General features: G+C 47.2%; 1 protein-coding gene across 6 annotated transcripts; it reads right to left on the bottom strand.

Annotated features, from left to right (window-relative positions):
- Positions 1 to 83,882: 83,882 nt before the first annotated feature.
- Positions 83,883 to 251,089, bottom strand: LOC137544970 (transcription factor COE3-like). Of its 6 annotated transcripts, none has more exons than XM_068266097.1 (16): positions 251,077 to 251,089; positions 197,271 to 197,427; positions 185,563 to 185,626; positions 179,069 to 179,124; positions 177,236 to 177,309; positions 171,042 to 171,110; positions 128,970 to 129,051; positions 122,010 to 122,127; positions 117,189 to 117,322; positions 116,951 to 117,077; positions 112,257 to 112,345; positions 97,591 to 97,656; positions 95,384 to 95,561; positions 95,054 to 95,239; positions 92,349 to 92,549; positions 83,883 to 85,659 (listed from the first exon to the last, which is right to left on the bottom strand). In XM_068266097.1, the coding sequence occupies exons 4-16, from the start codon at positions 179,078 to 179,080 to the stop codon at positions 85,628 to 85,630; spliced, it is 1,368 nt and encodes a 455-aa protein (XP_068122198.1). In that variant the 5' UTR covers positions 179,081 to 179,124; positions 185,563 to 185,626; positions 197,271 to 197,427; positions 251,077 to 251,089; the 3' UTR covers positions 83,883 to 85,627. The 6 variants fall into 6 exon arrangements, with proteins under 6 accessions (XP_068122198.1, XP_068122204.1, XP_068122172.1 ...); XM_068266103.1 differs by having other exon boundaries at positions 117,189 to 117,319; XM_068266071.1 differs by lacking the exons at positions 179,069 to 179,124; positions 251,077 to 251,089 and having other exon boundaries at positions 197,271 to 197,346.
- Positions 251,090 to 288,358: the final 37,269 nt, after the last annotated feature.

Here is a 288,358-nt window from a genome sequence, read left to right as displayed (position 1 = left end):
ATTATATGTCCCCTGTGTGCGTATGGATGTATTGTGGGCTAATAACATTACAGCATCTCTTGTCAGATCAGTTTGCCTGTCAATGTACAGACACTTTACAGTGAGGAGACACAGTGCAGGCCAATGTCCTCATACAGGGGAGAGGAACATGCATTGCTTATAGAGCTGGGGGCGGAGCTACAGCCGGTCACACCACAAACACTCTTCATTACTGTCACCTGAAATGCTCGTTAGCGATCATCTCGGGGGAACATTTGGGAACATTTCTCAATCCATGAGATGCCGTTAATCCAGACTTGCATGAAAATGCTACAGAGACTGAGCGCAGCTCACAACTGGGTGCAATGGAATTGGCAGGGAGTGCTTTAAGCCTCCTCCACACACCGGACTTTAGCATAGCTCCCGACTGTCCATCTTTTGGAGGGACAGTCTCAGGGGCGTGGCTAGCACCAAAGGTCAGTGGCACGTGCCACGGATCTATTCTGCGGTGCCCAGGATGTCCCCCAGGCAGAGTCAGGGCTGTGTAGCCTCTATGGGGGCATTCTGGGAGCAGTGATGCCTCAATGGCGGGCATTCTGGGAGCTGTGATGCATCGATGGGAGGTATGCTGGGTGCTGTGGTGTATGAATGGAGAGAAGGCTTCATCCAACATTTTGCTGGGCAGGCCTACTTAGGCTGCTGTTAAATTCATGTAAATTTGGCTCCACCCAATGACCACACCCACATTCTGGTGCATGGCCCCACCCATTTTTCAGCTGGAGTGCCCAAAAGTGCCCCGGATCTCTTCGGATCCTAGCAACGCCCCTGGGCAGCCCCTCTTTGGGAGCCCTGTCCCTCTGTCCCTCTGTCCCTCTGTCCCTCTTTCCTCCTCATGTGTCCCTCTTTCAGGACTTTGTCCCTCTTTCTATGTAAATAGATATATTTCTTTGCTGAAAAATGTTTGCCTGACTCTACACTTTATTCCCAACCTTTAAACTGATATATTTCTTAATTTCAAATGTTAATATGAAGGAAAATGAACCAGGGTAGAAAGGACCAGTGTGGTTTGAATTATAAAACAACATTTTTTTTTCTCATGAAATCTTTATAGTTTGCGTGACTAGGGGTGTGACGGGGGCATGATCAGGGGTGTGGCAGGGGCGTGGCTTAAGTGTCCCTTTTTCTCATCTCAAAAAGTTGGGAGGTATGCTTTAGTCAACTCAGGCGGCCGATAGCGTCCACCTCAGCCGACAATCAGGTGTGTGTACGGCACCCGCCACTCAACCCATGAGCGATCTACTCCGGCAATGCCAATCCAACTACTGATCCTATTATTCACACCGCTCCCTGCATGCGCCACCTGTTATCCCTCCGTCATCCCCCTGCACCCCCCCCCCCCCCCCCCCCGCCCGCCGGATCGCTCAGAAACAGCCGTATCAGTCTGCAGACAGACTGTACACACGCTGGACTGTCGCTGGAACGCCCACCCAGTGGGAGGTGACGACGGACCCGTCGTTGCCTGCAGTCCGGCGTGTGTACGGACCTTTACTTACCCTGTTTTAAAAGAACAGGCTTTGCACAGCATCAGGGGAAAAATGCCTGGGCAGTTTTCTTTGATGGGGTGGAGCTTAGCTTCTGTGCAGCCAAAAATGAGGCTTGGGTAAGAAAAATAAAGTTCTGATGCTGTGAAACTGTTAAAGAAACACCAAACTTTTTCAGTGCTGCTGAGTAGATTTTTAGTCCGGAGGTTCACTTTAAATTTGTTTACAAACCGGAAGGATTAGCTTCTTATTCAGGGGCGTAATTACAAATCATGGGGCCCCCCAGCAAAACTTTTCATGGGGCCCCCCAGTGCTCACACCCTTTCCCTTGCCTCCCCTGGTGCCCTTCCCGGATGTGGGGCCCATCTCACAAGGGTCATAAAACAAGTGTGGTCATCAGGATCTTCTCACCCATAACAAGAGTAGCCACAAAATACCTGATGTGAAGGATGGGCCTCTTTACCAGAGGGAGTGAAGCAGTAGGTGGGCCCCCTTACAGCTCTGGGCTGCTCCCCTGTAGTTACACCTCTGATCCTATTGATCGCCCCAAGTCATTATAACTGGGCAGTACGGTGGTGTAGTGGTTAGCACTCTCACCTTGCAGCGCTGGATCCCCTGGATTCCCAGCCAGGGCACTATCTACAAGGAGTTTGTATGGTCTCCCTGTGTCTGTGTGGGTTTGCTCCGGGTACTCCGGTTTCCTCCCACATCCCAAAAACATACAGATAAGTTAATTGACTCCCCCTTAATTGGCCCTAGACTACAATACATACACTACACGCTACATACATAGACATATGACTATGGTAGGGACTAGATTGTGAGTTCCTTTGAGGGACAGTTAGTGACAAGACAATATATATTAGGGATGGGACGAATCCACAATTTCTTCGAATCCGAATCCGGATCCGAATCTAAAAAGGTTCTCGAATATCTCGAACCTTTCGAATCCCGAATCTAACGAATCCTGCACATACGAATTGTGCGATCCGTGGTATAGTTGCCCGCAGTATAGGTAGCGAGGTAAAGGTGCCTTCAGTATAGCTAGCTAGGTATGGGTGCCTTCAATATTGGTAGCTTTCAGTATAGGTAGCAAGGTATATGGGCCTTCAGTATAGGTAGAAAGGTATATGGGCCTTCAGTATAGGTAGCAGGGTATATAGGCCTTCAGTATAGGTAGCAGGGTATATGTGCCTTCAGTATAGGTAGCAGGGTATATGGGCCTTCAGTATAGGTAGCAGGGTATATGGGCCTTCAGTATAGGTAGCAGGGTATAGGGGCCTTCAGTATAGATAGCAGGGTATATGTGCCTTCAGTATAGGTAGCAGGGTATATAGGCCTTCAGTATAGGTAGCAAGGTATATGTGCCTTCAGTATAGGTAGCAGGGTATATGGGCCTTCAGTATAGGTAGCAGGGTATATGGGCCTTCAGTATAGGTAGCAGGGTATATGGGCCTTCAGTATAGGTAGCAGGGTATATGGGCCTTCAGTATAGGTAGCAGGGTATATGGGCCTTCAGTATAGGTAGCAGGGTATATGGGCCTTCAGTATAGGTAGCAGGGTATATGGGCCTTCAGTATAGGTAGCAGGGTATATAGGCCTTCAGTATAGGTAGCAGGGTATAGGGGCCTTCAGTATAGGTAGCAGGGTATATGGGCCTTCAGTATAGGTAGCAGGGTATATAGAGGCCTTAAGTATAGGTAGGTATGTAGGTAGGTATAGGGGCCTTTAGGTAGGTAAAGGGACCTTCAGTATAGGTAGCAGGGTATAGGGCCTTCAGTATAGGTAACAGGGTATATAGAGGCCTTAAGTATAGGTAGGTATGTAGGTGGGTATAGGGGCCTTTAGGTAGGTAAAGGGACCTTCAGTATAGGTAGCAGGGTATAGGGCCTTAAGTAAAGGGAGGTATGTAGGTAGGTAGGTATAGGGGCCTTTAGGTAGGTAGGTATAGGGGCCTTTAGGTAGGTAGGTAGGTAGGTACGTATAGGGGGCCTTTAGGTAGGTATAGTGGCCTGTAGGTAGGTAGGTAAGTATAGTGGCCGGTAGGTAGGTATAGTGTCCTGTAGGTAGGTAGGTAGTTAAAAGGACCTTCAGTATATGTAGCAGGGTATAGGGCCTTAAGTATAGGTAGGTATGTAGGTAGGTAGGTATAGGGGCCTTTAGGTAGGTAGGTATAGGGGCCTTTAGGTAGGTAGGCACGTATAGGGGGCCTTTAAGTAGGTAGGTAGGTATAGAGGCCTGTAGGTAGGTATAGGGGCCTTTAGGTAGGTAGGTAGGTAGGTAGGTAGGTAAGTAAGTAAGTATAGGGGCCTTTAGGTAGGTAGGTAGGTATAGGGGCCTTTAGGTAGGTAGGTAGGTAGGTACGTATAGGGGGCCTTTAGGTAGGTATAGTGGCCTGTAGGTAGGTAGGTAGGTATAGTGGCCGGTAGGTAGGTAGGTATAGTGTCCTGTAGGTAGGTAGGTAGTTAAAGGGACCTTCAGTATAGGTAGCAGGGTATAAGGCCTTAAGTATAGGTAGGTATGTAGGTAGGTAGGTATAGGGGCCTTTAGGTAGGTAGGTATAGGGGCCTTTAGGTAGGTAGGTACGTATAGGGGGCCTTCAGGTAGGTAGGTATAGGGGCCTTTAGGTAGGTATAGGGGCCTTTAGGTAGGTAGGTACATATAGGGGGCCTTTAGGTAGGTATAGGGGCCTGTAGGTAGGTAGGTATAGTGGTAGGTAGGTAGTATAGGGGGCCTTTAGGTAGGTATAGGGGCCTGTAGGTAGGTATAGTGCCCGGTAGGTAGGTACGTATAGGGGGCCTTTAGGTAGGTATAGTGGCAGGTAGGTAGGTAAAGTGGTAGGTAGGTAGGTAGGTAGGTGTCGCTCCCCCCCCCCGTGCCTCCTCCGCTCACCCCCATGGCCTCCTCCGTCCCCCGTGCCTCCTCGCTCACCCCTGCATAAGTGTCAAGTCAACTCACATGTCCAGTGGAGCGCAGACAGAGCGGCAGACCTCGTCCTTACTTCTCGGTTCCCTCTAGTGGCCGGACCGGCTTTTACTGATGACGTCATTGTAAAAGCCGTCACTAGAGGGAACCAGGAAGTCAGCGAGAGGTCTGCCGCTCTGTCTGCGCTCCACTGGACGGGTGAGTTGATACAAAGTATGCGGGCGGCCGGGCGGAGGAGGCGCGGGGCGGTCGGAGGAGGCGCGGGTCGGAGGAGGACGAGTGCGAGCGGCGGATGCGCGGCGATGCAGCGTCGGGATTCGGCGGATTCGTAAAGTGGAAAATGGCGTCGGGATTCGAATCCACGAATATCGAATATTTCCCAATATTCGAGGGATTCGTGGATTCGCCGGATTCGTCGTCCCATCTCTAATATATATACTATACAGTGTTGCGTAGGATGTTGGCGCTATATACAGTAAATACTAAAATAATTATAATAATAATACTCCCCAATTAGAGATGTTGCAAGCATAGAATTTTTCCGTTCGCAAAGGACAAACACGAACTTCTGCAAATGTTCGCGAACATTGCAAACTCGGCGAACCGCCATAGATGTCAATGGGCAGGTGAATTTTAAAACCTACAAAGACGGTTTCTGGCCACAAAAGTGATGAAAAAGTTGTATCAAGGGGTCTAACACCTGGACAGGGGCATGCCAGAGGGGGATCCATGCCAAAAGTCCCAGCAAAAATTACGGAGTTGATGCAAAGTCGGGTTTTAATCCCTAAAGGGCAGAAATCATATTATGCACAGCTCTGGGTGTCAGTGGGCTGTGGAGTGTCACACAGAGAAATGCAATAGTGCTATCAGAGTACAGTGACATAATAATGCACTGGAGTGGTTCTGTGCCTGCAACTTAATGAGAACCCGAGGTGTGTTTAAAGAATGTTATCTGCAAACAGAGGCTGGATCTGCCTATACAGCCCAGCCTCTGTTGCTATCCCAAACCCCACTAAGGTCCCCCTGCACTCTGCAATCCCTCATAAATCACAGCCGTGCTGTGAGGCTGTGTTTACATCTGTAGTGTCAGTCTCAGCTGCTCCCCCGCCTCCTGCAGAGCTCCGGTCCCTGCCCCCGTCCCTTCCCTCCAATCAGCAGGGAGGGAAGGGATGCAGGCGGGGACTGGAGTTCTGCAGGAGGCGGGGAGAGCAGCAGACTGACACTATAGAGATAAACACAGCCAGCTCTGACAAGCTGTTTGTCAGCAGCGTGGCTGTGATTTATGAGGGATTGCAGAGTGCAGGGGGACCTTAGGGGGGTTTGGGATAGCAACAGAGGCTGGGCTGTATAGGCAGATCCAGCCTCTGTATGCAGATAATATTCTTCAAACCCACCTCGGGTTCTCTTTAATGAGGCAACAGCAGTAGTGTGCACACAGCTCTGGGTGTCAGTGGGCTGTGGAGTGTCACACAAAAAACACAGGAGAACGATGTGCTAGCTCTGAAAAGGGCTGTTTGGGGTGCTTTCACAGCAAGTGAGGAACAAGAACACAGGCCTAGCTAATGCTTTCCCTACCTATCTGCAGCAAGTCTGACCCTGCTCTCACTAACAGCCAGCAGCCAGCAGAGAACTGATCCAATATGGCCACCGCAACTGCTTTTTGATAGGGGGGTGGGGGGTCCAGGAAGGGGTGCTAGCTGATTGGCTGCCATGTGTCTGCTGACTGTGAGGTAAGGGGTCAAAGTTTAGCTCAATGATGATGTATAGGGGGCGAATCGAACACGCCAAATGTTCACTGTTCGCAGCAAATGCGAACAGAGGAAGTTCGCAGAATACTGTCCGCTGGCGAACTGTTCGGGCCATCTCTACTCCCCAAGTGTTTAGTGATCCGAATGCCAGAGCTCTGCGGAGCTGCTCCCTAGTAACCACTATGTGTCACATACAGGAGTCATGGTGCTGGAAAATATGTGTGTGTCTTTATAGACAAACGTGGGCGGAGTCAAAGACGCCAGACTTACCCACAGCTGTGTCCCACGCTGATCTCCGCTGAGAAGCTGTTGGAGCGCGGGTTGATCGCGGGATGAAGCACCGCCACTTACAGGGGATCCCCTACCCGACTAATACAGCCGGCAGGCGCACATGGAAGCGTGAGTACGCACAAATCAAGGCATCTGCTGAATTGCGGTGAGCGGATGAGAAGTGGGGCATTACCGACCACTCAAGCAATGACCGTTTATTGAAGCTTATTTGCCATGCCTATGTCATGAATGCTGCTGCATGTCATTACATCCTACCAACGTTATGAGTCTACTGATGGATGCTAATCCAATATGATGCGCAATTATAATCTTATATCTGCAGAAACACTGGTGCAACTTCCTGCTAACTAATGCCTGCTTAAACATGCTTACTAACATCCACTGATTGGACTGGCTTTAATGCTAAATAGTGGTACTGGAGTATGAGAGGTGGCCATTTGAAAATTATGCAAGGACTGCATGTTTTTGCTTTTTCTTTAGGCTCCAATGAATTGGGATGTGGTACAATTTAATTAATGAATATATTCAGCGCTGATTTTTTTGCTTGCAAGCATTTTTTTGACAATTAGGCCTGTGTACAGGGCCGGCCCGCTCATGAGGCGGGGTGAAACATTTGCCTCAGGCGGCAAACTTCTAAGGGCGGCACCCGCCCGGGGGGGGGGGGGGGGCGGCTGCCGAGCCGGAGGGGTAGCGGGCAGGTCGGGGGTATTGAGCCTAGCGGTGGGAAGGGGGGTCGGACCCCCCTCCCCTCCCTCGCCTGGGTCCCCTGATCGTAAGAGGCACGGGTGGGGAGGACTCACCTTTTCCGCGTTCCAGCGAGCGCTCCACTGACGTCACTTCCTGCATCGCCGCCCACTGTATTGTAAGTGGACGACGATGCAGGAAGTGACGTCAGTGGAGCGCTCGCTGGAACGCGGATAAGGTGAGTCCTCCCCGCCTGTGCCTCTTACGATCTGGCAGCGGCTTCCTAATTACAGGCTGGAGGGGAGCGCAGATCGGGGGACCCAGGCGAGGGAGGGGGGGTTCGACCCCCCCCGCACCCCCCGGGGGGGGGGGGCGGCGGCGGCAGCAGCTCTCTCCTAAATTTGCCTCAGGCGGCAAAAAGTCTAGGGCCGGCCCTGCCTGTGTAGCTCATTAGCAACCTGTTGTGTACAATACTGCTGGCGTGTGAAGGTGTGTATGGAGGTCTGGAGGACCCCAGAGTGAGAATGGTGGAGATCTGGTTGAGCTTGATTTTAGTACGTTTTAATTAGTGTGGTTTGATGTCAATTTGAAGGTTCAATAAAGCTGTTTTCTACTTTTTGAAATTGAGGTCTCTGAGCATCTTCTTACCTTCTCCTTATAAACAGTTTTTATTACTAGTTGGAGACCCAAGAACAAGTGTACCATGTGGTAGCAGAGGTGTATAACACCGGTGTACATATGTGAATATCACTTGTATTCAAAACAAAGAGGACTGTGTTTCTTCCTTAAATTTGTAGACAAACCCATCTGGTCACCCTATGAAGAAGCAGGCCCTGTGGTGAGCTACAGCTGAGCGGGGCTGAACAGGGTGGCACTACTATGGGTCAAACAATGACAAGTACGGAGTAACCAGGGCAGTTTCTAGGCTAAATTGCACCCAGGACGAGGGTGTAAAAATTGTGCTCCACCAATGGACTCGAAAATCCATACTACACTCCCAATATAGGTAGTCAGCTATGGGTACCCCCAGTATAGGTAGCCAGGTATAGGTGCCCCCAGTATAGGTAGCCAGGCATAGGTGCCCCCAGTATAGCTAGCTATAGGTGCTCCCAGTATAGGTTAGCTAGGTATAGGTGCAGCCAGTATAGTTTATATAGGTATAGGTGCCTTCAGTATGGGTAGCTAGTTATAGGTGCGTTCAGTATATAGGTATCTAGGTATAGGTGCCTTCAGTATATAAGCATCTAGGTATAGATGCAGCCAGTATAGTTTATATAGGTATAGGTTCCTTCAGTATGGGTATCTAGGTATAGGTGCCTTCAGTATATAGGTATCTTGGTATAGGTGCCTTCAGTATAAGTAGCTAGGTATAGGTGCCTTCAGTATAGGTAGCTAGGTATAGGTGCAGCTAGTAAAGGTTAGCTAGGTATTGGTGCCCCCCCCCCATATAGGTGATAGAGGGGGGAGCCACAGCCACACTGGTACTCAGCCGCGGGGAGGGGGGCCCAACTTCTCCCTACCTTTCCCCGGGCCCCCCCTCCGTGCTCCCCCATCTTGGCAGAGTAAGCGCATCGGAAGACTCATATGAGCAACTCACCTCCCTTGCCGCTCCAATCGTCGATCACTTGTCCCTGGTCTTCTCTGTCTGCATAGCCGCTTATACACGCTCTCTACTTCCTGCTAATCAGGAAGTAGAGAGTGTATAAGTGGCTATGCAGACAGAGGAGAACAGCAGCAAGTTATCAGCGATTCGGAAACCAGAACGGGGCTGAGTTGCTCGTACAGTCTTCAGCTGCATTTACTCTGCAAAGAGGGGGGTGCACGGGGAGAGGGAGAGAGAAGTCGGGTCCCCCTCCCCGCGGCTGAGTCCTAGTGAGCCTGTGGCTCCCCTTTCATCACTATGCCCCTCCCCCCACATGGCCCCCTGGGCGGAGCCCCGCCTGGCCTGCTCCTAAAAATGGGGCTGGGGTAACAAATGCTGTCATGCGGATGCATGAAACTGCAACTGAAAGGTGCCCGGTTTCCAGTAGCCAGGTAGCCAGTCCACAACAAGTGTGCAGTTCAGCCTCTCAAGGCTAAGAGAGGTTTAAGAAATAAATCTTCAAGGTCTGACTTTACTCAAATTAATAATATGCTGGAATTAGTAATGTAATCACTGTTCTCTGTACACTGACTAGAATCACAGGTAGGAGACATCAGGGCTGTTTTTCAGGCAGAGACATACCAGGCAGAAGCCTGGAGTGACACCTGCAGAAGGGGCACCACAGAGCTACATGTATACTTAGCACACTGCACTTTAGGGAATTCTACTGGTGAAGTGAAGTGTATCAGGCCTGGTTTTTTGATTGGTAGGGGGAGGGTAAAACAAAAGAAAACTTTGCCCTGCCATTGATGTTGGCTCCAAAGACTCCACACCACGTTTTTTTTTTTTGTTTTTTTGTTTTTTTAAGTACTAGGCACACTTCAACTTTAGTGCAGAGTTTTGGCTCTTGCCTTTCTTGAGGACAATTACATATCAATAGAAAGCAGATTCCTGACCTCACAGATCTGGAATGGAGTCATTTTGAGGTATGAATTTTATCCGCATAGCTCGAAATATCGGGTGTCAATCATGGGATGTTATCTCAATTCTGGCACTTGGCCAGAGATTACCTCCTTCAATAGCTTTAGGAGCAGTGCAGACTAGTCCAGAAATGTCCCATTGTGCAGGCAGCGGAGTCCTGATAGAGCCACAGCTGGCTTCCAAAGCAGATGAGGTCCTTATCATCATCCCCCTTCTTCTCAGTCAGGCTAGCTGCTCCTCCAGTTGCTTCTGGAGGCCTCCTGATTATGAAGCTACCTGATTATGTATGACCTATTTTCTACTGGAAAGCTACCTGATTATGTATGATTATATATGTATGGTATCATTTTACCCGTGACAAGTAAGAGAATAGAATTTGGGGTGTTTTAGGGCTGAGGCCTATGTCATGTGAATTCCTTTTAGGGACAAGCTGAATCAAAAGTAATAAAATTGTTATTTTGTATATTTTGTACCAAGCCGGTAAAAAGAAAACAAAGTGATTGAATTTAACATAAATAGTTACCTTGGAGAGGCTTTTTAAATATGAAGGTATATTACTGTTATTTTTGAGAATAAGGGTTTGTAATTATTTCTAGGGTACGAGAAAACAAAGAAACACAACATAGAAAAATACATTTAATTCTAAATAATATATTATCCCCAAGTATTGTACTAGGAACATAATTTAAACGTTGGGATAACCAGGACACATACATTAGACAGATAAAATGTGTGGGTTTTATCTACAGTAACATTGTTTATTTTAAAACTATAGTGGTCGAAAATGGAGAGGTTTTTTTTTTTTTTCATTTTCTTCTTATTTTTTCCTTTAAAATGCATACAAAAGAAAGTAATTACTAACCCCCCCCCCCCCCCCCCCATAAAAAAAGACCAATATGTGGTGAAAAAACTAAGATAAAGATCATCAGGTATGATGAGTAGTGATGAAGTTATTGGTGGATGAATGGGAGGAGCGCCGAAATGTGAAAATGACTTGGATGCATTCGATGAAAAAACACTGAAGGCTGGCGTGGTGGAAGAGACACGCAGCAGGGTAATTTTAAAACATAACAATAGCAAATGAGGAACACTATAAACAATATTGTTATGCCTGTAATACCCCACAACCGTGGGGGAGCCACCCAGAAATGACCACACTAACTGAACCAAACAAAAATTCCAAGGTGTCTTCAAAAAACAGACAAGCTTTATTCAAAAGTTCAAAAGTTCTTGTCACAACTTTTAAGGGGAGATAAGAGGGATTTTCTATGGTTGTACATGTAGGAACTTTTTTGAATAAAGCTTGTCTGTTTTTTGAAGACACCTTGGAATTTTTGTTGGGTAGTTTTAGGAGTCAGCTTTACTGACAATTAAAAAAAAAATCTCAAAAACATAGCACCCAGTTGTAATATAGAGACACTGAAGCGAAAAAAAAAGTTATTATTTAATGAATTGGTTGTGTAGTGCAGATAATTACTAGAAGATTAGTGGCAAAGAAAATATTCTCACATTTTTATTTTCAGTTATGTAGTGTTTTTTACAACATTGCATCATTCTCTAATATTTGCAGTTTACACACTACTCAGCATTCTAAATGTTTTTACTGAGCAGTCTTGTGAACTGTTGACCTGAAAAGAAAATACATTGACTAACACTTGAGATAACATGCTTCAGAAGACAGAGCTCTCTGTGACTTTGAAAGTCGTGGAGCTCAATGGCTTTTTTGCATAGATAACAACTGGAGTTTCTTAACTCTTCTTGTACTGGAAACAATATTAGATTTATGTCTCTGCTCCTAATGTTTTATTTATTAGCTCTACTACACATACAAATCATTATATCATAATTTTTTTGCTTGAGTGTCTCTTTAAAGTGGACCTGAACTGTATGAACTGTATGTAAAACAGGGTCTAATCCCCTCTCATTGGTGACTAATCACTACTGTAATTTGGTCTCTTCAGCTGTGTCAGTTTAGGAATCTCCTCTGCCATGGCAGAGCAGCTAATTTGTAAACACGGGATGTTAACAATATGTCTGCTTCCATTGAAGCAGGAACTAGACACACTGCAGATTTATTGCAGGAGTTGTATCAGCTGTAACAAAGAAATGTTATTATGCTGTTTATATATTTCAGAGCCGAGTATAAGTTCTGAGTTCAGGACCACTTTAATTAACCCTGAACACTCTGCTCCTGGAATTTGACCAGCTCAGATTTGGTTGCTGCAACTCCCTCATCAGCAACTGAGAATGAAAAAAGTGTGTGGATAAAGTAAGGCACCCTCTACTGGCAGAATTGCAGACTGCATCCTTACATACAGAACACCTGTAGCAAGATGACTTTAAAATCCAGGAGTGGGAGTGTGATAGCAAAAACACACACATTGATCCCTGATGATAAAAATCCACCTTCTACACTCACCATTATTATTATCATTACTGAATGTCCTTTGTTTACTGGAGACACAGAATGTTCTGTAACTCCACATCTCTGGCACACTTATGTAACATACGCTACATGGGAAAGCAATACACCAGCACTGAGAGATCTTTAGTCATTCGGGGATATGATAGTTCTCAGAATACCAGAAATTCTAATGTCATTATTCACTCAGAATATTCATTACTGGCCACAGAAACCTCCCTGGAAAGAGGAGAGTTTGGTTAAAGCATTGTTTGTAAGTGAAAGTACTACAGAAGATAATCCTCTACATCATTGTGTAATAATGACTTCCCTTTCTGTAGAAATAATAATGTGAAAACAAACATTCACCTAATGGCCCATACTCACGAGGGACTTTTGTCGCCTCAACACGCGGCGCGCGCGTGTTGCGGCGACAGGTCGCCCGTGAGTATGGGCCGTCGCACGCCCGCGCGCCCCCGAACTGTCGCCCGTCGCTATGTCGCCATGCGATTGAAACTTTCAATCGCATGGCGACAGTCGCCGCTGCCCCCCCGCCGCAACTGTCGCTAGTCCGCGTGAGTACGCGGACTAGCGACAGCAACCTCCATTGAGGTTCACAGACCTTCCGGCGGGGGGAGGAGGAACGTCAGCGACAGCTTCCGCCTTGCCGCTGGTCCCTCTTCCGCATGTGTACGCGGAGGGACCTGGCGAGAAGCTGTCGCCGGCCTGTCGCCCACACGCTCACGTGTGCTGGCGACAGGCGAGTTTTGCAGCCCGTGAGTACGGGCCTTAAAAGCAATGCTGAAGTTACCGGAGGAGTAACATCCCGGCACCACTTATCAGAGACGGGACAAGGTTCTCCAGCACCCAAGGCTGAGACACCAAAGTGCGCCCCTCCATCCCTCCCACCCCAGCTGTCACACACTGATTGCTATTAGACTAAGAGGCGCCACAGGGCCCACAACCTCCCCAACACCTTAATCTCTAGTTATATGGCTTGCAGTCACTGTCATGTATTCCTTTTTCTTATTTCTTTCTGCTTCAAACACAATTAGGAATGACAGCTGAATGAATTCTGCGCCCCCTCCTACACTGCGCCCTGAGGCTGGAGCCTCTCCAGCCTATGCCTCGGCCCGGCCCTGCCACTTATCATCAACACAGAAAACACAGGAAGGATGTGCACTTGGGAGGAAGTGATGGACCAGGAAGCAGGAACCCTTCCCCTGCTCATTTTTGCATCGAAAATCCCGTTTTCGAATTCGGCAAATTTTTGCAAAAATCTTCAGAAATATTTGCGTTTTCGACCAGCAGCGAAAATTACAGAAACTTCGCTGTATGCGGATGCTTATGCCCTTATGTGGAAATATTTCCACAATAATCCACTAAATATGCGCATGGGTGAGCTAATACTTGCGTACATTCCACCTTCCAATGCGGAACTGGATACGTATAGAAGGGCAATAATATTTTTGTGCATGCGCAATGATCCGTATAGACGCAGTTACCGCACGCGTAGTTGACTTCGCAATACATACGTCAAGTATGCGTAGCGGGCAAAGCGTCGCATAGCGGTACTACGACTACATGGAAATACGTACGCGGTGAACTACGAATTTAACGCAAAAATAATGGACATTAGGCGAAAATAAATGCAAAAATATTCGATAGAAAATTCGCCTGTCGAAAAGAAATTAGTGCTTTTTTCGGCGAAAATAATGTTTGCATTTTCACTCACCACTGATAGTCAGGGAAGGTGAGTGAATTCACAAATTGAAGTAAGTGATCACATAAGTAATGAAGGCATGCTAACGCGTTTCGTGGCCAGGAATGCTTCGTCAGGGAATGCTACATGCTGGTTCATGTCCATCACTCCTCACACTAATGTATTACAGCTTGTTGTCAATGCTGTTCTCATTGGCTTAGCTTATTGAACTCTTATTTAGATGTCTGGTAGATTTTATAAAACGTGTGGCAAAGACCCGGTCATGTGTAACCACTATCAGCTCACATCGTCAGGCTGGGGTACTTTGACAATTATTGATATTGAACAATGAGTCTTACATAGGGCTCAGCCACATGCTAGATTATTGCCCCTCTCCTCCCAATCTCCCAATCTTTTCTTATTACTCCCCTTTACTTCCCCTCCCCCCCCCCATATACCATCTCTCCCTTTACCCCTCTGCTATCTTCTCCCCATCTCACCTTGCCTATATATTCTTATGTATTCCTCTCTGCTCTCCTCCCTATACATACCATCTTCTGTTATCTATTCCCATCTCCTCTCTATATTCTTACTCACCCCTCTCTGCTCTCCTTCCTATACATACTACTATTTCCTCCTTTACCTCTCTGCTATCTCCTCCCCGTCTCCCCTCCCCTGTATATTCTTAAGGCAGCCATACACTGGTCGATTGCCACCAGATCGACCAGCAGATAGATCCCTCTGTGGTCAAATCTGATCACAGAGGGATCTATTAGCTGCCTACACTGCAAACAGATTTTGAATCGATTTCACTATGAAATCGATTCACAATCTGTGGAGCTGCCGCTGCCGCCCCTTGCGTACATTACCTGATCCGGCCGTCGCGAGTCCCCTGGTCTCAGCTCTGGGCTCCAGCTTCACTTTACTTCCTGTCGGGGGAAGTTTAAACAGTATAGAGGGTGCTCTACTGTTTAAACTTCCCCCCGACAGGAAGTAAGTGAAGCCAGCCGGAGCCCAGCGCAGAGAAGGGACCGCGGGGACAGCGGGGACACGCGCCGGCGGAACAGGTAATGTATTGCCGCTAGCGTCGGTCGTCGGACATTCGACGCACTCCCGACCCGCCGGCGTTCGAGCGAAATATTCCACACGGACGGATCAACGGGATCGATCAATTTCCGACAGAAATCAGTCGATTGATCAGCATTTGTGTATCGATTTCACAGCAGATTCGATCACATTAGATGCAATGCAACTCTATAGGCCATCGATCTGCTACCAGCAGCAGATCAACCTAGATCTTCTATCCTGTCAGATAGATCAAATCCATCGCAATCGATCGAAATCGGCCACAAATCCATCGATCCATAGATTTGAAAGAATCGATTTCTGATCGATCGATGGCTGAAGGCGACCAGTGTATGGGCCCCTTTACTCCTCTCTGCTGTCTCCCCTCTTTACCAGCCCTCTATTTATCTCTCTGTTATCTCTATGTATTAAAGTTCATTATTTATGTTAAAGTTGGTGTTGTAAACACCAAAACACCTGAAATAAAATAGACCATCTAAAAGACCGCCAGTGAGCATGTCCTCTTCATTCCTCCCCTTCAACAAACACCACGTTTTAAGCTACAAACTCAGGATAACAGTATTTTCATATCCTGGAGGATATTTATGGTTTCCTCATACTTCCAGGCCTTGGTCAGAAACCTCAATGTTTATCCAATCATCCCACATCCACTCTCTCCATTACACTACACCACCTGTGGTGAAAACCACCACTAACGGCACAAACTGCAGTGTCTCACCGTAACCGCCAGACGAGAGGGGGTGTCGGGACCGTAAGATTCAGCTGAGGGATCCCCAACTGTAACTGCCAGACTACCGAGTGGTGGGACCGGAAAATTCAGCTTAGGGACCCCCAACAGTAATCGCCATACTACCGAGTGGTGGGACCGGGAAATTCAGGTTAGGGACCCCCAACAGTGTCAGTAACCGCCAGACTACCGAGTACCGGGACTGGGAAATTCAGCTGAGGGATCCCGAACTGTAACCACCAGACTACCGAGTGCTGGGACTGGAAAATTCAGCTGAGGACCCCCAACCGTGATCGCCAGACTGCCAAGTGCCGGGACCGGAAAATTCAGCTAAGGGATCCCCAACTGCAACTGCCAGACTACCGAGTCCTGGGATCGGTAAATTCAGCTGAAGGACCCCCAACTGTAACCACCAGACTACCGAGTGTGGGGACCAGGAAATTCAGCTGAGGATTCCCAAACGTAACCACCAGCCTACCGAGTGTGGGGACCGGGAAATTCAGCTGAGGGACCTCCAACCGTAACCGCCAGACTGCCGAGTGCAGGGACCAGGAAATCCAGCTGAAGGACCCCCAACCGTAACCGCCAGATTGCCGAGTGCAGGGACCGGGAAATCCAGCTGAGGATCCCCAGGGACCACGTTATTACTCTTTTCTCCAAAGGAAAACTATCGCTTTGGGGAGGAGTTTGTATAACAGAAGAAATATTTTTCTCAGCTCAGACAGCTGTCTGCTGTGTTTGCCCCACTGACATTTATCACGACACACTTCGGCAGATTCTCGGCAGATGTGGTCTTCAGCAGCCGCCTTCACCGAGCTTACTCTGGTGTGTGAACAAATCTTTCGTGTCTAGTTTCATCTATGGCATTTCTAATTTGTGTACTGTAAGCAGATAGCAGCCAAGTTCCACTTTTAACGTTAGTGAAAAATCTGGCCACACACGATTTGATAAAAAAAATGAGATTTTACCGCAATTCCATAAAATAATCGATTGTACAGAAAAAGCCAAAGTTTTTGTTTTATTTGCACACAAAATCAGATCGATTTTCCTGTTTTTATCAATAAAAGTCAAGTGGGAGTAACCCCCCCCCCCCCCCGCTGATGCCTAACCCTTACCACTCTCCCTGTTGATGCCTGACCCTAACCAGTGCTGCCTTACTGCTGCCCACCATGCCACTGCTGCCAACCCACCATGTCACACTGCCTACCTTGCCACTGCTGTCCACCATGCTTTACTGCCCACCATGTCATGCTGCCCACCGTGTCACACTACCCACCATGCCACACTACCCACCATGCCACAGTGCCCACCATACCACGCTGCCTCCATACCACGCTTCCCCATGCCATGCTGTCTACCATGCCATGCCGCCACCATGCCACACTTTCCACCATACCACGCTGCCGCCCATGCCTTGCTGCCCCATCCCCTCCTGCTCCCCATGCCACTCTGCCCTCATGCCACACTTCTCCCCATGCCCCATGCCACACTGTCCACCATACCACGCTGCTCCCCATGCCTCTCTGCCCTCATGCCACGCTTCTCCTCATGCCCCTCTGCCCCCCATGCCACACTGCTTGCCATGCCACTCTGTCCCCTCATGCCATGCTGCCCACCATGCCACTCTGTCCCCCCATGCCACTCTGTCCCCCCATAGCACGCTACCCACCATGCCACTCTGTCCCCCCATGCCACGCTGGCGCCATGCCACTCTGTCCCCTCATGCTACGCTGCCCACTATGCCACTCTGTTCCCCCATGCCACGCTGCCCCCATGTCACACTGACCCCCATGCCACGCTGCCCCCTATGCCACTCTGTTCCCCATGCCACGCTGCCCCCTATGCCTTTCTGTCCCCCCATGCCATGCTGCCCCCATGTCACACTGACCCCCATGCCATGCTGCCCCCTATGCCACTCTGTCCCCCCATGCCATGCTGCCCCCATGTCACACTGACCCCCATGCCACGCTGCCCCCTATGCCACTCTGTTCCCCATGCCACGCTGCCCCCTATGCCTTTCTGTCCCCCCATGCCATGCTGCCCCCATGTCACACTGACCCCCATGCCATGCTGCCCCCTATGCCACTCTGTTCCCCCATGCCACGCTGCCCACCATGCCACTCTGTTCCCCCATGCCACTCTGTCCCCCATGCCACTCTGTCCCCTCATGCCATGCTGCCCACCATGCCACTCTGTCCCCCCATGCCACTCTGTTCCCCCATGCCACGCTGCCCTCTATGCCACTCTGTCCCCTCATGCCATGCTGCCCACCATGCCACTCTGTACCCCATGCCACTCTGTCCCCTCATGCTACGCTGCCCCCTATGCCACTCTGTCCCCCCATGCCATGCTGCCCCCATGTCACACTGACCCCCATGCCACGCTGCCCCCTATGCCACTCTGTTCCCCCATGCCACGCTGCCCCCTATGCCACTCTGTCCCCCCATGCCATGCTGCCCCCATGTCACACTGACCCCCATGCCACGCTGCCCCCTATGCCACTCTGTTCCCCCATGCCACGCTGCCCCCTATGCCTTTCTGTCCCCCCATGCCACGCTGCCCCCTATGCCACTCTGTCCCCCCATGCCATGCTGCCCCCATGTCACACTGACCCCCATGCCATGCTGCCCCCTATGCCACTCTGTTCCCCATGCCACGCTGCCCCCTATGCCACTCTGTCCCCCCATGCCATGCTGCCCCCATGTCACACTGACCCCCATGCCACGCTGCCCACCATGCCACTCTGTCCCACCATGCCACGCTCCCCCCATGCCACTCTGTCCCCCCATGCCATGCTTCCCACCATGCCACTCTGTTCCCCCATGCCACGCTGCCCACCATGCCACTCTGTCCCCCCATGCCACGCTGCCCCCATGTCACACTGACCCCCATGCCACAATGCAGGCCAACTGTGTGTGTTGGCTGTGTGCACAGTGTAGCTCCATTGAGGCCGGAGGATGTGGCTTGCAGGAATGTAACATGACATCGAAGCATTTAAACATAATACCAGCTGAGAAACGATCGGCCCTGACCCAGCGCAGGCAGTGAGGAGGGGGACATATGGTTTCTATATTCCAATAAATCATATTTGTATGGAATAATTATTCTCCCAGAGTGGATAGAATTTATGGAAGGAAACGCTCTCCTTGTTCCCCCCCTTTTATTATTATTATTGTGCTTTTCCAAGGGAAGGGTCACTGAGTGGTGCATGCTGGGACATATTTCAGGCCCCCGCAATGGGCACATCTGTTTCTTGTTTCTCCTCATTCTGCTAATGTGTGAGAGCGGCAGCGAGCCCCCCGTCCCACCGCACACGGCTCATCCGTGACTCTGCGAAATGCCAGCTATCTGCCTGTGTCACCCAACTCACTACATCTCTCTGTGGAGCTGATCCCATGTCCCCTTCATACAGCCCAAACTGCCCCCTAATCAATAATGTAATTACTACTGATATTATCCCCCGACAGCCCATGCTCTTTATAAGTAGTGTTCACCTGTGGTCTCTCTGTGTTTCCTCTGGGACAGGTCCTCTTAACACATGAAGTTCAGCTGTAGTCTCTCTCTGTTTGCTCTGGGACAGGTCCACTTTACACGTAGGGTTCCCCTGTGGACTCTCTCTATATCCTCCGGGACAGGTCCTCAGAGTTCACCTGCAATCTATCTCTCCCTCCTCTGCAACAGGTCCCCTTTACACATGGAGTTCACCTGTGATCTCTTTCTGTTAACTCTGGGACAGGTCCTCTTTATTAGCAGGGTTCAGCTGTGGTCTCTCTCTGCTTCCCCTGGGACAGGTCCTCTTTATTAGCGGGGGTTCAGCTGTGGTCTCTCTCTTATCTCTGGGACAGGTCCTCTTTATTATCAGGGTTCAGCTGTGGTTTCTCTCTGTTTCCTCTGGGACAGGTCCTCTTTATTAGCGGGGTTCCCCTGTGGTCTCTCTCTGGTTCCTCTGGGACAGGTCCTCTTTATTATCAGGGTTCCCCTGTGGTCTCTCTCTGCTTCCTCCGGGACAGGTCTTCCATCATGGAAGTTGCAGCACCCAATTTTACCTTTTCAAGGTAGCCCGGAATCATTCAAAAATGTTTGCAGTAATGGTGGCACAGTTCCGCTCACCAAGCCCAGAGCTAAGTCTTTGGGCTTGATTCACAAAGCGGTGCTAACAGTTAGCACCCTGGTGAAAAGCCCTTTATCATGCCTAAACTCAGTTTAGGCATGATAAGTTTAGGTGTGATAAGTTTAGGTGTGATAAGTTTAGGCATGCTAAGTTTAAGCGCCAACTGCGTTAGCACCGCAGTGCACAGCTGATCAAAAGTTTTATGCTAGCAAAGACTGGTGCACTTTGTATAAAGTTTAATGGCGCTGCTTTGTGTGCGGGACTTTGCAAGCGATCTAAACTTATCTAAACTTATCATGCCTAAACTTATCACACCTAAACTTATCACACCTAAACTTATCACGCCTAAACTGGCTTTTCACCAGCGTGGTGCAATGGTTATCATGCCTAAAGTCTCTAACTGGGTTAGCACCGCTTTGTGAATCAAGCCCTTTGTCTTCCGTTGATGTACTTTGTACTGGTTGAACTCGATGGACGTATGTCTTTTTTCAACCAAAATAACTATGTAACTATGTAAGGTCCTCTCTTTATTAGCGGGGTTCCCCTGTGGTCTCTGTTTCCCCTGGGACAGGTCCTCTTTATTAGCGGGGTTCCCCTGTGGTCTCTCTCGGCTTCCTCTGGGACAGGTCCTCTTTATTAGCAGGGTTCAGCTGTGGTCTCTCTCTCTCTCTCTTTCCTCTGGGACAGGTCCTCTTTATTAGCGGGGTTCCCCTGTGGTCTCTCTCTGCTTCCTCTGGGACATGTCCTCTTTATTAGCGGGGTTCAGCTGTGGTCTCTCTCTGCTTCCTCTGGGACAGGTCCTCTTTATTAGCAGGGTTCAGTTGTGGTCCATCTCTCTCTTTCCTCTGGGACAGGTCCTCTTTATTAGCGGGGTTCAGCTGTGGTCTCTCTCTCTTTCCTCTGGGACAGGTCCTCTTTATTAGTGGGGTTCAGCTGTGGTCTCTCTTTCCCCTGTGACAGGTGCTCTTTATTAGCGGGGTTCAGCTGTGGTCTCTCTCTGTTTCCTCTGGGACAGGTCCTCTTTATTAGCCGGGTTCAGCTTTGTTCTCTCTCTCTGTTTCCTCTGGGACAGGTCCTCTTTATTAGCGGGGTTCAGCTTTGTTCTCTCTCTCTGTTTCCTCTGGGACAGGTCCTCTTTGTTAGCGGGGTTCAGCTGTGGTCTCTCTCTGGTTCCTCTGGGACAGGTCCTCTTTATTAGCGGGGTTCAGCTGTGGTCTCTCTCTGTTTCCTCTGGGACAGGTCCTCTTTATTAGTGGGGTTCAGCTGTGGTCTCTCTCTGTTTCCTCTGGGACAGGTGCTTTTTATTAGCAGGATTCAGCTGTGGTCTCTCTCTGTTTCCTCTGGGACAGGTCCTCTTTATTAGCGGGGTTCAGCTGTGGTCTCTCTCTGTTTCCTCTGGAACAGGTCCTCTTTATTAGCGGGGTTCAGCTGTGGTCTGTCTCTCTGTTTCCTGGAAGATGATGTCATCGGTCGTTAGTAGGAGAGGTCGTTATACGCTATCTCTGTTTCCTGGAAGATGATGTCATCGGTCGTTAGTAGAAGAGGCCGTTATACGCTATCTCCAGCGCGCTGCCTGTGTGAAATGTTCCGGTAACTGCCTCAGCCCATCCACTTTCCACTCACACTGCGAGTCCAGCAATTACTGGAAATCGATAGCAGGTAGCTGGCGTTATGATGATGGGGGAGACACAACGTTATCAATTAGACATCATCTGCGCCGCGAGTTCTTTATGTCTGTCGCTCCAGCTTGTCTGAGTCTCCTGTTAATGCTCTCCTCGCTCCGGCGACCACTTACTTGTGCGCAAGGAAACTAATTTCAGCTACAACATGGAGGGTGACAGGTCTAGTCTGCAATTCCTGCGGTGTACAGCTATTCAGGATAACCGCCACAGCCACAATAGCAATGTCCTAAAAGATGTCTATCTGAGGGAGCAGGTGTTGCCCCGCCCTATCACATTTTACCTGTACTAAAAGCAATTCTGCTTGTCTTACAAAATCCCCCTCCCCTAAAACTAGTACAGGCTGTGTGGCAGGAACTGGCATTGTATAGCTGTGTTTTAGAACTGTGCATTGCTTTGTGCTGGGGGAGCATATTACTCCCAGACACTGAGCAGCACTGCTACTTGTCTCCACGTTGTATGCCTAAATTACTTAATTGCAGTGGGGCTTCTTATACCACACTAGCTGATGACCCAGCATTTCCCGGGTATGTATTTGGCTGGTGCTGACTATGCCCACTTCTTCTAACCCCAACACACAATTACTCAATGACCAAGTTGTGGAACTTTGGGGTCTTTGACATCAATAAATTGTATATTCCCATATAAATTAAACAAATCAGATTGGCTGTTTGTGACTCCACCCCTCTCCAGTATTTGAACCCCAGTCACCCAATGACCAACTGTAGCAAGTTTGAGGCATCTGCTCTAAACAGTGGAAAAATGGCAGCAATTTAAATATTCCCCTTGAAAATTAACAGATGAATTTTGATTGGCTATTAAAAGCTCCACCCACTTTTCTGAATATTATTCCCAGTCACCCAGTGACCAACTGTGTCAAGTTTGAGAACCCTGCCATTAGCAGTGTAAGAATGGCTGCAGTTTATATTTTCCCATATAAAAGTCAGTTGTTTTTTTGCTCCCCCTCCGACACAGTTGGCCACTGGGTGATTAGAATTAATATTCAGAAATGTGGGTGGAGCCTACAACAGCCAATCAAAATTCACCTATTGATTTTTAAGGGGAACATTTACATTGTTGCCATTCGTACACTGTTAAAGGGAACCATAGATGAAAATGAAAAAGCTTTTATACATACCTGGGGCTTCCTCCATCCCACATACGCTCTGATCGATCCCACGCCTCCATCCTCAGCTGCTTCCATCCACTAGAACCGGGTCCCCGCACTGACGTCATCGGAGCCGGACTACGCAGGAGAAGTGCGCCCTCTACGTAGCTCTCCAGCGGCTGCTGCAGAGATATGCAAACAGCGCACTTCTCTTACGCTTAGACTGGCTCCGACTGACGGCAGAGTGGGGAACCGGGTCTCGTAGATGCCGGCAGCGGAGGACGGCGGCGTGGGATCGATCAGATCGTATGGGGCTGGAGGAAGCCCCTGATATGTATAAAAGCTTTTTCATTTTCATCTATGGTTCCCTTTAACAGTGTACGAATGGCAACAATGTAAATGTTCCCCTTGAAAATCAATAGGTGAATTTTGATTGGCTGTTGTAGGCTCCACCCACATTTCTGAATATTAATTCTAATCACCCAGTGGCCAACTGTGTCAAGTTTGGAAACCCTGCCCAGCTTCCATTGTGCTTGACATCACCCCTGCACATGAGCGGCCACTAGAGGCCAGACCAGCTTCCATTGTGAGTGACATCCAGGGCCGGCCCTAGACTTTTTGCCGCCTGAGGCAAATTTTTAAAAAATTGCCATCGCCGCCCCTCCCTCCCCCCCCCCCCTTGGGGGGGGGGCGCGCTCTGGGGGGCCGCCGAGCTGGAGGGGTAGCTGGCAGGACGGGGGTATTGGGCCAGCGGCGGGGAGGGGGGGTCGGACCCCCCCCCTCCCTCGCCTGGGTCCCCCGTCCTCCGCTCCCCTCCAGCCTAAATAGACGCAGCCGTATGTGTAAGACGCACGGGCGGGGAGGACTCACCTCTTCCCAGCATGCGCTCCACTGACATCACTTCCTGCAGCGTTGCAGGAAGTGATGTCAGTGGAGCGCACGCTGGATCGAGGAAGAGGTGAGTCCTCTCCGCCCGTGCCTCTTACACATACGGCTGCGTCTATTTAGGCTGGAGGGGAGCGGAGGACGGGGGACCCAGGCGAGGGAGGGGGGGGGGTCCGACCCCCCTCCCCGCCGCTGGCCCAATACCCCCGTCCTGCCAGCTACCCCTCCAGCTCGGCGGGCCGGCTCCCCGCACCCACGGACGGGCGGGTGCCGCCCCGGGAAATTTGTCGCCTGAGGCAAAAGTTTCACCCCGCCTCATGAGCGGGTCGGCCCTGGTGACATCACCCCCTGCACATGAGCAGCCACTAGAGGCCAGACCAGCTTCCATTGTGCATGACATCACCCCCTGCACATGAGCAGCCACTAGAGGCCAGACCAGCTTCCATTGTGCATGACATCACCCCCTACACATGAGCAGCCACTAGAGGCCAGACCAGCTTCCATTGGGAGTGACATCACCCCCTGCACATGAGCGGCCACTAGAGGCCAGACCAGCTTCCATTGTGAGTGACATCACCCCCTGCACATGAGCGGCCACTAGAGGGCAGACCAGCTTCCATTGTAAGTGACATCACCCCCTGCACATGAGCGGCCACTAGTGGCCAGACCAGCTTCCATTGTGAGTGACATCACCCCCACACATGAGCGGCCACTAGTGGCCAGACCAGCTTCTAATGTGCGTGACATCACCCCTGTACACCAGACCAGCTTCCATTGTGCATGACATCACCCCCGCACATGAGCGGCCACTAGAGGCCAGGCCAGCTTCCATTGTGCATGACATCACCCCCTGCACATGAGCGACCACTAGAGGCCAGACCTGCTTCCATTGTGAGTGACATCACCCCCCGCACATGAGCGGCCACTAGTGGCCAGACCAGCTTCCATTGTGCATGACATCACCCCCCGCACATGAGCGGCCACTAGAGGCCAGACCAGCTTCCATTGTGAATGACATCACCCCCCGCACATGAGCGGCCACTAGAGGCCAGACCAGCTTCCATTGGGAGTGACATCACCCTCCGCACATGAGCGGCCACTAGTGGCCAGACCAGCTTCCATTGTGCATGACATCACCCCCCGCACATGAGCGGCCACTAGAGGCCAGACCAGCTTCCATTGTGAATGACATCACCCCCCGCACATGAGCGGCCACTAGAGGCCAGACCAGCTTCCATTGGGAGTGACATCACCCTCCGCACATGAGCGGCCACTAGTGGCCAGACCAGCTTCCATTGTGAGTGACATCACCCCCCGCACATGAGCGGCCACTAGTGGCCAGACCAACTTCCATTGGGAGTGACATCACCCCCTGCACATGAACGGCCACTAGAGGCCAGACCAGCTTCTAATGTGCGTGACATCACCCCTGTACACCAGACCAGCTTCCATTGTGCATGACATCACCCCCGCACATGAGCGGCCACTAGAGGCCAGGCCAGCTTCCATTGTGCATGACATCACCCCCCGCACATGAGCAGCCACTAAAGGCCAGACCAGCTTCCATTGTGAGTGACATCACCCCCCGCACATGAGCGGCCACTAGAGGCCAGACCAACTTCCATTGGGAGTGACATCACCCCCTGCACATGAACGGCCACTAGAGGCCAGACCAGCTTCTAATGTGCGTGACATCACTCCTGTACACCAGACCAGCTTCCATTGTGCATGACATCACCCCCTGCACATGAGCGGCCACTAGATGCCAGACCAGCTTCCATTGTGAGTGACATCACCCCCTGCACATGAGCGGCCACTAGTGGCCAGACCAGCTTCCATTGTGCATGACATCACCCCCTGCACATGAGCGGCCACTAGATGCCAGACCAGCTTCCATTGTGAGTGACATCACCCCCTGCACATGAGCGGCCACTAGTGGCCAGACCTTCTTCCATTCAACCAGTCCGTTGAATTTTCCTGCCGTAAATTCTGATCGATTTTCAGAAAGTTGAATGGTGTCAAATAGATTTTTTTAATGTTAAGAACCAAGTTATTTTTTTCAGAGTTTTCTATCTTTTCTTTTTTTCTCCCTAAACACAATGCGCTTGATTCACTAAAAGGTGATACCTTGCGCGCGTAAATTCGCAATTGCGAGCGTAAATTTGTGATTGCGTGCTGAAATTGAATTGAGTGCGAAAACGCTAGCGTGGGCGTCATATGAGTTATCACGGTTAAGTGAATGAAGCCCCATGGGTGATATATAGGTCAGATGTTTCAAAAGTTAGAATTAAAAAAAGTAAAAAAAATATATCGTATTTTACTGAGATGGATAGTTGATGCTAAAATATTCAGTCATTTGAAAAGTTTACAGATTGCAATAAAGTGAATGGCCAGTAATCCCACCAGGGATGCAGTCCAACATGGCATGCCAATCTTTGTATCGTCTCTGCATACTATGATGATAGAGGGAGGCCCATGATAGACAGAAATGATGTCAGTGATCTCCCCAGACGGGCCCCTGGAGATCAGATTGGCAATGGACCATTATCGCGCCCTTGTGACCCCTCAGCGTGAATGTGGGCGGGGCCTGAGTGCCAGTCTGAGAGGGGTGACCTCAGAACATTATTTTACAACCTGTGGTTTACTACAGGAGGATAATTGTTCCACAATCGTTCGGCAATCATAAAATATTCAGCGGCTCCCTTCCCGTAAGACGCGGGAGTTACAGGCATGAGAAAGCGCCAACTCTCGTCTCTCCATCAGATAGCCGGGCCTCTCGTGTTTACGTGCCGTGACTTCATTCTGTCCCATCAAACGCCGGTAACTCCTTCCTGTCTTCCTAAAAGCGGACAGACGTCTGTCCAAACAACTAGCTGCTGATCAACCAAAACATTAAACGCACTCTTTATCAGGTAAAGGGAATTTAGCAATGCAATAAAGGTGGACATACATTTACCAATTTTCTTTTCAGCTATATCCAGCCGAGTTCTAAGCACACAGAGTTTGTGTATTCATTTCAATGAATGATCACCGGCTTCTGGCTTAAGCTATGATCCTTCATTCACAGGCACGTTGATTGGCTCAGGGAACACATGTTCCTGACCAACAAGGACCAATAAATAAGTCCGCATGTGCAGTGGCAGATCTAACAGACGCATTAACCTCCTTAGCAGTAATCACAAGTTCAGCTCAGGGTGGAAAAATAAGCTAGTAGAGGTATCCCCGAGCTGGACTCGTGGTAGCCGCCGCGAGGTCTGTGCAAAGCAATATGTGCATTAGGTGTTTTAACCCACCTCCCGGGGGATCCCGACGTCGGCTGCCATTCTACTTCCTCTCCTCCGAGGTTCTGCTTCCCCTTGGTGTGATCGCCGTCTGACGTCATGACGGCAGCTGGCATGCTCACTAAAGGATTACAGTCCCACCCGGAGGACGGAGGGAAAACTGTAGAGCTGGATCCCAGGGAGGTGAGTGCTGGGGCTGCTGCAGATCTCCCTAGCAGCATGATTTTTTCCAGGTTTTAGGATTTAAAAGCATGCAAAAAAATTGTGCAGCTTTTAGACCCTAAAATCTGGAAAGAAGTATAACACCAAGGGGGTTAATATGTCCTGTTTGCAGTTAAGAGGCTCAAACAGGATGTTTTAAAGGGTACCCGAGGTGGGGACTTACATTTTAAAAAAAAACCCACTGCTACCTGATCCAGGGGGGCTGGGCGGATCAAGTAGCGGCCACCTCCGCTGCTCTCCGCAGCTCCTGTGGCGGCGCTACACTGGGGCTTACCCAGGCTTCAGCCCCAGCTGTCAACCAATCAGCCCCCACTAAAGCCCCCTGTGGGCCGCAGCCGCCACCGCAAGTTCAAGGAAGGAGGAGGACTGGAGGAGGGCTGGCCTGGCTGTCACTCAAATCGGAGTGACTTAACCCCGCCCCACCAGAAGCGCAGCCACGCAGGCACAGAGCGGCCTGCAAGGAACGTTCCTGCCATAAATTTGTGTCACGTGACGACGTCCGTCACGTGACACGCACCGCACGCAGTGTGCAGCGCGCTTGCCTCACCTCGCCTCGCCTGGCCCGCCCATCTTCAGAGAGGTTGCCAGCCAGCGCGCACATACATCCGAGGACTGCCGCAGGAGGAACCTGGAGGACTCAAGGTGGGTGGCACTGGGCAGCCAAGCCAACTTGAGTGATTTATTTATTTTTTTTTTTTTTGCATTTGATGCTGGCAGCCTGGCACTAACCAGGTCTGAGCTGCCCTGGGGCCCCCAGCCCACCACACCACTGGTCAGACCTGAGTAGGGTTGCCACCTGGCCGTTATCTCCCCGGCCCGGCCGGAATTTTAATTACAAAGCCACTGCCGGAAAAATTGTTTTTCCGGCAATGTATCTGTCCGTTTTTTTTTTTTGTGGACTGAACCACAAGAGCAGAGGGGGAGACAACAGGTCAATGTAATCATACTACATAAACTACGCGTAAAGTTTACAGCCTGTTCTCCCTTCTGCAGGATGTACACAGCCCCCTGCCTCCCCCGACTGCAGCGCTGAGCTTAACACACTGATACAGTTCAGTGTTCAGAGGAATGCCCAGCACCCCTCCCCCCAAAATGAGCTCTGCCCCCATGCCCCGGAGAAGGAGAGAGAGAGACTGAGAGATACACGTGGAGAAGCTGAAGCTGCGACAGGCTGCAGAACGCAGTGCTGCTGTACGAGAGGTGCTCTGCTTGTATGAATGCAGCGTGTGTGATGTCTGTGTGATGTGTCCTGATGTCTGTGTGATGTGTCCTGATGTCTGTGTGATGTGTCCTGATGTCTGTGTGTGTGTGTGTGTGTGATGTCTGAGTGATGTCTGCTTGTGATGTCTGTGTGATGTGTCCTGATGTCTGTGTGATGTGTCCTGATGTCTGTGTGTCTGAGTGATGTCTGCTTGTGATGTCTGTGTGATGTGTCCTGATGTCTGCCTGCTGTGATGTCTGTGTGATGTGTCCTGATGTCTGCCTGCTGTGATGTCTGTGTGATGCATGTGCCTGTCTGATGTGTCTGCGTGATGTGACATAAGTCCTCATGCACACCACCAGAGATGAAACATAGTGGAGGGTTTATACATACCTTGGGCTTCCTCCAGCCCCATCTGCAGGGATCGTTCCCACACCGCCGCCCTCAGCCTTTTGCTCCGTTACCGGGTCTCATAACTTCCTCCAGCCCCATCTGCAGGGAACGTTCCCACACTGCCGTCCTCAGCCTTTTGCTCCGATACTGGGTCCCATAACTTCCTCCAGCCCCATCCGTCTGGATCGCTCCCACACCGCCGTCCTCAGCCCTTTGCTCCGATACCGGGTCCCATAACTTCCTCCAGCCCCATCTGCACGGATTACTCCCACGCCGTTGTATTCAGTTTTCTCCAACTTCAGTACCAGGTCCCGTCACTTTTATCCAGCTCCATCTGCACTTATCGCTCCCACGCCAATGTCCTCAGTCTTCTCCAGCTTCAGTACCAGGTTCCGTCACTTCCTCCAGCTCCATCTGCACTTATCGCTCCCACGCCGCTGTCCTCAGTCTTCTCCAGCTTCAGTACCAGGTTCCGTCACTTCCTCCAGCCCCATCTGCACTTATCGCACCCACGCCGCTGTCCTCAGTCTTCTCCTCCTTCAGTAATGGGTCCCAAAACTTCCTCCAGCCCCATCCGCAGGGAACGTTCCCACACTGCCGTCCTCAGCCTTTTGCTCCGATACTGGGTCCCATAACTTCCTCCAGCCCCATCCGTCTGGATCGCTACCATGCCGCCGTCCTCAGTCTTCTCCTGCTCCAGTAATGGGTCCTAAAACTTCCTCCAACCCCATCCACACGGATTACTCCCACGCTGATGTCCTCCGCCTTCTCCAGCTTCAGTACCGGGTCCCGTATGTTCCTCCAGCCCCATCTGCACTTATTGCTCCCATGCCGCTGTCCTCAGTCTTCTCCCTCTTCAGTACCAGGTCACATAATTTCAGCCAGTCGCAGACAGTTTTACGCATGGGCAGTGCCCTCTCTCCAGCTGAGAGTAGTGCTGTGCCTGCATAGTACTATTCTCCGCTGGAGAGAGCGCACTGCGCATGCTCACACTGTCCGTGACTGGCTGAAGTTACGGGACCCGGTACTGGAGCAGAAGACTGAGGACGGCGATGTGGGAGCAATAAGTGCGCATGGGGCTGGAGGAAGCCCCAGGTATGTTTAAAACGTTCACTAACTATGCTTCGTTTCTGGTATACTTTAAAGGGATACTGTAGGGTGGGTCGGGGGAAAATGAGTTGAACTTACCCATGGCTTCTATTGGTCCCCCGCAGACATCCTGTGCCCGCACAGCCACTCACCGATGCTCTGGCCCCGCCTCCAGTTCACTTCTGGAGTTTCAGACTTTAAAGTCAGAAAACCACTGCGCCTGCGTTGCCGTGTCCTCGCTCCCGCTGATGTCACCAGGAGCTTACTGTGCAAGGCACAGACCATACTGGGCCTCTGCAGTACGCTCCTGGTTACATCAGCGGGAGCGAGGACACGGCAACGCAGGCACAGTGGTTTTCTGACTTTAAAGTCTGAAATTCCAGAAGTGAACTGGAGGCGGGGCCGGAGCATCGGTGAGTGGCTGCGCGGGCACAGAATGTATGAGGGGGACCATTAGAAGCCCCGGGTAAGTTCAACTCATTTTCCCCCGACCCCCCTACAGTATTCCTTTAAGGTGTATAGTAAAGTGCAGTGAATGTTTTTTTTACTTTTTTAAAATTGCAGGTTTGTAATGTGTGCTACTGTGGGTGCGGGGGTCAGGGGGAGCATCATTACTTAAAGAGAATCTGAAGCGAGAATAAATCTCGCTGATTCTCTTAATAATAGCAGGGGCATGTTTGCCCCTGCTATAACGCCGCTCTAAGGGGGTCCCTTACGTCTCAAATCCCCCCATGCAGCGCTTCCTGGTGAGACAGGGCTACGAGCCGCAGCCCTGCCTCACAGGCGTCTATCAGCGGCGCCGCCTCTCCCCGCCCCTCTCAGCGAAGGCAGACTGAGAGGGGCGGGGAGAGGCAGCGCTAGACGCCTGTGAGGCAGGGCTGCGGCTCATAGCCTGGCCTCACCAGGAAGCGCACAGGGCAGCAAAATCTACGACCAAGTTGGTCGTGGATTTTGCAGGGGGGGATTTGTAAGGTAAGGGACCCCCTTAGAGCGTCGGGATAGCGGCGGTTTAGCAGGGGCAAACATGCCCCTGGTATTATTAAGAGAACAAGTGAGATTTTGTCTCGCTTCAGTGTCTCTTTAACTAAAGGGTGCTGATCCTCTGGCCCCAACCTGTTTGGGATCCTCCTATCTAGTTCTCCTGTCTGCAGCTTCTGTAAGCATTTGTACTGTGTGGTGGCCACATGCCGCAATGGATTTTGGGAGATGAATGGATTCTGGGAGATATAGTCTGGTTAGATGTGAGTACATTGATGCACTGGCATCTAACCAGCCTATATCTCCTGGGATGCATTGTGGTGTGTATGTAACCCCCGCCAGGAATTACTTGCAGAAGCTGCTGTCAGGGGAATTTGGAAGAGCCGTAATGGGCTGGGGACCATACAATACTGATTACTAATGGCTCTCACACTGACCCCCATGTACCCAGTATAACTTACCTAGGGCTTTTTCTAGCCCCCTGTAGTCATTCTGGTCCCTTGCTGTCATTCCACTTTAGGCGGGCACATCTGCTGGGGGGAGCAAAATGACTTCAGGGGGCTAGAAGAAGACCTAGGTAAGTTTAATTTTACATTTCCTTTTAGCGCCATTGATCCCGCTTTACTGTTGCAAAATTTTGTGGCACGGCATGCTGCCTTCAAGAAACTCAGACCGAGCCTTTCAGGGCAACTGACAGAGTGGCATATGGAGGCTGCCATATTGATTTCCTTTTAAACAATACCAGTTGCCTGCCAGCTGACCTTTTTTAGCATTAGTAGTGTCTGAATTCCACATCTAAAACAAGCATGCAGCTAATCTTGTCAGACTTCAGTCAGAAATATCTGATCTGCTTCATGCTGGTTCAGGGTCTGTGAGGCTAAGAGTAATAGAGGCAGAGGCTCAGCAGGACAGCCAGGAAATGTGCATTGTTTAAAAGTAAAAATATGGCAGCCTCTGTATCCCTTTCTTGTCAGTTGTCTTTTAAAAAGTCCGTGACAAACCACTCCCAATTTTAGGCCACACCCCTCAGGCCACACCCACAAGCCGGTATTTTTTTACCCTAAAGGTGGCAACCCTAGACCTGAGCCACCTAAGGCCTTCAGCCCACCACCTCCAGCCAGGCTTGAGCTGCCCTGGGGCCCCCAACTCACCATCACCAACCAGGTCTGATCTGCCCTGGGGCCCCCAGCCCACCACCACCACCAGCCAGGCCTGCGCTGCCCTGTGCCCCCAGCCCACCACCACCACCAGCCAGGCCTGAGCTGCCCTGGGGCCCCCAGCCCACCACCAGCCAGACCTGAGCTGCCCTGTGTCCCCAGCCCACCACCACCAGCCAGGCCTGAGCTGCCCTGTGGCCCCCAGCCCACCACACCACTAGCCAGACCTGAGCCGCCTAAGGCCTTCAGCCCACCATCACCAGCCAGGCCTGAGTTGCCCTGGGGCCCCCAGCCCACCACCACCATCCAGGCTTGAGCTGCCCTGGGGCCCCAGCCCACCACCAGCCAGGCCTGAACTGCCCTGGGACGCCAATCCCACCACCACCAGCCTGAGGTCTCAGCCAGGCCTGAGCCTGAGGTCTCCAGCCCACCACCAGCCAGGCCTGAGCTGCCCTTGGGGCCCCAGCCTGACTGGGGACATCTATACATCTGGCTACCTGTACTGGGGACACTGGCTGTCTGTCATTATGTGCATTAACTGGTGAAACGCTGTCTTTCATTACATGCATTTACTGGGGGAACGATGTCTGTCATTATGTGCATTTACTGGTGAAAAGCTGTCTCTTATGTGCATTTACTGGTGAAAGGCTGTCTGTCATTACATGCATTTACTGGGGAAACGCTGTCTGTCATTATGTGCATTGACTGGTGAAAGGCTGTCTGTCATTATGTGCATTTACTGGTGAAAAGCTGTCTCTTATGTGCATTTTCTGGTGAGGGGCAGTCTCTCATTACATGCAATTACTGTCATTATGTGCATTAACTGGGGAAACGCTGTCTGTCATTATGTGCATTTACCTCATTTTTTTTATGTAACTAAATTAGCTGGTACAACTATGTTACAGTTAGCCCCACCCACATGATGTCATGACTACGCCCATTTCTTTGCTGCTGCACAAAAGTGCCCCCCGTGAGAAACACCTGCTAACCCTTGTGCCCCCTTTGAGCCCCCCCAAAAATCTGAAGCTGGAGCCGCCGCCGCCTGCATCCCGTTAGTTTCAGTTTCTGTGACCTCTGGGGTCATGACCCTGGAAGGAGAGCTGCTTTGTGTCTTACACAGAGCAGAGTGCAGGGAGGCGAGGGTGTGGCAGGGGGAGTGGCCAGGGAGAGAAAGCTGTCCAATAGCAGCTGGGGAAAGCCTGCAAGAACTCCACCACTGGGCGTTTGAGCAGGGAATACCGCTTCTCCCTTATCCTCGAGATTAGCGACTGTAGTGAAAATAATGTGATGAATAAAATTGCTTATTTTTTTTTTCAATATTCATTTATAGATTATTTAGTCAGTGTTTGCAAAATCTTCCCTCTTCCTGATTTACATTCTGAAATGTATCACTGGTGGTGACATCTCTAGTTCTGCCAGGTGATCTGTACGGAATGTTTGTTACTGAGAATTCTATGCACAGAGGGAGATACTGCTTGCTTGGCAGTTGGAAAAAGCTGTTATTTCCCACAATGCAACGAGATTCACAACAACAGCAAACTGTCAGTGCCATGGTCCTGACATCACACTGTGGGAGGGGTTTCCCCACAATATCAGCCATACAGAGCCCCCTGATGATCTATTTGAGAAAATATTTTTTTGTGGAAGGGGGTTATCAGCTACTAATTGGGATATTCAATTACAATCCTGGGTTAGAGTTCCTCTTTAAGATCATATGGCAGCACATTTGCAATCACAGTTTGCAGTGGAAAAGGGCTCTTATTGTTATATACATACCTTGACTCCTCCCTGGATCATGTGGTTCATCCGTTCCCAATGTCAGAATTGTATAATTATTATATCTCCTTTCCTGGTATTCGGCTGTATCAGATCTGTCCCCTGGTGTCTGTTCTGCCGCCGTCACACACGTGTGATGACCTCTGACCCCTCCCGGAGGCCGGCATGAACCACACTTCATGTACAGAAGGATGCCTGTCACCCCGAATGCTCTGACACCCATCTCTGCTTCCCCCCTTCCCCCCCAAATTCCCCGCACTGACTAGTGAGGTGTTTACAGCCCGTGCTGCTCTTGCCAAGTATGATGTAGGAAGTTCTCAATTCTAATGTTCTCCCCGAGGAGGTTCTATTACATATGGAGGGGAGCAGCCAGGCCAGCTGTGCAAACAAGGGCTGGAGAGCCTCAGCCCCTTCTGTCACCCCTTCTTCCCCACCACCAGCAACCCCACCGCTGCCTGTGCTGCAGTCCAGAGAACGCTCAATAACGTGGTGTCCATCCCTATTTCACCCATCACTGTCCACCTACACAGCATGTGCGGAGCAGCAGAGTGCAGGAGGCCGGAGAGGTGCGGCCAGAGGAACAGTTGCCGCAAGTGCCGGGGGACTGTACCACTAGCAACCCCACCGCCGCCTGCGCTGCAGTCCAGAGAATGCTCAATAAAGTGGTGTCCATAACCTACTTCACCCATCACTGTCCACCTACACAGCATGTGCAGAGTGCAGGAGGCCAGAGGGGTGCGGCCGGGGGAACAGTCACCACAAGTGTCGGGGGACTGTACCACCAGCAACCCCACCGCTGTCCGCGCTGCAGTCCAGAGAACGCTCAATAACATGGTGTCCATCCCTACTTCACCCATCACTGTCCACCTACACAGCATGTGCGGAGCAGCAGAGTGCAGGAGGCCAGAGGGGTGCGGCCGGGGGAACAGTCACCACAAGTGCCGGGGGACTGTACCACCAGCAACCCCACCACTGTCCGCGCTGCAGTCCAGAGAACGCTTAATAACGTGGTGTCCATCCCTACTTCACCCATCACTGTCCACCTGCACAGCATGTGCAGAACAGCAGGAGGAGGCCGGGGAGGTGCGGCCGGGGAACAGTCACCACCACAAGTGCCGGGGGACTGTACTACCAACCCCACTGCTGCCTGCGCTGCAGTCCAGAGAACGCTCAATAACGTGGTGTCCATCCCTATTTTTCCCATCACTGTCCATCTACACAGCCTGTGTGGAGAAGCAGAGTGCAGGAGGCCGGAGAGTGGCGACCAGAGAGGTGTGGCCGAGGGACCACAAGTGCAGGTCACTCAACTCCGTAGCATGGGAGGCCACAGGAGGAGGCCAGGAGACAGCTTGTCCTTTTCTACACTACAAAGCTCACCAACTAGTGCCATACATACCAAGCAGGTCACTTGGGTGATGGCTGGCAGGTAAAATGGGCCTCACATAGGGTGAAATCTTAAAACAAATGTAGAGTCGCCCCGAAAAAAAAGCTCTGGATCCAGTAGAGACTTCCCGGTTCTCTCTCATCCCCCGCTGTCCCCCTGTGAATGTCCGTGCCTTTGGGAGTCCTCAGGAGACTTCATGAGCACACTTCTGAAGACGGCGGATCTGTACTGTGCATGTACAAGCATGAACTTGCAGGGGTGCAGTATGGACCCTCTAGTCTTCCGAAGCTTTCACATGGACTCCTGAAGCCGCATGGCCGGATTTGAGGCAAGGCCAAAAAGACCATGGCCTAGGGCTCCATGAAGCAAGGGGCAGCAGGCTAACACACTAAGGCAATTAAACTGCCAAATATAAACCACAGCAGTCACAAACCCAGTCTGCATCCGCCCTGTTTCCACTGGCCCCTCCTCCCCCACCCCCCACATGACGGAATGGGGGAGCTCAGTACCAGGGAAGTACACAGGATAGCAGGAGCACAAGACAAGGGGAACAAATGGGACAGGGGAGTACACAGGATGGGCGGTTCATAGAACGGGGTGGTTGGGGGGGTGGGGCTGGTTGGTGACAGTGGGCCCTGTGAAGGCATAGTCAACCAGTTGGATGGGTAATTTTCAGTGGGGGGACAGCGGTGGAACGTGGGGATGCGGAGAGGACTGGGAAGATCCTATGGAATCCACAGCCTTCCCCCTCTGTAGGGAAGTATCTAATTTTTTTCAGGTATAGCTTTAAAAGATACCCGAACTGAAATGTGCCATAATGAGATAGACATGTGTATGTACAGTGCCTAGCACACACATAACTGTGCTGTGTTCCTTTTTTTCTTTCTCTGCCTGAAAGAGTTAAATATCAGGTATGCAAGTGGCTGACTCAGTCCAGACTCAGACAGGAAGTGACTACAATGTGACCCTCACTGATAAGGAACAACAACTATAAAACACTTCCCTAGCAGAAAATGGCTTCTGAGAGCAAGAAAGAGATAAAAAAGGGAAATTTCTTATCAGCGAGGGTCACACTGTAGTCACTTCCTGTCTGAGTCAGGACTGAGTCAGCCACTTGCATACCTTATATTTAATGCTTTCAGGCAGAGAAAGAAAAAAAAGGAACACAGCATAGTTATTTGTGTGCTAGGCACTGTACATACACATGTCTATCTCATTATGTCACATGTCACTTCGGGTATCCTTTAAGGTGCTCATCACTGATACAATCCTGATTGTCCAATCTTACAAAATTTCTCCACTGTCCATACATGAGCGCCCCACATGGGTGCCTGGTACAGGTGTGTGTTTGACGTCACATGTCACATATACACCATGTTGCTAGGCAGACACGGAGGGAGCCCCGAGCAAGCGGAGGCAGCGGACAAGTAATGTATGAGTGCACTGGGCACGGGGGAGGGGGGCACATTACACATTAGAAGGGTACAGCGTTAAGGGATTCATCGAGTTTGCCGCACGTCCCAATATCACTCGCGGATAATAAATCGAGCAATTCGGGCCCACATCTAGCAGCATGTCTAACGGATTAATGCGACCAATTTCGTCCTGAAATTGGTCGCATTGTTGGTTGGGCATGCATTTGGCGGCACCGACTTTCATCTGATTACGGTTATAATAATCAGATGGTCAATTGGCCGTCAAGTTGCCTGATGTATAAATACCTTAAAAGTCTGGTGCTCTAAGATCTCAGATCTCAGCGTCCTTTGTTCATCATTTGACTAATTCTATCTCTCCACAGGCCAGCCGGACACTGGCCAATAACGCATTACTATTCATAGTATAGGGTATTTTGAACTTTTCAGACAATCCTTCACCCATTCTCTCTTTTCTGTATTTCTATCCAACAAATCTGTTCAGCTGCTGGATATATTTGTTTAGCCGCAGAAGAGACCCATTAACCCATTGTCTTATCTATATAAGTTGTTTGATTTGGCTTGTTAGGATGCAAATGACCATTTCTTTCCTTTCAGGAACGGCTAATCTGAGGTCTCCCCACGAGATTGAATCATGCATGGGCACACCATACAATCCTAAATGTTTACCTTGCTTAAGGTGCCCATACACTCGTCAGATTGGCAGCAGATAGATAAGAACTCCATCTGATGATCTATCTGATGCGTTTTTAGAAATTTTTTTACTAGGATAGAATTCCAATAGATTTCAGCTTGAAATCTATTGAAATTCGATCTGATGGCATTTTGTTGCCATCAGATTTCCATTAGAGCCAATGCAAAATGATAAGCAATCTCATCAGATCGACCTACATTTTCCACCCTGCCAGTTTGATGGAAATCCATCGAAATCGATCGAAATCGGCCGTCGATCGGTCGATTGGCCAACCGATTTGCAATCGATCTATCGATTTTGATCGATCGGTCGGCCAGAAAATGGGCTGAGTGTATGGGCCCCTTAACAGTGTGTTCACCTCCAGAAGCCCCTAATGGATGAGACCTGAATGGCAACTGTGGCATAGTAAGACAGGATTGGCAGATGTCTGTCACATTGGTAGCAGCAGAGAAAGATAGGATGGTGATTATCACACAAGGGACTGCTAGAATACCAGGGAACGCTATAAGGACAACTGGGGAAATCACCGGGGAAGGGGGGGGGGGCGTGCTGTCAGCCTAGTGACTTCTAGCTATGCCCATGGTGTGTGGGAAAGGACACAGTTTGGTACTTGTACTGCAGTCAGCTGACGTAACCTTCCACAATGACAGTAAGTACAGTATTGGTAGAATCTCTTTATTGATACGACACTTTATTGCCTTTGAGACACTGCTTTGTCATTGATTGTTGGGTCTAATGTTGGTGCTCCTGACTATGTACATTAATCCATTAGAACCTTCAATAGAGTTATCTCGTGTGACATAAGTGCCCTGCTTTTGCCCTCAGTCGGCAGTACTGGTTGTGCTGTAAATTCTTGGAATGCTTTGATGTCTCTCTGCATGCAGAAAATATAGAAACTGAAACCAGAAGCCCTCTGGTATTGTCTCACAGACACTGCCCCCTAGTGACATGTGGCCATAAATACACATTACATCAGTATTAATTAGAAGCAGGGAAATGTAACAAATAAGAAAACAAAAATGTGGTAAAATAATTTGGCATGGAGCACTTGCAAGGCTGTAAATAAATTGGCTGCTAAAGGGCTAAAAGTGAGATTTGTGACAATGGGCCTGATGTAGAAAATTGCGGTAATACTGCTGTGCACAAACAGCACACGGCAATATCACCTTTAGGCCCGGTTCACATTAGCGTTCCCTGTCCGGATCTGCCTGATCGGATCCGGACCGTATACTGTACAAACGGAACGTACGTTCCGCACAGCAATGCAAAGGCTATGCGGACGTTCACACGCGTACGTTCCGTACAGTACGGAGCCGGATCGGATCCGGACTTCGGAGGCTTTTCCAACATGCGCTATTTTTTGGGTCCGGCTCATCCGGCCCACGCACCCGGAACGGATCCTGACTGCACCATGCGGATGTGGAAACCTATGGGGAACGGAAAGCATGCTGGAGCTGTTTGGCAGAATGTCGGAGGTGGAGGTGAGGCCTACAGCGGAGGACCTTATTCTACAGGTGCCCCAGGTGCACCTTCTGCAGACCCCAACAAGTTTAGGTACTTTTTTTTTTCCCCGGATCCACATGGCAGCCGCGTTCACACTGCAAGAAATACGCATGCAAACAGACCGGATCCGCATCGCATGCGGATAGGTGCCGTACGGCTCCCATGCGTATCAGGTCCGGCTCCGGTGCGGATCCGGTCCGTTTGCGTGACAGAACGCAAGGGTGAATGGGGCCTTACTTCTGGCAGCAAGTTCCGCGAGTTACGACATCAGCGCGAACCGCGGCACTTGAGTAGCGTGACTGTTTTTACGTTAATGATCACTAACAATGGGCATTACTGTTAACAGCATGCGTTACCTTAGCAAAAGTACCACAATCTAGTACAGTGGTTCGCGGTAATAGCGTAACTCGCCGTACATGCTGCTGGTAGTACTGGTAATATAGCCACGCGATGTCTGTACACGGTAATATTACAGCGCTTTCATACATCATCAGGCTCCTTCTCTGCTAACAAACACATACACTGCTGAGGGCAAATAATAATAACAGCAATGATCTCCAGCTAGAGTGGCCTCTGCCCCTCAGAAACCAGCAGACCCCCCCCCCCCCCCCCCCCGTCACCCTCACTGACATTGTTACAGGATCTTGTCATTACTTTCCACCCTGATTGCGAAGTCGAGGCAATGCTGCTGTGGAATTCAGAATAGGCCCACACCTCTGTGCAGCTGGAGAGCAAGCCTGATGAAATGATTATGGTGTGGGGAGCAGATAATCACCAGATAATTGCAATAATTGCTGTTGCAATTTCCGAAGAAATAATGAAGAATTTATCTTAGGATGATGATGTGACTCTGTTACCCTCCCCCACGATGCCATGGTCTTCCTGTACTATCACAGAGCGGTGGTTGGGTGTGAGGTCACTGTCCCTGATCTTCTCATAGGCTTCATGTCACTGTCCCCGATCTTCTCATAGGCTTCCTGTATTATAACAGAGCGGTGGTTGGGTGGGAGGTCACTGTCCCTGATCTTCTCATAGGCTTCCTGTATTATCACAGAGCAGTGGTCAGGTGTGAGGTCGCTGTCCCCAATCTTCTCATAGGCTTCCTGTATTATCACAGAGTGGTGGTTGGGTGTGAGGTCACTGTCCCCGATCTTCTCATAGGCTTCCTGTATTATCACATAGCGGTGGTCGGGTGTGAGGTCACTGTCCCCGATCTTCTCATAGGCTTCCTGTATTATCACAGAGTGGTGGTCGGGTGTGAGGTCACTGTCCCCGATCTTCTCATAGGCTTCCTGTATTATCACAGAGCGGTGGTCGGGTGTGAGGTCACTGTCCCCGATCTTCTCATAGGCTTCCTGTATTATCACAGAGCGGTGGTCGGGTGTGAGGTCACTGTCCCCGATCTTCTCATAGGCTTCCTGTATTATCACAGAGCGGTGGTCGGGTGTTAGGCCACTGTCCCCGATCTTCTCATAGGCTTCCTGTATTATCACAGAGCGGTGGTCGGGTGTGAGGTCACTGTCCCCGATCTTCTCATAGGCTTCCTGTATTATCACAGAGTGGTGGTCGGGTGTGAGGTCACTGTCCCCGATCTTCTCATAGGCTTCCTGTATTATCACAGAGCGGTGGTCGGGTGTGAGGTCACTATCCCCAATCTTCTCATAGGCTTCCTGAATTATTACAGAGCGGTGGTCGGGTGTGAGGTCACTGTCGCCGATCTTCTCATAGACTTCCTGTATTATCACAGAGCAGAGGGCGGGTGTGAGGTCACTGTCCCCGATCTTCTCATAGGCTTCCTGTATTATAACAGAGCGGTGGTTGGGTGGGAGGTCACTGTCCCTGATCTTCTCATAGGCTTCCTGTATTATCACAGAGCAGTGGTCAGGTGTGAGGTCGCTGTCCCCAATCTTCTCATAGGCTTCCTGTATTATCACAGAGTGGTGGTTGGGTGTGAGGTAACTGTCCCCGATCTTCTCATAGGCTTCCTGTATTATCACATAGCGGTGGTCGGGTGTGAGGTCACTGTCCCCGATCTTCTCATAGGCTTCCTGTATTATCACAGAGTGGTGGTCGGGTGTGAGGTCACTGTCCCCGATCTTCTCATAGGCTTCCTGTATTATCACAGAGCGGTGGTCGGGTGTGAGGTCACTGTCCTCGATCTTCTCATAGGCTTCCTGTATTATCACAGAGCGGTGGTTGGGTGTGAGGTCACTGTCCCCGATCTTCTCATAGGCTTCCTGTATTATCACAGAGCGGTGGTCGGGTGTTAGGCCACTGTCCCCGATCTTCTCATAGGCTTCCTGTATTATCACAGAGCGGTGGTCGGGTGTGAGGTCACTGTCCCCGATCTTCTCATAGGCTTCCTGTATTATCACAGAGTGGTGGTCGGGTGTGAGGTCACTGTCCCCGATCTTCTCATAGGCTTCCTGTATTATCACAGAGCGGTGGTCGGGTGTGAGGTCACTATCCCCAATCTTCTCATAGGCTTCCTGAATTATTACAGAGCGGTGGTCGGGTGTGAGGTCACTGTCGCCGATCTTCTCATAGACTTCCTGTATTATCACAGAGCAGAGGGCGGGTGTGAGGTCACTGTCCCCGATCTTCACATAGGCTTCCTGTATTATCACAGAGCAGAGGGCGGGTGTGAGGTCACTGTCCCCGATCTTCTCATAGACTTCCTGTATTATCACAGAGCAGTGGTCGGGTGTGAGGTCACTGTCCCCGATCTTCTCATAGGCTTCCTGTATTATCACATAGCGGTGGTTGGGTGTGAGGTCACTGTCCCCAATCTTCTCATACAGGGGCGTAACTAGAAATCACTGGGCCCCCCTGCGAATATTTGGATGGGGCCCCCCCATAGGTGCCAAATAATCGTAATGGGGCAGCGTTTCACTGTAAATTAATTGTAAAGTGGGCAGCATTTTACCAGACAATCGTAATGTGGGCCAGAAAATCGTAATGTGGGCAGAGTTCACCAGAAAATCGTAATGTGGGTCTTTAGAAAATCATAATGTGGGCAGAGTTCACCAGAAAATCGTAATGTGGGCAGAGTTCACCAGAAAATCGTAATGTGGGCACCAGTCACCAGAAAATCGTAACGTGAGCAGCAGTCACCAGAAAATCGTAACGTGAGCAGCAGTCACCAGAAATTTGTAACGTGGACAGCATTCACCAGACAATCGTAATGTGGGCAGCGTTCACCAGAATATCGTAATGTGGGACAGAAAATCGTAATGTGGGCAGAGTTCACCAGAAAATCGTAATGTGGGCAGCGTTCACCAGAAAATTGTAACATGGACAGCATTCACCAGACAATCGTAACGTGGGCAGTGTTCACCAGAAAATCGTAATGTGGGCAGAGTTCACCAGAAAATCGCAATGTGGGCAGCAGTCACCAGAAAATCGCCATGTGGGCAGCAGTCACCAGAAAATCCTAATGTGGGCAGCAGTCACCAGAAAATCCTTATGTGGGCAGCAGTCACCAGAAAATCGTAATGTGGGCAGCAGTCACCAGAAAATCCTAATGTGGGCAGCAGTCAGTCACCAGAATATCATAATGTGGGCAGCACACACCAGAAAATCGTAATGTGGGCAGCAGTCACCAGAAAATCGTAATGTGGGCAGCAGTCACCAGAAAATCGTAATGTGGGCAGCAGTCACCAGAAAATCGTAATGTGGGCAGCAGACACCTGAAAATCGCAATGTGGGCAGCAGGCACCTGAAAATCGTAATGTGGGCAGCAGACACCAGAAAATCGTAATGTGGGCAGCAGTCACCAGAAAATCGCAATGTGGGCAGCAGACACCTGAAAATCATAATGTGGGCAGCAGACACCAGAAAATCACAATGTAGGCAGCAGACACCAGAAAATCACAATGTAGGCAGCAGACACTAGGAAAAAAAATGCACCTGTGAAAAAAAAACAATTCACTTACCTGACAGAAGTCTTCTCCTCTCCCGGCATCTGGCTCGCAGCTCCCTGAGTCCTCCTGCAGCACATCTCCTGCGCTATCAGGCAGAGTGCAGGGCTACGGCAAGATGGCTGCCGAAGCCCTGTACTAGAGACACAAATAGTCTCCAGTGTAGGGCTTCTTCGGCGGCCATCTTGCCGTAGCCCTGCTCTGCCTGCCGGAGACTATGCAGGCTGCTGGGATGCGGGGAATGAAGCACCTTGCTGGGGGGTCCAGAGCAGCGCTCCCCCCACGCACAGTGAGCGGGCCCCAGAGCAGCCCCGGGCCCCCCTGCGGCTGAGGGGGTCGCATCCCCGGTAGGTACGCCGGTGTTCTCATAGGCTTCCTGTATTATCACAGAGTAGTGGTCGGGTGTGAGGTCACTGTCCCCGATCTTCTCATAGGCTTCCTGTATTATCACAGAGCGGTGGTTGGGTGTGAGGTCACGGTCCCTGATCTTCTCATAGGCTTCCTGTATTATCACAGAGCAGAGGGCGGGTGTGAGGTCACTGTCCCCAATCTTCTCATAGGCTTCCTGTATTATCACACAGTGGTGGTCGGGGTGTGAGGTCACTTTCCCCGATCTTCTCATAGGCTTCCTGTATTATCACAGAGCGGTGGTCGGGTGTGAGGTCACTGTCCCCGATCTTCTCATAGGCTTCCTGTATTATCACAGAGCGGTGGTCGGGTGTGAAATCACTGTCCCCGATCTTCTCATAGGCTTCCTGTATTATTTATCACACAACAGTGGCTGGGTGTGAGGTCACTATCCCCAATCTTCTCATAGGCCTGTACTATCACAGAGGGGTGGTCGGGTGTGAGGTCACTGTCCCCGATCTTCTCATAGACTTCCTTATTATCACAGAGTGGTGGTCGGGTGTGAGGTCACTGTCCCCGATCTTCTCATAGGCTTCCTATCTCATCACAGAGCAGTGGTCGGGTGTTAGGCTACTGTCCCCGATCGTCTCATAGGCTTCCTGTATTATCACAGAGCAGAGGGCAGGTGTGAGGTCACTGTCCCCGATCTTCTCATAGGCTTCCTGTATTATCACAGAGCGGTGGTCGGGTGTGAGGTCACTGTCCCTGATCTTCTCATAGGCTTCCTGTATTACCACAGAGCTGTGGTCGGGTGTGAGGTCACTGTCCCTGATCTTCTCATAGGCTTCCTGTATTATCACAGAGCGGTGGTTGGGTGTGAGGTCACTGTCCCTGATCTTCTCATAGGCTTCCTGTATTATCACAGAGTGGTGGTCAGGTGTGAGGTCACTGTCCCCAATCTTCTCATAGGCTTCCTGTATTATCACAGAGCGGTGGTCAGGTGTGAGGTCACTGTCCCCAATCTTCTCATAGACTTCCTTATTATCACAGAGGGTGGTTGGGTGTGAGGTCGCTGCCCCTGATCTTCTCATAGGCTTCCTGCATTATCACAGAACAATAGTTTGGTGTGAGGTCGCTTTCCCAGATCTTCTGGTAGGCTTTCTATATTATCACAGAGCAGTGGTCGGGTGTGAGGTCACTGTCCCTGATCTTCTGGTAGGCTTCCTGTATTATTACAGAGCGGTGGTAAGCTTTGAGGTCACTGCACCCGATCATCTCATAGACTTCCTGTATTATCACATAGCAGTGGTCGGGTGTGAGGTCACTGTCCCCAATCATCTCATAGGCTTCCTGTATTATCACAGAGCAGTGGTCGGGTGTGAGGTCACTGTCCCCGGTCTTCTCATAGGCTTCCTGTATTATCACAGAGCAGAGGGCGGGTGTGAGGTCACTGTCCCCGATCTTCTCATAGACTTCCTTATTATCACAGAGCGGTGGTCGGGTGTGAGATCACTGTCCCCGATCTTCTCATAGGCTTCCTGTATTATTTATCACACAACAGTAGCTGGGTGTGAGGTCACTGTCCCCAATCTTCTCATAGGTCTGTACTATCACAGAGGGGTGGTCGGGTGTGAGGTCACTGTCCCCGATCTTCTCATAAGCTTCCTATCTCATCACAGAGCAGTGGTCGGGTGTTAGGCCACTGTCCCCGATCTTCTCATAGGCTTCCTGTATTATCACAGAGCGGTGGTCAGGTGTGAGGTCACTGTCCCTGATCTTCTCATAGGCTTCCTGTATTATCACAGAGCTGTGGTCGGGTGTGAGGTCACTGTCCCTGATCTTCTCATAGGCTTCCTGTATTATCACAGAACGGTGGTTGGGTGTGAGGTCACTGTCCCTGATCTTCTCATAGGCTTCCTGTATTATCACAGAGCAGAGGGCGGGTGTGAGGTCACTGTCCCCAATCTTCTCATAGGCTTCCTGTATTATCACAGAGCGGTGGTCAGGTGTGAGGTCACTGTCCCCAATCTTCTCATAGACTTCCTTATTATCACAGAGCGGTGGTTGGGTGTGAGGTCGCTGCCCCTGATCTTCTCATAGGCTTCCTGTATTATCACAGAACAATAGTTTGGTGTGAGGTCGCTTTCCCAGATCTTCTGGTAGGCTTCCTGTATTTTTACAGAGCGGTGGTAAGCTTTGAGTTCACTGCACCCGATCATCTCATAGGCTTCCTGTATTATCACAGAGCAAAAGGTGGGTGTGAGTTCACTGTCCCCAATCATCTCATAGGCTTCCTGTATTATCACAGAGCGGTGGTCAGCTTTGAGGTCACTGTCCCTGATCATCTCATAGGCTTCCTGTATTATCACAGAACAATAGTTGAGCGTGAGCTCACTGTCCCCAATCTTCTCATAGGCTTCCTGTATTATGACAGAGTGGTGGTCAGGTGTGATATCACTGTCCCCGATCTTCTCATAGGCTTCCTGTATTATCACAGAGCAGTGGTTGTGAGGTACCGTGACCAGATTTTTCTGGGTCCAACCTGGGGGGAGGGGGTGTGTGCCGCAAAATGGGCGTGGTGTGATCGGGGGTGGGGGGTGGGCGTGGCCATGACATTGTATGGGCGGAGCTTAACTGTAACCCCAAAGTAGCAAATATAGCCAACTATGACCATTAAATAATAAATGCAGCAACAGTTACCCCAGACACCAGAAAATAAACGCAATGTGGGCAACATTTCAGCAGAAAATAAACGCAATTTGGGCAACTTTTCAGCAGAAAAAAAAACGCAACGTGGGCAACATTTCAGCAGAAAACAAACGCAATTTGGGTAACATTTCAGCAGAAAAAAAAACGCAATGTGGGTAACATTTTACCAGAAAACAAACGCAATTTGGGCAACATTTCAGCAGAAAACAAAAGCAAATGTGGGCAACATTTCACCAGAAAACAAATGCAATGTGGCCAACATTTTAGCAGAAAATAACGCAGTAGGCAACATTTCAGCAGAAAACAAAGCAATGTGGGCAACATGTCAGCAGAAAATAAACGCAATTTGGGCAACATGTCAGCAGAAAATAAACGCAATGTGGGCAACATGTCAGCAGAAAATAAACGCAATTTGGGCAACATGTCAGCAGAAAATAAACGCAATTTGGGCAACATGTCAGCAGAAAATAAATGCAATGTGGGCAACATTTCAGCAGAAAACAAATGCAATTTGTGCAACATTTCACCAGAAAATAAACGCAATGCGGGCAATATTTTAGCAAAAAATAAAGCAGTGGGCAACATTTCAGCAGAAAAAAAACGCAATTTGGGCAACATTTCAGCAAACAACAAACGCAATGTGGGCAACATTTCAGCAGAAAATAACGCAGTGGGCAACATTTTACCTGCAAAAAAAGGAATTACTCACCTGACAGAAGTCTCCTCTCCCACCGGCCTCTGGTGTGCAGCTCCCCGGACCATCTTCCTCCTGCAGTCTCCCGCGCTGAATTGAATAGCAGGGCTACGGGAAGATGGCGCCCGAAGCCCTGTACTGGAGACACAAATAGTCTCCAGTACATGGCTTCAGACGCCATCTTCCGGTAGCCCTGCTCTGTCTTCCGGAAGACTATGCAGGCTGGAGCGGGGCTCCGGGCTATGAACTGGCGCGGCGTCTATTAGACGCCGAGGCCAGTTCATTCAATTGTACGGTGGACAGAGTCCCGAGGCCGGGACGTCCCGTGGCTAAAAGCAGGACGTTTCCCGGGACCTCATGCAGCCTGGTACAGGGGACCCCGAATCCGGGACTTGTCCCGGGTAAAGCGGGATGTATGGTCACCGTATGTGAGGTCACTGTCCCCGATCTTCTCATAAGCTTCCTGTAATATCACAGAGCGGTGGTCGGGTGTGAGGTCACTGTCCCAGATCTTCTCATAGGCTTCCTGTATTATCACAGAGCGGTGGTCGGGTGTGAGGTCACTGTCCCAGATCGTCTCATAGGCTTCCTGTATTATCACAGAGCGGTGGTCGGGTGTGAGGTCACTGTCCCAGATCTTCTCATAGGCTTTCTGTATTATCACAGAGCAGAGGGCGGGTGTGAGGTCACTGTCCCCGATCTTCTCATAGGCTTCCTGTATTATCACAGAGCAGTGGTCGGGTGTGAGGTCACTGTCCCAGATCTTCTCATAGGCTTCCTGTATTATCACAGAGCAGAGGGCGGGTGTGAGGTCACTGTCCCCGATCTTCTCATAGGCTTCCTGTATTATCACAGAGCAGTGGTCGGGTGTGAGGTCACTGTCCCAGATCTTCTCATAGGCTTCCTGTATTATCACAGAGCAGAGGGCAGGTGTGAGGTCACTGTCCTCGATCTTCTCATAGGCTTCCTGTATTATCACAGAGCAGTGGTCAGGTGTGAGGTCACTGTCCCCGATCTTCTCATAGGCTTCCTGTATTATCACAGAGCAGAGGGCAGGTGTGAGGTCACTGTCCCCGATCTTCTCATAGGCTTCCTGTATTATCACAGAGCGGTGGTCAGGTGTGAGGTCACTGTCCCCGATCTTCTCATAGGCTTCCTGTATTATCACAGAGCAGAGGGCAGGTGTGAGGTCACTGTCCCCGATCTTCTCATAGGCTTCCTGTATTATCACAGAGCAGTGGTCGGGTGTGAGGTCACTGTCCCCGATCTTCTCATAGGCTTCCTGTATTATCACAGAGCAGAGGGCAGGTGTGAAGTCACTGTCCTCGATCTTCTCATAGGCTTCCTGTATTATCACAGAGCGGTGGTCGGGTGTGAGGTCACTGTCCTCGATCTTCTCATAGGCTTCCTGTATTATCACAGAGCAGAGGGCAGGTGTGAAGTCACTGTCCTCGATCTTCTCATAGGCTTCCTGTATTATCACAGAGCAGTGGTCGGGTGTGAGGTCACTGTCCCCGATCTTCTCATAGGCTTCCTGTATTATCACAGAGCAGTGGTCGGGTGTGAGGTCACTGTCCCCGATCTTCTCATAGGCTTCCTGTATTATCACAGAGCAGAGGGCAGGTGTGAAGTCACTGTCCTCGATCTTCTCATAGGCTTCCTGTATTATCACAGAGCGGTGGTCGGGTGTGAGGTCACTGTCCTCGATCTTCTCATAGGCTTCCTGTATTATCACAGAGCAGAGGGCAGGTGTGAAGTCACTGTCCTCGATCTTCTCATAGGCTTCCTGTATTATCACAGAGCGGTGGTCGGGTGTGAGGTCAGTCACTGTCCCCGATCTTCTCATAGGCTTCCTGTTATCACAGAGTGGTGGTCGGGTGTGAGGTCACTGTCCCAGATCTTCTCATAGGCTTCCTGTATTATCACAGAGTGGTGGTCGGGTGTGAGGTCACTGTCCCAGATCTTCTCATAGGCTTCCTGTATTATCACAGAGCGGTGGTCGGGTGTGAGGTCACTGTCCCCGATCTTCTCATAGGCTTCCTGTATTATCACAGAGCGGTGGTCGGGTGTGAGGTCACTGTCCCCGATCTTCTCATAGGCTTCCTGTATTATCACAGAGCGGTGGTCGGGTGTGAGGTCACTGTCCTCGATCTTCTCATAGGCTTCCTGTATTATCACAGAGCGGTGGTCGGGTGTGAGGTCACTGTCCCCGATCTTCTCATAGGCTTCCTGTATTATCACAGAGCGGTGGTTGGGTGTGAGGTCACTGTCCCCAATCTTCTCATAGGCTTCCTGTATTATCACAGAGCAGTGGTCGGGTGTGAGGTCACTGTCCCCGATCTTCTCATAGGCTTCCTGTATTATCACAGAGCAGTGGTCGGGTGTTAGGCCACTGTCCCCGATCTTCTCATAGGCTTCCTGTTATCACAGAGAGGTTGTATCTGCAGACAGAGGCGCCAAAGAATAACATTTACTAAAAATGTTAAAATGAGAGGAGGCAGAGGTGGACTTACCTCCTCCAAGCAGACACAAAAAGAGACTGTTGTACATATTCAAAACAACAAGGATTCAGGGGCGTAGCAATAGGGGTTGCAGAGGTAGCGACCGCATCGGGGCCCTTGGGCCATAGGGGCCCCGAAGGGCCCTCCCTCAACTACAGTATTAGCTCTCTATTGGTCCTGTGCTCATAATAATTACTTCTATAGATACTTTGAATAGTGGTAATCCTTAACAAACTGTTTCCCATCCTTTTCTTGCACCTCTGAAACTGTAGTTGCCCTTGGCAGGTTTTGGTGCGCCGTATCAATTGTTACATATAGAGTGCTTGGGGGGGCCCCATTGTAAAACTTGCATCGGGGCCCACTGCTCCTTAGCTACGCCACTGCAAGGATTTATTTGTATACTCCAAAAAGTGCAAATGCAATGCATTTTGCAAGCATTTCCTGCTTCATCAGGCAAAAAAAAATGGAGCATGTACTCATATAGGTCTGGTGCAAAGCTCAGCGCCTCTGAGCTTTGCACCAGAACAGGGGACACATGGCAACAGAAGGGGACACATGGGGGACACTGGAGTACACGCGAGGTACAAGGGGGACACAATAATTGGGGGAGAACATCTACAAGACAAGATGCTACAGGAAAATGGATGCACCAGGTTTAGTATATATATTTTTTCCTCTGGTTTTTGCCCTCTGAACCTAAGTGTGTCTTATAGTCCGGAGGGTGTTATACTCCGGAGTGTCTTATAGTCTGGAGTGTCTTATAGTCCGGAGTGTCTTATAGTCCGGAGTGTCTTATAGTCCGGACTTCGGAGTGTCTTATAGTCCAGAAAATATGGTAATTATTTTAAAACGTATTCCGTTTCGTAATAATATTATAAAGCTCTGTTGAATCTTAAAACTGTTCACCAACTTTTTACCATGTGGAATTTTAATCTGACCATCCAAAAACCGGAGAGGATTATGGTGAAACATTGCAGGAAAAATGTCACTCCTTTATCGCTGTTATGGAACAGAGAGGGACAGTCGAGCAGCTGCCGGTCCTCAGATTAGGGGACGTTATTGGCCCTGGCGTGTGGTTTGAGGGGTATAATGGCCCGACCGCTGCCCCCATGACATCAGCCGCAAGTTTCTTTTGAAGCGGACGGCTGAGCTGTGTTTACTTGTCTGTGACTTTTCTCATGCGCACAGAAAGCTCTTTGAATCTCGTCCTTCTCAGTTCCGCCTTATCGCGGGCCGAAGTGCGATACGGTGGAAGTGCGGTCAGACGTGGAGATAGGGCAGCGGGGCCTGGAGTTTGCACGCTGTCAGCTCTCGTACTACAAAGTGGCCGAGGAAACAGCCATGGCTGTAACGTAGGAAGAAGCAGTGGCTGCAGGAAGCTGGAGCAGATCAGAGGCCTTGGATACGAGCAGGCGGTGGAGATAGCGGCGGCTGTGTGAATGATGCAGATATCTCGCTATCTGCTGCTCGAAGTCGGTGACGTGACTCGGGACGCCATATACAAACATATCGAAGGACCAGGAAGCTGCTATCATCTATCGCCACATCCAGCAGCTGAAGGACTCTACAGCCTTATACAGTGCAGAAGCCACATTACAGGGGCCCTTCACACGTTGCACTAATAAGAGAAATGGAAGCATTTAACCCTCTAGCGGGACAATTTATTTAGAGGGAATTAGAGGGTTTTCCAGGCCAATTTTATTTTAGCACATTTTTTTTTAATTTCTTGTTGTTAAAGGGAACCAGAGAAGAACGATTCACACAAAATAAACATATCAATCGATAGCTTGTAAAGAATAAATGCTCTACCTGATAATTTCACTGCTCTGGTGTGTCTTTTTGAGTGTTTTTTATCCATTATTGCTCCAGGAAAAATCCAATATGGCCGCCGGCTCATATCCGTTCTGCTTCCGGGTTAGGAGTTGTTCTGGATGTGCTGTCTAGGCTATATGAGACTAGGCTGCTATTTAGGCTATATGAGAAAGGCTGCTGCAGCCTTTCATCTGTGTGCTTTCATTTTGGTATGATGTGCAGCTGCCTGTAGAAAGTGTCTCTCATAGGAATGAAACTGCAGTCATCATCAGTATCTATGCTGAGAGCACACAGGGATCATATTGCAGCCACAGAGCTTCTCTCTCAGCAGGAGCAGCCCCTCCCATGTCATCACAGCTCTCAGTATGCAAAGCAGGAAATCTGAGCCAGGAGGTGGCAGGCTTGGGCTTGAAAAGACTGCACAGAAGAGTGACTCAGCTATAAGGATTCCAGGTCAAGACTGAGCCAGTCAGGGATTCTTATCACAGCTGCTAATAGACTAATTAAGCAGATAAGAATGAAACTAAAAGCAGGGTAGGTGTTTACTGTCATGTTCCCACTGATAAATGTAATAAAATACATGAGGGTGCTTTGTCTCTGGTTCTCTTTAAATTTCCTTGTTTCTAATTAATACAGCAAAACATCAAAATTAACTTCCGCACACTTATACAAATCCTCATGCGATTTCACTTACAAAAATCATGCAGCAATCAATGCTGTCCCTACAGCTAAGTTAAAAGCTGGGATCTTCGTTACAAGTAACGGGATCTTCATTCTTGTAACGAAGATTCCAGCTTTTAACTTAGCTGTAGGGACAGCATTGATTGCTGCATGATTTTGTAAATGGATTCGCATGAGGATTTGCATGAGTGTGCGGACGTTCAATTTGCTGTTTTGCTGTTTTGCTTGCCACACCCCTTCCAGCACCTCCCCATTAAATCTACAAGTGTTTAAATGTCCTAGCTCAAGGTGAGGAGCCTGGATTTTGTGTTTTTTGAATTGTATTTGATGCTTTGTGTCTAGGATTTTATCTAGTGCTCTCCCTCTTCCCCTATTAGTGATCTTAACCAGGGATGGTCGTAGTCAGCCAACTTCGCTACGCTGGAACTACGCGTAGTTTTACGCAACTACACTTCGCCAAACTATGGCTGCGAAATCAAATATTTGCTTCGTATGCATTTCGTAGAGTACACGTTAAAATACGCAAGAAGTGTAGCGCAAAGCGTAGTGTATGCGGATGCTTATGCCCGCATGCAGAAAATTTTACGCATGAATTCCTCTTTTAAATGCTTGCACTGTGAACTCTTCTATGCGTACATTCCCCTTTCCAATGCGTATATTTGTAAGTATACAACCGCATGCAGAAAATTTGCCGTGAGTAACGCATTCGTAGTTCACCACGCAATACACATGTTAACTACGCATAGTGGGCCTAAGCTACGTGTAGTGGTACTTTGCTACGCATAAATTCGTAAGCGTAGTTTTGAAACTTCACCTACGAACTACGATGCGTGGATGCGAACTACGATGCGTAAATTCGCACTGGCATAGTCTCTGCTCATCCCTGATCTTAGCACACAGCTTGCTGGTGTGTTCGCATGGTACATATGTAGGTACTAGCTGCTCCCTTGCAGGATTAGTTAGATGCACTATCTGTCCCAGGGAGGACGGTAAGGATATGTGCTCCTATTCCCTAGATAGGTTTTGAGGCGCTGAATGCGTGCATGTTTGTGCTATGCATGTTACAGGGCCAGAGTTAGGACACATACGACACTGAGCTACCTCTACACCAAGCATGGGCAAACTTGGCCCTCCAGCTTTTAAGGAACTACAAGTCCCACAATGCATTGTAGGAGTCTGACAGCCACAGTCATGACTCATAAAGGCAAATGCATTGTGGGACTTGTAGTTCTTTAACAGCTGGAGGACCGAGTTTGCCCATGCCTGCTCTACACGGTGTATGTGACTACACAAGATAATTTATTCTTGTAACGAAGATCCCAGTTTTTAACTTAGCTGTAGGGACAACATTGATTGCTGCATGATTTTTGTAAATGGATTCGCATGAGGATTTGCATGAGAGTGCAGAAGTTCATGTTGATGTTTTGCTGTTTTGCTTGTCACACCCCTTCCTGCTCCTCCCCATTGAATCTACAAGTGTTTAAATGTCCTAGCTCAAGGTGAGGAGCCTGGATTTTGTGTTTTTTGATCTGATTAGTACTGCTGTAATGTGTATTTATGTCCACTTGTCACTAGGGGGCAGTGTGAGACAATAACAGAGCACTTCTGCTTTCAGTGTGTATATTTTCTGCTAGTAGAGAGAGATCAAAGCATTCCAAGAATTTACAGCACGAGTACTCCTGACTGAGGTCATAAGCAGAGCACTCATCTCAAATGCGATAATTCCTTTGAAGCTGCTAATTGGTTAAAGAGGCCCTGTAGTGACATACAGCAGAATGCAGTAAAGAGGCCCTGTAGTGACATATAACAGAATGCAGTAAAGAGGCCCTGTAGGGACATAGCAGAATGCAGTAAAGAGGCCCTGTAGTGACATATAGTAGAATGCAGTAAAGAGGCCCTGTAGTGACATATAGTAGAATGCAGTAAAGAGGCCCTGTAGTGACATATAGCAGAATGCAGTAAAGAGGCCCTGTAGTGACATATAACAGAATGCAGTAAAGAGGCCCTGTAGGGACATAGCAGAATGCAGTAAAGAGGCCCTGTAGTGACATATAGTAGAATGCAGTAAAGAGGCCCTGTAGTGACATATAGTAGAATGCAGTAATGAGGCCCTGTAGTGACATATAGCAGAATGCAGTAAAGAGGCCCTGTAGGGACATAGCAGAATGCAGTAAAGATGCCCTGTAGTGACATATAGTAGAATGCAGTAAAGAGGCCCTGTAGTGACATATAGCAGAATGCAGTAAAGAGGCCCTGTAGTGACATATAGCAGAATGCAGTAAATTATTTAGGATTTTTATGGTAATTTTCCAGGTTTCAGCATCAGAAACACTTCTTACATCATGTGTATATGTATGTTGGAATGTAACCCCACCTTTTCAGCTATAGTTAGCCTAGGGTTTTTAGCTATTTGGATTTTCCTTCTAGTGCATTGTGGGATACAGGGTATTATTTCTACTGGCTTTGTAACAACCAGTGCACAAACATTCCGCAGAGTTGCACCTGATAGGACTAAAGATGTCACCACCTGTGATACATTTCAGAATGTAAATCGGAGTGAGGAAAGATTTTACAATGAACAAACATTGACCAAATCATTTATTAAGCAATATTGTAAAAGAATAAACCCTTTTATTTATTACATTAGTTTATGCACAGTTCCACTTTAAAGTGTTAAGGTAGCCATACACTGGTCGATTTGCCATCAGATTTGACCAACAGATAGATCCCTCTCTGATCTGATCAGAGAGGGATCGTATGGCCACCTTTACTGCAAACAGATTGTGAACTGATTTCAGCCTGAAACTGATCACAATCTGTGGTGGTGGTGGTGCTGCTGCCGCCTATAGCCCCCCCCCCCCCCCCCGCCGCATACATTACCTGCTCCGCCGGCGCAACTCCCGGGTCTCTCTCTGCTCTTCTTCTCCGCTCTAGTCTCCGGCTCCAGCATGCTTCACTTCTTCCTGCCCGGCAGGAAGTTTAAACAGTAGAGCGCCCTCTACTGTTTAAACTTCCTGACGGGCAGGAGGAACTGAAGCATGCCGGAGACCAGCGCGGACACGGAGCAGCGGTGACCGGGGCAGTTGCGCCGGCGGAGCAGGTAATGTATGCGGCTCTATTGCGTCGGTCGTCGGGCACTCGAACGCCGCTAGCGATGCGCTCTTTATCCGCGGGCGATCGACGGTAATTTTCCGCACGGCGCGATCGACGGGATCGGACGAAATGAATCGAAATTCGGCGTGTAGCGCGAACGATTGGCAGCAGATTCGATCCCAGTGATCGAATCTGCTGTCGAAACGGCGGTAAATCGGGCCAGTGTATGGCTAGCTTTAGTGTAGTCACATATTAACCCTTAGTGCTCTGAAACCCCTACACCAACCTGCAGGAATAGGCAAAACAGGTGGCCATACACTGATAGATTTACAGCAGATTCGACCATCAGATAGATTTCTGTCAAATGGCTGTCAAGCCGAATCTGACAGGAATGTATCTGATGTGTGCCACTCACTAGGAACAGGTTTCCAATAGATTTGAGAATGAAATCAACGTGAAAATTTGTGCGAAAACGGCCGTGCTATCAGTTAGCACTCTTTTGTGAATCAAGCCCTTAGTGTGTTTTGAAACTCGCAGTAAAATAAATAAGCATAACAGAAAGACATCTTGCTACAATTCTTGGAGGAGATCACATGCGTTCTTTTACCTGATTTTTTTTTTTTTTTATGCAGGCGTACACGTTACACAAATGCACTTCTCATGGCTCGGAGAACGCCAGGGCAGCTCATTCGGTATATGCGGAAATGACATTGGCGCATTTCTGATCAGTAATCGGCATTTCCGATTGGAAATTTGAAAACGGAAATCTGATTTCTGTAGAAATACCGCATTACGGCAACTCGTTAATTTCAGCCCAATCACAGAAGTTGGAAGCATTGGACCAATCAGAGAAGGCAGAGTCAGCTCAGAAGTATTTGGCCAATCAGAGAATGCAAAAAATGACCCAAAAAAAGAGGCTACTCAGAAATTGGAAATCTGCAGAATCGGTAATTGGTATTGCTGGAAATCGGGGAGCAGCATTTCTGATCATCCCTAGAGAATGAGCACACAAGACATCTGGATGGACAAGAGGCTGCCCTAAATCTACCGTTCAAAAGCAAAGCTTGTCCAATAGGCAGGCCCGGATTTACATCACAGGAGCCTATAGGCACAGATGTCCTGTAACCCTAGACTCCGCCCTCCATGCATGCAGGCCCGGATTTACATCGCAGGAGCCTATAGGCACAGATGTCCTGTAACCCTAGACTCCGCCCTCCATGCATGCAGGCCCGGATTTACATCACAGGAGCCTATAGGTACAGATGTCCTGGCACCCTAGACTCCGCCCTCCATGCATGCAGGCCCGGATTTACATCACAGGAGCCTATAGGCACAGATGTCCTGGCACCCTAGACTCCGCCCTCCATGCATGCAGGCCCGGATTTACATCACAGGAGCCTATAGGCACAGATGTCCTGGCACCCTAGACTCCGCCCTCCATGCATGCAGGCCCGGATTTACATCACAGGAGCCTATAGGCACAGATGTCCTGGCACCCTAGACTCCGCCCTCCATGCATGCAGGCTCGGATTTACATCACAGGAGCCTATAGGCACAGATGTCCTGGCACCCTAGACTCCACCCTCCATGCATGCAGGCCCGGATTTACATCACAGGAGCCTATAGGCACAGATGTCCTGGCACCCCAGACTCCGCCCTCCAGGAACCCACAAACCCCCCACAGAACCGCACCACAAGTGTGCTGGCTGTCCCATCTGTCACTTCTCTCTTACTTCCCTTGCCCCTCATAGGTCGCTACAGGTGCCCCTTAGCAATAGGTAGCCAGAAGTAGCATCAATATTAAGTAGCTAGAGGTGCCCCCAAGTATTAGGCAGCTAGAGGAACCTCAGGATTAAGCTTCGTACTCACCGCCCGATGGCTCCCGCGACGTCCCCCTGACAACGGTCATCAGTGACGCCTCTTCCTGTCGGTGGGTTAAAGCGTGAGGTCACGTGACGTACACAGCGGCTCGAGCGAGATTTCCACGATTGTGGTAATTTGTGTGGTGCCATCAGGGATCTCAAAGATCCGATTCGCCATGTCGGTCCGTCGTCATCGGCGCGCCGCTAGGCGACGTTCGCGATTGTTCACCTGTACCCACCTTGAGACGCCGTTTGAAAAACGCAAGTCGGCAGGAAAATCGTTGAGAAAGTCGATAGATCTGGGTGAGTAACCTCTCATTTGCACTTAGCTCAAGACTCTGCATAGAGAAGGAGAGAGGGAGGAGCTCAGGGAGGGGAGTGAGTCGCTTTTCCATCATCAGGCGCCTGTAGGCATGTGCCTACAGTGCCTTATGGTAAATCAGGCCCTGCCAATAGGTTTATTGCAGCTGCTCTGCCGGCAGTGAGATAAGTTTTACAAATCAGCCCCTTTCTTTGGATTAGTTAGACTCGCAGGGGTGTCAAAATCAATCAGGTAAGGGGCCAAAATCTCTTTCTTTCTGATCTATCTGATGTGTTTAGGAACATTTTTTTACTAGGAACAGATTTCCAATAGATTTCAGTTTGAAATCTATTAAAAATCGATATGATGGCATTTTTTTTTTTTTGCCACCAGCTTTCCATTAGGTCCAAAATGCAAAATGAGAAGCAATCTCAACAGATTGACCTAGATTTTCCAGCCTGTCAGATCGATCGAAACCAATCAATCGGCCGCAAATCGATCGATTGGTCAATCGATTTGCAATCGACCAATCGATCGATGAATTTTGATCGATCGGCCAAAAATCGGCTGAGTGTCAGTGTATGGGCCAAATTGTTTAGTAAAGGATACCCAAAGGGACATGTGACATGATGAGATAGACATGTGTATGTACAGTGCCTAGCACACATATAACTATGCTGTGTTCCTTTTTTTCTTTCTCTGTCTGAAAGAGTTAAATATCAGGTATGTAAGTGGCCGACTCAGACAGGAAGTGACTACAGTGTGACCCTCACTGATAAGAAATTCTAACTATAAACCACTTTCCTAGCAGAAAATGGTTTCTGAGAGCAAGAAAGAGATAAAAATGGGAATTTCTTATCAGTGAGGGTCACACTGTAGTCACTTCCTGTCTGAGTCAGGACTGAGTTAGCCACTTACATACCTGAGTTGTTTAATTTGCATTGGAATGAAACAAATATGATTGGCTGTTTGTTGCTCCACCCCCTTTCTCAAATTGAACCCCAGTCACCCAATGAGTAACTGTCCCAGGTTTGAGGCTTGTGTCATTAACAGTGCAAGAACGGCAGCAATGTAAATATTCCCCTTGAAAATCAATAGGTGAATTTTGATTGGCTTTTATAGTCTCCACCCACTTTTCTGAATATTAACCCCAGTCACCCAGCGACCAACTGTGCAAAGGTTGAGAACCCTACCATTAACAGTGTAAGAATGGCTGCAGTTTACATTTTCTAGTGAAATGTGTATTTGTCTCCGCCCCCTTTTTGGTTATGGGAATAAAAAGTATCCTATACTTTATTCCAGGTAATGCACTATGTGTGTGCCAAATTTCATTCAAATCCGTTCAGCCATTTTGCGTGATCGAGTAACAAACATCCAAACATCCAAACTGTCCCATTTATTATATTAGTAGGATTAGTAGGATACAGTATGTATTTAATGGAAAGCACACTCTGCTGTGGAGTTATTCTATGCTGGTTCTTATCATCACGGATCTCTCGCTTATCTCGTCAGGAGAAGAGCGGGTGCTGATGATGATTCTGGACAGTTTTATAAGGTTTTTATACCGCTACCTGTGACAGCACTTCCGTACCCCAGACCCTCAGAATGTAATTAGCTGCCCCTTGAGGCTCCAGGGCTTATGAGGCCTTTGTATTGGAATGTGATAATGGACGTATGCTTGCTGGTCTGCTAAAATACTGTATATAGTATAGTGTGTCCTCAGGAGAGGAGGCTTGTCTTGTTGTCAGTGGCGTAGCGATAGGGGGTTAAGAGGTTGCCACCGCACTGGGGCCCTTGGATCAAATGGGCACTAAGGGGCCCTACTTCAATAGCAGTATTGGCTCTTAAAGGGAAGGTTTAGGGAGGGGATTCAAAAAATAAAAATAAATTTCCAATTACCTGGGGCTTCCTCCACCCCGTGGCAGGCAGGAGGTGCCCTCGCCGCCGCTCCGCAGGCTCCCGGTGGTCTCCGGTGCCCGACCCGACCTGGCCAGGCCGGCTGCCAGGTCGGGCTCCTCTGCGCTCCATTTCCTGGGACTTCTGCGTCCCACGACGGCGCGATGACGTCATCGGACGTCCGCCGGGCTGTACTGCGCATGCGCAGAACTACTGCGCATGCGCAGTACAGCCCGGCGGACGTCCGATGACGTCATCGCGCCGTCGTGGGACGCAGAAGTCCCAGGAAATGGAGCGCAGAGGAGCCCGACCTGGCAGCCGGCCTCGCCAGGTCGGGTCGGGCACCGGAGACCACCGGGAGCCTGCGGAGCGGCGGCGAGGGCACCTCCTGCCTGCCACGGGGTGGAGGAAGCCCCAGGTAAGTGGAAATTTATTTTTATTTTTTGAATCCCCTCCCTGAACCTTCCCTTTAATGGGTCATGTGCTGGTGATGATCCCTTCTGTAGATGCTTGGAATAGTAGTAATCATTAACAAGCTGTTCCCCATCCCCGTCTTGTACCTCTGACACTGTGGCTGTCCTTCGCAGTTGTCAGGGGTTGGTGCACTGTGTCAGTTGTTATGTATAAAATGCTTGGGGGGTCCCATGTAATTCCTGCACTGGGGCCCAAAGCTTCTTAGCTACCCCACTGCTTGTTATATGTTGTGAAGGTTGTATTCAAAATATCCACCCTCAGGATCCTCCCATAAACCATAGAGTCTTTCACTCTGGCAAACTGATAGACTCCAAACTCTGATGTAACCTTCCTTACCACAGTCACTACTCTCACCATTTAAGTGTTTTTGCAAATGCGATAATCATCTTACCCTACAGCAGTTCTACAACAAAACAGTGGACCTAGGTGCATGGCGTGCAAAAACAAGCTCTAAGGTCGGACTGACCTTAGTAACTTCTATAAAGATGGGTTAGCTCACATACTGCTAGTGGCTAGAAGAACCACGCAATATGAAATTAATACATTTATATTTACTGCAGCAGCTGTGTGGATAGGAGCAGGAGCAGGATCTCCTTTGAAACTTCTGGAAAAGGTATTTATGACAGAAGAGGTGTGAAAAATCACATTTGGAGACTGTCAGGCTGGTAAGAGTGTACTTTTTAAAGTTCTGTCAACTGACTTCTGGCCAATACCAGATATAAGGCTTGTTAATCAGCAGGGGACTTGGAAGCGCAGGAAGGCCTTTTTAATAAGAGGTGAGAGCTAAAAGCTAATTAATTATTGTGTTCTGCTTGGAAGGTTGAACCCTCTGCCAGGCTGTGACACTCTATTTGTAATATGATGCATTCGATATGAAATATATTGAATACGTGACAGGGGGCACTATACCTAGGAACACTATAATGGGGGAACTATACCTGCGAACACTAAAAGGGAACACTATACCTGGGGATACTAAAATGGGTGCACCATACCTGGGAGCACTAAAATGGTGACACTATAGTTGGTACCACCAAAATGGGGGGACTACACCTAGGATTTGTGACATTGCCTCACTCTTGTAATGGACAAGCTCTTTCTCTAATGGGAAGTGGTGGGATTTGTGGCAATGCACCACTCTCATGATGGATGAGTTGAGCTCTTTCTCTTATGGGAAGTGGTGGGATTTGTGGCAATGCACCACTCTCATGATGGATGAGTTGAGCTCTGTCTCTTATGAGAAGTGGTGGGGTTTGTGGCAGTGCCCCACACCTGGTGATGAACGAGCTCTTTCTCTTATGAGAACTGGTGGGATATGTGTCAGTGCCCCACTCTTGTTATGAACCCTTTCCCTTATGGAAGGAATGGGATTTGTGGCAGTGCCCCACCCCTGGTCATGAACGAGCTCTGGCTATTATGGAAGCAATGGAATTGGTGGCAGTTCCCACTCTTGTAATGAATGGGTTCTTTCTCTTACTAGCAGGATAACTTTGGGCTGTTCGATGTCTCTCATGCTGGCTGTAGGAGTTCAGAGCCGCCCACATCCTGCTTCTCACCTACTCCGCGTGTTAACAATACAGCAAGACAAGGAGATAATATCCCATTTCCTGCGAAGGAACGGCTCATCTGCATCGCATTTGGCAGCCTCGGAAGCCAGGTGCGCGCTTTGCGTTCTCGTTGGCACCCACCATTCCCCCCACCACCTCCAAACACGAAATACTGCCCTTCCTCTTCGCCTAGACCTTCTTCCTCCCGCGCACACATCTTTCCACTTTTCCCAGTTTCCGAACGCGATGGCGGCCTTTTCCCGGAGAGGATCTCATTCTCTCACACCAGAAGCCAAAAGAAAAAAAAATACATAAATATAAAAAAAACTTCTCTGGCTCGGCTGAGTGACAAAGAAGCTGTTTTCAATTACTGAGCTGGAAGGTCTCCACTACGGCTCCATCTGCCAAGACTAAATCCCAGCAGCTCTCAGCATCCCGGATCGGATCAATGTTTCATGTGGGAGTGGGAAGCTGAGGAGATGGATGGGCTGCAGCAAAGATGGCAGCTTAATCCGTAGTGAAGTATCTTACACAGGACACAATGAGGGACAGAGGAAGTCCTCTCTGCTCCTAGCAATGGGGTGGACATGTGGGGCCGAGAAATACCTCCCAGCTTGCTAACACGTGAAGAGAGACACCTTTTCATGCAAAGGTACATAGGTAACAATTCCTAAAGTTGTGGCAACCAAGAAATCAGTTTTTCATTTCTCCAGAGATCCCTTCAAAAAAAATTTAGAACACGTCACACTTATAAACAACATAAACACAGCACACTATGATAATAACAACATTAACACACCATAATAATAATAATAGAACAAATAATCTATTCATTTAGAAACTGCTTCAAAAACATAAGACTGGGGCACCAATGGCATAGCAGTAGGGTGAAGAGGTTGTGACTCCATGCCCCTAGATCTGAAGGCCAACCTACACCAAGCAGAGAAATCTGAGGCCCTTGGTCCTGGACTTGAGACGCAACCTAGGCCAAGCAGATGAATTCAGTGTCCCATGGCCTCTGACACCTAGGGCAACCTAGGCCAAGCAGATGAATCTAGAGCGTCTTGGCCCTGGAAGACAGCTTTGTATGCATTCATCAGGGCTGTGTAGCAGTGGTCGAGGATGTTCAAGCCCCTAGTGGGGTAGGCTACGTGCTGGTGATAATGTGGCATCTCTTGGCGGAGGTTGGCCATGTTGAAGTCTCCCATAACAATAAACAGTGAGTATGGGAGGGATGATTCGCACTGCAAGATGATGTCACTGAGGTCAAGCAAGGCAAATTTGACATCAGCATCAGGAAAGATGTACAGGCCGAAAAGGACATAGGTGGAAAACTCCTGTGGTGAGTATGATTGTCTGCAGTTAACAAGTAATAATTTGAGATTCAGGGAGCACTTCCTGTTGAGTAATGACGATGTGGGGCACCATGAGGAGCTGATGAGGAAACAGATGCCAACATCTCTATTTTTCCCAGAGAGGGCAGAGTCACGTCTGTCACAGAGTCCCTAGTGGCCGAAACGCAAAATGCCTTCCAATCGGTTTCAGCACACAGACCATGCAAGCTGTGGTCACAATCAGTGCACAGAAAACGCTGGAATTTTGGCAGCAGACCGACTAGAAGGGAGCCTGTGAGTTACGGTAATTACAAATTACACACTATTTCAGGGTATAACTGCCACCACCTCTGTTACCATGGGACAGAGGAGCCCACTGACTGGCTAAGTCTAGACTTGCAAATAAAAACGGTTAAACACACTCTATTCTGTCTAGCTAGCGACAATAGTAGCGTCTCTTCAGAGACCCGGGTTCAGTTTCTGTGTGTGGCTGAATAATAGGGTAGCGGAATAAACAAACTGACATTAGCGTCGGTTTATTAAAATGCAATATAAATAATTAATATATACAGAAAATCATTAAAATCAACAATTATAGAAACATTAATTGCCAGTATGAAAATAAAAAGGGAGAAAATACTTAGTTCGTGGAAATATGTCCTTTCTGGGAAAATCCTAGCACATGGAAAATGTCCTTTGTTTCAGTCCAGGAAAATGGCCGCCAGCCACATGGTCCTTTGGCTGGCTTGATCAGGTGATGGTACACAGGGGAGGACTGAGGTCCGCCTGCTGGCAATGTGCTTTTGATGAAGCTGGTTCGGGGGTGTGGCAATGCCTGCCCCCTCTGAATTACCAACCAACCACAGTTCAAGTCCTTGGAGAGAGATTCAGGTTTAAACTCCTACAACTCTGTAACTCAAAACCGATAAATGCCACAGTGGCGCTGATAACAGATTAATATTACTCAGATGATGACAATTCCTATGACATCAGACTTGATTAGGGTAGGGGGTCCAGTTCCTGAGAAGTTTAACAACTTGGTTGTAGAGGCCCCTTGCCCCTCTAGCCTGGTATCAAAAGATTCAGCCCGACTCTACAGATCCAATGATACAGCTCTTATAACTATCCTATTTACGGGAATCCGTAAATATGCAAAAAATAATAACTCCATGCTTTCCAAATCTGCCTAAATGGCTCCGGGAAGTCTGAGCCCTGACTGGGAAAGCTTCCTCTAGCTGAACAAACTTTTGGTGTTTTACACCTCTGACTAATTAACATCTAAGCATGAGATCTGTGAAGGCCCAGATCCTAGTCATATGCTAATTACAAATCACAGGTCTTTTCAGTGAGCATACTTGCTCTTATGAAAAGAAACTCGCTGAGAGGAAGAGAGACTCCAGGTTGCTACAGGTAGCCCCTACACAACTAATCCAGATTCTATCGATCTTAATCACAATCGATGCAGAGAATCGATTGCGATCGCATTTTCTTCACGGGCGGTTCAAGGATGCGTCTGCGGTTACGCAACCGTCCGTGACAACGTCTGCTTAGATGAGGCTGAAGTCTGGGAGATGAAGGGCATTCCCAGGGATGTCTTTGTGTAACTATGTTTCTGTGTGGCAGAGGACCGGAGTGTTCCTGCCACCAGGGGCGTTGCTAGGATCCTAAGATATCCGGGGCACTTTTGGGCACTCTAGCCGGAAAATGGGTGTGGCCACGCCCACGAATGTGGGTGTGGTCATGGGTGGAGCCAAACATACAAAATGTTTGATGAAGCCCCCCTCAATTAATACAAAACAAAAATGCAGCATATCACATAAGTAGTCAGTGTCACTGCTTGGTTACTCTGTTGTACTGGTCCAAGCCCTATCTCATACAGCCTTATCAATCCTTGCCATGTACTGATGAGGACCAACAGTCTGAAACAGGCTGTCTACATGTGAGGCTGATATGGCTGTGTAAAATTTAAAGCTATATGCTTGCTATACACCAGCAGCTCTGGATGCTTGTCTGGCTTACCAAGGGTGAAAAGGGATAATTTGCATATTTAGTAGCAGTGCATTGTGGGTAACCACAAATGTTCACTTATTGCTGAATTATTGCAATTTTCCTTCTGTTTTAAGAATGCAAATTACACCAAGCTTAAACATAACTAGGCAGAGTTACTTGACTTCTATGCTGGCAGTACTGGCTTTCAGCTGGGTGTGCTGGCCTGCTGCCAGTCCCCCCCATAGCACTCCCTGACCTTCTAATGGACCCCCTCCCATGCCTCCATGGTCCTCCCATTGAGGCACCACAACTCCCAGCATGCCTCCATAGAAAAACCACAGCTAACTGCATACCCCCATAAAGGCATCACAGCCCCCAGTATGCCCACATAGAGGCACCACAGCACCCAGCATTCCACCAATTGATGCACCACAGCACCCAGCATGTCCGCCATTGAGGCATCACAGCTGACTCAGCCTGGGGGACATTCAGGGCACCTCTGAATAGATTCGGGGCACTTACCACTGATCTTTGGGGCTAGCCACACCCCTTCCTGCCACACTCCCTTCTGCCACAGAGGAGACACAGTTCATCCAGTTTGTTGAGGAGGGAGCCGACATTTGCCATGAGGACTAAGGGGATGGCTGTCTGCAGACCTTTTTTCTTTAGCCTCACGAGGGCTGATGCTTGCCAGCCTGCTCCTGTGCAACACGGGTGTTGTTAGTCTGTGTTTGGGAGAACAGTGGGGGACCTGTAAACTCTAGGGATGTGGACTGTGGGGGAGATGTAAGTCAGTGACATCATAAGCAGTCATGCTCCAGGTCCACAGCAGTGAATGAGTTTTAATCTATGTAAAGACATAAAGGGATTATCTGTTCTAGCCTGGGAGTAGTGATGGTCCTGCCTAGGAGAACTCATGGAGAAGCATGTGACCTGTTTGATCAGCCAATAGATTTGCAAAGCTCTGATTTGCTGCGATCACATCCAGCTTTAGCACATGATCCTGACTAGCAAATCAGAGGCTTCATATTTATCACCTGACCAAACTGATCACATGCTTCTCCATGACTTCTCCTAGACATGAGCATCACTAATCAGAGACTTACATATCTATCACCTGACCAGACTGATCACATGCTTCTCCATGCCTTCTCCTAGACATGACCATCACTAATCAGAGACTTACATATCTATCACCTGACCAGACTGATCACATGCTTCTCCATGCCTTCTCCTAGACATGGCCATCACTACTGCCAAGCAATCTGCTGCTACTAATCAATGCAATGCTGGCACTAGTGTTCTGCTGTTGACCTCGCACTTATTTTTCCGACACCTTCTACAAATGTGTCCAATTAATTGCTGGATTTTACAAGCTGACTGGCACCCAACTTATTTCTGTTCATAATAACATCACTGTATGACCGAAATGTCTGCTTATTCCTAAGTCAAGAATACACATTCTTCTGCGTCACATGTCTGGTCCTAGCCTCAACCACCTTCCTGGGAGGGAAACCTGAATTCACTGGTGAGGCACAAGGTATATCTAATAAAATACTCTCAGGCACATGGCCAAACATGGAAGAACTACTTTAAATGGAAGACGATTACACATGGGAGGAGTCAGGTATCCTAGGAAGGTAAGAGATGTATAAATATGGATCTGAGGTTGGTGCTAAGTGAAGTGTTGACATTTATGCAGAGGTTAGGGATAGAGAAGGGTCAAAACACAAATGTAGGGTTAGGGAGATGATGGGTGATGGTCAACACAAGTCAGGGAGGGGCAGTAAATTGACATTAAGGTTATTCTGTTAACCTTGATCTTTTACCCAGACGCCCAGCAGAGATGGTAAATGAGATTCTAACAACTCTGTCTTACATGAAAAGCTGCATACAATATGCATTCAATCTGCATGCAAACTGGGATTATTATCACCAGGAATGAGGCACTGAGATCCTCAGTGTATCGGGACCTGTACTAAATTTTAGCCATGTGTTCCTCCACAATCTGTTTGTTAGGGCACCCCAACTTTTTGCGTTAGCCAAACATATCTTTCCACGCATCCTGTTTCCAGGACTAGTGAATAATGCGTACATCTCTAGGGGTCTTAAAAGAAATCCACCTTGTCCTTTTTATTGACACCTTAAGCTGCTGAATACTCACTTGATGACCCAGGAAGATGGATCCCAGTGATGTCCCTTGATGAAGAGTTCTCCCAGATCCATCTTCCTGGGTACACGCAACATCACATGACGAGCGCGAATGGGAAATCAAGTGGTAAGTGGTAAGCGGTAATCAAAGCGGTACTTTGCGTTACTTTGCTACAAATCCTTAAGCACGCTACTTTTTCTCGTGGATTGATCATAATGGTACATGCTAGGCTGGCTTCAGCTTGTAGTGTTGTTGGTGGTATAGCGGTAAGTCAATTACCTACCACACACTGAGACCTGGGTTCAATTCCCAGTCATGGTATGTAAGCTGGCTTTTGAAAAACTACGAGGAGGAGGAGAGAGAGAGATTTTTTTGTTTTTCAAATTCCGCGGGAATAAAAAACTTTCCGCGGAATTCCGTTTCAGAGGTTTAGTAATTCCGTTCCGACCGTCGGAACCGGAATTGACCTAAGTCCGTCTGGAATCGCGGAATTAAGAATTCCGTGGAATCCAGCGAGCATCCCTAGTCGTGGGTGATCTTAAAGATCCGATTCACAGTGGTCGGCGTAATTGTGCACCTGTACTCACGTGATGAGATCATGGAAACAATTGCTTGTCGCTCAAAAAAATCGCTGGTCATTGGAAAAATTGTGTAGTAGGTGAGGGCCTTTAAATAAAAAACAGAAAATGTGCTGTTGTGGTGATTAACTACAAAATGGCTTGTAGCACGCAGTGTTTAATTGCCTTTCTGACCTCTGGGCAACTGCTTATTTTAACAAAGGAGTCATCAATTCAAACTAGCATGATCCCCTCCTCCATAGGTCACTCACTGACTCTCAAAACTTCTTACCTAGGTCCGATCCTAAATGACCATATAAGCAGATGGAGGTTTCAGCTCAGTGATGGTCAGCTTGATGGACATAGAGGGCATCAAGTGTAGGGTGACCAGATGGGTACGGCTAAAAAGGAGGGCACAGATGGTAAAACAGAGAAAAGACCGCAAAGCTAACAAACTTGGGGCTTGATTCACTAACCAGCGCTAAGTGTTAGTGCCGGAGTGAAAAGACACTTAGGGCCTGATTCACAAAGCGGTGATAACTCAGTTATCACGCCTAAAAGACTTTAGGCATGATAACCTTTGCACAGCTGAGTTAGCACCGCTTTGTGCTGATTATCGCGCGCAAAGTCCCGCGCGCAAAGTCCCATAGGGCTTAATGGGCGCTGCGCGCGAAGCCCGCATGATTGTGCGCGCAAAACTTTGCGCGCGGAAAATTCACGCGAGTTTCTTCTTATCATGCCTAAACTTAGTTTAGGCGTGATAAAGGGCTTTTCACTGGCGTGCAAATACTTTGCACCGCTTTGTGAATCAGGCCCACAGTGCCCGAAAAGTAGCTTTGCGCGCACTAATAGGCGCGCAAAGCTACATTGTGCCAAAAACGTCGCACTGTGCACAAACCGCAGTGTGCCAAAAACGAACATCGCATGCGGTGTGACGAAAACGGCGCATATGGTGCCCCTTTAACGTCGCACTGGTGCGCCGTAAAGGTCGCACCATGGTTAAAGGGGCACCATGTGCCCCGTTTTCATCACACTGCATAGGACGTTATCGGCGCACCACACTGTGCGCGAAGTGCATTATGCAGTGGGCACAAACAGCCTAATGCACTGGTTTGCGCCCACAAAGTGTTAGGGCTCACTAACCGGCTTAGCGCCGGTCAGTGAATCAAGGCCTTGGTCACTGAGTAATTGAGTGTTGGGGTTAGAAGAAGTGGGTGCAGCCAACACCAGCCAAATACATACCCGGGCAACGCCGGGTCATTAGAGGGCGGAGAAAAATTCAAGTTTCATCGAGAAAATGTAAACTGCAGCCATTCTTACACTGTTAATGGCCGGGTTCTCAAACTTTGCACAGTTGGTCGCTGGGTGACTGGGATTAATATTCAGGAAAGTGGGTGGAGCCTACAAAAGCCAATCAAAAGTCAGCTATTGCTTTTCAAGGGAAATATTTAATTGCTGCCATTCTTGCACTGTTAATGGCAAAAGCCTCAAACCTGGTACAGTTGGTCATTGTGTGACTGGGGTTCAAATTCAGAAAAGAGGGTGGAGCCACAGCCAATCAGATTTGTTTCATTTCAATGCAAATTATTGATGCCAAAGACCACAAAGATCACAAACTTGGTCATTGAGTAATTGAGTAATTGTGTGTTATGGTTAGAAAAAGTGGGCGGAGCCAACACCAGCTAAATACATACCCAGGCAACGGCGGCCCATCAGCTAGTATATCATATGTAATTGGTCAAAAATGGTCAACTGTGTTCACGGTTCTGTGCAAGTAGGGCATTTTAGCAAATTTTGAGAATGCCTGGAGGACACCATGTTAAAAAAGAGGACATGTCCTTCTTTTGGAGGACCTCTGGTTACCTTATCCAAGTCCAGGTCCTGATATTGCCAAATGCACATTAGCCACTTATCCTGTCCACCAGTAGTGACAGGAAGTTTCCCCAAGGTGGATACCAGTAGTGAAATCAGGACACTGACCCTCTATCGTGCTATTTAAAATTTCTACAAAATCTACAAAATCAGAACCATAGTACTATTTTAACCCTACAACCATGGTGAGGAACTTATTGTATCTGTGTTAGGTGATGGAACCCCTTAAATTGAGAAGTTAATCTCGCACTTGTCTGGAGCTGTAAATTAGGACAGATGTGAACTCTTGTTTCCCAGAATTTGTGGTAACTTTCCATGTAAGTAAAAAAAATAAAGTCTAGTAAAAGTAAGATTTTTGGTAACTTTGTAAAATACATTTTTGGTAACTTTCCTGAAAGCCTGCCATGGCCTGAATGGTTACTCTGGGGGTTGTTAACAGTCCAGTAGGCCAGATTCCCGAACCCACATGGTCCATTCACAGCATCAGGCAAGTCTTTTCTCTCCTTCTACATCACCACTATGGTGCCTCTGGGAAGAGTATTGATGTTGTGTTCCTCTGGCCAGGGTTGACATTTTGTTCTTTGGAGTTGGACTATGGGTGGTCTACATACCACACCACTGGTAGCTTCTCGTTGACCCCGAAGCATGACTCACTGGAACTCCTGTTTTGGGACATCTCGGGACATCTCTCCTAAAGTCATCTGTATCTGTATGGCAGTGTTCACTTTCCTACATCATCCTGTCCTGGATGACACAATCCTAACTGACCTTTTTCCACCAATCGCAATAGGAAATAGTATTGCAAAAAACTCTGTTACTCTGTGTCTGTACTGATAGTAATATAGCTGCAGTGTGTGCTGATCTCTCCTACCTCCAGTATGTACTGTATCAGCTGTTACTCTGTGCCTGTACTGATAGTAAACTAGCTGCAGTGTGTGCTGATCTCTGCTACCTCCAGTATGTACAGCATAAGATGTTACTCTGTGCCTGTACTGATAGTAAACTAGCTGCAGTGTGTGCTGATCTCTGCTACCTCCAGTATGTACAGTATAAGTTGTTACTCTGTGCCTGTACTGATAGTAAACTTGCTGCAGTGTGCTGATCTCTGCTACCCCCAGTATGTACAGTATAGGCTGTTACTCTGTGCCTGTACTGATAGTAAACTAGCTGCAGTGTGTGCTGATCTCTGCTGCCTCCAGTATGTACAGTATAAGCGGTTACTCTGTGCCTGTACTGATAGTAAACTATCTGCAGTGTGTGCTGATCTCTGCTGCCTGCAGTATGTACAGTATAAGCTGTTACTATGTGCCTGTACTGATAATAAACTAGCTGCAATGTGTGCTGATCTCTGCTACCTCCAGTATGTACTGTATAAGCTGTTACTCTGTGCCTGTGCTGAAAGTAAACTAGCTGCAGTGTGTGCTGATCTCTGCTGCCTCCAGTATGTACAGTATAAGCTGTTACTCTGTACCTGTACTGATAGTAAGCTAGCTGCAGTGTGTGCTGATCTCTGCTACCTCCAGTATGTACAGTATAAGTGGTTACTCTGTGCCTGTACTGATAGTAAACTATCTGCAGTGTGTGCGGTTCTCTGCTGCCTCCAGTATGTACAGTATAAGCTGTTACTATGTGCCTGTACTGATAATAAACTAGCTGCAGTGTGTGCTGATCTTCTACCTCCAGTTTGTACAGTATAAGCTGTTACTCTGTGCCTGTGCTGAAAGTAAACTAGCTGCAGTGTGTGCTGATCTCTGCTGCCCCCAGTATGTACAGTATAACCTGTTACTCTGTGCCTGTACTGATAGTAAGCTAGCTGCAGTGTGTGCTGATCTCTGCTACCTCCAGTATGTACAGTATAAGCGGTTACTCTGCGCCTGTACTGATAGTAAACTAGCTGCAGTGTGTACTGATCTCTGGTACCTCCAGTATGTACAGTATAAGCTGTTACTCTGTGCCTGTACTGATAGTAAACTAGCTGCAGTGTGTGCTGATGTCTGCTACCACCCGTATGTACAGTATAAGCTGTTACTCTGTGCCTGTACTGGCAGTAAACTAGCTGCAGAGTGTGCTGATCTCTCCTACCTCCAGTATGTACAGTATTAGCTCTGTGCCTGTACTGATAGTAAACTAGCTGCATTGTGTGCTGATCTCTGCAACCTCCAGTTCGTACAGTGTAAGCTGTTACTCTGTGCCTGTACTGATAGTAAACTAGCTGTAGTGTGCTGATCTCTGGTGCCTCTAGTATGTACAGTATAAGCAGTTACTCTGTGTCTGTACTGATAGTAAACTAGCTGCAGTGTGTGCTGATCTCTGCTACCTCCAGTATGTACAGTATAAGCGGTTACTCTGTGCCTGTACTGATATTAAACTATCTACAGTGTGTGCTGACCTCTGCTGCCTCCAGTATGTACAGTGTAAGCTGTTACTCTGTGCCTGTACTGATAGTAAACTAGCTGCAGTGTGTGCTAATCTCTGCTACCTCCAGTATGTACAGTATAAGCTCTTACTCTGTGCCTGTGCTTATATAAACTAGCTGTAGTGTGTGCTGTTCTCTGGTGCCTCTAGTATGTACAGTATAAGCAGTTACCCTGTGCCTGTACTGATAGTAATCTAGCTGCAGTGTGTGCTGATCTCTGCTGCCTCCTGTATGTACAGTATAAGCGGTTACTCTGTGCCTGTACTGATAGTAACCTAGCTGCAGTGTGTGCTGATCTCTGTCACCTCCAGTATGTACAGTATAAGCTGTTACTCTGTGCCTGTACTGATAGTAAACTGGCTGCAGCGTGTGCTGATCTCTGCTACCTCCAGTATGTACTGCATAAGCTGCTACTCTGTGCCTGTATTGATAGTAAACTAGCTGCAGTGTGTGCTGATCTCTTCTACCCCCAGTATGTACAGTATAAGCTGCTACTCTGTGCCTGTATTGATAGTAAACTATCTGCAGCGTGTGCTGATCTCTGCTACCTCTAGTATGTACAGTATAAGTTGTTACTCTGTGTCTGTACTGATAGCAAACTATCTGCAGTGTGTGGTGATCTCTGCTACCCCCAGTATGTACTGTATAAGCTGTCACTCTGTGCCTGTACTGATAGTAATCTAGCTGCAGTGTGTGCTGATCTCTGCTACCCAGAGTACAGTGTAGGACGACACTGCTGTGCTGTGGCACTTCCTGTAGCAGGGAATGCTGGGAGCGCCGGGGATGTGACATGCTCTCACAGACATAACGATGTGATGATGAGAAGCTTCTGCAGGAGAAGGAAGGATCTGGACGTTCCCACGGCTCCCCTCCCTCATTATCGGTTTCTTCTGCCGCGGCTCCTGCAGTTGTCATTGTGCGATTTCCCGTGTGCCGCCGTGTGGGAAAGAATGTTAGCTGGATATATAGTGTAGCCTTGGCTCTCACACCGGCCAGAGACAAACACTCACCCAGGCCGTGACTCATCCGCTAATAGCTGTGCGAGGTCTTATTGTGCAGGATGTATAACTGCAAGTATCTCCCCAGAGGCCGGGGGAATCCCCATCACACATGTGACTCCATTCACTGCTCTGCTGATCCATATATAACACCTGGAGTGACCGGAGGCTGGAGGAATCCCCATCACACATGTGACCCCATTCACTGCTCTGCTGATCCATATATACCGCTTGGAGTGACCGGAGGCCGGGGGAATCCCCATCACACATGTGACCCCATTCACTGCTCTGCTGATCCATATATACCGCTTGGAGTGACTGGAGGCCGGGGGAATCCCCATCACACATGTGGCCCCATTCACTGTTCTGCTAATCTAAATATAATGCCCGGAGTGACCGGAGGCCGGGGGAATCCCCATCACACATGTGATCCCAATCACCACTCTGCTGATCAAAATATAAACCTGGAGTGACCAGAGGCCAGGGGAATCCCCATCACACATGTGGCCTCATTCACCACTCTAATGACCGGTCACTCCGAGAGTTATATTTGGGTGTGTGACCGGTGTGTGACTGGTCCTCTTTCCATTCTCTGATTAGAGATGTGGCGAACGGTTCCCGAACAGTTCGCCGACGAACATCTCTGAATCCCTGGGGGGTTTACTACTTCGGGGTCGCTCTGACCCGGAGTAGTACGCCTGCGCTGCCCAGCAGAGCGCGTCCTAGATCGCGCTCCTGTTGCCAGGCATTTTCTGCGCATGTGCGTGACGTCATGAACGACGTCACGCTCATGCGCAGTGAGTGCCCGGCAACAGGAGCACTATCTCTGCCGGGCAGCGCAGGTGTACTACTCCGGGTCAGAGCGACCCGGAAGTAGTAAACCCCCCAGAGATGTTCGCCACATCTCTATCTCTGATATGGATTGGCCTCATTATATGAGACTGGTTCTCTTTCCATTCTCTGATATGGCCTCATTATGTGAGACTGGTTCTCTTTACATTCTCTGATATGGCCTCATTATGCGAGACTGGTTCTCTTTACATTCTCTGATATGGCCTCATTATGTGAGACTGGTTCTCTTTACATTCTCTGATATGGCCTCATTATGTGTGACTGGTTCTCTTTCCATTCTCTGATATGGCCTCATTATGTGTGACTGGTTCTCTTTCCATTCTCTGATATGGCCTCATTATGTGTGACTGGTTCTCTTTCCATTCTCTGATATGGCCTCATTATGTGAGACTGGTTCTCTTTCCATTCTCTGATATGGCCTCATTATGTGAGACTGGTTCTCTTTACATTCTCTGATATGGCCTCATTATGCGAGACTGGTTCTCTTTACATTCTCTGATATGGCCTCATTATGTGAGACTGGTTCTCTTTACATTCTCTGATATGGCCTCATTATGTGAGACTGGTTCTCTTTACATTCTCTGATATGGCCTCATTATGTGAGACTGGTTCTCTTTCCATTCTCTGATATGGCCTCATTATGTGAGACTGGTTCTCTTTACATTCTCTGATATGGCCTCATTATGCGAGACTGGTTCTCTTTACATTCTCTGATATGGCCTCATTATGTGAGACTGGTTCTCTTTACATTCTCTGATATGGCCTCATTATGTGAGACTGGTTCTCTTTCCATTCTCTGATATGGCCTCATTATGTGAGACTGGTTCTCTTTCCATTCTCTGATATGGCCTCATTATGTGAGACTGGTTCTCTTTCCATTCTCTGATATGGCCTCATTATGTGTGACTGGTTCTCTTTCCATTCTCTGATATGGCCTCATTATGTGAGACTGGTTTTCTTCCCATTCTCTGATATGGCCTCATTATGTGTGACTGGTTCTCTTTCCATTCTCTGATATGGCCTCATTATGTGAGACTGGTTCTCTTTCCATTCTCTGATATGGCCTCATTATGTGAGACTGGTTCTCTTTCCATTCTCTGATATGGCCTCATTATGTGTGACTGGTTCTCTTTCCATTCTCTGATATGGCCTCATTATGTGAGACTGGTTCTCTTTCCATTCTCTGATATGGCCTCATTATGTGAGACTGGTTCTCTTTCCATTCTCTGATATGGCCTCATTATGTGAGACTGGTTCTCTTTCCATTCTCTGATATGGCCTCATTATGTGAGACTGGTTCTCTTTCCATTCTCTGATGTGGCCTCATTATGTGTGACTGGTTCTCTTTCCATTCTCTGATGTGGCCTCATTATGTGTGACTGGTTCTCTTCACATTCTCTGATATGGCCTCATTATGTGAGACTGGTTTTCTTCCCATTCTCTGATATGGCCTCATTATGTGTGACTGGTTCTCTTTCCATTCTCTGATATGGCCTCATTATGTGTGACCGGTTCTCTTTACATTCTCTTATACAATCAATGTGTCATGCGGATTGATATAAAGTACGGGATGCTCTGTAAGCAGATGGCCTCTGCACGCATTGACACGGGGGTTGTGGCACGGCGGTATTGACTCCTCCGGGAGACAAGCTATTGACAGTGTGATCAGCGGACGTAATGAGGTGTAATGACCCCCGTCCTGCGCAGGAAAACGTTTCCACTCTGCAGATCAATACGGAACCAGAAGACAGAAGGCCGTCCATCACTCTGCAATCCATTTCTGCTGACCGACCCCCGGGGCGGGTGGGGGGGGGATGTCACCGTGGTGGAACAGCTAAGAAGGGGGCGCCACGCATTCTGGTAAAATGTGCGTTTTCTTATTCGCTCTCTATTTTATCGGGTCCCCATATATTACCAGGATGCATCCAAGCAGGGGATAGGGTTAGGCATCAGTGGCTGGGTTCTTAATGTTAGGCATGGGGAGGGGGTGAAGGTTAGGCACCACCAGGGCTTCGTAAAGGGAACCAAGGACCACTTTTTTAAAACTAATTTCTAGTAGCTATACAGTAGGAGCTGTCATGTTCCCCCCTCCCCTTCTAGCCGCCCATCCAGGGGTGAGGGGAAGGTGTGAAGATAGCATCTGCGACTTCTCTAAACTCTTTGAAGCACAGTGTGCTAACTAACCTTCCCCCCACCCCGTTGATGAAAGCTTTTGTTTGTTTTCTACTAATGTGTGCAATAAAACATGTAAAAAAAGAGGTACAATTTAAAGTTTTTTTTTAAATAATTGAGCCACACTGTTGGCATGCATATTTAATGTGCTATTGAGATGGCCTGGGTGCTGAAAATGGTGCTCTGTAAACTGTAAGGTTGGGGGTGGTGGTTACTCCTTAAGATTCCTGACAATTTTGGCATATCAGCTGTGTCGCTTTTGATACAGCAATAACTTTTTATTTCCTATGCTATCACAGTGATACATATATTGTTGTGTTCAGGACATTTTTGATTTTCTTTGTGTAATATTTTTTTCAAGTATTATTTAATTTCACCGGAAATTTATCAAATAAAATTAGGCGTCAACGCAAAAATTACACATTTTTTTTCCCCTTTCTAACTTTTACATGACAAATGCCACAGTTTTAAAACACCTCAAAATACATTACGTGGCTCATCCCGGTTAAATTGATACCGTACATGCCCTATTTCATCACTAGTTGGGCATGTAGCGTACCATTATTGCCAGCCTGTGCGTCTGTAGCGACTGCACGCGATCGCTGGGGCGCATAGTTTGGGGACCTCAGTGCTGAATAGATGCATTGCTAGGCAACAACATTTTGATGCATTTATACAGCATTGGCCATAGTGATTGCATCCAATCGCTATGGGCAGCCATGCGTCTGCTACGCAGTGTTTAGAAAGGACAATACGATTCCAGATCGTGCTGCGTCACTTGACTGGGAGCAGCAGTGTGAGAAAACGCGAGCCGTCTGGGCAGGTCACATGCGATTAACGACAAGCCTGAGTCTGCGTTTACAATCTTTGTATTATTAATTTTTTTTTTTATGAAATGTACAATTTGGCCTTGTGATTTTTTGTATTACTGATAAAGTTGATTTACTTGAAAATCCATCTAAAGGTGGGCACACATGATACAATAAAATGATCGATTTTTCGGAAATTCAATAAATATGAAAAAATCGAAAGCTTATTTTTCATTTGACTGAAAAATTGAAAAATCCGATCGGATTTCCCGTTTTTTTCGTTTTGGATCCATCCGGAATGCTGGAAATTTTTCTTCAATTTTTCTAAAGATTGTATGGTGTGTGTTAGATTGTCAATGTATTAATATACACACCCTGGCAATTTTCTCAGAGTTTCCAATAATTATTATCATAATTGGGGAAAAATTGAACACAGGTGTGTGGTGCATTGGTCAGATTTTTGAAATGTACAATCAGTCAAAAAAATTGATTGCAATTCTTAAATTGAACACATATTTAAAAAATTGTATGGAGTGTGGCCACCTTAATTAACTTCAAAATCCAAATGCAAATACAAGTTTTCTGTGTTCCCTTTTCAGTTGCCTTGAAACACAAATCGCGCACAGAAACCCCCTCCTATCCCCCCACCAAAAGAAACCAAAAACCTGCCTTTCGAATTTAAAAACGCAAAAAATTTGCAAACGGTAATTCGCAGGAAAAGATAAATACAATGTGATGCCATTGAGATACAGACATAGACCGCGTTCACATTGTGCGATGCAGATGGCCATGTGATCGGAACGCAATGTGTGTCATCACATATAGATTATTCAGCAATTCCATACACACCCACACTGCCCCGTATGACTGATCTATGGATCAGCCTACTTTTTCAGGGTCTTACATGTGATGAAAACGCAGATTACACTGGAAAACTTGTGGTATTAATCCTATAAATTGGTCAGTATTTGGGTACAAGATATAACCATCTCCACAACAGTAAGGCCTGGAACCCACTAAAGCAATTTTTGGAGGTTTAGGAAGCGATTCAAAACGCTAGCGATTTCCCTAAACGCTCAGCTAATGTTACTGCACACTGTAAAAAAATGTAAATTAATTGAAAGGACCAATCAGAATGAAAACGCTAATCGTAAATCGCTACACAACCGTTGGCAAAACGCTTACACTTTTTTAAATTGCTACCAAAATCGCTAGAAATCGCTCATGAAATCACTTACAAAACGCTGATTAAAAACGCTAGCGATTGCGATTAGAGATAGCGCTTTGTAGTGGGTTCCAGACCTAACTTCAGAATACATAAGCCACAGATAGGCAAGGGTGTGTAATCAGTAATTTTGCACATTATGCGGAGATCTGTCCCACAGTGTGATGTCATGACCATGGCACTGAAAGTTTGATGTCTGTGAACCTTGTTGCATTTTGGGAAATAACAATTGTTTCCAACTGCCAAGCAAGCAGAATCTCCTTCCACTGACACCACTTGCCAGCAGTAAAGATGTCACCATGTGATCAATGTCAGAATGTAGATCAGGGAGAAGAAAAAGCTTTTACAATGGGCAAACACTGACTAAATCATTCATACATAATTATTGTAAAAATTAAGCACTTTTTTCATTACGTTATTTTCACTGGAGTTCCTCGTTAACTGAACCCAAAGAACCCCGTTACATCAGGCTTTTTTCCATTATGACAAGTATACAGCACGAGAGAAATAATCACACGATCAGTAGTGAAAGAACCATGAAAAAATGTTTATTTTTGTTCAGTTTTCATCAGTATGACTTCATTTTACAAGGTTGCATTCCAGTCCAGCTTCAGATTCATTTTTCTAAAAAAAAAAAAAACGGCTAAAAGGGTGACTGTGAAACCCACCAAACAGGAAAAACTTCAGAGATTGGAGCAAATTCTTTCTTATATTGGATTGAGAGTTTCTCTCTGGAAATTAACAGATAGCTTCTAACTTACAGGATCATTTTGCCTATCTCACTATCAACCATGTTCCCATTGGTTAAGTTTCCCTGGACACCTTCAGAAGAGTGAGAAGGAGAAGATAGTCATTGGTCATGGATGTGGTTGGAAATGGAATGTTTGAGCCATAGAAGGTTGCCCACCTCATGGCTGGCCAGGTTCCCATTGACCACATTTCCCTGGACATCTACAGAAGAATAACAAGGAGAAGATACTTATTGGTCATGGAAGTGGTTGGAAATGGAATGTTTGGCCCATAGAAAACTTCTCATTTCACGGTCAGCCATTTTCCCATTGGCCATGTTAGCATGGACACCCTTAGAAGAATGATGATGAGGAGAAGATACTCATTGTTGATGGATGAGGTGAAATTGAGTGTTTGTCCCATAGAAGGTTCTCTATAGCATCAATAGATAGCTCTTCGCTTGTTCATCACATCAAACAGCACACCCTATAAGAATTGCACTCACCCGTCTAGTGTGACCACTGTGAGATTGGTCATAAATCGCTCTATGTCCACCCCCCGGTCCACGGGTCTGCTGATCAGTAGATGAGTTCTCCTGTTCTCAGGTGGTGGCTTCTCCCGATTGATGTAATAGATTTCAGTACTGAATAAAACATGATTGGTCAGATTGTTGATGATCTGTCTCCTGATTGGCCCGTCCACCCTGAGGTCAAGGTTAGAGATGGCAACACTCTCTGTCACAACATCTGTGGCTTTAACATCCTCATGTTTCACACACTCGTCCTTCCCTACTCTCTGGCTGCTTGCAGGAGATTGCCACATGTGGGGCGGGGCCACATGTGGGGCGGGGTTTTATTCAGTACTGAGATCTATTACATCAATCGGGAGAAGCCACCACCTGAGAACAGGAGACCTCATCTACTGATCAGCAGACCCGTGGACCGGGGGCTGGACATAGAGCGATTTATGACCAACCTCACAGTGTTCACACGATACGGGTGAGTGCAATTCTTATGGGGTATGCGGTTTGATGTGATGAACAAGCGGAGTGCTATCTATTGATGCTATAGAGACTCTTTTAAGGGGAAACCGGTGAACCTTACTTCAGAGCGCAGACGCAAAAAGTTGTGAAAACCTGCTGGACATTGGATATCATTTTTGATAGCTCAATGAACTTTTTATGAGATTTTTTTATTAATTTTATAAATGATTTGATGACCATCCTATATTGTAGCGCTGTCCTTTATATTTTACATTGTCCCATAGAAGGTTGCCCACCTCAAGGCCAGCCACATTCCCGTAAACCAAGTTTCCCTGGACATCTAGAGAAGAATGACAAGGAGAAGATACTCACTGGTCATGGATGTGGTTGGAAATGGAGTGTAGGGCCTTTAGAAGGTTGCCCATCTCACTGTCAGCCATTTTCCCAGTGGACAAGTTTCCATGGACAGCCTTAGAAGAATGAGGAGGAGGAGAAGATACTCACTGGTCATGGATGTGGTTGGAAATGGAGTGTAGGGCCTTTAGAAGGTTGCCCATCTCACTGTCAGCCATTTTCCCAGTGGACAAGTTTCCATGGCCAGCCTTAGAAGAATGAGGAGGAGGAGAAGATACTTAATGGTCATGGATGTGGTTGGAAATGGAGTGTTTGGTTTATAGAAGGTTGCCCATTTTACTGTATGTCATTTTCCCATTGGCCAAGATTTCCCTGGACACCCTTAGAAGACTTATGAAGAATAGAAGATATTCATAGGTCATGAGTATGGTTGGAAATGGAGTGTTTGGGCCATAGAAAGTTGCCAAACTCGCAGCTGGCCATGTCCCCATTGGTCGAGTTTCCATATACACCCTGAGAAGGAGAAGATACTCATTGGTCATAGTTGTGGTTGGAAATGGAGTGTTGCCCACAACTCTTATGATTTGCTTCCTGACACCAAACTACCAACTGTCTAACTGTTGAAAACATAGTTCGTATTTCCCCCAGAGAAAAGGGAGGAGCTTTTACCTCCCCTCCCCTTCTTAGTCAGTAAATTTGCATGAGGTCATAAAGCACATCCCCATGCAGCTGGAGGAGTTTTGGAAACAGGCAAACGGCCACAGCAGTGGTATATTGTAGCATGCAAAATATACTTCAGTATTATTATTTATGTGCATAAAACCATGGGGACTCTCTGTGATAATTAAGTGTTTGAGGAAGAAAGCCTCCCACATTTGAGATGTTGCTGGGAATGCCATAATCTATGCATTCTGATGGTTATACAATGATGTCTCAGGGGAGAGGAGCCAATCACAGGATCTCTATAGAGAACCTGTCTACGGACCTCAGATTAGTGTGAGAGCGCCATTTGATGGGAAAAGGGCTTTTTAAACACAAGAGGGAGGGGCGGTGATTTAAGGGATAGGATTTCACACACAAAGGAAAATTGTGAGCCAAACATATAAGACCTACAAGCTGCATCCATTTATGAATAATGTTTAATGGAGATATTGTTGTGTGTTCCTCATCTGTCTCTTGGAAAAACAAATGAGTATGGCTGCACTTCCTGTGTTTGGATGAGAATGGGTGCTACTTTGATTGCGTTCCCCCTTTTATTACTAAAGATGTTCAATAAAATGCTAGTTTTTTTTCTAGTTTACATGCTTGTTGTATTTGTCTTAAAATTGGATTTTTCCCTTTTCTGCCAAATACATTTGCATGCAGATCTACCCACTGACATCAGCTATACGGATTGAGTTTCCTTCCAGCAAATCCCGCCCACATTTCCCACCCTACTGACACTCAGATAATCCTGGACTATTGTCTGAAGCTTCTTAGAGCATTAGCAGTCAACAGTTAACCACTAGGAATCATGGAAAGTTTAGTCCTGCATGGCATAGGAGACCATTAGTCCTGTTGCTGGGAGAAATTATGTCATTGAGTTATTCTAAACCAGTGGTTCCCAACCTTTTATGAGGTATCGCCCCTTAGGACTCCCCCCTGTCGCCCCCCTTCTCTTAGTACGGTATACCCTTACGCCAGGTGGTGGTGCCAGTGGAGGGGGTAGCGCTGTGACCTTGCCAGCTAAAAATAGCCGGTGACTCAACTACTTTGCGCCAATTCCCTTACCGGTGTAATGTCAGCTATTGCAGCCCCGCACGTTGTGCAGCCCCGCATGCGCAGTAGGAGCCTGCGTCCCATTAAATTGTGCAGCCACGTAAAACATCCTAAATATCTCCGCTTCCACACCACGTACACTCCCGAAATTTTCAGGGGAGGGAGGGGACCCCCAGATCTAGCTCTGTGCCGAATTGCAGACCCCGAGTCCCGCTGGTTCCTGAGACTGATTGCAGCAAACCTATCTCGGGAACTAGCGGGGCTCGGGGGCTGCAATTCGACACAGAGCTAGATCTGGGGGTCCCCTCCCTCCCCTGAACATTTCGGGAGTGTAGGTGGTGCGGAAGCGGAGATATTTCAGGTAAATAATATCTAACTTCCCACTGAGCATGCGCGATACTCAGTGAGGAAGGCTGCTTCCGGGCTGCAATATCTGACATTACACCGGCGCGTGACCAACGAGCCCTGAGGAATTACGCAACTCTATCATGCACACTTGCATATTTTATACAGATCATATTTTTTGCCCATAATTTTCTTAAAAACGAGTGACACTGCGACACTTTTTTTTTTCTGCCTTTTCATACTTAGAACCCAAATCGCCCCCAGGTTGGGAACCACTGTTCTAAACTATTGTATGGTATCTATGGGCTTAATTTTGTAAAATGTTGAGAATAAATCCAATCGGAGTCTTGTCAGAAATAGGTATTAATGTATGTCCTCTTAAAGGACTGACCACAGAGCGTTCACCAACAAGGAAGTCTGAGAGGTCGGAGGGGGGCCCTGATCACCAATATCATTTCACAAATAGTTTCCTGGAGGAAGAAACTGACACCAGCATCAAATGGACTGATATAAACAATGAATGATTAAAGTAGCCATACTCTGTGCTGAGGCCATCTGCCTCCATTTGGACAGGATGTCTCTGGTCGCCCTGGTAACGCAGATTCAGTAGGCCTGTTCCTCGAGGAAGATCCAGCTGTGGAAGAACTTGTGAGGTGCAAACATCTCAGGAGTGCGCATGCTACAAGCATTCCGCCTGATAGTGACTCTGAAGTGAGTGTGGGCTGTATAAATAATGTAGGTCGACAATCTGCACAGTCAGAAGTTACCTACACCAAAACCTGCACCTCCAAAGTGCCAGGAGTCCCAGACACTGGAGCGGATGGAAGTAAGAGCTAAGCACCCGAGCTTCCTTGTGGGTCTGTGAAGCTTACTGTCTTATCTTGGTACCAATAGGAAGGATGCCAAGGTCAAAGGGGAAGGTCTTCCTCTTGACACCTGAGCAGGGATGAGCAGAAACTACGCCAGTGCGAATTTACGCATCGTAGTTCGCATCTACGCATCGTAGTTCATAGGCGAAGTTTCGAACCTATGCTTACGAATTTACGCGTAGCAAAGTACCGCTACGCGTAGCTTACGCCCACTATGCGTAGGTAACATGTGTATTGCGCAGTGAACTACGAATGCGTTACTCGCGTCAAATTTTCCGCATGCGATTGTATGCATACAAATTTACGCATTGGAAAAGGGAATGTACGCATAGAAGGGTTCCCAGTATATGCATTTCTAAAGAAATTAATGCGTACAATTTTCTGCATACGGGCATAAGTATCCGCATACACTACGCTTCGCACTACGCGTAACTGCGTATTTTAACACGTATTCTACGAAATGCATATGAAGCAAATATTTGTTTTCGAAGCCGTAGTTTGGCGAAGCGTAATTGCGTAAAACTACGCGTATTTCCAGCGTAGCGAAGTTGGCTGACTACGACCATCCCTGCACCTGAGCAATTCCTCCAGACACTCTAGGAAACAATAGTATGGAACAAGATATCGTTTTATCAAGCAGTTTTGTCTGGAGATATCATCTGATTTTATGGTCATACATTTCATTTATATTGCCCAGAATTACTCCACAGTCACATTCAAGAAAACCTGTCCTGGGTTACAGCAACTGTAGACTGACACTGGAGTACACAGTCCACAAGGACTAAACTGTATAACTGTCTACAGAACTGTGTCCAGAGCAATAATCAAGACTCTCCATCCTAATAGGTAAGTAGGACTAGTATCAAGGTATGGGGTGGCCAGGGAAGGTAAGCACCAGGGACAGATAATGTCAGACTTTTGGCAAGGATAGGTTAGTATACAGTGATCTGTTAGGAATAGGTAATAGCATCAGTTAGTTCTGAGTATACTATAGTTCAGTAAATAGGTGGAGGACAGTTGAAAGGGTGAGGTTAGAGTTAGGCACAAGGAAAGGGGTGAGAAATAGAGAGGGGGTGAGGCTAGTGTTAGGCATGAGGGGGGGGGGGGCTGGGTGAGATATAAGGTGGGGGTGATGTTAGTGTTAGGCACAGGGAAGGGTTAAGGTTAGTGTTAGACTTAGATGGCTACCAGATCGAACATATAATAGATCCCTCTCTGATCCAATATGGCCACACTATACACAAGAGTTCCAATAGATTTCAGCACAAAATCTATAGTACATTGTCCTAGCACCACCTGCCAGCCCCCCTCCCCCATAATGTGCACTGCCCCCCACCAGCAGTCTTCTCAAGTCTTTTCTGCATCTCAGAGGGCACCTGTACCCTGTGACACATGCATGTGAAGTCACAGGATATAGGCACCCCCGGCAGCAATGGAGAGAAGACACTGGAGGAGGCTGGCGGTGGATAGGTGAGTAACAAACGCTGTCACTGCCACACACCTGAATGGGGCCATTTGAGTGGCATCTTCCCAGCATGTCAAATCGATTGTTTCATTCAATTGACTTGGCAGCCCTGTTATAGCATCGGTCTCTGCAAGATTCAAAGCGATTGATCAGGCGGCCATTTTGTTCCATTGATCTCTGCCAGATTCAATCATTATGCTCGAATCGGCAAGATATCGATGTCACAACCCGAGTAATGTTTGGGCACCCTTACACTTTGAGCTGAGTACTGATCGGTGATCACCATCTCTAAAAGTCAGAGGTAGCAAAGGGACAAAAAACACTCCCCGTAATGAGTTTTTTTAGGGACCTGTTTCTGTGTCTCCAGTCCAGTTAACAATGACAGGCCAACAATAGGGTGAGTCCTACCACACTTATGGAAATATTACGGTGACTTTATCTTTGGAGCTGTTATTCAACCAATCTCTCTCTCTAGTTATATTTCATTCAACTCGCAAGAATTGAACTGCTGTCTTGAAAGAAAAGGCCGAGAGATGCAACCTCTTTTCCAATTTGCCAAAAAAAAAAAAAAAAAAAAAAAAAAAGGTTAACATTTTCAAAAAATGAAACATGTTATTCTCTTGAAGTTCGCAATTCAATAAAACTGTATTGACTTCTCCTTGAAGGTAGGTACAGTATAGTTGTGAGTGAAAGTGTAAGGCGTTGGCTGGGGAGGGTGGAAGGTTAGTGTTAGGCACGATTTGGGGGTTGGGTGCCTTAGAGTATCACAGCTGTTCTTTGCAATCTGGGATAAAAGTTGTGGGGGTACCCCGATCACAGAGAATAGATATCTTAGTAGACCATTTATGGTCAGTGGCAGTGCACTATAGCAGCCAACTCAGTTTGCAGGCCCCGAAACCCTAAACAGACTTCACAGTACCACAATGAGGGATGCAGGTTTGTAGAGTGCTACAGACACACGAGTGGGATACAAATAGCCTTCCTTATAATGAGCATGAAAAAACAGTAGTTAATGTCCATCTTTGAAGATCGTTCACCATATCTGGATAAGTTAGAGGATGAAGGCAAGACAACCGGAAATGATGTAAGTCACGCAGACCCACCACGACCCCATCGAAGAATTCAACTGAAATTCAACCTTCTCAGATAGGTTCCGTGTGAAGAATAAATATATGACATAAATAATAATGACATCAACACTGAAGGAGCCTATCACAGGTCACTTTCCTTATCTAACATCACAATATGTCTCCTCTAGCCTAGCCCTTTATCTTATACCTAAGGCCTCGGGGTGAGGACCAACACAAACTCACGCATCGAGTACTGAAGGGTGGAAGGGGAAGAGGGGACGTGTACATGAGGACTACAGAAATGGTTCTCCAGTAATATGCAGAGAATTAATGCACTTGGCCCGTGCTACAATCTTCATCTTAAAGCGCATTACAAAAAGACGAACAAACCAGTCTCTAGAAACTCGTGTTGAGAGGCAACTTCAACCAATTACCACACTTTTTTTTTTTGTGTGCACTGGATGTTCTGAGACTCAAAATATGTTACAATTCTGGAAGCAGATTCTCATATAACTTATATCAGGAAACAAAATAGTTCTTAAAAAATGAGCTTGATTACTTTAAGTAAAGTTCATAATGTCCAAAAAACGTATAGAAAGTGCAGTACAAAAACGATCGGTTTCTACCCTTCACCAATACAAGTCCTCGAAGGACCTCTGAGCAGTTTGGAGCTTCTGTTGTCTGGATTGGGTCACGCTTCACAGGAAAGGACATTCTTGAGTATGAAGAAAGCGATGACCAGAGTTCGGAAGATGTTCAGCTATGACTTCTGTCAATATAATACAACCAGACCGATTCCTTGTGTTTTTGTGAATTATTTGAGAAATATACCATTGCTCCAGTGCAAGTCCCTTGCTTGATTTCCTAATTCCCAATGAATCCAGTTTCCTCCAATCAGGAAGGATGGTTCCTCAGTGCATGGCAGTATATAAACAATGACATTGATACCAGAAGGTTCCAGTTCATTTTATTAGGAAATGGTCCATTGTTTGGTCCCTGGAATGAATTTGGTCCTCGGAGATTGAGTGTGCTCAGTGAACTGAAAAGGCACCTTGGGTCCTCTTCTGCTTAGTGCTCAAATGTTTGACAATGAAGGGGAATATGGTTAAGTGGTATCTTCCACATCAGGTGCATCCTCCCAGTGGAAATGTTTTGGAACATCAGACCAGCCTGGTTTACTGTGCTCAATGCTGTCCTGGTCGGATGCTCTCTTAAGATTGGTCAAAGATCTGGTCTCTTCTCACCGGTGGGGAGGTTCAGAATGGAGATGTATTTTATGTAGAGTCTTGAGACAGTCATTCTACATTGGTGGGACTATCAATCCAGTCATGGCTAGAAACAAGAGGAAGCATTAGAGAGGTAGTGGCTAGAGATGGTAGAAAACATGATTCTATAAGATTGCATCACTTAAAGAGAACCCGAGGTGGGTTCTAAGAACGTGAATTAGCACAAAGAGGCTGGGTCTGCATATACTGCCCAGCCTCTGTCGCTATACCGATCCCCCCACAGGCCCTCCTGCGCTCTGCTGTGCATACGCCGAGCTGTAGACATGCAGCTGGCTGTTTACCTTCTATGGAGGAGGCGGGGGGAGCTATGGAGGAGGCGGGGGGACGTCGAGAGTGACAGATGGAAGATAAGCCGGCTGTGACACGCTGCGTGTCGATAGCTCGGCGTATGATTTATGGGGGGCAAGCAGAGCGCAGGGGGGGGGGCCCAGGGGGGAGCAGTATAGCAACAGAGGCTGGGCAGTATATGCAGACCCAGCCTCTGTGTGCAATTAGTCTTCTTAGTACCCACCTCGGGTTCTCTTTAAAGGAAAACTGAAGCAAAAGCGATATGGAGGCTGCCATATTTATTTCCATTTAAGCAATACCAGTTACCTGGCTATCCTGCTGATCCTCTGCCTCTAATACATTTAGCCATAGCCCCTGAACAAGCATGCCGCAGATCAGATATGTCTGGATTAGCTGCATACTTGTTTCTGGTGTTATTCAGACACTTTTTCACACTGTGGGTCCCAAAATTAGCAAATAAGGTGCTTCCTTTAGAGTCTGAGACTCATAAACCATAAACTATTCACTTGAAAAAAAGGAAGAAAAATATACTATAAAATCAATAACATTTATTTAATCACCAATTATAAAACATTATATATCAACTTGATTCTATAAAAACCAGAGTATTAACTCCAATAACCTGGGGGAACTCAATCACCGGCCTAAAAAACCAACATTAGTTGTTAACATGATAAATAGGTCAAACAATTATAAGCTGGAGCTCACAGCAAAAAAATGTATAGGCCTAAAAATTGTGGACCACACAAAGTGCAGTTCCAATTTGAAAAAATATATTGTTATAATTATGTAATTATAATGTTTTATAATTGGTGATTAAATAAATGTTATTGATTTTATAGTATATTTTTCTTCCTTTTTTTCAAGTGAATAGTTATTCAGACACTGCTGTAGACAATGAGATCAGCAGGGCTGCCAGGCAACTGTATTGTTTAACAGGAATTAAAAATGGCAGCCTCCATATTCTACTCATCTTCTGTGTCAAACACATGATATAGTGAATTGTATGTGTAGTACGGATAACGAATAGAACGTTAGTACCAAAGAAAACATTTTAATTTTCAGTTAACCATTTTTTATTTTTTTTTTATAATAATGCATAATTCTGTCATATTTGCAGTTTAGAAACCACACTCTGTGTTTTACAAAGCAGAAATAATGACCCTTTAAAGAGACACTGAAGCAAAAAAAAAAAAAATGATATAGTGAATTGGTTGTGTACTATGAATAATTACTAGAAGATTAGCAGCAAAGAAAATATTCTCATATTTTTATTTTCAGGTATGTAGTGTTTTTTCTAACATTGCATCATTCTATAATATGTGCAGATTACACAACACTCAGCATTCAAAATGATTCTTTCAGAGCAGTCTGTGAACTAATGACCTCTCCTCTGGCAGAGAAAAAGTAAGTAGTTCGGGAACAGCTGAGATAATAAAAGTCAGAAGACAGCCCTCTCCAGGACTTTGAAAGTCGTAGAGAATGGCTTTTTTGCATAGAGATAACAACTGGAGTTTCTTAACTCTTCCTGTACTGGAAACAATTAGACTGATGTATCTGATCTTAATGTTTTATTTCTTAGCTATACTAAACATACAAATCATAATATCATAATTTTTTTTTGCGCTTCAGTGTCTCTTTAACCCACTTGCCGTTCCAATTCTGGCGGCAAGGGGGCAGCGCAGCACTTTTTAAAATTGTTTTTTTTAAAAAATCATGTAGCGAGCCCAGGGCTCGCTACATGATAGCCGCTGAGCAGCGGCAGCTCTGCAGCCACTCCGATCGCTTCCGGCGATCGGAGTAAGCAGGAAATCCCGTTCAGAACGCGATTTCCTGCTGGGCTTTCCCGGTCGCCATGGCGACGGGCGGGATGACGTCACCGACGTCATGGACGTAAGGTCGTCAGAGGGAATCCCGATCCACCCCTCAGCGCTGCCTGGCACTGATTGGCCAGGCTGCGCAAGGGGTCTGGAGGGGGGGGGGGGCGCGGCAGATAGTGGCGGATTGGCGATGAGCGGCGGCGATTGGATGTTACAAGCAGCTAGCAAAGTGCTAGCTGCATGTAACAAAAAAAATTATGCAAATCGGCCCAGCGGGGCCTGAGAAATACTCCTGCGCAGGTTACCCCGAGCTGAGCTCGGGATAACCGGCAAGGAGGTTAAACTTTCCTGCCGTAAAACCTTATCTTACACTGTCTCTCACTGTTTCTTGGCTGTTTCAGTGCTTCATATAACAGGTCTGTATTTGACCTAGTGGGTCGAATAGCTCAGAGAAGCTCTTTTGCGTAGATAATAACTGAAGTTTTTTTTTTAACTCTTCCTGCACTGGAAACAATATGAGACTATTTTCTGTGCTACTAATGTTCTATTTCTTAGCTGTACTACACATACAATGCATTATCTTATTAATTTATTTTGGCTTCAGATTTGCTTCAAGTCTACTGGCTCCTCTCATGAGGTTATGGAACAGTACAGGACAAAAGGACATAATAATGAGGCTCATACTGCAGTAAGTCTCAATAACCAATAACATACCACCTTTATCAAAGGATCATAGGTGACTGGTGACCATGTGTCCTGTTCTCTGCATGCTGCTCCTGGCACCACTTGTGCAGGCAGGAAACCATTGGTTTGGGATGGACATCCAAGTTGGACATCCATAGAGCTTGTTGCTCTGTGCTGTTCAAGGATACCGGAACTGACATGTGACGTGATGAGATAGACATGTGTATGTACAGTGCCCAGCACACAAATAACTAGGCTGTGTTCCTTTTTTTCTTTCTCTGCCTGAAAGAGTTAAATATCAGGTATGTAAGTGGCTGACTCAGTCCTGACTCAGACAGGAAGTGACTACAGTGTGACCCTTACTGATAAGAAATTACAACTATAAAACACTTTCCTAGTATAAAATGGCCTCTGAGAGCAAGAAAGAGGTAAAAATGGGAATTTCTTATCAGTGAGGGTCATACTGTAGTCACTTCCTGTCTGAGTCAGGGCTGAGTCAGCCACTTACATACCTGATATTTAACTCTTTCAGACAGAGAAAGAAAAAAATGAACACAGCATAGTTATGTGTGTGCTAGGCACTGTACAAACACATGTCTATCTCATTATGGGCTCGATTCACAAAGCGGTGCTAACCCAGGTAGAGACTTTAGGCATGATAACCATTGCATCACGCTGGTGAAAAGCCAGTTTAGGTGTGATAAGTTTAGGTGTGATAAGTTTAGGTGTGATAAGTTTAGGCATGCTAAGTTTAGACAAGTGTAGATAGCGTGCAAAGTCCCGCACGCAAAGCAGCACCATTAAACTCTATGCAAAGTGCACCAGACTTTGCAAGCGCAAAACTTTTGATCAGCTGTGCACTGTGGTGCTAACCCAGTTGGCGCTTAAACTTATCACGCCTAAACTTATCACGCCTAAACTTATCACACCTAAACTTATCACACCTAAACTTATCATGCCTAAACTAAGTTTAGGCGTGATAAAGGGCTTTTCACCAGCGTGCTAACTGTTAGCACCGCTTTGTGAATCAGGCCCTATGTCACATGTCACTTCGGGTATCCTTTAAATGTGTATTTTTTTGTATTTCCTATTTAATCTTAAAGGGATACTTAAGCCTCACATACAAAAAATCAGTTTTACTCACCTGGAGTTTCTACCAGCCCCCTGCAACTGTCCCGTGCCCTCGCAGTCACTCGCGGATCCTCCTGTCCCCCGCCATCAGGTAGTTTTGTTTCGCCGACAGGCCTGGCCACGTGTAGTGTCCTTCACGTTCCCGTCCACAATAGTGTCCTGCGCCTGTGCAGCACGCTATTGCAGACGGGAACGCGAAGAAGGAGACGCGTGGCCAGGCCTGCGCAGGTGCAGTGAGCCTGTTGGACGAAAACGAGACTAACTGGCGGCGTGGGACAGGAGGATCTGCAAGTGACTGCGAGGGTGGGGCGGCTGCAGGGGGCTGGCGGCGGGGGACAGGAGGATCCGCAAGCGACTGCGAGGGCGGGGCGGCTGCAGGGGGCTGGCGGCGGGGGACAGGAGGATCTGCAAGTGACTGCGAGGGCGGGGCGGCTGCAGGGGGCTGGCGGCGGGGGACAGGAGGATCTGCAAGTGACTGCGAGGGCGGGGCGGCTGCGGGGGGCTGGCGGCGGGGACAGGAGGATCGGAGCGAGGCTGCGAGGGTACAGGACGGCTGCAGGGGGCTGCTAGAAGCCCCAGGTGAGTAAAACTGATTTTTTATGTGAGGTATCAGTATCCCTTTAACCTTGATTATGGCAATTGCAGTAATTGACCAATTAAAACATTAATAAAGTGATTGATTGTTACAGCACGTTAAACCAAATCTGTCTGATTTTTGTTGTATATGTGTATGGTTGCGCTGTTCTCCATTATCCGTGGGGATTATCTACTTCATCCAATCTTATGATCCTTTGATATAATTGGTCACTGTTGCCTAGGATTTCTGTTTCATGTTGGTATGGAGGGTCTTGCACCAGGCAGCAGTCAAGGAAGTAAAGTCATTTAGACCTTACATATTACTACTATACTCAGTTCTGTATAATGCCTGAAAAAGAAACGTAAGGTTTCGAAAGTTTGCAGTAAACTATGTACAGTTAGTCACCGGAATAAACGTTTGTTGGTTTGATGCCTGCATATATATTACTACATTACACATATATACAGGTGAAAGTGGAAAAATTAGAATATGGTGCAAAAGACTATTTATTTCAGTAATTCAACGTAAAAAGTGAAACTAATATATGACATAGGAACCCATTGCAGGTGTTTGGATGAATTAGCTGATTAGAGTCTGACAATCTGAGCCGAGAAAATTGAACCTTTTTACAATAGACTAATAGGCTGAGCAGGGACGGAGCAAGACCAAGTTGCGCCTGGGGCAAGGTCAGGTTTTGGCGCCTAAAGGTCAGGTTTTGGCGCCTAAACTGCCATTCATTTTGCCGCCTTTTTAAGAATTCAACAAACTGCGCCTGGGGTAAGATACCCGCTCCCCCCCCCCCCCCCCCCCCCTAGATCCGTCCCTGGGGCTGAGATTGTGATTTTGGGGTTACCATAAGCTGTAAGTTATAATCATCAACATTGTAACAAATAAAGTCTTGAAATATCTCGCTTTACAAGTAATGAGCCTATTTCATATATTAGTTTCACCTTTTAAAGAGACTCTGAAGTGAGTCTAAATTCTCTTTATTAACTTGTATTCATTTGAAGCATCATAAGCCCTGCTAAACTGTATCCCACGGCAGATGAGGGGTTTATACCCCCCAAATCCCCTCTGCAAAGTCCACAACTTTCTTGGTTGTGGATTTTGCTACCTGGGGAGGCAGAGCTTTCAGCTGCAGCTCTGCTTCTATGTGTATCAATCAGTGCTGATCTCCGCCTCTCCCCGCCCCTCTCTGTGAAGGAAGACTGAGAGGGGCGGGGAGAGGCGGCGACCAGCGGGGATTGACGCGCGAAGAGGCAGAGCTACAGCCATTAGCTCTGCCTCATTCATGAAGCGTTCCCTGGACACAGGAGAGGGGATTTGGGGGTATAAACCCCTCGTTTTGCCGCAGGATATCGGCGGTTTAGCAGAGCTGAGGGTGATTCAAATGAATACAAGTTAATTAAGAAAATTTAGACTCGCTCCAGAGTCTCTTTAAAGGGAAGGTTCAGGGAGGGAGGTAAAAAAATCAAAATCAAAATCCACTTACCTGGGGCTTCCTCCAGCCCGTGGCAGGCAGGAGGTGCCTCCCGGTGGTCTCCGGTGGCCGACCCGACCTGGCCAGGCCGGCTGCCAGGTCGGGCTCTGCTGCGCTCCAAGGCCTGGCACTTCTGCGTCCCATGCGGGCGCGCTGATGTCATCGGAGCCGGCCTAGCCAGGTCGGGTCGGCCACCGGAGACCACCGGGAGCCTGCGGAGCGGCGGCGAGGGCACCTCCTGCCTACCACGGGCTGGAGGAAGCCCCAGGTAAATGGATTTTGATTTAGAATTTTTTACCTCCCTCCCTGAACCTTCCCTTTAAGTTGAATTACTGAAATAAATGGACTTTTGCACAATATTCTAATTTTTCCAGTTTCACCTGTATATACTACTAGACCCTTGCTTGATACATTTTGGTAAGTTACAGGCAAACATTTCATGAAAATAAATTGGACCACTTTTTGCACCGAAATCCAGCAGAAAGTGAACGCCAGGGAGCTTATGAAGGTTATATAGGTGGTCCCAGTTGGTTTGTGACACTTAGTAATTGGTTCAAATACTTTCATCCAGTATCTAAAGCTGGCATGTTACCATCTGCCTTTGCCCCCCTTCTGCTAACTTGATATATATGCCAACTGATTGGCTACAGAACACTTTCATCAAAACATACTGGGTGTGGTCCTAGAACCAATCATACTGAAGCTAACTGCAGGAAAACCTGACCGTTAAGAGAACTGGTCTTAGGCTGGTGTACCTTGGAGACTGTTCGCAGTGGAGCTGGTGCAGGTGGGGGGAGGAGAGTTTTGGGGTCGCACCACGGGGGCAAAGGCGCTCTTCTGTTTGACGGCGGAGATCATATTGACCGGTGAGAAGGAAAAGACGCCAGTGGGGGTGCCGGCAGCACTGGACGGGAGGGTGATGGAGGAAGCTCCAAGCGGGGGACTCGCGGGCATAACTGGGCGAGACAGAGAAAACAAAAACAAAAAGTAACCCATTAAAATAAGATGACAAAGCAATTTCCCACACTGGGGTAAAAGTGCAGATCGAGGAGAACCAAATTGTCGAATTCACACATTTTTAACAACTGTGCACAGAGTTTACGTTTGCCAACAGAAGGACCTGACCAATGGGCGAAGGATAATGGTAGATCTTCCAGGTCTTCTAGGAGGTCTTGTTCTGGTGACCCAACTTCATTGGTGGTAAGGACACCATTAGCAAGTACTGTCACGTGACTATGTACTCGGTAACGTACGAGTGGTTGGGGTCAAGGAAAGTTGGGTTAGGTGCGGGAACGGTAAGAATTAGGCCTTGTTAACACAAGCAGATGATTACTCTGATCTATTTCCGAATCGACAACTGATTGGTTGGGAATGCTAAATCTATGGCTCTTCTACACAATCTTTTGTTCAAGGCTTGTTTTCCTACTCCTGTCACGTTATATCGATTGGTCTTTAGCACTTCCACAAAGAATGGCATGTGCACAACTGATCATTCTTTACCATCACATACAATCCCTTAATGACGGGCAAAACAATAATTGTTTGGTCGTTTTTGATTGGTTGGCAGCAGAATGGGCAATCTGATCATTTGCTTGTGTGCACAAGTCCTTAATGTAAGGGCTGGGATGGTGTTAGGGTGATGGCTATGGTTAGGTAGGAGTATTAGGTGTTAGGGTAATGGTTAGGGTTAGGTAGGAGTATTAGGTGTTAGGGTAATGGTTAGGGTTAGGTAGGAGTATTAGGTGTTAGGGTAATGGTTAGGGTTAGGTAGGAGTATTAGGTGTTAGGGTAATGGTTAGGGTTAGGTAGGAGTATTAGGTGTTAGGGTAATGGTTTAGATTTAGGTAGGAGTATTAGGTGTTAGGGTAATGGTTAGGGTTAGGTAGGAGTAATGGTTTAGGATGGTTTGGGAATCATTTAAAGGGTCAGGGTTAGAATGAGGCAAGGGGTACAGGGGTGTGTTATGGGTGTGGTGATGACAGGGATAGGCGCGAGTCTATGTCAAGGTTACGGAAGAGTCTTTGTTAGTGGAAGTTTAAAGTGTACCTGTAATGACATGCAGCATGATAAGATAGATGTGTATATAAAGAAACAATCCTACTTATAACTTGCTTGTTTTTCCTTGTCTTTTTTTTAAATTCTGTATGGGTGAAAAACCCAGGGCTATAAATCACAGTTTACGCTTTGATAACTAATCACAGGTCACAAAACTTGTGTGGCTGTGACAAGCATTTGTTCCTGATTGCAGGGAATATATAGAACATTCAGTAGGTCAATATTGCTCGGTATGGGAGCTAAATAAATATGAAGACCAGCAAGAGATGCCAGTGAGACACTTAAACTAAACCTTTAAATTCTTTACCCTTAAGTCAAAATAAGAACATGGGATACCAGGGACATTTGTTTTAGTTCTACAAAGTATATACACTTGTTGATGTAATTGGTTTATTATCACTTCAGGTTCACTTTAAGGTTCATGTAAAACATAGGTTAGGAGGGAAGGACAGAGGTAGGAGTAGGTCAGCGGTAACATGTTAGTATTAGGCTTAGTTTCAGGATTAGGATAGATTTGTTATGGAACATCAGTAAAAACATTTAATGTCGATACTCAAGGGTAAAATTTGTAGAGCACCAAAACAGTAGCATTATAAGTCAAAATACCATTGATTTACCACTGGAACCAAAAACAGTATACGATTAAGAGTAATAAAACAGCACAAAAGGCCCTGCAGAACAGCTTGTCCTGAGTCAGAAGATATCTGAAAAGAGGTCCTCCACACATGGTATGAACAGGCGTTGACAAACAGACTGTCTATGTTATGTAGACCACAGCTAAAAAAACTTTGGTTACTTGGTTTGGTACCTGGAGACCTTTGATGGACACGTATTTATCACTCGGCACAGGCATTACTTGATTGTTGCCAGAACTTACCGTACCTTTTATGGTTACGCCGCCCGGTAGACAATCATAACACACCTCTTACGGAAAAGTAACCAGCGAGTTGAATTTCCTCAAGTGTCTAGAATAGTCCACCAACATAAGGCTACTTCAGTCTCCTGCTGCTCAGAGCCCACCACAGAAATGTACTAGTTCTTACTTGGCCAAGCCAAACAAGTGACTTGTAGAGATTTGTTCTTTTTTTTACAAAAAATATATTGACTATAGTTGTCTATTTGTAAAAAGCCTATGAGTAACTTCAGTATTGGATGGAACACATGAGCTGTCAAGTGATGTCACACCCTATCCCTTGACCACTGAATAAAGAGACTCAGGTGAGTCGATTACCCACAATCCTTTCTTCCATCAGCCTCGCTATTTCTAGCACCTGCTGGAATATGGCATACAAGAAAGGAGTGCAAAACAGTAAGGAACCTCCAGTTACAGTCATTAGTTTCCTTCTAAGATTGGGTGTGAGGAAGGTTAAAGGGCCTGAGGTGTTTAAGTTTATGGAACACTTACTTGCATAAGGAGAATTGGCAGTGGAGCCATTAAGAAAGCTTGGAGAGACAGGTACTCCAAGGCTGGTCATTCCCGCACCCCCGTAGCCATTCATGCTTGAAGTAATGGTGTTGTAATTAGACTGCTGAGGAGTGGAACTGGGCACATACCCTCGCGGGGATACACTGCTCGTGTTTCTGGAATAACCTGGAAGAGAAAAGACCTAATGTCAAGGAGCTAAAACACCAATACAGAGAACATTTCAAGACTTATCTATTGGACCTTGTACAGGTTCCACGTAGAGTGCTGCAAGCTAACGCTATTGGCTTACCATCGCTGCTTGCGCATTACCTTGGTCAGAGGCTTGGGAAGATTCTGCTATGTTGATGGCCAACTGGCTTCCGAAGGTGTTGACTCCCATCATGCCGGCGTGCGGGTGATTACTCGTTAACGATGACAGCTGGTTGGAGTTGCGAGGGACGCTGTACAGGGCTTCGGCAATGTCAGCTGCTCTCTTCAGTATAATGTCCTGTGGGTTCAAGAAGGGTCACAATGACTCACATGGTAGAGCTCGTCCTAAGCTCCTCCCATGAGTCCCTCACACACCTATGCACAGGTAGATATAAACCTAATAACACCAATAATAAGGCCTCACAAAGAAACAGTTGCCAATGTACACTGGTTATAACGTGAAATTCCATCCTAAGATTCATCTGGACCAGTTTTATTGCATTTTCCATTTTTATTTCATTTGGTTGGGTGATGGAGGGAGGATGATCACAAGGGGCTCACCCGTAAATACTATGCAAAACGATGCTTGCATTACAGATACCGTGTGAGCTGAACCTATTCAACATACGTGCTTGTAAAATGTTCCCACTGCTACCTCTCTTATTTTCCTTGTAAATTGTTTCTTTGTGGTCCTCATTCTCCATGTACAGATCTGATCATCACCACAAGAAACACTTCGGCCCCGTTTACAATCAGTTGCTCTCAGTTATAACTGAAAGGACAACTGATTTTCAAAGTAATGCCCATGTTTCCCTATGGCACAGTTCACACTTAACGCGTTTTAACTTAAATCTTTATCACAATGCACTGCTATGGAAAAGAAAAAAAAACACGTACCAACTGATTAAGTGTGAACGGGGCCTAAGGGCTAAAGCCTTATATACATGCTAGAGCATGCTCCACCTAGGTGGCTGGTCGTAGGGATGCTCATTCGTATATTTCCGATCAGAAATTGCATTTCCGCATCGGAATGCGGAAATCGGTAATACAAGTGCGGTAGGTGGATTTCCGCCAGAAATCGCAGAAATTTCCGCCGACTTTAACATCGATTTTCTCAAAAACTATAAGGTTGTTTTGAAAACTTTTTTTTTGCATCTTGTTCACAAGATTCTGTTTAATAAACCCTGAAAATGTTGTGTTTCTAGGACTTACGGGGGCTTTGCTATTAACCGCTAAAGTCGGCAGATTTTTACTGTAATGTAAAATGCAGAAAACCTGCCTTATCCGATATGCTGTAATTTTAAGCCAATCAGAAGACTCAGAATGAATAAACCAATCAGAGAATGGGGATTTAGGCAGAAATTTCCACATTCTCTGATTGGTTTATTCATTCTGCGTCTTCTGATTGGCTTAAAATTACCGCATATTGGATAATGCGGATTCTCTACATTTTACATTACAGTAAAAATCCGCCAACTTTAGCGGTTAACAGCAAATCCCCCGTAAGTCCTAGAAACACCAAATGTTCAGGGTTTATTAAACATAATCTTGTGAACAAGATGGAAAAAAAGTTTTCAAAAAGACCTTATTGTTTTTGAGAAAATCGATGTTAAAGTCGGCGGAAATCTCCACAATTTCCTGCGGAAATCTACATCAGAATGCTGAAATTGGTAGCGGAAAGCGGAATCGGTAGCAGTAGCGGTAATTGGCAATGGCGGAATGCGGATTTTCCATGGAATCGGAAATTGGCATTTCCGACCATCCCTAGCTGGTTGTGGCCATCTTGGTCAAGAATTTAGCGCATGTAAAGGTGTTCCAAGGTTGCTTGAAGGACACCTGAAACTAGGCAAAACTACTAATATATCCACAGGGGTATGTTAATACTGTCTCTAAATACTTCTGTCCGTTGTCTGTTCCTCTCCTCGCCTCCCCTTCTTCCCCCTAATCACTTCTTGAAAGTGACTTTAGCTTAAGTCAAATTCTCAGACAGGAAGAGGCGGGCTTGCTGGGATGTTCCTTCCTCTCACCCTCTGTTTGAATTGTGTTGGATATTCTTACCCATGAACAGGGATCTGGGTATTCTAGTATTGACTCCCTGGTTCATTACTGAACAAATTATCTATTTTTTGTCCTCTCATCACCCCCCCCCCCCCCCCCATTTGAAATGTTCGAAACAGCGTATTCTCGTGCTGGTCTTCACAGCCACTACAATTTCTGCTCAGTATGAACATAAACAATGGCAGAGAAATGCCAGTATCTTACAACAGAGCTAAAATCAATAATGCGATATTGATGAGAGTCAGCTGATGATGCGTAAAGCGGCTCACCTGATTATTGTGCGGCATGCCATACAGCGCTTCCACCAGATCTGCCGCTCTCTTCAACAAGACTTCCTGTAATTAGGAGAGGCAGGATTATTATTATTATTATTATTACTACAGATCAGATCAGATCAGGATTAGATTACTCTGTAAAGTACAATTAGGGAAAAGAGGCACCCTGGTGGATAAAAGCTTTTAAAAGCAGTTTAAAAACAAAAAGTGAAATTAGGTAGCTGACCTCAATGACGAAAACTTTGTATTAATAAAAGATTTGCATAGGCAACATGTTTTGCGGGTCTACGCCCGCTTCCTCAGGCCAATAACAGTGCCAAGTGATAAATTCAATCTAGAATAGGGAGCTTCTCTATGCTAGTTTGAATTTATCAGTTGGCACTGTTATTGGCCTGAGGAAGCAGGTTTAGACCCGCAAAACGCGTGGCCTGTGCTAAATAAAATCTTTCATTAATACAAAGATTTCGTCATTGAGGTAAGCTACCTCGTTTCCCTTTTCGTTTTTAAACTGCTTTTAAAACTTTTATCCACCAGGGCGCCTCTTTTCCCTAATTGTGCATATTACACCCCTGTACATACCCTGTTCGAGGGGTGGAGACAGAACACACGTGGACTTCTGTCCTCCTTTTTCCCAGGAGAGCGACCACACCAGTGGCGTAGCTAAAGAGCTGTGGGCCCCGGTGCAAGTTTTACATGCCCCCCCCCCCCCCCACAAGCACTCTATACATAACAATTGATACGGCGCACCAAAACCTGTCAAGGACAACCCCAGTGTCAGAGGTGCAAGAAGGGGATGGGGAACAGTGTGTTAAGGATTACTACTATTCAAAGCATCTATAGAAGTGATTATTACCAGCACAGGACCAATAGAGAGCTAATACTGTGATAGAGGGTGGACCCTTCGGGGCCCCTCTGGCCCAAGGGCCCCGATGCGGTCGCTACCTCTGCACCCCCTATTGCTACGCCCCTGGACCACACCTAGGTCCGGCTGGACCACCCCGAGTGGAGTCGGGTTTATGGTCTCCACCTGCTTCCTGTGGCCAGTTGCCCCCCCTGCAACCCTCCTTTGTGAGTAGTATTGTGATTATTTATTCTTACATTTACGTGTAACATATCACACTATTGGGCTACCGTCTTGTCTTCTGTGTCTTTTCCTGCAAGGTGTCAAGAAGACACCCCCAATACTCTACTCTGTAAAGTGCTGCGGAAGATGTCACTGCTATGCACAGTAAATAATAATACTAATAATTCAGTACAGGCTATGATGGTGGTCCGGGACGTTATGTAATAACAGAAATATGAAGGGACTCTACTAGGAAGTCAGCAGAGAGCAGCAGCATGCGGTGGCAGAGAGGGCCGGTGACAGAGAGGACTATGACAGGCGTGTCCCCTTCCTCTCCCGATGTCGCTCGCCGGCCTCTCGGCACTCGGGGAAACGATAAGATTCTGTACACAGATATTTATACATCCGGCCTCCTTATTGCATTACTCTCCAGTAAGTAGTTTGATCTTCCTATTTCTGCAGCTTCCACCCCGAGCGTCTTCTCTCCATTAACGCTTCTCCTTATCGAACATCACACTAAGGCCGAGTCCGGAAACTCCAGCAGCTGATAATTGTGTTCCCCCCTCTCCCTGGAGGGCCCGCCACCGCCTTCACTCAGGCCCAATCTACTTAGCATCAGTCCGTGGCCATATCAGCCAAAGTGGATTATCGCTAATGTGAAATTATTGACTCTTCTCCTCGGTTTCCCTGAATAGCCAGAAGATCCTCCTGAATCTTTCTGCAGGTGTCCGTGGCGGAGTAATGCGTACCGGGCAAGTACCAATGGAAGTTTGGGTACTGCATTTATGAAAACTGCGGTAGACTGAAGTAAACTAAAGTTAGGCGTCATTTACTGATATTTTACTATTGGAATTAGCACTGCAAAATAGTAGAATATTGGTCATTTTACCAATATTTTGCTAGCTTAATATTTCGGACAGCCACATTTTCAGGTGCCCTTTTTGAATGTACTCAGTAATGCTAGCTATGGCTGCTGACATAAGATCCAGGAACAGGTGAAAAACAGCTTTTATGTCATACTGTTTGAAGCCCTCCACCTTGCGATCACCAAACAGCTGACCAACAATAAAGGTGTGGAAACCGTGGAGACTGGTGTGACCTCTGCCCAGTGTGGGAACCGGGGAAATCCAGAGATCTCTCACAATCAACTAGAATGCATAGATTGGACTTCCAGAATCAGTTCAGTCTAAAGTAGCTTCAGCTGTTGACCACTGCAAGAGGCCAGGCACTCCACTCATTCATGCAGAGCTGAAGACAGTCGTGCCAAAACCAGCTCAGCTACAAAGTGGCTCTCCAGACGTTCTAAGCTGGTGCAGAGATTAGAGAGCAGTCAGTACGGACGGGTGACCTCAGCACAGAGAATTTTGTTGGTGGACTTTTTCACTAGCTGAATATTTGAGGATATACCATTATCAGCATCTCACTGGATAACGCTATCGAAAGGAAGTTTAATGCTAGACTATTGAAAGTACTATTTATTGTTGGGGTAGTACGGGATAAGTCAAAGAAAATAACTATCGGGGGAGGGGGGGGGGGGGCACTAAATTGAGGCAGAACATTATGGTGTTGAGCTTTTGGTGCCAAAACCACATAAGGGCTGGACTTTTTCCCAAGCCAATGCACCTGCGCACAGGCCAATGTTGTGGCTGCCAAATTGAGCACCCTGGGTTTCCAATTGGTCACCACACACTCTACTCACCTGTCCTGGCCCTTTCAGACTGTTATCTAGTCCAAAACTTGAAGAAACACCTGACGGGGCAATATTTTGAGGATACCTCTGACGTCAAACATGCTCCTGAGAGCTAATCTGAGGCCCAACCAAATCACTCCTATTTGAATGGTCTAGAGAAGATAAACTACACTGTAATAAGTTAACCTGTCCCAGGGTAGAATATGCTGAATAAATGTGTTTTTTCATAACTCAGGCTCTCTTCTTTCTCGCCAAATCCAGGAACTTATCAGAACCCCCTTGTAATTGGTGGGCAGTGTTATTTAACTATGCAGGGGCTGGAGGATCAATCAAAGTCTTGTTATGGAGCAACCAAGTACAAGAATGGAAAAGGAGGGGATCAGCCCCATGTGGTATCAAAACCCCCCCCAAAAGTAAGGAGTGCTCAACCTTTGTGCCCTTAAGTACATTTCGAGGAAGCCAGATTGCAATTGCAAAGTGCTCAGTACAAGAATAGACCAGTCATGGTGGAAGTTGGACTGTTATAACTGGGGATGAGGACTTGAATAATAGATCAGGCAATAGAAGAGGGCATAGGCAGGATCAGATCTTCCTGTAGACATAAACTAGTGTTCCTGAACGTCTTTAATGGTCAACCAGACACTAATCATCTTGAGTTGATTCTAATTACATTAATTTTAGGCAACATTTTAGGCATACAATGTAAATATACTATACTGGGCTACATTGTAGATTTGCACAGACATCGCCAGAGTAACAGGAAGTTTAAAAGACTTTTCTTGTTTGTAAACCCCTCGAAGTGAAGCAATGCAGCAAACGTTACAGACAGGGGAGAGCGTCAATAGCCAGAGCCGGGGAAGCATGCGAAGAGACAGGGAAAGGTCAGAGGGTCTCCGGGGATGCCTGGCTCACTGAAGCAGCAGGATAATGACCTTCCTCTTCGGACAGCTTCTCAGCAGCTCACTGGAGCATCCTGGATCCATCAGAGAGGGAGACAGGCCTGGCCGGGGTGCCCCCCTGAGACTCCCCGCTGAGAAGGCATATCTGGGGCTTTGGGAAGATGACAAACACCACGAATAGCTAATGTGATGGAATTCTAGGCCTTGTCTACAGCCAAAGATCAGGTATTCTCTGTCAGTAAGAGGTCCCCTGGCATTGGCTGACGCACTGTGGCCGGAGGGAATAGGAAGTGTTTCTGCCGAACCTTCTCTCATTTACACGGACCCCATCCTGAGAGAAAGGCTTAGACCGCCCGAAGCTAGCAGTTCAGTTCCTTGTAGGTGTTGTAGAGGGAAATTCCCTGATGGTGGTGGGACTCTAGTGGTCAGACCTCAGCATCTCCATTCTCATATCTGCATATCTGATACAATTGTAACCACCGGGTAGTTGCCAACCCAGCGGATGCATCTACTATCTACTGTAGAACTATAGACATTATTACTCCATAGCTGCCCCTGATTATATGAACAGTAGTGGAAAGGAATTACCCTGGTAACCTACCCAGTATTAGTAGAGTGTTCCTAATAAAACAAGGGCCATACCCAGTATTAGTATTCCTAGTATTCCTAAGTGTTCCTAATAAAGGGAGGCCTTACCCAGTATTAGTATAGTGTTCCTAATAAAGGGGGACCCTGCCCAGTATTAGTATAGTGTTCCTAATAAAGTGTGGCCTTACCCAGTATTAGTATAGTGTTCCTAATAAAGGGGGACCCTGCCCAGTATTAGTATAGTGTTCCTAATAAAGGGAGGCCCTACCCAGTATTAGTATAGTGTTCCTAATAAAGGGGGACTCTGCCCAGTATTCGTATAGTGTTCCTAATAAAGTGTGGCCTTACCCAGTATTAGTATAGTGTTCCTAATAAAGGGGGACCCTGCCCAGTATTAGTATAGTGTTCCTAATAAAGGGAGACCCTGCCCAGTATTAGTATAGTGTTCCTAATAAAGGGGGACTCTGCCCGGTATTAGTATAGTGTTCCTAAGAAAACAATGACCATACTCAGTATTAGTATTCCTAGTATTCCTAATAAAGTGTGGCCTTACCCAGTATTAGTATAGTGTTACTGATAAAGGATGTCTCTAACCAGTATTAGTATATTGATCCTAATAAAGGGAGGCCCTACCCAGTGTTAGTATAGTGTTCCTAATAAAGGGAGACTCTACCCAGTATTAGTATAGTGTTCCTAATAAAGGGAGGCCCTACCCAGTATTAGTATAGTGTTCCTAATAAAGAGAGGCCCTGCCCAGTATTAGTATAGTGTTCCTAATAAAGAGAAACCCTACCCAGTATTAGTATAGTGTTCCTAATAAAGGGAGGCCCTACCCAGTATTAGTATAGTGTTCCTAATAAAGGGAGGCCCTACCCAGTATTAGTATTGTGTTCCTATAAAGGGGGACCCTGCCCAGTATTAGTATAGTGTTCCTAATAAAGGGGGACCCTGCCCAGTATTAGTATAGTGTTCCTAATAAAGGGAGAGCCTACCCAGTATTAGTATAGTGTTCCTAATAAAGGGAGACTCTACCCAGTATTAGTATAGTGTTCCTAATAAAGGGGGGCCCTACCCAGTATTAGTATAGTGTTCCTAATAAAGGGGGGCCCTACCCAGTATTAGTATAGTGTTCCTATAGTATAGTGTTCTTTATAAAGGGAGGGGGGGGGGGGACCTGATCTGCATACCTGTTGCAGCTGAGTAGTTTAGTATTATAGCACCAGGATTATGATGACAATGAGCCATGAGAAGAGCAGGGAGAGGAGGCTTCTGGGAAACCACATAGCCTAGCCGTGGCAGTAAGGAAGAGAATTGGAATGGATTGTTGTTTATAGGTGATGGCGTCCGGGGCACGCAGACATGGAGAGATGATTGTGAATAACGCTGAATCGTGGTTTGGCTTGTATGGCCATTATCTGTTAATGGGATGTGGAGTTTTCCTGTGCGTTGTGTCAGGTCTTCAGCCTGTGAGGAGTAGGGGGGCCGGGGGGCTGTCACCGCCACGCACGCTGCATTTATCATTGTTAATGGACCTGTCCGGGCTTTGTTTAGTGTGACTCTCTATTCACTGATCAGGACAGTCACCGCTCTATAGAATAACGTGTCTGACTGTAACCCCCTCCGTCCCTGAGACCTGCATCCAGCCATGGTTACACAGAACGTGCCATGTCTGCTCTGAGACAATACTGCCACCTGATCCCAGCATAGTGCAATGCCATATTATTATATACAGCACATCTGCAGCACTGTACAGAGTACATAGTTATGTCACTGACTGTCCTCAGAGGAGCTCACACTCTAATCTTATCATAGTCATAGTCCAATGTCCTACCATATTATTATTATGTATTTATATAGCACTGACATCTTCTGCAGCACTTTACAGAGTACATAGCCATGTCACTGACTGTCCTCAGATGAGCTCACAATCTAATCCTACCATAGTCATAGTCTAATGTCCTACCATATTATTATTATGCAATTATATAGCACTGACATCTTCTGCAGCACATTACAGAGTACATAGTCATGTCACTGACTGTCCTCAGAGGAGCTCACAATCTAATCCTGCCATAGTCATAGTCTGATGTCCTACCATATTATTATTATGTATTTATAATATAGCACTCAGATCTTCTGCCACACTTTACAGAGTACATAGTCCTGTCACTGACTGTCCTCAGAGGAGCTCACAGTCTAATCCTACCATAGTCATAGTCCAATGTCCTACCATATTATTATTATTATTTATTTATGTAGCACTGACATCTTCTGTAGCACTATACAGAGTACATAGTCATGTCACTGACTGTCCTCAGAGGAGCTCACACTCTAATCCTACCATAGTCATAGTCTAATGTCCTACCACATTATTATTATGTATTTATATAGCACTGACATCTCATGCAGCACATTACAGAGTACATAGTCATGTCACTGACTGTCCTCAGAGGAGCTCACAGTCTAATCCTACCATAGTCATAGCCTAATGTCCTATCATATTATTATTATATACAGCACATCTGCAGCACTGTACAGAGTACATAGTCATGTCACTGACTGTTCTCAAAGGAGCTCACACTCTAATCCTGCCATAGTCATATGTCTAATGTCCTACCATATTATTATTATATACAGCACATCTGCAGCACTGTACAGAGTACATAGTCATGTCACTGACTGTCCTCAGAGGAGCTCACACTCTAATCCTGCCATAGTCATATGCCTAATGTCCTACCATACTATTATTATGTATTTATATTGCACTGACATCCTCTGCAGCTCATTACAGAGTACATAGTCATGTCACTGACTGTCCTCAGAGGAGCTCACACTCTAATCCTGCCATAGTCATAGTGTAATGTCCTACCATATTATTATTATTATGTATTTATATAGCACTGACATCTTCTGCAGCACTTTACAGAGTACATAGCCATGTCACTGACTGTCCTCAGAGGAGCTCACAATCTAATCCCTACCATAGTCATAGCCTAATGTCCTACCATATTATTATTATGTATTTATATAGCACTGACATCTTCTGCAGCACATTACAGAGTGCATAGTCATGTCACTGACTGTCCTCAGAGGAGCTCACAATCTAATCCTGCCATAGTCATAGTGTAATGTCCTACCATATTATTATTATGTATTTATATAGCACTGACATCTCCTGCAGCACATTACAGAGTACATAGTCATGTCACTGACTGTCCTCAGAGGAGCTCACACTCTAATCCTACCATAGTCATAGTCTAATGTCCTACCATATTATTATTATGTATTTATATAGCACTGACCAGGCATGGTCGGAATAGCCCATTTCCGTTTCCGGCACAATTCCGCATTCCGTTACCGTTCCATTCCGACGGTATACCGGGGCAGTTCCGCGGAATTCCGACTTATACGGAATTCCGTCGGAAAAATTTTAATCTCTCTCTCATCCATCCAGTAGGGAATTGCAGATTTTCAAAACAGCTTATATACCATAGCTGGGATTTGAACCCAGAACCTAGTGTGTAGTAGGTATCTGTCTTAACCTCTAGACCATGACCCACACTACATGCTAAAGCTGGCGGTAGCATAAACCATACTTCCATTATGATCAATTCGATAGAAAAAGTAGCATGATTAAGGATTTGTACTTTTTGAAAAGCATGCTTATATACTACCATAGCTGGGATTTGAACCCAGGACCTAGTGTGTAGAAGGTATCTGTCTTACCCTCTAGACCATGAACCACACTGCATGGAAGTAGGTATCTGTCTTACCCACTAGTAAGGCTGAGGCTGGAGAGGCTGCAGCCTCAGGGCGCAGTGTAGGAGGGGGTGCACAATTCATTCAGCTGTCATTCCCAATTGTGTTTGAAGCAGAAAGAAATAAGAAAAGTTGATACATGGCAGCGACTGCAAGCCAGATAAGTAGAGATTAAGGTGTTGGGGGTGGGGGGGTGTTGGGGGTGGAGGGGTGGGGGCCCTGGGGCACCTCTTAGTGTAATAGCAATCAGTGTGTGACGGCTGGGGTGGGAGGGATGGGGGGGCGCACTTTGCTGTCTCAGCCTTGGGTGCTGAAGGACCTTGTCCCACCTCTGACCACACTACATACTAAATCCTGTCCCTGAGTGTGGTTGATGGTCTAGAGGTTAAGACAGATACCTACTACACACTAGGTCCTGGGTTCAAATCCCAGCTATGGTATATAAGCATGCTTTTCAAAAAGTACAAATCCTTAATCATGCTACTTTTTCTATCGAATTGATCATAATGGAAGTATGGTTTATGCTACCGCTAGCTTTAGCATGTAGTGTGGGTCATGGTCTAGAGGTTAAGACAGATACCTACTACACACTAGGTCCAGTGTTCTCCCCAGGCTCTTTTAGCCGGGTGCTCCACCCGGCTAGATTTTGTGACCACCCGGCTAGATTTTGTGACCACCCGGCTGTCATCGGCTCACCTCCTCCTATGCTGTAAGCAGAGTTGCCCTGCATTTTCAACTCGCCCCACCCGGCTACTTTTTCATGCCACCCAGCTACTATTTCATGCCACCCGGCTGAAAAAAAATTCTGGGGAGAACACTGTAGGTCCTGGGTTCAAATCCCAGCTATGGTATATAAGCATGCTTTTCAAAAAGTACAAATCCTTAATCATGCTACTTTTTCTATCGAATTGATCATAATGGAAGTATGGTTTATGCTACCGCCAGCTTTAGCATGTAGTGTGGGTCATGGTCTAGAGGTTAAGACAGATACCTACTACACACTAGGTCCTGGGTTCAAATCCCAGCTATGGTATATAAGCATGCTTTTCAAAAAGTACAAATCCTTAATCATGCTACTTTTTCTATCGAATTGATCATAATGGAAGTATGGTTTATTCTACCGCCAGCTTTAGCATGTAGTGTGGGTCATGGTCTAGAGGTTAAGACAGATACCTACTACACACTAGGTCCTGGGTTCAAATCCCAGCTATGGTATATAAGCATGCTTTTCAAAAAGTACAAATCCTTAATCATGCTACTTTTTCTATCGAATTGATCATAATGGAAGTATGGTTTATGCTACCGCCAGCTTTAGCATGTAGTGTGGGTCATGGTCTAGAGGTTAAGACAGATACCTACTACACACTAGGTTCTGGGTTCAAATCCCAGCTATGGTATATAAGCTGTTTTGAAAATCTGCAATTCCCTACTGGATTGGATGGATGGATAGAGAGAGAGAGAGAGAGAGAGAGAGAGAGAGAGAGAGAGAGAGAGAGAGAGAGAGAGAGAGAGAGAGAGAGAGAGAGATTATAAAATTTCCGTGGAATTCCGTTTGAGAGGTATAGGAATTCCGATTTGACTATCGGAATTAACCTAATTGCGGCCGGAATCACGGAATTCATAATTCCGCTGAATTTTCCGAGCATCCCTAGCACTGACATCTTCTGCAGCACATTACAGAGTGCATAGTCATGTCACTGACTGTCCTTAGAGGAGATCACAATCTAATCCAACCATAGTCATAATCTAATGTCCTTCCCTATTATTATTATTATTATGATGTATTTCATAACTCTGGCTCTATTTTGTCTGGGAAAAGCCAGTAACTTATCAGCATACCTAGGGCCAGGTAGGTGTCTAGGTGCCTAACCAGTAGCCCTCTCATGGTATGTATCTGCCTCTGCTGATATCCTACACCAAATTACTGAGGATTATGGGTAATGGGTAATGAGAGGGTCATGCCAAGCTGTTGATGGCACCACCTTCCGTTCACTCAAATGTTTTCTTTTTCGTTTCTCTCCACGCACCGCAGGTGTGCTCTTAAAATACAAGATACACAGCTAGGAATTTTCTGTAAGTAAAAAAGACAGACTGAGATACAAACACTTCCCGGTGGTCACGGTCGGACGCGGGCGCTGGTAATCGGGGGAGGGGCCCTTGCCATACAATATACCGCTCAGATAATCACCATATCAGATATCACCGCGGCTTTGTGCCCAGAAGTCACAGCCAGATAGGATCAGCTTGCGGCCTCCCATTTGCACTCCACAATAATTATCGGGCCTCCTGAGGGTTAGATCTAGTTTGCAGGCTGCCATGTGCACCCGGTACAATAATTACCGCTCTCCCGAGGTTCAGACGAGGTGAGGAGACCCCCTCAGTGATGCTGGGTCACCCTGATGTACGCCGGACCCCCCCACCATTCCCCGCTGTCACCCACTCACTCCGCAAGGCTCACAAATAAATAATGCCAGCGTATTGTTAGCAGCGTGGACCTGTCACGCCATGATGAATGGCTTCAATTTGGAGGCTGCTTTAAGCTGTCACTGGGCTAACACGGCCCCCGGTCCCCTCCGCGCTGTACCTGCCCGGAGACATTAGTGTCAATCGATAGGCCGCAGCGCCAGGACTGTGAGATGCGGGGTCGTCTGGGACTGTGAGATGCGGGGTCGTCTGGGACTGTGGGGGCCAAGATAGAGATGTGGGGGGAGATCGGGGTCATTATCAGAGATGAGTGACTGAAAGAGGAGGCCGGGGTGTCACTGGGGATCCTCGAAAACTTATATTGTGCCAAGCCTCCACCAGCGGTTCTGCATAAACCGGCATCTATACAACAGAGTGTATGACAATAAACATAAAATAAAATGACTGGACAGGATTTCCTGCATCTAAAACATCTTATGATGTGTGGGCAGGATGTGTGTAGGATCTTATTCCTCTGCTCATAAGCAAAGTGTGTGTGTGTGTATGTATGTATGTATGTCTCTGTGTGTGTGTGTGTGAGGTGTGTGTGTGTGTGTGAGGTGTGTGTGTGTATATGTGTGTGTGTATGTGTGTGTATGTGTGTGTGTGTGTATGTGTGTGTGTGCGTGAGGTGTGTGTCTGTGTGTGTGAGGTGTGTGTGTGTGAGGTGTGTGTGTGTGTGTGTGTGTGAGGTGTGTGTGTGTGTGTGTGTGTGTGTGTGTGTGTGAGGTGTGTGTGTCTGTGTGTGTGTGAGGTGTGTGTGTGTGAGCGAGGTGTGTGTGTGCGTGTGTGTGTGAGGTGTGTGTGCGTGTGTGTGTCTGTCTGTCTATGTGTGTCTGCGTGTGTGTGTGTGTGTGTGTCTGCCTGTGTGTGTGTGTGTCTGTGTGTGTGTGTCTGTCTGAGTGTGTGTATCTGTCTGAGTGTGTGTCTGTCTGAGTGTGTGTCTGTCTGAGTGTGCGTGTGTGTGTGTGTGTGTGTGTGTGTGTGTGTGTCTGTCTGAGTGTGTGTCTGTCTGAGTGTGTGTGTGTGTCTCTGTCTGTCTGTCTGTCTGTGTGTGTGTGAGCACGTGCAGGGGGAAGTGTTACCTGGTTTTACCTACAACAAATTGCTCTTTGTTAACTTGGCTCAGGAGCTCATGGGAGGAGTCAGGGAGTGAACACACAGCTGTAGGTTGGGGGGGGGGGGGGAGGGTGTAAGATTGCCATGCCTCCCTGCTGACTGACAGCCTATCTTGGCTCAGGAGCACATGGGAGGAGTGAGGGAGTGGACAGACAGCTGGAGATGGGTGGGGGGAGATTGCCACGCTCCCCTGTTGACTGACGGCCTGTCATGGCCTATCATAGCACATGGGAGGCGTAAGGGAGTGGACAGACAGCTGAAAGTGGGTGGGGGGAGATTGCCACGCCCCCCTGCTGACTGACGGCCTGTCATGGCCTATCATAGCACATGGGAGGAGTGAGGGAGTGGACAGACAGCTGAAGGTGGGTGGGGAGAGATTGCCACGCCTCCCTGTTGGCTGACGGCCTGTCATGGCCTATCATAGCACATGGGAGGAGTGAGGGAGTGGACAGACAGCTGGAGATGGGTGGGGGGAGATTGCCACGCCCCCCTGTTGACTGACGGCCTGTTATGGCCTATCATAGCACATGGGAGGAGTGAGGAAGTGGACAGACAACTGGGGGTGGGTGGGGGGAGATTGCCACGCCCCCTGTTGACTGATGGCCTGTCATGGCCTACCCTCTTTCCCCGAAATTAAGACATCCCCTGAAAGTAAGCCCTAGCAGGAATTTTGAGCATACTCAAAATATAAGCCCTACCCTGAAAGTAAGCCCTAGCGGCAGTAAGGGAGAAAAATATGGAAACTTGTGTTATTACTGGAGCCCATAGTCTTGTGGGTGTGGACACAGGAGGACAGGGGATAGAGGAGGACACAGGTACAGAGAGGGATACCAGGGGACACTAAAAGGTACAAAGGGGAAAAAACGTGGCATACAAGAGGTGGATCCAGCAGAGGAAAAGGTGTCACAGTGGGGAAGGCAGTAGTGATGGGCGAACATCCAGATGTTCGGGTTCGGGGGGGTTCGGCCGAACATGCCCCCGATATTCGGCATGTTCGAGCCGAACCCCGAACCCAACCCGAACATGTCCCTTTGGGGCCCGTATAGGGTCCCAGCATAAAGGGAGAGCATGCCCCGAGCACGGGGAGGGGGGGGGGGGAAATGCCCCCCACCCCTCCCCGCTAAGCTCTCCCTTCTGCTGGACCCTATAAAATTAAATCTAAGTCCCCCGAAGGTACCTTGTAGGCTGGCAGGAGGAGGGCAGGAAGCAGGCAGCCGGAGAGCATAGGCGCTAGTACCATCTGGTACTTCCGCCCTCTCTCTGATGCACTTCCTGTTTACATTTGTAAGTCACGTCAAGAGAGAGCAGAAGTACCGCGATGACGCGTACAAGGGTACGCGGCATGTACATGATGACACGTACCCTCGTACGCGTCATCGCGGTACTCCTGCTGTCTCTTGACGCGACTTACAAAAGTAAACAGGAAGTGCATCAGAGAGAGGGTGGAAGTACCAGATGGTACTAGCGCCTATGCTCTCCGGCTGCCCGCTTCCTGCCCTCCTCCTGCCAGCCTGCAAGGTACCTTCTGGGGACTTAGATTTAATTTTACAGGGTCCAGCAGAAGGGAGAGCTTAGCGGGGAGGGGTGGGGGGCATTTCCGACCCCCCCCCGCGGCATGCTCTCCCTTTATGCTGGGACCCTATAGGGGGCTATGCTCGGCCGGACACGGCTGTGTTCGGCCGAACAAAGAAGGCCTGTTTGGTTTCGGGCAGCGTGGCCGAGCACCATCCCGAACACCATGAGGTGTTCGGGGGGTGCCGTACCGAACCCGAACAGGCCAAAATCCGGGCGAACCCGAACAGTGGCGAACACTGTTCGCCCATCACTAGAAGACAGGAGGACACACAGCACAGGACCTTGTGTGTTCATAGAAATATAAGGCATCCCCTGAAAATAAGCCCTAGCATATCTTTTGGTGCAAAAATTTATATAAGAAACTGTCTTATTTTCGGGGAAAGACGGTATCATAGCACATGGGAGGAGTGAGGGAGTGGACAGACAGCTGGGGGTGGGTGGGGGGAGATTGCCACGCCCCCCTGTTGACTGACGGCCTGTCATGGCCTATCATAGCACATGGGAGGAGTGAGGGAGTGGACAGACAGCTGGGGGTGGGTGGGGGTAGATTGCCACGCCTCCCTGTAGACTGGCAGCCTGTCATGGCCTATCATAGCACATGGGAGGAGTGAGGGAGTGAAAAGACAGCTGGGGGTGGGTGGGGGGAGATTACCACGCCCCCCTGTTGACTGGCGGCCTGTCATGGCCTATCATAGCACATGGGAGGAGTGAGGAAGTGGACAGACAGTTATGGGTGGGTGGGGGGAGATTGCCACGCCTCCCTGTTGACTGGCGGCCTGTCATGGCCTATCATAGCACATAGGAGAAGTGAGAGAGTGGACAGACAGCTGGAGGTTGCAGTGTAGGAAATGAGAAGCTGTGAATTATTAATACCTCACTCTTCAAAAGTTTTCTTTTTATGTGTAACTAGTGACCTTAGCTTAGTTTAAAAACGGGCTAGGTCTGTCACTGATCCGCTGTGCACATGCACACTCCCGCCGCGCACTTGCATGTTCGTCACACGCCCGCCGCATGCGCACTCACACACTCGCCCCTTCTGGCCCCGTCCTCCTCCAGCTCTCGGCAGTGTCCCTGCATGTACGTCACACACGCCCGCCCCTTCTGGCCCCGTCCTCCTCCGGCTCTCGGCAGTGTTTCTGCGCCTGTCCCTGCACATGCGCGCACACACGTCCGCCCCTTGTGGCCCCGTCCTCCCCTGGCTCTCCGCAGTGTCTCTGCGTCCCTCCCTACACATGCACAGTGCAAATAAGCACTGACACACGGACAGACGCAGGGACACTTGCAAATTATATATAGAGATTCACATAAAACATGTTCTGCTGATGCATATAAAATACCTGGAGACTTATAGACTAATATGGCTACCCTGCATATGTATAGCAGTTTGGCTGCGATAAATCCCGCCTCTTGTAGGTGGAGCTCAGACCACCTCTTCACCATAAAACCCATTCACACAGTGACAGTGTCTGGCGTAGGGGGAGGAGTTAACAACTTATCACCGTACCTTGGGTAATCTCTCGGGGTCTCCGGGGTGCCGGGGGATGACCTTCTGCAGTCTCTGGAAACCGTAGTCAATGGTGGGCTCGTTCAGAGCTGTGGAGAGGAGGAGGGTCGCGTGTTAGGTGATGAATACTGAAGCAAGACAAGGACACGTCGCAAGACATCCCGAGCACACACATGTGAACATGAAAACAATATACTCACCTTTGGAGAGGTAAGTCTCTGGAACCCCTTAGAGCCTTTCTGATTCTCTCTCCGTGCCCTTAGTCCACCACTGTCACCCTGTGAAAGCAGAGGCGTATCTAGAGGGGTGCAGGCATGGCGCGTGCCATTGGCGTCACAGCACCATGAGCGCCATGCCTGGCCCTGAGCCTCCCCATCACTAAGACCTCAGATCAGATTAATTCTGTTATCTAGGGCCTAGGTTCTCAACATGCGGTATGCGTACCGCAGGGGGTACTTCTGATGGTTCCAGGGGGTACATGGGCTTGATATACTTAACCAAGAATAACAAATTTAGAGTTTTAGAAAACGTCAAATTAAATCTTGTTTTAACAACACTAAAATAGTATGTTAGCTATTTAAAAGCAATAGTAAATGCTTGGAAATTGTTTAGAACCAATTATCATGTATTACGATTAAACATATATTTGTCCGGGGTACTTGTGATAATGTTTACTATGCTAGAGGGTACTTGGTGAGTTCAGGGTTTTAAAAGGGGTACAATCCCAATAAAATGTTGATAAACAGTAATCTAGGGAACATGGCTTAACTTAACTAATACATGCATGCTTAATTTATGTATGCAGAGGTATTTCCAAAAAAGAAACTTCAGCAATATCCCGAGCTGAAAAACACAGGCAATCATAACATATGGACACAAGAAAGGATGCTGTTTTTAGAGAGGAAGGGGGCTGTGACTGGAGGCCAGGGGGGCGCAATTTTAGTGTTTGCCATAGGTTCTATATTACCCAGATACGCCCCAGTGTGAAAGTTATTAGTTCAGATTGTTGAATATGCCTTCGGGAGTCCTTGTGACGCTTTGGGAGTACTTGCTTCTTTAGGTACTCCCAAAAATGAGCAGCTCCCTTCTGCCTATGTGCGAATGCAGGAAATCGCCATTGCTAAGCATCGTCTGTAGTGATTTTAGCAATGTTTTTCTGAGATATTTCTGGTGATTTTAAAGGGCTTTTGAATTTAAATGCTAGTGATTTGTACAGGGAGTGTGATGCCTAACCCTAAGACCCCCCTGGTGGTGCCTAACCCTAAGACCCCCCCAGTGGTGCCTAACCCTAAGACCTCCTGGTGGTGCCTAACCCCCGTTACTGGCGGTGCCTAACCCTAAGACCCACCCTGGTGGAGCCTAACCCTAAGACCTCCCCCCAGTGGTGCCTAAGCTTACGACATCCCCGGTGATGCCTAACCTTGAGACCCTCCCCAGTGGTACCTAACCCTAGACCCTCTGGTGGTGCGTAACCCTAACAACCCCCTGGTTGTGCCTAAGCCTAACAAAAACCTAAACCCCTGGCCCCCGGTGGTGACTAAACCTAACCCGGTGCCTAACACTAAAGTTAAGTGACAAGACTATATGCTCTATACATCGCTGTGGACGATGTTGGAGGTATATAAATACTAAATGATAATCAATTTGAACTTACATTTATTGAGGTATATACCTCACTAGTTGATAATTTTACCTTTCCATGCAGCAACAGCCATAGTGAACTAGCTTTTGCCAAGATATTTGGTAAAATCGGCTGTATTGTGCTTTACCAAAAGCAGTAAAGCTTCATGAATTGGAGCCAAAGTCTCTTGTAGGGCAAAGGACGAGTAGGGGACTTGTATAGGTGGAAAAAGTGACAATGGCAGAAAGAGCCTGGTAGGAATCTGAGAGAACTCTTCCTCGGTTACTTGGTCAGTTGTTCTGAGCTCTCCAAAATGGTCTGAAGTTAATTAGCAGCAGACAAGATGATCTCCGTGAAGTTCAAATGTCATCCCACAAAGTTACACCTAAATGTCCTACCTTTGTAAACAGGAGAAACTGCAATAAAATCAGTCCTGGGAGCAGAGCAGGAATAAACCCTTCATTGGAGACCTGGGTTGAGATTATCAGGGATATCACCAGTGGATGGAATAGGGGGACAATCTGCAGTACTCATCAGAGGCCACTTTAAATGGTCTGTGTATGACGACGCTTAACCGAACTGCAGTCCCTTAAACATTTCCGTCTGTTTGACCTACCAACAATAATGAGCCTCACCATCGATCATACGAGTGCCTCTGAACTCCAAGGGCTGGTCTGCTGATGTTCCACCCTTGGACATCTAAGTTTATTTCTTCCTCACAAACCCGTTGGAAACATTTTGCTAGCTTACATTCTTCTTGCATGACTTCTCTGTCATTCGCAGAGGACCCTGTTCATTTTTCATTCGGCTATCAGCTGCCGTGCTCTACACATCGTAACGAGACAAATATCTAATAATAAGTGAAACCAGATGTTGGGTAAATGGGAATTAGATCTGCTGTATGATTACAGTGCAACTCAGGTCTCGCTGGCCACCAGTTCCAGAGAAAGGAGGATTAAAACAGTTATGGGCCAAAAAAGATTGACGACTGGGCTCTGTGGAAGCGACTGCTCCAGGCCGCACAATGGGTTTCAGAGGGTGTTGTCCAACCATTCCATGTAACTTGGAGATGTTCTTGTGTAGGAAGTTGTCCAAGGAAGACAATTCATTTCCTGTTAGCAGCTGGGTTACACACATTTCTTCACACTCCTCCAAGACTTTGTCCAGCTTCCCGGGGCTTGGCCATGCTGGTAGACTAAGATCTCAGCCATAAGCTCCTGGATCCTTTCTGGATGTCCTTAGACAAATATCCACACTACAGTGAACTTCAGAAAATAGGAGAAGAGTTTGTTGTCTGTTGTTTGGTTGGGATCACCCAGATGTGGTTAAAAGCAGGCAGATCTGTTGCCAAGCATGAGAGCTAATGGAAGATCGCCCTGGCCTGGTGGCAGGCACAGAATCAGTATAGCTGTCACGATTAAAGATGAGTGTGGCAGCTTGCCTTAACCAGCTAACCAAAAATAGGGAGATGCACAGCAAATGGTAGGACCTTTTGGAAACCATAAATAGCAATAGATTAGACACACAATATGTAGACTCCATCTTCAGAAGTGACTGGAAGGGTTCCATTCTTTTTAAGTCCACACATTGGGGACAAAATTCTCCATACCATTTGTAATTGTTTCTAATGGTGAAGAGCAGATTGATTACTTGCTTGAACTGAGATTAGGATGGACTTGGGTCAATTCACGGCAAATGAATGTCAGCCATATTATCGATCTGTTCATCCATTGACCCGGCACAAGAGTACAGGTCCTTCACGGGCCCGGTATCAGAAGAGTCAGGAAATCTCATCTAGCCCCGGATTTTCATTGGATCACATTCACCAGCTGATGGCTGATACAGAGTCAGGAGTGGAAGCTTCATACACACTCACAATATTGGTTGTCTCAAATGAGCGTTCTTGATCAACAAACACATTGTTTCGGGATCTGCTGATCAGCAGGTTCTGCTCTATCTATCTAGGCAGTGTCATATTTTACGTTTAGTGAAGATATGGGAGAGGTTGTTTTAATGAAAATAGTAAAACATCTTGAGACGTACTAAATTGACAACACCATCGTTTAACTCTACAGCCTCTCTGCTTTCTTAAAATATTGGATTCAGTCTTTAGAGGTTATTTAACGAGCCTTCAGTATGTGATGTGTGTTTTGTTTACGAATGTGGAATATGGTAAAACAGGTTTGGCAATGGAGGTAAAATTTCTGAGCAAAGGGTAAAAACCTACACTAAGTTTTATTTCAGTATTTGTCTTGTCACAGAGATTTGACCTCACTTCCTGTAGTCTGAGATGCAGTCACTGGGACAGGAAGTAAACAGAGGTCTACCAAGGTCTACCCAACCAGAACCTGGAGTATATCTGATTGGTTCTAACTCTTTTAACCACACTCTATCCAAGACTAAATCCAAACATTTGGGTGAATGTTCAACTTTATGAGACAATGATGTGAGAAAAATCTAAACTACCTTTCAAGTCCTCTATTTCCAGAGGGCAGTGTAGGGTAAGATTATGATGCATGATGACAGCAGGAGCAAATGGAAGGTAGTGGAGAAAGAGAAGTACTGTACTCATAAAGAAAGGTTGCAACAAGGGCTATCAACTGAGCGAACAGGTGGAGAGTTTGACCCGGGGATCTCAGATATTTCTGGTTCGGTTGCTAGAAAAAGGTAACTCCTGGGAACAAGCTACACGTAAGAGGAACTGAGGACCAGGTTCCATCCAAAAGGAGAGTGTGAAGCACAATAGATAAGAACCGCCCAAGTTGAAATAAATCTCCATTAAGAAAAGATGAAATATGAAAAGGAAGTGGTGGCCTACATCTAATGATGACACTGGGTTAATACATAGAATTTATTTAGCCCTTGCAATGCATTTCGTGTTCTCATGCCCACTTCCTCAGGCCAACAATCGTACGGCAGTAGCAAGTAACCCAGCTTCATCATTAGAGGTCAGCCACATCTTCCTTTCCATATTTTATCCTCCTCTGAGGAGTATTCAGAATATATTTACATGAATTAGATGGTGAAAAAAACAAAAACATGATATGAAGTTCCTCTACAGCCAGCCTCTTACCTGTGTAAACAAACCGACCAGGGGCTCCCTTACAGAAGTGCTTTGATTTATAGGAGAGTGTCACCTCCACCACCCCGGGGATGTGTCTCGGAGGAGTCTGTACTCGGATAGCGTGAGGAGTTATCAACTGTAGAAAAGAGACATTATGGTGAAAAAAAATCAGTCTACTTTGAGTGTAGTACAGTTTTGTAGCCCAAGCACAAGGTGATGATGACTACACAAAACCTCAATGACTCACCTCACTCCACACCAACATTGTGCCGAACACGACCTGCAGACCATCAAAGAAGTGATCTCCTATGAGAATGACAGTGGCTCCACCGGTGGTCCAACCTTCGCTGGGGCTAATGGCTTTGATACAAGGCGTGGCTGCTTCAGGAACAGATGAGAAGACAAGGAGGCCACAAAGTGTTACCAGCAGAGTATGGTGGGCTAGAATACGGTATTCATACAGGCAGAGTGTTTTTTTGGTTATCTATTAAGAAGGAGTACAACTTGGCGAGAGGTCAAAGGGGGAATGGCCTAAGTTACAGCATATGCTTGTCGGAAAAAGTGACTTTTGAGGGAGCACTTATTTTCACAGATTTTCATGGTTGCAGAGTGATGTGTTGTGAAAGGGGATTCCAGAGGAGGGGTGAGGCACGTGAGAAATCCTGTATACGTGAATGTGAGGAGGTTATTCAAAAGAAGGACAGAAGAAGGACAAGTGCAGATCTGATATCTAACAAATTTATAGGGAGCCAGGTTTACAAAAGTAGAAATGTATTATTACACTATTCAATTTATTTCAATTAGCCACTATGCGTGTTTAAAAACAATTAAAAATCATCAAATATAGCCAGCATTGTTGGATTCCCACCCGGATATTATAGGTGCACCTATGAAATTGATTTGATACCGGTATTCAGTTCTATTGATTTTCTTCAGGCCCCTTTAATCACAGGTAATCCATCATGTTAGCTATATTGGGTCACCATAAGCTGTTTTCTTCAGCCCTCTCCGTGTGCCACTACAGCACGCCTCTAATCACAATTGGATACGCTCTCATTACGTACAATTATATTGTGTACAACCCTGCTGCCTTAGCATCAACCAGACACTTTCCAAAGGTCATACCATCCGCAAAAGCATCCCTCTGTAGTCACATTTAACATTGCAGAGCATTGCTCAATTGTATGCTTGTGGAGAACAGCAGGCCGGCTATGCCGGTACTCACGCAACCTGGACGGCAGAGTTGCTCACTGAGGGTCCTTCAGGCTTTCCATGCGGACGCGACGGTATAAAGTCCGCGTTTCTGCGGCGTCTGGGTGCACAGGCTAACAAGGAAGAGAGCGGAGGCACGGGGAGGACCAGCGTGATGACGCACCCTTCACGTGACGCGTTTCGCCTAATTGGCTTCTTCAGACGTGATGACGCAAGTACGCTTAGCGCATACTTTTATATGCGGGCAGGCGTACAAGCGTAATATTCAAACAGATGACGCAATGTGACCAAGAGCTATTGGGAGCCATCTTATGGATCCTTTCCGAATTGCAGACAAAGTTCACAGAAATACTTTTAAATTCATGTCACTATTTAGGCCATACGGTTGCATTGAGTTACATTTGTATATCCACATGGATTCTTTCTTCAGAAGCTGCTCATCAAAATCTCCCCTCCTAGGGCTGATATTTAATTTATATATGCCCATAGCACTTAGATATTTTGGGTCAGAGTTATGAGCATCTTTAAAATGCATGGCAACCGGGCTTTTTTCATATTTTGCCTTAATGTTATTAACATGTTCCTGTATTCTAGCTCTCAGGGGTCTATATGTTTTACCGATGTAAATTTTATTACATGTACATTGTAACTGATAAATCACTTTCTCAGTGGCACAGTCTATATAATCCCTAATCTTGAAGGAGGCAGTTTTATTCCAATTAAAGAAGGTCTCTCCCTTCCTCATATAGGGGCACATTAGACAGTCGCAACAGCGAAACATTCCCTTTCCTCTTCTTTTCACTCTTCCAACCTTTTCTTTTGCACAGAACTCACTTCTGACTAAAAAATCAGATAGATTTCTACCCCTTCTGGCAGCCATATGCGGATAATCTCCCACAATATTTTTAATTACTGGATCTCGGCATAATAAGTGCCAGTGTTTCGTTAATATCTCTCTTATTTCATTATAATGTGATCCGTAAGTGGTCACTAGCCTAATGACCTCCTCATTTTTACCTTGCTTTGTATGTGCTGATCCACATGCCAGAAGTTCAGACCTTCCTTTTGTCAGGGCCTTATAGTATGCCCTATTAATAATATGCTTAGGGTATCCCCTTTTCAAAAGTCTGCCCCGTAAATCATCTGCTTCTTTTTTATAATCAGCTATATTGCTGCAATTCCTGCGCAAACGCATGAACTGTCCAGTAGGGACAGCCCATTTTTGAGATGGCAGATGGGCACTTTTTGCTGATAAAAGGGTATTCCCAGCTGTATCTTTTCTAAACGTGCTAGTTGTCAGAGCGTTTCCAGTTTTTTTAATCATCAAATCCAAGAAGGAAATTTCCGTATGGCTCCAGGAATATGTCAAATAAATATTCCGGTCATTTGCATTTAGCTCACTTATAAAATTTAAGAGCTCCAGTTCGGATCCCTTCCACAGAACCAAGATATCATCAACAAATCTCAGCCAGAGGGCGACGTGCTCCCGGTACCCCCGCATACCTCTTGGCACACGGAGAGGGCTGAAGAAAACAGCTTATGGTGACCCAATATAGCTAACATGATGGATTACCTGTGATTAAAGGGGCCTGAAGAAAATCAATAGAACTGAATACCGGTATCAAATCAATTTCATAGGTGCACCTATAATATCCGGGTGGGAATCCAACAATGCTGGCTATATTTGATGATTTTTAATTGTTTTTAAACACGCATAGTGGCTAATTGAAATAAATTGAATAGTGTAATAATAAATTTCTACTTTTGTAAACCTGGCTCCCTATAAATTTGTTAGATATTGGTTGTTTGTATAGGTGAGACGGTAGGATAGTTACGTGGTTGATATCCTGCAAAAATCTATTGATTAAGTGCAGATCTGAGACTGTGGTCAGGTTGGTCACTGGCGAACTGAGGGGGCTATTCCGGGTGTCTGGAACCTCCCCCCTGCACTGAGCTGTGTATTCAGCCAGGGAAGCCCACATAATATAAACAGCCTCATTCTCCCTCCCTTCTAACTTCTGGTGCCTCCCTCCAGCTAATAGAATGAGAGAGGCAGCCGAGCTTCCCCCACAAGATGCAGCCTGCAGTGAGAGAATGTTGATTATGGAGTCCTGGACTCTCCACAGCACAGAAGTGTCAGACATGATGAAATTAGAGTGCAGGCAAGCTGGTAAATATGCACAGCATGATGCAGAGCTTGCCTGGACTCAGGGTCTGTGGGCAAACATCTGTCTGGTCTCTCCCCATTGTTATAATGACTGCATGTGTGGGTAAGGTGTTTAAGAAGCTGAAAAGTTTTTGACAGTCCCTTGACTCCAGGAGGGCTTCTTTCTGACTTGTGTGAGAGACTGGCAGGGACAGGAGTCGGATTACAGGCAAGTAGCCTGTGTGATGTGGGACTGCAATACAGATAAGTTCTCTGCTCCATCTCAGGCTATTCTCAATTTCTCCACTCCTCTCTCTGGGCTAGTGCACGCCAAAATGACAATAGCAATTGCTAGCAATTTGTGAGTGTGATTTTGTGAAGTGATTTTCAGAGCGATTTTTGAATGAATTGCTCAAAAACATGCTACATGCGGTGTACCTGCGATTTTGAAATAGTCACAACGCTGCTGTGGGAACACCCACATAGGGTAACATTAGCCAAGCGCTTTTCAAATCACTGTTGATTTGAAAAGCGCTCAGAAGCCCTCTTGGTGTGCACCAGCCTCCTTCATTCACCTTTGTTTCCCTCTTCCCCTAGAGCTGGCTGTGTGTTCTCGTCATACAGGAAAGCTAAATAAAAGTGCAATCCTGGTGAGGCAAATTATTATTATTTAGTATTTATATAGCGCCGCCATCTTCCGCAGATGCATATATCCCTGCATCATATGGGTATCGCTTACGCAGTGTGACACTATGTAGCATATTCCACTGAATTGTCCAAACTAAGTCTATCTCCTGTTCCTCTCTTGGGGAGTTGTTCCAGCACTGTACCCCGTTCACATTTGCTGCTACCAGAAGCCCTCAGAAACACTCGTGTCCTTGAGTACTTCCAAAGATAGGCAGCTCCGTGATACGCCAGCGCACTTTTGTGCATGGGCAGTATGGAGCCACCTGTATTCGGAAGCACTCGGGGACATACGTGCTTCTGGACCTTTCAGGAACCCCCCCCTTAAAAATCCTGCGTTTGCCCCTGGTTGGTATCTGGAAAACTAGTGAGGAGATGTACAGGAGCACTGTAATAACTTGCAGGAGATTTGGGTGCAGCCGAGGCGCCACCATAGACCGTAACAGGAATTACAACTATAGCACCGCTCAGTGAATGATTTGGGTGCCGTCAGAAGACGGAGCACAAATCACTACAAGAACACTGTAATTTGGCCGCCAGCAACAGCTGGAAGCCGAATTATGTCTTTCCCCTAATATCCATGTAGGCCTGGAGGGGGAATGGTAATTGACGTCGCCGGGACTGGTGCAGGAGCAGGGTGAGCCATTTATGGGCTTTCCCCTGCGCCAAAAAACTCAGTTATAAGTACAGGTATTCTCTTGTTAATTGGCAGCCAATGAAAAGCTTGACAGAGAGGAAAAGCTGACCTCCTCCTGTATCAGAAAAGATGATCCAGCAGTTTGAAACGTTTGCCCTCACATAGGGGGCGGGGGTCGCCAATCATATGGCATATTCTAAGCAGAGGTTGCCCCGAATGTTCGAGAACCAATCTAGCATGTGTACGAGGCTCTATTCCAACCGACCAAACCGTGACCTTCTGTATCATGGCCTTTCACCTTTTGAACCCCATGGACACATAAGGTGTCACCTGCTTCAGTATATAGTGACATTCTATAGAAGAGAGATGCAGATCCAGTATACACGCACCTTCCGAGGGGTCCAATCTTCGTGCCCGCCGGCCATGCTTGGAGTTGTTGTGCACAAACATGTTATCGGACACAGCGAGGACATGTCCATCCACATTCACTGTCGTCGAAACCACAACCTGAAACCAACAATTATATTTTCTCCATCACTGCTGTAATGTTGTGACGTCCCATCAATCTCTGCACCGGAGGAGCTTACACTCTAATGTCCTCACCACAGCCACACACTATTATTATACATTTATATAGCTCTGACATATTCCACAGCACTGTACAGAGATCACTGATCCATTCCCATCAGTCTCTGCACCAGAGGAGCTTACACTCTAATGTCCTCACCACAGTCACACACAATTATTATTATACATTTATATAGCTCTGACATATTCCATAGCGCTGTACAGAGATCTCTGATCCATTCCCATCAGTCTCTGCACCAGAGGAGCTCACACTCTAATGTCAGACAGTGTTCGGTATGCCACAGGGGAGGCGCAGAGCTCACATGATGAAGGCTCCGGAGTTTGTTGTCAGCATTAAGAAATGCAAATGAAGTGGCATGCTAATCAGGTTAGAATGTCATAATTATCAGCTCTTTAAGGAGCCCCCTAATGAGATGACAAGCCCCGCTGTGAGAAGATAGCGGGAGGACTCCTCCTCACATCCACCCCGCGGCATCCTGCGGACTTAACCCTCTCCGGTGTCACCGCAGATCACACGCCGGTACAGCCAGAGCTCCCGCCACTGCACCGTATTCAGGATATACTCCATTCTCTGCAACAGAAGGTCTCACAGGTCATGTAACGCAACACTCCATGGCACATGCCCCCCATTCACAAAACTGCTGCTACAGCAAGGACCCAAAGTGACACTAAGGCCCGCAATGTAACTTACTTGGGGCTTCCTCCAGGCATGCATTTAAAACCGCGGCTCAACCTGCGGCAGGCAAACTTCTGGATGGCCTTAAAGGGAAGGTCCGAGGAACTAAAAAAAAAGAAATCCACTTACCTGGGGCTTCCTTCAGCCCCTGGCAGCCGACCTGTGCTCTCGCCGCAGCTCCGGTGGCTCCCGGTCCTCTCCGGTGTAGATGTCGACCTCGCCAGGTCGGGTTCTTCCTACACTCCAGCGTGCAGCTTACTGAGTCGCAGTGACATCATCCGGACTGTACTGTGCAGGCGCAGAACTACTGAGCAGTACAGTCCGGATGACGGCAGCGCAACTCTGATAGCCGCTCACGCAGGCACAATGGACATCCTGCGCCAGAGGGGACTCCGGGCCACCAGCGGTGAGCAGAGCAGCGGCAAGGGCACAGGACGGCTGGCAGGGGCTGGAGGAAGCCCCAGGTAAGTGGATTTTTTTCATTTTAATTGTTCTCGGTTGTGTCCTTTAATGCTATTTCCCCTCTCAGTTGTCTTAACTTGGAGGTGAAATTTAATTACCTCTTTTTTTCTAATTTGCACTCCGGCAATTGGCGGCGCCCAAATTAGTCACTGAGAGTCGCTATAGCTGTAATTCTCAAGACCACATCATTGCCGCAGCTCTTGGCCAAATTATCTGTCTGGTTCTTTCATCCCCTCCCATTTAGTCTTCTTGGTCCCCCACTGTCGTTCCGCTTATCTCCCTTCAGCTGCTGCCCCCTCCGGAAGCTGCATGCCAGTCCGCAGGCTGCACACACCTCAATCGCGCTCCTGTGGCTGGGAGAACTCTCTGCTAGCACAGTTTGATAAATTGCTATCGATGTGTGTGTAGCCCAGGGCTGCTCATGTGCAGACACACGCGTTTGGCTGAGTCAGACAGATTTCAGAGGGCACAGCGGCTGAAGACAGAGGAGCGGAAAGACAGCGAGGGACCAGGGTGACTGCAGGTACTGGAAGAAGGCCCAGGTGAGGTAAACTGGGGAACTTACTGTCACTTTAGGTTTGCTTAAACTTGTAAATTCAAAATTATAATGCAAAGATCTGCCTTTTATTTCAGACCTCCTTAATGAGGTGCAGGGATCACACTGGGTGGAGGCCTGCCAAGGGATCACTGCACGAATCTGTGCTCATATGACCTTCCGCCAGAGTGCGCTGACTGGGTCATATGCATAGGCCCGCCTCTGCTCAGTGACATACTCCCTGCTGGCAGAGAAAGCTGACTGGGACACATGCATAGGCCCGCCCCCGCTCAGTGACATACTCCCTGCTGGCAGAGAACGCTGACTGGGACACATGCATAGGCTTGCCCCCGCTCAGTGACATACTCCCTGCTGGCAGAGAACGGTGACTGGGACATATCCATAGGCCCGCCCCCACTCAGTGACATACTACCTGCTGGCAGAGAGCGCTGACAGGGTCATATGCATAGGCTCTTCCCCGCTCAGTGACGTACTCCCTGCTGGCAGAGAGCGCTGACAGGGTCATATGCATAGGCCCTCCCCCGCTCAGTGACGTACTCCCTGCTGGCAGAGAGCGCTGACGGGGTAATATGCATAGGCTCGCCCTCCCTCAGTGACGTACTCCCTGCTGGCAGAGAGCGCTGACAGGGCCATATGCATAGGTCCGCCCCCGCTCAGTGATGTACTCCCTGCTGGCAGAGAGCGCTGACAGGGTCATATGCATAGGCTCGCCCCCACTCAGTGACACACTCCCTGCTGGCAGAGAGCGCTGACAGGGTCATATGCATAGGCTCGCGCCCACTCAATGACATACTCCTTGCTGGCAGAGAACGGTGACTGGGACACATGCATAGGCCCCGCCCCCACTCAGTGACGTACTCCCTGCTGGCAGAGAACGGTGACTGGGACACATGCACAGGCCCGCCCCCACTCAGTGACATACTACCTGCTGGCAGAGAGCGCTGGCAGGGTCATATGCATAGGCTCGCCCCCGCTCAGTGTGGTACTCCCTGCTGGCAGAGAGCGATGACAGGGTCATATGCATGGGTTCGCCCCCGCTCAGTGACGTACTCCCTGCTGGCAGAGAGCGCTGACAGGGTCATATGCAAAGGCTCGCCCCTGCTCAGTGACATACTCCCAGCTGACAGAGTGCGCTGACTGGGACTTATGCATAGGCCCGCCCCCGCTCAGTGACATACTCCCTGCTGGCAGAGAGCTCTGACTGGGATATATGCATAGGCCCGCCCCCGCTCAGTGACGTCGTCTGGCAGAGTGTGCTGACTGGGACATATGCATAGGCCCGCCCCCGCTCAGTGACATACTCCCTGCTGGCAGAGAACGGTGACTGGGACACATGCATAAGCCCGCCCCCACTCACAGACGTACTACCTGCTGGCACAGAGCGCTGGCAGGGTCATATGCATAGGCCCGTCCCCGCTCAATGATGTACTTCCTGCTGGACAGGAAGTTCATCACTGGGATTCCCGTCGGCCCATGCATGTGCATTGCACTCTTCACACTTACTGCATTCCTTGTCAGTGGTGTAACAATAGGGGCTGCAAGCCTTGCAGCTGTGGGGGGGGGGGGCCTGGGGCCCGCTCAGGGTCATTTTGGGGGGCAGGAGGGGTCGCAGCATGAGGGGAGAGCATTGGCCACACATCGGCGAGGAGGGGGGACACTCCCCCCCACCTTGGGCTCTTACCTCAGCACTCCCCCTTCAGCATCAATCAGTGGCAGCAGGCGGCAGGCAGGAAGGAACATATACCTTCATGCGTTCCACGCGCCGGAGGTTCCACTCTCTAAGTGTCTGATGCTACTTCCTGTTTAAATAGAAGATCAGACCTCTGCAGTGAATGGAGTGCTGACGGGAAAGCCTGAGGTGAGGGGGGATTTTCCAGTTTATACTGTACATACTGGAGGTAGCAGAAATAGGCAAACACTGCAGCTAGTTTACTATCAGTGCAGGCACAGAGTAACAGCTTATACTGTACATACTGCAGAGATCAGCACACACACTGCAGCTAGTTTACTATCAGTACATGCACAGAGTAAAAGCTTATACTGTACATACTGGGTGCAGCAGAGATCAGCACACACTGCAGCTAGTTTACTATCAGTACAGGGACATAGTAACAGCTTATACTGTACATACTAGGGGCAGCAGAGATCAGCACACACTGCAGCTAGTTTACTATCAGCACAGGCACAGAGAAACAGCTTATACTGTACATGCTGGAGGAAGCAGAGATCAGCACACACTGCAGCTAGTTTACTATCAATATAGGCACATAGTAAGAGCTTATACTGTACATACTGGAGGCAGCAGAGATCAGCACACACTGCAGCTAGTTTACTATCAGTACAGGCACAGAGTACAGAGTGACAGCTTATACTGTACATACAGGAGGTAGCAGAGATCAGCACACACTGCAGATTGTTTACTATCTGTACAGGCACAGAGTAACAGCTTATACTGTACATACAGGAGGTAGCAGAGATCAGCACACACTGCAGCTAGTTTACTATCAGTACAGGCACAGAGTAACAGCTTATACTGTACATACAGGAGGTAGCAGAGATCAGCACACACTGCAGCTAGTTTACTATCAGTACAGGCACAGAGTGACAGCTTATACTGTACATACAGGAGGTAGCAGAGATCAGCACACACTGCAGCTAGTTTACCATCAATTTAGGCACAGAGTAACAGCTTATACTGTACATACTGGAGGCAGCAGAGATCAGCACACACTGCAGCTAGTTTACTATCAGTACAGGCACAGAGTAACCGCTTATACTGTACATATTGGAGGTAGCAGAGATCAGCACACACTGCAGCTAGTTTACTATCAGTACAGGCACAGAGTACAGAGTGACAGCTTATACTGTACATACAGGAGGTAGCAGAGATCAGCACACACTGCAGCTTGTTTACTATCTGTACAGGCACAGAGTAACAGCTTATACTGCACATACAGGAGGTAGCAGAGATCAGCACACACTGCAGCTAGTTTACTATCAGTACAGGCACAGAGTACAGAGTGACAGCTTATACTGTACATACAGGAGGTAGCAGAGATCAGCACACACTGCAGCTAGTTTACTATCAGTACAGGCACAGAGTAACAGCTTATACTGTACATACTGGAGGCAGCAGAGATCAGCACACACTGCAGCTAGTTTACTATCAGTACAGGCACAGAGTAACAGCTTATACTGTACATATCGGGAGCAGCAGAGATCAGCACACACTACTGCAAGTTTACTATCAGTACAGGCACAGAGTAACAGCTTATACTGTACATACTGGAGGCAGCAGAGATCACCACATGCTGCAGCTAGTTTACTATCAGTACAGGCACAGAGTAACAGCTTATACTGTACATACTGGAGGCAGCAGAGATCAGCACATACTGCAGCTAGTTTACTATCAGTACAGGCACAGAGTAACAGCTTATACTGTACATACTGGAGGCAGCAGAGATCAGCACACACTGCAGCTAGTTTACTATCAGTAGAGGCACAGAGTAACAGCTTATACTGTACATACTGGAGGTAGCAGAGATCAGCACACACTGCAGCTAGTTTACTATCAGTACAGGCACAGAGTAACAGCTTATACTGTACATACTGGAGGCAGCAGAGATCAGCACATGCTGCAGCTAGTTTACTATCAGTACAGGCACAGCTTATACTGTACATACCGGGAGCAGCAGAGATCTGCAAACGCTGCAGCTAGTTTACTATCAGTACAGGCACAGAGTAACAGCTTATACTGTACATACTGGGGGTAGCAGAGATCAGCACACACTGCAGCTAGTTTACTATCAGCACAGGCACAGAGTAACAGCTTATACTGTACATACCGGGAGCAGCAGATATCTGCAAACGCTGCAGCTAGTTTACGCCTATTGTGCAAAATTTGGGTGCCCGCATCACCCGATAAATAGTGTGTGCCAAATTTCACACTACAGCCGCAATTTAAAATGGCGCCTATGGAGCCGCCCAAGTTTCTACCGGTAGTGGGCGCCTACATTTCCTGCTTCCCTCCACAGTACGTTGGTGTACACTGAATATGACACATCATTAAATGTTCCTCAAAAATGGGCACAGTCTAATGTTCCCAATGTAGTCTAATGTCGTAACCACCGTCTAGGGACAATTTGGGGGTAAGCTGATTATGCTGCCAGCTTGTGTTTGGGATGTGGGGAGAAAACAACACAAACATGGGATGAAGACCTTTTCCCACAGGCTGTGTCCTGGCAGGGCCGGATTCACAACTCAGAGGCCCATAGGCACAGGCGTTCTGGTGCCCTAAACTCCACCCCTGAACACAGGCCACACCCCAAGTAAAAATGTTCTGAACTCTAATCCCTGGCTTATGTCTCTAACTGTCCTTAGAATCTAACACTCTACTCACTGTCTCATATCATCTTTAGTGACATGAGGCAGTGATTAGGGTGTAAGTGCCTGAGGTCAGTGATATAAGACAGGGATTAGATTGTAAATTCCTGAGGTCAGTGATCTGTAGAAGGGGGGGGGGGGGCTGAAACAGGAAGTCGCGTCAGAGACTAGACAGAGGAACGTACGCTGGAGCGCACGGAAGGTATGTATCTGTCTGCTGCCTGCCGCTGCCTGTCGCTGCCCGGACTCTAATTTAAGCTGGAGAGGAGCGCAGAGGGGAGAGCCCCGAGGTGAGGGGGGGGGGGAACGTCCCCCCTCCCCGACGAAGTGCAGCATGGCTTTCCACTCATGCTGCGACCCCTCCAGCCCCCCAAAACGGCCCTGAGCAGGGGCCCGCTCAGAAATTCTGCAGGGAGGCCCAGTGGGGCCTAGTTACGCCCCTGAATGCAAGCTAGTAGTGCTGACCACTGTAGCACCACATTGCCTTCTTAGAAAGACCTGAGTCACCTGTCTAGCGGCTGTATTTAGAGCGGACAGGAAGTTATGTGTCCTGCAGCGGGAAGCACATGTATCCGACAAAGCAGACATCAGAACCGCCGGTGTCACACCTCGCAGTGCAGCCTAACGCCGGCGGAGCGCTCACAAAGGGCCCTCCGCACTGCGACAGATGGAGAATCCCCTCACCTGGAACCTCCTCATGTCCCGCGGATTGCCGGCATTCTTCAGACAGTTCTGATTGCACTTCAGGAAGAATTTCAAGAAAAACCTGAAAAGACAGATGGGATGTAATGAGCAAAAATATGCCGATAATCACACACCAAAGCCAAATCTGCTTCAAGGGGGAACTCCCAGGAAATCTGTAAATATAATTATATAACACCCCCTCCTCCACCCATCCATGTGCTGCATCCATCTCTTATTCAAGAGGGGGGAATAAAAAATTAAACAAAACAAAAAATGTACAAGTATTTTACAAAAAAAAAAAAAAAAACTCTTACATTTTGTCAATATGTGATTCTATATTTCCAAGAGACAACACTGAAGATATGACTCTGTGATACAATATAAAGTAGTCAATGTACAGTTTGTATAACAGTGTAAATTTGCTGCCCCATCAAATAACTCGACGCACAAACATTAATGTCTAAACCTCTGGCAATAAAAGTGAGTACATCCCATAGTGAAGAAATGTCACAATTCTGCCCAATCAGACATTTTCCCTCCCTGGGGTCATGTGACTGGTTAGTGTTACAAGGTCTCAGGTGTGACTGGGGAGCAGGAGGTGTGTTACATTTGGTGCTATCGCTCTCACACTCTCTCATACTGGTCACTGGAAGCTCAGCATGGCTCCTCATGGCAGAGAACTCTCTGAGGAGCTTATAGAAGAATTCTGCCCAATCAGACATTTTCCCTCCCCGGGGTCATGTGACTGGTTAGTGTTACAAGGTCTCAGGTGTGACTGGGGAGCAGGAGGTGTGTTACATTTGGTGTTATCGCTCTCACACTCTCTCATACCGGTCACTGGAAGCTCAGCATGGCTCCTCATGGCAGAGAACTCTCTGAGGAGCTTATAGAGGAATTCTTCCCAATCAGACATTTCCGTTCCCGGGGTCATGTGACTGGTTAGTGTTACAAGGTCTCAGGTGTGACTGGGGAGCAGGAGGTGTGTTACATTTGGTGCTATCGCTCTCACACTCTCACATACTGGTCACTGGAAGCTCAGCATGGCTCCTCATGGCAGAGATCTCTCTGAGGAGCTTATAGAAGAATTCTGCACAATCAGACACTTTCCCTCCCTGAGGTCATGTGACTGGTTAGTGTTACAAGGTCTCAGGTGTGACTGGGGAGCAGGAGGTGTGTTACATTTGGTGCTATCGCTCTCACACTCTCACATACTGGTCACTGGAAGCTCAGCATGGCTCCTCATGGCAGAGATCTCTCTGAGGAGCTTATAGAAGAATTCTGCCCAATCAGACATTTTCCCTCCCCGAGGTCATGTGACTGGTTAGTGTTATAAGGTCTCAGGTGTGACTGGGGAGCAGGAGATGTGTTACATTTGGTGTTATCACTCTCACACTCTCTCATACTGGTCACTGGAAGCTCAGCATGGCTCCTCATGGCAGAGAGCTCTCTGAGGATCTTAAGAAAAGAATTGGTGCTCTACATAAGGATGGCCTGGGCTATAAGAAGATTGCTAACAGCCTGAAACTGAGCTTCTTCCTGGACACAGGACGTTATCTGCACAGAACACTAACCAGACCTGACTGTTGATCACAGCTATGTGAGTACAAGTTTCATATAGAGATGGGCAGCAGTTGGGGGGGGGGGGGGGGGGGGGATAGTGCAGTACAGCCAGTGTATAGTGTTTACAGTGAACAGGCTGCTGAGGGAGAGGAGTGTTTGTAACTGTAAGGAACAATACAAAACCCAGCGTCAGGAAGCTGACCCTGTGTGTATATCGTTCATTAGTTTCCTATTTCTCCTACCTAAAAATTCTACTAGTCAAGCCATAAATGTCCTCAATGCTGGACTCTGGTGGCCCAATGCACCACATTATGTCAGACTTTATAGTTAGCACCCTATGATCGGATACCATCACTCACAGCTCCACCCAACTAGTTTCGCCACAGGAAGTTTGTCAGGGGAATTGTAATGATCTGCTCAGCTGTCTGCACGGGCAGACAGCTGTTTGTCCATTCTTTAGGTCTGAGTGTTGCAGGTCTGTGGAAAAGAGACCTGCCTTCGCTTTGCAAGTTTCAGAGTTGCTCTGCTGAGGAATTTGCATACACTTGTCATGCAAATTGCCTATCTGCCTCCTCTGATGGCTTGCAGTATAAATACCTTTTGCTCCCAGAATCCCTGGCTGGTCATGATGGTTTGTTCCTGCAAACTCTCCTGTAGTGTCAGCCTTGCTGTTGTTTGCTAAGATTATCTTAGAGTAATTCCTGGGGACTGCACTAGGCATCCCTTCTAGTGCAGTCAGGTTGTATTATCTGTATTGCCTTGTTCTGTCTCTCTGTCTCGATTGTCTTGTCGCCAGCGGCGGTCGACAGGAAATCGTTCTGTCTGTCTGGGAGTGTACGACAGAGCTGCGGTTGTTACTGGCTGCTCCATCTGTCTGGATTGCATTCGCCCTAGTGGTAGTGGCAGTGCTTCCTTCTGTATTCTGCCTTAGGGGTGCTAACCAGAGCAGCGGTTGCTACTGGTAGCCCATCTGTTTGTCTGTTTGGATCGCATCCGTCCTAGCGGTAGCAGAGGTGGTTCCTTCTGTATTCTGCCTTAGGGGTACTAGCCAGAGCAGCGGTTGCTACTGGTAGCCCCATCTGTCTGTCTTGTCTGGTACGAACGCTTGCTGTAGGCTCGGTGAGGTAACCGTTTAGCAAGCGTTCGCGTTCTCTATTTCATGTTTGTGTTTCATTGGTTAGTTAGGGTGGCACGCTTATCATTGGGTGCCTAACGCGCGGTGATCGTGTCGTAAACGCGTTCGCTGTTGCGAATGAGTGCGGTGTTTGCGTTTAGCTAGTGTTTGTTATTTTCTTTGATGTTCTGATTGTTCTTGCTTGCTGTGCTTTTTTTTGCTACTCTCGTGTTCTGTCCTGCATGGTCTTGTGTCTGTTGGCAATCGCCAATCTTGCGATTGCGTTCATACTTTATTTCTGCGGATGTGTGTTCACCGTTGCTGGGTGGTGACTAGATTGGTAGACACACATTCATTCTGTCTCTGTGCTCTTTCTCTACACTTGTGCTCTGTCTAGTTCGGTCTTGTGTCACTATTGGCAATCGCTACTCTTGCGATTGCGTTCCCACTTCGGCTCTGTTGTTGTGTGTTCACCGTCGCTGGGTGGCGACTAGATTGGTGGACACACATACACTGTGTCTCTGTGTTCTCTCTCTTTAAGGGCTATCTTGCCCTGCATTGCTTACTCGTACAATTCCCAACTGGCATCTGTGGCCCTGCAGAGTCTGTGCTCGTCTGCACTCCACAACTCCATCTGCCGGTGGGAATTACCCTCTACACGTGCATCGCACCATAGCTGGGTTCTATCAAATTACACGCTTGTGGAGGATTTCCGCAGTGTCAGCGCACGTCCTGTGCGCTGATCACGGAAATAGTTCTGCAATCGTCACAGGAATTCTCTTAATAGGCCATGGTTATTTGAGTAGGCTGAATCTCATAAAATTATACCTAAAGCTGGATTACAAAGCGGGGGCCATGACATAAATGACTCTAGTCAGTAAATGTTGGCGAGGCGTCTGATTGAGTGAGGTCACAGAACGCGGGCGAGAAGCCTGATGGAACGGGAAAAGTTTTATACAAAGCATACATTTGCACATAACAATGAGATTTCTCATTAACTATCATTGGCGCAGGAAAAGATATAGATGAATGTGCCTAGTGTGCGGGAAAAAAAATCTAAATTTCCATGCGAAAGAAACTAGTGCAAAACCTGACAGATTTGTCAGACTTTCACCACATACTACTGTAAGTGACAGCAACATAGGAAAAAAGTCATTCATAGTGCATTATACTCTAGGAAAAATGTGACTATATCAGGGCTGCGGAGTCAGTACAAGAATCATCTGACTCTAACTCCTCAGGTTATGAGACCTCCGACTCCGATTCCAACTGCCCAAAAATGACCCCGACTCCACAGCTGTGGTATACATATAAATATATATAGAGAGAGTATAGGGAGGAAAGAAATAGCATCTCTGAGTACAGTGCTGATTTATCAGTGCCGGCCCTTTAAACGGCCGCTCATAAGGCCATTTACTGGAAGTGTCCATAGCACTTAAACCTCGGCAGCATGAGAGCCCCATAACATGAATTATTAAGTGTGTGTATGTGGTGTGCTCACTGCTCAGCACATACTGTGCCCCCCCCCCCCCCTCATTAGCATGCGTGAGGCAATGTCTACTGCACTATTCTATGTTATATATGGATGTACAGGTCAGGCAGCTCAGTGACTGCATCCACCTCTCTCCCTCTGTGCTGACCTTGTTACTGCAAACACCAGTACAGGAAGAGGAAGGATCACAGGCGCATGTCCAACTCCTCGGAGTCCCCCTTAAAGGCACTGTAGTGAGTGACCATGGGCGTAGCAATCACCCCTGCAAGATCCGCCATCGCAGGGGGGGGGGGGCAGAGGCTTTGGGTCCCTCCTCTTCCCTTTCCCCATCCGCAAGTGCAGCCAATAAGGAAAGAAACCTCCCCATTAACTCACAAAAACCGGGTGCAGGAGCGTGTGCAATTACTCCCTGCTTCCAGAGGCTGCGTCACAGCAGGACACTCTCTGCTGCCATTCGCCGGGTCCCGATCATGTGACCCATATGGGGTTCGGGGCCCCATGCATCATTTTTGCAGACGGGCCCTATCACGTCTAGTTACACCCCTGGTAGTGAGTGACATACAGTAGAACACAGATAATCATTCAGGATACCCACTTTTACTGTAAATTTCCCAGTTTCAGCATCAGAAACACTTCCTATATCTATATATAGCTGTATATTGGTATTAGAGATGTAGCGAATGGTTCCCGAACATCTCTGAATACATGGGGCTTTTACTACTTCCGGGTCGCACTGACCCGAAGTAGTACGCCTGTGCTGCCCGGCGAAGCGCGTCCTAGATTGCGCTCCTGTTGCTGGGCACTTTCTGCGCATGTGCGTGACGTCATGAACGATGTCACGCTCATGCGCAGAGTGCCCGGCAACAGGAGCGCGATCTAGGACGCGCTCCGCCTGGCAGCACAGGCGTACTACTCCGGGTCAGTGCGACCCGGAAGTAGTAAAAGCCCCAGAGATGTTCGCCGAGCGAACAGTTCGCAACATCTCTAATTGGTATGTAGCCCCACCCTCACAGTGATGTCACAGCCTAGGCTGTTTAGCTGTCATACAGGACTAAAGATGTTGCCGCCTGTGATGAATGTCAGAGTGTAAATTAGGGAGAGGAAAGATGTTATGATGGGCAAACACTGACTAGAGAAAAAGAAAAGAAGCAATTTTAGTCTTTACGTTATTTTCACTGCAGTTCCTCTTTAAAAGATACCCGAAGTGACATGTGACATGATGAGATAGACATGGGTATGTACAGTGCCCAGCACACAAATAACTATACTATAATCCTTTTTTTCTTTCTCTGCCTGAAAGAGTTAAATATCAGGTATGTAAGTGGCTGACTCAGTCCTGACTCAGACAGGAAGTGACTACAGTGTTACCCTCACTGATAAGAAATTCCAACTATAAAACACTTTCCTAGCAGAAAATGGCTTCTGAGAGCAAGAAAGAGATAAAAAGGGGAAGTTATTAGTGTGCTGGGCACTGTACATACACATGTCTATCTCATCTTGTCACATGTCACTTCGGGTACCCTTTAATGCTAAATGTCACAACTTACCCTGGCTGTTACCATTATACACAGAAACATGGGGTAGTGTAGCCAAGCACGCTGCTGTTTTGCAGGTGTTGCATCACCCACTGACATCACCGTTCTGTCTATGGGTGATAAGCAGGAGGGCGGGGCCTCTGCTATTATTTTATACCCTTCCCCCCCATGGATGAGAAGTAACATCATTAATTATTGTGGCAGGCCGTTCCGATCACATGATACTAGGCTCCACCCCCTTACATTCTGTATATAGTGGAAGCAGTGAGCAGGGGATAACTGTAGTGGACTTACATTTGACAGTACAGTTATCCTTCAGACGAGATTAAAGTGGATCCGAGATACATTTTTACTCATTGCTTAATTGTGTTCCTTTCATATAGTTTATAGGGCATTCCTCAATCCAAATACTTTTTTTTGGTTTGTTTGTTTTAATACTCGAATTCCCTATAAACTAAACAAGTTTTGCCAACAGCTCTTCCAGTGCCTTGGCAGTAGCAAGGGCTTATGGGAGCTCAGTCTGGGCAGGAGGAGGAGGAGGTTACTAGCCAGAGATTTCAGAGGCAGAGGGGAGGAGGGAGGAGGAGAGGGGACTGAATTTACACACAGGCAAGCTGATAGCATCTCCAGCCCTCAGCCTGTGACAAACACAACATGGCTGCCCTCATTGTAACACAGGAATAAATAATCGTAAACTGTTGAAGCTGTTTGCAGCTGGATTTGCTGTATAAATTAAACTTTAGATAAGATATATAGACAAGTTACTTATAGTTAGTTTTTCATCTCGGATCCGCTTTAACACTATTGATTGATTTCTATTGGCGTATCTATGATCAGCTATTGGGCTGGTATAGTGCTATTGGCCAGGTGTGCACATCGACGTTTGAACGACTTGTACTTGTCTTGAATGCGGCCATGACTTGCAGTCCGCGGATTCGCTTGCGTGTTCCGTAGCGATGATCGATGAGATGCAGATTTCTGAGTTCATGCAGCTTTCTGTACATTTTTATGCAAATATATTCAGCTTGAAAATGGAGCAATCAAGTCTCACCCAGGTTTAAATTGATTGGTCCATTTTTAGGCTGCATATACTGTATTTGCATAAACATTTACATAAATCTGCATAACCTCGGAAATATTAGCATCTCACTGATCATCCCTAGTGTGCGGTATGTAAATGAGTTGGTCGCTTAGTTGGTTGGTGCAGGAAAATATAAGTCGTGTAAACAGTTTGTCATGGGGTCTGTCATGTCGTGTTGGTTGTGCACTTTGTTGGACGTGTGTATGTACTTTAATACGTTTAGCCCTAGACCCTGAACAAGCATGCAGCAGATCAGGCGCCCTGACTGAAGTCAGACTGGATTAGCTGCATGCTTGTTTCAGGTGTGTGATTCACACACTACTGCAGCTAAAGAGATCAGCAGGACTGCCAGGCAACTGGTATTATTTAACCTCCCTAGAGTTCTGGACCAGCTGAGCTCGTCCAGAGACGCCGGAGGTCACCGCTCAGGCCCTGCTGGGCCGATTTGAATAATTTTTATTTTCAAACATGCAGCAAGCACTTTGCTAGCTGCGTGTTTAATTCGATCGCCGCCACCTGCCGTCGATCCTCCGCTACCCAACGTGAAAGAGGGCCCCCCGGGACCCCTGCGCAGCCTGGCCAATCAGTGCCAGGCAGCGCTGAGGGGTGGATGGGGAGTCCCTGTCACTCCGTTGGTCGCCATGGCGACGGGAGAAGCCCTAACGGAAATCCCGTTCAGAACGGGATTTCCGGATGGGACTTCACGCCGGCAGCGATCGGAGACGCTGGGCGGATGCCGCAGGGAACAGCCAATCATGTAGCCAGCGCTAGGCTAGCTACATGATAAAAAAAAAAATGGGCGAAAAAAAACCATCAGAACGCCCATAGGAGATAAATATGGCAGCCTCGTTATTCCACTTACTATCGGGTCCCTTTAAAGGTCCCCACTAACAATCCAATTTCCGGTTTGGGTTCACCAAGAGACGGGAAATTACAAGCAATCCGATCAAACGGAAATATTCATTCTGAACTTAAATTCCAAAATCGACAGAACGATCAAGCGATAGAAAGTTTGTTTGTCATCGATCAGCATCATTAACGTTTCCCGGTCAGTATGTGATCACACTTGGGGAAATCTCATGCCTTTTTTTATGATGCAAAATCGAAAACGCACACCGAGTGTGAGTCCTATCGCTGATAATCAGCTGCTGGCTGTCGGCTGGGGTGTGCAGAAAACGCAAAGAACCCTCCGTGTAAAACCGCGACCCTTTCCCGCGGACTCAAGTGTGATCCTTGCCTAACGCCGCACATAGCCAGAGAACAGAGTGCTTGTGTATAGAGGAAAAAAGCCACGCATGACGAGCTGTGTTCTACTGAGCATGCGCAAACTATACTGATGCATGCCCAGTGTGGATGCGCTCATACGTGGCCAGAGACCACGGACAGAAGAAGAGGGGCCTGTGTGGTAACGGTGGACTCAAAAAGGACTGGGAAAGCCTCCGGACCACCCAAAGGATGCTGAGGTAAGTATCTCAGTTTTACCCCCTCCCCATTACAGGTTTGTTTTAAAGCAGGATTGTCAGCCATAAAATAAAATTCAGTTTACCCATTGCTCTGTGTTTATTACGCAGTCTACAACATGACCCTGCATTCCAATATAATCATAAAGGTGTTTGCTGTAATGAATCTTATCTCGGTCAGCCTGGCTCTATTCTGGTACATTTCCAAGGAGGGGGAAGAGTGTTATCTCCCCTCCCACATTCCTGCTCCTCACTGATTGGCTAAGGGCAGTTCAGTGTGACAGACTGAGAAGGTGTGAGGAAACGCGGAAAAGCCGCCGCAAGTACTCAGAGTGAGGCGGCTGTTTCCGCGCACAACGCGGAGAAACCGCCGCATGCCGCATGGGCAGAGCGGTGGAGTCCGCGTTGGATGCGGCAGATTGCGCGCATGACAATGTTAATGACAGTGTGGTTGGACGCTGGGAGGCCGCCGCTTGCTTGGAGAGCAGCGCGGCGGGTCCCGCGCCCGAGTCAGCAGATACATTGCAAAACATGTCTGGTGTGGCTGGGACTGATAGTCCACACAGGTTCAGAAGGATGCGCGCGCGTGCTGAGGGGCAAAGCTTATATGACAGCCAGAGGAGAGTCAGCTGACCAAGCTGGTCAGCTGACATTTTCACCAGTTCTCATTGGTCCAGCACTTAGGGGTGGCGCTGGAGAGCGCTATAGTATATATACTGGGTGCTGGTCATTTCTCTGGTGTCTGGCGTTGCGATCACTACGTGGTAGCACTCAGTTCTTGTCAGTATCTGTGTTCTAGATCAGTTTCCAAAGGTGTTGATGATCACGGAGCTCACACCTTAGTGTTAGGAATATTGTATTGTATTATTTGTTATGACCTTCTGCCTGCCTGACCATTCCTCTGATCTCTGATTCTGTACCTTGCTATTCTGATATCCTGTTGCCAAACTCTGCTCGTTCCTGGACTCTGTATCTGCCTCCTGATTCTGTACCTTGCTATTCTGATACTCCGTTGCCAAACTCTGCCTGTCCATTCGATTCCGTATCTGTCTCCTGAATCTGTATCTTACCTGTCTGTGTGTTAACGACCTGGCTTGCCCGACCTCGAGAACTGGCCTTACTGTTAGAGGCAGTTCCCAGACCTGTTAGTGACACCCCCTCACTGGTGTCACTCACTCTCTGTCCTTCCTACTCTCAGCCTAGCTCCTCCCCCAGGAGAGTCTAGGCTAACGAAAGGAACATACTTCTGTGCAGTATTCCTTACTGCTTCTGTACCTACTTCTGAGGTGCAGTCCTCAAAGTATTACTGTCGCACCTAACACTCTCTTGTCTCAGGTGTCCAGAGGTTAGAGATATATCTGATTATCGGTGATACTGCAGATCAACAATAATCGGGTATATATCTGCATTCTCGGTGATACTGCAGATCACCGGTAATCAGACCCTCTCTGTGTTACACCGATCATTACAGAAGGTAAATACACTTCACCCTTCAGCAGAAGCTGCTAAAATGCGATATCCTCACATGTGTTCACAAAGCATGCTAGATATGACAGTGCAGTTTCAAAGAAAAAAAAAGTGTAAAGGAGGAAATGACATCAGGATTGCCTTCAGTTAGAGGTAGTAAAGATGGAAAATGCCTGAAACAGTTTTCTCCTAATTTATTGTTTAATATTCATTGAAATCAAAACGTGGGCAGTACAATGCATACGTTATGTAAGAAGAACAAGTATTTATCTACTTATATGGGTGTTTTTTTTTCCTGGGATAGTATGGCTGTCCCTGCTGCTTTAAGGCTGGGATGCAGTATAGCAGGGCATGGGTTGGTCTATGGAAATATGTGAATAGGCCTGACCAGTGTCCTACTATTCCTCTCCAGGCTTCACTTAATGGATTTCCGTCTTGCCTCGGACATTCTCGGAGGTCCCTCTGGGAAGAAAGCCACAATACAGTCCCTATTAGCGATATGAAGGGCTGTATATGTAGGCACAGGCTTGTTTCTGTACGGAGGAACTGAAGATGGCACAGAGACAACACAGAGGAGAGAGAGAGGGAAGGAGCCAGACAAAGACTAGAGACAGACGAGATCCATTCCCAGTGGCTTCCTGGAGTCATGAAATATTTATAGTCCCAGGACGTGGCACACGGCGCTGGGCATGGCTGCCTGAATTATACATGGGCTGCTGCCTACCCCGGAGGAGGAGAAGAGAGTGGGCACACCGGCACGCTGGCATATGGCGGCACGCAGACACATATTGTGCAGCCAGGTACATATTTATACATGCAAGACGATCTGTCAGCCAATGTTGATCCACAAACAACGCAACCTATATTCCCCACCTGGGGGCCCATATGTCCCCGCGCACAATGCCAGACGGGCGTCTACGGAAATGTACCGCGAGAGCAGAGAACGTGCGCGGCCAAGACTCCATGCGGAGACAATGCTTCGCCCGAGACGTCTCCACAGATCGGGAGTACGGAAGAGGTTGCGGAACTCTCACTACAGTTTTTGCTGTGAAAAAGAAACACTTTTTTTGTCAAAAAATTTTACAAAAATGCACTCAAACTTTGCATAACACAGGTTAGAAATTCTCCCAAAGACGCACTTTCCCTGTGTGCTACTAACTGTGATATACTTGGACAAAAATTTGAATTCTTCAAAAATATCACAATTTACCCAAGAACGTTCTCAAAACGAAAAATGCCCGTTATCCGCCCTCGCTGACCAGATGGAGGTACTTCCACTTCAGATCCAAAAGCAACATGGTAACTCATTGTAAGGGCCCGTTTCCACTATCGCGAATCCGCATGCATTGCCCGCATGCGGATTCGCACAGTCAGTACAAGTGGATGGGACTGTTTCCACTTGTGCGTTTCCCCGCACGTTTTTCTGTGCAGAAAAAATCTGCAGGGTAGGGCCCTCAGAATTCGCCTGCGTGTGGAATGCAGGCGAATCGCACGCAATGTATTTGATAGGGAAATCGCATGCGTTTTCCCCATGCGTTTTTTGCCGCGAATTCGCATGCGATTTCGCATAGGTATTAATGTTAATTTACACAGGCAGTGACATGGTTAAATTCGCATACAGCCTTACCTATGCGAAATCGCATGCGAAATCACGGCAAAAAACGCATGCGGAATCGCACCCGCATGCGATTTGCCTGCGGTGATTCGCCGGCGATTCCGCAACGCTATAGTGGAAACGGGCCCTAAGTTAGATGCAGTGTCCAATTCTGGTATCCTTTTCTGACTTCCTGGCTGACAAAGAGTTGCAAGTAGCATCAGATTTTAGCTGAGGAACTGTGGAAGTCCTCCGAGATCTCAGAAACAGGTGAAGAAAGTCATCATTGCAGCACAATTATCCAACCGTACACCAAGATCTGCTGGTTTATAGCACAGATACAGCCCAAATATAACCGTACATTCAGAGCTGCTGGTTTATAGCACAGATACAGCCAAAATATACAGCCATTTATCCCACTGTACCTCCAGATCTGCTGGTTTATAGCACAGATACAGCCTAAATATACAGCCATTTATCCAACTGTACCTCCAGATCTGCTGGTTTATAGCACAGATACAGCCTAAATATACAGCCATTTATCCCACTGTACCTCCAGATCTGCTGGTTTATAGCACAGATACAGCCTAAATATACAGCCATTTATCCAACTGTACCTCCAGATCTGCTGGTTTATAGCACGGATACAGCAAAAATATACAGCCATTTATCCAACTGTACCTCCAGATCTGCTGGTTTATAGCACGGATACAGCCTAAATAAACAGCCATTTATCCCACTGTACCTCCAGATCTGCTGGTTTATAGCACATACAGCCTAAATATACAGCCATTTATCCCACTGTACCTCCAGATCTGCTGGTTTATAGCACGGATACAGCCTAAATATACAGCCATTTATCCAACTGTACCTCCAGATCTGCTGGTTTATAGCACAGATACAGCCAAAATATACAGCCATTTATCCAACTGTGCCTCCAGATCTGCTGGTTTATAGCCCAGATACAGCCTAAATATACAGCCATTTATCCAACTGTACCTCCAGATCTGCTGGTTTATAGCACAGATACAGCCTAAATATACATCCATTTATCCAACTGGAGGTACAGTTGGATAAATGGCTGTATATTTAGTTACGTGGTATAACAACAGAGGTGCCAAGTAGAGTAAAATTAGTTAGTGGCACAGAGGCGCTATATCTGGCTCTTGACTCCCTCCAAAAATTGTTTGCCTGAAGAAGCGGGACTGTTACCCGTGAAACGCGTTGCACTTTTGGAGCTCATAATAAATGTTACTTTAAACTTAAAGTAACCTGCCCGTTGTCTGGCCATTTTTTCAGAAGGGAGGTGAGTCCACCCACTTCCCCCTTTTTAACAATTTTAACTAATTTTACTCTACTTGGCGCCTCTGTTGTTATACCACATAACTAAATATACAGCCATTTATCCAACTGTACCTCCAGATCTGCTGGTTTATAGCCCAGATGCAGCCTAAATATACAGCCATTTATCCAACTGTACCTCCAGATCTGCTGGTTTATAGCACAGATACAGCCTAAATATACATCCATTTATCCAACTGTACCTCCAGATCTGCTGGTTTATAGTCCTGATACAGCCAAAATATACAGCCATGTATCCCACTGTACCTCCAGATCTGCTTGTTTATAGCACAGATACAGCCTAAATATACAGCCATTTATCCAACTGTACCCCCAGACCTGCTGGTTTATAGCACGGATACAGCCTAAATATACAGCCATTTATCCAACTGTACCTCCAGATCTGCCGGTTTATAGCACAGATACAGCATACAGCCATTTATCCAACTGTACACCCAGATCTGCTGGTTTATGGCACAGATCCATCCTAAATATACAGCCATTTATCCAACTGTACCTCCAGATCTGCTGGTTTATAGCACAGATACAGCCTAAATATACAGCCATTTATCAACTGTACCTCTTGATCTGCTGGTTTATAGCACAGATACAGCCTAAATATACAGCCATTTATCCAACTGTACCTCCACATCTGCTGGTTTATAGCACAGATACAACCTAAATATACAGCCATTTATCCACCTGTACCTCCAGATCTGCTGGTTTATAGCACATATACGGCCTAAATATACAGCTATTTATCCAACTGTACATCCAGATATGCTGGTTTATAGCACAGAGACAGCTTAAATATACATTCATTTATCCAACTGTACCTTCAGATCTGCTGGTTTATAGCACAGATACAGCCTAAATATACAGCCATTTACCCAACTGTATCTCCAGACCTGCTGGTTTATAGCACAGATACAGCCTAAATATACAGCCATTTATCCAACTGTACATCCAGATCTGCTGGTTTATAGCACAGACACAGCCTAAATATACAGCCATTTATCCAACTGCACCTCCAGATCTGCTGGTTTATAGCACATACAGCCTAAATATACAGCCATTTACCCAACTGTATCTCCAGATCTGCTGGTTTATAGCACAGATACAGCCTAAATATACAGCCATTTATCCAACTGTACATCCAGATCTGCTGGTTTATATCACAACTGCAGCCTAAATATACAGCCATTTATCCAACTGTGCCTCCAGATCTGCTGGTTTATAGCACAGATACAGCCAAAATATACATCCATTTATCCAACTGTACCCCCAGATCTGCTGGTTTATAGCACAGATACAGCCTAAATATACAGCCATTTATCCAACTGTACATCCAGATCTGCTGGTTTATATCACAACTGCAGCCTAAATATGCAGCCATTTATCCAGCTGTACATCTAGATCTGCTGGTTTATAGCACAGATACAGCCTAAATATACATCCATTTATCCAACTGTACCCCCAGATCTGCTGGTTTATAGCACAGATACAGCCTAAATATACAGCCATTTATCCAACTGTACCTCCAGATCTGCTGGTTTATAGCACAGATACAGCCTAAATATACAGCCATTTATCCAACTGTACATCCAGATCTGCTGGTTATAACACAGATACAGCCTAAATATACAGCCATTTATCCAACTGTACCCCCAGACCTGCTGGTCTATAGCACAGATACATCCTAAATATAGTAGATCCTTGCACAGAAGAGCTGACACTCTAGGACAGTGGTCCTCAAACTAAGGCCCGTGGGCCGAATGTGGCCCCCTGAGGCTTTTTCACTGGCCCCCAAACCCCAAATGTATAACTTATAGATGTGGTCCACTGCACCTTTAAATATCGGTGGCCAATATTAGCAGTGCTGTCACCACCCATCCACATACTGTAGAAGCCAGTGAGCAGTAATTTGCTTGCTTCCAATCCAATTCTGCATCAGGTGACACTGCTGTTCAACTAGACGGCAGTTAGTAACCAGGGTATGCTTCACTGTCTGGTGCGCAAATAAATTCTTCGGGTGCTGCATGACTGAATGGCTGCTGCTGGGAGGTCTCCTCTGGGCATGATTGGGGAAATCAATACCTAGATTCAATGTAATGTTTTTCAACATCATTTTATGTATGTAACCACGGAGAGAGAGAGCAGAGTCAGCACTGCAATTGGGGTTGTTTATTAGTAAAATGCAAAACACTTACAGTCGAGTCGTAGCCAGATGCAAGGGCAGGTCAAGTGGGCGCCAGGTCTGTATCCCCCTGCGGACGTCCGTTTCGCGCTAACAGCGCTTGTTAACCGCAACTTTCCCCATTGCGGTGAACAAGCGCTGTTAGCGCGAAACGGACGTCCGCAGGGGGATACAGACCTGGCGCCCACTTGACCTGCCCTTGCATCTGGCTACGACTCGACTGTAAGTGTTTTGCATTTTACTAATAAACAACCCCAATTGCAGTGCTGGCTCTGCTCTCTCTCTCCGTGGTTACAAGTTTGCTATCTATTCCTTCATCTTGCCGGAGCACGCAGTTTCAAGGGACTCACATCCTTACAGTCTGAAGCACAGTATAGCCCAGCCCAGCCCCCTGCTGCAATCCTTTTTGAGTGCTGGAATTCCATTTTCCTTCGTTCTACATCATTTTATGTATGTTCCGGCCCCCATGCAGTCCGAAGTATGTTGACCTCGGCCCTTGATCGAAAAAGTTTGGGGGTCTCTGCTCTAGGAGGTGGGGGAGGAGAGGAAAGACTGAGCAGGGAAATTACATAAGGTGATGTCAGAGGTTGGTAATGATAAGTCATGATGAACTGAGAGGACTTGGTAGTTCTCTCACTTTAGGAAGCAGCATGTTTGTGAGAATGGAAGTAACACTATTTGCTGATCTTCTGTATAAGGGGAGAGAGAAGCTGAGAGACCACAGTGAGAGCATCAATGGTGGGAACTTGAGAAGTATGGAAAATGAAATAAAGCATTTGTGGGCAAAAAGGCAGTACCAGGAAGTGTAAAGGAAAGGAAACAGCCAGTAGTCTGTTAATGTGGGTAAGTTTTAGGCAGCTAGAGATACAGTAGCTGGCAAGCAATCAGAACTTAATGTTAGGAGGGCCAAGAGGGACAGATCAGGAATGAACAGGTAGATTTCAGAGTCATTTGCCTATTGGAGGCTTTACAAAGTTTACTAAGAAGTGGAGCAGATGGAGAAAAGCAATGGGACAAGGGCAGAACCTTGTGGAGACAACAACAAGAGTTTGTGGAGCTTTTCCAGAAAAGAGATGAGGAAGAGGATGCATTGGAGGAGGACATAACCTTGTGGAGTTTTTCAGAGAGATGTGCATGAGGACAAATGAGACAAGGACAGGAGTTTGTGGAGCTTTTCCATAGAAAGATGCTGAAGAGGATGCATGGGCCAAAGACAGAACCTTGTGCTTTGCCAAAGAGAGATGAGGCATAAGTTGAATGGGCCAAGAGTAAAACTTTGTGAAACTCTGTGAGAGAGATAAGAGAGATGGTGACTGGGAAGAGGACAGAACCTTGTAGTGCGTTGCCAGAGAGAGATGAGGCATCCATTGAATGGGCCAAGCTTAGAACCAGTGGTGCTCAGCAAGATTTCGGATATCCGAACTACCCAGATAATCCGAAATTTTTCCACTATCCGAACTTTGAATAGCAATTGAGATATTTTTTAAAATCCGAATAGACTATCTGGGTAAGTAAATTCGGGCGCCTGAGGCTAGTGGACAAATCGGGCGCCGCCATTCACTCCTATAATAAATATCGTTTAATGGGCGCCCGATAGGAAAAAAGGGCGCCGGAGAAAACTAACGTTTTAAAAGCGGCGCCCGGAGACTTAATGTTTTATTACTGTTTCTCATGATTACACATTATTTAATGATTTATACATTTTTAAATATTATTTTTAAACAAAAAACAGTACAATATTTTTTCCCAAACATTATTTTTAAACGAAAAACAGTACTTTTTTTTTTTTTTTTTACATTATTTTTAACCGAAAAAAAAAACAGGGGGGTCTTAGGTTTAGGCACCAACAGGGGGGTCTTAGGTTTAGGCACCAACAGGGGGTCTTAGGTTCAGGCACCAAAAGGGGGGTCTTAGGTTTAGGCACCAACAGGGGGGTCTTAGGTTTAGGCACTAACAGGGGGGTCTTAGGTTTAGGCACCAACAGGGGGGGTCTTAGGTTTAGGCACTAACAGGGGGGTCTAGGGGTTAGGGGTAGGTACAGGGAGGGTTACTTAGGCACCAACAGGGGGGGTCTTAGGTTTAGGCATCAACAGGGGGGTCTAGGGGTTAGGGGTAGGTACAGGGAGGGTTACTTAGTAATTTTTTTTTTAAACGTTATTATACGTTTCACTATTTAAACGAAAGATTAACGTTTTTACAATTACCGATTTAATGCACATTATTTAATGATTTATAACTTTAAAAAACATTAATTTTAAACGAAATACAGTACAATACATTTTTAAACGTTATCCGTGCTTATCGTTAAAAACCCGGCGCCCTTTTTTCCCAGCGCCCCTTTTTAACGTACGCGACTATCTGAGCAAACTCAGATTTCCCATCTGAAATCCGAAATCCGGGCGGATAGTTAGTTCAGATATCCCAGCAGAAGCCAAAATCACCTTCAATGTCAAAAATCAGAGAGAGAGAGAGAGAGAGAGAGAGAGAGAGAGAGAGAGAGAGAGAGAGAGAGCGAGAGAGAGAGAGAGAGAGAGAGAGAGAGAGATTATATATATATATATATATATGCAGTGTTGGCATAGAATGATGAGGATGAATGGCCCATGGGTGAAATTTTGTGGCACTTTGTCAGAGAGATATGAGAGGGAGGGTGACCGGTCCGAGGACACAACTTTGTAGTGATTTGAGGGAGAGGACAATTGGGCCAAGGGAGAAACTTTATAGAGGTTTTCCAAAGAGAGATGGAGGAGCACATTTGAACAGGGCCTTGAAAGTATGGTCAGATAAAGATGAGGAGAACTGTGAGAGAACAATATTCAAGTGCTTTTAGTGTGCTGGATTCACATCCTAAAATAGAGAGGTTAAATGAGAGAAGCAAGGCATGGTTTTCAGAAGATCGCCGATGGCGGCTCGCCGGCAAAATGTAAACAGGCGGGGAAGAAATCCCCGTTGTTTACATCATACGGAGCTGCTGCGCAGCAGCGCCTTAAGGCAGATCGGCGATCCCCGGCCTCTGATTGGCCGGGGATCGCCGGCATATGATAGGCTGAAGCCTATCCTTCAATGCGCAGGACGGAAATCCGTCCTGCGCAGCACACAGGGGGAGGGAGAAGGAGGGAGCGGGCGAGAGGGCGGAAAGCGCTGCGGAGGGGGGCTTTGAAGAGCCCCCCCGCTAAGCAACTGCAGCCTGTGGCGATCAGACCCCCCCAGCAGGACATCCCCCTAGTGGGGAAAAAAGGGGGGTAGTCTGATCGCCCTGCTGCACTCCTGATCGGTGCTGCGGGCTGTAGAGCCCACGCAGCACCGATCAGTGTAAAATCCCCTGGTCGGCAAGTGGTTAAAGGCAAAAGAAAATCCAGATAATACAGAGTGAACATGGCCCTTTTTATGACTGTATGTCTAGATCTACTTGTTTAGAATGTAGAGGCAGCCTATATATAGCGTCATCTAGCCAACTGTACCTCTAAATCAGCTTGTGTATAATGTAGAGGCAGCCTAAATATAGCCATATGTCCAGCTGTACCTCCAGATATGTATATAATGCAGGTGATGCATAAATATAAATATAGATCCACCTATCTAATTAGACCCCCAGATATGCTGGTTTACAAGGCAGGCGCAGCCTAAAGATACAGCCTGACTCACTTATCCAAAAGTTCATCTGGACTTGCAGGTTACTCGCACAAATGCAGCCAAGATATACAGTCATTTAAGGTGGCCACTAATGATCCAATTTTACCTTCCCATTGCTTTCTAACAGCTTTTTCTCAATCGCAATTATCAGATCGATAGATCAATGGTTGAATAAAATTAGATCATTCGTTTGGACTTGGGACCTTTATTTTGATCATTGGGACAAACAGCCAAACAGAGCAGTGATGCTCAAATCCGAATCCGGGTGAATCCAGATAGTTGCTTTCCGGATATCACCCAGTTACCTGTGCGAGGTGGGCGGGGTCAAGCTTACCTGTCTGACGTCTTCTTTAGTCTGTCCCTCGGCGCCTCCCACGATGCGTTCCACGCGGTGGTCACATGACTACAAACACTTCCTCCTTCCGGGTTGAAGGAGGACGTGTTTGTAGTCACGTGATGCGCGTGGAACGCATCGTGGGAGGCGCCGAGGGACAGACCAAAGAAGACGTCAGACAGGTAAGCTTGACCCCGCCCACCTCGCACAGGTTTACTTGGAGAAATCCGGATAGCAACTATCTTTATTCACCCGGATTCCGATTTGAGCATCACTAAAACAGAGTATGATTTGTCGAAAATGGAATTCCATTTTTTTTTCAAACAATGCGATGTCAGACGTATTTGCTCAAAAACTCAAAGAACAAGTTTGTTTTTTTTGTACTCTGTAAAGTAGAGATTGTCAACAAAGGTATAGTCAAAGCCATGTTTTTTCGAGTAGTAATGTATGGTTGAGAGAGTTGGACTATAAAGAAGGCTGAGCGCCTGAACAGTAAACCCCTTCGAATTGAGGTGCTGTAGAGTAGAAGACTTCTGAGAGTCCTTTGGGCTGCAACAAGGTCCAATCAGTCAATCCTTACTAAACTAACCCTGGCTGTTCATTGGAAGTAGCAATGCTGGAGCTGAAGTCCTTTGAACACATAATAAGAAGGCAGAACTCATTGGAGAAGACCCAGATGCTGGGAAAGATCGAGGGGAAAAGGAGGAGGGGACGGCAGAGAATGAGATGGCTAAATAGCATCATGGAAGCAACAAACATGAGCTTGGACAAGCTCCTAGAGGCAGAAGAGGGTAGAGGTTGGCATGATGTGCTCCATGGGGTTGCAACGAGTCAGACATGAGTGAATAGCGACTGAACAACAACATTTACCTGCACAAAGCAGGATGCATTGCAAAACCCTACACACCAGGGGAAAACAGCAAACTGCTACAACCAGGGATGAGCAATGGATGAATTCCGAGTAGGTTTTATTAGGAATTCATGCAGGTAATTAGCACACCTGAGTTGGGGGGGGGGGGGGGGGAGGGTATGTGGGAGGATTAAACTTACCCAGGAGCCTTCTGTTTTAATCCGACCCATGTTGCGGTCCAATTCATGGTCACATGACTACCGCACTTCCTCCTTCAACCCTAAAGGAGGAAGTGCGGTAGTCACGTGACCATGAATTAGAATGAAACCTACTCGGAATTCATCCGTTGCTCCCTGGCTACAACCGCCGGGTAATGTGTAGCCAAGAGCTCAAGGAATGGCGGTAATTGGTCTGGGCCTATAAAACCAAGGTAACAGGTATGCAGAAAGTATAAGGAGGACTTTTTTTTGTTTTCAAAAAAAGTTAAGATGTACTGTAAACACAAGAGTGTTGGTTTACAGCACAGAGAGAGCCTGGATAGGCAACAATTTAAGGTGGCTACTAATGATCTCATTTCTAGCGAAAAATCGTTCGAGCAATCGGAAATTCTGATCAGATTGGTTGTAAATAATCTCCATTGATGGGCACAATCAATTATGAACGATTATAAAGATAGTCGTCCAATTGGATTTTGGTCAAACCAACATTTGGATTTTCTTCATGGTTGTGATAGATAGGAAGCAAAGATTGGTTCGTTGATGTTATAGTGAACGATTTTTCTTCTGATCAGAATTATCTGATCGCTCGAACGATTTTTTGCTAGAAATTGGATCGTTAGTGGCCACCTTTGGCCAACTGTAAGTTCCAATGATACTCCATAGGCAAGGGTAGGTGCTTTTTTTAAATCTAGCATTACTGGAGGTCGTGCGTAAGCTTTGCTGTTTGCCATACTCCGGCCACAGATGTCGTTTGGGTAGTGAATTTGTTCTCTATAGGGCAACACTTGAATGTTACGTCTGACAGTGGTGGACAAATATTGGTTCGCTGTCGCAGATCCAAGTTTCCCATTTCGCCGGTGATCACCCACTTTGCAGTAGCAAACATGGCGGCTTAAAGTTCTGTACCCTAAATTCCTCCCCAAAACTGAGGTGACTTCTCGCCCCCTTTATCCCGCCGCCCCAGCCGAGACTCCGCTCGCGTCAGATAAAACTCCCCGCGACTCCTTCACCTACTCAGGCAGCAGCCGTGCATATGGCCTGCCAGTTAAAAATAAAGACAATACGCATAAATTAGCATCTATAATGCAGCACTCTTCCCATTAAATATGCAAATTCCCCCAGACATTACAGAACACCTTCTGTTCAGAGTGAATAAATTTGAATTTGCAATTAGAATAATCTTGTATAATTAATGAAAAGCGTCAATTTTGGCTCATAAGTAATTTGATTAACATGTTGATAGGGCACTTATCAAGCTCTCTAAACCACTGGGGCTGGGCTGCCAGAGAGGGGCTTGTAGGAGGCAAGGGGAAGGCACTGGAGACCACCCGGGGGTCTATGGGGGCCACAGGCAGTGGGTGAGCATCCTGTGCCGGGGGACATAGGCTGGCACCTGGGGAAGTAGAGCCGAGACTTGCCCAAACTCATGCCGCTTCCTCTACTATGCCACCAAAGTCTGAAACTTCATCCCAGAGACCCCCGAAAAGCCAACAGCCTATTACTCCCCAAAAAGTGTGCCCATGTCTCACTTGTACTCATGAAGCTTGCAGCTTAAATACCAGCACTGCCTAAACTGCATCACTCCAATAACAGCTTACCCAAGAATGTGTCCAACTATTCCCAGCACCCCTATTGTGTGTCCAACGGTTCCCAACACCCTTATAGTGTGACCATCTATTACTAGCACCCCTATAGTGTGACCATCTATTACCAGCACCCCTATAGTGTGACCATTTATTACCAGCACCCCTATTGTGTGTCCAACTGTTACCAGCACCCTTATAGTGTGACCATCTATTACCAGCACCCCTATAGTGTGTCCAACTGTTCCCAGCACCCTTATACTGTGACCATCTATTACTAGCACCCTTATAGTGTGACCATTTATTACCAGCATCCCTATAGTGTGACCATTTATTACCAGCACCCCTATAGTGTGTCCATTTATTACCAGCACCCCTATAGTGTGTCCAACTGTTACCAACACCCTTATAGTGTGACCATTTATTACCAGCACCCCTATAGTGTGACCATTTATTACCAGCACCCCTATAGTGTGTCCATTTATTACCAGCACCCCTATAGTGTGTCCATTTATTCCCAGCACCACTATAGTGTGTCCATTTATTCCCAGCACCCCTATAGTGTGACCATTTATTCCCAGCACCCCTATAGTGTGACCATTACCAGCACCCCTATAGTGTGACCATCTATTACCAGCACCCCTATAGTGTGACCATCTATTACCAGCACCCCTATAGTGTGACCATTTATTCCCAGCACCCCTATAGTGTGTCAATTTATTCCCAGCACCCCTATAGTGTGTCCATTTATTACCAACACCCCTATAGTGTGTCCATTTATTACTAGCACCACTATAGTGTGTTCATTTATTCCCAGCACCCCTATAGTGTGACCATCTATTACCAGCACCCCTATAGTGTGTCCATTTATTACCAGCACCCCTATAGTGTGACCAACTGTTACCAACACCATATAGTGTGTCCAACTGTTACCAACACCACTATAGTGTGACCATTTATTACCAGCACCTCTATAATTTATCCATATATTACCAGCACCCCTTAATTCCGTTATGTCAGTTTATTCCCAGCACACCTTTAGTGTGACCATTTCCTCCCGGCACCCCTATAGTGTGTCCATTTATTACCAGCACCTGTATTTTATGTCCATTTATTACCAGCACCCCCATAGTGTGACCATCTATTCCCAGCACCCCTATAGTGTGACCATCTATTACCAGAACCACTATAGTGTGACCATCTATTACCAGCACCCCTATAGTGTGACCATCTATTACCAGCACCACTATAGTGTGACCATTTATTACCAGCACCCCTATAGTGTGTCCATTTATTACCAGCACCCCTATAGTGTGACCATCTATTACCAGAACCACTATAGTGTGACCATCTATTACCAGAACCACTATAGTGTGACCATCTATTACCAGCACCCCTATATTGTGACCATCTATTACCAGCACCCCTACAGTGTGACCATCTATTACCAGAACCACTATAGTGTGACCATCTATTACCAGCACCCCTATAGTGTGACCATCTATTCCCTGCACCACTATAGTGTGACCATCTATTACCAGCACCACTATAGTGTGACCATCTATTACCAGCACCCCTATAGTGTGACCATTTATTACCAGCACCCCTGTAAATGTGTCCATTTATTATCAGCACCCCTATAGTGTGTCCATTTATTACCAGCACCCCTATAGTGTGTCCATTTATTACCAGAACCCCTATAGTGTGACCATCTATTACCAGAACCCCTATAGTGTGTCAATTTATTACCAGCACCCCTATAGTCTGGCCATTTATTACCAGCAGCCCTATAGTGTGACCATCTATTACCAGCACCCCTATAGTGTGACCATTTATTACCAGCACCCCTATACTGTGTCCATTTATTACCAGCACCCCTATAGTAAGTCCATTTATTACCAGCACCCCTATAGTGTGTCCATTTATTACCAGCACCCCTATAGTGTGACCATTTATTACCAGCACCCCTATAGTGTGTCCATCTATTCCCAGCACCCCTATAGTGTGTCCATTTATTACCAGCACCACTATAGTGTGTCCATTTATTACCAGCACCACTATAGTGTGTCCTTTTATTACCAGCACCCCTATAGTGTGTCCATCTATTACCAGCACCCCTATAGTGTGACCATCTATTACCAGCACCCCTATAGTGTGTCCATCTATTACCAGCACCCCTATAGTGTGACCATCTATTACCAGCACCCCAATAGTGTGTCCATTTATTACCAGCACCCCTATAGTGTGACCATCTATTACCAGCACCCCTATAGTGTGACCATCTATTACCAGCACCCCTATAGTGTGACCATTTATTACCAGCACCCCTATATAGTGTGACCATTTATTACCAGCACCCCTATAGTGTGACCATCTATTACCAGCACCCCTGTAGTGTTACCATCTATTACCACAACCACTATAGTGTGACCATCTATTACCAGCACCCCTATAGTGTGACCATTTCTTACCAGCACCCCTATACTGTGTCCATTTATTACCAGCACCCCTATAGTGTGTCCATTTATTATCAGCGCCCCTATAGTGTGACCATTTATAACCAGCACCCCTATAGTGTGACCATTTATTAACAGCACCCCTATAGTGTGTCCATTTATTACCAGCACCCCGATAGTGTGTCCATTTATTCCCAGCACCCCTATAGTGGGGCCATTTATTACCAGCACCCCTATAGTGTATCCATTTATTACCAGCACCCCTGTAAATGTGTCCATTTATTACCAGCACCCCTATAGTGTGTCCATTTATTACCAGCACCCCTATAGTGTGTCCATTTATTACCAGAACCCCTATAGTGTGACCATCTATTACCAGAACCCCTATAGTGTGTCAATTTATTACCAGCACCCCTATAGTCTGGCCATTTATTACCAGCAGCCCTATAGTGTGACCATCTATTACCAGCACCCCTATAGTGTGACCATTTATTACCAGCACCCCTATACTGTGTCCATTTATTACCAGCACCCCTATACTGTGTCCATTTATTACCAGCACCCCTATAGTGAGTCCATGTATTACCAGCACCCCTATAGTGTGACCATTTATTACCAGCACCCCTATACTGTGTCCATTTATTACCAGCACCCCTATAGTGAGTCCATGTATTACCAGCACCCCTATAGTGTGACCATTTATTACCAGCACCCCTATAGTGTGTCCATTTATTACCAGCACCCCTATAGTGTGACCATTTATTACCAGCACCCCTATAGTGTGTCCATCTATTCCCAGCACCCCTATAGTGTGTCTATTTATTACCAGCACCACTATAGTGTGTCCATTTATTACCAGCACCACTATAGTGTGTCCTTTTATTACCAGCACCCCTATAGTGTGTCCATCTATTACCAGCACCCCTATAGTGTGACCATCTATTACCAGCACCCCTATAGTGTGTCCATCTATTACCAGCACCCCTATAGTGTGACCATCTATTAACAGCACCCCAATAGTGTGTCCATTTATTACCAGCACCCCTATAGTGTGACCATCTATTACCAGCACCCCTATAGTGTGACCATCTATTACCAGCACCCCTATAGTGTGTCCATCTATTACCAGCACCCCTATAGTGTGACCATCTATTACCAGCACCCCAATAGTGTGTCCATTTATTACCAGCACCCCTATAGTGTGACCATCTATTACCAGCACCCCTATAGTGTGACCATCTATTACCAGCACCCCTATAGTGTGACCATTTATTACCAGCACCCCTATATAGTGTGACCATTTATTACCAGCACCCCTATAGTGTGACCATCTATTACCAGCACCCCTATAGTGTGACTATCTATTACCACAACCACTATAGTGTGACCATCTATTACCAGCACCCCTATAGTGTGACCATTTCTTACCAGCACCCCTATACTGTGTCCATTTATTACCAGCACCCCTATAGTGTGTCCATTTATTACCAGCACCCCTATAGTGTGTCCATTTATTATCAGCGCCCCTATAGTGTGACCATTTATAACCAGCACCCCTATAGTGTGACCATTTATTAACAGCACCCCTATAGTGTGTCCATTTATTACCAGCACCCCGATAGTGTGTCCATTTATTCCCAGCACCCCTATAGTGGGGCCATTTATTACCAGCACCCCTATACTGTGTCTATTACCAGCACCCCTTTAGTGTGACCATCTATTCCCAGCACCCAGATAGTGTGACCATCTATTACCAGCACCACTATAGTGTGTCCATTTATTACCAGCACCCCTATAGTGTGTCCATTTTTTACCAGCACCCCCATAGTGTGACCATCTATTCCCAGCACCCCTATAGTGTGTCCATTTATTCCCAGCACCCCTATAGTGTGGCCATCTATTCCCAGCACCCCTATAGTGTGTCCATTTATTACCAGCACCCTTATAGTGTGACCATTTATTACCAGCACCCCTATAGTGTGTCCATCTATTCCCAGCACCCCTATACTGTGTCTATTACCAGCACCCCTGTAGTGTGTCCATTTATTACCAGCACCCCTATACTGTGTCTATTACCAGCACCCCTATACTGTGTCTATTACCAGCACCCCTATAGTGTGTCCATTTATTACCAGCACCCCTATACTGTGTCTATTACCAGCACCCCTTTAGTGTGACCATCTATTCCCAGCACCCATATAGTGTGACCATCTATTCCCAGCACCCCTATAGTGTGACCATCTATTCCCAGCGCCCCTATAGTGTGACCATTTATTACCAGCACCCCTGTAGTGTGTCCATTTATTACCAGCACCCCTATACTGTGTCTATTACCAGCACCCCTATACTGTGTCTATTACCAGCACCCCTATAGTGTGTCCATTTATTACCAGCACCCCTATACTGTGTCTATTACCAGCACCCCTTTAGTGTGACCATCTATTCCCAGCACCCATATAGTGTGACCATCTATTCCCAGCACCCATATAGTGTGACCATCTATTCCCAGCACCCCTATAGTGTATCCATCTATTCCCAGCGCCCCTATAGTGTGTCCATTTATTACCAGCACCCCTATAGTGTATCCATCTATTCCCAGCGCCCCTATAGTGTGTCCATTTATTACCAGCACCTCTATAGTGTGTCAATTTATTACCAGCACCCCTATACTGTGTCTATTTATTACCAGCACCCCTATAGTGTGACCATCTATTACCAGCACCCCTATAGTGTGGCCATTTATTACCAGAACCACTATAGTGTGTCCATCTATTACCAGCACCCCTATAGTGTGACCATCTATTACCAGCACCCCTATAGTGTGGCCATTTATTACCAGAACCACTATAGTGTGTCCATGTATTACCTGCACCCCTATAGTGTGACCATTTATTATCAGGATATCCTAAATGGTGTAATTGTTAACACCTCCTAAACTGTATCCACTATCAAATACATAACCAATTCCTTGTAGCCGGTTATTGTTTTTCCCACTGGCACCACATCTCAGCACCTGGCTATTGGCTCTCCCACTGGCACCAAAGTCAGGACTTTCAGGGCATGGCAGACATTGTAGAAGCGATTCAAGCTTGCATGGATGCTTGCTACTGGCATCCTTCCATACAGCACACTGTGAAAGACTGTGCCCTGCCCTACAAAGTAAGGCCCTCCAGGAGGGCCAAGTTTGCCCATGCCTGGCTTAGGTAAATCTATGCGTCTGATTATTTCTTATCAGCAACTGTGAATAGACTTCAGGAGGGTTCTGTTGAGGAAGCGCTCTATGTAGTAACCTTTTTAGTGCCTTCTGCAAAAAATCAAACCAAGTAAAACTTTTCATTTTTTTAAGGATTTCCAAAACTTGAAGTGAATATTTTTTTTCCTTTAAGGTTATCATGCTGTGGCTAATCTTTAAGAGCAAAGAGTTTAGTTCCGCTTTTAGTGGTTCCGACATGGGCTATTGACATCTACGTCCTGGTTGGGGCCTCTTACCTTTCTCAGGCTGGGAACACACTAGGCAGTGCGGGAAACGTAGCGTTTTGCTGCATATGCGTTTGTGAGTTTTTAGTGCGTTTTACATGCGTTTTCTGTGCTTTTGCGTTTTGCATTTTTTTCCTGCATAAGGCCCCGTTCACATCACAGAACGCAGGCGCGTTCCGTTCAGAACACAACGCACAGGAACGCACGTCATGTGCGTCTCTGTGCGTTGCGTGGCTGATCCCATTCACTGAAAGTGAATGGGACAGCCGCGCGTTTTGTTAGGAAACGTGTGCAGCATGCGTTCCCGGACTGCACAGGTCCGGAACGCATGCAGTGTGAACATCAGACAGTGTAGTCTATGCACTGTCTGATGTCGTGCGTGTCGGCCTCCTGCACGCGTTCCTGAAATGCGGACGGGAACGCGTGCAATGTGAACAGGGCCTAAGTGTTTTTCTTGCGTTTTGTGTGCATTTTAATGCGTTTGCGGTTCGCATATATAAATTTCATATGCGTTTTGTATGCGTTTTATGCAAATCACTTGGAACTCAACAGGAAGCAGAAATACATCATCAAACTTGGTTTTTTTTTACGCATATAAAAACGCATACAAAACACACTGTGATGCAATACCTCTGCGTCACCATTGACTTTCATTTTGTGCGTTTTTGATGCGTTTTTTGAAAACTATGCAACAAAACCAGTGTTTTTAAAAACGCACATTGCAGAACGCCAGTATATGCCTTTTTTCATGCGGCCCATTGACTTGCATTATGTGCATTTTCGCTGTGTTTTCCGCAACGCTAGTGTTTCTGCCTAGTGTGATCCCAGCCTCAGGGCAGAGGTTTCTATATCCGGTGATGGCAATTATGCCCCACTACACTCAGCTGCACAGCGACAGCACAACTCTATGTGCTATTCACACTGCAGTCAGAGCAGCTGGTCTGCATGCTTGTTCAGGGTCTATCGCTAAATGTATTAAAGGATACCCAAAGTGACATGTGACATGATGTGATAGACATGGGTATGTACAGTGCCTAGCACACAAATAACTATGATGTGTTCCTTTTTTTCTTTCTCTGCCTCAAAGAGTTAACCCTCACTGATAAGAAATTCCAACTATAAAACACGTTCCTAGCAGAAAATGGCTTCTGAGAGCAAGAAAGAGGTAAAAGGGGGAATTTCTTATCAATGAGAGTCACACTGTAGTCACTTCCTGTCTGAGTCAGGACTGGGTCAGCCACTTACATACCTGATATTTAACTCTTTCAGACAGAGAAAAAAAAAAGGAACACAGTATAGGTATTTGTGTGCTAGGCACTGTATATACACATGTCTATCTCATCATGTCACATGTCACTGTCAGACTGAGGGTGGAACTGATTATTTTGACAGGTCTGATCTGATTTCTGATCTTTTCTGATGGATTTTGTAAAGAGGAGATCGAAAAATCGATCAGATCTGACCTGTTGGAAATGATTGATCCAACCATCAGTCTGACGGAAAATTGCGCAACAGGGACTAGAGGCAGAGGATCAGCAGGACAGCCAGGCAATGTGCATTGTTTAAAGTGGAGCTGAACTCTTGCACAGGACAGAAGAAAAACGGACAGAAATGCACCCTGTATGTACTTAGAGAGCTTAGCCTGTCTAATTCCCCCTCATTTGTAACTAATCACCACTGTAATTTAATCTCTCAGCTGTGTCAGCTCAGGAATCTCCTCTGCCACAGCAGAGCAGCTAATTTGTAAACACAGGATGTTAACCCTATGTCTGCTTCCATGAAAGCAGGAAGAAGACACACAGATTCATTGCAGGATTTGTATCAGCTGTAACAAAGAAACATTTTTCTTTGACGGTCATTATGCTGTTGCTTATTTTTTAGAACATAGAAGAAGTTTTGAATTCAGGTCCACTTAAAAAGGAAATAAATATGTCTCCATATCCCTCTCATTTCAGGTGTGCTTTAACCACTTAATGACAAGCAGACTTATAAAAACGTCCTGCTAGAGCCTCTTAACCGCTCCAGGACGTTTTTGTAAGTCAGACAGTGCTGCTGCCGCTGTGCGCGCTCCCCTGTGATTATGCGTGCTCCCGCGCGTGCACGTGCTCCCCTGTGCTTATGCGCGCTCCCGAGCGTGAACTTGCGTTCCCTCGAGCGTGCACGTGAGATTCGTGGGGGAAAAAACTCCATAGAAAAAATACACCTTTATCTCCAAATACTATATTGTCACCATACTTTGTACTAGGGACATAATTAAAATCTTGTGATAACCAGAACAAATAGGCAGATAAAATGTGTGGGTTTTATGTACAGCAGCAGTGTTTATATTAAAACCATAGGGGATGAAATTGGAGAAATAGTGTATTTGTTTCATTTTTTCCTTGTTTTTCCCTTTAAAATGCATAGAAAATAAAGTAATTACTGAAAACAAATAACCCCAAAAAGCCCAATTGGTGGTGAAATAAACAAGGTATAGATCATTTCATTGTGATAAGTAGTGATTAAGCTATTGGCAAATGAAAGGGATGAGCACTGAAAGGTAAAACTTGCTCCTGTCCGTTAGGGTAAAAAACGCCTTGGGGTGAAGTGGTTAATGTTAGGCTTAGTTTCGGGGTTATTATTTGCAGGGTAACCCCTCTGCCCTCTCCCCCCGCGATGATGTCATAGAGAGCCCAAATGCTGCAGTCTATAAGCGGACGATGGATTCCCTGTAAGACCCCCGAGCTTCTCAGCGGCTCGTCACGTATGTCCGGCGGTCCCCCGAGGCCTCTGAGGAGTTAAGAACGTTGTCTGTTGCCTGATCTTCACACAATGCTCTGCCAGTGAATGCAGCTATTCTACCCATCAGCGGGACTGTGCAGCCTATTCAGTCCCCCATTGTGCCAGTGAGAGGCGGGCGTCACTGTGCCGCCAACCGTCACTCAACCGTCACTTATCTGCAGCTATTGACTGAAAGAGCGAGGCCCAGAGACAGCCGGGATCAATAGAAGACTCAGAGGCTGAGAGATAACCCCGAGACAGTCACACCAACTCAGCAGAGATAGCAGAGGAGGCATGAATGGGGAGCGGACAGACAGATAGAATGACTGTCACCTTATCACATCATTAGAGGAATACATCAGCGGTGACTCTGCTGGGGAAGCCGCAATCCTAGAAATATATATATACTGTATACAACATAGCCATAGTGATCACTCTGCTCCTTCCTGCAACTCCCCCCTCCTCTCCAGATATACTCTGTGCTGCTGGAGGACTCGGCTCCTCCCTCTAATCCTCCTCTCCTGATATACTCTGTGCTGCTGGAGGACTCTGCTCCTCCCTCTAACCCTCCTCTCCAGATACACTCTGTGCTGCTGGAGGACTCTGCTCCTCCCTCTAACCCTCCTCTCCTGATATACTCTGTGCTGCTGGAGGACTCTGCTCCGTCCTCTAACTCTCCTCTCCTGATATACTCTGTGCTGCTGGAGGGCTCTGCTCCTTCCTCTAACCCTCCTTTCCTGATATACTCTGTGCTTCTGGAGGACCCTGCTCCTTCCTCTAACTCTCCTCTCCTGATATACTCTGTGCTGCTGGAAGACTCTGCTCCTTCCTCTAACTCTCCTCTCCTGATATACTCTGTGCTGCTGGAGGACTCTGCTCCATCCTCTAACTAACTCTCCTCTCCTGATATACTCTGTGCTGCTGGAGGTCTCTGCTCCTTCCTCTAACTTTCCTCTCCTGATATACTCTGTGCTGCTGGAGGACTCTGCTCCTTCCTCTAACCCTCCTCTCCTGATATACTCTGTGCTGCTGGAGGACTCTGCTCCTTCCTCTAACTCTCCTCTCCTGATATACTCTGTGCTGCTGGAGGACTCTGCTCTTCCTTTAACTCTCCTTTCCTGATATACTCTGTGCTGCTGGAGGACTCTGCTCCTTCCTCTAACTAACTCTCCTCTCCTGATATACTCTGTGCTGCTGGAGGTCTCTGCTCCTTCCTCTATCGTATACTCTGTGCTGCTGGAGGACTCTGCTCCTTCCTCTAACTCTCCTGATATACTCTGTGCTGCTGAAGGACTCTGCTCCTTCCTCTAACCCTCCTTTCCTGATATACTCTGTGCTGCTGGAGGACTCTGCTCCTTCCTCTAACCATCCTCTCCTGATATACTCTGTGCTGCTGGAGGACTCTGCTCCTTCATCTAACTCTCCTCTCCTGATATACTCTGTGCTGCTGGATGACTCTGCTCCTTCCTCTATCTAACTCCCCTCTCCTGATATACTCTGTGCTGCTGGAGGACTCTGCTCCTTCCTCTAACTCTCCTCTCCTGATATACTCTGTGCTGCTGGAGGACTCTGCTCCTCCCTCTACCTAACTCTCCTCTCCTGATATACTCTGTGCTGCTGGAGGGCTCTGCTCCTTCCTCTATCTAACTCTCCTCTCCTCTCCTGATATACTCTGTGCTGCTGGAGGACTCCTTCCTCTATCAAACTCACCTCTCCTGATATTTCCTCCTCTCTGGTATTTGTTCCTCTAACCCTCCTCTCCTGATATACTTTGTGCTGCTGGTGGACTCTGCTCCTTCCTCTAACTCTCCTCTCCTGATATACTCTGTGCTGCTGGAGGACTCTGCTCCTCCCTCTAACCCTCCTCTCCTGATATACTCTGTGCTGCTGGTGGACTCTGCTCCTTCCTCTAACTCTCCTCTCCTGATATACTCTGTGCTGCTGGAGGACTCTGCTCCTCCCTCTAACTCTCCTCTCCTGATATACTCTGTGCTGCTGGAGGACTCTGCTCCTTCCTCTAACTCTCCTCCCCTGATATACTCTGTGCTGCTGGAGGACTCTGCTCCTTCCTCTATCTAACTCTCCTCTCCTGATATACTCTGTGCTGCTGGAGGACTCTGCTCCTTCCTCTAACTCTCCTCTCCTGATATACTCCGTGCTGCTGGAGGACTCTGCTCCTTCCTCTATCTAACTCTCCTCTCCTGATATACTCTGTGCTGCTGGAGGACTCTGCTCCTTCCTCTAACTCTCCTCCCCTGATATACTCTGTGCTGCTGGAGGACTCTGCTTCTTCCTCTATCTCTCCTCTCCTGATATACTCTGTGCTGCTGGAGGACTCTGCTCCTTCCTCTAACTCCCCTCTCCTGATATACTCTGTGCTGCTGGAGGACTCTGCTCCTTCCTCTAACTCTCCTTTCCTGATATACTCTGTGCTGCTGGAAGACTCTGCTCCTCCCTGTAACTCCCCTCTCCTGATATACTCTGTGCTGCTGGAGGACTCTGCTCCTCCCTCTAACTCCCCTCTCCTGATATACTCTGTGCTGCTGGAGGACTCTGCTCCTCCCTCTGACTCTCCTCTCCTGATATACTCTGTGCTGCTGGAGGACTCTGCTCCTTCCTCTATCTAACTCTCCTCTCCTGATATACTCTGTGCTGCTGGAAGACTCTGCTCCTTCCTCTAACTCTCCTCTCCTGATATACTCTGTGCTGCTGGAGGACTCTGCTCCTTCCTCTAACTCTCCTCTCCTGATATACTCTGTGTTGCTGGAGGACTCTGCTCCTTCCTCTAACTCTCCTCTCCTGATATACTCTGTGCTGCTGGAGGACTCTGCTCCTTCCTCTAACTCTCCTCTCCTGATATACTCTGTGCTGCTGGAGGACTCTGCTCCTTCCTCTAACTCTCCTCTCCTGATATACTCTGTGCTGCTGGGGGCTCTGCTCCTTCCTCTAACTCCCCTCTCCTGATATACTCTGTGCTGCTGGAGGACTCTGCTCCTTCCTCTATCTAACTCTCCTCTCCTGATATACTCTGTGCTGCTGGAAGACTCTGCTCCTTCCTCTAACTCTCCTCTCCTGATATACTCTGTGCTGCTGGAGGACTCTGCTCCTTCCTCTAACTCTCCTCTCCTGATATACTCTGTGTCGCTGGGGGACTCTGCTCCTCCCTCTAACCCTCCCCTCCTGATATACTCTGTGCTGCTGGGGGCTCTGCTCCTTCCTCTAACTCCCCTCTCCTGATATACTCTGTGCTGCTGGAGGACTCTGCTCCTCCCTCTGACTCTCCTCTCCTGATATACTCTGTGCTGCTGGAGGACTCTGCTCCTTCCTCTAACTCTCCTCTCCTGATATACTCTGTGCTGCTGGAGGACTCTGCTCCTCCCTCTGACTCTCCTCTCCTGATATACTCTGTGCTGCTGGAGGACTCTGCTCCTTCCTCTAACTCTCCTCTCCTGATATACTCTGTGCTGCTGGAGGACTCTGCTCCTTCCTCTAACTCTCCTCTCCTGATATACTCTGTGCTGCTGGAGGACTCTGCTCCTTCCTCTAACTCTCCTCTCCTGATATACTCTGTGCTGCTGGAGGACTCTGCTCCTCCCTCTACCTAACTCTCCTCTCCTGATATACTCTGTGCTGCTGGAGGGCTCTGCTCCTTCCTCTATCTAACTCTCCTCTCCTCTCCTGATATACTCTGTGCTGCTGGAGGACTCCTTCCTCTATCAAACTCACCTCTCCTGATATTTCCTCCTCTCTGGTATTTGTTCCTCTAACCCTCCTCTCCTGATATACTTTGTGCTGCTGGTGGACTCTGCTCCTTCCTCTAACTCTCCTCTCCTGATATACTCTGTGCTGCTGGAGGACTCTGCTCCTCCCTCTAACCCTCCTCTCCTGATATACTCTGTGCTGCTGGTGGACTCTGCTCCTTCCTCTAACTCTCCTCTCCTGATATACTCTGTGCTGCTGGAGGACTCTGCTCCTCCCTCTAACTCTCCTCTCCTGATATACTCTGTGCTGCTGGAGGACTCTGCTCCTTCCTCTAACTCTCCTCCCCTGATATACTCTGTGCTGCTGGAGGACTCTGCTCCTTCCTCTATCTAACTCTCCTCTCCTGATATACTCTGTGCTGCTGGAGGACTCTGCTCCTTCCTCTAACTCTCCTCTCCTGATATACTCCGTGCTGCTGGAGGACTCTGCTCCTTCCTCTATCTAACTCTCCTCTCCTGATATACTCTGTGCTGCTGGAGGACTCTGCTCCTTCCTCTAACTCTCCTCCCCTGATATACTCTGTGCTGCTGGAGGACTCTGCTTCTTCCTCTATCTCTCCTCTCCTGATATACTCTGTGCTGCTGGAGGACTCTGCTCCTTCCTCTAACTCCCCTCTCCTGATATACTCTGTGCTGCTGGAGGACTCTGCTCCTTCCTCTAACTCTCCTTTCCTGATATACTCTGTGCTGCTGGAAGACTCTGCTCCTCCCTGTAACTCCCATCTCCTGATATACTCTGTGCTGCTGGAGGACTCTGCTCCTCCCTCTAACTCCCCTCTCCTGATATACTCTGTGCTGCTGGAGGACTCTGCTCCTCCCTCTGACTCTCCTCTCCTGATATACTCTGTGCTGCTGGAGGACTCTGCTCCTTCCTCTATCTAACTCTCCTCTCCTGATATACTCTGTGCTGCTGGAAGACTCTGCTCCTTCCTCTAACTCTCCTCTCCTGATATACTCTGTGCTGCTGGAGGACTCTGCTCCTTCCTCTAACTCTCCTCTCCTGATATACTCTGTGTTGCTGGAGGACTCTGCTCCTTCCTCTAACTCTCCTCTCCTGATATACTCTGTGCTTCTGGAGGACTCTGCTCCTTCCTCTAACTCTCCTCTCCTGATATACTCTGTGCTGCTGGAGGACTCTGCTCCTTCCTCTAACTCTCCTCTCCTGATATACTCTGTGCTGCTGGGGGCTCTGCTCCTTCCTCTAACTCCCCTCTCCTGATATACTCTGTGCTGCTGGAGGACTCTGCTCCTTCCTCTATCTAACTCTCCTCTCCTGATATACTCTGTGCTGCTGGAAGACTCTGCTCCTTCCTCTAACTCTCCTCTCCTGATATACTCTGTGCTGCTGGAGGACTCTGCTCCTTCCTCTAACTCTCCTCTCCTGATATACTCTGTGTCGCTGGGGGACTCTGCTCCTCCCTCTAACCCTCCCCTCCTGATATACTCTGTGCTGCTGGGGGCTCTGCTCCTTCCTCTAACTCCCCTCTCCTGATATACTCTGTGCTGCTGGAGGACTCTGCTCCTCCCTCTGACTCTCCTCTCCTGATATACTCTGTGCTGCTGGAGGACTCTGCTCCTTCCTCTAACTCTCCTCTCCTGATATACTCTGTGCTGCTGGAGGACTCTGCTCCTCCCTCTGACTCTCCTCTCCTGATATACTCTGTGCTGCTGGAGGACTCTGCTCCTTCCTCTAACTCTCCTCTCCTGATATACTCTGTGCTGCTGGAGGACTCTGCTCCTTCCTCTAACTCTCCTCTCCTGATATACTCTGTGCTGCTGGAGGACTCTGCTCCTTCCTCTAACTCTCCTCTCCTGATATACTCTGTGCTGCTGGAGGACTCTGCTCCTTCCTCTAACTCGCTTCTCCTGATATACTCTGTGCTGCTGGAGGACTCTGCTCCTTCCTCTAACTCTCCTCTCCTGATATACTCTGTGCTGCTGGAGGACTCTGCTCCTTCCTCTAACTCTCCTCTCCTGATATACTCTGTGCTGCTGGAGGACTCTGCTCCTTCCTCTAACTCTCCTCTCCTGATATACTCTGTGCTGCTGGAGGACTCTGCTCCTCCCTCTAACTCTCCTCTCCTGATATACTCTGTGCTGCTGGAGAACTCTGCTCCTCCTCTAGCTCTCCTCTCCTGATATACTCTGTGCTGCTGGAGGACTCTGCTCCTTCCTCTAACTCTCCTCTCCTGATATACTCTGTGCTGCTGGAGGGCTCTGCTCCTCCCTCTAACTCGCTTCTCCTGATATACTCTGTGCTGCTGGAGGACTCTGCTCCTTCCTCTAACTCTCCTCTCCTGATATACTCTGTGCTGCTGGAGGACTCTGCTCCTTCCTCTAACTCTCCTCTCCTGATATACTCTGTGCTGCTGGAGGACTCTGCTCCTTCCTCTATCTAACTCTCCTCTCCTGATATACTCTGTGCTGCTCGAGGACTCTGCTCCTTCCTCTAACTCTCCTCTCCTGATATACTCTGTGCTGCTGGAGGACTCTGCTCCTTCCTCTAACTCTCCTCTCCTGATATACTCTGTGCTGCTGGAGGACTCTGCTCCTTCCTCTAACTCCTCCCTCCTCTCCTGATATACTCTGTGCTGCTGGAGGACTCTGCTCCTTCCTCTAACTCTCCTCTCCTGATATACTCTGCGCTGCTGGAGGACTCTGCTCCTTCCTCTAACCCTCCTCTCCTGATATACTCTGTGCTGCTGGAGGACTCTGCTCCTTCCTCTAACTCTCCTCTCCTGATATACTCTGTGCTGCTGGAGGACTCTGCTCCTTCCTCTGTCTAACTCTTCTCTCCTGATATACTCTGTGCTGCTGGAGGACTCTGCTCCTTCCTCCAACTCTCCTCTCCTGATATACTCTGTGTCGCTGGGGGACTCTGCTCCTTCCTCTAACTCTCCTCTCCTGATATACTCTGTGCTGCTGGAGGACTCTGCTCCTTCCTCTAACTCTCCTCTCCTGATATACTCTGTGCTGCTGGAGGACTCCTTCCTCTATCAAACTCACCTCTCCTGATAATTCCTCCTCTCTGGTATTTGACAGATAGCATCTTTTTTAAATTATTCTTACAAGTAAAGTGCAAGTCCGAGCAGCATAAAATGAACATAACATGTGTATCAGCTCAAAGCCACTAGCATCTTATTAACTTAATCATACTAATATTGTGAAATTAGGGAAATGTTTGGAAGTGTTTTTATCATGAACTGTATTACTTTCCTAAGTAGTGTAGTTGGTTTTCCCCTTTTCTCTGCTCCCTTCTGCAACCTTCTGAATGGCTGTTTGGAGATAAATATTGGACATCTCACTTGTGTTACTGAATGCTCAATTCTCTGTGAATTGACACTTATTGAGGTACTAGTCTACCTGAGCCTGTTTAAAAATGGGCTCTAGGTAGTGAATGACGGCCGCCAGCCAGTGCTTGCGCGCGTACCTGCCGCCGCGTGCGCACTTGTCCGCCGCACACGCTTGCTATGCTCCCTGGCCCGACCTCCCGTCCTAACAGCTGTCTGTACTGCGCACATGCTTGCTATGCTCCCTGGCCCGACCTCCCATCCTAACAGCTGTCTGTACTGCGCACATGCTTGCTATGCTCCCTGGCCCGACCTCCCATCCTAACAGCTGTCTGTACTGCGCACATGCTTGCTATGCTCCCTGGCCCGACCTCCCGTCCTAACAGCTGTCTGTACTGCGCACATGCTTGCTATGCTCCCTGGCCCGACCTCCCATCCTAACAGCTGTCTGTACTGCGCACATGCTTGCTATGCTCCCTGGCCCGACCTCCCGTCCTAACAGCTGTCTGTACTGCGCACATGCTTGCTATGCTCCCTGGCCCGACCTCCCGTCCTAACAGCTGTCTGTACTGCGCACATGCTTGCTATGCTCCCTGGCCCGACCTCCCGTCCTAACAGCTGTCTGTACTGCGCACATGCTTGCTATGCTCCCTGGCCCGACCTCCCGTCCTAACAGCTGTCTGTACTGCGCACATGCTTGCTATGCTCCCTGGCCCGACCTCCCATCCTAACAGCTGTCTGTACTGCGCACATGCTTGCTATGCTCCCTGGCCCGACCTCCCGTCCTAACAGCTGTCTGTACTGCGCACATGCTTGCTATGCTCCCTGGCCCGACCTCCCATCCTAACAGCTGTCTGTACTGCGCACATGCTTGCTATGCTCCCTGGCCCGACCTCCCGTCCTAACAGCTGTCTGTACTGCGCACATGCTTGCTATGCTCCCTGGCCCGACCTCCCGTCCTAACAGCTGTCTGTACTGCGCACATGCTTGCTATGCTCCCTGGCCCGACCTCCCGTCCTAACAGCTGTCTGTACTGCGCACATGCTTGCTATGCTCCCTGGCCCGACCTCCCGTCCTAACAGCTGTCTGTACTGCGCACATGCTTGCTATGCTCCCTGGCCCGACCTCCCATCCTAACAGCTGTCTGTACTGCGCACATGCTTGCTATGCTCCCTGGCCCGACCTCCCGTCCTAACAGCTGTCTGTACTGCGCACATGCTTGCTATGCTCCCTGGCCCGACCTCCCATCCTAACAGCTGTCTGTACTGCGCACATGCTTGCTATGCTCCCTGGCCCGACCTCCCGTCCTAACAGCTGTCTGTACTGCGCACATGCTTGCTATGCTCCCTGGCCCGACCTCCCATCCTAACAGCTATCTGTACTGCGCACATGCTTGCTATGCTCCCTGGCCCGACCTCCCATCCTAACAGCTGTCTGTACTGCGCACATGCTTGCTATGCTCCCTGGCCCGACCTCCCGTCCTAACAGCTGTCTGTACTGCGCACATGCTTGCTATGCTCCCTGGCCCGACCTCCCATCCTAACAGCTGTCTGTACTGCGCACATGCTTGCTATGCTCCCTGGCCCGACCTCCCATCCTAACAGCTGTCTGTACTGCGCACATGCTTGCTATGCTCCCTGGCCCGACCTCCCGTCCTAACAGCTGTCTGTACTGCGCACATGCTTGCTATGCTCCCTGGCCCGACCTCCCATCCTAACAGCTGTCTGTACTGCGCACATGCTTGCTATGCTCCCTGGCCCGACCTCCCGTCCTAACAGCTGTCTGTACTGCGCACATGCTTGCTATGCTCCCTGGCCCGACCTCCCATCCTAACAGCTATCTGTACTGCGCACATGCTTGCTATGCTCCCTGGCCCGACCTCCCGTCCTAACAGCTGTCTGTACTGCGCACATGCTTGCTATGCTCCCTGGCCCGACCTCCCATCCTAACAGCTATCTGTACTGCGCACATGCTTGCTATGCTCCCTGGCCCGACCTCCCGTCCTAACAGCTGTCTGTACTGCGCACATGCTTGCTATGCTCCCTGGCCTGACCTCCCGTCCTAACAGCTGTCTGTACTGCGCACATGCTTGCTATGCTCCCTGGCCCGACCTCCCGTCCTAACAGCTATCTGTACTGCGCACATGCTTGCTATGCTCCCTGGCCCGACCTCCCGTCCTAACAGCTATCTGTACTGCGCACATGCTTGCTATGCTCCCTGGCCCGACCTCCCGTCCTAACAGCTATCTGTACTGCGCACATGCTTGCTATGCTCCCTGGCCCGACCTCCCGTCCTAACAGCTATCTGTACTGCGCACATGCTTGCTATGCTCCCTGGCCCGACCTCCCGTCCTAACAGCTGTCTGTACTGCGCACATGCTTGCTATGCTCCCTGGCCCGACCTCCCGTCCTAACAGCTATCTGTACTGCGCACATGCTTGCTATGCTCCCTGGCCTGACCTCCCGTCCTAACAGCTGTCTGTACTGCGCACATGCTTGCTATGCTCCCTGGCCCGACCTCCCATCCTAACAGCTGTCTGTACTGCGCACATGCTTGCTATGCTCCCTGGCCCGACCTCCCATCCTAACAGCTGTCTGTACTGCGCACATGCTTGCTATGCTCCCTGGCCCGACCTCCCATCCTAACAGCTATCTGTACTGCGCACATGCTTGCTATGCTCCCTGGCCCGACCTCCCGTCCTAACAGCTGTCTGTACTGCGCACATGCTTGCTATGCTCCCTGGCCCGACCTCCCATCCTAACAGCTGTCTGTACTGCGCACATGCTTGCTATGCTCCCTGGCCCGACCTCCCGTCCTAACAGCTGTCTGTACTGCGCACATGCTTGCTATGCTCCCTGGCCCGACCTCCCGTCCTAACAGCTGTCTGTACTGCGCACATGCTTGCTATGCTCCCTGGCCCGACCTCCCGTCCTAACAGCTATCTGTACTGCGCACATGCTTGCTATGCTCCCTGGCCCGACCTCCCGTCCTAACAGCTGTCTGTACTGCGCACATGCTTGCTATGCTCCCTGGCCCGACCTCCCGTCCTAACAGCTGTCTGTACTGCGCACATGCTTGCTATGCTCCCTGGCCCGACCTCCCGTCCTAACAGCTGTCTGTACTGCGCACATGCTTGCTATGCTCCCTGGCCCGACCTCCCATCCTAACAGCTATCTGTACTGCGCACATGCTTGCTATGCTCCCTGGCCCGACCTCCCGTCCTAACAGCTGTCTGTACTGCGCACATGCTTGCTATGCTCCCTGGCCTGACCTCCCGTCCTAACAGCTGTCTGTACTGCGCACATGCTTGCTATGCTCCCTGGCCCGACCTCCCGTCCTAACAGCTATCTGTACTGCGCACATGCTTGCTATGCTCCCTGGCCCGACCTCCCGTCCTAACAGCTATCTGTACTGCGCACATGCTTGCTATGCTCCCTGGCCCGACCTCCCGTCCTAACAGCTATCTGTACTGCGCACATGCTTGCTATGCTCCCTGGCCCGACCTCCCGTCCTAACAGCTATCTGTACTGCGCACATGCTTGCTATGCTCCCTGGCCCGACCTCCCGTCCTAACAGCTGTCTGTACTGCGCACATGCTTGCTATGCTCCCTGGCCCGACCTCCCGTCCTAACAGCTATCTGTACTGCGCACATGCTTGCTATGCTCCCTGGCCTGACCTCCCGTCCTAACAGCTGTCTGTACTGCGCACATGCTTGCTATGCTCCCTGGCCCGACCTCCCATCCTAACAGCTGTCTGTACTGCGCACATGCTTGCTATGCTCCCTGGCCCGACCTCCCATCCTAACAGCTGTCTGTACTGCGCACATGCTTGCTATGCTCCCTGGCCCGACCTCCCATCCTAACAGCTATCTGTACTGCGCACATGCTTGCTATGCTCCCTGGCCCGACCTCCCGTCCTAACAGCTGTCTGTACTGCGCACATGCTTGCTATGCTCCCTGGCCCGACCTCCCATCCTAACAGCTGTCTGTACTGCGCACATGCTTGCTATGCTCCCTGGCCCGACCTCCCGTCCTAACAGCTGTCTGTACTGCGCACATGCTTGCTATGCTCCCTGGCCCGACCTCCCGTCCTAACAGCTGTCTGTACTGCGCACATGCTTGCTATGCTCCCTGGCCCGACCTCCCGTCCTAACAGCTATCTGTACTGCGCACATGCTTGCTATGCTCCCTGGCCCGACCTCCCGTCCTAACAGCTGTCTGTACTGCGCACATGCTTGCTATGCTCCCTGGCCCGACCTCCCGTCCTAACAGCTGTCTGTACTGCGCACATGCTTGCTATGCTCCCTGGCCCGACCTCCCGTCCTAACAGCTGTCTGTACTGCGCACATGCTTGCTATGCTCCCTGGCCCGACCTCCCATCCTAACAGCTATCTGTACTGCGCACATGCTTGCTATGCTCCCTGGCCCGACCTCCCATCCTAACAGCTGTCTGTACTGCGCACATGCGCAGTACAAAAAAGCCACGGATGGACATGTCATTAGAAGGAGGGGGAAATAAAGGGAGGAGGAGGAATATATTATAGATAAAAAGACCCCCAGCATGCAACTGTTTGGCAATGGCAATTAAATGGCCAGTGCTCCTAAGGTGTGTGATAACACCAAATCATAACAGCAGAAAACGTTTTGAATGCAGGATTAGCATCTTTATCACTTCATACACTCAGACCAGTTGCTGCTGAAATTTGATTTTTATGGTGACAATCCCGCTTTAAAGTGTCCCTCTTTCGTATCTGATAGAGTTGGGAGGTATGCTGATGCTTAGTGAATGGAAGGTGCAGTGTGCATGAAATCTGCTGCAGCTGTGTGTGAGGCAGGAGCAGACAACACCTCTGGTGCGCGACGTCTCACCTGTCGATGATGACCGGATCCGAGGGCGTCTCGTTGCGATTACCGCAGCTCTTCTTATCGCAGCAGCGACTGGAATGACAGAAAAGAGATGTTACTGAGATAACACAGGAAACTGCCGTAAGCTTCCTGCGAAAACAATAAAATAACAATAAGAAACAGATGTGATTTCTGTGACCGAACACTAAAATCGCCCGATGCTATCTTAACAAGAGGCAAACCTACTAGTAAATAAATCAGGATTGTACATAACTAAGTCACACCACTAATTAGGACTAAGGCCCTGCCTTTATAGGATACCCGAAGTGACATGTGACATGATGAGATAGACATGGGTATGTACAGTGCCTAGCACACAAATAACTATGCTGTGTTCCTTTTTTTTTACTTTCTCTGCCTGAAAGAGTTAAATATCAGGTATGTAAGTGGCTGACTCAGTCCTGACTCAGACAGGAAGTGACTACAGTGTGACCCTCACTGATAAAAGATTCCAACTATAAAACACTTTCCTAGCAGAAAATGGCTTCTGAGAGCAAGAAAGAGATAAAAAGGGGAATTTCTTATCATTGAGGATCACACTGTAGTCACTTCCTGTCTGAGGCAGGACTGAATCAGCCACTTACATACCTGATATTTAACCCTTTCAGGCAGAGAAAGAAAAAAAGGAACACAGCACAGTTATTTGTGTGCTAGGCACTGTACATACACATGTCTATCTCATCATGTTACATGTCACTTCGGGTATCCTTTAATCATAGTGTTAGTTATGTAGATATCGTATATGAAAGTATTGGTGCGAGCGCCCCTCCCCCCCTTCCCGACTGATTGGACACTTTCTGGCTGGACTAGTTCCATATACATGGCACCTGTATCTCCACAGTAATGTGAACTGACATAAGAAGGCAATGTCTACATTTACAAAATTCCTATCTACCTATTTTTTCTAAGCCTCGCCCCCTCTTCCTTATTGCTAACTAACTTATTATGGAAGTGTCTCTCCATCCCAGTAGATCTGCTCCCAGTTGATCTCTTCTGAATGAGTAATGTTTAACTGCCTGCAACAAACTTTTTCCTACGGAACCCATAGATTAGCTTTGCATTTTATACTCTCTGCATAGTCTACAGTTGTTTGCCTGGATGAACATGCCCTTGGTTGGTCCATGTTTAGGGGGTCGGAACTCACTAATCACACCCCTGAACCAGGGACAAAAATAAAAATAAAAAATGGATGAAGCCCATAGTGAGCTAGTTTATGTTTTCGAAAGTGTCCTGCCGAAATTGTCCTGCCACTGCTCATTGGCTTCTGGTTTCCCCATCCTTGGTCCTGTTCATATTTGTCGGGATCCTCCATTCTCCAAGCTCCAGGGGGTGTTTGACTTAGAACTGAGCAGGCCCACATTCCAAACCACACAAGCACTTTCATAAGCATTTTCTTTTAGCTAGCTTAGTTCAGAATAGCAGTGCGCCACTCAGAGGAAGTTCTGTAATGCATCGGAGTTACGAGGAGCGGGGGGCTAGCAGTAGTCCACCACAGGCTATATTAATTGGCTCTCCCCCAGTTCAGGGGTACTTTAAGATGTTTTTGTAATACAAAATTGTATTACAACTTTATCTGTAAACGTTTATTTTAATTCCAACTGGTAATCCTTTGAGCTTGGAGAATACAGACACCATTCCTGGCCTCCAGGCGCATTCACGCCTCATTACCCAAAATCCTCTCCGTAAATTAGACTAAACTAGCTCCCCTGACACTCAGCCTTTGGGACAAACAAAAGGAATTGTTAGATACGGTTTCTAGGCTGGAGATCGTCCCCAAACCCTCAGAGATGTCACCTGAAGGACTACAAGTAAAAAAAGAAAAAAAAACAGGGAATCAATTGCAGGTTCATACAGTCAGTGTCCTCAAATGGTCCAAAGTCCCACCAGGGATCTCCTTCTAGGGCCTGGCAGCAGTGCTGGGTCACTGGTTTAGTCAACAGGGAAGAAACCTCAAACACTGATTTGTAAAAGCTCTCTACAAACACAGCAATCAGATTTTACCTGAAAAATTGGGTATTTTTTTAGCTCTTCATGGAGCTTATATTCTGTCAGCCTTACTAGTCCAAACCTGGGTGATGTTCCATCTCCTGAAGCCCAAATTTCTTATTCTGTTTTATCTTCTCCTAAACTAACATCCAAATTAAGTTCTCTTTTCAAAAACCAGCAATCACTTGATGTTTTGTCACCAAAAACTCAACCTCCATATGATGTTTTCTGCTCCAACATCCTCATTATGTCCTCTCTCTTCTACTCACAACCCAATATCCATACATTGTTCTCTACTCCATTCTCAATGTAATGTCCTTTCTCTTTGGCCTCCAACCCAATATCCATATGATCTTCTCTCCTCCATCATTAATGTACAGTAATGTCCTCTTTATTCTCCTCCCAACCCAATATCCATGAGATGTTCTCTCCTCCTTCGTCCATGTAATGTCCTCTCTCTTCTCCTCCAACCTAATATCCATACGATGTTCTCTCCTCCATCATCCATGTAATGTCCTCTTTCTTCTCCTCCCAACCCAATATCCATGAGATGTTCTCTTCTCTCCTCCATCGTCCATGTAATGTCCTCTCTCTTCTCCTCCAACCTAATATCCATTTGATGTTCTCTTCTCCATCATCCATGTAATGTCCTCTTTCTTCTCTTCCCAACCTAATATCCATAAGATGTTCTTTCCTCCATCATCCATGTAATGTCCCCTCTTCTCTAATCCAAACCCAATATCCATATGATGTTTTTAGCTCCATAATCCATATAATGTCTCTTCTCTTCTCCTCCAAAACCAATATCTATATCATGTTCTCTACTCCATCATCCATGTAATGTCCACTCTCTTCTGCCTCCAACCCAATATCCATATGATGTTCTCTTCTACATAATCCATGTAATGCCCTCTTTCTTCTGCTCCCAATATCCATACCATCGTCAATGTAATGTCCTTTCTTGCCTACCTCCAACCCAATATCTATATGATGTTCTCTCCTCCCTCGTCCATGTAATGCCCTCTTTCTTCTACTCCCAACACAATATCCTGTGGGGGCCTGTGTGTCCAGGAAGCCAGCCCGGAGCATGTCGAACTCCCCACATCCTGGAGGCCTGACCACCACCGCTTCCTGCTGGGCCTCCCACGTGGAATGCAGAGTGGGTCTTCACCAACCACAGACTCCACCAGCCGCAGCCCCCAGCCTGCTCGGCCACCCAGGGTCTACCCATGCCACTGCCGCGGACCAGGTCAGCCTGCACCAACACCCAGCCCGGCAGATCAGTGACCAGCCTGCATCACCTGAAGAGCGTGGGGTGGCCCACCTGGCGTTTCACCACTGGGACGTTCTCTACTAGGACTAACTTAACCTGCAGCCCAAAAGAATGCCTCTGTCTCTCTCCCTGCCTTGGCTCTCTCTCTTTCTTCTACACTCTCTTAGCTATACCTTCTCTCCTTCTCTCTCTCTATACTCTCTTCAGGATACACTGCGGGGATCTGGGACTGCTGCGGAGCTGAGCGAGCGCCACCGATAGAAGGTAAGGCTGCTCCCCTCACATAGCACTCCTGACTTCCCCAAGCGTCCTTCACCAGATTAAGGGCTGTGGGTATAGTGTGTATGTATGTATATATATATATATATATATATATATATATGTATATATGTATGTGTGTATTTGCTTACTTGTACTACTGTACCTGATTGTATGTGTTGGATTGCATGCATGTGTTTGTACCATCTCCGACCCTGTTTGTGCCAAAAATAATTCCGGGTACAACCCCCGTTGTACTTGGCGAAATAAATCTGATTCTGATTCTGATATCCATTTGATGTTCTTTGCTCCATCATCCATGGAATGTCCTCTTTCTTCTACTCCAACCCACTATCCATATGATGTTCTTTCCTCCATCATTCATGTAATATCATCTCTCAGTGACATGACTATGTACTCTGTAAAGTGCTGCAGTAGATGTCAGTGCTATTTAAATAAACATAATATGAATCTCTCAGTGATCTGCACGCATCGGACTTTGCATTTGCACTGGACTCTGCAGTCACCCAATGCCAAACATTCTATATGTGTTACACAGAAAAATAATAAAATATATGTTGAAGTGTATACACATGATCAATAACTGACATACATTATAAGAAACAAATTGGACTTTTTTTCTAACTTGGAACCTCAGAAGCAGTGAAGTCTTCAGCCTGGCCAGCTGGTGTTGTTGGGAGTAATAAAACTGCAATATTAACATTATTACATTTACTTTTGGGGTTCTTCCAAACTTCATCATATAGACTTGAGATCCGAGGGAAAAAAAAAGAATTTCAACAGTTTTAAGTCAGAACTTTTACTTTTCCAGAACAAGCCTGACTCATCGCTAACTGACTTTCTCCCACCCATTTTAGTTTTGTTTTTTTGCTGGGAAAACAATGTCCAGTTTGTGCTTTGCCTTGTTTTTGGACTTGTTGTAAATTCTTCATGTATTGTTCAGTAATAACAAATCCAGACCTCTCCACCCAGATCCAGCAAGGAGTGCCACAAGAGCTGACCGCAAAGCTCAGGGGGGATAAATCTTATACGCAGGCATCATAGCTGATGGACAGGAGGAAGATAAGAGCGCTAATGCAAACCAACTGCGAAACGTGTACAGGAGGGAAAGAAAAGGGGGTAAATATATCCAGAAAAAGAAGAACAAAAAAAATCCAAAAAAGAAGAACAAAAGAAAAATTGAAGCAAGGAAAAAAAAAACCTTTTCCCGAAAATAAGACCGAACCTGATTTTTCTGGATTTTTGAAGATGTTTATTTAACTCTAGCTACAGTTCATACAAAAGTCAATGTAAATAGTGTCCAGACAGCTACGGTATACATTTCAAAAAGTAAAATCAATTGGCAAGAGAACGCAGCAGAACAGATAGACTGCTCACCAAGGACAGCAGAATCAAAAGAATCACACTCAACAACCCGCAACTAGATCCAAAACAATGTTGGCAAGTGGCAGCATAAATGTAGATTGTTGTACATATAAAAAGGAAACAGAGTAAAAGAAATTCCCAATGGAACTCAGGGATTTGGAGAGCTGTTCCAGAATGAGATGACAGAACAATTTTTAAATAAATGAGGACTTCAGAAATAATTTATTGATAGTTTTTCATGGACAAATAAAACATCCCATTAAAATAATACCTAACACATCATTTGAAGCTAAAATTAATATGACCTAGTCTTATTTTCAAGGAAACACAGTAAGATAGTAAAATTGAGTATAGTTAAAGAGACACTGAAGCGAAAAAAAACTATGATATTATGATTTATATGTGTTGTACAGCTAAGAAATAAAACATTAAGATCAGATACATCAGTCTAATTGTTTCCAGTACAGGAAGAGTTAAGAAACTCCAGTATTATCTCTATACAAAAAAGCCATTATCTCTACGACTTTCAAAAGTCTTGGAGAGGGCTGTTTTCTGACTTTTATTATCTCAACTGTTAGTTAACTATTTACTTTTCCTCTGCTAGAGGAGAGTTCATTAGTTCACAGACTGCTCTGAAAGAATCATTTTGAATGCTGAGTGTTGTGTAATCTGCACATATTATAGAATGATGCAATGTTAGAAAACACACTATATACCTGAAAATAAAAATATGAGAATATTTTCTTTGCTGCTAATCTTCTAGTAATTATTCATAGTACACAACCAATTCATCATATCATATTTTTTTCGCCTCAGTGTCTCTTTAAAAAAAAAGAAAGGCGAGAAAAAGCTAAACAAACAAAAAAAAAAGATGGGAAGGAAGGAAAAAAAAAACAAAAAAACCCCACAAAAACAAAACAAAAAACAAATGTGAAAGAAGTTAAATGATAGAAAAGACAACAAAAAGAAAAAAAATGAAATGAAATGAGTAATAAGGAAAAAACATAACATAAAAAGATAGGAGAGAAAAACAGAAAATACGTTGGGAAAAAAAGGACAAAGAAAACAAAAGAACAAGGAAAGGAAAGGTAAAAAAAGAAAGAAAGGAAAGCAAAAAAGATTAAAAAAACAAAAAAAATCAGTAGTAAAATACGGAAAGAGGACTCTGGTGGAAGGGTGTAGTGCAATCTCACACCTCGCATATCATTTCTGTGTTTCTGATAAACAATAAGACCACATTACTGGTGCAGCTTACCTGCACATAATCTCGTGAGTGAGGAGGACTCGACACATCTCCGGGTTCTTGTCCTGACCTTCATAGATGATGGCCTGGAACGGAGGCAACGGTCATTTGGGGGATAGACACAGATTTATCACAAATCAGACATATTATATAGGTAGAAAAAAAAATATCCACAAATCGTTGACGATCAAATACACAGAGCAACTTTAAAATTCTAGAGAGGAACTGTTGAAGTACACCCCAAAGACTGAAATAGTCCCAATAGTGGTCACCAACAACCCAAAATTAAAGACACTAAGGAAGATATCGAAAGCCCTACAACCGATACTCCATAAAGACAAACACCTGAAGGGTGTTTTTCCTGATTTACCAATGCTTGCTTTCAGAAAACCTCTCAATTTGAGACAAATGATTATCAGAAGTGCATTATCTACACCAGAATCTCCAGGCACATTACCCTGCAATAACACAAAGTGTGAGACCTGCCCTTATATCTTGTGCACAAGCCAAATACAAATACCAAACTCACAGAAATATCATCAAATATCAGATTAATTTTCCTGTGAGTCATCCAATGTTGTATACATGATACGCTGCATGAAATGCCCCTCAAGAGGAATCTATATAGGAGAAACAGGGCAAAAACTGCACACAAGAATGAACCATCACCGCTTTAAAATCAATGAAGGTAAAATGGACACACCAGTGGGCCAACACTTCTGTGATCCAGGACACAGCATGCAAGATCTAAAAGTACTTGTTCTTAAGGGCAACTTCAAAAATGATCAATCAAGAAAAGTTTCTGAGTACAAATTTATGAAAATGTTCAAGACATTAACAGAATGTTAAATTGTGGAATGGGATTCATGACTCCTTATGTAACATGATTGATTTGGCTTCATGATCTTCAGAGGCCTGCTGGATTTCATGTATGGTTGCACTAACTAACTGGCTCCAGCCCCGCTGATCACCTGACAAATAACTACTAAACAGCAACCAGCACAACTGCCATCTTTGTGTTTACTATTTACCTGCATCAGTGTTTTACTTCAGCTTACATCTGGAAATATGCCTGAAGAAGGGGACTAGATACCAGAAAGCTTGCATCATTTAACTCTATTAGTTAGCCATTAAAAGGTATTATTTTTTACAAAACGTTGGGTTTTTGGAGCTAGTCTACTTTAGGGGACCCACCTCAAATCCCCATAGACACTTTCAGCTGGTCTGCAGAAACGGAACAAATGTCCGCTTTCACCTTGTTTAAACCCCCACAAGCCTTATACCCACGGATGGGTAAGCATATCCTGTAACGAACTGTGAGGTTTTCCGTCAAAAAAAAGTTGAAATGGGCTGTGTAGGAGCCGCTGAACGGCCTTCATCTCGGTTCCGTCGGCCATCTTCATTCAGCTGTGAAGGTCCTTTCTTTCTCCTCATTGGAGGGTTCGTTAGCTGCCGACAGAAGCTGGCACGCCCCCACCCAGCAATCCCTCCAATGAGGAGGAAGAAACGACCTGCAGAGCAGAACAAAGATGGCTGACGGACCCGAAATTGTGGCCGTTCGGCGGCTCCTGTACAGTCAGTTCAAACTTTTTTTTGACCGAAACCGCAAAATTCGTTAGAGGACATGCTTAGCTACCCAGGGATATAAGGCTTGTGGAGGTTTAAACAAGCAAACGGAAGACATTTGTTCCGTTTTGCAGCCCAGGTGAAAGTGTCTATGGGGATTTGCGGTGGGTCCCCTAAAGTAGACTAGCTCCGGGTTTTATTTCTACCTATATAATTTGTTTGGCTAACACGGTACAGAAACTTTTTTGCTACTACTATCAGACATAGAGATGGACTCACCTGCTTGGACATGGAGTCGATGAGCCGTACATAAATATCTTGTTCTGTCCTGATTCCTAAGCAGAGGACATCAGAGAGTCACCATTGTCATACAAGAACATCATACCAAACAACACAACACAAGAGTAGAGGTGGACATGGCCCTGGCCTGTGCTGTCACATAAATCTTCAGCTGTGGTTCCCAGATCCAGAGGAGGTAGAGAGTTCCTCTAGGTCTGAGGTGCCCACAAATTTACAGCTTGTGAACTCCTCTGAAAATTATGAATCAAAAATTATCAACCAGGTAGAATCTACCTACAAGTACAAGCCACAACTGCAGCACATGCACAGCAGCAGTACATCAGTGAGTACCACAAGCCACAACTGCAGCACATGCACAGCAGCAGTACATCAGTGATTACCACAAGCCACAACTGCAGCACATGCACAGCGGCAGTCCATCAGTGATTACCACAAGCCACAACTGCAGCACATGCACAGCGGCAGTCCATCAGTGATTACCACAAGCCACACCTGCAGCACATGCACAGCAGCAGTCCATCAGTGATTACCACAAGCCACAACTGCAGCACATGCACAGCGGCAGCCCATCAGTGATTACCAGAAGCCACACCTGCAGCACATGCACAGCGGCAGTCCATCAGTGATTACCACAAGCCACAACTGCAGAACATGCACAGCGGCAGTCCATCAGTGATTACCCCAAGCCACAACTGCAACACATGCACAGCGGCAGTCCATCAGTGATTACCACAAGCCACACCTGCAGCACGTGCACAGCGGCAGGCTATTAGTGATTACCACAAGCCACAACTGCAGTACATGCACAGCAGCAGCCCATCAGTGATTACTGCAAGCCACAACTGCAGTACATGCACAGCGGCAGTCCATCAGTGATTACCACAAGCCACACCTGCAGCACATGCACAGCGGCAGTCCATCAGTGATTACCACAAGCCACACCTGCAGCACATGCACAGCGGCAGGCTATTAGTGATTACCACAAGTCACACCTGCAGCACATGCACAGCGGCAGCCCATCAGTGATTACCACAAGTCACACCTGCAGCACATGCACAGCGGCAGTCCATCAGTGATTACCACAAGCCACAACTGCAGCACATGCACAGCGGCAGTCCATCAGTGATTACCACAAGCCACAACTGCAGCACATGCACAGCGGCAGTCCATCAGTGATTACCACAAGCCACAACTGCAGCACATGCACAGCCGCAGCCCATCAGTGATTACCACAAGCCACAACTGCAGCACATGCACAGCGGCAGTCCATCAGTGATTACCACAAGCCACAACTGCAGCACATGCACAGTGGAAGCCCATCAGTGATTACCACAAGCCACAACTGCAGCACATGCACAGCAGCAGTCCATCAGTGATTACCACAAGCCACAACTGCAGCACATGCACAGCGGCAGCCCATCAGTGATTACCACAAACCACAACTGCAGCACATGCACAGCGTCAGTCCATCAGTGATTGCCACAAGTCACACCTGCAGCACATGCACAGCGGCAGCCCATCAGTGATTACCACAAACCACAACTGCAGCACATGCACAGCGTCAGTCCATCAGTGATTGCCACAAGTCACACCTGCAGCACATGCACAGCGGCAGCCCATCAGTGATTACCACAAGCCACACCTGCAGCACATGCACAGCGGCAGCCCATCAGTGATTACCACAAACCACAACTGCAGCACATGCACAGCGTCAGTCCATCAGTGATTACCACAAGCCACAACTGCAGCACAAGCACAGCAGCAGTCCATCAGTGATTACCACAAGCCACAACTGCAGCACATGCACAGCGGCAGCCAATCAGTGATTACCACAAGCCACAACTGCAGCACATGCACAGCGGCAGTCCATCAGTGATTACCACAAGCCACACCTGCAGCACATGCACAGCGGCAGTTTATCAGTGATTACCACAAGCCACAACTGCAGTACATGCACAGCGGCAGTCCATCAGTGATTACCACAAGCCACACCTGCAGCACATGCACAGCGGCAGCCTATCAGTGATTACCACAAGCCACACCTTCAGCACATGCACAGCGGCAGTCCATCAGTGATTACCACAAGCCACACCTGCAGCACATGCACAGCGGCAGTCCATCAGTGATTACCACAAGCCACACCTGCAGCACATGCACAGCGGCAGCCTATCAGTGATTACCACAAGCCACACCTGCAGCACATGCACAGCGGCAGCCTATCAGTGATTACCACAAGCCACACCTTCAGCACATGCACAGCGGCAGTCCATCAGTGATTACCACAAGCCACACCTGCAGCACATGCACAGCGGCAGTCCATCAGTGATTACCACAAGCCACACCTGCAGCACATGCACAGCGGCAGCCCATCAGTGATTACCACAAGCCACAACTGCAGTACATGCACAGCGGCAGTCCATCAGTGATTACCACAAGCCACACCTGCAGCACATGCACAGCGGCAGTGCATCAGTGATTACCACAAGCCACAACTGCAGTACATGCACAGCGGCAGTCCATCAGTGATTACCACAAGCCACAACTGCAGCACATGCACAGCGGCAGTCCATCAGTGATTACCACAAGCCACACCTGCAGCACATGCACAGCAGCAGCCCATCAGTGATTACTACACACAGCTGCAGCACATGCACAGCGGCAGTCCATCAGTGATTACTACACACAGCTGCAGCACATGCACAGCGACAGTCCATCAGTGACTACTACACACAGCTGCAGCACATGCACAGCGGCAGTCCATCAGTGATTACCACAAGCCACACCTGCAGCACATGCACAGCGGCAGCCTATCAGTGATTACCACAAGCCACACCTGCAGCACATGCACAGCGGCAGCCTATCAGTGATTACCACAAGCCACACCTTCAGCACATGCACAGCGGCAGTCCATCAGTGATTACCACAAGCCACAACTGCAGCACATGCACAGCGGCAGCACATCAGTGATTACCACAAGCCACAACTGCAGCACATGCACAGCGGCAGCCCATCAGTGATTACCACAAGCCACAACTGCAGCACATGTACAGCGGCAGCCCATCAGTGATTACCACAAGCCACACCTGCAGCACATGCACAGCGGCAGCCCATCAGTGATTACCACAAGCCACATTTGCAGGCTGCAGCACATGCACAGCGGCAGCCCATCAGTGATTACCACAAGCCACACCTGCAGCACATGCACAGCGGCAGCCCATCAGTGATTACCACAAGCCACATTTGCAGGCTGCAGCACATGCACAGCGGCAGCACATCAGTGATTACCACAAGCCACAACTGCAGCACATGCACAGTGGCAGCCCATCAGTGATTACCACAAGCCACAACTGCAGTACATGCACAGCAGCAGCCCATCAGTGATTACCGCAAGCCACAACTGCAGTACATGCACAGCGGCAGTCCATCAGTGATTACCACAAGCCACACCTGCAGCACATGCACAGCGGCAGCCTATCAGTGATTACCACAAGCCACACCTTCAGCACATGCACAGCGGCAGTCCATCAGTGATTACCACAAGCCACACCTGCAGCACATGCACAGCGGCAGTCCATCAGTGATTACCACAAGCCACAACTGCAGTACATGCACAGCGGCAGTCCATCAGTGATTACCACAAGCCACACCTGCAGCACATGCACAGCGGCAGCCTATCAGTGATTACCACAAGCCACACCTTCAGCACATGCACAGCGGCAGTCCATCAGTGATTACCACAAGCCACACCTGCAGCACATGCACAGCGGCAGTCCATCAGTGATTACCACAAGCCACACCTGCAGCACATGCACAGCGGCAGTCCATCAGTGATTACCACAAGCCACACCTGCAGCACATGCACAGCGGCAGCCTATCAGTGATTACCACAAGCCACACCTGCAGCACATGCACAGCGGCAGCCTATCAGTGATTACCACAAGCCATACCTTCAGCACATGCACAGCGGCAGTCCATCAGTGATTACCACAAGCCACACCTGCAGCACATGCACAGCGGCAGTCCATCAGTGATTACCACAAGCCACACCTGCAGCACATGCACAGCGGCAGCCCATCAGTGATTACCACAAGCCACAACTGCAGTACATGCACAGCGGCAGTCCATCAGTGATTACCACAAGCCACACCTGCAGCACATGCACAGCGGCAGTTCATCAGTGATTACCACAAGCCACAACTGCAGTACATGCACAGCAGCAGTCCATCAGTGATTACCACAAGCCACACCTGCAGCACATGCACAGCGGCAGTCCATCAGTGATTACCACAAGCCACAACTGCAGCACATGCACAGCAGCAGTCCATCAGTGATTACCACAAGCCACAACTGCAGCACATGCACAGCGGCAGTCCATCAGTGATTACCACAAGCCACAACTGCAGCACATGCACAGCAGCAGTCCATCAGTGATTACCACAAGCCACAACTGCAGCACATGCACAGCGGCAGTCCATCAGTGATTACCACAAGCCACAACTGCAGCTTATGCACAGCAGCAGTCCATCAGTGATTACCACAAGCCACACCTGCAGCACATGCACAGCAGCAGTCCATCAGTGATTACCACAAGCCACACCTGCAGCACATGCACAGTGACAGCCCATCAGTGATTACCACAAGCCACAACTGCAGCACATGCACAGTGGCAGCCCATTAGTGATTACCACAAGCCACAACTGCAGCACATGCACAGCGGCAGTCCATCAGTGATTACCACAAGCCACAACTGCAGTACATCCACAGCTGCAGTCCATCAGTGATTACCACAAGCCACAACTGCAGCACATGCACAGCGGCAGCCCATCAGTGATTACCACAAGCCACAACTGCAGCACATGCACAGCAGCAGCCCATCAGTGATTACTACACACAGCTGCAGCACATGCACAGCGGCAGTCCATCAGTGATTACTACACACAGCTGCAGCACATGCACAGCGACAGTCCATCAGTGACTACTACACACAGCTGCAGCACATGCACAGCGGCAGTCCATCAGTGATTACCACAAGCCACAACTGCAGCACATGCACAGCAGCAGCCCATCAGTGATTACCACAAGCCACACCTGCAGCACATGCACAGCGGCGTCCATCAGTGATTACCACAAGCCCCACCTGCAGCACATGCACAGCGGCAGTCCATCAGTCATTACCACCAGCCACAACTGCAGCACATGCACAGCGGCAGTCCATCAGTGATTACCACAAGCCACAACTGCAGCACATGCACAGCGGCAGTCCATCAGTGATTACCACAAGCCACACCTGCAGCACATGCACAGCGGCAGTCCATCAGTCATTACCACCAGCCACAACTGCAGCACATGCACAGCGGCAGTCCATCAGTGATTACCACAAGCCACACCTGCAGCACATGCACAGCGGCAGTCCATCAGTGATTACTACAAGCCACAACTGCAGTTAAACTCTGGTCTCCTACCTTTCATGTCCCCACCTTTTCCTCTAGATTGTAAGCGGCAGGGTCCTCCTCCTTATGTCTCCTCCTGTTCACGCACCTCCATTTCCGTACACCCATCCTATGCATTTGAGTGAACTCGAATTGCCTAATCTCCATGCTCCCCTCCAGTGACTGGCTAAGCATTACCTTGTACTCATACTGTGCTGTGTGATCTGGTTTTTCTTGTATTCCTGTATTGTCATATTGCTGTATGTCACCCCTAAATATTGTCTGTAACCTAAACTAATGTCCAGTGCTGCGTAATGTGTTAGCGTTTTATAAATACAATAAATAAATAGTAAATAAACATAGTATTACTTTGACTTTCTTAACCTTCCTGGCTAGCTTTGCTAGCTGCATCAGCACATCGATCACCGTCGCCCTGCGCTAGATCGCCGCTATCCGTCGCGCTGCGCCCCCCCCCCCCAGACCCCGTGCGCTGCCTAGCCAATCAGTGCCAGGCAGCGCTGAGGGGTGGATCGGGACTCCCAATGATGTCACGACGTCGCTGACGTCATCCCGCCTTTCGCCATGGCGACGGGGGAAGCCCTGATCGGAGATCGCCGAAGGGCGATTGAAGCGGGCGGGGGATGCCGCTGAGCAGCGGCTATCATGTAGCAAGCCTTGGGCTCGCTACATGATTTAAAAAAAAAAAAAAAAAACTGCTGCGCTGCCTCCTGGCGGAAATCATTAGACCGCCAGGAGGGTTAACGCTGCCACCATTTAAAATAGTCCTACCTGTAACTTTTTACCCCAACTTTTTTCATTTTACAGTTACACCATTACAAGTAAATGACCTCACAGCATGGCTAGAACGCAAAGCATAGCCCTACTACCACATTTACAAGAAAAGTCATCTGACTTTTCTGTTAGCTGTTACAACAGAGGAAGCCAGGGCCTGTTTCCAGCCTCCGTGTTTGGTTAAACTGTTCCAGAATTTGTGGTGAGGTAGAATTTTAAACATTCTGAGATACGTGTTGGAAGCATTCTTACCGTTACTGTAGAGGAGTTGGAGTCGGTAATGAATTCCATTGTTGGTCTTCTCCCCGCTCTGCTCCTGGATAACAATAGGTGTTGTTAGTTTATAGCGTTAATCCACCAGTTCCACTTTATTTCCTACAATTATCCAACACCCCTTACATTATAAGCCTATTCGGCAAGGCCCGCCTTTCGCCTCCCTTTGTGCTCTTCTCCCCCACCATATGGACTCAGTGACTCGTCTGCTATATTTATCCTTACTTCCCAATCTGCACACCATTGCTTATTACTACATCACCATTGTTTAACACTCTAACGCGTTGTATTGTTTTATGTTACATTGTCTCCCCTATCTGTTGTTTAGCACTGATTAATATGTTAGCATTTTATAAATAGAGTTTAAAGGAAACCAGAGATGAAATGAAATACTGTTCTTTTACTCTCGCTCAGCTGATTGGCCCGGTACAGCAGCTGTGCCGTGCAGTACTGCTCATGCTGTGGCCCGGTGGAATGAGTCCTTGATGCTACGGCAAGTCTCCTATCCGCGCATGTGGCAACGGGAGTGCAGTGAAAGCCAGCCAGCACATGTGCAGTGCTGTACGACTACAACGACCCCTCCCCCCCCCCCCTTCAGTATAGCCTGCTGCCCATGCGCCCTTGAACCTGTGGTTCCCTAGGCCATGGCCTATATGGCCTTGACTTAAATTCAGCAATTTTGCCCTGTGAGGCCCCCTCCTTAGCGGCCGCCTCATGTATCCTTTAAAGCGAATCCCTCAGGTAAAGCAGTCTCACATATTTTTACAGCTGAATTATTACAAATACGTCTGTTTTAAGATGTCAAAATGAAGACTTAAAGGGCAACTGAAGTGAGAGGGATACGGAGGCTGCCATATTGATTTCCTTTTAAGCAATACCAGTTGCCTGGCAGCCCTGCTGATCCTCTGCCTCTTATACTTTTAGCCATAGAGCCTGAACAAGCATGCAACATATCAGGTGTGTCTGACATTATTGTCAGATCTGACAAGATCAGCTGCATGCTTGATTCTGGCATTATTCAGACACTCCTGCAGCCAAATAGACCAACAGGGATGCCGGGCAACTGGTATTGTTTAAGGCTACTTACACACTAAGACGTTGCGTTAGGTGCTACGTTAAGGTCGCATAACGTGCACCTAACGCAACGCATGGTGGTGGTGGCAGAGGACGTTAGCAAAGAGCCACGTTAAGCGGCTCTTTGATGCGTCCGTCATGCGTACTATAGTACGCATGCGCTGGTGGAGACCACGTGAGCGGAACACTCCGCATCACGTGGTCCCGCCAGTGACTTCAGCACAGTGCAGTGAATATTAATTAGCCATGTAGCTAATCACTGCGCCTGTGTAAGCAAAGCCGCTCTAACGCCGTAGCATGCTGCACTTTAGATTGACGTGCAGCGTTACAATGTAACGCAACGTGGGCACTGTGAACAGCCCATTGCAGTTACATTGCTGTGCGTTGGGGAGCGTTACAGGCTGCACTAACATGTGCCTGTAACGTCTCACTGTGAAAGCAGCCCTAAAGGAAATAAATATGGCAGCCTCCATTTTCTCACATCAGTTGTCCTTTAATGATTGCGGAGGTGTAGCGAGGGACACAGAGACCTCTAGGGGCTGGAGGAAACCCCAGGTAAGTGAGAATGCAATTGTACTTATGGCCTCATGTATCCTATAAGAAAGAGGGAGTGATTCGGTCACACACAGTGTTTGATGACTGGCTGGCCGTTTGGCTAAACAAGGATCAATCCTGCTGCTGATTGGCTCCTATCCAATACATTGTTTCTCCTAAGCTTTCTCCTGGGTGATCTATTCACGCCGTATCAATGAAATGCCTTCTAAGCCCCCAGCAAGCAGGAAAAAACGCAGGATAATTAGGACAGAACTTTTTCACCTACTTTTTGATACTTTTTCATTTGCAGAGTGCTGAAAAGTGATTTTAAAGAGACACTGAAGCGAAAAAAAAATGATGATATTATGATTTGTATGTGTAGCACAGCTAAGAAAAAAAACATTAAGATCAGAAACATCAGTCTAATTGTTTCCAGTACAGGAGGAGTTGAGAAACTCCAGTTGTTTTCTCTATGCAAACAAGCCATTAAGCTCTCCGACTAATGGCCCATACTCACGAGGGACTTTTGTCGCCTCAACACGCGGCGCGCGCGTGTTGCGGCGACAGGTCGCCCGTGAGTATGGGCCGCCGCACGCGCGCGCACCCCGAACTGTCGCCCGCCGCTCATGTCGCCATGCGATTGAAAGTTTCAATCGCATGGCGACAGTCGCCGCCGCACCTCCCCCGCAACTGTTGCTAGTCCGCGTGAGTACGCGGACTAGCGACAGCAACCTCCATTGTATCAAATGGAGCTTCCGGCGGGGGGAGGAGGAACGTCGGCGACAGCTTCCGCCTCGCCGCTGGTCCCTCTTCCGCGTGTGTACGCGGAGGGACCTGGCGAGAAGCTGTCGCCGGCCTGTCGCCCACACGCTCACGTGTGCTGGCGACAGGCTACATTTCTCGCCCGTGAGTATGGGCCTTAACTTAGTCATGGAGAGGGCTGTTATCTGACTTTTATTATCTCAACTGTAATTGAACTGTTTACTTTTCCTCTGCTAGAGGAGAGGTCATTACTTCACAGACTGCTCTGAAAGACTCATTTTGAATGCTGAGTGTTGTGTAATCTGCACATATTATAGAGTGATGCAATGTTAGAAAAAACACTATATACCTGAAAATAAAAAGATGAGAATATTTTCTTTGCTGCTAATCTTCTAGTAATTATTCATAGTACACAACCAATTCATTATATCATATATTTTTTTCTGCTTCAGTGTCTCTTTAAGCAGAAGATGAAAAAATTAAGAGAAACTGAGCTCGATCCAAAACGATCTCCAAGTATAAGTGAATGGGACTGGGCCCAGTACATTGCATAAGGGCAATAGTCCATGTGCAATTCACTTTTTCACCTAAGTTTTCTCCCTGGAGATATTTTTTTATCTTCTATTCAAAATAACTTTCCAGCACTTTTCAACAAAAAAAAAGTACCAAAAAAATAAATGAAAAAGTACTTTCAAAATATTTTGAGTATTTTCTTGCTTTTTGGTGGCTTAAAGGGGCATTTTATTGGCAAATTGAAAAATATCACCTAGGAGAAAACTTAGGAGAAAAAGTTTATTGCATATGGGGCCCTTGTTATAAAATGTTTCTTTTATCCTCTTCTACAATTACCTCCTCACATTTATGCATACAGGACTTCTCATGTACCTCACCCCTCCTCTGGACTGCCCTTCCACAGCATATCCGCCGCTCTCCCACCTTTGAAATCTTTAAACGCTCCCTCAAAACCCACCTTTTCTGACAAGCATATTCTCTATCTTAGACCCTTCACCCTTCAACCGCATGTCTAGATTTTCTCCTTAGTCCTTACTAAATAACCTAATTACGCACTGCCTGTATATATACTGTATACTTCCTCACCTCTTGTTTCCACCCCATTCCTTTAGATTGTAAGCTCACAAGGGCAGGGCTCTCACCCTTTTGTGTCATGGAATGTTATTCATTTAATAGCTTGCACTCTGTTAGACATTTATACATTGAGTGTACATATTACATCTGTCAGTGTAATCAGCAGTGCTGTATCTTGTATCAGTGTTCATATTTGATGTATATCATTGTCTGTATCATTATGTATCCCTTGTTTGTTTTCTTACATTGTACAGCGCCACGGAATATGATGGCGCTTTATAAATAAATTAATAATAATAATAAAAAATAATAATGGCCTTTTAAACAATCAGTGAGCAAGAAAAAAATAAAATAATAATAAAAAATAATCATTTTGATAGAACCTTTTCACAAACTTTTAGGTACTTTTTCACTTATAAAATGCTAAAAATGTATTTTAAAGAGAATATGAAAATTATCTCCTGGGAGATAACTCGTGAGAAAACATGAATTTCTTATGGGTCATTATATTTAACCACTTGAGCCCCAGAGGTTTATACCGCCCCCTAGTAACCAGGCCATTTTTTACAATTCACCACTTCACAACTTTAATAGTTTATTGCTCAATGATAGAACTTAGCACCCAAATGCATTTGATCTCCTTTACTTCTCACAAACAAATCTTTCTTTTTGTGGTAATTGATTGCTGCTGCAATTTTTATTTTATTTATTTTTTGTCAAAAAAACAAATAAAAAATTGTAAAAAAATTATTTCTCCCACCCTTCTCCCCACAAAATTGGGCCTACACTATGATAGATTAACCACACGATACATACAAAGATCTATGCCTATGGTAGGGATTAGATTGTGAGCCCCTCGGAGGGACAGTTAAGTGATAAGACTATACTCTGCACAGAGCTGCGAAAGACGTTAGCGCTATATAAACATTTAAATTTAAATTACAAAAAAAAAAAACAGCTTGATCAACAGCTGGCAGGCTAATCGCTGGGGCCCACTGTGCGCATTGACGGGAGCGCGCGCTCGTGCAGGCGCGAGCGCCTGTCAAATCTGGTTTCTTGCGAGATGACGCACATATGCGTCGCGGAGGACCAACAGAGCCTCTCAGCCGCCGCAATCCTGCGTTAGGCAGTCGGCAAGAGGTTACAGTCTGCTTGGTATCATCCGAGAACTTGCGAGGCCGACTTCCAAAGGCAGGTAAAAATAAGCCAATCCACCAGCCATTTTAGTAAATATTGTGCAATTTGTTTGATATAAATAATTTGCTGATCAGACAAATAAAGCTGGCCAACTTCAGAACCAATAATCTAATAACCGTGCAGATATATAACCCAGGGCACTCAGTGCAAGAGACAAGGCATGTTTATCCAAGACTCGCCATAAGCAAACTATTCCTCCAACATTCACATTTCCACTAACACAGGAAGGAAATGAAACGGAGCCCACCAGCAGCTGCTTATCAGCTATCTGGCATGAAACGGAGCCCACCAGCAGCTGCTTATCAGCTATCTGGCATGAAACGGAGCCCACCAGCAGCTGCTTATCAGCTATCTGGCAGCTGCATGAAAAGGTTGTATGAAACTCCCTGCCTGACACTGAGGAGTGGTGGAGATGTCAGTGGAAGGATTTGCTCATCACTGTCGATGATAATTATTATTATTCATGATGATTTATATAGCACTATCATCTGCCATGGCACTTAAAGGATACCCGAAGTGACATGTGACATGATGAGATAGACAATAGTAATAGCGACCAGTGTACAGAGAGTAACAAAACATACAGCATCTTACAAGACACAAAAGGAAGAGAGCAATGTCCTTGCAAGCTTACATTGTAGAATTTGGGAATAGTGCAAAGAAGGGAGGTTGGGGAAGGGGGGTACTAAATCTGGCTTATCAAAATAGCTGGTTTATTTTTATTAAGGTATAATGAAGATTATTTTGAATTATTTTGTATTTGATAATCTGCATTCCTTATTTATGCATTATTGATTTATTAACTACATAATAATACATCACAGCTTTTCCTAGATTTAAATTTTTTTTTAAAACACTATTTTTTTCAGGTCAAAACCTAAAAAAATAAATAAATACACAAATTTGGTGATTTTTTATGGAAGCATTGGATTAATGGTAAAAATCACCAAATTATCTGGATTTCTTATTTGTTTATGATTTATTTATTAGCAGTATAACAATAAATCACAACATTTCCTAGATTTTAATTTTGTAATACTCCGAAGTAAACACTTGAAGATTCACAAAAAATATTTTAGATAATGAAATCATTTTTTTTAGCTGAATTACCAAAGTTTCAAATGATCCCAAACTTAAGCATTATTAAATAATAACAAAAAAGTTTTCCTTGCTACATTATAAGGCCTGGTGCACACCAAAAACCGCTAGCAGATCCGCAAAATGCTAGCAGATTTGGAAACGCTTTTTCTTCTTTTTCTGCTGCGTTTCAGCTAGCGTTTTGCGGTTTTGTGTAGCAGTTTTGGTGTAGTAGATTTCATGTATTGTTACAGTAAAGCTGTTACTGAACAGCTTCTGTAACAAAAAACGCCTGGCAAACCGCTCTGAACCGCCGTTTTTCAGAGCGGTTTGCATTTTTCCTATACTTAACATTGAGGCAGAAACGCATCCGCAATCCAAAATCTGCAGCAGCCCGGGAGTATGTGTTTCTGCAAAACGCCTCAATGCATTAACTGCGATCGTTATAGGCTGTTATTCAAAACAAAGCAAGGAATCTTCTGGATTTTTGAGCATGCGTACTACATCACAGATCTTATTTATCGCACGATTTCTGTACACATTATAACGATTGAACGATTATCGTGTGAAAAAATCCACTGGGTTGGATCGGTTGAATTGCCCGGAACGGAACGTTCGTGTTTTTTTCATGCACGATTATCTTTCCAATTATCGTTTTGGAACGATCTGCATTAGACGTGTGTACTCTGCATAAGGATAGCCCAAAAAAATCAGCAATACATTTATTCAAAGGGGCCTTTATGCTAATTACAGCTGCATGTGACTGAACCAATAATGTGTATGTCATGATCGCTGCTGCAGCAGGTATTGCTGGCAGTAGTAGTGCTGCAGCTCAGGCAGTTCTGATCTCTTTCCATGCAAGCTGCATAGCTTTGTCTGCCTTTCCCTGCTGTCAGCTTGTGACTGATTATCATTCACCTGTGTGGGAATCTGCATGTCTGCTCCCATTGGATGACCTCAGTATAAAGATCTGCTTCCTGCAGGACTCCTCGGGTTTTCATAGCTTCAGTTTAAGCCTGTCTTGCTATTGCTTCAGCCCCCGATCGTGGTTCTTGTTCTAAAGATACTTTGCTGGTCTTTGCATCATATATTGGTTCATTGCCAATATATATGCATACCAGCACGTTTATTATTTTCCTTGTATTCGTGTTACGTTGATACATCAGTGTCGCTGATGTATACGTACACGAACTGTTTATATCCTGTGTGCAGTTAGTCAGCTTTCCAGCACGTTTTGGTAGTTTGCGCGTATCGTGATCACCCGTGCTGAGTTAGTTATCCTGCTCCTGGTTCTGTTTGTGGATTGCGTTCATCTCTGCGAAGAGATAACGAATCCTTCCGAATCCTGTTCTGTTACCGTTTGTGGATTGCGTTCATCTCTGCGAAGAGATAGCGAATCCTTCTGAGTCCTGTTCTGTTACCGTTTGTGGATTGCGTTCATCTCTGCGAAGAGATAGCGAATCCTTCTGAGTCCTGTTCCCTGTATTACTCCAGTCAGTGTTCCTGCTTATGTCATATATCGGTTCATTGCCGATATATACATATGTTAGTCAGACGTTACAAATAGTTTCATTGATAGCTGTAATTGTAATACGCTAGGAAAACATACTTATTGTATTTTTGTCTGTGTTACGTTCATCTATCTTGATCCTGCTATTTCCTGACTATCCTGTCCTGTCTTTGTGAGGCACGCCATCGCTGCAAACGCATTGGCTGCCTCATTCCAGTCTGTCTTGTTGTGGACGCTTGCTGTCACTAAGTAGCGGCTAGCTAGCAAGCGTTCATTCTGTCTACCTGTCCTGATCTCCTCAGTTCTGGTTTATGCGCTCAGCGCTACCTTGCGCTGAGACATTATCGCAAAAGTATTGTTTGTGGCTGTCGGATCTGCACCGGCTCTGTGCGCCACAATCTCCTTTTGGAGTCAGTCCTCCCCTCCACTATACTAGGGATAGCCTGTTTCCTTGTGCTAGTGTGTGTACCTCCTCCACGTCAGCTCATGCGTTGCATGCTGACTGTGGAGAATACACCACCAAGCCTTACAGTGTAATCTCACGTCTGTGTATTATACAGAGAACTAATCTGAATTTTAAGTAAAGATATTGCTTCTTTTGAAAAAGTTGTTTTTTACTACCCTTAAAGGGAACCCAAGTTGACAGACATATGGAGTCAAACATATTTATTTCCTTTTAAACAATGCATGCTGCCTGGCTGTCCTCTGTTTCTAATACTGTTAGCCATAGACCGTGAATAATCAGTTGCTCTGGCAAAAATATGATAAGATTAACTGCATACTTGTTTCATCAGGTGTGTGATTCAGATACTACTGACCAGAAATATGAGCATGATTGCCAGGCAACTGGCATTGTTTAAAATAAAATAAATATGGCAGCCTCCATATGTCTCTCACCTTGGGTTCCTTTTAAACCCAACAAGTATTGGTTAGTGTGGTGGATCACCAAAAGCATACATTGTTTTTGTATTTTTCTCCCAATTAATTAGCAGCTGAAGGAGACTAGAGATGGGCCGAACGGTTCGCCGGCGAACGGTTCCCGGCGAACTTCGGTGGTTCGCGTTCGCCTCCCGCAGGCGAACGTTTCCGGAAGTTCGGTTCGCCCCACAATGCACTATGAGGGTCAACTTTGACCCTCTACATCACAGTCAGCAGGCCCAGTGTAGCCAATTAGGCTACACTAGCCCCTGGAGCCCCACCCCCCCTTATATAAGGCAGGCAGCGGCGGCCATTACGGCCACTCGTGTGCCTGCATTAGAGAGAGTAGGGCGAGCTGCTGTCTGTCTCTCATAGGGAAAGATTAGTTAGGCTTAGCTTGTTCCTGGCTGCATACCTGTTCTGTTCAGTGAGCCCACTGCATACCTGTTCAGTGATCCTGCCACTGCATACCTGTTCTGTGAACCCACCACTGCATACCTGTTCTGTGAACCCACCACTGCATACCTGTTCTGTTCAGTGGACCCGCCACTGCATACCTGTTTAGTGAACCCGCCACTGCATACCTGTTGTGTTCAGTGAACCTGCCACTGCATACCTGTTCTGTGAACCCGCCACTGTATACCTGTTTTGTTCAGTGAACCCGCCACTGTATACCTGTTCTGTGAACCCACCCACCACTGCATACCTGTTCAGTGAACCCACCCACCACTGCATACCTGTTCTGTGAACCCACCCACCACTGCATACCTGTTCAGTGATCCTGCCACTGCATACCTGTTCTGTGAACCCACCCACCACTGCATACCTGTTCAGTGACCCTGCCACTGCATACCTGTTCTGTGAACCCACCCACCACTGCATACCTGTTCTGTGAACCCACCCACCACTGCATACCTGTTCAGTGATCCTGCCACTGCATACCTGTTCTGTGAACCCACCCACCACTGCATACCTGTTCAGTGATCCTGCCACTGCATACCTGTTCTGTGAACCCACCCACCACTGCATACCTGTTCTGTTCAGTGAACAGTTTGGTGTGTCAGTGTGAAGCAGTACCTTAATTACACTACCTGATTGATGTATACACATGCAAGATGTTTTAAAGCACTTTAGGCCTGTCATTTAGCATTCAATGTGATTTCTGCCCTTAAAACGCTGCTTTGCGTCAAATCCAGATTTTTCCTGGGGACTTTTGGCGTGTATCCCACTCCGCCATGCCCCCCTCCAGGTGTTAGACCCCTTGAAACATCTTTTCCATCACTTTTGTGGCCAGCATAATTATTTTTTTTCTCAAAGTTCGCATCCCCATTGAAGTCTATTGCGGTTCGCGAACTTTACCGCGAACCGAACCTTCCGCGGAAGTTCGCGAACCCGGTTCGCGAACCTAAAATCGGAGGTTCGGCCCAACTCTAAAGGAGACATGCCCAGGTTTGGCAATCCATGAAAGGCTCGAGTTTTATTAGTTGATCAGTCTGAACTTGAGCACGTATGACTTCAAGTGAACGTAATGCCTCAGATGGGATGAAATCCTTGAAGAACGGTTATAACCCAAAGGCATTACAGTTAGTTTTTCATCAATGTTTCTTTTCTGTCCATGCCCAGGGAGATTAGCTACAGGGCCATGGGTTGCAAACTTCTTGATAAAGCGGCACACTGTGGTCTGTGGACAAAGGCAAATCTAGATCTCTGGAGATGGACTTGTAACCTTGAGATTGTTGATAGGTTTCCACAATTTTGGTTCTCAAGTTCTCAGACAGTTCTCTTCTCCTCTTTCTGGTGCCCATGCTTAGCGTGGCACTCACAGACACACAATGCAAAGACTAAAGGAGCCCATACACTGGTCGATTTCAGCCATCGATTGATCGATTCTGTACAATCAATCGATCAGAAATCGATTCTTTCAAATCTATTGATATATTTGTGGCCGATTTGGATTGATGTCAATGGATTTGATCTATCTGACAGGATGGAAGATCTAGGTCAATCGGCTGCTGGCAGCAGATCCATGGCCCATAGAGTTGCATTAGATCTAATGGACTTATAATGCATTTAGATAGATATCCAATAGATTTCATTCTGAACTCTGTTAGAAATCTGTTCCTAGTGTGTGGCACACATCAGATAAGATGCCTGTCATATCGAATCTGACAGGAATCGATCTGATAGTCAAATCTGCTGCAAATCTATAAGTGTATGGCCACCTTAAAGAGAGTCTGAAGCGAGAATAGATCTCGCTTCAGACCTCCTAAATAGCAGGGGCATGTGCGCCCCTGCTAAACCGCCGCTATCCCGCAGCTGCACGAGGGTCCCTGTCCCCCCAAATCCCCTCCGTAATGCGGGGGAGCTAACCGCCGCAGCCCTGCCCCACGCGCGTCTGTCAGCGCGTATCTCCGCCTCTCCCCCGCCCCTCTCAGTCTTCCTTCACTGAGAGGGGCGGGGGAGAGGCGGCGATGCGCGTCTGATAGACGCGACTGGAGGCAGGGCTGCAGCCGTTAGCCCTGCCTCCAGGAGCGACCAAGTCTGCGACCAAGTCGTGCTGGGGTGGGTTTGGGGGTGAAGGGACCCCCTTTGTGCGGCGCGATAGCGGCGGTTTAGCGGGGGCACACGTGCCCCTGCTAACTTTGAGCTCTGAAGCGAGATTTATTCTCGCTTCAGAGTCTCTTTAAGTGAGCGTCTCTCATTTGTATCTGCTTTCAGGTGTGATTTTTAAGTTGCCCACACCTGTTACTTGCCCCAGGGGAGAGTAAATGCGCATTGCATGCTTGAAACAATCTTATTTATCCACAATTCTGAAAGGGTGCCAATCATTTTGTCCAGCCCATTTTTGGAGTTTTGTGTGACATGATGTGCAACTTGCTTTTTTTCTTCCCTTTTTTTGTTTTGTTCCAAGACACACACCGAGAATAAACATATGCGCAAAGCAAAATGTGTTTCTGTGAGAAATACTTGATTTTCTGGGGTGACAAGAATTTCAGCAATGACTGTAATAAACGATATTGAGGGGTCGTCCTTTCTCCTGTTATGTCATTTTATTATGCTGCTGACTTGTTGTTTTGCTGACCTACATCCAGTGGCGTAGCTGAGGAGCTGTGGGCCCCGATGCCAGTCTTACATTGGGGCCCCCAAAGCAATCTATACATAACAATTGATACGGCGCACAAAAACCTGCCAATGGCAACTACAGTGTCAGAGGTGTAAGAAGAGGATGGGGAACAGCTTGTTAATGGTTACCACTATTCAAAGTATCTATAGAAGTGATTATTATCAGCACAGGACCTATAGAGAGCTAATACTGCAGTTGAGGGAGGGCCCTTCGGGGTCCCTTTGGCCCAAGGGCCCTGATGCGGTCGCAACCTCTGCAACCCCTATTGCTACGCCCCTGCCTACATCTTCTGTTATTGTCTTTACTTTATACCGTGAAATTACATGCACAATTCTTACAATCCCGTAACCATACATTGTGTTCATATTTTTATCCCTCCCACCGATCACCCCACACATGCCTTACTTTGTCTTTTTCTACAAAGTCGATGTAGGACGTCCTCTCGATCTCCACCGGCTGGCCCTGACGGTCATAGAGAGCCAATACAAAATGGAAGAAGTTGGATTTTCTGAGGTTGGAGGGCGGCTGCTTCTCAAAGTGCGCTCTGGCCAGTCCGATGCCGCTGTAAGGCAGAAACACATGGAGGATGGTCAGTGATATGGACATGAGGTACAGCTTCATACAGTGGAGTCAGTTATTAGATTTTGGCTACCATTCACTGGTCCATGTAGCAAAAACAGACCTTTCTACAGCCAAACACTGACCTCTCCCACCATCAACCCCTCCCTGCCACCTTGCCTACCATTCCTTCCACTCTTGACATTAACTCACATTTTTACACCTAATTAGTAGTGGTGGCCAGAAATTACACCTATGTGTAATTACGCATCGTAATATGCAATTATTCATCATCATCCTAACGTGAAATTTGCATGTAATCATAACTGCTCACTGTAATTTCGCATGTTAGCGTAATTTAGGGGAATGTCAGATGCGGATGGATTTTTTGCATTGAGTATTTCACGACCCGTGCATGTGCAGTATACTACTGGCTAATGAATACAAATTTTTGTGCGCATACGAACACATTTTTTTGCATTGAATATTTAACTAATGGCCACACATGCACAGTACACTAGCAAATAGATGCAAATATCTTTGCGCATTGAACGTGAAATTATGCGTAGTTGTGCAATGAAAGGCATAATTACAATTTACAAACATAGTATGCTGTACGTAACATAAACGTAACTACGCAATGCGTAATTGCAAAAAATTACACAAAATGTTGCGTAATCGTCATTGACCCATTACGAGCACTACTAAATGTTATGTTACCCCCCCCCCCAACATTAACTCTTCCACAACTAATCTCCCTCTGACCTAAACTTTCCAGCCCTAACATAACTTTAACCAATACTTACCTTTCCTCCAAGCATCTCAGTAGCTGATGCTTCTGCTATGCAAAAACCTAATGTCAGCACTGAGATAACCACTCTCTGGTCCAAACCCTGCCCTGGAAATCTTAGCTGAATGCTGATGCCCACATCAACCAATTGCCAGGAAAAGCATAGCCAACATTCACCCCAAACAAGGATTGCTAAGGAGGAAAAGGAATTCTCATTCATTGTACGATTTCCCTGGTCATACGTCATATGGATACGTACACTCTCCTGAGTATGGGCAGTTCCTATTCATGGTAACTATAGTGATACAGGGAATAAAAGATGTATGTTGGGGCGTGGCTACAGATCATGTGTCCCCCAAAGTAAAACTTTGATTTTCACCTAATTTCTGTCGACTAGTGGTTAATAGCGACGTCCCCATACATGCTATCATCACCAACACATATATCCCAACTTTTTGAGATGAGAAAGAGGGACACTTAAGCCATGCCCCTGCCACACCCCTGACCACGCCCCCATCACACCCCTAGTCACGCATTTCATAAAGATTTCCTAAGAAAAATATGTTGTTTTATAATTCAAACCACACTGGTCCTTTCTATCCTGGTTCATTTTCCTTCATATTAACATTTTAAGATTAGAAATAGATCAATTTAAAGGATGGGAATAAAGTTTAGACTCAATCAAACACATTTTTTAGTAGGGAAAAAAAAAAATTATATATATATATTTACATAGAAAGAGGGACAAATGAGGAGGAAAGAGGGACAGAGGGAGAGGGCTCCCAAAAAGGGACTGTCCTTTCAAAAGAGGAACAGTTGGGAGTTATGCCAGCGTACAGATGTTAAGGGGAATAGTGGGAACAAGTCAAACAATTTTTTTTTTCAAAAAGACCTTGTAGTTTTTGAGATAATCAATTTAAAAAGAATCAGTACTCTAATATTCTTACACTAAAAAGCATACCATTCTATTCATTATTTTCTCCTGTGCCCCTCTGTGCTGTTTCTGCCACTCTCTGCTGCAAACCTGGCTTGTAATTAACAGTTTTAGGCAGTGTTTACAAACAAACTAACCAGCTTGTGATAGGCTCACATAAACAGAGTGTGTGAGTCATACAGAGTGTGCAGGGGGCCTGCAGAGGGTGTGTATCGCTTCTATCCAATCACAAGCAGCCCTGCACATTCCACACATTCCAGCCTTAGCCCGACAGACACGACAGAGGAAAGGAGATAAGATTTATTACAGAGACAGTGCAATTAGGAAAGGCTGCAGTAAGCCAGAGCACATTAGAACAGGCATAGGAACTTATAGGATAGAAGAACTAAGGCTGAAAAATTTGTTACAGAGTCTCTTTAAAAAAAAAGGCAAAAGAAGGTTCAAAAACCATTCGTCCTTTGCATTTTTAAGATTGATTTTCTCAAAAACTACAAGTTCTTTTTTTGATTTGTTCCCACCATTCCCCTTACAATAAGTAGCAGTTTTGGGTATGATAGCATGTATGGCGGCCTTTGCTATTCACCACTATAGTAATTATACACAATTACCAGTGGATTAGTAGTAGGTACGGCTGTAACTGCAAAAAATTATGCAACATTTTGTGTAGTCGTAATTAGCAGATTGTGATAATCTCTAAGGCCTTGTTCCTATTGCGTTCCGCTCGGGTGTCCGTCCGCGTTAGGTTTTTTTAGAGGCTTTTTTTTCCCTCTCCCGGCGCTTGGGTGTGCGATGCGGTTTTGTTAAAAGCACTTTTCTAAGTCCTTTTCCAGAGCGTATTTTTAATTCACTCGCTGACGCAAGTCAGGAAGTGAACTATTTGACCCAGAAATGAATAAATGTAATGTATTTATTCTTACAAACACAAACGCAATCGCTGCACAAAGCCATTTTGTGCGTGCTTTGCGTTTTCCTATACCTTCCATTAAGGCGGAAACGCCTCAAAAATGGCCCATGCAGCGTTTCTCTGAGCGGATCGGAAACGAACCGCTCAGGTGTGAAGTTTGTCAGAGACAATCATTGCACAAGCGCTTCCAGGGGGATTTTGAATATCGGCAGTGCTTAAAAAAAATCTCAAAAACGCCCCCAGTGTGAATAAGCCCTGAACAGGACTTCCTGTAACTTCTTCTTCCCTCATTTTTACATATTGGTAGGTATCCACCGTTTGGATGTAAATAGCGGCGGACAGTTGTACTTGTGTTATTGATGAGAACAGAAGCGTACGAGCTCCCGTTCTGAATGTATATATATATATATATATATATATATATATATATATATATATATATATATATATATATATATATATATATATTGTTTTCCTTTAGTCACAGGTTGTAAGAACACTGTTGACATCACAAAGGTCTCGCACAATAATCACCGCTCGGGCGAATTACCGAGTGTAGAGATTATTATTACTCTTGCATGCGCGCCCCCCCCCCCCCCCCCCCCATTCTCTTTTCACAGGAAGGCCCCAGAGACAGAGAGCGAGTAACAGAACCAAAGACAAACATCGGAGAAGGAAAACGAGACGAAATCCTAACCCTTTCTGTGCTTTCTGAATATAAAGTGATATTCATTTTCCTAAAGAGGAAAAGCCAACACGTCACAGACATGAACCAGCAATATTACATGTGAAATAATACACCCAACTTACGGGAAAGTCGAAGAAACGTTATTCTAAAACCTGAAGCAGAAGATCGCCAAGTACAAAAGGAAACACACCACAAATAGTTTTGGGTAGACATGGCATAGATAGGACAAAAATCAGACAGTGAAAACCAACACTGAAGACACACATATAGAAATTCTATAGGAACTGTACTGAGAAATAACCTATAGGAAAAAAGTGCTTATTTTTTTACAATATTCATTTATAGATGATTCAGTCACTGTAAAATCTTTCCTCTCCCTGATTTACATTCTGACATTTATCACTGGTGGTGTCATCTTCAGGACTGGAGCCCACCAGCGCATTTTATGTCAGCGTTTTGGGACTGCTGACAATTGCCAGCGATTCCCAAAAATACTTTGCCAATGAAAGTGAGTGGCGGGGAACCCATTTGTGCGATTGCGATTAGGGGTAATGGCAGGCCATGCAGCAACTTCAGCACATTTACGCTCAATGCTAAGTATATAAACACTAAAAAATCGCTTTTGCAAAGAGATTTTGCAGCTGAGCTATTTTGATTTAAATTAACTTTATTATACTCCCCAGGTGTCGGGATTTTCTTCTTCTGTCCGTAGCCCCGCCCATAAAGGAAGAGTCACAGGCATTTTTCTGATTGGTCCTAGAGAAGCATTTATAACCAATTATTTTAGGGGGCGGGGCTACAGACGGAAGAAGGACGCCTGGTAAGTATAAATAAGTTTATTAAAAAAAAAAATGTGAATAACTAATCAGAACAGCTGTACAGTTCACTGCACATTGCTGCTAAGCGATGGGGAATTGTGATCGCAATCACCCTAGGAATCATTGCACACAGTGCTGCAGAGGTTTTAAAGCACTGTCATGATTCCTAGTGGGTTCCACACCTCAGTTCTGCCAGGTGATCTGTGCAGAATGTTTGTTACTGAGAGTTTCACAGAGGGATACATTGCTTGCTTGGCAGTTGGGAAAAAAAGCCGTTATTTCCCACAATGCAACGAGGTTCACAGATTTGTGTGATCGAGTAACAAATATACAAACATCCGAACTTCCCCATTTATAATATTAGTAGGATACAGCCTTTATCACAAGTACAATAAACAACTATAACAGTCTAGAGATACATTCTTCTGATGGCAAAGTGAAACTGACTCCAGTAGGAGTTTCCCTTTCTGTCGGTAAAACCATCTATAGCGCTGGATCTCCCAGGACGCTATGCATTGCTCTGACATGCAGTGTTTTCCTGTCAGTTTTCCCACTGGCTTGTAAATCTTAAAGATGAACTCCAACCTAAACAAACATACTGTCAATAAGTTACATTAGTTATGTTAATTAAATAGATAGGTAATATAATCTCTTACCCACCCTGTTTTAAAAGAACAGGCAAATGTTTGATTTCATGATGGCAGCCATCTTTTTGGTTAAAAGGAGGTGACAGGGAGCATGAGACACAGTTCCAACTGTCCTGTGTCCTGGGCACCTCTCCCAGTTGCTAGGCAACGTGAATAACAACATAGGAAATCCCATCATGCTTTGCACAGCATCAGGGAAAAAAGTTCGCGCAGTTTTCTTTGATGGGTGGAACTTAGTTAAAAATGCAGCTAAAAATAATGCTTTGGTAAGAAAAACAAAGTTCTGATGCTGTGAACCTGTTAAAGAAACACCAAGCCTTTTCAGTGCTGCTGAGTAGATTTTTAGTCCGGAGGTTCACTTTAACCACACAGTAACCAAAACTATTGTCTTTCACCTAACAGGTCTATTGCTGCCCCAAATTCTTGCATAAAAGGACCAGTTTGGTTGCATCTAGGGATGTTCATTCAGATTTTGCGGAATTCAAATTTCCCAATTTCCGATCGGAAATCGGAAAACAGAACTCGGAAATCGGATTTCTGTAGAAATACTGCATTACTGCAATTCTGTAATTTTAGCACAATTACAGAACTCGAAATCAACGGACCAATCAGAGAATGCAGAAACAACTCAAAAGTATTTGGCCAATCAGAGAATGCAAAAAATGTAAAAGAAAAAAACACTACTTGGAAATCGGAAACCGATCGGAAATCAGATTTCTGTAGAAATACCGCAATACCACAACTCGGTAATTTTAGTCCAATCATAGAACTCGGAAGTATTTGGCCAATCAGAGAATGCAAAAATATGACCAATAAAAAATACTACTCTGAAATCTTAACTCAGAAATCTGAAACCGATTGGAAATCCATGAAATCGGTAATCGGGATTGGCGAAAATCGGAATTTCTGCAGAATCGGAAATTGACATTTCCGACCATCCCCAGTTGCATCTAGTGAGAATTGCAATTTGCAAATTACTATTAAGTGCAATTTTACGTAATTTTTCGTGGCATACGTAATTATGATATGGACGATCAATTGATTGTGCTAAATCTATTCGTAATTTTGCATAATTATGTGAAATGATGTGTGATTTTGTACCGACTTTAGCGGTTAATAGCAAAGCTATTGCTGTAGACGCTAAAATTGCTAGATTTGTTAAGGGGTATGGTGGACACAAAAAAAACCAATATTTCAAAAAGATCTTGTAGGTTTTAAGAAAATAGATTTTAAATATGCAAAGAAAAAATGTTTTAAAATAACAGTTTAAAAAACATTTTTTCTTTTGCATATTCAAAATCAATTTTCTCAACAACTACAAGGTCTTTTTAAAAAATTCCATTTTTTTTTGCCTTATTCCCGCAATTCCCCTGATCCCCTCAACATACAAAGCCATTTTGGTGACAATAGCATGTACTGTATAACGGCTTTGCTATTAACATATAAAGTCAGCAAAAAATTATGCAAAAATTACACAAAATTGTTCCTGATTACATTTACATACAAAATAAATTACGATTTTTGCTGAAATTTCGCATTATGATTTTGCACCGTAACTCAGAATTACGATGCAAAATTATGCGAAAATCATGGTCATCATGAGTTGCATCTACAGCAGCCCAATGGCGGTCAGTCCGCGGCCGATAGCCCTAGCTGGAGTAAAGCGCAGCAGTCCAATCCACCAAGTTACGTGTGGGATGGAAGGTCTCACTTACCAAGAAAGGTTAGATAAACTGGGTTTATTTAGTCTAGAGAAAAGACACCTTAGAGGGGATCTAATTAACATGTATAAATACATCAGAGGGCAATATAATAGCTTGGCGGATGAGCTTTTTGTCCCTAGGCCTTCTCAAAGGACTAGAGGACATGATCTACGCATAGAGGAAAAACGTTTTAGCCATTTATTTAGGAAAGGGTTCTTTACAGTAAGAGTGATTAAGATGTGGAATGCATTGCCAAAGGAAGTAGTTATGGCAAACTCTATACCTGCATTTAAAGGGGGCTTAGATGCTTTCCTTGCGTTGAAAGACATCCATGGCTACAATTACTAGGTTATGACTAATAATGTTGATCCAGGGATTTTATCTGATTGCCATCTGGAGTCAGGAAGGAATTTTTCCCATTTGGGGCTAATTGGATCATGCCTTGTAAGGGTTTTTTCGCCTTCCTCTGGATCAACAGGGGTATGTGGGGGACGGGCTGGTGTTGTACTTTATACTGGTTGAACTCGATGGACGTATGTCTTTTTTCAACCAAAATAACTATGTAACAATGTAAGTTATTATGATCACTTCCTGTTTGGAAATCAAACACGTGGTTGTGAGCAATATCGCTCCTTGCTCTACTAAATCCCCATACACACACTCAACAGCAGTCTTTTATGCAGCACAATTAGCAAACAACTTTTGTTGTGAAAAAAAAGTTGAACAACCTAAAAAAAAGTCTTTTGCTCTTGTTCACACAACTGATACGACGTCAATCCAACTGTTGGATTGACGTCTTATCAGTTGTTTGAACAATAGCAGGCAACTTTTTTTAGGCTGTTCAACTTGTTTCACAACAAAAGTTGTTTGATAATTGTGCTGCATAAAAAAGACCGCTGTTGAGCGTCTGTATGGGGACTTTATTCTCATCCTGATGAAATCAGAAGTCTGATCAAGATCCAAGTTATTATACTACCCCCAGCAGTATTATAGCTCTCAATGTCGCACAAAATCACGTATCAATCTATCCTCTGCTCCTTAATCACCCGCACTAACCAACCTTACCGTCAATAAACTGTCTAGAACTGATTAAATTGTTTATTGATTTGACATGCTGTAGTCAATAGATTCCTGGAAGATCCAATCAGCGTGATTGAAATTTATTTTGATTCTACAGTTCATGGACACATCACTTTAAAGTGGATCCGAGATGAACTTTCACCCATTGCATAATTGTGTTCCTTTCCTATTGTTTATAGGGCATTCCTCAAGCCAAATACTTTTTTGTTTTTGTTTTATTACTCTAATTCCCTATAAACTAAACAAGCCACGCCCACAGGTTTTCAGAGAGCCAAGGCACTTTCAGACAGTAGCAAGGGCTCATGGGAGCTCAGTCTGGGCAGGAGGAGGAGGAGGTATTACTAGCCAGAGATTTCAGAGGCAGAGGGGAGGAGGGGGGGATTAGGTTTTTTTCACAGGCTGAGTGCTGAAGATGCAGATACGCCTGCCTCTGTGTAATGTTTACAAACAACATGGCTGCGGTCATTGTATCACAAGAAGAAATAATCATATTCTATGGAAGCTGTTTGCAGCTAGATTTGCTGTGTAAACTATCTAAACTTTAGATAAGATATATAGACAAGTTAATGGTTATAGTTAGTTTTTCATCTTGGATCCGTTTTAAGCTGGGTTCTTTCAGTTCAGACATTTTCTTAAGGTGACCATGATACAATATCATTCCCCGCATGATCAATGGCGGGGTTGTATTAATGGATATCTTTAGTCTGTTGCAGAGCCATGATCTGCTGTAGAGTCATGCAGGGGGAGGGGAAGTGACTGTTCATGCCACACCCCCCTCCCATAGCACCTTACAAAGGGTGGGTGCAAGGCAGCCCAGGCAACTCCCCATAAATTTAAGACACACCTGCAACCCTGGGGACATTGCAGTGATATGGAGCTCCCCCTAGAGGTGGGAGGGGGAAAGCAGGAGTTCAGCCTGCAGTCACATAACCAAAAGCTTTGCAATCCAGATTAATACACTGACACCTAAAAGAAAAAAATTCTGTCAGATTCCATTCATGTCTGGTCTTTTGGAGATGACGTTTTAAAGCCCTAGTATAATTCCAAACTGTTGAAAAATGTGTCTCCAGATAATGTGCACATGAGGCGACATCCAATGGGGTGATATTGTTGGGGTAAAGGGTGGGGCACAGAAGGAAGGAGGGGCATGGGGGGAAGTGTCACATCCTGTATGTGGAAGGTCACACCCCTGCCTGGTATATTGACAGTTAGCTGGGATTACTCTCAGTGAGATGTGAGGGACTCGAGCTGCTGGAATAGTTGTCCTGTGGGAACTACAGCTTCTGAAAACAGGGAAAGGAAGACTAAAAATAAGAAAGAAAAAAGGATTACTTCCACGTTGGCTGTCAGGACAGGCTGGGCTCTGTGGCTCTAAAGCTGCCCATACATCTAAAGATCGAGCATGAGGCAGATCTCACTGGGATCGAATCTGATCAGAGAGAGTTCCGCTGCCTGCCCATATACTGCAGACCGGCCCCCAATACATTTCAGCATGAAGTCTATCTGGAATCGGCCCAGCGATGCCGCCTGCCTGGGCGACCCCACCCCAAATGTAAAATGTCCCCCGGTGCCTGTGCACTGTAAATTCTCACCTGCCCTGCTGGTGCACCCGACTGCCAAACTCCCCAGCTTTATTATTAGTATTGATTTATAAAGCGCCAACATATTCCATGGTGTTGTACAAAGTAAATCACCTCAATGCTTGTCATTACTGCGAGCACGACCACATGGCACATGGGGTTGACGGCAGAGTAGGCAGGGCAGGGAGCCATGCCAGCGGGAGGGACATTTTACAGAGGTCAGAGGGACATTTTACACTTGGCAGGACAGGTCCAACGTGTATGTCGGTCGTCGTGGTCATCACGCCGTGCACTCAGTCCACCACGTCAGACCAAGAATTTCGAGCATGTTCGATTGATTGATGCATTCAACTTATTTAAGCAACGCTGTTGGCGACTGGCCCAGGAGGACATTGGCTGGGACATTTACTTACAAGCTAGGACATTTTTGTAACTTTCGGGGACCTTGGGACAGGGGACCCTGAATCCTGGATTGTCCCAGGAAACGTCTGGTCACAGCAGCTGAGGGGTGACTGGCTGTGAAGTCACAGTGACGTACAGCTGATAATAATGCGCTGGCGTCACTGCGGCCCGCACCTCTCTCTGGGCGTTTACACGAATGGCTACAATTACAGATTCCCGGCCAAATGCAAACAACATGTTACTGCATCTGCCAGCTACACCCTCTGTTATGTCAGAGACACAGCGGAATAGCGAGTACCGTGCCTGTGCAGCACTGCAGTCCTGGGATCAGCTTCCAACTCACAAGACTATTCCTGTGTGTTATGAGATGAAACACGCATGTACAGAAGGCTCACCCTACAGTAGAGCACCCATGTTTCCCCATCAGTCCAATCACCAATGGAGAATAAAAATCCTACGATGGATTTCTATGAAGACGGTCACACTGACTGTGCAGGATGTTCACACAGCCGCCCTCATTTAATTCACTATTTCTTTGAGGCTGTTTTTACGCCTAGCCTTGTGTTTCTGGTGCAATGCTCCGCCCTCTTTGCACCACACTGCAAAAAACGACATTCATATGACCCTGCAGCAGAGTGCGCCGACAAGGTCATAAGCATAGCGCCACCACACCCGCTTGCCCCTGCACACCCTACACTGCCCTTCACCCAGGACGTACACCGTTCTGGACAGGAAGTACATCTGTGGAACTCCCGGGTTCCTCATCGTATTTGCATCGTTCTGCGCATCCGTGCGGCGGCCAACGTATTTAAATTTTCTGCATAGCCCATTGACTTAAATGCATTTCGGCGGTGATGTGTTGCCACGGAAGTTCGACGATAACGCTCTGTTGACTTTGCGGCGGGTTGACAGCTGTAAACAACGCGACACGGTAAGCGTATAGTGATGACCGAACATCAAAATTTTGCAAACGTGTTTGCAAATTTACTACAAACATATGCAAACCGACCATGGACTTTAACAGGCAGGCAAACTTCTAAAACTTTCAGGACATCTCTGCAGCCACTATTTCTTTAAAAAAGGTGTAAAAAGTGTACAAAAATCCAGACAGTAGTGTGGCAGAGGAGGATCAATGGTGAAATAGTCGCCCAAAAATACATATTTTGCGTAAACACTTTTTCAGTGGTTCATTTTAAATACAATTTTCAAAAAGACCTTGAAGTTTTGGAGAAAATCGATGTTGAAGGAAAAAAGTTTACATTTAAATGCGGTAAAATTACAGATAATGTATCAACATGTATATAAATGTATTTTTTTATTATGTTCAGAGTGTGGGAAATCTCCCAAAAGATGACATGTGTTCCCCCCTCCCGAGCCTCTTTAACCTTTCTGGCGGTAAGCACGAGCTGAGCTCGGGCTATGCCGCGCAGGAGGATTTCTCAGGCCCTGCTGGGCCGATTTGCATAATTTTTTTTTTGTACACGCAGCTAGCACAATGCTAGCTGCCCGATCGCTGCCGCTCTGCGCCGATTCAACGCTACCCACCGCGCCGCCCCCCTGCCCCAGACCCCATGCTTGCCTGGCCAATCAGTCCCAGGCAGCGTTGAGGGGTGGATCGGGACTGCCTTTGACCTCACAACGTTGATGACGTCGGCGACGTCATCCCGCCCGTCGCCATGGCGACGGTGAAGCCCTAATGGAAATCCCGTTCAAAACGGGATCGAAGAGGGTGGGGGGATGCCGCTGCACAGCGGCTGTCATGTAGCTAGTGCTAGGCTAGCTACATGATTAAAAAATAATAAAAATTAAAAAAATAGTGCTGCGCTGCCCCCTGGCGGTTTTAATTGACCGCCAGGAGGGTTAACCCCTTGTCCCTCGTGCAGGCTGGTATAGCTAGAATGTGGAGCCCCAGCCGCATGGGGCTTCTCCCCCTGAGCTATACCAGCCATGGTATGGGGAGGGGGGGTCCGGGGGGGGGTTTATGGTGGCATCTGGGAGTCCTCTTTAAGAGGGGGACCCCCAGATGGAAGCCTCATCCCTAGGTGAAATGAGTATAGGGGTACATAATGCCCCTAACCCATTTCCACAAAGGTTTAAGTTGAAATAAAAATGCAAACACGAAAAAAAAATCCTTTAATATTTGCAACTACCCTACCTACCCTAACCTAAACTAAAAGTTTTAAACGCCAGTAGCTTCGGAAAAGTCCCACACCAATTGAATCTTATTTTGATCGGTTGAAGATCTCCACCGGCCACCGCCACACGCTGCTCCCCCGCTCAGCATTTTTTCCCTCTTGTTCCCACTTTCCTCCTTAACATACCTGCAAACGGTGTTTCTAGCACATACAGGGGCTTTGCTATTACCCGCTCAAGTCAGGGACCATTGACTTGAAAAAAAGGCTTGCATTCAATGCGAATGGTCAGGGCCGGTTTAAGCAACAATGGGGCCCCAGGGCAAAATAAACCTGGGGGGGCCCCCAACATATACCCTGGAACAAAAATCAGCATTAATGGACCTTTTTTGCAGCTGGTATAGTCAGGGTGTGAAGCCCCAATCGGTCGGAGCTCCACATTCTGGCTATCCCAGCCTGCATGGGGGACAAGGGGTTAAAAAGTTTCAGGAGGAGGACCCCACATAATTTAAAAAAAAAAAAAAATTCCCACACTCTAAACATAAAAAAAAATTGGGAAAATAGGAAAAAATGCCAGGGATCTTCATACAGCCATATTGCGGCTGTATAGCGATCCCTGGCCAAAGCGCTGCGGCTGCGTATAGACCCCCTGGAAACCCCTTCAGGAAATTTATTGCGCTTTCGTTTGATGCGTGTAAAATTACGCTACCGTTAGGTTTGCTACTAAAAGTGACATTTACCGCATTTAAAGGTATACTTTTTTCCTTCGAAACTTTAAAATCGATTTTCTCAAAAACTATAAGGTCTTTTTGAAAAATTGTTTTTTCCTCTTATTCCTAATGATCTCCTTAACATCTCCTGCAAGGGTTTCTAGCATTTAAGGTGGATTTGCTATCAACCATTAAAGTCAGCAGGTTTTTAAATGTGTATTTTTTTTCCTTTGAAACTTTAAAATCGATTTTCTCAAAAAGTATAAGGCCGATTTGAAAAAAAAAATGTCCTCTTGTAGCCACTGGGGGCCCCTACAAGCTCTGTGGCCCTGGGGCAGCTGCCTCCCCTGCCTCTATGGTAGCGCCGGCCCTGCGAATGGTGAACATTGGAAGTTCCCTGGGAACTGTTCTGGTGAACTGTTCGGCCATCACTATAAGTGCACTAGGCCCTATAGGACTTTCATTGCTGGTGTGCTACCCTGCTTGCAGAAAGGGTAATGCAACGCAAAGAAAGCATCCTAGTGTAAAAAGGTCTTAAGCTTTCTCCTAGGGCAGTGATGGCTAACCTTGGCACTCTAGCTGTGACAAAACTACAAATCCCATCATGCCTCTGCCTCCCCGAGTTATGCTTAGAGCTGTCAGAGTATTGCAATGCCTCATGGGACTTGTAGTTCCACCACAGCTGGAGTGCCAAGGTTGGCCATCACTGGTATAGGGCATATTTTCACACCTTATCATAATGAATAAAATGTTTTTTAACCTCCCTGGTGTTTAATTTCCTGGCAATTTTTGTACCAAAGTGGTACAATTTTTTTCAGCATTTCTTTATAAGTATTTATATTATATTGTAGGCATTTTGGCGGACCGCTTGCAAGTTGCGGTATTGCAAGCTGCCCACAAGCAAGCGTACAATATAAAAATAGCACTTATTTTTTTATGATTCTTTTTTTACATTTTTATAATTTTTTCTTTTCCGTTTGCTGCTTTGGACAGTAGTGATTTATTTTTCCACTTACATTTTTTTTTATATTAAATCCAATACAGATGTTGAATGTACTCAATGTATTTATTCGATACAAAACATTTGAATCTTCTGCCTGAATTGATGACGCTTTGCGCGCCCGACACAAAGGGGTGCAGGCATCGTCATCTGAGGGACACGCTATGCCTATGACGCTTATATGAAGAGGAGATTGCCGCGGAGAATCGCAGCTAAGAAGACGGGAATCTGCGCACAGGGAAGCCGCGAGGTGTCGGCGAGGGATAACGCATACCAGCGGCGATGCTGCAGGTGAGTAACTGTAACAGCTGGACGAGTCAGGCTCCTCCATACGGCTAAAGAGGTAAGGTTACGCCACCAGCAAGCAAGAAATTACAATCATTTTGGTAATACTTTTTCACATAGTTTTTGGTACTTTTTCAGTTGCAGAGTGCGGAAAAGTTATTTAAAGAGAACCTGTACTGAGTAAAAATATTTAAAATAAACACACAAGGTAACTTCAAATGAACATTAAATAGTTACCTTGCCATCAGTTCCTCTCAGAAGCTCACCATTTTCTTATGACAATAATCCCTTCCAGTTCTGACAATATTTTGTCAGATCTGAAATATATCAGTTGCTGTCAGTTATATATCAGTTGCTGTCAGCTATAGCTGAGTGGACAACTGATGTCTCAGGCAATGTCCATGTTTCCCTATGGCTCAAGTGGGCGATGTTACAGTTTAACTGTGTGCTGACCAGGAAGCTGTTATGGGTAATGCCCATTTTCAAAATGGAGGACGGAAAATTCCCTTGATCACAGTGAACAAACAGGACGCGGGACAGGAGCAAGACACTGAGGAGTAGACTACATGGAAGGTAAGTATGACTTGTGTATGCTTATTTTGACTTTTAATTTTCAGTTCAGGTTTTCTTTAACCACTTAAGCCCAACTGGACGAGATTTCTCGTCCAGTTGGGCTGCGCGCACTCCCGCGGGTCGCGCGCGCTCCCGCGGGCCCCCCCCGTGCGCGCCCCCGCTGCTGGCCGCTAGATTACCGATCAGTGAAAGGGATTATAAATCCCTTTCGCTGATCGGACCCCCCCGGAGAAAAGCCGACAGCGTCTCTTCAGATGCTGCGGCTTTTCTGAGCTCTGGGCTCCTTTCTTCTGCCTGGGAGCGAGATCGATCGCTCCCAGGACTTTTTGATCCTGGCCATCTTGTGGCCAAATAGCAAATTACACCTGTAAAAAAAAAAAATCAAATTAAACATATAAATATATTAAAAAAAAAACCCTGTTTACCTCCCACACCAAAAAATACCCACATACAAGTTTAAATTAAAAAAAAAAAAAAATTACAATAATAAAAAAAAAAAAAAAACATAAATAGTTACCTAAGGGTCTGAACTTTTTAAATATGCATGTCAAAGGAGTATATCAATATGATTTAATAAATTATGGGCTTCTAAACAGTGATGGACGCAAAACGGAAAAAATGCACCTTTATTTCCAAATAAAATATTGTCGCCATACATTGTGATAGGGACATAATTTTAACGGTAAAAATACCCGGGGCATATGGGCAAATACAATACGTGAGTTTTAATTATGGAGGCATGTATTATTTTAAAACTATAATGGCTGAAAAATAATGAATTTTTTCCATTTTTTTCTTATTCTTCCTGTTAAAATGCATTTACAGTAAAGTGGCTCTTAGCAAAATGTACCACCCACAGAAAGCCTAATTGGTGGCGGAAAAAACAAGATATAGATCAATTAATTGTGATGAGTAGTGATAAAGTTATTGGCAAATGAATGGGGGGTGAAAGTTGCTCGGATGTAAAAAAATGTCAACCCTTCGGGCTTAAGTGGTTAAAGAGGAACTGCCATGAAAATCTTAGAATTTAAAACACATACAAATAAGAATCCCGTTTCTTCCTGAGTAAAATGAGCCATAAACTACTCTTCTCCTATGTTGCTGTCACTTACAGTAGGTATTAGAAATCTGGCAGAAGTGACAGGTTTTGGGCTAGTCCATCTCTTTACGGGGGATTCTCAGCATGGCCTTTATTCTTTATAAAGATACTCCCTGGAACAGATTTATAAAAAGGTGTTAGCCAGCCTCTCTGCTCTCTGCACACTATTTTAGAAGTTGGACGGAGCAACTGCCATTCATTAAGTGCTTTTGAAAATAAAGAAAACCCTGAGAATCCCCCATGAGGAGATGGGCTAGTCCAAAACCTGTCGGTAATGTCAGATCTCTGCTACCTACTGTAAGTGACAGCAACATAGGGGAAAAGTAATTTATGGCTCATTTTACTCAGGAAAAAAATGTACTTCTTATTTGTATATATTTTAAATTTTAAGATTTTTGCGACAGTGGTCCTTTAAATAGAAGATGAAACAGTATCTCCCAGGACAAAAAGTGAAGTGACCCCGCCTCTCTTCTGGCAGACGCTGTACCCTACATTACTTGGGCAGTGTGGTAGTTCGTGCTGCAAAATTAACATTATGTGACTTCAGAAATTAACTTTTATTATAATGAATGGGAATCACAAACGCATCTGCATGGAAGTAGGAACGCGAGTGCTGTGTGTTGCATTGTCGACCACGTTTCTCGATGTGCTCACATCCGGGGAGAGGGGGAGGAGCTTCTCTGCATCCAACTGATTAACGATTAACTTGTGTGTGGTCAATCGTTCAATCTGTCACGACTTCACTTTTGGCCTTGCTAACTGAATAGTTTAATAACGTTGTTACAAATCCTTTTGTGCGTGGCCAGCAATGCAGGTTGTATGCCAGCAAGTGATGGTTTGTTTCCCGATACAGTACAGGGGGGTGCCCGCTCTGAAATTCTGCAGGGGGATTTTCAGGTGCCTGCTGCCCACATTACGATTTTCAGGTGTCTGCTGCCCTCATTACTATTTTCAGGTGTCTGCTGCCCACATTACGATTTTCAGGTGTCTGCTGCCCACATTACGATTTTCAGGTGTCTGCTGCCCACATTATGATTTTCTGGTGTCTGCTGCCCACATTGCGATTTTCTGGTGTCTGCTGCCCACATTACGATTTTCTGGTGTCTGCTGCCCACATTACGATTTTCTGGTGACTGCTGCCCACATTACGATTTTCTGGTCACTGCTGCCCACATTGCGATTTTCAGGTGTCTGCTGCCCACATTACGATTTTCAGGTGTCTGCTGCCCACATTACGATTTTCAGGTGTCTGCTGCCCACATTATGATTTTCTGGTGACTGCTGCCCACATTGCGATTTTCTGGTGTCTGCTGCCCACATTACGATTTTCTGGTGACTGCTGCCCACATTACGATTTTCTGGTGTCTGCTGCCCACATTGAGATTTTCTGGTGACTGCTGCCCTCATTACTATTTTCAGGTGTCTGCTGCCCACATTGCGATTTTCTGGTGTCTGCTGCCCACATTACGATTTTCAGGTGTCTGCTGCCCACATTAGGATTTTCTGGTGTCTGCTGCCCACATTACGATTTTCTGGTCACTGCTGCCCACATTACGATTTTCAGGTGAACTCTGCCCATATTATGATTTTCTGGTGACTGCTGCCCACATTAGGATTTTCTGGTGTCTGCTGCCCACATTACGATTTTCTGGTCACTGCTGCCCACATTACGATTTTCAGGTGTCTGCTGCCCACATTACGATTTTCTGGTGAACTCTGCCCACATTATGATTTTCTGGCCCACATTACGATTTTCTGGTGAACTCTGCCCACATTACGATTTTCTGGCCCACATTACGATTGTCTGGTAAAATGCTGCCCACTTTACAATTAATTTACAGTGAAACGCTGCCCCATTACGATTATTTGGCACCTATGGGGGGGGGGGGGGGGGGGGGGGCATCCAAATATTCGCAGGGGGGCCCAGTGATTTCTAGTTACGCCCCTGGGGAGGAGGGAGCAGCACAAAGTAAGAGAATGGAGAAAGAACAAACGGAAGGGAAACGGAAGGCAAAGGGGGAAGAAAGAGGAGAAAAGTATGAGTGATGAAAGGAAAAATGGAAGAGGAAGAAATAAAATGTAAGGAGAAAGAGAGAAGAAGAAAAAACTGAAGGAAAGAAGGAAGAAAGAGAAAGGAAGGGGTCAGTAGTAAGGAAGGAAGGGAGGTAGCAGAGATCAGCACACACTGCAGCTAGTTTACTATCAGTACAGGCACAGAGTAACAGCTTATACTGTACATACTGGGGTTAGCAGAGATCAGCACACACTGCAGCTAGTTTACTATCAGTACAGGCACAGAGTAACAGCTTATACTGTACATACTGGAGGTAGCAGAGATCAGCACACACTGCAGCTAGTTTACTACCAGCACAGGCACAAAGTAACAGCTTATACTGTACATACTGGAGGTAGCAGAGATCAGCACACACTGCAGCTAGTTTACTATCAGTACAGGCACAGAGTAACAGCTTATACTGTACATACTGGAGGTAGCAGAGATCAGCACACACTGCAGCTAGTTTACTATCAGTACAGGCACAGAGTAACAGCTTATACTGTACATACTGGAGGTAGCAGAGATCAGCACACACTGCAGCTAGTTTACTATCAGTACAGGCACAGAGTAACAGCTTATACTGTACATACTGGAGGTAGCAGAGATCAGCACACACTGCAGATAGTTTACTATCAGTACAGGCACAGAGTAACAGCTTATACTGTACATACTGGAGGTAGCAGAGATCAGCACACACTGCAGCTAGTTTACTACCAGCACAGGCACAGAGTAACAGCTTATACTGTACATACTGGAGGTAGCAGAGATCAGCACACACTGCAGATAGTTTACTATCAGTACAGGCACAGAGTAACAGCTTATACTGTACATACTGGAGGTAGCAGAGATCAGCACACACTGCAGCTAGTTTACTACCAGCACAGGCAAGAGTAACAGCTTATACTGTACATACTGGAGGTAGCAGAGATCAGCACACACTGCAGATAGTTTACTATCAGTACAGGCACAGAGTAACAGCTTATACTGTACATACTGGAGGTAGCAGAGATCAGCACACACTGCAGCTAGTTTACTATCAGTACAGGCACAGAGTAACAGCTTATACTGTACATACTGGAGGTAGCAGAGATCAGCACACACTGCAGCTAGTTTACTATCAGTACAGGCACAGAGTAACAGCTTATACTGTACATACTGGAGGTAGCAGAGATCAGCACACACTGCAGCTAGTTTACTATCAGTACAGGCACAGAGTAACAGCTTATACTGTACATACTGGAGGTAGCAGAGATCAGCACACACTGCAGATAGTTTACTACCAGTACAGGCACAGAGTAACAGCTTATACTGTACATACTGGAGGTAGCAGAGATCAGCACACACTGCAGATAGTTTACTATCAGTACAGGCAAGGGTAACAGCTTATACTGTACATACTGGAGGTAGCAGAGATCAGCACACACTGCAGCTAGTTTACTATCAACACAGGCACAGAGTGACAGCTTATACTGTACATACTGGAGGTAGCAGAGATCAGCACACACTGCAGCTAGTTTACTATCAGTACAGGCACAGAGTAACAGCTTATACTGTACATAATGGAGGTAGCAGAGATCAGCACACACTGGCCGCTAGTTTACTATCAGTACAGGCACAGAGTAACAGCTTATACTGTACATACTGGGGGTAGCAGAGATCAGCACACACACTGCAGCTAGTTTACTATCACTACAGGCACAAAGTAACAGCTTATACTGTACATACTGGAGGTAGCAGAGATCAGCACACACTGCAGCTAGTTTACTATCAGTACAGGCACAGAGTGACAGCTTATACTGTACATACTGGAGGTAGCAGAGATCCGCACACACTGCAGCTAGTTTACTATCAGTACAGGCACAGAGTAACAGCTTATACTGTACATACTGGGAGCAGCAGAGATCAGCACACACTGCAGCTAGATTACTATCAGTACAGGCACACAGTAACAGCTTATACTGTACATACTGGAGGGAGCAGAGATCCGCACACACTGCAGCTAGTTTACTGTCAGTACAGGCACAGAGTAACAGCTTATACTGGTCATACTGGGGGCAGTAGAGATCAGCACACACTGCAGCTAGTTTACTGTCAGTACAGGCACAGAGTAACAGCTTATACCGTACATACTGGAGGTAGCAGAGATCAGCACACACTGCACCTAGTTTACTATCAGTACAGGCACAGAGTAACAGCTTATACTGTACATACTGGAGGCAGCAGAGATCCGCACACACTGCAGCTAGTTTACTATCCGTACAGGCACAGAGTAACAGCTTATACTGTACATACTGGAGGTGTCAGAGATCAGCACACACTGCAGCTAGTTTACTATCAGTACAGGCACAGAGTAACAGCTTATACTGTACATACTGGAGGCAGCAGAGATCAGCACACACTGCAGCTAGTTTACTATTAGTACAGGCACAAAGTAACAGCTTATACTGTACATACTGGAGGCAGCAGAGATCAGTACCCACTGCAGCTAGCTTACTATCAGTACATACACAGAGTAACAGCTTATACTGTACATACTGGACGCAGCAGAGATTAGCACACACTGCAGCTAGTTTACAATCAGTACAGGCACAGAGTAACAGCTTATACTGTACATACTGGAGGCAGCAGAGATCAGCACACACTGCAGCTAGTTTACTATCAGTACAGGCACACAGAGTAACAGCTTATACTGTACATACTGGAGGCAGCAGAGATCAGCACACACTGTAGCTAGTTTACTATCAGTACAGGCACAGAGTAACAGCTTATACTGTACATACTGGAGGTAGGAGAGATCAGCACACGCTGCAGCTAGTTTACTATTAGTACAGGCACACAGTAACAGCTTATACTGTACATACTGGAGACAGCAGAGATCAGCACACGCTGAAGCTAGTTTACTATCAGTACAGGCACAGAGTAACAGCTTAGACTGTACATACTGGAGGTAGCAGAGATCAGCACACACTGCAGCTAGTTTGCTATCAGTACAGGCACAGAGTAACAGCTTATACTGTACATACTGCAGGCAGCAGAGATCAGCACACACTGTAGCTAGTTTACTATCAGTACAGGCACAGAGTGACAGCTTATACTGTACATACTGGAGATAGCAGAGATCCGCACATGCTGCAGCTAGTTTACTATCAGTACAGGCACAGAGTGACAGCTTATACTGTACATACTGGAGGCAGCAGAGATCAGCACACACTGCAGCTAGTTTACTATCAGTACAGGCACACAGTAACAGCTTATACTGCACATTCTGGAGGCAGCAGAGATCAGCACACACTGCAGCTAGTTTACTATCAGTACAGGCACAGAGTGACAGCTTATACTGCACATACTGGAGGCAGCAGAGATCAGCACACACTGCAGCTAGTTTACTATCACTACAGGCACAAAGTAACAGCTTATACTGTACATACTGGAGGTAGCAGAGATCAGCACACACTGCAGCTAGTTTACTATCAGTACAGGCACAGAGTGACAGCTTATACTGTACATACTGGAGGTAGCAGAGATCCGCACACACTGCAGCTAGTTTACTATCAGTACAGGCACAGAGTAACAGCTTATACTGTACATACTGGGAGCAGCAGAGATCAGCACACACTGCAGCTAGATTACTATCAGTACAGGCACATAGTAACAGCTTATACTGTACATACTGGAGGTAGCAGAGATCAGCACACACTGCAGCTAGTTTACTATCAGTACAGGCACAGAGTAACAGCTTATACTGTACATACTGGAGGTAGCAGAGATCAGCACACACTGCAGATAGTTTACTATCAGTACAGGCACAGAGTAAAAGCTTATACTGTACATACTGGAGGTAGCAGAGATCAGCACACACTGCAGCTAGTTTACTACCAGTACAGGCACAGAGTAACAGCTTATACTGTACATACTGGAGGTAGCAGAGATCAGCACACACTGCAGATAGTTTACTATCAGTACAGGCACAGAGTAACAGCTTATACTGTACATACTGGAGGTAGCAGAGATCAGCACACACTGCAGCTAGTTTACTATCAACACAGGCACAGAGTGACAGCTTATACTGTACATACTGGAGGTAGCAGAGATCAGCACACACTGCAGCTAGTTTACTATCAGTACAGGCACAGAGTAACAGCTTATACTGTACATAATGGAGGTAGCAGAGATCAGCACACACTGGCCGCTAGTTTACTATCAGTACAGGCACAGAGTAACAGCTTATACTGTACATACTGGGGGTAGCAGAGATCAGCACACACACTGCAGCTAGTTTACTATCACTACAGGCACAAAGTAACAGCTTATACTGTACATACTGGAGGTAGCAGAGATCAGCACACACTGCAGCTAGTTTACTATCAGTACAGGCACAGAGTGACAGCTTATACTGTACATACTGGAGGTAGCAGAGATCAGCACACACTGCAGCTAGTTTACTATCAGTACAGGCACAGAGTGACAGCTTATACTGTACATACTGGAGGTAGCAGAGATCAGCACACACTGCAGCTAGTTTACTATCAGTACAGGCACAGAGTAACAGCTTATACTGTACATAATGGAGGTAGCAGAGATCAGCACACACTGGCCGCTAGTTTACTATCAGTACAGGCACAGAGTAACAGCTTATACTGTACATACTGGGGGTAGCAGAGATCAGCACACACACTGCAGCTAGTTTACTATCACTACAGGCACAAAGTAACAGCTTATACTGTACATACTGGAGGTAGCAGAGATCAGCACACACTGCAGCTAGTTTACTATCAGTACAGGCACAGAGTAACAGCTTATACTGTACATACGGGGAGCAGCAGAGATCAGCACACACTGCAGCTAGATTACTATCAGTACAGGCACACAGTAACAGCTTATACTGTACATACTGGAGGGAGCAGAGATCCGCACACACTGCAGCTAGTTTACTGTCAGTACAGGCACAGAGTAACAGCTTATACTGGTCATACTGGGGGCAGTAGAGATCAGCACACACTGCAGCTAGTTTACTGTCAGTACAGGCACAGAGTAACAGCTTATACCGTACATACTGGAGGTAGCAGAGATCAGCACACACTGCACCTAGTTTACTATCAGTACAGGCACAGAGTAACAGCTTATACTGTACATACTGGAGGCAGCAGAGATCCGCACACACTGCAGCTAGTTTACTATCCGTACAGGCACAGAGTAACAGCTTATACTGTACATACTGGAGGTGTCAGAGATCAGCACACACTGCAGCTAGTTTACTATCAGTACAGGCACAGAGTAACAGCTTATACTGTACATACTGGAGGCAGCAGAGATCAGCACACACTGCAGCTAGTTTACTATTAGTACAGGCACAAAGTAACAGCTTATACTGTACATACTGGAGGCAGCAGAGATCAGTACCCACTGCAGCTAGCTTACTATCAGTACATACACAGAGTAACAGCTTATACTGTACATACTGGACGCAGCAGAGATTAGCACACACTGCAGCTAGTTTACAATCAGTACAGGCACAGAGTAACAGCTTATACTGTACATACTGGAGGCAGCAGAGATCAGCACACACTGCAGCTAGTTTACTATCAGTACAGGCACACAGAGTAACAGCTTATACTGTACATACTGGAGGCAGCAGAGATCAGCACACACTGTAGCTAGTTTACTATCAGTACAGGCACAGAGTAACAGCTTATACTGTACATACTGGAGGTAGGAGAGATCAGCACACGCTGCGGCTAGTTTACTATTAGTACAGGCACACAGTAACAGCTTATACTGTACATACTGGAGACAGCAGAGATCAGCACACGCTGAAGCTAGTTTACTATCAGTACAGGCACAGAGTAACAGCTTAGACTGTACATACTGGAGGTAGCAGAGATCAGCACACACTGCAGCTAGTTTGCTATCAGTACAGGCACAGAGTAACAGCTTATACTGTACATACTGCAGGCAGCAGAGATCAGCACACACTGTAGCTAGTTTACTATCAGTACAGGCACAGAGTGACAGCTTATACTGTACATACTGGAGATAGCAGAGATCCGCACATGCTGCAGCTAGTTTACTATCAGTACAGGCACAGAGTGACAGCTTATACTGTACATACTGGAGGCAGCAGAGATCAGCACACACTGCAGCTAGTTTACTATCAGTACAGGCACACAGTAACAGCTTATACTGCACATTCTGGAGGCAGCAGAGATCAGCACACACTGCAGCTAGTTTACTATCAGTACAGGCACAGAGTGACAGCTTATACTGCACATACTGGAGGCAGCAGAGATCAGCACACACTGCAGCTAGATTACTATCAGTACAGGCACATAGTAACAGCTTACACTGTACATACTGGAGGTAGCAGAGATCAGCATACACTGCAGCTAGTTTACTATCAGTACAGGCACATAGTAACAGCTTATACTGCACATACCGGAGGCAGCAGAGATCAGCACACACTGCAGCTAATTTACTATCAGTACAGGCACAGAGTGACAGCTTATACTGCACATACTGGAGGCAGCAGAGATCAGCACACACTGCAGCTAGATAACTATCAGTACAGACACATAGTAACAGCTTACACTGCACATACTGGAGGCAGCAGAGATCAGCACACACTGCAGCTAGTTTACTATCAGTACAGGCACATAGTAACAGCTTATACTGCACATACTGGAGGTAGCAGAGATCAGCACACACTGCAGCTAGCTTACTATCAGTACAGGCACATAGTAACAGCTTATACTGTACATGCTGGAGGAAGCAGAGATCACCACATACTGCAGCTAGTTTACTATCAGTACAGGCACAGAGTAACAGCTTATACTGTACATGCTGGAGGAAGCAGAGATCACCACACACTGCAGCTAGATTACTATCAGTACAGGCACACAGTAACAGCTTATAGTGTACATGCTGGAGGAAGCAGAGATCACCACATACTGCAGCTAGTTTACTATCAGTACAGGCACAGAGTAACAGCTTATACTGTACATGCTGGAGGCAGCAGAGATCAGCACACACTGCAGCTAGATTACTATCAGTACAGGCACATAGTAACAGCTTACACTGTACATACTGGAGGTAGCAGAGATCAGCATACACTGCAGCTAGTTTACTATCAGTACAGGCACAGAGTGACAGCTTATACTGTACATACTGGAGGCAGCAGAGATCAGCACACACTGCAGCTAGATTACTATCAGTACAGGCACACAGTAACAGCTTATACTGTACATGCTGGAGGAAGCAGAGATCAGCACACACTGCAGCTAGATTACTATCAATACAGGCACACAGTAACAGCTTATACTGTACGTGCTGGAGGAAGCAGAGATCAGCACACACTGCAGCTAGATTACTATCAGTACAGGCACACAGTAACAGCTTATACTGTACATGCTGGAGGAAGCAGAGATCACCACACACTGCAGCTAGTTTACTATCAGTACAGGCACAGAGTGACAGCTTATACTGTACATACTGGAGGCAGCAGAGGTCAGCACACACTGCAGCTAGATTACTATCAGTACAGGCACACAGTAAAAGCTTATACTGTACATGCTGGAGGCAGCAGAGATCAGCACACACTGCAGCTAGATTACTATCAGTACAGGCACACAGTAACAGCTTATACTGTACATGCTGGAGGAAGCAGAGATCAGCACACACTGCAGCTAGTTTACTATCAGTACAGGCACAGAGTGACAGCTTATACTGTACATACTGGAGGCAGCAGAGATCAGCACACACTGCAGCTAGATTACTATCAGTACAGGCACAGAGTGACAGCTTATACTGTACATTCTGGAGACAGCAGAGATCAGCACACACTGCAGCTAGATTACTATCAGTACAGGCACACAGTAACAGCTTATACTGTACATGCTGGAGGAAGCAGAGATCACCACACACTGCAGCTAGTTTACTATTAGTACAAGCACAGAGTAACAGCTTTTACTGTACATACTGGAGGCAGCAGAGATCAGCACACACTGCAGCTAGATTACTATCAGTACAGGCACACAGTAACAGCTTGTACTGTACATGCTGGAGGAAGCAGAGATCACCACACACTGCAGCTAGTTTACTACCAGTACAGGCACAGAGTGACAGCGTATACTGTACATACTGGAGGCAGCAGAGATCAGCACACACTGTAGCTAGTTTACTATCAGTACAGGCACAGAGTAACAGATTATACTGTACATACTGGAGGCAGCAGAGATCAGCACACACTGCAGCTAGATTACTATCAGTACAGGCACACAGTAACAGCTTATACTGTACATGCTGGAGGAAGCAGAGATCACCACATACTGCAGCTAGTTTACTATCAGTACAGGCACAGAGTAACAGCTTATACTGTACATGCTGGAGGAAGCAGAGATCACTACACACTGCAGTTAGTTTACTATCAGTACAGGCACAGAGTAACAGCTTATACTGTACATACTGGAGGCAGCAGAGATCAGCACACACTGCAGCTAGTTTACTATCAGTACAGGCACAGAGTAACAGATTATACTGTACATACTGGAGGCAGCAGAGATCAGCACACACTGTAGCTAGTTTACTATCAGTACAGGCACAGAGTAACAGATTATACTATACATACAGGAGGCAGCAGAGATCAGCACACATTGCAGCTAGTTTACTATCAGTACAGGCACAGAGTAACAGCTTATACTGTACATGCTGGAGGAAGCAGAGATCACCACACACTGCAGCTAGTTTACTATCAGTACAGGCACAGAGTGACAGCTTATACTGTACATACTGGAGGCAGCAGAGATCAGCACACACTGTAGCTAAAATAATCACAAAAGGGGCCGTGTAAGTATGTGGTGGAGCATGTACTATCTAACCAATATACAACATAAAGCTCAAAATCTCAAAATATATCTAATTTTATTAGTAATGAAAATAGTAGAAAAATTATTATAATAAAACATATAAAATACACATGGGATGGCCACCCCGCCACAACATCACCGCGACCACACCACCACACCACTCATACGCCGGCAGCTAACTAGACATTAGCAGCAATAGATGTAATTATGAAGGAGGTCTCAACCATAGTATATCAGGTAAAGCAAAAGATGGATAGCCGATGAGCATGCAAAGGGAAGATGTTAGTCTCTGCGCTGTTCCTTATAGAAAGCAGTGTTGTTTAGGCTCATAGAGTAGCAAGCAAAATAAGTGAAGCAGCGTGGGTCTCAAATGCCTGTCCAGCGCCCGTGGGCAACAACCAGCAACAGGTAACCTCCAATATCACAGCAGTATGTCGCGTATAGCCTCCGTATGCGCCTTCAACTGCACAGCTCAACAAAAAGCATGTATGTACAGCTTGTCTCACCAATGCGGAAGAGGACTCTCCACTGGCCCGCACGTCTCACAGGGATGTCAGGCAATCCGCACTCTACCAGGCATGGCCCAGGATTCCGGATAGCTCTCTAGTGTCCAGATGCCTCACTGGTGTCCATCTGAGTGTCCGTGTCCGTATGGGCAGGTGGGTCGGAGGCCGTTGGATAGGTCTCCGTGGGTGATTGCGGAGGTCGGGGCGGCGTGGCGTCCCATGCAGGAGGTCGGCAGCTCTCCCCGACGTTTCGCCGGCTTCCGGCTTTCACACTGTAGCTAGTTTACTATCAGTACAGGCACAGAATAACAGATTATACTGTACATACTGGAGGCAGCAGAGATCAGCACACACTGCAGCTAGATTACTATCAGTACAGGCACACAGTAACAGCTTATACTGTACATGCTGGAGGAAGCAGAGATCACCACACACTGCAGCTAGTTTACTATCAGTACAGGCACAAAGTAACAGCGTATACTGTACATACTGGAAGCAGCAGAGATCAGCACACACTGCAGCTAGTTTACTATCAGTACAGGCACAGAGTAACAGATTATACTATACATACAGGAGGCAGCAGAGATCAGCACACATTGCAGCTAGTTTACAATCAGTACAGGCACAGAGTAACAACTTATACTGTACATACTGGAGGCAGCACAGATCAGTACACACTGCAGCTAGTTTACTATCAGTACAGGCACAGAGTAACAGCTTATACTGTACATACTGGAGGTAGCAGAGATCAGCACACACTGCAGCTAGTTTACTATCAGTACAGGCACAGAGTAACAGCTTATACTGTACATACTGGAGACAGCAGAGATCAGCACACACTGCAGCTAGTTTACTATCAGTACAGGCACAGAGTAACAGATTATACTATACATACAGGAGGCAGCAGAGATCAGCACACATTGCAGCTAGTTTACTATCAGTACAGGCACAGAGGAACAGCTCATACTGTACATACTTGAGGCAGCACAGATCAGCACGCACTGCAGCTAGCTTACAATCAGTACAGGCACAGAGTAACAGCTTATACTGTACATACAGGAGGTAGCAGATACCAGCATACACTGCAGCTTGTTTACTATCCGTACAGGCACAGAGTAACAGCTTATACTGTACATACTGGAGACAGCAGAGATCAGCACACACTGCAGCTAGTTTACTATCAGTACAGGCACAGAGTAACAGCTCATACTGTACATACTGGAGGCAGCAGAGATCAGCACACTGCAGCTTGTTTACTATCAGTACAGGCACAGAGTAACAGCTTTTACTGTACATACTGGAGGTAGCAGATACCAGCATACACTGCAGCTTGTTTACTATCCGTACAGGCACAGAGTAACAGCTTATACTGTACATACTAGAGACAGCAGAGACCAGCACACACTGCAGCTAGTTTACTATCACTAAAGGCACAAACTAACAGCTTATACTGTACATACTGGAGGCAGCAGAGATCAGCACACACTGCAGCTAGATTACTATCAGTACAGGCACACAGTAACAGCTTATACTGTACATGCTGGAGGAAGCAGAGATCACCACACACTGCAGCTAGTTTACTATCAGTACAGGCACAAAGTAACAGCTTATACTGTACATACTGGAAGCAGCAGAGATCAGCACACACTGCAGCTTGTTTACTATCAGTACAGGCACAGAGTAACAGATTATACTATACATACAGGAGGCAGCAGAGATCAGCACACATTGCAGCTAGTTTACTATCAGTACAGGCACAGAGTAACAACTTATACTGTACATACTGGAGGCAGCACAGATCAGTACACACTGCAGCTAGTTTACTATCAGTACAGGCACAGAGTAACAGCTTATACTGTACATACTGGAGGTAGCAGAGATCAGCACACACTGCAGCTAGTTTACTATAGGAACAGGCACAGAGTAACAGCTCATACTGTACATACTGGAGACAGCAGAGATCAGCACACACTGCAGCTAGTTTACTATCAGTACAGGCACAGAGTAACAGATTATACTATACATACAGGAGGCAGCAGAGATCAGCACACATTGCAGCTAGTTTACTATCAGTACAGGCACAGAGTAACAGCTCATACTGTACATACTTGAGGCAGCACAGATCAGCACGCACTGCAGCTAGCTTACAATCAGTACAGGCACAGAGTAACAGCTTATACTGTACATACAGGAGGTAGCAGATACCAGCATACACTGCAGCTTGTTTACTATCCGTACAGGCACAGAGTAACAGCTTATACTGTACATACTGGAGACAGCAAAGATCAGCACACACTGCAGCTAGTTTACTATCAGTACAGGCACAGAGTAACAGCTCATACTGTACATACTGGAGGCAGCAGAGATCAGCACACTGCAGCTTGTTTACTATCAGTACAGGCACAGAGTAACAGCTTTTACTGTACATACTGGAGGTAGCAGATACCAGCATACACTGCAGCTTGTTTACTATCCGTACAGGCACAGAGTAACAGATTATACTGTACATACTGGAGACAGCAGAGATCAGCACACACTGCAGCTAGTTTACTATCACTAAAGGCACAAACTAACAGCTTATACTGTACATACTGGAGGCAGCAGAGATCAGCACACACTGCAGCTAGTTTACCATCCCTACAGGCACAGAGTAACAGCTTATACTGTACATACAGGAGGCAGCAGAGATCAGCACACACTGCAGCTAGTTTACTATCCCTACAGGCACAGAGTAACAGCTTATACTGTACATACTGGAGACAGCAGAGATCAGCACACACTGCAGCTAGTTTACTATCAGTACAGGCACAGAGTAACAGATTATACTATACATACAGGAGGCAGCAGAGATCAGCACACATTGCAGCTAGTTTACTATCACTACAGGCACAAAGTAACAGCGTATACTGTACATACAGGAGGCAGCAGAGATCAGCACACACTGCAGCTAGTTTACTATCCCTACAGGCACAGAGTAACAGCTTATACTGTACATACTGGAGGCAGCAGAAATCAGCAGCACACACTGCAGCTAGTTTACTATCACTACAGGCACAGAGTAACAGCTTTTACTGTACATACAGGTGGTAGCAGAAATCAGCACATGCTGCAGCTAGTTTACTATCAGTACAGGCACAGAGTAACAGCTTATACTGTGCATACTGGAGACAGCAGAGATAAGCACACGCAGCAGCTAGCTTACTTTCAGCACTGGTACAGAGTAAAAGCTTATACTGTACATACCGGAGGCAGCAGAGATCACCACACACTGCAGCTAGTTTACTATCAGTACAGGAAAAGTGTAACAGCTTACACTGTACATACTGGAGGTAGCAGAGATCAGCACACACTGCAGCTAGTTTACTATCAGTACAGGCACAAAGTAACAGCGTATACTGTACATACAGGAGGCAGCAGAAATCAGCACCTGCTGCAGCTAGTTTACTATCAGTACCGGCACAGTGTAACAGCTTATACTGTACATACTGAAGACAGAAGAGATATGCACACGCAGCAGCTCGTTTACTATCAGTACTGGTACAGAGTAAAAGCTTATACTGTACATACTGGAGGCAGCAGAGATCAGCACACGCTGCAGCTAGTTTACTATCAGTACAGGTTCAGAGTTACAGCTTATACTGTACATACTGGAGGCAGCAGAGATCAGCACACACTGCAGCTAGTTTACTATCAGTACAGGCACAGAGTAACAGCATATACTGTACATACTGGTGGTAGCAGAGATCAGCACACACTGCAATTAGTTTACAGGCACAGAGTAACAGCTTTTACTGTGCATACTGGAGGTAGCAGAGATAAGCACATGCTGCAGCTAGTTTACTATCAGTACTAGTACAGAGTAAAAGCTTATACTGTGCATACAGGAGGCAGCAGAGATCAGCACACACTGCAGCTAGTTTACTATCACTACAGGCACAGAGTAACAGCTTATACTGTACATACTGGAGGTAGCAGAGATCAGCACACACTGCAGCTAGTTTACTATCCCTACAGGCAAAGAGTAGCAGCTTATACTGTACATACTGGAGGTAGTAGAGATCAGCACACACTGCAGGTAGTTTACTATCAGTACAGACACAGAGTAACAACTTATACTGTACATACTGGAAGCAGCAGAGATCAGCACAGCCTGCTGTTGGTTTACTATCAGTACAGGCACAGAGTGACAGCATATACTGTACATACTGGGGGTAGCAGAGATCAGCACACACTGCAGCTAGTTTACTATCAGTACAGGCACAGAGTGACAGCATATACTGTACATACTGGAGGCAGCAGAGATCAGCACACACTGCAGCTAGTTTACTATCAGTACAGGCACAGTAACAGCTTATACTGCACATACTGGAGGCAGCAGAGATCAGCACACACTGCAGCTAGTTTACTATCAGTACAGGTACAGAGTGACAGCATATACTGTACATACTGGAGGCAGCAGAGATCAGCACACACTGCAGCTAGTTTACTATCAGTACAGGCACAAAGTAACAGCGTATACTGTACATACAGGAGGCAGCAGAAATCAGCACCTGCTGCAGCTAGTTTACTATCAGTACCGGCACAGTGTAACAGCTTATACTGTACATACTGAAGACAGAAGAGATATGCACACGCAGCAGCTCGTTTACTATCAGTACTGGTACAGAGTAAAAGCTTATACTGTACATACTGGAGGCAGCAGAGATCAGCACACGCTGCAGCTAGTTTACTATCAGTACAGGTTCAGAGTTACAGCTTATACTGTACATACTGGAGGCAGCAGAGATCAGCACACACTGCAGCTAGTTTACTATCAGTACAGGCACAGAGTAACAGCATATACTGTACATACTGGTGGTAGCAGAGATCAGCACACACTGCAATTAGTTTACAGGCACAGAGTAACAGCTTTTACTGTGCATACTGGAGGTAGCAGAGATAAGCACATGCTGCAGCTAGTTTACTATCAGTACTAGTACAGAGTAAAAGCTTATACTGTGCATACAGGAGGCAGCAGAGATCAGCACACACTGCAGCTAGTTTACTATCACTACAGGCACAGAGTAACAGCTTATACTGTACATACTGGAGGTAGCAGAGATCAGCACACACTGCAGCTAGTTTACTATCCCTACAGGCAAAGAGTAGCAGCTTATACTGTACATACTGGAGGTAGTAGAGATCAGCACACACTGCAGGTAGTTTACTATCAGTACAGACACAGAGTAACAACTTATACTGTACATACTGGAAGCAGCAGAGATCAGCACAGCCTGCAGTTGGTTTACTATCAGTACAGGCACAGAGTGACAGCATATACTGTACATACTGGGGGTAGCAGAGATCAGCACACACTGCAGCTAGTTTACTATCAGTACAGGCACAGAGTGACAGCATATACTGTACATACTGGAGGCAGCAGAGATCAGCACACACTGCAGCTAGTTTACTATCAGTACAGGCACAGTAACAGCTTATACTGCACATACTGGAGGCAGCAGAGATCAGCACACACTGCAGCTAGTTTACTATCAGTACAGGTACAGAGTGACAGCATATACTGTACATACTGGAGGCAGCAGAGATCAGCACACACTGCAGCTAGTTTACTATCAGTACAGGCACAGAGTACAGAGTGACAGCTTATACTGTACATACTGGGGGTAGCAGAGATCAGCACACACTGCAGCTAGTTTACTATCAGTACAGGCACAGAGTAACAGCTTATACTGCACATACTGGAGGCAGCAGAGATCAGCACACGCTAGAGCTAGTTTACTATCAGTACAGGCACAGAGTAACAGCTTATACTGCACATACTGGAGGCAGCAGAGATCAGCACACGCTAGAGCTAGTTTACTATCAGTACAGGCACAGAGTAATTGTAGTCTCCATCCCGTTAGTTGGCCCAAACTGTTCTTACTGACCGAGTGCAGTTCTTGGATCAGCCGGTTGGGAAATGATATTGTTAATGGTCCCTTTTAGGTAAGTCAGGGGTTAGTGTTAGGATCGGGTGACAGTAGGCGATAGTAGAATATTGGTACCATTACTGATATTTGATTGGCAGTCTCTCGTGCCCATTTTATAATGCACTGTTTGTGAAATGTACATCACTGCAGCTGAGGTATGTACTGGAGATGTAATAACTACTACTGTACAATAAAGGTATGACTGCCTATAAGCTGCAGTGTGTATTCCATCTCCTTGTGGGCCTGACACAAAAATAAACTCACTGAGCCCTTTACTAGCTGCACACCTGCTCAGCCATTCACTAATCAGCCAATCAGGCGGCAGCAGAGCATTACATATTATCACACAGATACAGGGCAGGGCCTACAGTTAGGGCTGTTCACCCTACTCCTTGAGTTAAAAGGATCACTCCACCTACAAAGTAAGCAGTTAAAATCTTACAGAACTGACAGGTTTTGGACTGGTCCACCTCTTCATGGGGGATTCTTAGAGTTTTCTTTGTTTTCAAAAGCATTTCCTAAATGGCAGTTGCAAAGTCTAACTGCCAAAATAGTGTGCAAGTGAGTAGGGAGGCCGGCTGATATTATAATATTTTGGCAGTTAAACTGCTGTTCAGGAAATGCTTTTGAAAGCAAAGAAAATCCTGAGAATCCCCAATGAGGAGATGGACCAGTCCAAGACCTGTCGGTTTTGTCAGACTTTTACTGCTTACTTTTTTCACTAGAGTAGCCCTTTAATGTATGGATTAAAGTGGATCCGAGATAAACTTTTACTCATTGCATAATTGTGTTCCTTTCATATAGTTTATAGGGCATTCTTCAAGCCAAATACTTTTTTGTTTTGTTTTAATACTCGAATTCCCTATAAACTAAATAAGCCCCACCCACAGCTTTTCACAGTGCCTTGGCATTTTCAGACAGTAGCAAGGGCTCATGGGAGCTCAGTCTAGGCAGAGGGAGGGGGAGGTGTTACTAGCCATTAATTTCAGAGGCAGAGGGGAGGAGTAGAGAGAACTGAATTGACACAGAGGCAAGCTGATAGCATCTCCAGCCCTCAGCCTGTGACAATGTGACAAACAGAACATGGCTGCCCTCATTGTATCACAGGAATAAATCATCATAAACTATTGAAGCTGTTTGCAGACAGATTTGCTGTGTAAACGATCTAAACTTTAGATAAGATATATAGACAAGTTACTTGTTTTAGTTAGTTTTTCATCTCTCTTGCACACTACATGCGATTGCGATTTTTTTATACATCCGATTTTTTATTCCGATTAAAAACCGTACTGCATGCAGTACATTTTTTATTTGGAATCAAATATCGGATCAGATAAAAAAAAATCGGAATCGCATGTAGTGTGCAAGAGGCCAGAAGCGGTTTATTTCTCAAAATGGCACGGAACAGTTTATAATGCCTTTCTATGACCACATGTTGTAATATGTGTATGGTTACTGTGCCAATAAAATATTCTTCCAGCTAAAGATAAAAAATAAATACAGAGTTTGAAAAACTTTTTTTTTTGATTTTTAAAACTGGTTTCCTCAAAAAACTACAAGATCCCACTGTTCTCCTTAACATGCCCTACAAATGTTGTGATTCCAACATGTACGGGGGGCTTGCCCAGGGACGGATCTAGACCAAGTTGACCCAAGTTGCGCCTGGGGCAAGGTCAGGTTTTGGCGCCTAAACTGCCATTCCCCATCCAAATTTTGCCGCCTTTTTAAGAATACAACAAACTGCGCCTGGGGCAAGAGACCCGCTTGCCCCCCCCTAGATCCGTCCCTGGGCTTGCCCTGAAACCTGCCATTGCATTTTATTCAAACTGCTTTTTATTATGTAGTAACATCTTCTAATGAGCTGTTCTGAGCAGGGCTGTGGAGTCGGTCCAAAAATCCACCGACTCCGACTCCTCAGTTTAGGATTCCACCGACTCCGACTCCTCAGTTTAGGATTCCACCGACTCCGACTCCTTCATATTACAATTTTGTTGATTAACAGTATGTAACATGAAATTCGTCTCTTAACTGCCAACGCTTAGGAATTTTACAAGACAACTGAAGTGAGAAGGATATGTAGACTAATATATTTATTCCCTTTAGACTAAAACTAGTCCTTGGTAAGATACTGGTAGGTGAACAGAGGCGCCAGTAGAATAAAAGTACATAAAATTTTTAAAAAATTGCTGGGAGGAAGTGGTGGACTTGCCTCCGTTAAAGCAGACACCAAGGACTGTGATTAAATAAATAAATACACATTTATTGAAGATACCCCAAGGATGCATCTTTGGGGTATCTTCAATAAATGTGTATTTATTTATTTAATCACAGTCCTTGGTGTCTGCTTTAACGGAGGCAAGTCCACCACTTCCTCCCAGCAATTTTTTAAAAATTTTATGTACTTTTATTCTACTGGCGCCTCTGTTCACCTACCAGTATATTCAAGTCCACCCCAGGTGGAGGGGTGATCTACCCTTTTTCTCCTATCTACAGAGAGCGACTTCTTAATCCTGAGTGAGGACAGGTCTAATCTCCTCACCTGCCTATTGAGTGGTTACCTGAGCGGTAACCCATGTTTGTGAGTATTACCATCTCACTGTCTCAATTATTCAATCTGTCTTGACATACTACACCATATTGGGCTCTCGATTTCTTTTCAATTGTAGTCCTTGGTAAGAGTACTTGTAAAAGGTACAGACCGGAACAAAGAACATCTATCAGGCCCTAGGCAATGTGACTGTGGGTACATGTAAGAGTAATGTGCAGGTTCACTGCAGGGGAATGAGGAGATTCTTCCTCTATTACACATTCTTCATGCACAATCTGAACCAGGTTTATGAGTGATAGACAACACCTCTGTGTTCAATGTGCACAACCTTCTCAGTGGATTCCCTGCAGCTCTGTGGGGAGTGCATATGTAGAGTATAGTACTACTGTGTAACAAAGTAAACCTGAGACAGATGAAATTAAAGTTTTATACATACCTGGGGCTTCCTCCAGCCCCCTTCAGGCTAATCAGTCCCTCGCTGTCCTCCTCCGCCACCTGGATCTTCTGCTATGAGTCCAGGTACTTGAGCCAGTCGGGCGTAGTGCGCATGTACACACTCCGCCGCCAGGAGCATACTACACCTGCGCAGCACTATTGCCCAGGTGCAGAATGTTCCTGGCTGTGGGAGCAGCATGCGGCCGGACAGCGCTGACTGGCTGAATTACCAGGACTCATAGCAGAAGATCCGGGTGGTGGAGGACAGCGAGGGACTGATTAGCCTGAAGGGGGCTGGAGGAAGCCCCAGGTATGTATAAAACTTTACTTTTCATCCGTCTCAGGTACCCTTTAATTCGTAGTCACCAAACCAAATTTTAACAACATATCAAATTATTTGATTTCATCAGCAAAGGGAGTGCATACATTTGCATAAATCAGAATCAATGCAGAATTATTTCCATCTCATTGACCATCTCTATTAGTGACACAGCTACACATCAGGCTTTATTCTTACAGCATAGATGTTATTTCAGATGTTATTACTTACAGCATAGATGTATTGGTTGTACGCTGGCTGTGGGGGGCAGCAGTGTTATGTGGTGGATGCTGTGTTGGTTATACGCTGGCTGTGGGGGGCAGCAGTGTTATGCGGTGGATGCAGTGTTGGTTATACGCTGGCTGTGGGGGGCAGCAGCTTGATGCGGTGGACATTGTGTTGGTTGTACGCTGGCTGTGGAGGGCAGCAGCGTGATGGGGTGGATGCTGTATTGGTTGTACGCTGGCTGTGGGGGGCAGCAGTGTTATGCGGTGGATGCTGTGTTGGTTATACGCTGGCTGTGGGGGGCAGCAGCGTGGTGTGGTGGAAGCTGTGTTGGTTGTACGCTGGCTGTGGAGGGCAGCAGCGTGATGGGGTGGATGCTGTATTGGTTGTACGCTGGCTGTGGGGGGCAGCAGTGTTATGCGGTGGATGCTGTGTTGGTTGTACTCTGGCTGTGGGGGGCAGCAGCGTGGTGTGGTGGAAGCTGTGTTGGTTGTACGCTGGCTGTGGGGGGCAGCAGCTTGATGCGGTGGACATTGTGTTGGTTGTATAATGGCTGTGGGGGGCAGCAGTGTGGTGCGGTGGACATTGTGTTGGTTGTACGCTTTCTGTGGGGGGCAGCAGTGTTATGTGGTGGAAGCTGTGTTGGTTGTACGCTGGCTGTGGGGGGCAGCAGCTTGATGCGGTGGACATTGTGTTGGTTGTATAATGGCTGTGGGGGGCAGCAGTTTGGTGCGGTGGATGCTGTGTTGGTTGTACGCTGGCTGTGGGGGCAGCAGCGTGATGGGGTGGATGCTGTATTGGTTGTACGCTGGCTGTGGGGGGCAGCAGTGTTATGCGGTGGATGCTGTGTTGGTTATACGCTAGCTGTGGGGGGCAGCAGCGTGGTGTGGTGGAAGCTGTGTTGGTTGTACGCTGGCTGTGGGGGGCAGCAGCTTGATGCGGTGGACATTGTGTTGGTTGTATAATGGCTGTGGGGGGCAGCAGTGTTATGTGGTGGAAGCTGTGTTGTTTGTACGCTGGCTGTGGGGGGCAGCAGCTTGATGCGGTGGACATTGTGTTGGTTGTATGCTGGCTGTGGGGGGCAGCAGCGTGATGGGGTGGATGCTGTATTGGTTGTACGCTGGCTGTGGGGGGCAGCAGTGTTATGCGGTGGATGCTGTGTTGGTTATACGCTGGCTGTGGGGGGCAGCAGCGTGGTGTGGTGGAAGCTGTGTTGGTTGTACGCTGGCTGTGGAGGGCAGCAGCGTGATGGGGTGGATGCTGTATTGGTTGTACGCTGGCTGTGGGGGGCAGCAGTGTTATGCGGTGGATGCTGTGTTGGTTGTACTCTGGCTGTGGGGGGCAGCAGCGTGGTGTGGTGGAAGCTGTGTTGGTTGTACGCTGGCTGTGGGGGGCAGCAGCTTGATGCGGTGGACATTGTGTTGGTTGTATAATGGCTGTGGGGGGCAGCAGTGTGGTGCGGTGGACATTGTGTTGGTTGTACGCTTTCTGTGGGGGGCAGCAGTGTTATGTGGTGGAAGCTGTGTTGGTTGTACGCTGGCTGTGGGGGGCAGCAGCTTGATGCGGTGGACATTGTGTTGGTTGTATAATGGCTGTGGGGGGCAGCAGTTTGGTGCGGTGGATGCTGTGTTGGTTGTACGCTGGCTGTGGGGGCAGCAGCGTGATGGGGTGGATGCTGTATTGGTTGTACGCTGGCTGTGGGGGGCAGCAGTGTTATGCGGTGGATGCTGTGTTGGTTATACGCTAGCTGTGGGGGGCAGCAGCGTGGTGTGGTGGAAGCTGTGTTGGTTGTACGCTGGCTGTGGGGGGCAGCAGCTTGATGCGGTGGACATTGTGTTGGTTGTATAATGGCTGTGGGGGGCAGCAGTGTTATGTGGTGGAAGCTGTGTTGTTTGTACGCTGGCTGTGGGGGGCAGCAGCTTGATGTGGTGGATGCTGTGTTGGTTGTATGCTGGCTGTGGGGGGCAGCAGCTTGATGTGGTGGATGCTGTGTTGGTTGTATGCTGGCTGTGGAGGGCAGCAGCTTGATGCGGTGGATGCTGTGTTGGTTGTATGCTGGCTGTGGGGGGCAGCAGATTGATGTGGTGGATGCTGTGTTGGTTGTATGCTGGCTGTGGGGGGCAGCAGCTTGATGCGGTTGACATTGTGTTGGTTGCACGCTGGCTGTGGGGGGCAGCAGCGTTGTGTGGTGGAAGCTGTGTTGGTTGTACGCTGGCTGTGGGGGGCAGCAGCTTGATGCGGTGGACATTGTGTTGGTTGTATAATGGCTGTGGGGGGCAGCAGTGTGGTGCGGTGGATGCTGTGTTGGTTGTACGCTGGCTGTGGGGGGCAGCAGCGTGATATGGTGGACGCTGTGTTGGTTGTACGCTGGCTGTGGGGGGCAGCAGCGTGATGGGGTGGATGCTGTATTGGTTGTACGCTGGCTGTGTAGGGCAGCAGTGTTATGCGGTGGATGCTGTGTTGGTTATACGCTGGCTGTGGGGGGCAGCAGTGTGGTGCGGTGGAAGCTGTGTTGGTTGTATAATGGCTGTGGGGGGCAGCAGTGTGGTGCGGTGGATGCGTACGTTAAAAAGAGATGCTGGGAAAAAAGGGCGCGGGGTTTTAAACGATAAGCATGGATAACGTTTAAAAATGTATTGTACTGTATTTCGTTTAAAATTAATGTTTTATAAAGTTATAAATCATTAAATAATGTGCATTAAATCGGCAATTGTAAAAACGTTAATCTTCCGTTTAAATAGTGAAACGTATAATAACGTTTAAAAAAAATTACTAAGTAACCCTCCCTGTACCTACCCCTAACCCCTAGACCCCCCTGTTGATGCCTAAACCTAAGACCCCCCTGTTGGTGCCTAAACCTAAGACCCCCCTGTTGGTGCCTAAACCTAAGACCCCCCTGTTGGTGCCTAAACCTAAGACCCCCCTGTTGGTGCCTAAACCTAAGACCCCCCTGTTGGTGCCTAAACCTAAGACCCCCCTGTTGGTGCCTAAACCTAAGATTTCCCTGTTGGTGCCTAAACCTAAGATTTCCCTGTTGGTGCCTAAACCTAAGACCCTCCTTAGTGATCACTGTATTGTGTGTAGAATAATGTTTTAAAAACAGTAAGGGATAAAATATATTACAATTTACGTTACGTACTGATCGCTTTGTTTCGTGAATAATAATGTTTTACAAACATTCGTGAATAATAATGTTTTACAAACAGTAAGGGATAACATCTATATATATAAAATCGGATGTGTGTGTGTGTGTGTGTGTGTGTGTGTGTGTGTGTGTGTGTGTGTGTGTGTGTGTGTGTGTGTGTGTGTGTGTGTGTGTGTGTGTGTGTGTGTGTGTGTGTGTGTGTGTGTGTGTGTGTGTGTGTGTGTGTGTGTGTGTGTGTGTGTGTGTGTGTGTGTGTGTGTGTGTGTGTGTGTGTGTGTGTGTGTGTGTGTGTGTGTGTGTGTGTGTGTGTGTGTGTGTGTGTGTGTGTGTGTGTGTGTGTGTGTGTGTGTGTATGTGCCGCGATCACGCGAAAACGGCTTGACCGATTTGAACGAAACTTGGTACACAGATCCCTTACTGCCTGGGATGATATGTTCTGGGGGTCTCGCGGCCCCCCTGCACACGTGGGCGGAGCTAAAAACAGCAAATCAGATTCCACCCATTCAAGTCAATGGAAAAAATGTAAAAGACTGCCATTCTCACAGTAATCAAGCCAGAGTCCCCACACTTGGCACAGTTGGTCACTTGGTGACCGAGGTTGCAAATCCAGGAAAAGGGGGTGGAGCATAAAACAGCCAATCAAATTTCAGCCGTTCATTTTAAATGGGTAAATGTAAACGGCAGCCATTCTTAGACTGTTAATCGCAGGGTTCTCAAACTTGCCACACTTGGTCACTGGGTGAATGCGATTAATATTCAAGAAAATGGGTGGAGCCTATAACAGCCAATCAAAATTCACCTATTGATTTTCAAGGGGAATATTTGAACTGCTGCTATTCTTACACTGTTAATGGCAGAGGCTTCAAATTTGCTACAGTCGGTCATTGGGTGACTGGGGTCCAAATTCACTAAAGGGGCGGGGCCACATACAGCCAATCAGATTTCCTTGGTGGATAAACTGCTTCCATTCACACATTTTTGATGCCAGGAACCTGACAGCTCACAAACTTGGTCATTGAGTGACTGTGTGTGTCAAGGTTTCAAAAAGTGGGCGGAGCCAAAAGAACTTTTACTGGGAAAATATAAACTGCAACCATTCTTAAACCGTTAATGACAGGGTTCTCAAACTTTGCACAGTTGGTCATTGGTTGACAGATTAAGATTTTGGAAGGTGGGTGGAGCCTACAACAGCCAATAAAAATTCACCTTTTGATTTTCAAAGGGAATATTTCATCTGCTACCATTCTCTTATACTGGTAAAAGCAGATGCCTCAAACCTGGTACAGTTGGTCACTGGGTTACTAGGGTCCAAATTCAGGAAGGGGGCGGAGCCACAAACAGACAGATTTGTTTATTTTTCAATGGGAATATACAAAGTATTGATACCAAGGACCCCAAAGCCAACGACTTCATTTTTTACATTGCAGGGTTCCCAAACTTTACACAATTGGCCACTGGGTGACTTGGATGAATATTCAGAAATCTGGGTGGAGCCTACAACAGCCAATCAAAATGTACCTATTGATTTTCAAGGGGAATATTCACATTGCTACCATTCTTACACTGTTAGTGGCAGAGGCCTCAAACCTGATACAGTCAGTCATTGGATGACTGGGGTCCAAATTCACTAAAGGGGTGGAACCACAAACAGCCAATCAGATTTGTTAGATTGATTTCAGCCATTCTGTTATTGGCAGGGTTCTCAAACGTGACACAGTTGGCCACTGGGTGACTGGGATATAATATTCAGAAAAGTGGGTGGAGCCTACAGCAGCCAATCAAAATTCACCTTTTGATTTTCAAGGGGAATATTTTCATTGCTGCCATTCATGCTCTCTTAATGGCAGAGGCCTAACATCATAAACTTGGTCATTAAGTGACTGTATGTCAAGATTAGAAATAGTGGGTGGAGCCAAAAACAACTAACTTTTTACATGGGGAAATGTAAACTGCAGTTTTTCTTACACTGTTAATGACAGGGTTCTCAAACTTCACACAGTTGGTCACTGGGTGACTAGGATTAATATTCGGAAAAGTAGGTGGAGCCTAGAACAGCCAATCAAAATTCACCTATTGATTTTCAAGGGGAATATTGAAACTGCAGCCATTCTCACACTGTTAATAGCAGAGGCCTCAAACCTGCTACAGTCGGTTGTTAAGTGTTCGGGGTTCAAATTTAGTAAATGGGCGGAGCCAAAAACAGCCAGATTTCTTTGCTGGATAAACTGCTTCCATTAGCACAATTTTGATGCCAGGAACCCAAAAGCTCACAAACTTGGTCATTGAGTAGTGACTGTGTGTCAAGGTTACAAAAAGTGGGTGGAGTTAAAAACAGATTTTTCTGGTAAATTGTAAACTGCAGCCCTTCTTCACAGTTAATTGTTACTGGGTGACTGAGATTAATATTCATAAAAGTGGGTGGAGCCTAAAAATGCCAATCAAAAATCACATGTCACTTTTCGAGGAGAATATAAAAATTGCTGCCATTCTTGCACTGTTAATGGCACAAGCCTCAAACCTGGTACAGTTGGTCATTGGGTCACTGAGGTTCAAATTCAGAAAAGGGGACAGAGCCACAAACAGTGAATCAGATTTGTTTCATTTCATGGGAAAATACAAATTATTGATGCCAAGGACCCCAAAACTCACAAACGTGGGCATTGAGTAGTGACTTTGTGTCCAGGTTACAAAAAGTGGGCGGAGCCAAAAACAAATTACACTGGGAAAGTGTAAACTGCAGCCCTTCTTACACTGTTTATTTCAGGGTTCCTAATCTTTGCCCAGATGGTCACTGAGTGACTGAGATTAATATTCAGGGAAGTGGGTGGAGCCTATAATAGCCAATCAAAATTCACCTGTTGATTTTCAAGTGGAATATTTAAATTGCTGCCATTTTCACACTGCTAATAGTAGATGCCTCAAACCTGCTACAGTTGGTCATTGGGTGACTGGGGTTCAAATGCTGGAGAGGGGTGGAGCCACAAACAGCCTATCTGATTTGTTTAATTTCTATGGAAATATACAAATTATTGATGCCAAGGACCCCAAAGCTCACAAACTTTGTCATTGAGTGTTTGAGTGTTAGGGTTAGAAAGTGGGCGGAGCCAACACCAGTCAAATACATACCCGGGCAACGCCGGGTCATCAGTGGGTGGAGACAAATACAAATTTCACTGGGAAAATGTATACTGCAGCCATTCTGTTAATAGCAGGGTTTTTAAACTTTGCACAGTTGGTCACTGGGTGACTGGGATTAATATTCAGAAAAGTGGGTGGAGCCTACAAAAGTGAATCAAACTTCACCTGTTGCTTTTCAAGGGGAATATTTAATTGCTACCATTCTTGAACTGTTAATGGCACAGGCCTCAAACCTGGTACAGTTGGTTATTGGGTGACTGGGGTTCAAATTCAGAAAAGGGGGTGGAGCCACACACAGCCAATCAGATTTGTTTCATTTCAAAGCAGATTATTGATACCAAAGACCGCAAAGCTCACAAACTTGGTCAGTGAGTAATTGTGTGTTAGGGTTAGAAAAAGTAGGCGGAGCTAACACCAGCCAAATACATACCCGGGCAACGCCGGGCAATCAGTTAGTTTAAAATAATGTTTTATTGAAATAAGAAACGTAAATCATCACAAGCAGTTATAAAACATGAAAAATCTTCGGGCGCCGTTGGAAAACGTTATTATTCTCGGGCGCCCTTTTTTCCTGTTCGGCGCCCAGTAAACGATAATTATTATGGGAGTGAATGGCGGCGCCCGATTTGTCCACTAGCCTCCTGCGCCCTTTTTTACTGTTACCATGGTGGATGCTGTGCTGGTTGTACGCTGGCTGTGGGGGGCAGCAGCGTGATGGGGTGGATGCTGTATTGGTTGTACGCTGGCTGTGGGGGGCAGCAGTGTTATGCAGTGGACGCTGTGTTGGTTGTACGCTGGCTGTGGGGGGCAGCAGCGTTGTGTGGTGGAAGCTGTGTTGGTTGTACGCTGGCTGTGGGGGGCAGCAGCTTGATGCGGTGGACATTGTGTTGGTTGTACGCTGGCTGTGGGGGCCGCAGCGTGATGGGGTAGATGCTGTGTTGGTTGTACGCTGGCTGTGGGGGGCAGCAGCGTGGTGTGGTGGAAGCTGTGTTGGTTGTACGCTGGCTGTGGAGGGCAGCAGCGTGATGGGGTGGATGCTGTATTGGTTGTACGCTGGCTGTGGGGGGCAGCAGTGTTATGCAGTGGACGCTGTGTTGGTTGTATGCTGGCTGTGGGGGGCAGCAGTGTGGTGTGGTGGAAGCTGTGTTGGTTGTACGCTGGCTGTGGGGGGCAGCAGCTTGATGCGGTGGACATTGTGTTGGTTGTACGCTGGCTGTGGGGGGCAGCAGCTTGATGCGGTGGACATTGTGTTGGTTGTATAATGGCTGTGGGGGGCAGCAGTGTGGTGCGGTGGATGCTGTATTGGTTGTACGCTGGCTGTGGGGGGCAGCAGCGTGGTGTGGTGGAAGCTGTGTTGGTTATACGCTGGCTGTGGGGGGCAGCAGCTTGGTGTGGTGGAAGCTGTGTTGGTTGTACGCTGGCTGTGGGGGGCAGCAGCTTGATGCGGTGGACATTGTGTTGGTTGTATAATGGCTGTGGGGGGCAGCAGCGTGGTGCGGTGGATGCTGTGTTGGTTGTACGCTGGCTGTGGGGGGCAGCAGCGTGATGGGGTGGATACTGTATTGGTTGTACGCTGGCTGTGGGGGGCAGCAGTGTTATGCAGTGGACGCTGTGTTGGTTGTACGCTGGCTGTGGGGGTCAGCAGCGTGGTGTGGTGGAAGCTGTGTTGGTTGTACGCTGGCTGTGGGGGGCAGCAGCTTGATGCGGTGGACATTGTGTTGGTTGTATAATGGCTGTGGGGGGCAGCAGCGTGGTGCGGTGGATGCTGTGTTGGTTGTACGCTGGCTGTGGGGGGCAGCAGCGTGATGGGGTGGATACTGTATTGGTTGTACGCTGGCTGTGGGGGGCAGCAGTGTTATGCAGTGGACGCTGTGTTGGTTGTACGCTGGCTGTGGGGGGCAGCAGCGTGATATGGTGGACGCTGTGTTGGTTGTACTCTGGCTGTGGGGGGCAGCAGCGTGATGGGGTGGATGCTGTATTGGTTGTACGCTGGCTGTGGGGGGCAGCAGTGTTATGCAGTGGATGCTGTGTTGGTTGTACGCTGGCTGTGGGGGGCAGCAGCGTGGTGTGGTGGAAGCTGTGTTGGTTGTACGCTGGCTGTGGGGGGCAGCAGCTTGATGCGGTGGACATTGTGTTGGTTGTATAATGGCTGTGGGGGGCAGCAGCGTGGTGCGGTGGATGCTGTGTTGGTTGTACGCTGGCTGTGGGGGGCAGCAGCGTGATGGGGTGGATACTGTATTGGTTGTACGCTGGCTGTGGGGGGTAGCAGTGTTATGCAGTGGACGCTGTGTTGGTTGTACGCTGGCTGTGGGGGTCAGCAGCGTGGTGTGGTGGAAGCTGTGTTGGTTGTACGCTGGCTGTGGGGGGCAGCAGCGTGGTGTGGTGGAAGCTGTGTTGGTTGTACGCTGGCTGTGGGGGGCAGCAGCTTGATGCGGTGGACATTGTGTTGGTTGTATAATAGCTGTGGGGGGCAGCAGCGTGGTGCGGTGGATGCTGTGTTGGTTGTACGCTGGCTGTGGAAGGCAGCAGCGTGATGCGGTGGATGCTGTATTGGTTGTACGCTGGCTGTGGGGGGCAGCAGTGTTATGTGGTGGACGCTGTGTTGGTTGTACGCTGGCTGTGGGGGGCAGCAGCGTGGTGTGGTGGAAGCTGTGTTGGTTGTACGCTGGCTGTGGGGGGCAGCAGCGTGGTGTGGTGGAAGCTGTGTTGGTTGTACGCTGGCTGTGGGGGGCAGCAGCTTGATGCGGTGGACATTGTATTGGTTGTACGCTGGCTGTGGAGGGCAGCAGCGTGATGGGGTGGATGCTGTATTGGTTGTACGCTGGCTGTGGGGGGCAGCAGTGTTATGCGGTGGATGCTGTGTTGGTTATACGCTGGCTGTGGGGGGCAGCAGCTTGATGCGGTGGACATTGTGTTGGTTGTATAATGGCTGTGGGGGGCAGCAGTGTGGTGCGGTGGATGCTGTGTTGGTTGTACGCTGGCTGTGGGGGGCAGCAGCGTGATATGGTGGACGCTGTGTTGGTTGTACGCTGGCTGTGGAGGGCAGCAGCGTGATATGGTGGACGCTGTGTTGGTTGTACTCTGGCTGTGGGCGGCAGCAGCGTGGTGTGGTGGAAGCTGTGTTGGTTGTACGCTGGCTGTGCGGGGCTGCAGTGTTATGCGGTGGACGCTGTGTTGGTTGTACGCTGGCTGTGGGGGGCAGCAGCGTGGTGTGGTGGAAGCTGTGTTGGTTGTACGCTGGCTGTGGGGGGCAGCAGCGTGGTGTGGTGGAAGCTGTGTTGGTTGTACGCTGGCTGTGGGGGGCAGCAGCGTGGTGTGGTGGAAGCTGTGTTGGTTGTACGCTGGCTGTGGGGGGCAGCAGCGTGGTGTGGTGGAAGCTGTGTTGGTTGTACGCTGGCTGTGGGGGGCAGCAGTGTTATGCGGTGGACGCTGTGTTGGTTGTACGCTGGCTGTGGGGGGCAGCAGCGTGGTGTGGTGGAAGCTGTGTTGGTTGTACGCTGGCTGTGGGGGGCAGCAGCGTGGTGTGGTGGAAGCTGTGTTGGTTGTACGCCGGCTGTGGGGGGCAGCAGCTTGATGCGGTGGACATTGTGTTGGTTGTATAATGGCTGTGGGGGGCAGCAGTGTGGTGCGGTGGATGCTGTGTTGGTTGTACGCTGGCTGTGGGGGGCAGCAGCGTGATATGGTGGACGCTGTGTTGGTTGTACGCTGGCTGTGGGGGGCAGCAGCGTGATGGGGTGGGTGATGTCAGCAGACAGGGCCGCTGTGTTGGTTGTACGCTGGCTGTGGAGGGCAGCAGCGTGATATGGTGGACGCTGTGTTGGTTGTACTCTGGCTGTGGGCGGCAGCAGCGTGGTGTGGTGGAAGCTGTGTTGGTTGTACGCTGGCTGTGGGGGGCAGCAGCTTGATGCGGTGGACATTGTGTTGGTTGTATAATGGCTGTGGGGGGCAGCAGTGTGGTGCGGTGGATGCTGTGTTGGTTGTACGCTGGCTGTGGGGGGCAGCAGCGTGATATGGTGGACGCTGTGTTGGTTGTACGCTGGCTGTGGGGGGCAGCAGCGTGATGCGGTGGATGCTGTGTTGTTGTATGCTGGCTGTGGGGGGCAGCAGGATGCTCTGAGATCATCCATCTTCATTCCATCTGGCTTCTTATAGTTCCTCTGAGTGCTGTGACCGGCTGCCATTAATTATTCAAGCAAATCGCTGCGTTTTCTAGTAAATGAGGCTGTTACAGTAAGCGGCATCCTGAGCCAGGGGCCCCTCCCCCCCACGCCGCCCGCCAGAAGCCGGCTTAATGCAATTAGACAGCTCATCGAGAGATCCACGCTAACAGCAGCACCGGCTTCTAACCGCCCGCTAAATGCTGCTGTGAGAGCCATCAAATGGGATTCTGAGAAATGCACCGCCGCCGAGTCTCAGCGGAGAGCGCCCAACACCTCGCCGTCTGCACTACCGCGCCAGATTAACCCCTAACACCCCAACACCTCGCCGTCTGCACTACCGCGCCAGATTAACCCCTTACACCCCCAACACCTTCTCGTCTGCACTACCGCGCCAGATTAACCCCTCACACCCCCCAACACCTCACGGTCTGCACTACCGCGCCAGATTAACCCCTCACACACCCCAACACCTCGCCGTCTGCACTACCGTGCCAGAAAACCCCTAACACCCCAACACCTCGCCGTCTGCACTACCGCGCCAGATTAACCCCTCACACCCCAACACCTCGCCGTCTGCACTACCGCGTCAGATTAACCCCTCACACCCCAACACCTCGCCGTCTGCACTACCACGCCAGATTAACCCCTAGCCCACCAACACCTCCCCGTCTGCACTACCGCGCCAGATTAACTCCTCACACCCCAACACCTCCCCGTCTGCACTACTGCGCCAGATTAACCCCTCACACCCCAACACCTCCCCGTCTGCACTACCGCGCCAGATTAACCCCTCACACCCCAACACCTCCCCGTCTGCACTACCGCGCCAGATTAACCCCTCACACCCCAACACCTTGCCGTCTGCACTACCGTGCTAGATTAACCCCTCACTGACCCAACACCTTCCCGTCTGCACTACCGCGCCAGATTAACGCCTCACACCCCAACACCTCCCCGTCTGCACTACCGCGCCAGATTAACCCCTCACTGACCCAACACCTTCCCGTCTGCACTACCGCGCCAGATTAACCCCTCACACCCCAACACCTCCCCGTCTACACTACCACGCCAGATTAACCCCTAACACCCGAACATCGCCCCGTCTGCACTACCGCGCCAGATTAACTCCGCACACCCCAACACCTTCTCGTCTGCACTACCGCGCCAGATTAACCCCGCACACCCCAACATCATCCCATCTGCACTACCCCCCCCCCCCCACTGGTTACTCATTCATACAAGTCATAACCCCTCTTGATCAAATCTTCATACCGTTTTTATTCCATTTTAAGTCTACATTACAACCAAAACAAGCAATCCGATATCTGCTAGTGTTCAGCTGGATTCAGTGTAAAAGGTGAGTATTTAAAAAAAAAAGATAAAACCAGTAAACAGCAATTCAGCAAGCACACTGCGTTAGGCCCCTTCTCCACTTGAACGCTTAGGAACACTTTAGTTCCAATTAGAATAAAAATCGCAACGTGTCTGCATATTTTTGTTGCCAACCATTAGAGGTGTTGCAAACATAGAACTTTCTGTTTGCGAACGACCGAAAACTGTTTGCGAACAGGCGAATCTGACGAACCGCCATAGACTTTAATGGGCAGGTGAATTTTAAGACCTACAAAAGTGATGGAAAAGTTGTTTAAGGGGTCTAACACCTGGGCTGTGGTATGCCGGAGGGGGCTCCATGCTAAAAGTCCCACCAAAAATGGCGGAGTTGACACAAAGTTGGGTTTTAACCCCTAAAGGGCAGAAATCGCATTATGCACAGCTCTGGGCGTCAGTGGGCTGTGGAGTGTCTCACACAGAGAAATGCAATAGTACTATCAGAATACAGTGACATAATAATGCACTGGAGTGGTACTGTGTCTGCAAGTTAATGAGGCAGGAGTAATAGTGTGCACACAGCTCTGGGTGTCAGTGGGCTGGGGAGTGTCACACACAAAAAACACAGGAGACCGATGTGCTAGCCCTCCAAAGGGCTATTTGGGGTACTTTTACAACAAGTGAGGAACAAGAACACAGGCCTAGCTAATGCTTTCCCTTCCTATCTGCAGCAAGTCTGTCCCTGTTCTCACTAACAGTCAGCAGCCAGCAGAGAATAAATCCAATATGGCCACCGCAACTGCTTTTTGATAGGGGGTGGGGGATCCAGGAGGGGGTGCTAGCTGATTGGCTGCCATGTGTCTGCTGACTATGAAGTAAGAGGGCAAAGTTTAGCTCAATGATGATGTATAGGGGGCGAATCAAACACGCCATGCCAGAGGACATACTGGGTAAGGGCTCTGCCTCTGACACACGAGATCTGGGTTCCAAAGTCAGCTCCTCCTGTTCAGTAAGCCAGCGCCTATTCAGTAAGGAGACCTTGGGCAAAATTCCCTAACACTTCAACTGCCTATACAGTGCACCCTAGTGGCTGCAGCTCTGGCGCTTTGAGTCCTCCAGGTGGAAAGCGCAATATAAAGGTTCTGTCTCTTGTTATGATAATGTGGTGACAGGGATATGCAGTAGTAAGGTGGAGGGGTCTACATGAAAAGGGCGCCGGTAAAAAAAGGGCGCCTGGTGGAGCCCATATATATACCAACTTCGGCTACAAAAAAGGCGCCTGGTGTAGCCCATATAAACTTCGGCTACAAAAAAGACGCTTGGTGTAGCCCATATACAAACTTCGGCTAGAAAAAAACTCCGGGATGTGCTAATTACTATTCCCTCTCCAGGCCGCCATGGATAGTGGGGGAATGAAATAATTCGGCTTCCAGCGCTTGTAGCCCATATACAAACTTCGGCTAGAAAAAAACTCTGGGATGTGTTAATTACTATTCCCCCTCCAGGCCGCCATGGATAGTGGGGGAATGAAATAATTCGGCTTCCAGCGCTTGTAGCCCATATACAAACTTAGGCTAGAAAAAAACTCCGGGATGTGTTAATTACTATTCCCCCTCCAGGCCGCCATGGATAGTGGGGGAATGAAATAATTCGGCTTCCAGCGCTTGTAGCCCATATACAAACTTCGGCTAGAAAAAAACTCCGGGATGTGCTAATTACTATTCCCCCTCCAGGCCGCCATGGATAGTGGGGGAATGAAATAATTTGGATTACAGTGCTTGTAGCCCATATAAAAACTTTGGCTACAAAAAAAAAGGTCAATAATATGGGCTACAGAGGGGCACCTTACTGTAGCCGAAAAAAATATGGGCTACAAAGGGGAGCCCGCTTGTAGCCGAAAACCTTGTAGCCGAAAAAATATGGGCTACAAAGGGGAGCCCGCTTGTAGCCTATATCAAAACTCGGGTGCCCTTTTCTACACCTTGTAGCCCATATTTCCAGAAATAACATTGATGTCTATGGCGGCGCCCTTTTCATACAGGCAGCTCGGGCGTCCTTTTCAACCGATCCCGGGTGGAGGCAGTAGGGGCAGGGGAGAAGAGGCTTACATGTGGGTGTATGGACTGTGCCATAGGATAGTGGGGTCATGTGTGTTCAGTTTGGAGGAGGGGGAAGGCAGGCGCATAGCTGGGGGGGTCGGCGTAGGACAGGTGCCCCCCGGCCCTAGGTCCCCAAGGGCGCCCAGCTGAGCTGCAGTGTTTTTTTTGGGGGGGAGGGGAGCAGCGCAGTGGAGGGAAAACTATGGGCACAGTGGGGAAGGGCGGACGTCTCCCAACCCTTCCCTCACCTTAGGGGGCTCTCCCTCGCTCGCTCTCCCCTCCAGAAGTAATGTCCGGGTGGCTGGCGCAGTGGGCGGGACTTACCTCCGTCTCGCTCCAGCGCCGGAAGTTCGGGTGCCGCAGCCGCTGCTCTGGACCAGACCAGAGTAGCGGCAAATTCATTCCGCGCTGCGACGAGACGGAGGTAAGTTCCGCCCGCCGCTGCCAGCCACCCGGTCATTACTTCTGAAGGGGAGAGCGAGCGAGGGAGAGGCCCCTAGGGAGAGGGAAGGGGGGGGGGGAGACGTCCGCCCTTCCCCACTGTGCCCATAGCTTTCCCTCCACTGCGCTGCTCCCCTCCTGCTGGGGGGACACCTACCTAGCTACCTATTCTGGGACATATACTCCTGCCTACATATACTGGGCACATGTACCCCTTGCTACATATACTGGGCACATATACCCCTGCCTACATATACTGGGCACATATACCCCTGCCTACATATACTGGGCACATATACCCCTGCCTACATATACTGGGCACATATACACCTGCCTACATATACTGGGACATATACCCCTGCCTACATATACTGGGCACATATACCCCTGACTACATATATTGGGCACATATTCCCCTGACTACATATACTGGGCACATATACCCCTGACTACATATACTGGGCACATATACCCCTGACTACATATACTGGGCACATATACCCCTGACTACATATACTGGGCACATATACCCCTGCCTACATATACTGGGCACATATACCCCTGCTTACATATACTGGGGACATATACATCTGCCTACATATACCCCTGACTACATATACTGGGCACATATACCCCTGACTACATATACTGGGTACATATTATACCCCTGGCTACATATACTGGGAACATATACCCCTGGCTACATATACCCCTGACTACATATACTGGGCACATATACACCTGGCTACATATACTGGGCACATATAACCCTGACTACATATACTGGGCACATATACACCTGGCTACATATACTGGGCACATATACCCCTGGCTACCTGTTCTGTGGACATCTCTACCCCTGGCCACCTATTCTGGGGACATCTATACTGCTGGCCACCTATTCTGGGGACACCTATAGACCTGGGGCTACCTATTTTTGGGGAAGCACTGCTGTCAGATTGAGTGTATTTTGGGGAACTGCTGCCAGGTGAGAGGGGTCTACCATATTAAGGGGGCATTCTGCCTATTTATGTGAAATGCTGTTTATTTATGTGCCTCATGACTGCTGAATTTGTCTTGTTGCGGGCCTCATGGTTACTGACTTTGTCTTGTTGGGGGCCTCATGATTTGTTGGGGGCCTCAAGATTGCTGAATTTGTCTTGTTGGGGGCCTCATGATTACTGAATTTGTCTTGTTGGGGGCCTTATGATTGCTAAATTTGTCTTGTTGGAGGCCTCATGATTGCTCAATTTGTCTTGTTGGGGGCCTCATGATTGCTGAGTTGGTCATGTTGGGGGCCTCATGATTGCTGAATTTGTCTTGTTGGGGGCCTCATGATTGCTCAATTTGTCTTGTTGGGGGCCTCATGTTTGCTCATGATTGCTGAATTTGTCTTGATGGGGGGGGGGGGGGGCGCTCATGATTGCTGAATTTGTTTTGGAACATGCTGGAAGGTACATACTGAGGGAGGGTGGGTGAGCGTGAGCCTGCTAACCTCCGTGTACATTTGGCTCCACCAGTAATCACGCCCACATTTATTATGTGGCCACGCCCCTTTTTTGTCGCCTTAGGGGGCGCATTAATAGTCTTTGTACATCCAAGGAAGGCACCACACACCAGCTGAATGTAGGAACAATGTGATTTATTGTCTCATCACACACACGTTAAGATATCTGACCATTCACCGATGATCGTTTCAGGGCCAATCTCGTCCCCTTTGTCAAGCCACAAAGCAGGTAATTTACATGCTAATCTGCCTTGTGCCATGAAAAGGGGACCCAATTGGCCCCAAAATGATCGTCGGTGAACGGTCAGATGTCTTAACGTGTGTGTGTGTGATGGGACAATAAGTTACACAGTTCCTGCATCCAACTGTGTGACCCTTCCTTGGATTTACTGATAAACTTTCTTAAAGGATACCCGAGGTGACATGTGACATGATGAGATAGACATGAGGATGTACAGTGCCTAGCACACAAATAACTGTGCTGTGTTCCTTTTTTTGTTTCTCTGCCTGAAAGAGTTAATTATCAGGTATGTAAGTGGCTGACTCAGTCCTGACTCAGACAGGAAGTGACTACAGTGTGACCCTCACTGATAAGAAATTCCAACTATAAAACACTTTCCTAGCAGAAAATGGCTTCTGAGATTAGGAAAGAGATAAAAAGGATCATAGTTCATTGATTTTAGCTCTGGCATACTTCAATGCATGTGTCATTGAGCAAACAACAATAAAACAGTAAAAACTTAAAAAGTAGATTTAAATATAAAATAAAACTGGAATATTTTAAAAAGTCATTATTAGAAGAAGGAGGATATTTGTTTATTTTCACCTCAGTGTCCTTTAAAGCGGACCTGAACTCAGAACTTCCTCACTGCTTTAAAAGATAAGCAACAGCATAATGACCTTTACAGAAAAACATTTCTTTGTTACAGCTTATAGAGCTCCTTCAGAGATGCTGCAGTGTGGTTACTTCCTGGTTTACTGGGAGCACAGAAAGGGTTAACCTCCTGTGTTTACCTACTAGCTCTCAACTCGGCAGAGTCCAGCAGACAGCTAGGAGCTCAGATTACACTAACTCATTACTTGCTGAGAAGGGAGAAATAGACAGGCTGTTCTCTATAAACACACACAGGGTGGATTCGCTTTAAGCATCCAGCACCAGCATTTACTCACTTACAGAGGGGTGCGATTCTTTTGGATTATAGTATAAGTACAGTCAGTAGCAAGTTAGGCTTGGACGTGTGTCAGTGGTGCTGAGCCCTGTCGGGTGTTGGACATCGCCCACCCCCGCTGACACACGGTATCACAGGCAGCCAGCCTGGCAGCGACCTCCAGCTCGGGTGAGCGCAGCGAGGGGATCAGCTGCTAGAATACGCCTCGTCCCACGGGAATCTAACCTGTTATGTGTTTTTTACATCTGCGGCTAATTGCTGCTGCGCTCTAATTAACGTAATACTGTGGCGGCCCCCCGGGGGACTGCGGGGGCCACAAGCCAGCCTGTTGTTGTGGAGAAAAACAGGTTCCCTGTGACACCGAATAATAGGTAAAATTCAACATTCACCGGATCAGTTATCACCTGTCTCCACATAGCCAGGAATCACCAGTAATGCCTGGCCACTCCCCTATCAACCGCCTAGATGACCCCTCCTCCCATCCCATGAATGACCCTCCCCATTCCACAGACAACCCTCCCCCATTGCACAGACAACCCCTCCCCCCATCCCACACAGAGGCGTATCTACAGGGGTGCAGCTACGTCATGTGCCATGGGCACCACTTACTGGAGGTGCTGCACTGTAGCATGCTTGGTGTTCTACATACAGGTTCTAATTTTTATCTGAGGGACATTCTGCTGCCTATTTCTTTTTGGGGGACATGCTGCCTGTTATTTGGGGGATATGTATAGGCTGACCTATTACAATTCTCCATTTTTACAGGCCATGCTTCACCTCAACTTGGACACAACTAATTTAACCAATACTACATTTTTGGAGGGTGCGCCCCCTTCCCCGGGGGCATTTGCTATAGGCCCTGTTTTCCCTAGATATGCCTCTGATCCCACAACTGGGAACGCACCATGCTCTCTGTCCATACATGTTTATGATGTTGAAAGGAGAGATTAGCACGCACTGCAGCTAGTATACTATCAGTATAGGCAAAGAGTAACAGAGTATACTATACACTGTCACACTGTCAGTACTAGCAGAGGTCAGCACACACTGCAGCTACATTACTATTAGTACAATCACAAAATAAAAGCATATACTGTACACACTGGAGGTAGCAGAGATCAGCACACACTGCAGCTAGTTTACTATCAGTACAAGCACAGAGTAACAGCTTATACTGTACATACTGGGGTAGCAAAGATCAGCACACACTGCAGCTAGTTTACTATCAGATTCAGGCACAGAGTAACAGCTTATACTGTACATACTGGGGTAGCAGAGATCAGCACTTGCTGCAGCTAGTTTACTATCAGTACAGGCACAGAGTAACAGCTTATACTGTCAGTGGCGTAGCTAAGGAGCTCTGGGCCCCGATGCGAGTTTTACAATGGGGCCCCCCAAGCACACTATACATAGCAATTAATACTGTGCACCAAAACCTGCCAATGGCAACTACAGTGTCCGAGGTGTAAGAAGGGGATGGGGAACAGTTTGTTAATGATTACCCATACTCAAAGTATCTATAGAAGTGATTATTATGAGCACAGGACCAATAGAGAGCTAATACTGTAGTTGAGGGAGGGCCCTTCGGGGCCCCTCTGGCCCAAGGGCCCCGATGCGGTCGCTACCTCTGCACCCCCTATTGCTACGCCCCTGTACTGTACATACTGGGGGTAGCAGAGATCAGCACACACTGCAGCTAGTTTACTGTCAGTACAGATACAGAGTAACAGCTTATACTGTACATACTGGAGGCAGCAGAGATCAGCACACACTGCAGCTACTTTACTATCAATACAGATACTGAGTAACAGCTTATACTGTACATACTGGAGGTAGCAGAGATCAGCACACACTGCAGCTAGTTTACTATTAGTACAGGCACAGAGTAACAGCTTATACTGCACATACTGGAGGCAGTAGAGATCAGCACACACTGCAGATAGTTTACTATCATTACAGGCACAGAGTAACAGCTTATACTGTACATGCTGGAGGAAGCAGAGATCAGCACACACTGCAGCTAGTTTACTATCAGTACAGGCACAGAGTTACAGCTTATACTGCACATACTGGAGGTAGCAGAGATCAGCACACACTGGCTGCTAGTTTACTATCAGTACAGGCACAGAGTTACAGCATATACTGTACATACTGGAGGTAGCAGAGATAAGCACACACTGCAGCTAGTTTACTATTAGTACAGGCACAGAGTAAGAGCTTATACTGTACATACTGGGGGTAGGAGATCAGCACTAATCAGCACTGCAGCTAGTTTACTATCAGTACAGGCACAGAGAAACAGCTTATACTGTACATACTGGATGTAACAGAGATCAGCACATGCTGCAGCTAGTGTACTATCAGTACAGGCACAGAGTTACAGCTTGTACTGTACATACTGGAGGTAGCAGAGATAAGCACACACTGCAGCTAGTTTACTATTAGTACAGGCACAGAGTAACAGCTTATACTGTACATACTGGAGGTAGCAGAGATCAGCACACACTGCAGATAGTTTACTATCAGTACAGGGACAGAGTAACAGCTTATACTGTACATACTGTGGTATCAGAGATCAGCATTTGCTGCAGCTAGTTTACTATCAGTACAGGCACAGAGTAACAGCTTATACTGTACATACTAGAGGTAGCAGAGATCAGCACACTCTGCAGCTAGTTTACTATCAGTACAGGCACAGAGTAACAGCTTATACTGTACATACAGGAGGTAGCAAAGATCAGCACACACTGCAGCTAATTTACTATCAGTACAGGCACAAAGTTACAGCTTATACTGTACATACTGGAGGCAGTAGAGATCAGCACACGCTGCAGCTAGTTTACTATCAGTACAGGGACAGAGTAACAGCTTATACTGTACATGCTGGAGGAAGCAGAGATCAGCACACACTGCAACTAGTTTACTATCAGTGCAGGCACAGAGTAACAGCTTTTACTGTACATACTGGGGGCAGCAGAGATTGGCACACACTGAAGCTAGTTTACTATCAGTACAGGCATAGCGTAACAGCTTATACTGTACATGCTGGAGGAAGCAGAGATCAGCACACACTGCAACTAGTTTACTATCAGTGCAGGCACAGAGTAACAGCTTATACTGTACATACTGGAGGTAGCAGAGATCAGCACACACTGCAGTTAATTTACTATCAGTACAGGCACAAAGTTACAGCTTATACTGTACATACTGGAGGCAGTAGAGATCAGCCAACACTGCAGCTAGTTTACTATCAGTACAGGCACATAGTAACAGCTTATGCTGTACATACCTGGAGGCACAGAGATCAACACACACTGCAGCTAGTTTTCTATCAGTACAGGCACAGAGTAACAGCTTATACTGGAGGTAGCAGAGATCAGCACACACTGCAGCTAGTTTACTATCAGTACAGGCACAGAGTAACAGCTTATACTGTACATACTGGAGGCAGCAGAGATCAGCACACACTGCAGCTAGTTTACTATCAGTACAGGCACAGAGTGACAGCTTATACTGTACATACTGGGGGTAGTAGAGATCAGCACACTCTGCAGCTAGTTTACTATCAGTACAGGCACAGAGTAACAGCTTATACTGTACATACTGGAGGCAGAAGAGATCAGCACACATTGTAGCTAGTTTACTATCAGTACAGGCACAGAGTAACAGCTTATACTGTACATACTGGAGGCAGCAGAGATCAGCACACACTGTAGCTAGTTTACTATCAGTACAGGCACAGAGTAACAGCTTATACTGTACATACTGGAGGCAGCAGAGATCAGCACACACTGTAGCTAGTTTACTATCAGTACAGGCACAGAGTAACAGCTTATACTGTACATACTGGAGGTAGCAGAGATCAGCACACTCTGCAGCTAGTTTACTATCAGTACAGGCACAGAGTAACAGCTTATACTGTACATACTGAAGGCAGCAGAGATCAGCACACATTGTAGCTAGTTTACTATAAGTACAGGCAAAGAGTAACAGCTTATACTGTACATACTGGAGGTTGCAGAGCTCAGCACACACTGCAGCTAGTTTACTATCAGTACAGGCACAGAGTAACAGCTTATACTGTATATACTGGAGGTAGCAGAGATCAGCACACTCTGCAGCTAGATTACTATCAGTACAGGCACAGAGTGACAGCTTATACTGTACATACTGAGGGTAACAGAGAGCAGCACACACTGCAGCTAGTTTACTATCAGTACAGTATTTTATTAGTTATTTTTTTGCATCAGGTTATGCAAAAAATGAAAAAAAAAATGAAAAATTGAAAAAGATAAAAGTCTTGTGATTGGTCTAAAATAAACATTTTGCAGAAAAACTCAGCATTCTCTGATTGGTCCAATGCTTCCAAGTTCTGTGATTGGGTAAAATTACCGGGTTGTGGTAAATCAGATTTCCGCTTAATTCCGTTGTACACTTTCCGAATTGCGATTGGAAATGCTGTAATTTGGCATTTCCCTGTGGTGTCCCGGCGTATGGCGGTCTGATGGAAGGGGAGGAGCTCCAGGACATTCCTGGCTGAGCGTTCATTTCTCTAAAGGCGTTTTTATTTGAAACAACATTTAGAATGTAAATGGCATTGTCGTCGTGCCAAGTTCCACGCCGGATAAAGAGGCCAGTATATCATTCCATAAAATGTTCAGGAACGTTATTAGAATTCCAGGGGCCGCGCTACGGTATATGGATGTGCGTTTATTATCCGTAACATACACAAAACGCCGCGTTCCCGAGGAGAGTCACATGACGCCGCAGGCCCGGTACCCCTGCTCCGAGCGGAAGTAATGCAATGTGGCGAGGTAGCCGCATTCACATCACTATCCCTGTGGAAAGAGGCCCTTAGGAGCTTGTCTAGTAACTATGACCTGTGACTACGGAGGTTTCTATAGCTAGAGCAGGCCGTGCATACATTGATTTTCCCATTCGATTCTCAGCAGATTCAAACACTGTGAATGAACCTGCTAGAAATCGAAGCCACAAAAACGTCTGAGCAATCGATTTTCTGATGGACCGTTGTTGGGACCGTACGGAAGAGGTTGGTTGATCGGGGGCGGGGGGCTACCTATACTGGGGGCACATCTGCTATCTATACTGGAGGCACCCGTGTCCCCACACTGAATGGCCCCCGCAGATGAGGCGATGTCACCCCCAGCGACGGCAGAGGCAGACCGGACGCCCTCCTCCCTGCTGAACACGCGTGTGCCGACTGTTTCCTAATTATCAAATTATCATAGTCTGTTTATTGTAAGCGGCGTGAGATGACAAGCAGGGAGCGGGCGGCCATGCCGCCCCCCCCCCCCCCCTCCCGCCCGGCACAGACTCCTGTTCCTGCTGTCAGCAGAGCCAGACAATTAGCGGAAAATTAATGGTGATATGAGTAAAGCCAGATGCCGGCGGCGATGTCATTGTGACCGGTGAGAGCGGATTCGCGAGGGCATTCCAGAGGAGTGCGAGGGGGGAGGCGGGGGGCTAATTAAAAACCAATCTGTGACTATTAGGTGCTCAGGGCCAAAAGGACAACAGATCTAACGAGCATGGCGGCATTTATTGCGCTGAAACTGTCGGCCGGTGGTGTCAATGCCTGCCACCGATCGCTGGATCAGAGGTGTCTGCAAAAAGAGAGCGACAAGGACTCCTGCTCTCTGCTGCTCAGAATATTAGCGCTGAGCTAAAATAAAGATCCACAGGGATCAGGAAGTGGCTGCAGACAAAATAAATGCAGCAGGAGGGCAGCTCTGTTATTTATGTTCCCATTTATAAATGTAACGATCGGCAGTGGTAAGCGGCAGAAATCGGCGGCGGGAGGAAGAGTGGCGGCTCTAGTTCAGAATGAATAGATTGGAACAAAAACAGTGTTTATTCTCAGCGGACATGTATGGATTGGCACAGGGGACTTTTGTCCCCTGTGCCAATCATCCCTGCTCCCGGCAACATCGCGATCGTGGGCATCCGCCCTCACAATCGCCCGCACAGCACCCCAAATATTGTCTATAACAATACAAATATATTTACAGTTGTAATATGCATAGTAAAACATTAGTGAATGTTAGGCCCCTTTCAGGCCTTGTTCACATAACAGGTGTTTTTGTAAAATTTTAATAAGTGGCAATTTTCAAAATCGCCTTGAAAGCGTTTGTGCAATGATTCTCGATGAGAGAGCTCCTATCAGAGTGGTTCGTTTCCGATCCACTGTGAGTTGATTTGCCTCAATGGAAGGTATAGGAAAACCGCAAAATGCTCACAAAATCGCTTTAGCAAGTGGTTGCGTAAGCGTGTTTTTTTTATTGTTTTTATTGTTTTGGATTTTTCCGGATCAAAAGATCTGGATGTAAAGCATTCTGCAAAAGCGCTTACAAAAACGCCCACAAAAACAAGCGAACGCGCAGAAAATCGCCGGAAAACGCTTAAAAAACCCCAGAAACAAAACCCACCGCAAACGGACACGCGAGCCGAACGCAATGTGAACAAGGCCACAAAGGGGCGGCTGAACTGCGTGTTTGTCGAGCAGTTCAGACTCCCGTCTGGGTGGTGGAGGACTGCGACGTGTCACGGCAGAGCGCGGCTGCGGCCCATGTGAAAGGGCCCATTCACACTAGAAGCGCTTTCCAGAGCGTTTTGCGATTGATTAGCATTTTTTAAAATCGCTCCTTTTCACTTTCATTAAAATCACAGTAGAAATCACCCCAAAAAATCGCTGCGATTTTCACGTACGCGATCACAAAATCATGCCGATTTTTTACTGCAATTTTAATGAAAGTAAATGGGAGCGATTTTAAAAAACGTTAATCAATCGCAAAACGCTCAGAAAAGCGCTTGTAGTGTGAATGGGCCCTCACTGATATTTTACAACAACTAAACTTAACCCCACTCTCACACGGATCCCTCCCCCCTGGTAGGGCAGCTGAAGCTCCGCCCCCTCCATCAGCAAGACATGTGCGGCCATTCTTACCGCCCCCACCAGCATTGCAGTGGCTGCCCCGCCCCCAGCTTGGCAGCCACCTATTAGATCACGCGACACAGCTGGGGGTGGCCAGAAGACTTTTGAAAAAAAACTGCTTGGCCAGCGAGAGGGGCGGAGTTTCTGACATTAATGAATTGCTGGCGAACCTGATAAGTTTTATTCGCGAGAGACATTGATCCTGGCACCATTAAAGTGTACCAGTGGTGCCCTTCCCATTCCCGGGAGCATTCTGCGCCTGTGCATGAGGTGTGTGGGCTTTCGCCGTCCTCCCTTCTTGTGCTATGCCCCCCAGTAATCTGGCCAGTCATGTGCTTCCCGCCCCCAGGAGCATTCTGCGCCTGCCCATGAGGTGTGTGGGCGCCCTTGCCGTCCTCCCTTCTTGTGCTATTCCCCCCAGTAATCTGGCCAGTCATGTGCTTCCCGCCCCCAGGAGCGTTCTGCACCCGTGCGGTACTACTGCGCAGAATGCTCGCAGTCTGCAGGAACACTACATGGGGTGCGCCGATGACTGAGCAGAAGAGCGCGGCTGGCCAGATTACTGGGGGAGGGAACCAAGTGGCCAGAGAGGATGGCGGTTGTGTTGGTACCACCAAAGTATATTATAGCTCTTTATTCATAAAACAGTAGGCAGCAGAATGGGCTAGGATAGCCCGAAACAGGAGCAGGCGATTCCCGCTAATCGCTACAGCGCTTTTTAAAGGGCTAGTGCTATGATACCCTATGGCAGTGTTCTAACTGCCGTGATTGGTGCCAATTGTGGGCGTTTTGCGATTAGCGCCAATCGCAAACGTGTTACCTGCAGCATTTTCTGGGCCGTTCTGGAGCAATGACCGCGATCACTGAATCAGGAAGTAGTACGGGCAGCATTGAAGACTGCAGAAGAGGAGACAGCGTGGATCAGGTGGCTGGAGCTCTAGCGCCTGCTGGAGCCCGGAGACAGTAGCTGAATCTTCAGCCGCTGCGCATAACAGGAGGGGGCCCCCAAGGTGAGGGAGGGATGGGAGATGGGCCCCCAGAGGGGAAAAAAGTGAATTCAGAACTTAATGGGCCCCTGAAAAAACAGAACTTGAGGGGCCCCCGTGTGGCTGCACAGCCATATGTCCACCACTGCCGTGTATGATTGTTGCTGATAGCTAGCAACAATCATTCAATAAAGTTAGAGGGAAAAAAGTTGTAAAAAAAATATATATTTAAAGTGACATGGAACCAATAAAATAAGTATTTTTTTTTTTAAATTCCCCATTAATTTTTAACCCAAACTTAGCCTATTAACCCATTATTAACCCCTGCAATACCTATGCCTGTTTATAAACGTTTAATGACTGCCGCCAGCACCGATTGGATGCAATCGCTAGGGCGAACGTTTCAGGCCCCATTGCTCTACAGATGTAACGCTCTGCCATTGCCTAGTGATGCATCTGTACAGCTCTATGCCCCCTAAACTGTCGCTCTAGCGAACGCAATGTTTTATAACTGTGGGCCGTGTGATGTGAAAATTAGGGAGGGGGGAAGCATGAAAAAAATGTTTGTTTTCAGCATTTACACCTAATTTTTCCCCATGAATGAACTATAAAACAAAATAGTTTTGGGAGAAAAATATTACCCAAAGAAAGCCTAGATTGTACTGAAAAATCAAGATATGTATCACTAAGATGGCATAGATCAGTGCTGTCCAACTGGCGGCCCGCGGGCCGCATCCGGCCCGCCAGGCCACCTGCTGCGGCCCGCTCGTGTCCCTGGGATGCAGGCATGGCTTGCGCTATCGGCGCCATGCCTGCTCCCTCGTATTGTGGCCTCCTGTGTCCCCGCTGGCCTCTCCTATGTCCCCCCGCTGCCGCTGCCTCCCAGATCAGACCTCACAGATCGCGGCGACTGAGGTAAACAGAGGGCGCATGGTACCCGCACGGAGTACGTCACATGCGGAAGTGAATCATTAGTCACTTCCGCATGTGACGTTCTGCCGCGCGGGTGTCATGCGCGCGCTCTGCTTGCCGCGATCTGTGAGGTCTGATCTGTGAGGCAGCAGCGGCATCGTCAGCGGGGACACCGGAGAGGCCAGCGGGGACACCGAGGTAACGGGCTCGTTACTGGTGGGGGCACCTGTCACTAGCTGGGGGGGCTCCTGACACTATCTAACTGGGGGAGGCACCTGTCACTATCTAGCTGGGGGGGGGGGCACCTGTCACTATCTAAGTGGGGGGCACCTGTCACTATCTAAGTGGGGGGCACCTGTCACTATCTAGCTGGGGGGGGGCACCTGTCACTATCTAAGTGGGGGGCACCTGTCACTATCTAAGTGGGGGGGCACCTGTCACTATCTAGCTGGGGGGGGGGGGGCACCTGTCACTATCTAAGTGGGGGGCACCTGTCACTATCTAAGTGGGGGGCACCTGTCACTATCTAAGTGGGGGGCACCTGTCACTATCTAGCTGGGGGGGTGCTCCTGTCACTATCTAGCCTGGGGGGGTGCTCCTGTCACTATCTAGCCTGGGGGGGGGCTCCTTTCACTATCTAGCTGGGGGGACACCTGTCACTACCTCAACTGGGGGGACACCTGTCACCTGGCATTTCAGCCCACACATCATCCCCAATCCGGCCCAAAACACAATTGCCAGGCACAGCAGCCAGTAGAGGAGAATTTAGAAGCCAGGTGAGAGGTGTCTACCATATTAAAGGGGCATTCTGCTTATTTATGTGAAATGCTGTCTATTTATGTGCCTCATGACTGCTGAATTTGTCGTGTTGGGGGCCTCATGATTGCTGAATTTGTCTTGTTGGGGTCCTCATGATTTGTTGGGGGCATCACGATTGCTGAATTTGTCTTGTTGGGGGCCTCTAGATTGCTGAATGTGTCTTGTTGGGGGCCTCATGATTGCTAAATTTGTCTTGTTGGGGGCATCATGATTGCTGAATTTGTCTTGTTGGGGGCCTCATGATTTGTTGGGGGCCTCATGATTGCTGAATTTGTCTTGTTGGGGGTCACATGATTGCGAACTGTGAGACTATGGAAAAGCTGAATCGTCATCATGAGACAATAGCATTAAACCTACTTTTTTAGCTTTCCTAATCTAATGTCCCACATTGCTAAGTTCATGTAAATTTGTCTCCACCCGTGGCCACACCTGCATTCTGGTCCATGGCCAGACCCATTTTTCGGCGCGGCGCGCTACGCCGCTCAATGGACCCCTCATGTTTTCTGGCGCGCGTAACTTCACCATTATTTTAAATTGCATTTTGTGAAAAGTGCTGCCAATCTAATTATCCTTTAATTGCATTTTTTCCGGGGGGGGGGGGGGGGGCTCTATCAAGAACCTTCGGCCCTCCACCATGGGGTCTGAAAAAAAAATGGCCCTCCATGCCCATGAAGTTGGACAGCACTGGCATAGATAATTAAAAAGTTACTGCTGTATCAAAACCACACAGCTAAAGTGTCAAAAATGTCAGGAACTTTATGTTGTAAAAACCGCGGAACGCAAAAGGGTTAAGAATCGTTCGGCTCTCCTGCCATTGTCCAGTTTGCTCATATTTCCATACTGAAGCTGCAAAGTTCTGATAACTCTCTCGCAGGGACCGCAGGAAGGGAGCTTCATGCCAGCACACCGAGCTGCAGAGTCCGCTATCAGATGTATTCACATGCCAGAGTCAGGACATCGTAACAGAGCCCCCTGCAGGCCGTACCAGGAAACAGCAACACGGGCGGGAGAGGGGAGAGATTGCAGAAAGTTCAGAAAGGATGTTCTACAAATCTGTCATCCGGCGTCGTCATAGAAAAGATCAGATCAGTGTTACCTAATAGAGGAAGAGGGGAGAGATAACTGCAGCCAGTCATCTGTCAGGAATTTAAAGGGACCGTGTTATCTATCTTCTGTAAAATGATTCACAACCACAGAGGAGAGAGACTTCTGGGTACTCTGGGTGTTTTAAGTCCTACCGGATACTCATAGCTCCCAACTGTCCCTTTTTTGGAGGGACAGTCCCTTTTTGGGAGCCCTGTCCCTCTGTCCCTCTTTCAGCCTCATTTGTCCCTCTTTCAGGACTTTGTCCCTCTTTCTATGTAAATATATATATTTATATACTAAAAATGTGTTTGATTGACTCAAAACTTTATTCCCGACCTTTAAATTGATAGAATACTAATATTAAAATGTTACTATGAAGTAAAATGAACCAGGATAGAAAGGACCAATGTGGTTTGAATTAGAAAACAACATATTTTTCTTATGAAATCTTTATGGTATGCATGACTAGAGGCGTGGTGAGGGTGTGGCCAGGGTTGTGGCAGGGGCGTGGCTTAAGTGTCCCTTTTTCTCATCTCAAAAAGTTGGGAGGTATGCGGATACTAGAGCCACATTAATCCATGCCATGCACTGATGAGGATCAACCAATCCAAAACAGTCTGTATGCATGTTGGATTATTGTTGCTCTTTACTATTAACAAGCTGACACATCATTGCATTCCAGCGGTTCTGGAGGTGTGGCTAGCTTACAGGGACAACAAAGGATGATTTGCAAACTCAGCCGTGATGCATTGTGGGAGACATCATATGCTCACTCCAACCTGAATTATCGCAAATACCTTCTGTATTTAGAAGGCAAACTTTTGTTTTCCGTAGCATTTTAGTAAGAGGGCTTTTTGGTCCTTTGTAGCCCCTTACATAGAGTGACCAGATTTTTGTGGGTCCAACCTGGGACGGGGAGGGGGGCGTGGGGCGGCGAAAAATGGGCGTGGCCATGACATTGTATGGGCGGAGCTAACGTAATGATGTAACAGCGAGGCATAAGAAAGCAGTGTTTACGCCATGATGTGGACAAACGAGACTTTGCATCATGGGTGTGCAGAAACTGTGTGATGCTAATAGTATACCGTAACCACAAAGCAGCAAACATAGCCATCTATGACCATTAAATAATAAATGCAGTAACAGTTACCCTGGACACCAGAAAATAAACGCAATGCGGGCAACATGTCAGTACAAAATAACCGCAATGCGGGCAACATGTCAGTATAAAATAAATTCAATGCGGGCAAACATGTCAGTATAAAATAAACGCAATGCGGGCAAACATGTCAGTACAAAATAAACGCAATGCGGGCAACATGTCAGTACAAAATAAACGCAATGCGGGCAACATGTCAGTACAAAATAAACGCAATGCGGGCAAACATGTCAGTACAAAATAAACGCAATGCGGGCAACATGTCAGTACAAAATAAACGCAATGCGGGCAAACATTTCACCAGAAAATAAACGCAATGCGGGCAAACATTTCACCAGAAAATAAACGCAATGCGGGCAAACATTTCACCAGAAAATTAACGCAATGCGGGCAAACATTTCACCAGAAAAGAAACGCAATGCGGGCAAACATTTCACCAGACAAAAAACGCAATGCAGGCAAACATTTCACCAGAAAAGAAACGCAATGCGGGCAAACATTTCACCAGAAAAGAAACGCAATGCGGGCAAACATTTCACCAGAAAAGAAACGCAATGCGGGCAAACATTTCACCAGACAAAAAACGCAATGCAGGCAAACATTTCACCAGAAAAGAAACGCAATGCGGGCAAACATTTCACCAGAAAAGAAACGCAATGCGGGCAAACATTTCACCAGACAAGAATCGCAATGCGGGCAAACATTTCACCAGAAAATTAATGCAATGCGGGCAAACATTTCACCAGAAAAGAAACTCAATGCGGGCAAACATTTCACCTGGAAAATAAAGCATTACTCACCTGGCAGAAGTCTCCGGCCTCTGGCGCGCTGCTCCTGGGACCACATTCCTCCTGCTCGTCTTCCGCGCTGACAGGGCTACGGCAAGATGGCGCCCGAAGCCCTGTACTGGAGACACAAATAGTCTCCAGTATAGGGCTTCGGCAGCCATCTTGCCGTAGCCCTGCTCGCCTGCCGGTGTCGGAACAGACACCGGAAGAGGAGGCTGGAGCGGGGCTGCAGGCAATGAACTGGCACGGCGTCTATAGACGCCGCTGCCAGTTCATGAGGAGAGAGTGGCCAGAGTCCCGAGGCCGGGACGTCCCGCTGCTGAAAGCGGGACGTTTCCCGGGACCTCATTAAGCCTGGGACAGCGGACCCCGAATCCGGGACGTCTGGTCACTCTACCTTTCACACTCCTAGGAGTTCTGGTTCACCATGAGCTTGCTGGGCAATCCGTAAATAAAAGGAGAGAGAGAGAGACACAGAGGGACTACGAATGGGCTCCATACCTAGAATATCTCCAAAACTCAAAAAAGCAAGACCTGAGTCTCTGTCAGGGGCATAGCAATAGGGGGCGCAGAGGTAGCCACCGTATCGGGGCCCTTGGGGCAGAAGGGCCCACCCCTCAAACACAGTATTAGCTCTCTATTGGTCCTGTGCTCATAATAATCACTTCTATAGATACGTTGATTAGTGGTAATCATTAACAAACTGTTCCCCATCCCCCTCTTGCACCTCTGACACTGTAGTTGCCATTGGCAGGTTTTGGCGCACCGTATCAATTGTTATGTATAGAGTGCTTGGGCGGCCCCATGTAAAAGTTGCACCGGGGCCCACAGCTCCTTAGCTACGCCACTGCACTGGTCTCTGCAGACTGAGTGCTCACTAATCACTATCTGGCAAATGAGTCTGGGAGACACAGACAGACAAACAAACCCAGGGAGAATAGACTATACCAACACTGTGACCAGGGGACCCTGGAGAATAAGAACCACTTCCTGCTGCACTGCCCCAAATATACCCCAACCAGGGACACCCACTTATTACAGGACAAGAGGAAACTACATTCTGCTGAGAGAGGAGGAATCCACAGTGACAATTGCTGCACACTACGTCACAGCATGCCACAGACTGAGAGGAGGAATCCACAGTGACAATCACTGCACACTACGTCACAGCATGCCACAGACTGAGGGGAGGAATCCACAGTGACAATTGCTGCACACTACGTCACAGCATGCCACAGACTGAGGGGAGGAATCCACAGTGACAATTGCTGCACACTACGTCACAGCATGCCACAGACTGAGGGGAGGAATCCACAGTGACAATTGCTGCACACTACGTCACATTATGCCACAGACTGAGAGGAGGAATCCACAGTGACAATTGCTGCACACTACGTCACAGCATGCCACATACTGAGGGGAGGAATCCACAGTGACAATCACTGCACACTACGTCACAGCATGCCACAGACTGAGAGGAGGAATCCACAGTGACAATCACAGCACACTATGTCACAGCATGCCACAGCCTGAGAGGAGGAATCCACAGTGACAATCGCTGCACACTACATCACAGCATGCCACAGACTGAGAGGAGGAATCCACAGTGACAATCCCTGCACACTACGTCACAGCATGCCACAGACTGAGAGGAGGAATCCACAGTGACAATTGCTGCACACTACGTCACAGCATGCCACAGACTGAGGGGAGGAATCCACAGTGACAATTGCTGCACACTATGTCACAGCATGCCACAGACTGAGGGGAGGAATCCACAGTGACAATTGCTGCACACTACGTCACAGCATGCCACAGACTGAGGGGAGGAATCCACAGTGACAATTGCTGCACACTACGTCACAGCATGCCACAGACTGAGGGGAGGAATCCACAGTGACAATTGCTGCACACTACGTCACAGCATGCCACAGACTGAGGGGAGGAATCCACAGTGACAATTGCTGCACACTACGTCACAGCATGCCACAGACTGAGGGGAGGAATCCACAGTGACAATTGCTGCACACTACGTCACAGCATGCCACAGACTGAGGGGAGGAATCCACAGTGACAATTGCTGCACACTACGTCACAGCATGCCACAGACTGAGGGGAGGAATCCACAGTGACAATTGCTGCACACTACGTCACAGCGTGCCACAGACTGAGGGGAGGAATCCACAGTGACAATTGCTGCACACTACGTCACAGCATGCCACATACTGAGGGGAGGAATCCACAGTGACAATTGCTGCACACTACGTCACAGCATGCCACATACTGAAGGGAGGAATCCACAGTGACAATTGCTGCACACTACATCCCAGCATGCCACAGATTGAGAGGAGGAATGCACAGTGACAATTGCTGAACACATATATAAGTAGATAAATACTTGATCTACTTACATAACACATGCATTGTACTGTCTATGTTTTGATTTCAGTTAATTTTATATAGTAAATTAAGAGAATTCTGTTCCTGTTGGGGGCCATGTCTTTTGCCCACAGTTTGAGGCTAAATCCTGATGTCATTTCTGCCCTTAACTCTTTTTTTTTTTCTTTTCTCCTCCAATCGCTGAGTCACCTTAGCCTTGCTTGTAAACACAAGTGAACAGAGGATCATGTTTCAGATAGGCAGCTAGGCTGGGAAATAAATGGAAGAGGAGGAATATATTATAGATAAAAAGAACCCCCAGCATGCAACTGTTTGGCACTGACTATTAACCTCCTTAGCGGTAACCCCGTGTGTGACACGGGGTAAGCCGCCGGAGGGTGCCGCTCAGGCCCTGCTGGGCCGATTTACTTAATTTTATTTTGCCAGCACCCCGATCGCCGCCGCCGGCGCGCGCCCGATCGCCGATATCCGGTGCGGCGCGCGCCCCCCCCCCCCCCCCCAGACCCCGAGCGCTGCCTGGCCAATTAGTGCCAGGCAGCGCCGAGGGGTGGATCGGGTCTCCCAATGACGTCCCGACGTCGCTGACGTCGGTGACGTCATTCCGCCCCGTCGCCATGGCGACGGGGGAAGCCCTCCAGGAAATCCCGTTCTTTGAACGGGATTTCCTGATCGCCTATCGCCGGAGGCGATCGGCGGGGCTGGGGGGATGCCGCTGAGCAGCGGCTATCATGTAGCGAGCCCTCGGCTCGCTACATGATTTTAAAAAAAAATAATTAAAAAAAAACTGCTGCGATGCCCCCTGGCGGTATTTTTCATACCGCCAAGGGGGTTAAAGGGCCAGTGCTCCTTAAGTATGTGATAACTCCAAATCATAACAGCAGAAAACGTTTTGAAAGTTTTGAATGCAGGATTAGCATCTTTATCACTTAATACACTCAGACCAGGTGCTGTTGAAATTAGATTTTTATGGTGACGATACCGCTTTAACGCATCATTTAAGCTTTCCTGCATCCGCCAGGTCTGCAGCATTTTTAGTAAATCCATTCTATTCCATCCATTTCCTTACATGAACTGTAACCAAGGATTGAACTACATCCTAATCAGTAGCCGATACCCTCTTTCCCACAAGAGATCTTTACCTTTTCTCAAGTAGATCATCAGTGGGCTCTGTATGGCTGATATTGTGGTGAAACCCCTCCCACAGAGTGATGTCAGGACCATGGCCCTGACAGTTTGCTGTCTGTGAACCTTGTTGCATTTTAGGAGATAACTGCTCTTCCCAACTGCCAAGCAACCAGTATCTCCCTCTGTGCATAGAACTCTCAGTAACAAGCATTCCGTACAGATCACCTGACAGCAGTATAGATCTCACCACACGTGATAAATTCCAGAGTGTAAATCAGGGAGAGTAAAGATTTTACAAAGGGCAAACACTGACTAAATCATCTATGGGCTTGGGGTAGAAGTGACTGGCCGATTAAAACTAAACGATGCTGCTGATCTGAGCCTGTCAGCAATTGTCCGGTCATATAAGGGTTAACCCAAGAGCAGTAAGCGGCGTCTGGCAAGCTGCGGTTACTCAGAGATGTTGGGAAACTCGCACATTACCGTCTCTAAGAGGGGAAAACGGAGCAACATTTCACTACTATCAGCTGAGTCACAGGGAAGAGGATGACTCAAATGTCCAACCGGCAGGCAAAGGTCGAATCTGTCTAACCGGCAGACATAGGTCAAATCTGTCCAACCGGCAGACATAGGTCAAATCTGTCCAACTGGCAGGCAGAGGTCGAATCTCCCCAACTGGCAGGCAGCAGGCATGGTCGGAATAGCCAATTTCCGATTCCGTGGTAATTCCGCATACCGCCACTACCGAAATTCCGCTACCGTTTCATTCCGAGGGAATTCCTGAGCCGTTCCGCGGAATTCCGAGATACACGGAATTCCGTCAGAAAATTTTAAAATCTCTCTCTCTCTCTCTCTCTCTCTCTCTCTCTCTCTCTGCAATTCCCTACTAGAGGATGAGAGAGAGAGAGAGAGAGAGAGAGAGAGAGAGAGAGAGAGAAATTTCCGCGGAATTCCGTTTGAGAAATTCCGTTCCGACTAACAAAACCGGAATTAATAATTCCGACCGGAATCTCGGAATTAATAATTCCGCGGAATTTTCCGACCATGCCTGGCAGGCAGAGGTGGAATCTCTCCAACTGGCAGGCAGAGGTCGAATCTGTTTAAGAGGGACACAGACAGGACCTAATGCAGACGTTTCTGTTGAATCTGTGGTGGGTTTTGAAGGACTCCAAGACAGGAGATGAGGGGGAAATCTCCCCCAATGAGGTCACACACAACCCAAAACAGTCATCATGTGATCTGATTGTTTATGGTGGGATTGGGCGGAGATCATGTGCTGGTGCTAGTGCCCCCTGCTGTCCTCACAGGAAGTGCATTTCTTTGGTCCAGTTTGAAGCTGCATGCCATTAGCAAAATGGATCGCATGAAATTGGCCATCTCAGGGAACATGCCACAGGGAATAGTGGCCACCAGGTGGACATTCTGTTGCCTTTGCTGCAGGATTTGAGCCTTCGATGAGGGTTCAAATCCAGTCTCAAGCCAGTACGTAAAACAGTAAGAAGTCATTGGGCAAGGCTCCCTAATGATCCTGGTCACCTGTGGAGCATTCCTTAAAACGGGATTATCACCATAAAAATCAAATTTCAACAGCAGCTGGTCTGAGTGTATTAAGTCCTAGGTTCTCAACATGTGGTACGCGTACCCCAGGGGGTACTTCTTTTGGTTCCAGGGGGTACTCGGGCTTGATATATTGGACCAAAGAATAACAAATTTAGAGTTTTAGAAAATTATAAATCTTATTTTAACAACCCCAAATTAGTATTTTAGCTAATTAAAAGCAATAGTAAATGTTTGGAAATTATTTAGAACCAATTATCATGTACTACAATTAAATATATATTTGTCAAGGGATACTTGTAATAATGTTTACTATGCTAGGGGGTACTTGGCGAGTACAGGGTTTTAAAAGGGGTACACACCAATAAAATGTTGAGAAACACTGTATTAAGTGATAAAGATGCTAATCCTGCATTCAAAACTTTCAAAAACTTTTTCTGCTGTTATGATTCGGAGATATCATATACTTATGGAGCACTGGCCCTTTAATAGTCATTGTCAAACAGTTGCATGCTGGTGTTCTTTTTATCTATAATATATTCCTCCTCTTCCATTTATTTCCCTAGCTGCTTATCTGAAACACGACCCCCTGCTAATTTGTGTTTACAAGCAAGGCTGAGGTGACTCAGTGATTGGAGGAGAAAAGAAAAAAAAGTAAAGGGCAGAAATGACATCAGGATTTAGCCTAAACTGTGGGCAAGACATGGTTCCCAACAGTATTCTCTTCATTTACTATAGAACATTCACTGAAATCAAAACGTGGACAGTACAATACATGTGTTATGTAAGTAGATCAAGTATCTATCTACTTATATATGTGTTTTTCCCTGGCATAGTATGGCTGATCCTACCGCTTTAAGTGGCTACAGCCTTGAAGTGCTTTGAGTCGTCCAGGAGAAAAGCACAATACAAATGTTCTGTGTCTTAGTTTTGCTCGGGAAGTGATGATATTGGTGAGATCGTGTTTTGCAGATCTGCCTCTCATATAATGGGCTCGATTCACAAAGCGGTGCTAACCCAGTTAGAGACTTTAGGCGTGATAACCATTGCACCATGCTGGTGAAAAGCCAGTTTAGGCGTGATAAGTTTTTAGGTGTGATAAGTTTAGGTGTGATAAGTTTAGGCATGCTAAGTTTAGATAAGTGTAGATAGCGTGCAAAGTCCCGCACGCAAAGCAGCGCCATTAAACTGTATGCAAAGTGCACCAGACTTTGCTAGCGCAAAACTTTTGATCAGCTGTGCACTGCGGTGCTAACGCAGTTGGCGCTTAAACTTATCATGCCTAAACTTATCACACCTAAACTTATCATGCCTAAACTTATCACACCTAAACTTATCACACCTAAACTTATCATGCCTAAACTGAGTTTAGGCATGATAAAGGGCTTTTCACCAGGGTGCTAACTGTTAGCACCGCTTTGTGAATCAGGCCCAATGTCTGAGCTCAGCTGTAGATCTCACACTCGAGTTCTGAGAATCACCTCGCGATTAGAAGCCAGAAAACTGCACTAAACATTATATTATGACATCATCTATCCCTTCATAAGAGACAATGGGCCTGATTCACAAAGCGGTGCTAACCCAGTTAGAGACTTTAGGCGTGATAACCATTGCACCACACTGGTGAAAAGCCAGTTTAGGCGTGATAAGTTTAGGTGTGACAAGTTTAGATAAGTGTAGATAGCGTGCAAAGTCCCGCACGCAAAGCAGTGCCATTAAACTCTATGCAAAGTGCACCAGACTTTGCTGGCGCAAAACTTTTGATCAGCTGTGCACTGCGGTACTAACCCAGTTGGTGCTTAAACTTATCACCCCTAAACTTATCACACCTAAACTTATCATGCCTAAACTTATCACACCTAAACTTATCATGCCTAAACTTATCACACCTAAACTTATCACACCTAAACTTATCATGCCTAAACTGAGTTTAGGCATGATAAAGGGCTTTTCACCAGCGTGCTAACTGTTAGCACCGCTTTGTGAATCAGGCTCAATGCCTAAACTGGCTTTTCACCAGCATGGTGCAATGGTTATCATGCCTGGGGCTCGATTTACTAAGCGGTGCAAAGTGTTAGCACCGTGGTGAAAAGGCCCTCTTCACGCCTAAAGTCACTTTAGGCATGATAAGAAGGGCTTCGCGCGAAGTTTCCGCGCGTAAAGTTTTGCGCGCGCTCCCGCGTGCGTGCGCGCGAAGCGCCCCGCACTTCGCGCGATGCGCCCATTAAACCCTATGGGACTTTGCGCGCGCGCCTGTGCGGGTGCGCGCGCAAAACTTTACGCGCGATAACTTCGCGCGAAGTGCAGGCAAAAACGGTGCTAACTCAGTGGTGAAGAGGTCATCACGCCTAAAGTCCTTTAGGCGTGATAACTGGGTTAGCACCGCTTGGTGAATCGAGCCCCTAAAGTCTTTTAGGCATGCTAACTGGGTTAGCACCGCTTTGTGAATCGAGCCCGATAAGTTTAAGCGCCAACTGCGTTAGCACCGCAGTGCACAGCTGATCAAAAGTTTTACGCTAGCAAAGTCTGGTGCACTTTGTATAAAGTTTAATGGCGCTGCTTTGCGTGCGGGACTTTGCAAGCGATCTAAACTTATCTAAACTTAGCATGCCTAAACTTATCACTCCTAAACTTAGCATGCCTAAACTTATCACACCTAGGGCTCGATTCACAAAGCGGTGCTAACCCAGTTAGAGACTTTAGGCATGATAACCATTGCACCACTCTGGTGAAAAGCCAGTTTAGGCGTGATAAGTTTAGGCATGATAAGTTTAGGTGTGATAAGTTTAGGCATGCTAAGTTTAGATAAGTTTAGATCGCTTGCAAAGTCCCGCACGCAAAGCAGCGCCATTAAACTTTATACAAAGTGCACCAGTCTTTGCTAGCGTAAAACTTTTGATCAGCTGTGCACTGCGGTGCTAACGCAGTTGGCGCTTAAACTTAGCATGCCTAAACTTATCACACCTAAACTTATCATGCCTAAACTTATCACACCTAAACTTATCACACCTAAACTTATCATGCCTAAACTGAGTTTAGGCATGATAAAGGGCTTTTCACCAGCGTGCTAACTGTTAGCACCGCTTTGTGAATCAGGCTCAATGGGCTTGATTCACAAAGCGGTGCTAACAGTTAGCACCCTGGTGAAAAGCCCTTTATCATGCCTAAACTCAGTTTAGGCATGATAAGTTTAGGTGTGATAAGTTTAGGTGTGATAAGTTTAGGCATGATAAGTTTAGGTGTGATAAGTTTAGGTGTGATAAGTTTAAGCGCCAACTGCGTTAGCACCGCAGTGCACAGCTGATCAAAAGTTTTACGCTAGCAAAGACTGGTGCACTTTGTATAAAGTTTAATGGCGCTGCTTTGCGTGCGGGACTTTGCAAGTGATCTAAACTTATCTAAACTTAGCATGCCTAAACTTATCACACCTAAACTTATCATGCCTAAACTTATCACACCTAAACTGGCTTTTCACCAGAGTGGTGCAATGGTTATCATGCCTAAAGTCTCTAACTGGGTTAGCACCGCTTTGTGAATCGAGCCCATCATGCCTAAACTGGCTTTTCACCAGCATGGTGCAATGGTTATCATGCCTAAAGTCTTTTAGGCATGCTAACTGGGTTAGCACCGCTTTGTGAATCGAGCCCGATAAGTTTAAGCGCCAACTGCGTTAGCACCGCAGTGCACAGCTGATCAAAAGTTTTACGCTAGCAAAGTCTGGTGCACTTTGTATAAAGTTTAATGGCGCTGCTTTGCGTGCGGGACTTTGCAAGCGATCTAAACTTATCTAAACTTAGCATGCCTAAACTTATCACTCACAAACTTAGCATGCCTAAACTTATCACACCTAGGGCTCGATTCACAAAGCGGTGCTAACCCAGTTAGAGACTTTAGGCATGATAACCATTGCACCACTCTGGTGAAAAGCCAGTTTAGGCGTGATAAGTTTAGGCATGATAAGTTTAGGTGTGATAAGTTTAGGCATGCTAAGTTTAGATAAGTTTAGATCGCTTGCAAAGTCCCGCACGCAAAGCAGCGCCATTAAACTTTATACAAAGTGCACCAGTCTTTGCTAGCGTAAAACTTTTGATCAGCTGTGCACTGCGGTGCTAACGCAGTTGGCGCTTAAACTTAGCATGCCTAAACTTATCACACCTAAACTTATCATGCCTAAACTTATCACACCTTAACTTATCACACCTAAACTTATCATGCCTAAACTGAGTTTAGGCATGATAAAGGGCTTTTCACCAGGGTGCTAACTGTTAGCACCGCTTTGTGAATCAGGCCCTAGGTGTGATAAGTTTAGGCATGCTAAGTTTAGATAAGTTTAGATCGCTTGCAAAGTCCCGCACGCAAAGCAGCGCCATTAAACTTTATACGAAGTGCATCAGACTTTGCTAGCGTAAAACTTTTGATCAGCTGTGCACTGCGGTGCTAACCCAGTTAGCGCTTAAACTTATCATGCCTAAACTTATCACGCCTAAACTGGCTTTTCACCAGCATGGTGCAATGGTTATCACGCCTAAAGTCTCTAACTGGGTTAGCACCGCTTTGTGAATCGAGCCCCTAAACTGGCTTTTCACCAGAGTGGTGCAATGGTTATCATGCCTAAAGTCTCTAACTGGGTTAGCACCGCTTTGTGAATCGAGCCCAATGATTGCTAGGGATGATCGGAAAGAGCAAATTCCGTTCTGCCGGAATTCGCGGATTCCGCCAGCGCTGAATTCCGTCGCTATGAAAATTCCGCCGGATTTTTACAAAATTCCGTGGAATTCCGGCGGAAAATTAAAATAATCGCAAATGAAACCTCATTTATGCTAAATGGTAGCCCATAGAACCTATTGACTGTTCCCTTAGTCCTTTATCTCCTAACTCCTTGTCTTCCAGGGAATTGTAGGATTTCAAAAGCCAGCTTACATACCTTGGCCGGGAATTGAACCCAGGTCTAGTGCTCGGTAGGTAGCTCTCTTCACCACTATACCGCCACCAACACTACATGCTGAAGCCAGCCTAGCATGTACCATTACGATATATCCAAGAGAAAAAAGAGCTTGTTTAGGGATTTGTAGGATTTTAAAAGCCAACTCACATATATTGGCCAGGCCCAGGATTTGAACCCAAGCCTACCACTCTGTAGGCTGCTATCCTAACCATTATACCTCCAACACAACACACGACAATGCTACATGCTGAAGCCAGCCTAGCATGTACCATTGTGATATACCCAAGAGAAAAATGAGCTTGCTTAGGGATGTCAAAAGCCAACACACATACATTGGATAGGAATCAAACCCAGGCCTACCGTGTGGTAGGCTGCTATCCTAACCATTATACCACCAACACAACACACTACAATGCTACATGCTGAAACCAGCCTAGCATGTACCATTGTGATATACCCAAGAGAAAAATGAGCTTGCTTAGGGATTTGTAGGATGTCAAAAGCCAACTCTCATACATTGGCCAGGAATAGAACCCAGGCCTACCGCTCTGTAGGCTGCTATCCCAACCATTATACCACCAACACAACACACTACAATGCTGCATGCTGAAGGCAGCCTAGCATGTCCATCGAGTTTAACCAAAGAACAAAGTACAACACCAGCCTACTCCCTCACGTATTGCTGTTGATCCAGAGGAAGGCAAAAAAAACCTTACAAGGCATGGTCCAATTAGCCCCAAAAGGAAAAAAAATTCCTTCCCGACTCCAGTTGGCAATCAGATAAAATCCCTGGATCAACAAAAAAAAAACATCAGAAATCCCATCATGCTTTGCACAGCATCAGGGGAAACATGCCCGGGCAGTTTTCTTCTGTGCAGCCAAAAAATGAGGCTTGGGTAAGAAAAACAAAGTTCTGATGCTGTGAAACTGTTAAAGAAACACCAAGCCTTTTCAGTGCTGCTGAGTAGATGTTTAGTCTGGAGGTTCACTTTAAGATGTCATGATGTCATACACTTGTGCCACATGCAATACACTGGCAACCACGTGTGTCGCGAATGAGGAAGAAGAGCGCACAGACAGCGGCAGACACTGGACAGGTAAAGCATTAATGCACGGTTACCGGGGGGATGGGGTGGATCCACATTTGGGGGGACGCGACCAAGGGTTACGGGTTTCTTTCGCCGCTCAAGATTATCGCATGCCGATGCAGCCACGCCCCCTATCCAGCATGTCGGCAAGAGATTTTCCAGCATGTGCAAACGACTTGCCTCGAAATTGGACGAATTGTCGATCGGGTATGCTCTTGGCAGCACCAATTAACAATTATCCAATCTGATTGTCGATTACCCACCAAGTCTACTGATGTATGGCCACATTTAGCTTTAGCCTTGCACATTCCAGAGTGACACAGGAACTGATAAGCAGTAAGGGACCATTTCCACTAAGTATGAATTCGTAATGCAAATTTTCGCATTAACCACTTCACCCCAAGGCGGTTTTTACCCTAACGGACAAGAGTGATTTTCTCCTTTCAGTGGTCATCCCTTTCATTTGCCAATAGCTTAATCACTACTAATCACATTGAAACAGTCTATATCTTGTTTTTTTCACCACAAATTGGGCTTTTTGGGGTTGATATTTGTTTTCAGCAATTACTTTATTTTCTATGCATTTTAAAGGGAAATACAAGGAAAAAATGAAAAAATACACTATTTCTCCAATTTAATCCCCTATGGTTTTAATATAAACACTGCTACTGTACATAAAAACCACACATTGTATCTGCCCATTTGTCCTGGTTATCACAAGATTTTAATTATGTCCCTAGTACAAAGTATGGTGACAATATATCATTTCGAAATAAAGGTGTACTTTTTTTTTCACAATTTTCACGTGCACAGGGATGCAAGTGCACCCGCGGGAGCACGCACGTGCACCCGTGAGAGCACGTACGTGCACGCGCACAGCGGCAGCAGCACTGTCTGACTTATAAAATCATCCTGGAGCCATTAAGAGGCTCTAGCAGGACATTTTTATAAGTCAGGTTGTCATAAAGTGGTTAAAATAAGACCAATACATGTCATTTCCATTAAAGCGGACCCAAACCAAAATTTTTTTTAATTCAAAATATTTAGTTGCACCACTCTGACACATACAAAGATAATAAACACTCTTATGAGCCTATAAGTATTTCAGTGCATGCTTTTTACCCTTCTCTTTTTATAACTAGGGTTATACAGGTGGCAGCCATTAGCAATTCCTCCATTGCCGGACACCACCTACTCCACTAGTCTGCCGGATTCTGTCCCGGCAATATGAAAGGAAGCGAGGGGTTCCTCCAATAAATGTAAAATATTTTATATTTGTCATCATGCAGCTGAAAAAAAGGCTGCTATTTATTATTATAATTTAGAAAATAGATTTTATTTCTGAAATCTTGTATTTTTAGTTTGGGTCCACTTTAAATGCACATTTCCGCATGCGGTTCGATGCAGAAAAAATATGGATTGCTGCTGCAGATTTCTGCACCACACGTTTTCCATGCAATGATTGATAGACGCATACTGTACGTATAAATATTAATTGGCAAAAAAACATGAAAATTTGCATACAACAGGAAACACATAGGCAAAATGTAATATACTTGTGGAAATAAATCCTTAGGGCTTGAGCTCATTGCTGCCTTTTTAAAAATGCATAAAAACACATGCATTTTTCAAGCGTTTTTGAAACGCGTTTGAGGCGTTTTAACTTGTGCAAAATGCACAAAAACGCATTAAAACGTCTTCTTAAAACACATTTCAAAAACACTGAGCAGTGGGCTCAGACCCCTCTTAATGCTGTAGTCTACTGGGCAAAAGATAGTTTTTCTTTTACTGATACCACAAAGTTTCCACTGGCAGCCAAGATTTGTTTCCTTTTTGTACTGAGTCAGTAAAATTTACTGACGGTTGGCAACACTAAAAGTGACCCATGGAACAGATAGTGGAACTCAAACAAATATCTGTTATTTTATGATATTGTACGTTTCTGTAGCACATGCTTGCTGGTTAGTCTGTACCTCTCGGGGTTACAAGCCCTACTCCATAGAACCAAATTAATCCATGCCATGCACTGATGAGGATCAAACAATCCGAAACAGTCTGTATGCATGTTGGATTATTATGGCTCTGCACAAATTAAGAAGTAGAGATGGCCCAAACCTCCAATTTTAGGTTCGTGAATTAGGTTTGCGAACTTCTGCGAACCGCAATAGACTTCAATGGGGAGGCGAACTTTGAAAAGTAGAAACATTTATGCTGGCCACAAAAGTGATGGAAAAGATGTTTCAAGGGGTCTAACACCTGGAGGGGGGCATGGCGGAGTGGGATACACGCCAAAAGTCCCGGGGAAAAATCTGGATGTGACGCAAAGCAACGTTTTAAAGGCAGAAATCACATTGAATGCTAAATTGCAGGCCTAAAGTGCTTTAAAACATCTTGCATGTGTATACATCAATCAGGTAGTGTAATTAGAGTACTGCTTCACACTGACACACCAAACTCACTGTGTAACGCACCGCAAACAGCTGTTTGTTGTGTGTTGTGACAGCCAGGGATGCTCAACTCCGAATTCAAGTGAAACCCAGATAGTTGCTATCTGGATTTTACCCTGCTAATTACAATCACCTGTGCGGGGCGGGGGGTCAAGCTTACATATCTGATGTCTTCTTTGGTCTGTCCCTCGGCGCCTCCCATGATGCGGTCCAATCCGGTGTAATCCGGGCAGCACGGTGGCGTAGTGGTTAGCTCTCTCGCCTTGCAGCACTGGGTCCCTGGTTCGAATCCCAGCCAGGTCACTATCTGCAAAGAGTTTGTATATTCTCACCGTGTCTGCGTGGGTTTCCTCCGGGCACTCCGGTTTCCTCCCACATTCCCAAAAAAACATACGGATAAGTTAATTGGCTCCCCCTAAAATTGGCCCTAGACTACAGTACTTACACTACATAATATAGACATATGGCAATGGTAAGGATTAGATTGTGAGCTCCTTTGAGGGACAGTTAGTGACAAGATATATATATACACTGTACAGCACTGCGTAATATGTCGGCGCTATATAAATACTAAATAATAATCGTGACTATACGCTTCCTCCTTCAACCCGGAAGGAGGAAGTGTTTGTACTCACGTGACCGCCACGTGGACCGCATCATGGGAGGCACTTTATCTGATGAATGCCCCGTGGCCCCGAAACAATTGTCATGTTGTGCATACAATAAACTGCTTCATTATTGATATTGGTGTGCCAGCCGAACTTGAATTGCTGAGGGACGGACCAAAGAAGACGTCAGACAGGTAAGATTGACCCCCCCGCCCAGCCCGCACAGGTGATTGTAATTAGCAGAGTGAAATCCGGATAGCAACTATCCGGGTTTCACCTGAATTCGGTGTTGAGCATCCCCGGTGATGGCCTTGCTGGACTGGATACACACCAAAAAATGAGCACTACCATATCTTTGCATTATAATAATGCCCCCCCCCCTCCCCCCACCATTTATAATGGTTATTGAACCACCCACTTAGATTGGTAAATGGATGAATAAATCAATTGATACAATATTTGATCTTAATCTTCCTGGTCACTACAAGCACTCCACGTGACCAATACAAACCCCCTAAGTAGGGATGCTCATTCGGATTCCGCGGAAATGCAATTTCCGAAATTCCGATCGGAAATTGCATTTCCGCATCGGAATGCAGAAATCGGTAATGCAAGTGCGTTAGGCGGATTTCCGCCGGAAATCGCGGAAATTTCTGCTGGAAATCGCGGAAATTCCACCCGACTTTAACATTGATTTTCTCAAAAACTATAAGGTCTTTTTGAAAACTTTTTTTTGCAACCTATTCACAAGATTCAGTTTAATAACCCCTGAAAATTTGGTGTTTCTAGAACTTATGTGGGCTTTGCTATTAACCGCTAAAGTCGGCAGATTTTTTACTGTAATGTAAAATGCAGAAAATCTGCTTCTGCCTATTTTCTGCATTTTACATAACCGTAAAAATCCGCCGACTTTAATGGTTAATAGCAAAGCCCCCGTAAGTCCTAGAAACACCAAATTGTCAGGGGTTATTAAACTGAATCTTCTGAACAAGATGCAAAAAAAAGGTTTCAAAAAGACCTTATAGTTTTTGAGAAAATCGATGTTAAAGTCGGGCGGAATTTCCGCCATTTCCGGCGGAAATTCCGCATTGGAATGCGGAAATTGGTACCGGAAAGCGGAATCGGTAATTGGCAATGGCGGAATGCGGATTTACCGCGGAATCGGAAATTGGCAATGCCGACCATCCCTGCCCCTAAGGTGCTAAGAGTGCTATCATCATAAGTGCCAGTGCTTCATAATAATCAACATGAAAGGTGCAACCAAACATGCGTGCATGCTTACGCCCCACACAACCATGCAGGCGCGTGCATACACACATACACATAAATCAATGGCTACACCGCCACACCGTCAGCAAACATACTGATGAAAAAATGACATCAAGTGAGAAAAAGAGGGGCACATGGGCGCATGCACACACCCAGCAAGCTGGGCGTGCGCATGCACACAGGGCCCAAAAAGCAACTGTGAAATTCAAACAGTAATAAATATACAATTACGTGCAAAACTACATATGTGCCAAACATACCGAAAACCTTCCACATATAGTAGGAATAAGTCCCTCCCAATAATCACAGCCTCTAGAATAAAAATTGTGCCATATACCTGCGGTGCGCCTGATCGCCAGTTGAAGGAACGTGGGGGAGCCCGGGGAGATGCCTTACTTGATCGCAGCTAACCGCTGCTTCTAAGGAGGCCTTGCTGGACTGGTGCGCACCGTGGCGAGAGTGCAGGCAATGGCGGTTTTCAAGTCCATATGGTTGGGCTGAGGTAGCTGAATGACAGAACAACAGTCACTGACTGTCCTGCTGATTGAATTTGGTCTGTCCACCATGAAGCAACAACCTTATTATCTTCTTATATGTAGCTAGGCATAGGTAGGGGTCCCAGTATAGGTAGTTTGGCATAGGTAGGTGTCCCAGTATAGGTAGTTAGGCATAGGTAGGTGCCCCAGTAGTTAGCTAGGCCACACAGAAGGAGGAAGTGTAGCCTGATTGGCTACAATGTGCCTGCTGACTGCGATGTAGAGGGTCAAAGTTGACCCTAATGATGCACTATGGGGGCGAATCGAAGTTCCGGAAAAGTTTGCGGTACTCCGCGAACGCGAACCACAGAAGTTCGCCGGGAACCGTTCGCCGGCGACCAATTCAGGCCATCTCTATTAACAAGCTGACACATCATTGCATTCCAGCGGTTCTGGAGGTGTGTTTAGTTTCTAAGGGCAACAATGGTTAATTTCCATATATTCAGCAGTGATGCATTGTGGGGGACATCTCAAGCTCACTCCAACCTGAATTATCGCAAATTCTTTCTCTTTTAAGAAAGCAAACTTTTGTTTTCCTTAGTATTTTAGTAAGGGGGCTTTTAGGACCATTTTAGCCCCTCACACACTCCAATGCCTATCATTCATAAAAGTGTGTTCGGTAAAGAGAATCCGGGCGGGAAAATACTGCATTCGGTATTTTAGACTTCTGTGTGCTCATTCATAAAAATGTGGACAGTTGCGATAGCAATGCAGTGATTTCCCGTACTAGGCTGGCGGTAGGCTTGTGGTAACACTAGAAGCTGCCTGAGTTGATACATTTCTCCGTGCTCTGCTCTCACTGCTGCTACATGGGAGGTCTGTCTTCATTAACTTAGCATGCTTAACACCACATCCAAGGGAGCGGTATTCTCCGTCCGCATACCGCTTGTTTTAATCTTTATGAATTGACATTTAGTGACATTTGTTAAGATAATCACCGCACAAGGCAGTAAATTATTGCTCTGCTCAGGAATTGTAGCTTTTCATGCGGTAACAGCTTTTATGAATAGACATTTTGCTATGTGCTCGGTAAAGTCAGCTGTTTTCAGCATTTCCGCATGCGGGAATGCTTTATGAATGATAACCAATGAGTTCTGGGTCACCATGAGCTTGCTGGTTAGTCTGTACCTCTCGGTGTTACAAGCCCTACTGCATAGAGCCAAATTAACCAGCCTGGCGTTCTATTAAGATCGCCAGGCTGGCGACCGGACTTTTTTTTTTTAATAAAAAAAAAACTATCGCATGCAGCCAACTAAAAGTTGGCTGCATGAAAGCCCACTAGAGGGCGCTCCTGTCGCGTACTTCTGATCGCCTCCGCGATGAGCGGCCTCTCTTGTTTTGCTTTCATCGTCGCCATGGGGACGAGATAATTTTCATATTCTCTTTAAAATAAATGTTTAGCATTTTACAAGTGAAAAAGTACCTAAAAGCTTGTGAAAAGGTTCCATCAAAATGATTATTTTTTTATTATTGTTTTATTTTTTTCTTGCTTACTGATTGTTTAAAAGGGCATTATTATTATTTATTATTATTATTATTATTATTTATTTATAAAGCGCCAACATATTCCGTGGCGCTGTACAATGTAAGAAAACAAACAAGGGATACATAATGATACAGACAATGATATACATCAAATATGAACACTGATACAAGATACAGCACTGCTGATTACACTGACAGATGTAATATGTACACTCAATGTATAAATGTGTAACAGAGTGCAAACTATTAACCACCCTGGCGTTCTGATTAAATCGCCAGGGTGGCTGCGGGAGGGGTTTTTTTTAATAAAAAAAAAACTATTTCATGCAGCCAACTGAAAGTTGGCTGCATGAAAGCCCACTAGAGGGCGCTCCGGAGGCGATCTTCTGATCGCCTCCGGCGGCAAGAAATAACACGGAAGGCCGCAATGAGCGGCCCTCCGTGTTTCGCTTCCCTCGTCGCCATGGCGACGAGCGGAGTGACGTCATGGACGTCAGCCGACGTCCTGACGTCAGCCGCCTCCGGTCCAGCCCTTAGCGCTGGCCGGAACTGTTTGGTCCGGCTGCGCTGGGCTCGGGCGGCTGGGGGGACCCTCTTTCACCACTGCACGCGGCAGATCGCCGTGCTGCGGCGGCGATCAGGTAGCACACACGGCTGGCAAAGTGCCGGCTGCACGTGCACCTTTTTATTTGATAAAAATCGGCCCAGCAGGGCCTGAGCGGCAGCCTCCAGCGGTAACGGACGAGCTGAGCTCGTCCATACCGCCAGGCTGGTTAATCCATGCCATGCACTGATGAGCATCAAACAATCCAAAACAGTTTGTATGCATGTTGGATTATTATGGCTCTGTGCAAATTAACAAGCTGACACATCATTGCATTCCAGCGGTTCTGGAGGTGTGTTTAGCTTCTAAGGGTAACAATGGTTAATTTGCATATATTCAGCAGTGATGCCCTGGGAGACATCTCAAGCTCACTCCAACCTGAATTATCGCAAATTCTTTGTGTTTTCAGAAAGCAAACTTTAGTTTTCCTTAACTTAAGTGGGTGGGAATAACTCACCTCTTCCGCGTCCCAGTCACTGTCGTCACTTCCTGCAATGCCGTCCGCTTACAATACAGTGGGCGGCATTGCAGGAAGTGATGACAGTGGAACGCACGCTGGGACGCGGAAGAGGTGAGTCATCCCCGCCCGCTGCCTCTTACTTATAGCGGTGGCTGCTGCTGAACTTGAGCTAGAGGGGGGGCACAGATGGGGGACCCAGGTGAGGCGGGGGTCCAGACCCCCCTCCCCGCCACTCTGCCCAATACCCCCTTCCTGCCCGCTACCTCCTCCAGCTCGGCGGTAAGTGTAGGACCGGCATTCATAATTATGCGGCGTATGGTACCCCGGGGTCGGCTAGTACAGTATAATACACTGACACATGTAATTACCATGCACACAGGAGGGGATAACAATGCAGTGTCAGCTGCTACCCTGGCTGGATAGTGTAATGGTTAAGGGCTCTGCCTTTGATGTAGGCGTACTGGGTTCAAATCTCGGCTCTGCCTGTTCAATAAGCTGCACCTATTCAGTAAGGAGTTCGTAGGGCAAGACTCACACTGCTACTGCCTACTGAGTGCGCTCTAGTGGCTGCCTCGCAAGCGCTTTGAGTCCGACAGGAGAAAAGTGCTATACAAAAAAAGGAATTATAATGATTACCCTGGTAGCCTGTCACACTTATCACAATGCAGACAAAGCAGGACTGGACGGGGAGAGCAACGAGTGGTAAATAATCCACAACACACTTCACAGTCTCTGCGGAGCGGCCAGCGATACCTCCAAGCTGCCGGACGGCTCAGACTGCAGAGATCTATAGAGTTCCATGCTAACTTCCCGAGAGCCAAATACCAACAAGATGCTCAGAGGGACCTGGCTGCAAAGTGCGGCACTTACAGTGTCAGTGTCAGTGTGGCAGTATCTGTCAGTGCCAGTCACACTCATAGGGCTCGATTCACCAAGCGGTGCTAACCCAGTTATCACGCCTAAAGGACTTTAGGCGTGATGACCTCTTCACCACTGAGTTAGCACCGTTTTTGGCTGCACTTCGCGCGAAGTTATCGCGCGCAAAGTTTTGCGCGCGCACCCGCACAGGCGCGCGCGCAAAGTCCCATAGGGTTTAATGGGCGCATCGCGCGAAGTGAGGGGCGCTTCGCGCGCACGCACGCGGGAGCGCGCGCAAAACTTTACGCGCGGAAACTTCGCGCGAAGCCCTTCTTATCATGCCTAAAGTGACTTTAGGCGTGAAGAGGGCCTTTTCACCACGGTGCTAACACTTTGCACCGCTTGGTAAATCGAGCCCATAGTGTCTGTACAGCAGTGCGAGTCCCAATCATAGTGTCAGTGCTGCACTGCCAGTCCCATAGATCCCAACTGTCCCTCTTTGGGAGCCCTGTCCCTCTTTCCTCCTCATTTGTCCCTTTTTTCTATGTAAATATATATATATTTCTCTACTAAAAAAATGTGTTTGATTGACTGTAAACTTTATTCTCATCCTTGAAATTGATATATTACTAATTTAAAAATGTTACTATGAAGGAAAATGAACCAGAATAATAATGGCAGTATTTGTATAGCGCCTTTCTCCTGTCGGACTCAAAGCGCTTGCGAGGCAGCCACTAGAGCGCACTCAGTAGGCAGTAGCAGTGTTAAGGAGACTTGCCCAAGAAACTCCTTACTGAAATAGGTGCAGCTTACTGAACAGGCAGAGCCGAGATTTGAACCCAGGTCTCCTGTGTCAGAGGCAGAGCCCTTGACCATTACACTATCCAGCCACTATCCAGAAACAATATATGAACCAGAATAGACACAATATATTTTTCTTATGAAATCTTTATGGTATGCGTGACTAGGGGTGTCAGGGGCTTGGGTGAAGTGTCCCTTTTTCTCATCTCAAAAAGTTGGGAGGTATGCAGTCCCAGACCTAGGGCTCGATTCACAAAGCGGTGCAAAGTGTTAGCACCATGGTGAAAAGGCCCTTATCACGCCTAAAGTCTTTTAGGCGTGATAACTGGGTTATCACCGCTTTGTGAATCGAGCCCCTAGAGCCAGTGCAGCAGAAACAGTCACAGTGTCAGTGCTGCACTGCCAGTCCCAGACCTAGAGCCAGTATAGCAGTCCCAGTCACAGTGTCAGTGCTGCACTGCCAGTCCCAGACCTAGAGCCAGTGCAGCAGAAACAGTCACAGTGTCAGTGCTGCACTGCCAGTCCCAGACCTAGAGCCAGTACAGCAGTCCCAGTCACAGTGTCAGTGCTGCACTGCCAGACCTAGAGCCAGTGCAGCAGTCCCAGTCACAGTGTCAGTGCTGCACTGCCAGTCCCAGACCTAGAGCCAGTACAGCAGTCCCAGTCACAGTGTCAGTGCTGCACTGCCAGTCCCAGACTTAGAGCCAGTGCAGCAGAAACAGTCACAGTGTCAGTTGCTCAGTTACACTCATAGGGCTCGATTCACAAAGCGGTGCTAACCCAGTTAGCATGCCTAAAAGACTTTAGGCGTGATAACCATTGCACCATGCTGGTGAAAAGCCAGTTTAGGCATGATAAGTTTAGGTGTGATAAGTTTAGGTGTGATAAGTTTAGGTGTGATAAGTTTAGGCATGCTAAGTTTAGATAAGTTTAGATCGCTTGCAAAGTCCCGCACGCAAAGCAGCGCCATTAAACTTTATGCGAAGTGCACCAGACTTTGCTAGCGTAAAACGTTTGATCAGCTGTGCACTGCGGTGCTAACGCAGTTGGCGCTTAAACTTATCACACCTAAACTTATCACACCTAAACTTATCATGCCTAAACTTATCACACCTAAACTTATCACACCTAAACTTATCACACCTAAACTTATCACACCTAAACTTATCATGCCTAAACTGAGTTTAGGCATGATAAAGGGCTTTTCACCAGGGTGCTAACTGTTAGCACCGCTTTGTGAATCAGGCCCATAGTGTCAGTGCTGCAGTGCCGGTCACAGTGTCAGTGCTGCAGTGCCGGTCACAGTGTCAGTGCTGCAGTCCCGGTCACAGTGTCAGTGCTGCACTGCCAGTCCCAGACCTAGAGCCAGTGCAGCAGTCCCAGTCACAGTGTCAGTGCTGCACTGCCAGACCTAGAGCCAGTGCAGCAGTCCCAGTCACAGTGTCAGTGCTGCACTGCCAGTCCCAGACCTAGAGCCAGTGCAGTAGTCCCAGTCACAGTGTCAGTGCTGCACTGCCAGTCCCAGACCTAGAGCCAGTGCAGCAAAAACAGTCACAGTGTCAGTGCTGCACTGCCAGTCCCAGACCTAGAGCCAGTGCAGCAGTCCCAGTCACAGTGTCAGTGCTGCACTGCCAGACCTAGAGCCAGTGCAGCAGTCCCAGTCACAGTGTCAGTGCTGCACTGCCAGACCTAGAGCCAGTGCAGCAGTCCCAGTCACAGTGTCAGTGCTGCACTGCCAGACCTAGAGCCAGTGCAGCAGTCCCAGTCACAGTGTCAGTGCTGCACTGCCAGTCCCAGACCTAGAGCCAGTACAGCAGTCCCAGTCACAGTGTCAGTGCTGCACTGCCAGTCCCAGACCTAGAGCCAGTATAGCAGTCCCAGTCACAGTGTCAGTGCTGCACTGCCAGACCTAGAGCCAGTGCAGCAGTACCAGTCCCAGGGTCAGTGCTGCACTGCCAGTCCCAGACCTAGAGCCAGTGCAGCAGTCCCAGTCACAGTGTCAGTGCTGCACTGCCAGTCCCAGACCTAGAGCCAGTGCAGCAGTCCCAGTCACAGTGTTAGTGCTGCACTGCCAGTCCCAGACCTAGAGCCAGTGCAGCAGTCCCGGTCACAGTGTCAGTGCTGCACTGCCAGTCCCAGACCTAGAGCCAGTACAGCAGTCCCAGTCACAGTGTCAGTGCTGCACTGCCAGACCTAGAGCCAGTGCAGCAGTCCCAGTCACAGTGTTAGTGCTGCACTGCCAGTCCCAGACCTAGAGCCAGTACAGCAGTCCCGGTCACAGTGTCAGTGCTGCACTGCCAGTCCCAGACCTAGAGCCAGTGCAGCAGTCCCGGTCACAGTGTCAGTGCTGCACTGCCAGTCCCAGACCTAGAGCCAGTACAGCAGTCCCAGTCACAGTGTCAGTGCTGCACTGCCAGTCCCAGACCTAGAGCCAGTGCAGCAGTCCCGGTCACAGTGTCAGTGCTGCACTGCCAGTCCCAGACCTAGAGCCAGTGCAGCAGTCCCAGTCACAGTGTCAGTGCTGCACTGCCAGTCCCAGACCTAGAGCCAGTACAGCAGTCCCAGTCACAGTGTCAGTGCTGCACTGCCAGTCCCAGACCTAGAGCCAGTGCAGCAGTCCCAGTCACAGTGTCAGTGCTGCACTGCCAGTCCCAGACCTAGAGCCAGTGCAGCAGTCCCAGTCACAGTGTCAGTGCTGCACTGCCAGTCCCAGACCTAGAGCCAGTACAGCAGTCCCAGTCACAGTGTCAGTGCTGCACTGCCAGTCCCAGACCTAGAGCCAGTATAGCAGTCCCGGTCACAGTGTCAGTGCTGCACTGCCAGTCCCAGACCTAGAGCCAGTACAGCAGTCCCGGTCACAGTGTCAGTGCTGCACTGCCAGTCCCAGACCTAGAGCCAGTGCAGCAGTCCCAGTCACAGTGTCAGTGCTGCACTGCCAGTCCCAGACCTAGAGCCAGTGCAGCAGTCCCAGTCACAGTGTCAGTGCTGCACTGCCAGTCCCAGACCTAGAGCCAGTGCAGCAGTCCCAGTCACAGTGTCAGTGCTGCACTGCCAGTCCCAGACCTAGAGCCAGTACAGCAGTCCCAGTCACAGTGTCAGTGCTGCACTGCCAGTCCCAGACCTAGAGCCAGTGCAGCAGTCCCAGTCACAGTGTCAGTGCTGCACTGCCAGACCTAGAGCCAGTGCAGCAGTCCCAGTCACAGTGTCAGTGCTGCACTGCCAGTCCCAGACCTAGAGCCAGTGCAGCAGTCCCAGTCACAGTGTCAGTGCTGCACTGCCAGTCCCAGACCTAGAGCCAGTACAGCAGTCCCAGTCACAGTGTCAGTGCTGCACTGCCAGTGCCAGACCTAGAGCCAGTGCAGCAGTCCCAGTCACAGTGTTAGTGCTGCACTGCCAGTCCCAGACCTAGAGCCAGTACAGCAGTCCCAGTCACAGTGTCAGTGCTGCACTGCCAGTCCCAGACCTAGAGCCAGTACAGCAGTCCCAGTCACAGTGTCAGTGCTGCACTGCCAGTCCCAGACCTAGAGCCAGTATAGCAGTCCCGGTCACAGTGTCAGTGCTGCACTGAGCCAGTACAGCAGTCCCAGTCACAGTGTCAGTGCTGCACTGCCAGTCCCAGACCTAGAGCCAGTGCAGCAGTCCCAGTCACAGTGTCAGTTGCTCAGTTACACTCATAGTGTCAGTGCTGCAGTCCCAGTCACAGTGTCAGTGCTGCACTGCCAGTCCCAGACCTAGAGCCAGTACAGCAGTCCCAGTCACAGTGTCAGTGCTGCACTGCCAGTCCCAGACCTAGAGCCAGTGCAGCAGTCCCAGTCACAGTGTCAGTGCTGCACTGCCAGTCCCAGACCTAGAGCCAGTATAGCAGTCCCAGTCCCAGGGTCAGTGCTGCACTGCCAGACCTAGAGCCAGTGCAGCAGTCCCAGTCACAGTGTCAGTGCTGCACTGCCAGTCCCAGACCTAGAGCCAGTATAGCAGTCCCAGTCACAGTGTCAGTGCTGCACTGCCAGACCTAGAGCCAGTGCAGCAGTCCCAGTCACAGTGTCAGTGCTGCACTGCCAGTCCCAGACCTAGAGCCAGTATAGCAGTCCCAGTCACAGTGTCAGTGCTGCACTGCCAGACCTAGAGCCAGTGCAGCAGTCCCAGTCACAGTGTCAGTGCTGCACTGCCAGTCCCAGACCTAGAGCCAGTATAGCAGTCCCAGTCACAGTGTTAGTGCTGCACTGCCAGTCCCAGACCTAGAGCCAGTATAGCAGTCCCAGTCACAGTGTCAGTGCTGCACTGCCAGACCTAGAGCCAGTGCAGCAGTCCCAGTCACAGTGTCAGTGCTGCACTGCCAGTCCCAGACCTAGAGCCAGTATAGCAGTCCCAGTCACAGTGTTAGTGCTGCACTGCCAGTCCCAGACCTAGAGCCAGTATAGCAGTCCCAGTCACAGTGTCAGTGCTGCACTGCCAGACCTAGAGCCAGTGCAGCAGTCCCAGTCACAGTGTCAGTGCTGCACTGCCAGTCCCAGACCTAGAGCCAGTATAGCAGTCCCAGTCACAGTGTCAGTGCTGCACTGCCAGTCCCAGACCTAGAGCCAGTGCAGCAGTCCCGGTCACAGTGTCAGTGCTGCACTGCCAGTCCCAGACCTAGAGCCAGTATAGCAGTCCCGGTCACAGTGTCAGTGCTGCACTGCCAGTCCCAGACCTAGAGCCAGTATAGCAGTCCCGGTCACAGTGTCAGTGCTGCACTGCCAGTCCCAGACCTAGAGCCAGTACAGCAGTCCCGGTCACAGTGTCAGTGCTGCACTGCCAGTCCCAG

The sequence above is a fragment of the Hyperolius riggenbachi genome, chromosome 1, assembly GCF_040937935.1.
Source record: "Hyperolius riggenbachi isolate aHypRig1 chromosome 1, aHypRig1.pri, whole genome shotgun sequence".
NCBI lineage: Eukaryota > Metazoa > Chordata > Amphibia > Anura > Hyperoliidae > Hyperolius > Hyperolius riggenbachi.
The sequence above is the reverse complement of the archived record's forward strand: the minus strand, read 5'-3'. Positions and strand labels throughout refer to the sequence as shown.

Coding starts and splice junctions, on each gene's coding strand:
- LOC137544970 (XM_068266071.1), bottom strand. CDS start 185,601: ATGGAATTCATTACCGACTCCAACTCCTCTACAGTAACG. Junction 129,052..171,041: donor GATCCGGTCATCATCGACAG/GTGAGACGTCGC, acceptor CTGTCTTTTCAG/GTTTTTCTTGAAATTCTTCC. Junction 95,562..97,590: donor GCATGCCGCACAATAATCAG/GTGAGCCGCTTT, acceptor TTGAACCCACAG/GACATTATACTGAAGAGAGC.